General features: G+C 44.5%; 3 protein-coding genes, 1 non-coding gene and 1 pseudogene across 16 annotated transcripts; 2 read left to right on the top strand and 3 right to left on the bottom strand.

Annotated features, from left to right (window-relative positions):
• Positions 1-24,835: 24,835 nt before the first annotated feature.
• On the bottom strand, positions 24,836-34,959 carry Gtf2h5 (general transcription factor IIH subunit 5). 6 transcript variants are annotated; one of them, XM_046456594.1, is made up of 3 exons: positions 34,886-34,959; positions 33,946-34,019; positions 24,836-25,259 (listed from the first exon to the last, which is right to left on the bottom strand). In XM_046456594.1, exons 2-3 carry the CDS (start codon positions 33,978-33,980, stop codon positions 25,079-25,081), a joined length of 216 nt encoding a protein of 71 aa, XP_046312550.1. In that variant the 5' UTR covers positions 33,981-34,019; positions 34,886-34,959; the 3' UTR covers positions 24,836-25,078. The 6 variants fall into 6 exon arrangements, with proteins under 6 accessions (XP_046312550.1, XP_046312549.1, XP_046312551.1 ...); XM_046456593.1 differs by having other exon boundaries at positions 34,849-34,952; XM_046456595.2 differs by having other exon boundaries at positions 33,946-34,084; positions 34,886-34,939.
• Positions 34,960-35,025: 66 nt separating this feature from the next.
• Serac1 (serine active site containing 1) lies at positions 35,026-97,668 on the top strand. Of its 4 annotated transcripts, none has more exons than XM_046456618.2 (18): positions 35,045-35,149; positions 43,128-43,289; positions 46,442-46,533; positions 50,370-50,406; positions 52,125-52,261; positions 53,552-53,641; positions 54,794-54,925; positions 56,714-56,835; positions 58,115-58,243; positions 73,885-73,998; positions 76,110-76,272; positions 80,574-80,724; positions 82,085-82,226; positions 83,488-83,582; positions 85,110-85,207; positions 86,301-86,483; positions 94,886-95,029; positions 96,755-97,668. In XM_046456618.2, the coding sequence occupies exons 3-18, from the start codon at positions 46,443-46,445 to the stop codon at positions 96,889-96,891; spliced, it is 1,965 nt and encodes a 654-aa protein (XP_046312574.1). In that variant the 5' UTR covers positions 35,045-35,149; positions 43,128-43,289; position 46,442; the 3' UTR covers positions 96,892-97,668. The 4 variants fall into 4 exon arrangements, 3 of the variants coding, with proteins under 3 accessions (XP_046312573.1, XP_046312574.1, XP_058439181.1); XM_058583198.1 differs by lacking the exon at positions 35,045-35,149 and adding an exon at positions 37,493-42,279; XR_009228003.1 differs by lacking the exons at positions 43,128-43,289; positions 96,755-97,668 and adding an exon at positions 88,081-88,206 and having other exon boundaries at positions 35,026-35,149; positions 94,886-95,022.
• On the bottom strand, positions 75,062-75,162 carry LOC124100965 (U6 spliceosomal RNA; annotated as a pseudogene).
• Positions 97,669-111,656: 13,988 nt separating the features above from the next.
• Synj2 (synaptojanin 2) lies at positions 111,657-201,481 on the bottom strand. Of its 5 annotated transcripts, XM_058583196.1 has the most exons (28): positions 201,265-201,477; positions 176,573-176,659; positions 167,229-167,499; positions 163,966-164,191; positions 157,469-157,552; positions 149,580-149,641; positions 146,232-146,328; positions 143,733-143,905; positions 142,197-142,278; positions 141,310-141,459; positions 141,071-141,236; positions 139,131-139,322; positions 136,741-136,822; positions 135,900-136,040; positions 133,537-133,729; positions 131,199-131,357; positions 129,823-129,979; positions 128,665-128,782; positions 125,506-125,724; positions 125,327-125,405; positions 124,619-124,787; positions 123,881-124,051; positions 121,824-121,958; positions 120,178-120,290; positions 119,056-119,164; positions 117,183-117,343; positions 116,556-116,704; positions 115,504-115,642 (listed from the first exon to the last, which is right to left on the bottom strand). In XM_058583196.1, exons 1-27 carry the CDS (start codon positions 201,389-201,391, stop codon positions 116,582-116,584), a joined length of 3,846 nt encoding a protein of 1,281 aa, XP_058439179.1. In that variant the 5' UTR covers positions 201,392-201,477; the 3' UTR covers positions 115,504-115,642; positions 116,556-116,581. The 5 variants fall into 5 exon arrangements, with proteins under 5 accessions (XP_046312544.1, XP_058439178.1, XP_046312545.1 ...); XM_046456588.2 differs by lacking the exon at positions 116,556-116,704 and having other exon boundaries at positions 111,657-115,642; positions 201,265-201,473; XM_058583197.1 differs by lacking the exon at positions 121,824-121,958 and having other exon boundaries at positions 201,265-201,481.
• Positions 146,430-146,502, top strand: Trnaa-agc (transfer RNA alanine (anticodon AGC)). Its single transcript has one exon. It is a non-coding gene; the product is annotated as a tRNA-Ala (tRNA).
• Positions 201,482-212,340: the final 10,859 nt, after the last annotated feature.

Below are 212,340 nucleotides of genomic sequence, written 5' to 3'. Positions count from 1 at the left end.
AATATAGCATCTTTTGACTTTACTAAATTCAGTAATAGTTGTAGTGGGTTTTAAAAAAATTTTTCTATATACACAATCATGCTGTCTATGAACATAATAATTTCAATTCTTCCTTTATAATATATATGCCTATTATTTTTTTGACTTATTACACTAACTAGAACTTCCAGTATATTATTGAATAGAAATAGAAGTGGTAAAAGTAGATATTTTTGCTTTTGTCTCAATTTTATGGAGGGAAGAATCCAGTCTTTTACTATTTTATATTATGGTAATTGTAGATATTTGAATAGATGCATCTGACATGGTGGCACACTTCTATAATTCCAGCAATTCAAGGAGCTAAGGCAGGAGGACTGCAAGTTCAAGGCCAGCTTCAGCAACTTAGTGAGACCCTCAGCAACTTAGGGAGACCCTGTCTCAAAGTAAAAAATAAAGAAGATTAAGGATGTAGCCCTGTAGCCCTGGGTTCAATCCCTATTACAATAAAAAAAAAAGATGCACATATCAGATTGAGGAAATTCCCCTATTTTCCTAATTTGTGGAAAGTTTTTATCCAGACAGATATTTTGCCAGATATTTTTTCTGCAACCATTTGATGAGCATATGGGTTTTCTCCTGTATTCAGTAGTAAGTTACATTCATTAATTTTCAAATATGGAACTAACTTAGATTAATTAGTTATCATGTGTTATCCTTCTTATGTGGTGTGTGTGTGTGTGTGTGTGTGTGTGTGTCTATATTGTTATATATTGCTAGATTCCACTGGGTAATACTTCATTAAGGATTTTTGTATCTATTCTCTTGAGAGATTTTAGTTGATAATTTTTCTCACAATATTTGTACAGATTTGGTGTGACCATTATGTTGGCTGCATAAAATGAATTGGGAGGTTGTCTCTACTATTTTCTCAAAAATTTGTATAAGAGGGCATTATTTCTTTCTTAAATGTCTGACAGAATTCCAACTGGGTCTGGAGTTTTCCTTGCAGGAAGATGTTTGATTGCACATTTAATTTCTTGAGTACTGTATGACCATTTAGCTTTTCTATTTCATCTTCGGTGGTTTTGGTAAATTTTATTTTTGCAAGAAATTTGCACATTTTATCTAAGTTTTCAAGTTAATTGGCATAGAGTTCTTTGTAATTTTCCCTATTAAGCTTTTAATGTCTGTTAGATCTGTAATAATATTTGCTCTTTCATTTCTGGTGTTGTTTTGTTTTATTTTGCCATACTAGAGATTGAACCCGGGCTGCTCTACTACTGAGCTGCATCGGCAACCCATTTTCAGTTTTTTTTTTTTTTTTTTTTGGTACCAGGGATTGGACCCAGAAGGGGACATTTAACCACTGAGTCACAGCCCTAGCTCCTTTTTAATGTTTTATTTAGAGACAGGGTCTCACTGTGTTGCTTAGGGCCTCAAAAGTTGCTGAGGCTGGCTTTGAACTCCTGATCCTCCTACCTCAGTCTCCTCAGCTGCTGGGATTACAGGTATGTGCCACTGCACCCGGCCCATTTTCAGTTCTTTGAGATAGGTTCTCACTAAGTTGTCTAGACTGAAGTTGAATTTGCATTCCTCTTGATTCAGCTTCCCAAATACCTGGGATTAACTGTGCCTAATCAGTCCTGATATTTTTTTAAATTTATGATTTCTGCAAAGCAGAAAGGGGCGCGCCAGATCAGGAACCACGGAACAAGAATGAGGCACCAAAAGAAGGTTTATTGGGGGGGTGCTCCCAGGCAAGGTTCACTTGTTCTCAAAAGGGTGAGGGCCGGGGAAGTCGCTAGGAAACTGGAGGTAGGAAGGCCTCAGCCTTCTAAATTACAGCTACTGACAGCAGGTTGGCCGAGCTGAGCTTAGGGGATGGGGTTCAACCTGGGTTGGTCAGGGCTGATCGCATTGACAGGGTGATTGCCTCCACCTGTGGGAACAGGTGGTTGGGGTCCATTGCCTTGTCAGCTTCTGATGGGCCATTTCAGGTCTTCTCAGCCAGGTGGAAAGTCCCCACCACAGCCACCATGAAAGGGGAGAGTAGGGGAAGCCTGCAGATATAACAATTTCTTTTTAGAATACCATTGAAATTTATTTAGACTTATTTATGAGCATTTATAATCTATGCTAGTGGTTTCATATGCACTGTTGAAAAATGCATATTCTGCTTGTGTTGGGTAAAATGTTCTGCGAATATCAGATAGGTTGATAGTGTTATTCATCTCTTATATATCATTACTGTGTTTTATCTTAGTTACTAGAAGAAAATTAAAATCTAACTATGATGTGCACTGTCCATTTATTTAATTCCACCAGTTATTGTTTCACCTGTTTTTTTTTTTTTTTTGGTGGGGGGTGGCTACTGAGGATTGAACTCAGGGGCACTCGACCACTGAGCCACGTCCCCAGCCCTATTTTGTATTTTATTTAGAGAGAGGATCTTGAAGTGGCACACCTTTTCTCCACAGAAAAGTCTTAACTGGGCTTCTCCAGAAATCTTCACCATGGCTGATTTTAGCACTGTCAGCAAAAGAGTTCAATGTAGATAAACTTCCTATTTTCCTGTCCTCCTGTTTTACTTGGCCACTGGCCGGGAAGAAATCAGCATTCCAGGTGCTGGACACCCGCTTACTAGTTTATCACAAACATGTATTCAGTACAGTAGTTTGTAGAAAAGTGCAAACAAGGCCTCTGACCTTGAGCTGGGCTTCACAGAAACATCTACATTTTTAAGATAAGTTTTACCAACTGGGCTCCATGGTAACAGCTGGCAGGGGGAGGATAGAAAGAGGAGAAGCAACTCTCCCTTCTAAGGTGTTGTCCTTGAAGGGTTAACTTGCACAAAACAGTGAAAGAAAATCCTGTTTTTATGTGAACTTCTGCAGCCTGTGAACTTCTGAGCCCCTCCCCTTACATGCTGGGTATAAAGTTCTGAAACTACCTGAACTTGGGGTTCAGGGGATTGATTGATTACCGCAGAAGCTGTGCTCTCTGAACCTGGATGCAGCCAAATAAAACTGTTTCCTGCTGTCTTCGGTGCCTGGCCTCGTCTGTCCTTGAACAGTCTCCCTGAGTTGCTTAGCATCTCATTTTTTGCTGAGGCTGGCTTTGAACTCACCATCCTCCTGCCTCAGCCTCCCAAACTGTTGGGATTACAGGCATATGCCACCACAACGGGCTGTTTCATCTGTTTTGATTGTAAGGTCCTTGCTTAGTATCTGGATGGCCATTTTAAGTGACAGCTGCCATTTTAAGAAAAATTTCACTTTCCTGCCCAAGTGTGTTTCTGAGAAAGGCTCACCACCCCCTCATACCAACCAAACCCTTCACCGCTGCATTCTTTCCTGCCCAAGTGCATATCACTACTCCCTCTTACCAACCCGACCGTTAAACCACCTGCATTAGGACCCGCCCAGCTCTAATCCCTGAATCTGTCCCATAAAAGTCTTGAACCTCAAGCCTGTTTTGCCTCTGTCTGACTATGGAGAGATGGCCTTTATTTGTCAGCTTTGACAAATAAACTTTCATGTTTATCTCTGCCTGGTCTCTGTCTTTCATTTCTTGCTCACTGGTCTCCAGTTCCTTGCTTTCCTTAATTGATGTTGTTCTATTTAGTGTATACACGTTTAGGATTGTTATGTAATGTTTTTTTGTTTTGTTTTGTTTTTTTTTTTGGTACTGAGGTTGAACCCAGGAGGGTGCTTAACCACTAAGCAATATCCCCAGTCCTTTTTAATATTTTATTTAGAAACAGGGTCTCACTGAGTTGCTAAGTGTTTTGCTAAATTGCTGAAGCTGGCTTTGAACTCACAATCCTCCTGCCTCAGCCTCCTGAGCCATTGGGATTACAGCCATGTGCCATTGTGCCCAGCCAGAATTGTTATGTATTGCTGATGAATGGCAGTATACTTTGTCTAGAAGTTATCTATGTCTGATATTAACATAGTCATATCAACTCTTTTAAGTTTACTATCCACGTGGTACATCTTTCCCATTATTTTACTTTCTTCCACACTGTATTATATTTCTTATAAACAATGTCATTAGGTCTTGCTATTTTATCCAGATTGATCATTTGTGCTTGTATTTGCAATGCTTGATCCATTTACATTTAAGCAGTTATGGATATAATCAGGTTTAGGTTTTTTATTTTTTGCATGGTGCTGGTGATCAACCCATGGCTTCATAAACCCTAGGCAAGTGCTCTGCTGCTGAGCTATAGTCCCAGACCCAGTTGGTATGTTTTTACATGTGTCCTTTTTAGTTTTTATTTCTTGGTTTTGTCTTTGTAGCATTTGGGGAGTTAATTAAGTAATCTTAAATATTTCCTTTTATCTTCTCTGTTAATGGTTTAGTTATATCACTTTGTGTTACATTTTAGTGGCTGCTCTAGAGACTAACATGTGTCTTTAACTTATAACAGTCTGCCTCTTAATGACATTATATTACTTCATAAACAATGCAAAGGCCTTAGAATTCTAGTAACAGGTAAATTCCATTTGCTTCCTTTTTTCCTTTTCTTCTTATTACATAAATTTTTTCTACATATGCTAGAAATACCACAAATGTTATTAATTTTGCTTTAAAATTTTTTTTCCCGCCCCCACAGGAGGCTAATGTGGGAGGATCACTTAGGTCCAGGAGTTTGAGATCAGCCTAGGCAACAGAACAAGACCTCTACTCTCAAAATTTTTTTTCTGTGTTCTTTCACCCAAATTCCCCAGTTGCTTACATTTTACAGTGTTTGCTTGACACTCCTCTCTACATTTATTGTCTTCCTGACAACCAACTACTCCTAAATATTTTTAGTGTCTATTCCCCCAATATAAAACACTCTTGGTATTTTTTTGTTGTTGTTGTTGTTTATCTTCCTAAAGGTTCATGTGTTGGGAGCTTGGTTCCCCGGGTGGTGGTACTGGGAACTGGGGTAGTACCTTTAAGAGGTGGGGCATAACAGGAGGTCCTTCAGCCAATCGGGGGTGTGCCCTAGGGGCACTTAACCACTGAGGCACATCTCCAGCCCTTTTTTGTATTTTATTTAGAGACAGGGTCTCACTGAATTGCGTAGGGCCTTGCCAAATTGCTGAGGCTGGCTTGAACTCTTGATCCTCTTGTCTCAGCCTCCCGAGCTACTGGGATTACACATGTGTACCACCGCATCTGGCCCTAGAGAGTTTTTGAGAGTGAGCTAGCTTAAGCCTGGCCCCACCCAGTTATCTGTCTGGCGTCTTGTTTTCAGATGTGATTTCTTCCTCCTACAGGACTCCTACCATTGCTATCTGCCAGGAGGTGATGCAGTCAAGGAGGGGCCTCTCTCTAGAGCTAACCCAATGCTAGCATCACATCCTTGAGCCTCTAAAACTGGGAGCTAAATAAACTTTTTTAAAAAAAAATAAATCCAGCCTGACACACAGGTATTTCATTATAGTGATGAAAAGCTGATCAATACAACTCTTCCATATTACCACCAATGAGAAATCATCAGCGATAGACTACTGTCCGATCCATATGACAAAATCGTATTTTGCCATCTACTTTTCCTTTCTGTCCAGGATCCTATCCAGTAGCACACACTGCTTTTAGTTGTCCTATCACATGCATCCCCTTATATCTGGATTAGTAGTGCCTCAGTCTTTCACTGCCTCTCCTCTCCTGGACCTTCACAAAGAGAAAAGGTCTTCTACTCTGTAGATGAACTCCCACTGCTCCCATCAATTGTCTCCTTGTGACCAGACTCAGGCCAGGGATACCAGGAACTATGCTGTGCTCTCTGAAGTATCCCATGCGATATCACACCACACCAACCCTTCCCCCTACCGGCCAGGTTGCTGTCCAACAGGTTTCCCCACCCTTACTACTTAATAATATTTTTTTTTTTGTGTGTGTGTGTGTGTGTGGTGTGTGGTGCTGGGGTTTGAACCCAGGGCATTGTGCAAGCAAGGAAAGCACTCTGCCAACTGAGCTATCCCCAGTCCACTAATTAGCACTTTTTTGGGGGCTGGGGCGGGTACTGGAGATTGAACTCAGGGGCACTTGACCTCTGAGCCCCAGCCCCAGTCCTGTTTTGTATTTTATTTAGAAACAGGGTCTTACTGAGTTGCTTAGCACCTTGCTTTTGCTGAGGATGGTTTTGAACTTGTGATCCTCCTGTCTCATCCTCCCAAGATGCTGGGATTACAAGTGTGTGCTGCCGCGCCCAGAACTTCTTAGTACTTTGTGGGGAGGTATTCTGATATTATGCCAGTACCCCTTTCCTTATCAAACTTCAAACGCTGAACAGTATTAGCATCCATTGACAAGTCTTTCCTGTACCAGCTACCACAATAATGATTGCCAAATGATGATCGGCATAATAATTTAGAAAGACTTTATTAATTGGTATTCTTTGGTAAAGAAGAATTTTGTCTTCACATTTGTTTATTCATTTATATTGGTATGGATTTATGAATTGTTATTTTATTCAATAACTTGTAATTCAAAATTCATGTATTTTTATTTTCAAATTAGTCTACATTTGGCTGGAGGAAGCCCCCTCAAGCTGGTTCCTGTGTCTTTTTAAAAAATTTGTTACAGTTATAGGTAGATAGAATGCCTTTATTTTTTTCATGTTCATTTTTTAGCTGTAGTTAGACACAATATCTTTGTTTTAGATATTTGTTTTTATGTGGTGCTGAGGATCGAACCCAGGGCCTCACACATGCTAGGTGAGCGCTCTACCGCTGAGCCCCAACCCCAGCCCCAGAATGCCTTTATTTTATTTGTTTATTTTTACGTGGTGCGGAAGATCGAACCCAGTGCCTCACATGTGTGAGGCAAACGCTCTGTCACTGAGCCCCAACCCCAGCCCCTCCTGTGTCTTTTTGACAAATGTTCATCATTCTTTCAGCATTTCTTAGCTGTTGGGACAATAGAATGTTTAGGTTCATTTTACACGCTTCCTTCTTCAGCTCTAGAATCTGTCATTTCCCTAAGAAACCTTGATTCTTTTTAGTAGAAAAGAGTATTTAGAAACCAAGGTCTAGTGCTTGACAAGTGACCAGAGCTACAAGCCCTGTCAGAAGACACAGACAGGAAAGTTTCAGGGACATACACACACACACACACCAGTATAACTATTTCTAGAACTATCCGTATGTGTATAATATTTATTTATTTATTTATTTATTTTTAAATATTTATTTTTTAGTTGTACACAATATCTTTATTTTGTTTACTTATTTTTATGTGATGCTGAGGATTGAACCCAGTGCCTCACATGTGCTAGGGGAGCACTTTACTGTTGATCCACAACCCCAGCCCCTATAATATTTATTTTAAAAACATTCAGTTGGGTGAGGTGGTGCTTGCTTGCAATCCCAGCCACGTGGGAGGCTGAGGCAGGAGGATCACAAGTTTGAGGCCAGCCTCATGAATTTAAAGAGGCCCTAAGCAACTTAAGTGAGACCCTACTCAAAATAAAAAATAAAAAGGTCTGAGGATGTGACTCAGTGGTAAAGCACCCCTGGGTTCAATCTCCTGTAACAATAATAATGATGATGATGATGATGATGATGGTGGTGATGATGATTAGAAATGAATTAAAAAATAAAACAATTCCAATCCAACATTTCAATTTCATACTTCCAATTCCAATCCAACATTCCTATGTTCTTTCTGATCTCCCCTCTTTTTTGACATTTCTAAATCTCTTCTCAGTAAGAAAGGGGCTCTGTTGTATCAGTCTCCCAGCCACTCTCTCCAACTCCCCCCTCACACCTCTGTACCCTTCCTCTTCTGCTGCTGTTTCTTTGCTGGCTCCAAACCTCTGCACGACATCCTGCCCTCATTCTCCCAAATCCTCAGCCACCAGGGCATCCCACCATTATCTCTATGACACGCTATCCCTCTGCCATGCCACGTCCTGGGACTCTGGGGCATTCTGCCACTGTGGACTCTCTGTGCAGTGCTCCCTCTCCTTTCATTCTTGACTTCCTCTATTGTTAAAGTTTCTGTGCCAGGAGAAAAAGGAAAGAGAGGATAAAGGGGGGGAAATAAATTATATAAATATGTCATATATTGTAGGGTACAGTGACACTCGCCTGTAATCTCAGAGACTTAAGAGGCTGAGGCCGAAGGATTGCAAGTTCAAGGCCAACCCTGGCAATTTAGCAAGAGCCTGTCTCAAAATAAAAAATAAGGTTGTGAAGACAATCTGGCTGCAACATCTGTCACCCATTGATCACCAGGGTTATTTCAGCTGATCTGGCTGGCTAGGCGGGTGTCCCTTTCCTCCCTCACCACTCCTTGTTCATGCTCAGTCGAAGAGGGTGACCTTCCCTCTTCCTTAACCCTTCTTGGGTTAAGGATATATGAATAGATGTGTTTCCCAGCTAGAATCTACAAACAAGCTCTCAAAACAAAAAATAAAAAGGACTGGGGATGTAGCAAATATGCCATTTATTTAAAAGGAGTCTTATATTTGTCCATATGTTTACTCTCTCTGGTGATCTTCATTCTTTCCAACAGACCTAGCTTCCTTCTGGTATCACTTACCCTCAGCCTGGAGAACAGTTTTTAGGATTCCTTGTAATACAAGTCTGATGAAAACAATGTTCCCAGTTTTGTCTCTTTGAAAAAGTCTTTGACTTTGGTTTTGAAAGATTTTTACGTGTTGTATTGATCTAAGTTGACTATTTTTTCACTTTCAGTATTTTAGAGATGTTTTCATTGTCTCATGGCCTCCATGTTTTCTAATGACGTATGTAATGAGTATTTTCTTCCTTTTTGGTTTCATTGTGCATGAGTGTCTTTTGTTTTTGCATCTCTCCTGCTGAAGTTCCATGAACCTTTAGGTCTCAGACTGACTGAAATTGACTGATTTTTGAAAATTTCAGCCATTCTCTCTTCAAATATTTCTTCTGCACAATTCTCTCCCATCTTAGACTACTTTGGCTGCTATAACAACATCCCACAGACTGCGTGGCCTAAGGACAGACATTTATTTCTCATAGTTCTGGAGGCTGAAAGTCCAATGTCAGGTTTGATTTTGGGTGAGGGCTCTTCCTGGCCTACAGATGCCTTTTCACTGTGGCCTCATATGACCTTTTATTTGTGAGCTCATGAGGAATGAGAAAGTTCTGATCTTTCTCTTCTCATAAGGACACTAATCCCATCATGGGATTATCACTTATCACTCCATCTAAACCTAATTGCCCCCTTTCCCAAACTCCAACAATATCATGACATTGACTGTGAGGGCTTTAGTATATGAATTTGAGGCGGGGGGCATAAATGTTCATTCCATAACATCTCCCTCCTTCTTTTCTCCTCACACATCCTTGCTTTTTTGTACACTTTATAATTAAAATTATATATATATATATATATATATATATATATATATATATATATAATTTTTTTTTTAGTTAGACACAATATCTTTATTTATTTACTTTTCTGTGGAGCTGAGGATCGAACCCAGGGCCTTACATGTACTAGGCGAGCACTCTACCACTGAGCCACCACCCCAGCCCTTACGCTTTATAATTTTTACAGTATGATTGGCAATGGGAGCAAAAGAGCAGTAGAAACTAAAGTAAAAAAAAAAAAATTCCAGAAAAGAGCAAGCCTCTTTCTTCTCCTGTCATGCTACCAATGGAAGGAAAGGCTGAATCACAATAATCTGCAGATAAGCCAGACCTGGGCTTTGCTGCAGCTTTAACCTTGAGCTTTTCCATAACCTTCAAAGCTTTGAGATCAGAAAGAGGAGTTTTCTTTTGACAGGGCTTGGAAATCTGAGCACCAGTGAGACTCTGGTGACACCTTTAAGTGTTTCAACCCAACCACCTGCTCATGAACTGTGGGAGGGCGCTCTGTGCTTTGACATTAAGTAGCCTGGCTGTCGGCTTCTTGGGTTGCTATGGGCTTCTTTCTTGAGCTGTTCCTGGCTCCCTGTAGAAAGATCTCTTTCCATGCTACTCCTGGTCTCCAATTTTGAGAGGCCACTGCAGCGTACTTACTGAGGCTGGAGTTCATCGAGGGATTTCTTTTTGATCTCTTGCTCTGCCTCTGGCCTTTGGAGGATCACAGGGCACACTGTGTCGAGGCCCAGGCAGCTCCAGAGGGATTTTCCTCCAGACCCCGCACTGCCCCTCCCTCTAGCACACTCCCCTTGTCCACTTTGGTGAACACCTGTGGGAAGGAGCTGGCAGGTAAGGACAGACATGCCTGGTGACTGGAGCTCAATCCAGCATACCAGCCCACACGTGGCCATCAAAAGTTTGTCAAAAGGTGGGCTGATTTCTCCATGTCTCCATCTACGGCAGTTTCGTCCTCTTGCCATTATGCCCAAAATGAAAGAAGTTGTAGAGGTCTTCTGAAGGACTCATTACTTCTGGAATTTAGTCATTCAGGTTTCTTTGTGACCTCAACTTTCTGTCAAGTTTATAAGAAAATGATTTTGTACTTCACCTAGCATGTTCTCATTGTTAGAGTGATAGTGACATCTTGTAACTCTTATTTAATGGAACTAGAAGTTTAAAATATTTTTTTAATCTTGAAATTGTTTGATCTGCAAATGTTTGATATAAATTTTTATTTTGAATTAATATATATTAAATTAAATTCAGCATAAAAAGAAACCCAAACCTTCAAACTTTGCCTATAAGAGAATCCCACCCGCCCCAAGTCCTGGGGATTGAACCCAGGGGTGCTCTACCACTGAGTCATGTCCTAAGCCTCTTTTACTTTTTAATTTTGAGACAAGGTCTCCCTAAGTTGTCCAGGCTGTACTTGAACTTGCAATCCTCCTGCCTTAGCCTCCTGAGCAGCTGGGATTACAGTGTGCACCACCACAGTCAGCAAGAGAATCTTTTATTAAAATACAAGTGGTCCTTGGATGTCCATCCTGTTGCCCTTATCTTCCACTGGAGCCCACTGTGGGAGCAAAAGAAAGCACTACTAGAGCAGGAAAAGGAAGACGAGGCAAAGATCCCAGGAGCCAAGGACTGCATGAGAAGGACTGCAGCCAGCCAGTGCATCCTAGCTGTGTTATTGTTGTCTTAGATCCTCACTATTTTGTGAACACCTGTCATATGCCATTCCTTGACTGAGAACATGTAACCCAGCTTGCTGAGGACACACAAGATTCTGTGACCTGCACTGGTGTCACTCTACACTTTTCCGATCTCTTTTATGGTGTACAAGAAATCTTCCTCCCTCCTGTTTGGTTTTTTGTTTTCTTTTGGTCTAAAATATGTCAATGGCTGTTTCCTATCTTGGCTTCCATATATGCAGCTCAGATGGCTTATTGCCTCCATAGGCATCAATTTATTAAACGTATATTTTCCCTCAAAATAAAAGAACTTAATTAGAAACTTGAGATTTATAAGGACATTTAGATTTTTGCCAACATGACAAACAGTAATATAAAATAAGCCTACCCAAATTTATAAGAAAAATATCAAGACCCCAGGAAGATAAATAGACAAAGGACATTCTGAGATAATTCATAAGAAAGAATATTCAAAACTATAGCTACCACACTAACTTCCAAATTTATATTACTACCTCTCTTTTTTCTCCCGAATAGTAAACCATGTATCCTAGTGCCACTGGATTTCTGCATCTGTATGACCACAGCATCCGCATACTCAAACATACCTTCCTCCTCAACCCACCTTCTCTTGCTTGTCTTGGTGAATATGTTAATCATTCCTCTCTCCCCTTCCCAAATACCCCTGCCAACCCAAGTTGCTAGATAACCTCTGATTTACTCATTCCTACCTCCATTGCAACCTCAATAATTGAGGCCTTCTCTTTTTTTCACGTGGAATGCTGTGACAACTTCTTAACCAGATCTTCTGCTTCTGGTCCACCTCCATGTTCATCCTCTATACTCCTGCCACTGGCTTCTTTGATCTGTCTAAACAGATACCAGGAGCAATTTATATAAAAATCTACACAGAAGTAAGTGAAAGGAAGTCATGAGATAATTTTGCTTAAAAATGTTCTGTGATTCACCACTGCCAATAGGATGAAATTTAGACATTTTATCATTAAAATACAAGGTCCTATGGAACCACTCTCCCAAATAAACCTTATTTGTCCACAACCTTTGTCAAACAGTGTGTAGTTCTTAGAATATGAGACGCTAGTGCACACCTCCAGTGTTTTGACCATGTTGGTTTTGCTTGAAACTCCTCTCCTGTCCTGTTGTCTGATGAGTTATTCATTCTTTAAATTTCATTGTGAATGTCCATTTTCCTCTGAGGTTTCCAGGCAGAATTAGATGTTTCCACACAGCAATTTATAAATAGATTGAATAGCTCTTATCTAAAATGCTTGGTACCATTGTTTCAGATTTTGGAACTGTTTTGGATTTTGGAATATTTGCATACACAATGAGAAATATTGGGGATGATACAAACACAAAATTCATTTATATTTTATATACAACTTATACATACACATGGCCTAAGGTAATTTTTTTAGAGAGAGAATTTTTTAATATTTATTTTTTAGTTTTTGGCAGATACAACATCTTTGTTTGTATGTGGTGCTGAGGATCAAACCCGGGCTGCATGTATGCCAGGCGAGCGCGCTACCGCTTGAGCCACATCCCCAGCCCGGCCTAAGGTAATTTTGAACAATACTTTTCATCCACCTGTTTTGATTGTGACCTGCTGATGAGTACAAGGTATAGAATTTTCCACTTGTGGAGTCATCAGCCTTCAGAAAATGTCACATTTTGGAGATGTTTTGGATTTTGGGATTAGGAGAGTTTAGCTTATCCTTATATATTCATCGTGTTGCTATTTCTGTACTGGAATCCAAGCTCTGAAATAGCAAGAATTTTGTTTTCATCTCCCTATCCCCTAGGACAGTACCTGTATATTGAATGGTGAAATGAAGACATTCTGATCAATATATTGTGAATTGGTAAGCTTAGACATTGCCAGTGGCATTTTCAACTGGTATCGTCATTTTGGAAAGCAATTTTAGAAACATTTATCGAGGACCATAAAAATACTGATTATTTCTGTAACCCAGTGACTCTATAGCTAAAAAATGTTTGTGTGTGTTATCATTGTTATATTACTTAGATACTCAAAATGCTAGAAACCACCTAAGTTCCAGCAGTAGAGAAATGGCTAAGTAAATTATGATAAAAAGATGTTACTAGAGGCCCAGGCCAGAGGCCTGACTTTGGAATTTCAATGAATCAGGTCCAACCACTCGCTCCAAAAACCAAATGGAAAAAGTAATGGTGAAAAGCAGGAAAGGAACGTTGATCAATATGATCATACTGGGAAGGCAAAGTGAGGCTAAGTGTCTCAGTCCTGTCTTTGGGTACTGACATGAGCCATAGGTTTAAATAGAGGAAGAACTTTACTAAATAGTTGTGGTAGAACTGCAGTGAGAATGAGGTGGTTGGAGTCCACATCATCAAGGTTCAGGGGTGTGGAAGGTCAGTTCTGACATTAGTTTCTGTAAAGTGTTTCATTTTTCCTAAATGCAAGGCCTCAAATGTTTCACCGGGTCAAATGTTCACAGAGCTGCACAGCATACCAGAGGAAAAAAATCTGAAAGAAGTACACCAAAATGCTAATTTGGGTTGGACTTGGGTAGTGAAGTTTTGTCTGATGTCTTTCTTTTCTCCTCCTTTTTTTGTAATATTATAACGAGAAATTAACATTAAAAAAATAAGTACACAGCTTATGTCTCTAGATTTAGTAAAGGATACGTTTTGTTATGATGTACAAAGTGAGTCAATGAATACTTGATTGGCATGGCTGGAGGGAACCTGAGTTACCTGGAGGGCAGGAATCAGTGTCCTGCAGTCTGTCCTGTTTTATGTCTTCTCTGAGCTTCTTTCCAGGTTATGGCTTACAGTTGTACTCAAGGATGTCCTGTTGCCCCGTGAAAGAAGACTGAAGTCCCATGGAAGAAGGTGCCTTTTCCTTTACCCAAGGCACTGACCAGCAGCAAACACATTTCACCTGCCTTTTTCTAAGTTGCACAAAAACACTTCATGTAGTCACTCCATACTTCCCATCTTGATTTTTTTTTTTAACTGATAAAACTTTGGCCATATTTCTTGCTGAGTCCGGTTTTGTTTTGCTTAATGTACATTTGTCCCTCTCTGGGTTGGGTAATATGATAAAACTTGTTTGCATTAATACCAGACCTATGTCTTAATTCCCAGATTTCCCTCCAGAATTGAAGAGGGATTAGAAAGAAGTGTTTCAGTTCATATGTTCATTAAGGAACTAGGTTGTTCTAAATAAAAAGTTTTGTGGGGGATGTTGGGATTGAACCTAGGGCCTTATGTATTCTAGGCAAGCACTACTACCAGTGAGCTACACCCCCAGCCCACAAGGTTAATAGCTAGATATAAAGCACCAGGGAGACCCTTATCTGGTCCCTTAATTGGTCATTCCTGTGGTTCCAAGTTTGCTAATTACCTTTTTCAGTTCCTTTTCCCCTCCCTATTCCTTCTTAATGAAAACATGAATATTTAGAATTAGCCAGCAGAATTCAGTTTAGATGATCCCAAATTTGTCGGCAACATTTAGAGCATCATAAGCAGGAGTCAGCTGATCGTATGCCTTCTTCTCTTCATTAGACCCTCTTGGGGTTTTGATCTTGGCCATATCAATGTCATATTGACTCTTCAGTCTGTTAATCTGGTGTTGTTGGCCTTTGCATTTATGATAAACACAGGTTGTCTTCTATCTTCTTGCAGGCTCAGTGGTCAGAAGGCAGTGGATGGCACAGTGGTCAAGCTTGTTTCTCTTGGGGGTCACTCTACCAAGCACACTTGGGCTGCCTCGAGTCGCAGGCGGCAGTGACAGGTCTCTCTGCCTGTGGGTGCCTGGCAGCACTGCCTTTTTTTGTTGTGTATATTTTTTATTGTACTTGCTTAACCCATTAAGTCCCAATTTTTAGTTCTGTGAATATTTCAATGAAATCGACACAGGTGCATTAAAATAAGTTGGAAATCATTATCTAGTTTATTATATTATAGTTCTGCATATAACATGTAACAAAGCATGTTACATTTTTTTAAATATGTTTTGGTTGTAGATGGAAACAATACCTTTATTTATTTATCTTTATATGGTGTTAAGGACCAAACCCAGTGCCTCACCCATGCTAGGTGAGTGCTCTACTACTGAGCCACAACCCCAGCCCAAGCATGTTACATGTTTTATCTTATTCAATCCTTAAAACAACCCTGCTAGACAGGTATTATGATTATTACCTGTATTTTACAAATAAAGAAATCAATATTTAGAAAAATTTAATAATCTGCTCCAAATCACCAATAAGTGGCACAAAACAGATATATACTATATATATATATATATATATATATATATATATACCCCCCACTTTTGTTCATTTTTATGTGGTACCAGGGATCGACTAGTGCCTCACACATGCTAGGCAAGTGCTCTACCACTGAGCCACAACCCCGGCCCGAAATACATTTATGGACAATTTGCCAACCTTGGATCACATAGCTCCCCCATCCCTGCATCATGATGGTTAACATTTTATAATCTTACATTAGCATGCACATTTGTCACAAGTAAAACAATCACTGCTATATTATTATTAACTAAACTTCAGACTTTATTCAGATTGTCTTAAATTTTCTCTCATTTCCTTTTTCATTCTCAGATGGCATCTGGGATGTTGTTTCACATTTAGTCATAGTCTCCTTAGTCTCTTCTGATTGGTGACAGTTTCTCAGGCCTGCCTTGTTTTTCATGACCTTGACAATTTTGAAGAGTACTGGTTGGGAATCCCCTTCAATTTGTGCTTATCTGGTGCTCTTCTCATGGTTAAGACTGGAGATATGGGTTTTAGGAAACTATCAAAGGGGTAAAGCCCCCTTCTTATCACATACTAGAGGTCCCTTCAGTCAGCATGACTCACTGCTGAGTTAATCCTGCTCAAGTGGCCAGGCAGTGTTTCACTTTTTCCAAAATCTATTCTTTGGAAGCTAGTCACTCAGCATAGCCTCCACTCAAACACGGATGGCAGGGACTAAGCTCTACCTTCATGTATAGACTGTATCTACATAAAATTTTTTGTAAGTTTTCTGTAAGACAGACTCCAGGGATTTCTTAAAAAATGACAATTTCTTATCTAATTACTGGTCCCTCCATTCCTCTTTGCCAGTGAATGGTCTGAGGATAGATTTGTGGTAAGATTCTGGTTGTGGCTCAAGTGGTAGAATGCTCGCCTAGCATGCTCGGGCACTGGGTTTGATCCTCAGCACCATATAAAAATAAAATAAAGACATGTGTCCTCCTAAAACTAAAAAATAAATTAAAAAAAAAAAAAAAAGATACAGACCAGGGAGCTGGGATTGTGGCTCAGAGGTGGAATGCTTGCCTCAGATGTGTGAGGCACTGGGTTCAATTCTCAGTACTGCATATAAATAAATGAATAAAATAAGATCCATCAACAACTAAAAAAATATTTTTTAAAAAGATACAGACAAGGAAGATTTTCCTTATTTTCTCTGCAGGCGAATGGAGCTCTGTCTGGGCTACTGTTGTGAGTATGTAATACTTAATGGCAGGATCCTAGGATCTATCTTGTCACCATGAGGCAATAAATACGCCAAGGTTAAAAACCAACTATTAGGATAGCAGAGTAGAAGAGGGATTAAGTCCTTTGCTATCTGCCTCCAGACTTCTTGTTAAATCGGAGAATTAAGCTTCTTTATTAAGTCACTTTTAATTGGTGTTCTGAGACTTGCAGTCAAAAGCATTTCTAACTGATATAGGTATCTCATCCATCTTAATAACTATGTCCTCCACCTCTAAAGACATGGCGAGGATAAAGGTCATCCAATAAAAATAAAAATAAAGCTGAAATAACTTGTATTTCCATTGACCAGGATGTATAATTACCCATTACACCCTCAAGTCTGAAACAGTTTTAAAAAGTGAATATGAAGATAAAAAACATACATGAAATTATATTCCACTTCAAATCTCTCAGATTTGAAAAACTAAAATGTTGGCAAGAATATGGTGGACTTTCACATATTGCTGGTGTAGTATTAAGAAACACTTATATGTGTTGAAGAGAAACATGTTTATTGCCGCACTGGTTGTAACAGTGACATGAGAACAATCTTGCTTAACATGCATGAGGTTCAGACAGACAGAAACACACACATACACACAAATAAGGATTTGTATTCATATGATTCCACAGTAAATAACAGCTATAATGAACAAACAGGAATCATAAGGATCAACATGGTTAGATTGAAAGAACTGTAAAAGAATTATAGAATGATAGTTTACAGGTGATACATTTGTACATCATTTATGTTCTAAAAAACACATAATATGTCTTATAGAGTTATCTCAGAACACCTATCAAACATGGAAGATTACATATCCATTTCATGACTTCCCTTGGAAAAATCAAGAAAATGACTATGATTAGGGAATAGCACAAAAGAAATCCAACTTTTTATTTTTACTGTTTATTTCTTTAAAAATATCAGAATCAAATAGGAATACCAACATTGAGTGATACAGATGTTGATATATACTTCAATGTTTCTTTGTGTTTGGATATTATTATATAAAGACAAAAGAAATGAGAAATTTGAAGGGAAATTAATGATACGAAATTAAAAGCCACAGCTAACTCAACACACTTAAATGTGTATTATAGGGTATATAAATAGTTTAGGCGGGATGTGCCTTTGCTCGGGCTAAGAACTGAGATCCCCATTCTACTCTGGGTCAATTTTTGTGAAAGAACTTAACTACTTGAAATGTGACCTACCAAACAGTAGTTCTGACATTATCTGGAAGCTTTTTAGATATGTAAAATTTAGACCCCAGCCCAGAACTACTCCACCAGAATCTGAATTTAAAACAATTTCCCAAGATCTGTGTGCTCATCAAAGTTTAAGCAGTACCAATAAAGAGAAGCAGCAGCCATTACAATTTCACACTGGAAATTTTTCATTTCTTTTTTTTCTTTTTTTGATACTGGGGATTGAACCCAGGGTACTTTATCACTGAGCTGTGTTCCCAGTCATTTTGGTAAATTTGAGACAGTGTCTTACTATGCTGCTTAGGCCTTGCTAAATTGCTGAGGCTGGCCTTGAACTTGTGATCTTCCTGCCTCAGTCTCCTGAGTTGCTGGGATTACAGGCACATGCCACTGTGCCCAGGTACACTGAAAAAAATTTCACGGTAGCTTTTGTAGCAACTGCCCAGTATAGCCATAGTTAAAGGTTTAAACACTCACAGAACATTTATTGTAAGACATTGTTGCTTCTCTAAAATTTCCAGGATACGTTGATTATCATTTATACAAATACTGTATGATTTAATGTATCTGATAAGACTATTTCCTCTACTCATGTCCTATGGAAGTTCAAATCCTTTAACATTTCTCTGAATTCTTCATGTCACTAAGTTAGTTTTGTCTGTACATCTCTCCTGGTCCTACTTCTACTCTCCCTGCTTTTCAGAGTGTAAAACTAACTTCCCTACATACCCAAAAACCTTGTGCAATGCAGATGTCACTGAGGGTTTTGGGAGACACAGGAATGACTATGATAGCTATAAAAAACAAGTTAATATTCAATATTAGACACCTCTCTTGGAAAGACTCTGCTTGAGAAATTATATGTTACACAGTTTAATAGTTTCACTAAAGAAATTATGCATTGTAAATTTAAAAAAACAAAAAAAACCCCGAAAACAAAATTATGCATGGTAATTAGTAAATAAGTAAGTACCTTACAATGAATTAAATAATTAAAAAAAAACTCACCAATTAAGAGTGCTGCCAGGTAATTACCACCAATAAATAAAATCCTGTAACTAACTACTTAGGGATTTAGTTATTTAATTAATGAATTTTAACAAAAATTGGTTCCTGCTGGGTAGGCTCAGCACTTCCTTGGCAGTAAAACGAAACTGATGTGGGTGGTAGATTAGCCTTCTGAAAACCAAACAGAACCCCTCAACAAAATATACTACCCAAAGTCTCTATTGCACATCCTAGGCAAGGGGTTCTCAGATGACTGCACATTAGAAGCACCAGGGAAACCTTTTAAAAATATTAATTCTTCTGGATGGGTCCCATCCCAGAAGAATTTAATTTGAATAACGGGGCCGAGGGCTGGTATCAATATTCAAAAGCTCCCCATAAAATTCTAATGTACTCAATAGGCAGAAAAACTTTCCTTTGAGACAGAAATCCTGCTCCATATTTTAAACAAAAGATTATGAAAAATTAAGTGAAAAAGTGTCAAAGTGCTGTGATCTTATTGGGATGGACAAGCAGGATGGTTTTTATATTTTTAGAAAAAGGATCAAAGGTTGTCACCAAAAGTCTAACTGGTTATTCCTGATTGGCCAGATTATGAATGCTGTTTTCTTCTTTTGCTTCCCTTTCTCAATCCCCCTAAATGAATGCGTTACTCATAGAAAAGATACTGCCAGGAGTGGTGGTGCAGGCCTGTAATCTCAGAGGCTTGGGAGGCTGAGGCAGGAGGATCATGAGTTTAGAGCCAGCCTCAGCAATGGTGAAGTGTTTAGCAATTCAATGAGACGCTATCTCTAAATAAAATACAAGAGGGCTGGGGATGTAGCTCAGTGTTTTACTGCCCCTCAATTCAATCCCTGGTACCAAAATAAATAAATAAGATACAGAAATAGGGCTGGAGTAGTGGCTCAGTGGTAGAGTACTTGACTTGCATGTATGAGGCACTTAGTTTGATCCTCAGCCCCGCTTATAAATAGATAAAAGATGGACAACTAAAGAAAAATATTAAAAAAAAAAAAAGGATACAGAAATTAAAAAAAAGATTCAAATGGACCTGAACTGAACAGTTTAAAGTGAGTACAATGGAACAAATGATCAAGACCAAAATAAAATCACTGTGAAAACAGCAGGAACCGATTTTCACTAAAAAGTGAATCCAGTTTAGTGACCAATTTGAAAGCATTCCTGGAATAGAAAATTTTAAAAAGCAATGAAATGGATAAGGAGGACCAATGTATAGTTAGATGGGAGGAGCGAGTTTTAGCCTTCCACTGCAGAAGTGGAAGACCAGTTTACAATGATTTATCAAATATTTTATAAGGAACTAAAAGAGAGAAGCTTGAAGGTTCCCAACAGAATGGTAAATGTTTAAGGAGATGGAAATGCTATTTATTCTGATTTGAAAATTATAGTTTACATGTATTGAATTATTACACTGTACCTTACAAATATGTACAATTATGAGCCAATCAAAAACTTTAAAAAGAAAATGAGATAAGGTATTAATCACGGAGAAATAAAGAACTGTGTTCATATGTTTCTAAGAAAAACAAAAAGATGCCTGTAATCTCAACAATTCAGGAGGCTGAGGCAGGAGGGATCACATATTTGAACATAGGGTCTCACTAAGTTCCCCGCACTGTCTCAAAAACAGAAAACCAAAAAAGGGCTGGCGATGTAGCACAGCGATAGGCAGCCCTAGGCTCAATTCAGGGCTGAAAACAACAAACAAACCCCCCAAAGAATAGAAGTATTAAAGTTATAATAGAAAACCTGTTCATCTAAAAACTTAAAAGAATCCTCCAAGCAAAGCAAAACAGACTACCAGAACTTGAGGAAACCAAGAAGACTCACATATTCTAGGAAAAATTAACAAGAGATACACTGGTCAAACTTTAAAATATAAAAGAAATAATAAACAATGCAGAGGAATAAAGGAAAGGAGAAAGGGATTGAGATCCAATTAGAAAACTAACAGTAGGGTGAACAAACAAGAAAAATGACTTGAGGGAAACTCCTGTAATCCAGAGAGAAAAGTTATTTGAAAGAATAAAATTCAAACTGGACTCAGAGAGTAAATGTTTGAGGACAATGAAAAATGGCTCAGTTTTGATGGAAATGCATTGTGACCCAAGCGTTCTATATCTATATAGACAATCATTCCAGAATGAAAGCAAAGATAGGAAAGGTCTATTTAACCACCAGGTAACTCTCTGGTGATCAGTTTCAAAATCAGCAATGACACTGGGCAGCTGTGGACCTATCTCCCCAGTGCTTTTGTTCTAGGAGTTCCCCTCCTCCCTCATTTGCTGCTTCTCCCACTGCATGGTGACAGCAGAGGAAAAAATTTTGTGCGCTAAAAATTTCATTTATTCCCTTTGTCACTGTGCTCTTCTAGATTCACGGCAACTAAATTTCATAACTATCTGCTTTATGTGTGTTAACTTAACAATCATCTCATCTTTGAAAGTAGGTTTCCTGTTTTTACAGATGAGGATCGAGAAGTACAGAGAAATTCAGTGATGTGTGGGAGATCCCAGTGCTGGTGAGCAGGGAGGTGATGGATCCAGTCAATGCTGTCAATTACTTTCCTATAATTGACAGTGTTTTAAAATCTTATTAAAAAATCTCAACAGATAACTTTCCTGCAAATGGAAAAGAACTACGCACATTTGAGAATATGTATTGGCTATATTTGCAAACTGCATCATCTCTCCATCTTTTTTTTTTTTGGATGAATCTTTTCTTTTTTGTAAATATTTAAAGTTTTAGGTGGACACAATTATCTTTGTTTTGCATTTATGTGGTACTGAGAATCAAACCCAGTGCCTCGTGCATGCTAGGCGAGCACTCTACCACTGAGCTACAAACCCCAGCCCCTAATCTCTTCATCTTTAACATATACCATTTTTTCATCCATTAAGAGACAAAATAGCCAGGCATGGTGGCACACACCTATAATCCAAGTGGCTTGGGAGCCTGAGGCAGGAGGATCACAAATCCAAAGCCAGCCTCAGCAATTAAGCAAGACTATCTCAAAAAATAAAAAGGGCTGGGGATGTGGCTCAGTGGTTGAGTGTCCCTGAGTTCAATCCTCAGTTTCTCTCCCCCCAAAAGTACAATTATGTAAAATCACCTGTTTTAGCTAATGTTAACAGCAATAAAATCATTAATAATTTTGATTACCATCTATAGTGTATCAGAAAAAAGGAGGCTAATCTTTGTTATTTATTATCAGTAATGTTTAGTTACTGCTCACCTGAACTGATTTCTCAATACACATTTTTATATCAACTGTGATGCAAACACACAGGATCCCACTAAATTTCCCAAGGAAATGGGGGTTTGAAGGAATTAAGAGTTTCTGATCCAATACAGTTATAATAAAAGACACTTATCAACTCTGGGCTGGGGTTGTGGCTCAGTGGTAGATAGAGTACTCACCTAGTACGTGGGAGGCACTGGGTTCCATCTTTAGTACACAAAAAAATAAATAAGTAAAAGTATTGCACCTATCTACAAAAAAAAAAAAAAAAGAAGTACAACTCTAAATCAATTTTAGTGCACAGATCCGCGTGACTGACCAGCTACCCTCCTCAAGTTAAAATGTTTTTTTTTTCATGCAGTTAAGAAAATTCAGGTTAATGCTATCTTTTTCCAATAGAAAAGGCTTTGTTAAAAAATAACAGTAAATTCTCCAGTGCCAAGCCCACAACAAGTCTTGTTCTGGGCTTCTAAATTATGCCAAATCAAATAGAAATCAGACCCCAAGAGACAGGGTGGGTGCAAAGAGTCACTGGCACATTTCCTGTTCACTCGCAGCCAGACAAGCCACTAACTGCAAGGGGACTTCCTACGGTTACACTGTCTTATGTTTCTTAACAGTCTCAAAAGAAAGATATTTAACATTTACCCGAACATAACTTCTTAAAAATAAGAGCTAATGGGGGGGGGGGGGGGTTAGTGGAGCACTTGCCTAGCATGTGTGAGGCACTGGGTTCGATTCTCAGCACTTGCATATAAATAAATAAAATAAGGGTCCATCATCAAAACAAACACAAACGAAATAAAGACTTCCTTCACTTAATACTCTTTGTAATCCCTGTTCAATTTGTAGTTTTCTCCATACCTTTTAAACTCTAAGATTCTACCATATTAACAAAAAAGGTATTAGGTAACAAATGACTGGGGCATATTAAAAATTGATTTAGGGGCTGGGGCTGTAGTTCAGTGGTAGAATGCTTACCTTGATGTGTGAGGCACTGGGTTCAATCCTCAGCACCACGTAAAAATAAATTAATAAAGATATTGTGTCCATCTACAACTAAAAAAATATTTAAAAATATTGATTTAGACAGGACTAAAATATAAGGTCCAGTAACATTTCAGTACAGCTGGAAATTCTGTAGAAACATATCTTCTACTTACCAAGTTTTAGTACCAGACATATCAGTAATCTATAGAAATTATTTGATTGTGTGTGAATCAAAACTGAGGAATATAGATAGGAATCATAATAAATATGCCAAACTGTGAAAATTTCTAGATTTAAATGAGTAAATGAATTAAAATGATGCACAGATGCTTTGAGTAAACATATGGAAAGGAAGGTGGTAAACTGGGTTTGATATGGTTCCATTATCATCAATAAAGTTCTCTTTCATTGGAAAATTCCCATTATAGGAACCTACCCCCATGGCAATATCCTCAGGAAGGGAGGCACAGTCCCTATCAGAGTTTACATTTCAACCTAATACATTACTTCCCACGAGGTTGGCTGCTCCTGTTTTTCTCTTTCCATTTGTTTAACAAGGATTCTTATTATAGGGAATAACATATGAGTAAATCTAATTTTCTTTTTAAAAAAAATATTTCAAAGATGAGTTTTTATTCACTTTGAAATCCTCTGTATTTTATTGTATGTTTTTAACTAGACTAGCAAATAGCATGTAAAAGGGTAAAATCATCTGGTTTAGCTGGATTTGGAGCATATGGATGAAAATGTAATATTTACTTCCATTAAAGCAGACATCAACTGCATTTCCGGGGCTGGGGATGTGGCTCAAGTGGTTGCGCGCTCGCCTGGCATGCCTGAGGCCTGGAGTTCGATCCTCAGCACCACATACAAACAAAGATGTTGTGTCCACTGAAAACTAAAATAAATAAATTCTCTTTCTCTCAAAAAAAAAAAAAAAAAAAAAAAAAAAAGCATTTCCTTTGTTTTAATCACTCCTCAATGTTTTAACACACATGTGGCTTCATATGGCAGAGAAGTTTACAAAATGCAATATCCAAGTTTTCCAACCCATCTCCTCCAAGTTATCCATTATGTTGCAGGTATTTTTCCAACTATTGGCTACACATAAATGCATATTTATGCTACCATTTTGTTTGGCCCTCTCATTTTTTTATAAAAGAATGTTTGATTTGACAGGAAAATGTGACCAACAAAGTCTGAATAAAGAAAAAAATTTTAAAAATATTTGAGGTATGATCTCTCTAAATTGCAGACGCTGGGTTTGAACTTGCAATCCTTCTGCCTCAGTCTTTGATAGGTTGCCCCCAGCAGATCTGTGAAATTTCTAATTAAAACAAAACAACCATAGCCACAAGTCCACAATCATTAATAAGAAAAGCAAAACAGATACTGAGATTACAATGATCGTTTAAAGGCATGTACACACACTCTTTCCACACATTTACAGTACTGGGGATTAAACCCAGAGATGCTCTAACACTGAAATACATTCCCAGCTGTTTTTATTTTGATTTTGAGACATAGTCTTGTTAAATTGCCCAGGCTAACTCTGAACTTGCAATCCTTTTGCCTCAGCCTCCAGAGTAGCTAGGATTACAGGCACATACCACTACACTCAGCAACCATTATTTTTTTTCTTTATACCTTTATTTTATTTATTTTTATGTGGTGCTGAGGATCAAACCCACCGCCTCACACGTGCTAGCGAGTGCTCTACTGCTGGGCCATAACCCCTGCCCCAGCAACCATTATTCTTAATGTATTAAATTGGTATTAAAAAGATAGGAAAAACATTTGTTTTTATTTTGTTAAAGGATAATAAAAGCCAAATTACAGCCAATTGTTAAAGGTCTTTTTTTTTTTACTTTTAATTCTGAAGTACAACAAAAATCAGTTCTGGGTTTTTGTCTGAACAAATGATTATAGTCTTTCCCACAGCATGCTCCTCAGCTACATACGCCACCGAATGGGGACAGTCTTTCCTATTTGTTCCTTACAATTCCTAAGCAGTCAATATCTGATATTTTATTTCTGGGTAAGAGAAAAAGCATTTTGGTCCATTAATTCACCTACTCGCTCCTGGAGGACATTAACCAACTCTGCTATTACGAAGACATGAGTGTCATCGATATCTTGAATGATGAACTTCTTCCCCAGGGCATTGGACTCATCCAAGTACAGTAGAAACTGCTTCATGGCAGGATCGCTGGACAGAGGAACACATAATTAGAAGACATTTTGAGTCAAACCACACACAAAGACTTGAGCAAATAGAATTTTTAGGATGATTAAAGTTCTGAATGATTATGCAATTCATTTTATCTCTGCCTCAGTATGAATTATTTACACAGATAACTTTGTTCTAGACCTGTTAGTGCACGTTTAAGAGAAAGAGGTCACTGATAAAATAATTTTTCACTTTCAAGGGGAAAAAAAGAATATTCAAAGCTTTGTAGTTAATAGGACCTAGAGTCAGTTTCCTTAACTGATTAAAAAAAAAAAAATGAATTTCCTTACTTATCCATGATGATTACATTTAAGAGCCAATAGTTGTTCAGTTCTTTCCTACGACAAATTAACTTCTGAAATGTTAGTAATTTTGATAAGTCAGGGTATATAGAAAGTTAGATCAGGATTCAAGTCCAACTTCAACACTTACCTCTTTGACCCTGATATGTACTAAACCTTTCAGAGCCTATGTTTCCAACCATATGGGAGTACATGTAACAGAACTGTTATGGAAATTAAAGGAGATAAATGCCAAGACAGTATTCGGCTTGCAATAGGTACTAGAGTTTTTTCCTTTCAGAAAATTCAGAATCTGAAGGAAATCCTAATAATAAAACCACTTTGAGAATACTGAACTCAAAAATTCAAAGAAGATCCAAATTTAATTGTATTTACTGGTGAATTTTTTAGTTTTTACTAAGCAGAGTAGTTATAAAAGAAGGAGGAATACAATTTCTTGGTAGGTAGTACAGATTTACAGCATTAAAAACCCTGAATAATGACAAAGGCCACTCTTTAGATTTAATATAATCTGTTCAGCAAAAAAACCCATAAGAATGCCAAATCGCATGCAATTTTTAAAAAATTTTTAGAGAAAATGTAATTTTGCACGATCTTTTGGTGCTCTGAGGAATGTCAAAATTAATTATAAAGACAACAATTTAATCTAAGAGATCAGTGCAATTTACTGAAAATAAGTTTTATTTAAGTACAAACAAGTATTAAGTTAACAAAGGAAAGGATTTACTTCAGTTACTAGGTGAGTACGAACCTTGGAGTTGATTCTGGGGAGTTTTGCCTTTACTGAATGACATGATTTAATCTATGTACTACAAATTTTAAATGTGAGGATACTAGTTGCTGCACTTAGAAAAAACTGGAAGCAGCAGAGGAAAGGGTGGAAACAGGGAAAACGTGGAAACCTCAGTAATCCAGATGAGAGATGATAATGCTAAGGACCAGGAGTTGGTGGTGACCCTGGAAATGAGAAGTGGTTGAATTCTGGATAACTGTGGACATACAGCCAACATAATTTGCTGAGAGTAGACACGAGCTTTGACAGAGAAGAACCAAAGAGATGCCAAGATTTTTGAGCAATGGAAAGATGAAGCTATTTTTTATAGAAATGACATGACATGCCACCAGCTCCCTAAGTACAGCTACAGAGAAGAGTGCAAGAACCGAACCCTGGACATCCCATAATCAAAAGGTTAGGAAGAAGGGATGGGGTTGTACTTCAGTGATAGAGTGCTTGCCTAGCACGTGTGAGGCACTGGGTTCAATCCTCAGCACCATATAAAATAAATAAAATAAAGGTAATGTGTCCATCTGCAACTTAAAAAAAAAAAAAAAAGAAAGAAAGAAAAGAAACATCAGGAAGGACTCAGCAAAAGAAATTACGAAGAAGAGACCTAAAGTGTTCCAGAGCTACCGGGACAAAACTGTTTTAGAAAAAAAAGAGTGTTATTAAAAAAAAAAAAATTGTGTTATCTGCTGTTCATAGGTGTAGTAAGAAAGTTGAGGACCAAGAACTGACCACCAATGTACAAAGTTACTGACCTTGACAAGAGCAATTTGGATGGAGTCACAGGAGGAAAGCTCCCTGGAGGGGGCTTCAGAATGAGCAGAGAACAATTAGAAGTGAATAGAAATAGGTGTGCTGAGAAAGCCCACGATGACAAGCAGAAAAAAAATGGGAGCACCAGCTTAGTGGTGCATGCCTGTAATTCCAGTGGCTTGGGAGGCTGAGGCAGGAGAATAGTGAGCTTAAAGCCAGCCTTAGCAGCTTAGTGAGATCCTGTCTCGAAATAAAAAAAGCGCTGGGATGTGGCTCAGTGGTTAAGTGCCCCTGGGTTTAATCCCTTACCAAAAAAAAAAAAAAGTGGGAGCTGGAAAGAGATGTAGGCATCTGAAAAGGTAGGAGGAGCAATAGGCTGCAGGGCCAGTGGAGCTGAAGAACATAGAGAAAAGGTATAGAGGAAGCCAAGTGGAAAGAGGTGGTGGTGATCAGAGTCAGATGCCAGAAAATGAGATTCTGAGATTGCAGCACTGAAGAGGACAGGTCGGGCATGACTGTGAATGAGTGGCTGTAGCATGGCAGAGGACAAGCTCATTGGAGCTCAGGAAATTGAGTGTGGGGTATTAAAAGGATAGTCTACATAGATACTGAAATCATTAAAGATTATAAAGGAGAGCTATTGAAAAAAAAAAAAACCTTCAGAAAAGATTTGGGTGTTTGTGGGTAATTATAAAGAGAATGGCTGATGACTGGCATAGTCTGAGAACCTGAGATTCATGGGTGTTTCTATAGAAAAAGATGGATGAATTTCCGGAAGTGGCAATGAGGAGTAAGGTAGGTACCAAACCATTTTTTGGCCAAATGGCACAAGATGTATTGGAGGATAAAAGTGACCACTTGGTAGAGGAGGAGAAACCTGGTAATGCTGGGATCAAACAGGGCCTAAAGAGAAAGCAAGGTTTTGTTACAGGAAAAGAGAATGTTCAGAAGAGGTTCAAGATATAGGGGATTCTGGGCTGGAATTGTGGCTCAGTGGTAAAGCACTTGCCTGGCATGTGTGAGGCCCTGGATTTGGTACCCATCCCCAACCAAAAAATAAATAAAATAAAATAAAAATGGAAAAATCCCTGGTACCCATCCCCAACCAAATAAATAAATAAATAAAAATGGAAAAAAAGATCTATATTAAAAAAAAATATAGGGGATTCTGCTGTGTGTCCCAGAAAGCAATGTAAAAAGGATTGGGGGAGGGTAGAAGAAGTAATTTTAAAAAAATTGGCAGAGAGAGCTGTAAGACAGCAAGATTCCAAGGGATGAGGGATGGCATGGAGTCTGCAGCTTTCTGGGTGAGTGGCCAACAGGAAAAGTAGGCATAAAGGGCAGAATGAGAATGAATATCTCAAGGTAGAAAGAGCTGGTGATGGATGAGAGAGAAAATGGGGTCTTTGTACAAAGAGATACACAATGGTCAGATTTAAGCAGATGCAGAAAATGTTAAATTTCCTATCTTCAGTCTTTCCCTAATTTTGGCAATTACAGAATAAAAATAAATCTGTAAAGCAGTAACACACCACACATTGAAAAATTTCATTGAGGCAAACAAATTAATCATTGACAAAGAGCAATAGGAGAAAAAGAAAATTAAAAAGAGCTTAAAAAGCAATTCTAGAAGGAACCTGGGGGTGACAGCCAGTTTAACAGGGTACATCCAGATGATATTACAGAAAGAAAATGAGGAGGGAAACCAGTTTCCGCTTCTTTAAAACTACAGTTTTCTTACTCAGATTCTTAAAAACAAAACAAAAAATACCAGCATTTCCCTGTTTTCTTGCCTATATATGGAGAAGAGAGTGGGAGTGGGGCTAGAGCAAAGAGTAAAGAGCAATTTAGGAGTAGACATAGGTGAGGGGGGAGGGAAGACAAGATCCCTCAGTTTTAGAGTTCAACCACAAAGCTGCACCCTTCCTTCCCTGCAACAAAGAAAAGAGAGGACTCAAGTGGTGACCCTGGTGCCCACTTCACCCTCCAGGGCCTTTTGGTCCTTGACTGTTAAGATAGTTTCAGGCTCTGTTAAGAACCTCAAAATATCCTATAAAAAAAATCACACACTCAGCTGTCCTAGAAGAATATACTTTATAATCTTCAAATCAATTACCTTTTCTAACTTCCCAGCATGACTGGTACAAAATCAAGAGTTTAGCCCGGTGTGGTGGCACACACCTATAATCCCAGCAGTTGAGGAGTCTGAGTACCTAAGCAACTCAGCAAGACCCTGTCTCTAAATAAAATACAAAATAGGGCTGGGGATGTGGCTCAGTGGTCAAGTGCTCCTGAGTTCAATCCCTGGTACCATACCATCCCCAACCAAAAAAAAAAAAAGAGTAGAAAGAATTCAAGTTGATTTTCAAGCATATACTGAAATTGTGGATAACTGTAATGGTTTGAAAGACTCTTTTACTATTATTTTTTGTTTAAAGATATTCAATGTTTAGAGGGTGTTTCAATATGAAACGTGAGGCCTTAAAATAGTCTTGTCTGAACAAAGGGATATTCTAATTTTTCATGGAGTGTGGGAGAATCCTACTGGCATGGAGAAACAAAACAAAACAACCCCCAAACCGAGTTCATATAGATACTTGGCCAATGTCCTGGAATCAGGGATATTGAACAGAAAAAAATGTTTTTGCAAAGGGCAGATACCTTCCCTCTCAAACAACCTTAGTATATAGCTTCTATAAATGTTTCTGGGGAAAAAAACAAATTTACCATGTGTCTACCGAGACTACCAGCTCTACAAACTTAACTGGTCAAAGTTGTTAGTACCGTCCATCCAATAAAATAATAATCTTGACTTAATCAATGGTAAATTATCCCTCTGATGATAATTAGGCAACCAGTATATTATTTAAAAATTTTAAAAGCATTTTTTCCATAAATAGAACGTTTTAGAAAATGTTACTGAAGGGGCTGGGACTGTAGCTCAGTGAAAGATCACTTGCCTAGCAGGTGTGAGGCACTGGACTGGATCCTCAGCACCACATAAAAATAAACAAATAAAATAAAGGTATGCTGTCCATCTACAACTACAAAAAAATTAAAAAAAAATATTACTGAATATGAAATGGTTTTGTTCAATTAAGTTTATTCCCCTCTTATGTTTTTTCTTTCTCTTTTCTTTCCAGTGCTGGAAATTTTATATTTTTAAAATTTTGAAGCCTAATGCACTGCACACCTATAATCCCAACAGCTTGGGAGGCTGAGATAAGAGGATCACAAGCTCAAGGACAGCCTTAGCAATTTAGCAAGGCCCTAAGCAATTTAGTGAGACCATGTCTCAAAATAAAAAACAAAAAGGGCTGGGGGTATAGTTCAGTGGTAAATTGTATCTGGGGTCATTCTGCACTACCAAAACTAAATAAATTTGGAGATAGGATCTCGCTAAATTGGCCAGGTTGGCCTCAAACTTTTAATCCTCCTGCCTCAGCCTCCCAAGTAGCTGGGATTACAGGTGTGTCTCATCATGTCTGGCTCAAATGTTTTCAAAGTCTGGGTTTTGTCTGAACAGATATATGGGGTTGGAGATTAAGGTCTAGCATAATGTATGTATTCAATAAATATTTGGTCCAAGCCATAAGAGAAAGGGACATCAGGGGCAATATTAAGTTAACCAGAGTCACAACTTCTAATTTCCCAGCATGACTTACAGGTTTTACCATTACAAAGACCCACGGTTCTAGGTAGAGTAACAGACTCATCCTAGTCCTAAATGACTCCATTTTGATTTTTTATCCTGGTCTGCTGGCATCTACTACAGGACCTAACCTCAAAACAATGGCTTCCTGGAAGTTCTACTTAATACTTTATCCACTTTGATTCTCACTGTAGAGATAGAGGCTCTAAAGAAACATTAAACAACCTGGAATTTAGGCTGAGATCACAAACTGTGATTCAATTCTATTAACAAAATTCACCCAGTAAACAAATATTTACTAAGCATCTCCTATTTATTTATCTATCTATCACTGTTTTAGATGCCTGGGAAACTTCAATAAACATGGCTTTATTAAGAAGCAAAGGCTCCAGTAGCTTGAAAGGCTGAAGCAGGAGCACTGAGAGTTCAAAGTCAGCCTCAGCAACAGCGAGGTCCTAGGCAACTCAGTGAGACCCTGTCTCTAAATGAAATACAAAACACAAGCCTGGGGATGTGGCTCAGTGGCCAAGTGCCCCTGAGTTCAGTCCCAGGTACCAAAAAAAAAGGGAAAAGGCTAATAAAAGACTTATAAATAGTATAAGAAAATAAGACTGATTTTGCCTTAGGTCTTCCTACTTGCTTCTCAGATAAAATATAGGTTCAGATCAGGTTGGATTAATAACACACATTCCTCCAGATTCTTTTCAGCAATTATGCTGTAAACTGGTTGGAATTTGTACATGTGCAATAAATCTTTGCTGCTGAACAAACTGTATAAGTGCACACAAGGTCTGCTCTAGTACCTGGAATGGGACACAAATGTTTTGTTGGGCATATGCTACTTTTTCAGTAACTGCTGTGGTTGGCTAGATTTGGGAAAATGCTGAATATGAGCCTTGCAGTTGATGGTGGATCTCGAGAGATGTTTTCACTAATCTTGTTTTGACATAAAAATGCAAATTCATAAACATTTTTTATTTAGTTTTTTTTTTTTTTTTTTGTACTGAGGGTTGAACTCAGGGCCTCACACTTAAATGTTCAGTTTCAGATTTATCACTAAGCTACATCCCCAGGCCCTTGGCCTTAAATCTCTGGTACCTAATAATCCTTGGGAGGAAAGAATTTTATAACCTAATGCCTTGATTTTTTTCTATTCACTGAAGCAAGGTCTAAATGGTCACAATAATCTGGTTTATTTGCTTAATGTAGTCTGTTAAGTAAAAAATACAGGAGGTTATTGTTTTGGACTTAGCTCCTGTACTTAGTAGGCTAAAAGTCAAAATGTAGTCACTCATGCTCCTTATAAAAAAATAGTAATCTGTTAATCAATTTTCTCCTCCTGCTTCCTTCTCTACTGGGGATTGAACTGACAGGCATTCTACCACCGAGCTACATCTCCAGTTCTTTTTGAGATAGGGTCTTCCTAAATTGCCAAGCTTGGTCTCAAACTTGTTGTGATCCTCCTGCCTCAGTCTCCCTAGAGTAGCTGAGACTACAGGGGAACATCACCATATCAGCTCTAACCAGTTACTTTCCCATGGATCCAGCTCATTTCCTTTACATGAAAAGGTGAAACTTCTTGACTTAATAAGGATTAAAAAAAAAAGTTTGAAGTTTCTAAGATTCACAATAAGAACGAATCTTCTATAGTGAATTGATGAAAAAGAAATGTTTTGCTTTTGCACCTCAACCCACTACAGTTATGGCCACAGAGTGTGATAAAAGCCTATTTAAGAGGGAGAAGGCATTAAATTTGTGATTAGGTACTATCTGTAGTTTCAGGCATCTACTGGGGTCTTGTTAAGTTATTTGCTGAGGATATTGGAACACTGGCCATCTATCACACCACACCATCAAAGAGCTTGCATCAAAAACCACCACTTCCCCAGGTGTGGTATCACACACCTATAATCCCACTGGCTGAGGCTGAGGCAGGAGGATCAAAGGTTTGAGGCCAGCGTCATCAATATAATGAGGCCCTAAGGAACTTAGTGAGACCCTCAAAATAAAAAAGAAAAAAGGCTGGGGACATGGCTTAGTATTAGATGCCCCTGAGTTCAATCCCAGAAAACAAAACACACCAAACTCATGGCTTCTATTCTGTGTTTACCTCATTCTACATCTCATCACCATAGCCAACTCCCCTTCCTGTTAATCTGTTTATCTATTTTCTTCCTTAGATACACCCTTACCTCACTGACTATTTTTGTTGGAATCCCCTCTGCCCAAACTGTAAATCTGCACTATTCACTGGGGAGCCTACTAGTCAGTCAGGTTTACTACACAGCACTTGAAATATGGTTAGTCTGTGAATGTGCTGTAAAATAGACAATGGACTTAAAAATTTTTTTTTTTTTGTGGAGGGGAGCACATGCTGAAAAAATACTACTTTCGATATGTTGGATAAAAAAATAATTTCATTTGTTTCATTTTACTTTTTAATGTGGCTCCTACAAAATTTAAGCCTATATATGTAGGCTCAAATTATACTTCTATTGGATAGTGCGGCTTTAAATGTTGGCACCCTAGGGTTTGGCCTTGCTTCTCCTGAGCCTTACCATCACAGTAAACAAACAGTATGATCATCCATCAGTGGCTCATATTAGGGCCATAACAAGACAGACAGTAGTATTTTTGGATAAGTATGTTCAGGGTTTCCAGATGAAAGAATTATTGATGGTGCAAACAATCAAGGGAAGACCAATTCAGGTTTTAAGACTGCATGGTATTTAAGCCATAGACTTTAGACTGCTTTGAGTAATTCAACTTTGTCAATCATCTTTTTAGTGTGCAAAGGAGTTCAAGAAACCTGATTTTTTTTCCCTTTTTAAAAACCAGTTGGTAATGGGATCGTGCAAACCCTAAAATTCTAGTCAACTCCTGATGGTTTGAGAATATGGCACTAACTGTTACTCTATAAGGCCTAATCTAACAAATATGCTACTTCAGATCAAAAATCGTTGGAAATTGTGCCAATTACATCAATTTAACAGACACTGAAATTTGGCACCTGGAAGTAAACTTAGCCAACAAAATCTCACTTGTTAAATAAGAAAACTGAAGTAGAAAAAGCTTATTTGATTTCATCCAGATTTTACACAGACAGGATTTTAGAAAATGATATATGTAAATCAAGCTTTGATATGTCAATTTAAAACTCATAAAACTACTAACCATTCTATAAGCACTCCTTTCAAGACGTTGACCATCTTTTTTCCAGTCAGAAGGTGCAGATGACCTCAATAATCCTAATAGAAAGAAAGTAACACGAAATTCAAAAGCATCAACTTGAGTACACTTTGGGGATCTGCGTCTGAAATAAGACAAAATATGAAGTGTCCATCAAACTGTGCTAACATTAAAACACACAGACATTCTGACCATTTAACAAAACTAAAATTGTATACCTGAAATGCACAAATACTATAAGCAAACAACTTCTACCAGCAGCCAATTAACGAAACTCCCCTTTGGCATGCCCATCCCAGGTGTAAAGCAGGTCCATTACGTAAACCTTTCTCATTCAGGAGAAGGATAAAAGGTCAACTCCCGGAGGAGTTTCACAACGGTAGAGATGAAAGGGCCCTTAAAATTCACACAGTGATTCTGGCTAGGGATGCAGCTGAGTGGCAGAGCGCTTGCCTCACATGCACCAATTGGGTTCAGTCCCCAGTACTGGGAGGAGGAAAAAAAAAATTACGTAGTGATTCAACAATCTCATTTTAAAGATGAGATCAAATGAGATTAGGTTAGTTCCCGGCCCCGCTTCAAAGAAACAGTAAAGCCAGGGCTCCAGATCGTGGGCTCCTTTGCTAAACCACCCAGTCTCTCCATGATCTGCGCTCGAAGGAAACTGCCCATCGTACCCCCAAATTAACCCTCCAGCCCGAACGCCTGGGCGCAGGGCGACACCCCAGAAGGAATCCACGAGGAGACAGCGCGGGACAGCTGCCCGGCACGCCACGAAGGGCTCGAGGAAATGCGGGACAGCACCCTGACCCCAGCGCCCGGAGGACAGGTGCCGGGCCTCTCTTTCCTCTCCGGTCTTTATTCCGAACCCCGCGGTCTTCCACGCACCACACTCTCCCCGGCAGCTCAGAGGATCGCCACGCACCTCCGCCCACAGACCCAGCAGAGACTTGGCGTCGCCCACACCGTGCTCCGGCGCCTCTACGTCATCGCGCCAGGCACGCTCTTGTGGGCGGAGCGCGCCGGCGAGAGGCGGGGCGAGCTGGGCCAATGGGCGGGGCATGCAGGGGCGGGGTCACGTGCCGGCTGCCCCGAGATCTCCGGCTGGAAGCCGCAGAGAAGGGTGGCAGCTCCCGCTGGCGGGTTCCGAGGGAGCGGTTGGGGGCAGGCCGAGTCCGCGTGCTGGCAGGTAGGAAGAAGAGGCGGGCTCGTGGGTTGGGCGGGGGCGTCGGTGAAGCCGGGCGCGTAGGGGAGTGGGGAGCGGTAGCCCGACATGGCCGGGGCGCCCCCGTGAGGGCGCGCGGCCCCGGCGCGACCTGCGGATCCGCCGCGGGCGTGAGGGTCTCTCTGGTCCTCTGAAGCCTGGCTTGCGTTTCTGGTTTCGCTGTGGTGCTTCTCTGGTTGCTTCCGAGGCCAGGGGAGCGTACCTCCTGGTGCACCATCCAGGTTCTGTTGACAAGATGATGACCAGAAGGAGGCAGCCCATCGGACACTCCTGAACCTGCCGGATCCCACCTTCTAGCTCCCTGACCCTGGAGACTGGGGAGACTGGATACCGATTTAGTCTCGAAAACCTGTAACGGTCATTTTAAAGCGAAAGACCACAGAAGGTTCTAAAGTTAATTCCTTTCCGAAATTCTGATGTGGTTCTTAATGGAGCTCTCCATTTTTCCAAGTTGCCATAGGTTCTTGCTTTCTGTGCGTTGGGTTTTATTGTACTTCCACAATTAAGCTTGTGTAGCTTTTTGCTTCGTGTGTTCTTGTGATCTCTTATGGACCCTTGCTTTCCTACTTATTTCCCTCTTCCCTTATCTCAAATCTTTTCTTTCCATTGGTTCCTATGTCCTTCAGCTCCTTTTAAAATTTGCCTCGTTTAGTTTTTCCCAAGCCTCTTTTCCTTGCTTTTGTTTTTCCCTGCCGACCTTCCCTCCTTGAGAATCAGCCCTCCATTTCGTGAGTTCCTTTACCTTGAACTGCCATTCTTGAGCTCCAGGTGTTGGACGGATGCCTGCACCTTAATGACTTGTGTGTAATCTGAACGCCACCTTTCAAATTGAAACCATTTTCATCACTGTCTTTCATTCTTCAAAACCTGCTTTTCTTCCAAGCATCCAGATTTAAAACCTGCATCCATATTTACTCAAAAACAATCTCTGGGTGCAGTGGTAAACAAGTAACTAATTTTAGTGGGGGCACAGAGACACACCAGGTAAGAAGAAGATACCAGATGGTGATATGATAGTGACTGAAAGGGTTACATTGGTTAAAAGAAATAGCCTTCAGTTAATATTTCTGAGTAAAACAAAAACAAAAAATATTTCTGGTGAATTATTGCTAATATATAATAATATATATTAACAACAATTCACCAGAAATTTTAATGATAAAGAGGTACTATTCACAATGGCATTCAAAACTGCAAGTGTCTAGAAATAGATCAACTAAAGCTGTCCGGTCCTTTAGGTAGAAAATTGTAATGCTTAATTGAAACACATAAAAGTACACCAAATAGCTGAACAGATAGATGTACAATATTCATGGATGGGAACACTCAATGTCAAAAAGATAATAGGTTTCTCCAATTCTATACATTCTGTGCAGTGCCAGTGAAAATCACTGTGTACTTTTCATGGAATTTGACATTCTAAACCTATAATTTATGTGGAAAGTCAAAGTACCAAGAATAGCTAAGTCAATTTCAAAGAAGAAAATTAAATATGGTCCCTCTCTACTAGATATCAAAGTTTAATATAAACTTGTAATAATTAAGACAGTATGATGTTGGTTCAGGGATAAAGGAAATTCATGGAACAAGATACTGCATCTATAAACACACCCATATACATATGGGAGCTTAGTACACTACTAAGTTATATCACAAAGTAAGGGGAAAACTGTTCAATAAATGATGCAAAGATACATTAAATCCATTTCGAATAAAGACAGAGTTCTTGCTTTATACCATTTACAACAGTAATTTCTAGATGTATTAAAGAACTTAATCTGAAATACACATTTTTAAGATATTTAGGAAAAAATATGAGACTATGTTGTCTCTGGGAAAGATTTTTTTGTTTGCTTTATTGTGGTACTACATATAAGATTTACCATTTTTAGACGTGTGGTTCAGTGATTTAAAAAAAAAGTTGTAGATGGATGGTATGCCTTTATTTAATTTATTTTTTAATGTGGTGAGGCTTAAACCCAGTGCCTCACACATGCTAGGCAAGTGTTTTGCCACTGAGCTACAGCCCCAGCCCTCAGTGATGTTTTTATGTAGCTAGCCCTACTGTTTGCCTTCAGAACGTTTTCATCTGCCAGGAAGGATTTCTTAAGTTATAAAAAGCACCATTAGGGCTGGGATTGTGGCTCAGCGGTAGAGCACTTGTCTAGCACATGTGAGGCCCTGGGTTCGATCCTCAGCACCACATTTAAAAAAAAAAAAAAATCACTGAGCCACAACCCCAGACTGGAGGGCTGAAATAATGTTTAATTTCATTCCATTTTCACTCCAACCAGGGCAATGAAGCTATCTTTGTGAAGGCTCCAGTGACCTTGCTGTGATTAAATTTAATGGAATTTTTGAATATTTGTTTCATTTTGTTCTCATAGTATCTCCCTTTTTAGTTGTTCTTAATCTCTTCAGAATTACTGCTTTGTTCTCTACTTAAAATAATTGTTTCAGGTTTAATGTAGCTATAGTTTTAATCCTAAAAGATTTTTAAAATAGTAATTGACAAAACTGACTCTAAAATTATGTTGGCAGTGCCAAGGACCTTGAAGAGTCCATCTTGAACAGGAATAACAAAGATGGAAAACTTACATTACTTAGCTCAACACTTACTGTAAAAATATAATAATCAAGACTGTGGTATTTAAGGACAGACAGCTAGATCAGTGGGATATAATAAAGAATCCAGAAATAGGTATACAATATATGATCAATTGATTTTTGAGCAAGGTACAAAATCACCTTCAATGGTGAAAAGAAAATTGTCTAAGCAAATTTTATTGGCACTTTCAAATAGCCATATAAAAATAATTCAACCTCAACTCCTGCTTACTCAATACAAAAAAAAAATTAACTTAAAATGGGCCATAGACCTAAATGTAAAAGCTAAAACAATTTTTTAATAAAATGAGACTATGACATGAAGTGGGCAACAATTTCTCAAGACACAGAGGGCAATAATCATAAAACAATTGGTGAGACTGTTAATATTAAAACTCCTTTTCATCAAAAGGTATCTTTACAAAAATGAGGGCTGGGGTTGTGGCTCACTGGTAGAGTGCTTGCTTAGCATGTGTGATGCACTGGGTTTGATCCCTAGCACCACATAAAAAATAAAGGCATTGGGGCTGGGGTTGTGGCTCAGCAGTAGAACGCTTGCCTAGCATGTGCGAGGCCCTGGGCTCAATCCTCAGCACCACATAAAAAGTAAATAAACAAAATAAAGGTATTGTGTCCAACTACAACTAAAAAATAAAAAATAAAGTTTTAAAAAAGAAAGGAATAAACAAATCACAGTTGGAGGAGTTAGTTGTAGTGTGTATGTATGATTAAGGATTTGTTTCTAGAATGTATAAAATACTGATAATTCATCCTTAAAAATTTTTTAAATGAGCAAACACTTGGACAGTTCACAAAAAATATGTAAATGGCTAGCAAATATGAAAAAGTGCTCAACATAGTTTTGGGGGAATTTCAAACCAAAATTATGAAAAAAATACTATAATGCACACACAGAAAAGGCTAAAATCAAACAGGCTGACAGCATTGTCAAGGATGTGGAACGATTGGAACCCTCACACTCCTGCTTTGTTGGTTGCAATGTAAAATGGTACAGTCACGTTGGAAAAAACTGTCAGTGTCTTACAGAGTTAAACATATAACTTCCCTTCCCCAGCAGTTCCACTCCTGGATATTTACCCAAGAGGTGTGAATACTCATGTCTGCAAAAAAAGACTTGTATCAGAATACTTATAGCAGCTTATGGTAGGCAGAATACTGACCCCCTCAAAGATGTCCATTCACCAGGCATGGTGGCACACTCCTGTAATCCCAGTGGCTTGGGAGGCTGAGGCAACAGGATCACAAGTACAAAACCAGCCTCAGCAACAGCAAGGTGCTGAGTAACTCAGAGATACCCTGGCTCTAAATAAAATATAAAATAGGGCTGGGGCTGAATGGTTGAGTGTCCCTAAATTCAACCCCTGGTATCCAAAAAAAAAAAAAAAAGGTGTCCATACCTTAATCCCTGGAATCCCCTGGTTATATAATGTTATATGGCAAAAAGGACTTTCCAGATGGAATGAAGGTTACAGACCTTAAATTGGGAGATTACTTTATATGATCTGGAGTAGTCTGGTGTAATTACATAGTCCCTGAAAGTTAAAGAAGAAAGCAGAAGAGACAGGTGTGGCATTATAAGAAGGACAAGCTGTTGTCAATTCGGAGATATAGGGGGCTACCTGCAAAGACCAGTCAGAGGGCTTTGGGAGCTAAGAGTGGTCCCCAGATAACAACCAGCAAGTTAATAAGAACCTCCTTGTTAAAGCTGAATGAACTGAGTTCTGCCAATCACTAGGGAACTGAAATCTGCTTATATCCTGAATGAGTCTGGTAGTGGATTCTCCCCCAGAGCTTTCAGTAAGTGGAAGCAGCCCTGTTAAAACCGTGGTTTTAGTTTCATGGAACTTGGAACAGAAAAATCAGATCTGGAGTAGGAACCTGCATTTTATTAAGTACCTCTGCAGATAGTCCTTTGGACATTTTGAGTAACACTGTTTTATACACTAGTGTTTATTTAAGCAATCATTTGGCCTAATTCTCCTGAGAAGCTGCAGATGTGTGCTACCACTCAGAGCTCTCCACTATTCTTAATAAATTTACCCAAACCCCTGGCTTCAATTAGTAATGTATGCTGATGTCTCATACATTCATATCTATGGATTAGTCCTATGCTGAGCTTACACTGCTTATTGGACATTTTTTCCACTATTTCACAAAGAACCTTAATCTTAGCATGTTGAAACTGGAATCCTTTCTGCCAAAATCATTTCTAGCATTTCCCTATTTTGGTTAATATTATCCTGTATACTTAGTAATCCAGGCCAGAAACAGAACCATGTTTGTCTCCTTCCTCTTCTTCATTTCCCACCATTCCTCATTCAAATGATTTATCAGATTTGGTGATTTTCTTAATATGTCATCATTCTGTTTCTTCTTGATCATTCTCAGAGCCACTATCTTACTTCAAGTACATTTTTCTCCTTGATTATTGTTAAAGACCTCCATATTGATTTTTCCCATCTCTGGTTTGGCTCTTCTTCAACCTAATTTTCATCTTGTTAATTTTTCTAAAAGCAATTAAAATTTTGATTGTTTGATTTCTTAAGATTAATCTTCCAACAACTTCCTGTAACTCAGAGAAAGTTTTAGACTTCCCAGCTAGAAGGTACTTTCATGATCTAAGTGACCCCTGCTTTCACACTCTTATTCAACAGAACAAGTTGGCAGAAAAGAAGAAAGGAAGTGAATACTTGAAAAACACTACCCATCAACTCAAACTAATAGACTTTTGTAGAAGAATATCCAACAGTAGTAGACTATATGTTCTTTTCAAGTGCATATGGAACATTCATCAAGATAGACCACATTCTGTGCCATAAAACAAACCCTAACAAGATTTGTGAGTTCAACTTATACAAAACCTGTTCTCCAGCCAAAATGGAATTAACATTTGAAATCAGAGATCTAGGAAAATCCCAAATATTGGGGAATTAAATAACATACCTCTGAATATCCCATTGGTAAAGAAAAAGTCAATGAAATTAGAAAATCTTTTTAAAAAAATATTTTTTAGTTGAGGAACTTTTATTTTATTTACTTATTTACATGTGGTGCTGAGAATCAAACCTAGTGCCTCACACGTGCTAGGCAAGTACTCTACCATTGAGTCACAACCCTAGCCCTGGAAAATATTTTTAATTGACTAAAAGAAGATAACCACATGGTGTATCAAAATTTGAGGATACAATGAGAGCAATATGTAGAGGGACATTTTTAGTATAAATACTTAAATTAGAAAATAAGAAATCACAGATCAGTGATTTGAACTTAGATTTTAAGCAACTAAGTGCCATTTGAAATCAGAGCAAGCAGAAGGCAGAGAATAAGGTAAAAGCACAATTCAGTGAAATTGATAATAGAAAACAGTATTTCAGTGAAACTGAAAGCTTTTTCTTTGATAATATCAGTGGAAGCTGAGCTTGGTGGCATATGCCCCTAAGCACTTGGGAGGATCACTTGAACCCAGGGGTTTGAGACTATCCTGGGCAAGATAGCGAGATATTTCAAAAAAAGGAAGGAAAGGAAGTACCAATGAAGTAAACTGTTAGCTGAATTGGCAAACGTAAGAAAAAGAAAATCCAGATTGCCAAAGTCAGGAATGAAAGAAAGGACATCACTCTAGACCCTAAGACAATATGGAAATACTGTAAGACTTTTTAAGGAAGAAAGAATAAGTAATTCTGCATTAATTTCAAGCATATAGAAGATGGAACATTTATGAACTTATAAGATCAGTGCTGCTTTGATGTGGAAATAAGACAGAGAAATAACAAGAAAATTAGAGATTAATATCTCAGATGAACAAAGACACAAACATCCTTAACAAAATACTAGCAAGTCAAATCCAACAACATGAAATGTATACTATGTTTACTCATAAAACCTGTATATAAATGTTTATAGCTGCTTTATTCAGAATCATGAAAAACTAAGCAACTCAAATGTTCCTCAACTGGGAATGTATAAACAAATTAGTAAATCTATACAATGGAATGATACCACAGATACAAAAATGTGGATGATTCTCAAATGCATTATTAAATTTTTTTAAAATTTAGAAACATTTTTTATTCTAATTAGTTATACATGACAATAGAATGCATTTTGACACATCATACATAAATGGAGTATAACTTCTCATTCTTTTGGTTGTATATAATATAGAGTTACACAGGTTGTGTAATCATATATGCACATAGGGTAATAATGCCTGATTCATTCTACTATCATTCCTACCCCTTAACTACTCCCTGTCCTTCATTCCCCCTTTGTCTAATCCAAAATACCTCTATTCTTCCCTAGCCCCCTCTTGTTGTGAAAGCCTCGCCTTATTGTGAATTAGCATCTGCATATCAGAGAAAACATTTGTCCTTTGGTTCTTTGGGAATGGCTTATTTCACTTAGCATGATATTCTCCAGTTCTATCCATTTACCAGCAAATGCCATAATTTCACTCTTCTTTAAGGGTGAGTAATATTCCATTGTGTGTGTGTGTATATATATGTATGTATATCACAATATTTGTCTCTGTCCATCTGTTGAAGGTTGCCTAGGTTGGTTCCATAGTTTAGCTATTGTGAATTGTACTCAAGGGCATTTTTATAAAAAGTGAAGGAAGCCAGGTTCAGGCTGTGTGCTGTATGATCCCATTAGAAGACATTCTTGCAAAGGCAAAACTATAGGGACAAATCAGTGATTTTCAGAGTGGGAGACATTTGACTATCTCTAAGACAATTTGGAAATACTATTTAAAACCTTTTAAGGAAGAAAGAATATCCATTCTGAATTAACACAAAAATGTTTCAATTCATAGAACTTTTTGTATTTTGATTTGACTGTGTTTGTCTAAACCTTTGGATCTGTACATTTAAAAGAGTGAATATTACCTAAATCATACCTTAAAGATGAAAAGTATATGAACAAAAATTGATTTCTCATGTTTCCACCTGAAACAGAGATAACTTGTGGCATTCTTTTTTTTTTTTTTAAAGAGAGAGTGAGAGAGATAGAGGTAGAGAGAGAGAATTTTTTTTTAATATTTATTTTTTAGTATTTGGCGGACACAACATCTTTGTTTGTATGTGGTGCTGAGGATCGAACCCGGGCCGCACGCATGCCAGGCGAGCGCGCTACCGCTTGAGCCACATCCCCAGCCCCACTTGTGGCATTCTTGATACATAACTCAGGACTCAATTTAAGAAACACTGCTTTAGATAATGAGGAATTATTGAAAGACTTAAATCTTGGGTCATGCTCAGATTTAAAAAGTTGTATTCACTTCCAGACAGCACTATCTACCCCCCCCTTTATATAGTTCAATAGTGCAAAACAAAGTGAAAATTCTAAGTGAAGTATTGCAGAAGAAGGAAACTGAGAAGGATTAGAAAAGGAAACTCAGCAGAAGTCATAGCACTGAGGAAGACAAGAAGTTACTGAGTCATCAGAACCTGATCAAGACCTGAATTGCTTGTGCCAGGTAAACTCTGCTCACCTTAAAAGTGATTATCCCTAAGGGACTACACCTTCAAGGGTGCAGAGACTAGAAAATTTCCTCCCATTAGACTAAGGAAAAACCTGATCACTTGCTTTTACCAGGAACATGAAAGAATGGAAATTAAAATCTAAATGTGTACCTCTTGTGATTGTGGGGTTAAATTCTCAGTGTCCTTATAGTGCTGGGAATCCAAATGGAATGCATCCATTTGTAATGTCTGTATTACTCTGGCAGGGGTAAATTTGAAACTGCACTATAGACCAGAACACATGGGAATCTCACAGTAGATGCTCGGACGGAAGATAACTCTTAATCAAAGATTACAAACATAAGCAAGCAAACCACCAAAAAGGATAGATAACCCTAATTATTAGAAATAGGGACTTCAACAGAGAGACTTTTAAGATTTAATATGTTTAAAGTGTAAAGGAAAATTTAGGCACATCTAACAGCAACCTTTTTATACACTATCCCAAGACCTAGTGGCTAAAACAACTATGTAGTTTTTAGGGTCAGCTAGAGGCTGGTTAGTCTGGTATGAGTTCACATGCCTGGCAGTTTTGGCTTTGGTAAATGTTGACTGTGTTAATGGGAATACTGAACCTTTCTCTTGTTATCCAGCAGACTCAGACCAAATGTAATGTACAGACTATGTTTGGATCCTAATTCTAACAGTTCAATAGTGCAAAACAAAACCAAAGTTTATGAAATAATTGATGTGATAATGAGATGTTTGTTGGTTCCAAGGAATTATATTTATTTTGGAGGCAATTTGATAGGTCTTTCTCCCCCTTGAGGAAAGGCACATACAAGATAGTCAAAATTAAATGATTAGACGTTTTGTATTTTCTTCAAAATAATGTAATGTGGTGGTATCAGAAAGTGAATATGGGTTGAGTAAAGATTGTACTGTTCAATAGTCACTAGCCATATGTGGCTATTTAAATAAATTAAAATTAAATAGGATGATCTCAGTTCCCTAGTTATATTTGCCATATATTTGGACTAGTCATATTTTAAGCCCTCAGTACAAACATGTAGCTAGAGTGTTAATTAGCTTTTGACATAAAAAAACATAAAGGAGTGATGGCACACACCTGTAATCCCAGCAGCTCAGGAGACTGAGAAAGGAGGATTGAAAGTTCAAAACCAGCCTCAGCAAAAGCGAGGCGCTAAGCAACTCAGACTCTGTCTCTAATATACAAAATAAGGCTGGGGATGTGGCTCAGTGGTCGAGTGCCCTTGAGTTTAATCCCTGGTATCCACCCCCTCAAAAAACATACATATAAATAAAGGAGGAAAAGTTCATTTTGTCTCCAGAGTTTTGGAGTATTCAGTCCATGATCAGCCAACTTCATTGCTTTGGTTGAAGTGAGGCAGAACATCAAGGCAGAAGGATGCGGAAGAAGAAGGCTGTTCAGCTCATGACAGACAGGAAGTGGGGCATGGGAGAATGAGAGCAGGGAAGGGGCCATGGACAAGATGTAGTACCCAAGGCCATGCTCCCAGCGACCTGTGTCCTGTGTTTTAGTTAGCTCTGCATCACTGTCATTAAAATGCCCGACAAGAACAACTTAGAGCAGAGAAAGTTGATTTGCAGCTCGTGGTTTCAGAGGTCAGTGTAGATGGCCGTCTGCATTGTTTTAGGCCCAAGGTGAGGCAGCACATCATGGTGGAAAGGACCAGCAGAGGACAGCTGCTCAGCTCATGTTTTAGTCAGCTTTTTTGCTGCTGTGACTTAAAGACCCAACCAGAACAATTGTAGAGGAGGAAAAATTTATTTGGGGGCTCACGGTTTCAGAAGTCTTAGTCCATAAACAGCCAGCTCCATTCCTTGGGCTCCAGGTGAGGCAGGACACCACGGCAGAAGAGTGTGGCAGAGGGACGCAACTCACATAATGATCAAGAAGCAGAGAGAGACTCCACTTGCCAGATCCAATTATATATCCCAAAGCCACACCCCCAATACCCCACCTCCTCCAGCCACACCCCACCTGCCTTTAGTTACCATTCAGTTAATCCTGTTGGGTAATTAACTCACTAATTGGGTTAAGGCATTCACAGCCCAATCATTTTCCCTCTGAACCCTCTCACAGTGTCTCACATGTGAGCTTTTGGGGGATACCTCACCTCTAAATCGGAACAGCTCATCATTGGGTCAGCAGACAGAAGGTGGGGAGGAAGGGGCCACAGAGAAGACACACCCTTCCAGGGCATGCTTCCAGTGACCCTCCTCCTCCAGGCACACTCCACCTGCCTGCAGTTACATCCAATCTGTTCAAACTAGGCTGGACTGATTCGATTATAGCTCTCACAATCAAATTATTTCATCTCCAGATATTCCCACATTAACAGGAGCTTTTGGATGAGACCTCATATCCAAACCATAACATTCTCTACCATGCCCCACCTGCCTGCAGTTTCCATCTCCTCCTAGTAGTCCATTCATCTAATGGATTAATTCACTGATGAGGTGATAACTCTCATGATCCAGTCACTTCCAAAAGCCCCATTCCTGGGCATTGCTGCATTGGGGAATCAAATCTTCAAGAGATGAGCTTTTCAGTGAACTGTCTGGATCCATACATAACAGCTATTAACTATACCTTAACATAAGTATAGAAAATGTTTATCATGCAGATAGCCTATTGGGTAGAGCAGGTGTATATTAAACAAGATTAGCCACATGTTGATAATTATCAAAGCTGAGTGGTGGGATTCATTTTACTTTATTTTTCTATATTTCTATACATTTGAAATTTTTTCATGAAGAAACAAATCATGAGTGACCTTTATGAAGAAAAATGACAAAATATCTAAAAGAAGGTGAACTTTTTTTGTGAATGGGTGAATTCCGTATATCAGTTCTCCCCTATATTGATGATTAATATTCTGTAATTTTCCTTATTTCCTATTAATCATTAATCACAATTGGACACAGTTTGAAAAAAATCACTAAAGTACTAGCAAAATTTATTCTAGTAAGTTTGTGGGTAAGTTTTAGGGGAGAAAATTTTTTCTTGGTCTAGAAAAATCTAACTGTGGACAATCCACTCTGATGATGATATGGTCTTTTAGTTAAACATTCATATTAGATGCTAAATTAAATTTGTTACATTCTTCTACCTGCACAGAATGTCTCTGGCTGCTTATTGTGTCATCTGTTGGAGAAGAATAGGAACCTCTACTCCCCCACCAAAAAGTTTCACATACTGGAGAGAGATCCGTGAGTACAGTTCAAACAACAACATTTTCATACAGGAACATTGATAGAATTGTGGCTAAATTTCCAGGGGGGGGCCTCAAAAGCTTATTTAATCTACGATAAGGGTCAGATTCCTTTGTCTTTTCATACAAATGATTCACCCCACATTTGTAGGCCCAGAGCAATACTGATTCTTTTTCTTGGAAGTTTTCTTTCCTTCCCTATTTTTTTCAGCCAACTTCATGCCCATCCTTCCAAAATTAAGTGTCAGTGCATTGTCATGCAGCAAGTATTTATTAAACTCTCACAAATCAAAGTGCAGGTGCCCGTACTTGGTTCTGGGAATGCAGTAGTAAGCAAGGAAAATGTTGTCTTTGCCTTGATGGGCTTTGGGATCTGCCCTGATCTGCTCCCCCCGCACTATAACCAGGCCCTCAGGCATGCTTCCTGGCATGCTAGCCCAGGCTAGATCTGTGACTTGTGGTTTGGTAGAGTCCATATAGAACTTGGTTAATCAACTGATGTCCTCCATGGACTGTAAACTCTGAGGGCAATGTCTTATTGTTTGTTTGTTTGTTTATTTATTTTTACCATTATATCCTGTTGTTTACTCTTACACTTGGCATATACAAGAGGTTTAAGTAGTATTTGTTAAAAGTAGGAAAGAAAGTACTTATCTTCTCAGAGAACTATTTTCTTTTCTTTCTTTCTTTCTTCTTTTCTTTTTTTTTTTGGTTTAAACAATAAAAATTTATTTTCTCACAGCTCTGGAAACTAAGACCAAGGTACTGACAGTATTGGTTTCCAGTGAGGCCCCAATTCCTAGGTTGTAGATGGCTACCTTCTTTTCATATTCTCTCACAGTTGTTTCTCTGTGGATAGAGAGATGTCTGGTGTCTCTTCTTAGACATCAGTCCTATCAGATTAGGGCCCCACCCTTGGTACTTTATGAACCTTTATTACCTCCCTCAGTGCCCATCTCCAAATACAGTCACATCAGGGCGTTAGGGCTTCAGCAGATGAATTTGGGGAGGTATAATTTTGTCCATAATAAAACAAGACACTCTAGGTAATTCCTGGAAGACACTTTTTATGAAGGGGAGCAGAGAAATAGGATAACAATTCCAAAGACATATGGATATATAGACATGTTGTAGCATTTCTACTGAATAGTAGAAACAAAGCCCAGAAAGGATCTGGGAAACAGCAGAGGCCTTTGATCAGGTTGTCTTTTGACAGGGGCCAAGACGCATCTTTCATAGCAGTGAGAGGGAAGCCAAAGAGGGGGAGCTATGGTGGGGGGAGGCTGCAGGGTTCAGGGGAACGATGAAGTTCCTGTCTAATTATTCCTACTTTTCAGAGAACTATTTTCTATATTTGTGAAATGAGAAGATTGACCTAACTCATCTTTCATTCATGTGATAATAAAGAAAAATATCTACTATCTGCTCTGTGCCAAGTACTGTTCTGGGCCCTAAGGATACAATATCCAGTAAGACAAAGCCCCTGTCTTCCTGGAGTTTTGATCTTTAGGATAGATCTGTTTTTAGGGATAGTTCCCTTTCATCTAGAAAATTCTGATTCTGTTTTGTGAGTTTTTTGTACCAGGAATTGAACCTAGGAATGCTTTTCCACTGAGTTACATCCCCACTCCTTTTCATTTTTTAATTTAAAAAAAATTTTTTTTGGTTGTTGATGGACCTTTATTTATTTGTTTTTGTATGTGGTGCTGAGAATCGAACCCAGTGCCTCATACATGCTAGGGAAGCACTCTACCACTGAGCCACAACCCCAGCCCTCATTTTTTTATTTTGAGACAGGGTCTCACTAAGTTGCTTAGAGCCTCACTAAGTTGCTGAGGATGACCTTGAACTTGTGATCCTCCTGCCTCAGCCTCCTGAATCGCTGGGATTACAGGCATATGTCACCATACCTGACTGATTCTGTATTTTAAATATAAAATGACAAGTGGATATAGAGAAGAAAGGAAAAGGGAAGAGAGCTTTTCTTTTCTCTTCATTTCTAGCAGAACAAACTCCGAGAGTGGTAAATATTGTGAGGCAGGTCGCTCAGAAAACACCAAGTCCCAGTTTTGTCCAAATTGAAGGGTCTTTATTTAGCCAGCCAGCCGTCGACTCCTCCCCACAGGACCCATAACTGTCGTTGCAAGGAACAGCCCTCAGCCTGAGCATTTTAGGATATTTAAAGGCAAAAAACTGCAAAACCCACGTCCGGGTTGACGTAGCTGCAAGCAAGCAGGTACAGAAGCCGAATTGGGCAGTTAGTGAGACAATGCAATGGGTACATTAGTTTTTTCCACGGGACTCTCCAGGTTGGTATAGCAGCAAGCAAACAGAAGGGAAGTGGGTCAAAATGACCCTAGTTTAGTACAAGTTAGAGAATGGTTACTGACGTCTATTAGATAATCAATCTCTGACAAGGTACATTACCCAAGAAAAATGGAAACCAAAGAGAACAATTATACATTGTATAAGAATTGCTATTTTGTGTTGCCAAGTGTACTGTTAGACAATTATTAATGGGTACAGAGGTGGGACTTTCCCTTTGGAGAAGCATTTCTCATAATGGAGTCTCAGGGTAAAATGGAGCCTGTTTGGTCATTGTCCATTAGCCTGGCCCATAACAGTGAACTTTAGGGTAGGAAGAAAAGGCTCATGAGGCTGTATTTTGTTTAAAGAGTCCAATGAAAAAGAGAAATTCTAGTAAGCAGTGGGAGTAGCAATATAGGGGTGTTCCTGGGGTCCCCAGTGTGAGGGCAGGAAGGGAAAGTCCATGAGGCCATCCTAGGGTGAAAACTGTAATACACCAGTTAAGGTTGTGCACAATGTATACAACAGAAACTTGATTACAGTGGCTTAAATTAAATTTCTATTTTCCATACAAATCAGGAAGTCAAGACACAGTTTGGGGCAGGAGTTGAAACTTAGCAATCTTCCTGTCTTCCTGCTCCACTATTTGTGTTGTTCTCATAGTCACAGGATGGTTGCTGAATCCCTGGGCATCAAGAAGGCAGCAGGCCAAAAGCCATCTTGTGAGGCTTGTCTTTTGTAGGGGAGGGATTCTCCTCATAGACTTTCACTAATATCTGATATCTGATTGGCTACAGCTGTGTTGCATGGCCAGCTGCCAGGTAGTCTGTGGATTTGAATAATTTTAGATGTATATGTATGTTGAATAAGCAACTAACAGTGTCTGCCAATCGAATTTTTTTAATATTAAAAAGCTGTTTTCCAAGTTCCACCAAAAGCATAAATAAATTTATAACATGCAAGCACACACACACACACACACACTTTTTTTCTGACCTATTTTTTAAATGAGGCTACCTACATATAATACTTAACCACCAAACATAATTACTTTGAGAAATGCCAGTTTGTGTTGGCACTTGACAAACATAATTTTTCGTCATAGTCCTACCAGTGATAGGGATAATGCTCCCTGTTCCTTTATTTAATTGGTTGTTAACTAAAAGGAGTCAGAAAGGAGGTGAGCTTTCTGGGCATCATATTCAGTAGGAATCTGGTCCTGGCAGTATGGTTAGTGGATCAGGGTCTATGTTCCCCAGTGATTTTGTTGGAAATGGCATAACAAAAGCTCAAGGAAGGAGAGAGTGAGTATAAAAAGCTATAAATAGGAATTATATTTTTGAAGTTCTTATTGATTGGTTTGTGTCTGAGGATGGGAAGTCATGTGTTAATAGCAACTGATTGTATTAATAGAAAAATATCAATAACTTTATCTGATTATATATGAAATAAAGACTATTGCCTATTTCCTGTCACACTTTTAAGAGTGGAATTCATCTTATTGACTTTCTCCCTTTCTTTTTAAAGGAAATATAATAAAATTTACTGGATCACTTATTTTAGGGTAAGTTCAACTGCAAAATATTAATTGACCTCATTATATTAATATTTGAAATCTCAGTGGAAGTGATTTATAGGTCACATGCAGTAGTCAAAGGATACGGATTTAGTCATTGGTTCCAACAATTCAGTGTTGTCTTGATCTGGGTCTCTACCTTGAGGGATGTTTTCTCTTTGGTCCAAAGTGTACACTGGGGACTGCCTGCCTTTCCCTGTTGCTGAGGGGAGAGTCTGAGACCCACACAGCCTTCATGCACATAAAGTCATGTCTTATATCAGGACTGAAAGTGAGCGAAGAGGCTGAAAGTTACCTTAAAATTATTTTTGAAAATACCTAAATCACAATAAAGCTCTAATGAAAGGAAATGGAGGCTGTCTGAGAAAACTGACATCTGACATCTCACGCTCCTTGAGAGGTGCCCGCCCAGTGATTGGAGTGTCCCTCTTTCTAACATTTGTTACTTTACGATCTTCCTTTTTCAGGGAGGGGTATAGATGTTAAATGTATGTTTGATACTACTCTACTGAGTTTGCTAATACTTTGTTTCACTAGTATAAATGTAAAATCAGTTCAGATGCTAAAATTATAAAGGAGATATTTGGCATTTTATCCAAACACATACCTTACTTCCTGACATTGTAACGTAAGGCAAAAGTTATTTAGATGGTTTTCCCCTTTGACTCATTCTGCACAGAGGAGAAATGTATACCCTTTTCTATAATGCAGTTTCTTTGTCTAGATCGCAATTGTTTCAGGACTGTAGTGAAAATGTATTGCCCAACTTTTAATGAAGAACATCATCTTCCCTGGAAAACTGCTCAGATGGATCCCCAAGGGGGCAGAGGGTTCCTTAGAGCCTTCTCTGTGTTCCTCTGGTGTGTCTGGGTCTGGCCTTTGTCTCATCTGTTGGCTTTAGGACAGAAACCCAGGTCAGCAGAAGGCACAGGATAACTGAATTTGCTGAGCCTTTGTGTCTAGATTTACGGAGGTCAATCTAATGAGGAAGAAAATTTTCATGTCAGGATATATGACAGATAACTTTCTATCTTACATTTAAAAATAAACTTTAGATATAGCCTTTAGGAAAGGAGAAATGTGTATATTCTGTTGATGGGAGTATAAATTGCCTAATCCTTTTAGAAAACTAGTTTGACATTTTCTAGTAAAGTTGAACAGTGTTATGTACTGTCAGGAAGTATGTAATTCTGCTTCTGATATGTTCCCTACAGGAGTATGTATGTATGTATGTGTATATATCCTCAGCACCACATTAAAAAAATAATAAAACAAAGATATCGTGTTCATCTACAACTAAAAAAATGTTAAAAAAAGAAAAAAAAAGAGTACATCTAGTGTGATTCCATTCAAATGAAGTTCAAACACAGGCAAAGCTAAGCTCTGTTGTCTTAGGATGCCTATGTAGGTGGTAAAACTGAATAATAGCAAGGACGTTATTATAATAAAAATCAGAAAATAACCAATAGAGGTGAAAGAAGAGTCAGGATTAGGGAGGGGACACAAGGACACATTGTGGGTTTCTGGGATGCTGTTAGTAATGTTTCTTGACTGGAAAATTTTATGAAGCTATTTGTTATTTAAATTGAGATGTGTATATGTGTGTGTATGCAAAGATCATTTGGATATTATGTATGTTTCCTTGTGAAAATCTTGTATCACATTTAGATTCTGTATTTATGATGAATTTCTTATTTCTTCTTAAGAGGTTCTTTATTTTTTACATACGAAGTTCTGGCCCTGAAGAAGTCTTTGACATTAGATACTCAAGTGGTAGAAAGAGAAAAAATGAAGTCATACATATATTTGCACCCAGTTCCTTTAGACAAAAGAGAAAATCATGGTAAGTTTATTGTAAAGTCATCTCTGTGAAAAGTGGAACTAGTTAGTGAATTTAAAAACAAGTTTCTTTAAAACACGGTATTAAGAAGATAGATTCAGCTCACTTTGAGAATCACTAGATCCTCAGAACTAAGTTCTGAAAGCATGGATTGAAAACCAAATTTTGGATTTATACCTGATTCGAGTTTGTAGTTCCTCTAGAACTCAGTGAAGTGAGGACAGCCAGCTGTCTGAACCTGCAGTTCCCTCCTCAGTTGGGGCACTTGGTTCAGAGGCTGGCACTCAGTTTGGCAGGTACTAAAATGCGATTTTCTCATTTGGCCCAGAGATATTTCTGCTTTAATGATTTTTATCCTGAGATGGATTCATAAATATGAACACCAGCTCACTTATGTTCTGTCATGGAGAGTAAAACAACTGCCCTTACTAATTAGGACATTCTCTTTCTCAATGTTTAGGTCACTTGTGAGCCTCTGGGTAACTTAGTGAACATGACATTTTAGAGCAGAGGGGTGCATTTTCATGCATTGAGTCAGCCACACTGACTTACAGTTGCCAGTCCTATGTTGTCAGCCAGCCTGTGCCTGTGAGCACATTATGGTCCCTAGTACAGCAGGCTCCACTGCTCCCCTGACTGTGAGCCGTATGTATCACCATGCTAGCTTGTTGGTGTTTATTATTACATTATCCTTCTGATTTCAGCATGCTTCTATGGTATGTTCATAATTTCAGTTACATAGACAGTTGTTATGACTTGTGATTTATCTATAAAGTGAGGCTTAATCTCATCTCTAAGATATCTCCAAATTTCGACAGGTGTGGTGGTGCATGCTTGTTATCCCAGCAGGAGGATCACGAGTTCAAAGGCAGCCTCAGCAAAGGCGAGGTGCTAAGCAACTCAGTGAGACCCTTTCTCTAAATAAAATACAAAATAGGGCTGGGGATGTGGTTCAGTGGTCAGGTGCCCCTGAGTTCAATTCCTGGTACTGAAGGGAAAAAAAAAAGATATCTTCAAATTTCAGTTCCATGTGGTCTGTTTACAAGGTACATTTTCTTGAATATTTTTAGCCTTGAAGAGTTTTGGTAGCTTTGGCTAATGTTATTGTTTTGTTTTTACTTTTTTCCCTGACTTTGAGAACAATTTGTGTTCCCATAATGACTTTAGTTAAATTGATAGTAGTAAAAGAAATTTTAAAAATTGATAATAGTAATAAAAAGACAGAGATGCTATTTTATGTTTTCCTTGTGAAAAAGTTTGGAATTAGTTGATTTAAGTTTGCCATCATTTCAGGGATTGCCTGGCTGGCAAGAAAAGAACTTCACAAAGCAGTAAGAAAAATATTAGCAGCATCAGCCAAGATATTACAGAGTCCATTTGCTGGTAAGTAATAAACATTTAACTTGGAACCCTTATCAGTCATCTTAAAGTCATCTTAAAGTCATGCCCTGGACAGTTTTCTTCCCTCTCTGTGACTAGATTGTGATTAGTTGTAAATAAATTGAGATTAAATGTACCTTGTTTTCTTTTTCTTTTGTTAATTTCATTATTATTTTTTAGTTGTTGATAGAACTTTATTTTTATTTATTTATATGTGGTGCTGAGAATCGAACCCAGTGCCTCACATATGCTAGACAAGCGCTCTGCCACTGAGCTATAATCCCAGCCCTTAAATGTACCCTGTTTTCTTGACAAGTAGTACAGAATTTTAAATTTGTTAGAAAATCACTCCCATGCTTTCTCATAATGAGACTATTGCATAAAAATGTAGATTTTACAATCAGGCAAATCTATAATGTGAAGTTATGTATAAAAAAAAGCTGACCTGATTTCTTTAAGTCTTTGTCATCATGAAGAATAGGCAGGAAAACCGTCTAGAATTGAAAGAGGCTAAAGAGAATTTATCAAATCCTGATTTTAAAAACATCTTTAAAAAAAAACTTGGGGAAAATTTGCATATGGTGTTACACTAGATTTTAGATGGTTTTGGAAGATTATTGTTAGTGTTCTGGTTGGATGATGCATTTTGCAGTTGTGTAAAAGAATACAGGCTAATTTTTAGGGGATGTAGGTCGAACTACTGAAGGGTAAAATGTCATTATGTCTGCAGCTTCTTTCCTAATAGTTTATAGACACCTGCAGGATGATGAAGCAAACATGGCAAGATAGCAGTTACTTAATCTACATGTGATAGGCATATGGGTGTTAGCACTTCATTCTTTCATGTCTTTAAATAGTCCATCTGTTTTAAAACAGTTTTTTTTTAAGGGGGAAAGGAGAAAAAAAAATGACTATGAAGTGAAAGCCACCATAGTTTATAAAACCAAAGTACATGCATAACAGTTACAATAAATACACCAAAGTGATAGCACTGAGAGCAGACATAGCAATCAATAGGAATACCACTATATGGATTTAACTCTCCTGTTGTATATTTTAAATGTTTATAAATTGCCTTCTGAAATAAAAGAAAGGATAAAAATGTTATCTTAACCATCCACCTTCTTGTTTTTGTGTCTTTTTCTCTTTGCAAAGACACTTTTAGCACGGTTGATATAGAAGATCATGAGTGTGCTATGTGGCTGCTCTTGAAGAAGAGCAAAGCGGATGAGAGGACCGCCCGACTGGAGGCCGTGCAGGAGATGTCAGAGACCCACCACTGGCATGGTAAGAGGGCCGTGGAACTGCGGCACACACTAGCTGGCTCTGGGTTTCTGATATCGAAGAGAAGGGAATGAGATTAAGGAAGGAAAATAATTCAGGCAATCTTAATATATATAAAAAATGTATTCAAAATTTGAGAAGAAGCTCCAGTGATCAATAAAATAGGAAACCTGCTGCCTGGTAGCCAGATATGTTTGGTAACAGCAACCTCAAAACTGAGGGTGTGTGTGTGTGTGTGTGTGTGTATTTATGTAACTTTTTGCCAGAACAAAATTTTATTTGATTACATATTTTCTCAAGAGAAATTCTGATTCTTATAGTTACTGCTTAATGCTTTCTTGTACTTTTTTTTGTAACATATATTTTTTAGTTGTGGATGAACTTATTTATTTATTTATTTATGTATGTATGTATGTGTGGTGCTGAGAATCGATTGAACCCAGTGCCTCAGACATGCTAGGCAAGCACTCTGCCTCTGAGCTACAGCTCCAACCTCTTGTACTTTCTTTTGGTTCCTATTTAATAAAATATATTTTATTATTTGCTACACCATACTATTATCTTTACTTTGACTTTGATAATCTACTTGGTTCTAATACTAATAATTAGCTAAATGTACCTAATTGTGTATGTATAATTTTTAAGAAATGTTTAAAATATTGTATTTAAAAATCACGAGTTATACAGTAGAAGTGTTTGAATGAAAGATCAAATCTGCTCTGATTATAGTCTGTGGATTAAACTTTAATTTATTAGTAGTGAAAAATGAACAATGGAGAAAATAACTGATGTTCTCAAAGAAAAGTTTAGTCTTAGAATAAGATCTCTGTTTTCATGTAAGTTAATTTATTGATTGGTTGGTAGAGATAATTATACTATATACTAATTTCACTTAATGTTAGTGAAGACTTAGAATAAAAGTCTCTTTCAAAATCTGCCCTCCAGGGCTCCATTCCAGTCTTACTGCATCAGAAAAATCAGGGAGGATCCCTTGCATGTATATTTTGCAAATGTACATGATCTTGAAGTATTTGCCCAGTTTATTAGCTGCTGTTATTGAAAAGAATGTCCCTTCAGTGGCTGGAATTTTGTTTTGCTACATAAAGAGGGTATGTTTGAATCAGAGTTCTACCATCTGGAATCTCAAACTAAATATTCATGGATATCACTGATGCCAAAGTACCATCCCCCACCACCAGACAAAGACTTTAATGCAACTTGTGTTTTATGTAGTGATCAAATAGCTTTTTTTTTTTTGGTTATACTGGGCATTGAACCCAGGGCCTCACGTATGCTAGGCAAGTGCTCTGCTACTGAGCTACACTCTCAGCCCTTTTTATTATTTTAAAATCTTGGAACAGGATCCCCCTTAACTGCCTAGGTTGGCCTCAAACTTGTGATCCTCCTCCCTCTGCCTCCTGAGTAGCTGGGATTATAAGTGTATACTACTGTCCTGGCTTAAAAACAGCTCTTGAATACTGGAATTATTAAAAAAGAAGAACCTATACTGATTCTAACTTACCAATTTTTATGTTTGAGCTTTATTTTTTCCAAAAAATTAGCTGAATCATGACCTGGTCCCCAGATAAATGTTAAAGGGAATTGTGAGATCTGTTGTGGAAATGTTGTGTAATCAGGCATTGAAAATGAGAAAAAATACTTGGGAAATTTTTTATTATAAACCTGTAGAAAAGTTTAAAAATGGGTGCTTTAAAGTAGTTTGTTCATTTAGTTCTTGTGACAATGATAGGTACTTTGGGTGTTTACAAAAAAAATCTCCTTTTACAACAGATTATCAGTATAGAATAATCGCTCAGGCCTGTGATGCTAGGACTCTTATTGGTTTGGCACGAAGTAAAGAGAGTGATCTTCGCTTTTTTCTCCCACCGCCTCCTTTGCCATCTTTAAAAGAAGTAAGTAAATAATATAATCCAGAGTGAAAAACACCTTAACATATTATCTTCTCTGTGGATGCAAAATAAACTTTAAAAAAGTAGTTGTTAGCTAATTTTCACAAGCAAGTAAACTAGGATGTCAAACTGAATGTTAGTTTTCATATGAAATTTGATTCCTCCAGATGGGCTGTTCTTTCAAGATAATTTTCTATCTTTGGAGATGGGGAGCCACTACACCATTAAATGACTTCATATTGATATCTATGAGTCAGTCCCTTGATCTGAGTTTGCCATATGTAGATCAGGTTTTCTCAGATTTAACTGTTGATATTTTGGGCCAGGCTGTGTTTTGAAGCAGGCTGTATACCTTGTAGAAGGTTTAACAGCATCTCTGGACTCCATTCCTTAGACACCAACAGCACCCCCTCGTCCAAGTTGGAACAACTAAAAATGTCTCCAGACATTGCTAAGTATTTCCTGGGGGTGGGGGAGTCCTGGGTTGAGAGCCTCTGTTTTGAACATGGATAAACATGTTTGTTTGGGTTGGTCTCACTGTTACCCAGTCTGTTTTTGAACTTGTGGGCTTAAGTGGTCTTCATGCCTCAGTTTCCCAAGTAGCTGGGACCAGAAGTTCATGCCACTACTCCTGACTTAAAGTATGTTTAAATGAAACTCTTAGAAGCCTCTATGTAAGCTGTCAGTTCTTAAAAAATAGAAAAGTGAATATGTAAGATATTAATTAAAAGGGAAAATGAGATAGTAAAGAATTTTGGATTTAAAAAGCAATCACTGGGGCTGGGGTTGTGGCAGAGCACTCGCCTAGCACGCATGAGGCACTGGGTTCAATCCTCAGCACCACATAAAAATGAAATAAAGATATTGTGTGTCCACCTATAACTAAAATAAATAGTTTTAAAAAAGCAATCACTGGTTAGAAAGGGTATAATCATTTAAATTTTTTTTTAATTTTCAAAAATTTTGTTTATTTATTTATTTATTTTGAGTCAAGATGTCAAAAAGCCTCTGAGGTGAAAGTTGAGAGTTAATAATTTGCAATACGTCTTTCAGATGCAGTAGCAGACAGGAAAGTATAGAATTCAAAATTAAGTGTTTACCTGGGTGGGTAAGTGTTTTCAAGTCTAAAAGCACTAATTTATCTCTGCTAATATATAATATAGTATATATGTATATATTTGTGTGTTGTTTTTTTTTTTCTTGTATTTTGACTTCGATTCTTTGAGGTTTCTTTATACTCAGCTGTTGAGTTTGTTTATATTTTCTTTTCCTTTTATTTCAGGATTCTTCCATTGAAGAAGAACTCAGACAGTTGCTGGCTTCTTTACCTCAAACAGAAGTAGATGAGTGTATCCAGTATTTTACATCCTTGGCCCTTAGTGAAAGCAGCCAAAGTCTGGCTGCTCAGAAGGTTTGCTCATTTATTCATTCAGGAAATAATTTTTAGTTCTTACTCCTTCTAACGTATTGTGCCAGGACTAGTTCTTAGAACCTTAGAACAGCCATTTGCCCAGTTACTGAATAAATAGACTGACTTCTGGTTTGTGCTATGCATTGGGCCAGATGTCAGGGATAACAGAGAGTCAAGTAAATAAACAGTCACAGAAGCATGCAAGAGAGGTACAGGTTTTCAGGCCTGGTGGCACTGTAATCCTGTAATCCCAGTGAATCAGGAGCTGAAACAGGGGGATTGCAAGTTCAGGGCCAGCGTGAGCAACTTAATGAGACCCTGTCTCAAAATAAAATGTAAAAAGGGATGTAGCTCAGTGGTAGAGGTTGTAGATTTTTTGCAGAACACATTTTTCCCTGTATTGGAGGGAAAAAAAGGAAAAGGGGTGCTTGTATAATTTCACTTTTGGGGGGAATCCATTCCTGTTTGTGCTGGCATTAGCTCTCCCTTATGATGGATTGTTTCTTTACATGGGCTGAGCCTTTTGACTGTGAGTTTACTTTTGACCAAAGTGTTTGTTTCCTGTGGGACTTCCAGGCACCATTATAGATGTGTCCCTATAGAGCTGTTTTGTGTTGGTTCTCCTGGGTGCCCCAGGAGTTTTACTTTTATAGAACTAGATCTTTATTTATTTATTTTTATTTTTTTGTACTGGGGATTGAACTCAGGGGCACTTGGCCACTGAGCCACATCCCCAGCCTTATTTTATTTAGAGACAGGGTCTCACTGAGTTGCTTAGCACCTCACTTTTGCTAAGGCTGGCTTTGAACTCATGATCCTTCTGCCTAAGCCTCCTGAGCTGCTGGGATAACAGGCATGCACCACCATTCCCAACTAGGACTAGATCTTTATGTTCATTTCTTAGTTTGGAACTTCTGTGGCACTGATGTAGTATAAATTCAGATTTATCATGGTCTTAGGATTGTGATTTTTTGCAGAACACATTTTCCCCACCCAAATCCCTGAGCAACAGCTGGCTTTCTTGTTGCTTTCATGGGCAGGAGGGAAGAGTTTTTCCACACCCCCTGTTGGAGAGGAGGCAGCTATTCAGGGCCTTTCTTTGTGCAGAAATCTCAAATCGAGCTCTGACAGAATGAGACCTCAGTGTGTTCAGATCCCATCTCCAGAGCCGCCCTTTCCCTTGATCACCTCCTTTGCCTTGTGTTGACTTTAGTTCTACCCCATCCTTTCTTTTTTTCTTTAGAGCTTGTCTAAAGAATGTTTAAAATAATTTTTTTATACTTTATCAAACATCCTATATGCATGTGGTGAGAGGGTCCAATAGAAGCTGAGAATGCTGTCTTGCTGGGTCCAGGAGGCTTTCTTTTCACATCTGTATCAACTCATAGCACTCATACCTTTTTTTCTTTTTTTTGTAATTTTTTTTGTAGTTGTAGATTGACAGAATGCCTTTATTTATTATTCTTATTTTTTAATGTAATGGTAAGGATCAAACCCAGTGCCTCACACACGCTGGGCAAGTGCTCTACTCCTAAGCTGCATACCTCTTGACTAGAGCATGTAGCAAGCTCCTTACCTGTCTCTTCAGTTCTTTTTCCTCCCTACAATCAAAGGGATTTTTTTTTTTTTTTTTTTTTTGAGACAGGGTCTTGCTCTGTTGCCTAGGCTGGTTTCAAACTCCTAGGCTCAAGTGATCTTCTGCCTCAGCCTCCTGAGTAACTTGAGACCACAGGTGCACTGAGATTTTAAAGAGAGATCTTTTTAAAAAACATTAGTTAAGACAGATGGTGCGGCTCAGGGATAGAGCACTTGTACAGCATGGGTCAGACCCTGGGTTTGATCTCTAGCACCAGAAAAAAATAAAACAGATTCTGTCATGCCCCCGTGTAAGTCCTCTAGTGGTTTCCCATTATGTGTTAAATTCAAGCTCTGTATGTTTTGTGCTGATGATAGTGGACCCTTGTCTGCCAGTGTGGCTGCTCCCAGGGATAGAGCTGAGATTGATAGGAGGATGCCAGGAGGCGATTACAAGACATAAAGTTGTAGCGGCAAGGATGTGAAGACCCAAGGAGAGTCTGACACAGGGAGGAGAACAGAGCTTCGCTGAAGGTCAGTCAGGTCAGAGCTCTCACAGTACTTCCAGGGGCACCCAACTCCCCTGGAGATGGAAAAGTCACCCTGATGCAGGTTTTCATGTTGTCCCCCTCTGCTTCTTGTGCTCCTAATGTTTCAGCTGTGGGCCATTCACTAGATCCACAACCAGCACGAAACCTCCCAGCACAATCCCACGGTCGTCTTCCTTATATGTCCAAGGAGGGTGTCTTGGATGTGGCGTCCTAAACAGCCTCCTACTTCAGGCCCATCTGAGGCTGTCGCTGAATTCCAGTCTTCTTGTACTCTCATCTCAGTATTTTTTAAATAAAATCTTACATCTCTAGGAGAAAAATAAATAGCCATCGCTATTACTCTAATAACGATGTAATCTACTCAAAGAGGCCAATTTGCTTTATCAGTAAAACAAATCATAGTATTCTATATTCTTTCAGTGGAATGACTTTATCTTTTTCTCATTTTCCCTTTTATGAAAAATTAGGGATGCATCAATATGTAGTCTAGTATACTTTGTATAATTTCCCCTTTGGGGCCAGGTCTAGAATCACTCCAGTGAATTCTAACCAGTGTTATTTTTTATGCTCAAGATGCCATTGCCTGGTCATGACAGCCCTTCCTTGGGGCTGATCTCCTTAACCTTTTAATTCCATTCATGAGGTGCCTGTGAAAGTACCTTTGTTTTCTGACAGTAAGCTGTCCCTGGCTCTCCCTCCTCCCTACCCTGTAACATGTATGGGCTACTTTTTCAAGGAGATCTGGTTCTTCTTAGTGGAAGGTAGAGTACAGAACCCATCACTAGAAGGACATCTTGCATGGTTGTACATGAGGGTAAAGCAGGTAGACTGGGGCCTCAGACAGCCAAGAAAGAGGGCAGAGCAATGATCTTTTTCTTAAAAGGCCTTAAATCCATGATGATATTTCCTCTTGAACTAGTGGTGTTTTTTTTTTTTTTGTTTGTTTGTTTTGTTTTTTATGGTGCTGGGGATTTAACCCAGGACCTTGTACATATGAGGCAAGCACTCTACCAACTGAGCCTATATCCCCCAGCCCTGAACCAGTTTTTTTTTTTTAAATAACAGTTTTATTGAGATATAATTCACATACCATAAATTACCTATTTGTTTATTTATTTGGTTCTGTGAATTGAACCCACAGGTATTTTTATTTCTTTGGTTCTGGGAATTGAACCCATTGAGCTATATCCCCAGCCCGTTTTTATTTTTATTTTGGGACAGGCTTGTGCTAGATTGCTTAGGGTTTTCTTACATTTCTGAGGTTACCTTAAATTTGCAATCCTCCTGCCTCAGCCTCCCATGTTACTGGGATTATAGGTGTACTACACCATGACCATCCATACAATCCTTTTAAAATACACAATTCATTGGATTTTACTATACTCATGGAGTTGTGCAGTCATCATAATTTAATCCAGCATGTTATAATCATCTGAGGAAGAAGACCAGTATCCATCAACATTCACTCTCCACTCCCTTCCTCCTCACTCTGTAACCACTGATCTCTTCCATCTGTGATCTGCCTATTGTATTTCATGTAATGGAATCACCTCATGTGTGACCTTTTGCCTACACACCACTCTGTTGGGTGTCCTCTAATTCAACTCAGTTTTGATACTGTCTGCCTGGAGATAGCATTAAACCCATAGGTTGAGAGCTCTGCCCTGAGACTGCCCTTACCTCAGATGCCAACCATAAGCTGCAGGTTGTTACCTGCACTTCTGATTGACTCTTTAGACATTGGGTTCCCATGAACTCTTCCTTCAGGTCTGATTAATTTGCTAGGATGGTTATAGAACACAAACACTTATACTCACCAATTTATTAGTCAGATGGAAGGGATGCCAAGGGCACGGGGTGGGAAGGAGCACAGAGTATCCATGCCTTCTGCACACCCCTCAGGAAGCACCACATGTTCTGAACCCTGTCCTTTTGGGGTTTTATGGAGGCTCATTATATTGGCACAATTGACAACATGATTGGCTGCAGGTGATGGGCCCAATCTTTAAGCCCCTCTCTCTCCCAAAGGTTTGGGTTTGGCTGCTGAAACTCCCAACCCTCTAATGCTACCTTGGTCTTTTTGGTTACTAGCCCCTTCCTGAAACTATATGGGGACCCTAGCCACCAGTCATCTCATTAGCATACAAAGGTACTCTTCTCACTCTGGAGATTCCAAGAGTTTTAGGAGCTGTCTCTCAGGAACCAGGGCAGAGACCAAATGCGTATTTTTTATTATTTCCCAATATCAACATTCTCGTACAAGTTGTTTGTTTGTTTTTGTTTTTTTAAGTCAGGGTCTCACTAAGTTGCCCAGTCTGGCCTTGAACTTGCAATTCTCCTGTCTCATTCTCCTGAGTAGCTGGAACTATAGGCAGGTGCCACCATAACCAGCTCAACATTTTAAATTTTGAAGAAGTTAGATTTATACATTTTTTTCTTTTGTTATTTGTGCTCAAGAATGGGCCTGTTATTCTCAGTAGTTTCTTACCTAAATCTATGTTTCCCTTTTTATTCTCAGGCTCTCCTTTTCATCTGGAAGCCAGGGAAAATTTTGGCAGGCCCTGTTTAACACTTGATAGTTTGGGCATGGCCATGTCCAGGCTATTTATAGACAGGGTCATGATGGGGACTTGGGTGCTCTGCTGTGCTCTGCTGCAGCCCCTCTGCTACATTCCCATGCCATTCCCTGATTCCTCACCTGGTTACTGGGTGGTTAGTATTCCTCTACCTTTTATAAGGTTCTGTTTTTACATTTCCTAACATTTTCCAAGTGAAAAGAGAGAAAGTGCTTTAATGCCACTGTGCCACTTTACCCAAAAGTCATAGCTTCAGCCCCTTTTCTAACCCCTTCCCCTACCCATCTCATTTGGCTCATTTTAAAGATTTTTCACTAGCAGACTGATGTCTGAAAAAGTAATTCATGACTTTTTTTTAAATTATTTTTTTAGTTGTAGGTGACACAATACTTTTATTCATGTGGTACTGAGGATCGAACCCTGGACCTTACACATGAGAGACGAGCGCTCTGTCACTGAGCCACAGCCCCAGCCCTCATATGACCATTTTTTTTAATTGATTTTATTATTTTTTAAAAATACATGACAACAGTGGAATGCGTTACAATCCTTATTACATATATAGAGCACAATTTTTCGTATCTCTGTATATAAAGTATGTTCATGTCAATTTATGCCATTATACATGTACTTTTTTTTTTGCATTACAATTCTCAATACACATATATACTACAATTTTTCTTATCTCTGTTTGTATATAAGGTATGTTGACACCCAATTCAAGTCTTCATGCATGTACTTTGTATAATGATGACCATCACATTCCACCATCCTTGCTAATCCCCTTCCCCCTTCCTTTCCCTCCCATGCCTCTTCCGATCTAGAATTAATCTAATCCTCCCATACTCTCTCTCCCTACCTCACTGTGAGTCACCCCCCTTATATCAGGGAAAACATTCGGCATTTGTTTTTTGGGGATTGGCTGACTTCTCCAATGCCATCCATTTACCTGCAAATGCCATTATTTTGTTCTTTTTTAATGTTGAGTAATATTCCATTGTGTATAAATGCCACAATTTTTTTATGCATTCATCCACTGAAGGCCATCTAGATTGACCCCACAGTTCAGCTATTGTGAATTGTGGTGCTGTAAACATTGATGTGGCTGTGTCCCTGTAGTATTCTTTTTTAAGTCCTTTGGGTATAGTCTGAGAAGAGGAATAGCTGGGTCAAATGGTGGTTCCATTCCCAGATTTCCAAGGAATCTCCATACTGCTTTCCAAATTGGCTGCACCAAATTTGCAATCCCACCAGCAATGTATGAGTGTACCTTTTTCCCTACATCCTCACCATCAGTTGTTGTTGTTTGTCTTCATAATAGCTGCTATTCTGACTGGAGTGAGATGATATCTTAGAGTAGTTTTGATTTGCATTTCTCTGATTGCTAGAGGTGAGCATTTTTTCATATATTTGTTGGTTGATTTTATATCCTCTTCTGAGAAGTGTCTGTTCTGGTCCTTGGCCCATTTATTGATTGGGTTATTTGTTTTTTTTGGTGCTTAGCTTCTTGAGTTCTTTATATACCCTAGAGATTAGTGCTCTATCTGATGTGTGAGGGGTAAAAATTTGCTCCCAGGATGTAGACTCTCTGTTTATCTCACAGATTGTTTCTTTTGCTGAGAAAAAACTTTTTAGTTTGAATCCATCCCATTTATTGATTCTTATTTTTAATTCTTGTGCAATAGGAGTCTTATTAAGGAAGTTGGGCTTAATTCCACATGATGAAGATTAGGGCCTACTTTTTCTTCTATTAGATGCAGAGTCTCTGGTTTAATTCCTAGGTCCTTGATCCATTTTCAGTTAAGTTTTGTGCATGGTGAGAGATAGGGGTTCAATTTCATTTTGTTGCATATGGATTTCCAGTTTTCCCAGCACCATTTGTTGAAGGTGCTATCTTTTCTCCAGTGCATGTTTTGGGCACCTTTGTTTAATATAAGATAATTGTAATTTTGTGGGTTAGTCTCTGAGTCCTCTAATCTGTACCATTGGTTTACTGGCCTGTTTTGGTGCCAGTACTATGCAGTGGTAGCACACTTGCCTAGCACACATGAGGCACTGGGTTCAATCCTAAGCACCACATAAAAATGAAATAAAGATACTGTGTGTCTACCTACAACTAAAAATTAAATATTAAAAAAAAAAGAATATGATCCAGGGCTGGGGTTATGGCTCAGTGATAGAATGTTTGCTTAGCATGCATGAGGCACTGGGTTTGACCCCCAGCACCACATTAATAAAAATAAATAAATAAATAAATAAACAAAATAAAGGTATTAAAAAAATAACAATATGATCCAAGAGCTAGACTAGGATTAAGCATCGCATGTTTTGATCTTGTCTCTTTAGTCGCGTATCTGGGAAATTTCTTCAGCATTAATTTCCATCTCATCCCTGTCTTTGAGGAGTGGTTTATAGAACGCCCTTCAGTCTAGTGTCTTACACTTCTCTATGATTAGGTTCAGATGTGCATTTATTACAGGGATATGACCCTGGTGGTTTTGTATCCTCCTCAGTGCATCACATTCAGAAGCCCATGATGCCAGTTCCTCCCCCTGTTGCAGATGTTAACTTTGTCCAGTTGGTTAAAGTGACATCTGCCAGGTTTCTCTGCTTTAATGTTAATGTTTTTATATTTGTAATGAATATGAGATCTGTAGAGAAAGGAGATACTTTGAGACTATGAGATTTTTCTGTGCTTCAAACTTCCAGCCCGTGGTCTTAGTATCACCCTTGTATGGGGAAAAAAAATAGTGCTTTTTCTCCATTTGGATTATTTCTTATTCACAAGTTAGTATTCTACTGTAAGGAAAAGCTTTCCCTCCTTATTCATCCCTCCATTTTTCTTGCATTCTTACTTTCTTATCCTTATAGGCTCATACATTATTATATTGATTTGCTAGAGATGATGATATTTAGAATATCCCATATTTGGCTGTGGGAGGAGCCCTTTCAGGTTGGCTCCATGTCTTTTGGAATATCTGTGTTATTTTTGGAGTACTCCTTATTTTTTGGATCATTTTAAACATTTCTTGCTGTGGTACTGGGATCAGTTTATTCTTAAAGAAATTCTAGTTCATTTTAGGTCTGGTTGAATTTAGAAGCCAAGCTCTGGGGTAGGTAAGCTCATTGCTAATAATGTTGCTTTTAGACCCTTTCAGTGGAAGGAGCTGGGGAAAGTGGAAGCTTTATATGTCTCAATTTAATATGTAAATTTTACGTTTTAATTGTATATCAGTGTGAATGCTTTTATGCTTAGCTGAATAAGATCATGAAAATATAGACTAATAGTTATTACTAGGGAATTCTGAAAAGCAGTGTAGATTCTGGATCATCAGTATGAGAAAATGCAACTTCTCTGTCTGATAATTGACATTCAAAGGAATAATAAGTTATAATGACCTTATCAGATGGCTGTGACAAATGTGATGTGATATGAAAATATCTGTGCTTTCTACTGCTGACAGAGTCACACCTGTGGTTTATTGAAGTCAGAGTCCAGGTTGCCATCTGGATGCTTGGAGTCAGTCACCTTGTCCCCGTGTACAGTCTCCCTAAGAGGACCTTACCTGCCTGAAGGAACAACTGGGGACCAGAAGCATAACCATTATGAATGGAGATTTATTTATTTATTTTTAGTTGTGGATGGACACAATACCTTTGTTTTATTTGTTTATTTTTATGTGGTGCTGAGGATCAAACCCAGCACCTGGCACATGCTAGCTAGTGCTCCACCACTGAGCCACAACCCCAGCCCCAGAGATTTATTTTTGATGTTATTGTCAATCTGTCTGGAGTCTGGAGAACAGTGGATAGGGTGCATCAAGAGGGTTTCCCATCACAAGGCTTTTAGGGGCTTGGTATAAGAATGGTCCAGCTAAAATCTTGTGGTCCAGAATTATCAGGTGTCCCTTACTGTACACACAGAACAGATGTCGGGATTTTTAGCCCTCTGTTTCCTCCTGACCTGCGGGAGAGATGGGGAAAGCACGCCCGAGACCAGGACTAGCCAAGAAAGGCAAAGGTCGACTGGCCTCCAGCACCCAGCCCTCCCTCACCGGAGGACTATCAGAAGGGCCAGGGAGATCAGTCAAAGCAGGATCTCCCTTATTGAGAAAACCCACACAACTAATATAATGTACAGGATCCAATCAGGATAAAGGTCAGCAGGGTGGGGAGAGTTCATTTACATCCATCCTACAGGCCGTAATGGGGGGGGCTCCCCCCGCCCAAGGGTTCTGAGCCTATCCTAAATGTCATCTGATTTTTCGTCACCACCCACAGCACCGCCTCCTGGCTGATTGCCAGGCGCCATCTTAGCCACACGTGGCCCCAGGACCAGGAAGCGGGTAGCAAGTTAGCAAGTTAGGTTTCCTCTTTTCTGATGCAACATGCCCCACATGTTACATCATGCCCTACAAACAGGTATGCTTCATATATATAGATATATATGAAGCATATATATAGATATATATGAAGCATACCTGTTCTGTGTGTACAGTAAGGGACACCTGACTGTTTGACCCCTCCCTGCACCATACAGAGCCCTCCATGAACTCAGGGTCTGGTTTCTAGAGTCCTCTACAGAGGAGGAAGGAGCCAGGACAGAGGGAGGGAAAGTAGGTGGAGGGGAGGGGACGTGGAACTGGAAGAGGACCTGTGGCCTGGGGTAGGTGTAAGTGGCTTCACAGGAAGTTAACCCCTGTAACTTCCTAGAATCTCTATGAAATTAGCTTAGTCTTTAGGGTCTGAAGTCCTTTTATGAAGATTTGCTTCTGATGTGGATCTCCGTAAACATAGCGTGTATGATGGTAGAGTTAAGACCCAGCAGACAATTTAAGGATGGAGATTTCTTTCCTCCTCCTCCTCCTCTTTTTTTTTTTTTTTTAATTAGGGCTTTAAAGTTATAATAGTAGTTGGGTTTATCCTGACAAACTCATACATGCACAGAATTTGATTTCAGTTCATGATGTTCTCCCTTTTCCTTTCGTCTTCTCTCCCCTTTACCATTCTCCTTCCTCTACTCTCCTAGAGTTTTCACTGATCTATTTATTTATATTTGATTGGTTCTTTTTACTTATGCATAAAGGTGAGGTTCCCTGCAGTATATTTCTATATGCACATAACATGATTTTTTAAGCATTCATTCTGTCTTATCTTCTTTTACCCATCCCTTCACTCTGCCTTTCAATCTCCTCTTCTACATTACTGATCTTCCCTTTATCTTTTTTTTTAGAAGTTATTCTTTTTAAAAAAATAAATTTATTTATATGTGGTACTGAGGATCGAACCCAGCACCTTGCACGTGGTATGGTAGGCAAGCACTCTACCATTGAGCCATGACCCCAGCCCTCTTCCCTTTATCTTTATGATGGCCTATCTTTCCCTTCCCGTTCCTTTATTTTACTCTGGCTTCCACGTATAAGAGAAAACATTTGACCTTTGAGTTTCTGAGTTTGGCTTATTTCACTTAACATGATATTCTCCATTTCCATCTCTTTGCTGGCAAATGCCATAGTTTCATTCTTCTTTATGGTTGAGATGAACTCCATTATGTATATACATCAGAATTTTTTTTGTTGGCAATGTTTTCTTTAATTCTTTTTAGATATATATAACAGTAGAGTGTATTTTGATGTATTATATATACATGGAGTATAATTTATTCTAATTAGGATCCCATTTTTGTGATTGAGCATAATGTGGAGTTACACTGGTTGTGTATTCATATATGAACATAGGAAAGTTATGTCTGATTCATTCTACTCTTTTTCCTATTCCCAACCCCTGACCCATCCCTTCATTCCCCTTTGTCTAATCCAATGAACTTCTGTTCTCCCCCTCCCCATTATTGTGTATTAGTATCTGCATGTCAGAGAGAACATTTGGACTTTGGTTTTTTGAGATTGGCTTATTTCACTTAGCATGATATTCTCCAACTCCATCCATTTACTGGTACATGCCATAATTTCATTCTTCTTTATAGCTGAGTAATATTCCACTTGTATATATACCACATTTTCTTTATCCATTTATCTGTTGAAGGCCCTTAGGTTACTTCCATAGCTTAGCTATAGTGAATTGAATTGCTGTAAACATTGATGTGGCCAAATCATTGTAGTATGCTGACTTTAAGTCCTTTGGGCACCAATTTGCAGTCCCACCAGCAACATATGAGTGTACCTTTTCCCCACATCCTCACTGATATTTTTTATTACTTGTATTCCTTATAATTGCCATTCTGACTGGAGTGAGATGAAATCTTAGAGTAGTTTTGATTTCATTTCTCTAATTACTAGAGACGTTGAACTTTTTTTATATATTTATTGAGTGATCATATTTCATCTTTTGTGAAGTGTCTCTGTTCAGTTCCTTTGCCCATTTATTGATTGGGTTATTAATTGTTTTGGTGTTAAGTTTTTTGAATTCTTTATATCCTGGAGATTAATGCTTTATCTGAGGGGTAGGTGGCAAAGATTTTTCCCTCATTCTGTAGGCTCTCTCTTGATTGTTTCCTTTGCTGACTCCCAGTTCAATGCATTCATTCATCTATTGGTGGGCACCTGGGTTGATTCCATAATTTAGCTATTGTGAATTGTGCTCCAGAAGGTATTGAGGTGGCTGTATTGCTATGCTGACTTTAGATCTTTGGGGAAAATACCAAGAAGTGGGAAAGCTAAGTGATATGATGCTATGGATGGAGGTTTCTTGAATGCCAGAGGATGTGGAAACCTGCATAAAGACATAAATGTTTATGCAGAACGGGAGGCTGTGAGCTTGCTTTCAGATAGATGGGCAGGCTTCCTTGCTTTTCCAAGTTCCTGCATGCAACCTGTGCAGTTCAAGGAATGAACACACCACTGTCATCCTCATAACCCCCAGCCCTGACTCTGGCTATGGGCGAATCTGCTCATTTCGAAGTGCTTTTTTCCTAGGAGTGTAGACCTACCTCTCAACTGCCTTCGCCTTGGCTGGCTTGAGCTTTATGTCTTCACTGCCTTCTGACCTGTTCTTCCCACTCTCCCTTGTGCTCACTGTGTTTCTGCACCTGGCCTCCTCTCCATTCCTTGAACTTGCTGACTGTGTAGCTCCCTGTGCTCTCTCTGTCTGGAACCCCATGCCTCTGGGTACATGTCACATGCTGCCTCCCTATCAGCCTGCAGATTCAGCAAGGAAGCTCCTCCGAGACCTTCCTCGTATCTCAAATGTCCATTGCTTATAGTGCCCTTCATAGCATGTTTCCCATTCTTTATTTATATTTTCATTTGCTTGCTTATTTATTTAATTCTCTCCCAGTAGTCAGTAACCTCCCCAGTACCAAGTACAGAATTTCACACCTAATATTTCCTCATAAGTATACATCAAATAAAGAGCCATAATATTGCTAAAAGAGCTAGATCGGCCCAGATTTATATGTAGCTTAAATAAATAACAAGTGTGATATTTCCATTATTAATCAAAGTACTTTTACATGACAAACAAAAATAAAAGTAATCCTAAAGATTATGCTTAACTGGACTTAGATTATGTGGTAAGAAGACATCCATTTAATGTATTAAATCATTCTGCTGTTAAAAACTTGTTGACAAGTGAAAAATACCCCGTTAAATCAAAGTGACATTGAGACTCATTTTGAGGATCATAATTTTTAAAATTTCTACATAAAGTACTTGGACATACCCATGATTGATATATAATATAGATATAAGTGCTTTAGTACCTACTTGGTTGATGTTTTCTCTTATACTTTAGTAAGCTGTTTTTAAATTTTTATACCTTACCCTTCATTGTGAACATTCACTCTTCAGCTTTTCCTATGCATTTCTTTAATGCTTAATTCATTTTTTTTGGTTGCATCTAGAATTTGATATAGCATTTCTTAAATCTTTATGAATTTATTTACTCCTCTTATATTTTAATCCAGTGATAAAGTAGCAGTTGTATGTGTGTTTTCATGTTAGGAGTTAGAATGCAGTCCACATAGCCATCCCAGGACCGAGCACCTCTACATTCCTCCCTTTTGCCCATGCTTACTGCCACACAACCTGCCAGCTCACCAGTTTGCCAACAGCAACAGTGGAATTGGAATTGCACTGTTATTTCACGCCACAGAAATGATCAAGAAAAACTAAAATCCTGCATGTTTTTCTTTACCTTGGCTCCTTTCTTTCCTTGGGGTATTTAGTGTAGAAAGCAGTCAGGTGATTTTAGTATACAAAGTGGGGAGAAAGGTTTGGGGGAGTCAGGTTTTTTTTAAATTTTCCCTGTGTTTCTGGGAATTGAACTCAGGACCGTGGACATGCTAGGATGTGTTGATAAATCTTTAAAACATACATACTCACACACACACACACACCCTTATGGTGGCTGGAGGTATAACTCAGTGGTAGAGTACTTGCCTTGCAGGCTCTGTGGCCTGGGTTTGATCCCTAGCACCCCCCCCCCCAAAAAAATCCCATCCCCCCAAATCTTCCAATCCAATATTTATCATTATCTCTGTCAGAGAAGAGAATGACTTTCAATGAGCTAGTCTCTTCACAATTACTTAATTGAATAAGTGTGAATTTTTTTACCTGCAAGCATGTAATCTTGGAAAAAAACATATACTATATTGGAGAAGAAGGCATGAATAAAAATTATAAAGTGGCCCAAAATTCCTTTGAACATTTAGTTGGTTTGCTGAGACATGAACATTATGAACTATCTCAAAATGCAGAATTTTTTTAAAAAATTGTTTCTTTTCAGTTGTACTTGACAGTAGAATTCATTTTGATAATATACAAGCATGGAATATATCTTATTCTAATTAGGACACCATTCTGTGAGTGTACACGATGGTAGGATTCACTTAGGTGTTTTCATATCTGTACGTAGGAAAATTGTTAGATTTATTTTACTGTCTTTCCTATTCCTATCCTCCTCTCTCCACATTCCATTGTGTATATATACCACATTTTCTTTATCCATTTATCTGTTGAAGGACACCTAGGTTGGCTCCATAGCTTCGCTATTGTGAAAATACAGAATCTTAAAGATTTTTTTTTTTCTTTCTTTTTTGGTACTGGGGATTGAACTCAGGGATACTCAACCACTGAGCCACATCCCCAGCCCTATTTTGTATTTTATTTAGAGATAGGGTCTTACTGAGTAGCTCAGCACCTTGCCATTGCTGAGGCTAACTTTGAGCTCATGACCTTCCTGCCTCCCCAAGCCACTGGGATTATAGGCATGCGCCACCGCGCCCAGCCAAAGATATTATTTTCTATAGAAAACATTGGACTTTATGTATGCATTTGTTTTGAGGTGGGGGAGTGGTTTTGGGAATTGAACCTAAGGGTGCTCTACCACTGAGCCCTAGCCTAGCCTGGTTTCAGTCTTTTGTTCTTCTGAACAGGGCTTCAGGGAAAAAGCTTTGTGTCTCTCATTTTGCCCATGTGTATTTGGTCAGGATAAATGGTTAAAAGGCATGGGCACTTGTCATTTTGATGGCTGATGTCCAGTTCTCTCAAGTTATGCCATTGATATTATTAGCTGCAGGGTAATAAGGGTGCCTCCCCTTCGGAACCTTACCCATCTGGTGGATGAAAATGTTTTTCAGTGTCTTTTCAGTTGGTGTGCCTGTTGTGACCAATGTTGAACATTGTTTCATATTTTAAAGGCATTGTATTTCTTTTCCTATGAGCATTCTGTTTGATCCTTGGCCTATTTCCATGCCATGTGTTGGTCTGTTTCACACTGATTACAGGAGAGTGTTGCATATTAGGACAGTCCTTGATCTGTGGTAAGATTGGAAATTATCCTTTAATTTTTTTTCTCTATGTTTTAATATCTACTAGGAATAATGCTCAGTACTCTTCTGTTTTGTAATTATCCTAATTATTTTTCCATATGAACTTGAATTTGAACTTGGGAAGAATTAAAACATCAATGACCATTATCATCATAGTCATTATTTTTAATTTGCCTGATAATGCTTTTATTGTTTTAAAAAAATTTATTATTAGATTTTCAGTAGATTTGTTAGCATGTCCTGGACAATAACATATTCTATGAATTACTGGGTTCTGAAATAGATAACACTAGAACTTTATGATCAGTCCTGAGCCTTTCTTACTTGATAAAGAATTAGTAACACAGCCACATCAATGTTTATAGCAGATCAATTCACAATAGCTAAACTGTGGAAGCAACCTAGATGCCCTTCAATAAATGAATGGATAAAGAAACTGTGGTATATATACACAATGAAATATTACTCAGCATTAAAAGAGAATGGAATTATGGCATTTGCATGTAAATGGATGGAGTTGGAGAATATCATGTTAATCGAAGTAAGCCAATCCCCCAAAACCAAACACTGAATGTTCTCTCTTATAAGTGGATGCTGATCCATAAAGGGGGTGGGGTGGGGAGGGGGGAGCATGGGAAAAATGGAGGAACTTTGATTGAACAAAGGAGAGGAAAGGTTGGGGAGGGGCATGGGGCAGGAAAAATAATAGAATGAAATGGACATCATTACCCTAAGTACATGTATGACTGGACATATGGTGTGAGGCTGCATCTTGTACAACCAGAGAAATGAAAAGTTGTGCTACAATTGTATACAATGAATCAAAATTCATTCTGCTGCATATATACCTAATTAAAATAAATTAATTAATCTAAAAGAATTAATTGCTAATCTTCACATTTTCCTATCAAAGGACAAAGAGGAAAGAATGGGAAAGGATGCAGAAATTGTTCTCTTCTGGGATAATTCCCTGTGTTTGCTATTCTAATAAGCAACATAAGTTTATATAAAGTTTCCTTTAAGTTTCCAAAATATCTTGAGTTCTTTACATGTTAGAATTTTCTAATACTGTATATAGTTCAGAGATTTATTTTTGTTAATCAAAAATTATTGGTCACATTTTAGTAAAAATTTCAATTATCTTAATTTCAGGGTGGTTTATGGTGTTTTGGAGGAAATGGACTTCCTTATGCTGAAAGTTTTGGAGAAGTTCCTTCAGCTACAGTGGAAACGTTCTGTTTAGAAGCTATAGTAAAACATTCAGAGGTAACTTGCATTTTCAAAATGTGGTTTACCTTTTATGGTTACATTGAAAAAAATTTGTAGATTAGTTCATAGAAGGGAAATAATCTTCCTTTATTCTAAAAGGTTAAAATTTTTTTCATTTGTTTTATACTTCTTATTTTCCTATTCTAATTTAGAATTAATAACCATAATTTAATACCAGTGCATGAATGTAATTTTTTGCTAGATATTTCTAAAGATTTTTAATTGTGTATAAAGCAAGCAACCCATTGTCTAAATGTGGCATTTGCCTTTGATTATGCTGTCTTCTATTGCCATTCTCTGATTTTTCACACATATCACCATATAATTTCCATTAGAATATCTGTCAGAGACTTGGAATATGGGGGCGGGAAGGAACTCTTAGATGATCATACATGTGAATTATAACTGTAGCATATAGCAATGATTTTTTAAAGTTTTTAATTTGTTTTGGTTGCAGATGGACACAATACCTTTATTTTATTTATTTATTTTTATGTGGTGCTGAGGATCGAACCCAGTGCCCCACAGGTGCTGGCAAGTGTTCCACCACTGAGCCACAACCCCAGCCCATATATCAATGATTTAAAAACTTTTTGGCATTATGGAACCTTTCTGTCATGATCACAGTTTTTGTTATTTTGTTTTCTGTTTTTGATAAGGAATATTTTTATGTTCCCAGGCTGGTCTTCAACTTGTAAGCTCAAACAATCCTCCTGCCTCAGCCTCCCAAATAGTGGGGCCTACAGGCATGATTATGGTTAAATTTAATTTAATTTTTAAAGAAGCTTTTTTTTATTATTAGAGCTTTATGGTTATACATAATCGTTGGGTTCCTAAAAATATGAAATGAGCTGGATGCGGTGGCACATGCTTGTAATCCCAGTGTCTTAGGAGGCTGAGGCAGGAGGATCATAAGTTCAAAGCCAGCCTCAGCAATGGCGAGGTACTAAGCAACTCCGGGAAACTCTGTCTCTAAATAAAATACAAAATGGGGCTGGGGATGTGGCTCAGTGGTCGAGTGCCCCCGAGTTCAATCCCTGATACTGATACCAGAAAAAAAAAAAAAAAGGAATGCTTCATGAATTTGCATGTCTTTCTTGCTCAGGGGCCATGCCAATCTTCTCTGTATGGTTCCAATTTCAGTGTTTATTTTCCCAAAGTGAGCACTGGTGGTTTAATTTTTAAAAGAATAAAGCAACAAACCTGTAATGTTCTTGTTGACTATAATGATGTGGTCAGGTCTGTTACTTTACCTATATATACACATTTCCTTTGGTTTTCTTTCTCTTTTATCTCTTTTATCCATTAAAGTTTCAAGTCCCTTTATTTTTACATGACTCCTCCCCCTCCTCTGTTTTGATACTAGACACTGATCCAGGGGTGCTTCACCACTAGGCTAAATTGCCAGTCTTTATTTATTCATTTATTTTATTTTGAGTCAGGATCTTGCTAAGTTGCTGAGGGTCTCTTTTAAGTTGCTGAGGCTGAACTCCAGCTTGTGATCCTTCTACCTCAGCTTCCCAAATTGCTGGGATTATAGGCACATTCCACACGTCAGGCTACTTGATCTTTCTCTGTAAACATGTTTTCAACTCCTGAGTTTTGGGATAGCTCCATTGCTGTGGGCATTTTGGAGAGTAGTGTATAGGTGTGCACATCTGTATGATTTGTGTTAATCGTATTTGCAAAAGCAAAATCTGTCTGCTTGCACAGAGGACTATTTCCTGTTATCAGGTGGCAGATTTCTCAAAATTAGTGAATCATTTTAAGATAGTTTCAAGCCAGAGCATCAAAATAAATTGAAACAATTTTGTATAATGACATCGTCATAGGGTTACAAACAAGAGCTAAGCATAATAACTGTAAGAATATTAGATTTTTAAATTTTTTTTTAATTTAAAAAAATGAGAATTTTAGATGCCCTAGTGAGATGTGCCTTGTTGGGAGTGTTTCAGTGATTTTGAGGTAGTAAGCAGATCAGAAGTTTGAGTAGTCTTTCTGTCACTTTGTCCTGGAGTAGGAGCCACCTGGCTCTGTCATTTTGCTGTGTCATCTTGTATAATGAATTGTGCAACATAGAGTAACCTTTCATTAATTTCCTATGCTAGATACCCACACATTGTGATAAAATCGAAGCCAGTGGAGGCTTGCAGCTGCTTCAGAGGCTGTACCAACTTCACAGGGACTGCCCGAAAGTGCAGAGAAATATAATGCGGATCATTGGAAACATGGCTTTGAATGAGCATCTTTTTTCTACTATTGTCCACTCAGGTAATGTCAGTATTATATGCTGAGTATTTTTTTTTTTTTTTTTGAGAGAGAGAGAGAGAGAGAGAGAATATGAATTTTTTAATATTTATTTTTTAGTTTTCGGCGGATACAACATCTTTGTTTGTATGTGGTGCTGAGGATCGAACCCGGGCCGCACGCATGCCAGGCGAGCGCGCTACCGCTTGAGCCACATCCCCAGCCCCTGAGTATTTTTTTGTCCAGTCCTTGGTGCTCCCATTACTTCCTCTTGTGGTACATTACTTTTTCAAGAGACTTTATGAGTCCTTAGAACATGTTATTTTGGTAAGGACAAGGAATTTCTTGAGATTACAGATAATCCACATCTAAGGTAATCAATGTACACAGTCACAGGAGAGCAGGTTTGCTATGGTGACTGTTTAATTGTTTATATAATTTTTAATGTGACTTGGTTAACCAAGAGGAATAATCAAACCAAAAGGAGGTCACTGTAGGGTAGAAAATTAGTGTATTTTCCCCCTGGCAACTAATAACCCATCCACGGGGAGCTAACTTAAGACCAGGAAAATATACTGCTCTTCGTAATTTCTGCCTGAGTCAGCCTTCACCTTGACTAGAAGATGATGATTTTCCAGGTCTAGCTGTCCTCTCCGTGTGCTTTTCAGCATTTGGCATTCTACAGGAGGGAGAGCCCTTCTTTCCCTCTCCTTCCTCCCTCCCTCCCCATCAGTTGGGCACAGGAATTCCTTTTTTTATGTTGGGGTTTGAACCAAGGAATGCTTTACCACTGAGCTATACCCCAGCATTTTTTTTTTTTAAATTTTGAACTAAGGTTTTGCTAAATTTCTAAGGCTGGTTTCAAATTTGTAGTCCTCTCCCTCAGCCTCCCTAGTATTTGGAACGACAGGTGTGCACCACTGCCTCTGGCTATTGTGAGATTTTTTTTTTTTTTTGTGGTGCTAAGGATTGAACCAGAGCCTTGTGCATGCGAGGCAAGCACTCTACCAACTAAGCTACATCCTCAGCCCTATTGTGAGATTCTTGACACTGTAATTTACATTTTCTGCTAAAGTATGTTATAGACTTTGTGATAATTGTTATTATTTGTAATAGTTGTCTTAGTTCATTTTCTGCTACTATGATAGAATACCTGAGGCTGGGTAATTTATAAAGAACAGAAATTTATTTCTCACGGTTCTGGAGACTAGAAAGTCGAAGATCAAGGTGCTGGCATTTGGTGTCTGGTGAGGGCCTTCTTGCTGCATCCTTACACAATAGAAGGTGAAAAGGGAAGGCTGCAAGGCAGTCTAACATGGCACAAAGCCCTTTTTTTAAAGGCCTTAATCCCATTTGTGAGTTTATTTGAAGGATGCTTATACCATTTGGCCTAATAATAATAATAATGCTTCTTGGACCCACTCCTGTCTAAAAACCCATGGATGTTCTTAAACATTTTGTATAAGAATATTTATTGGAGTTTTTTGTATGGGTGTGGAAAAACTGAAAATAACCTGAATGTCTGCCACTGGGAACAATGGTTACATAATCAACAGTACTCACACTGAATGCTGCATTTACAAAGAATAAAGTTTATGTATGTGCAGAGCATGCCAGGACATTGCTGAAGTACCAATACAGCCACAGAACAGGAGGGATAGTATGATTTCATGTAGGTAAAATAATGCATCAAAAGAGAGTGACATTGGTGAATGAGATGGACATCATTACTCCAGGTACATGTCCAATTGCATGAATGGTGTGACCCTACTCTGGGTACAACCAGAGAAGTAAAAAATTGTGCCCCATTTGTGTATAATGAATCAAAGCATTCTGCTGTCATGTATAACTGATTAGAACAAATAAATACATTTTTAAAAACTCAAAAAAATTTTAATACATTTTCCAGAATAAAATCATACAACTTTTATATCTTTCATTACAAACAAAGGATGACATTGTATGTGTATAAGTTACAGGCATATGATTGCTTTTTTGGGGGCGGTACTGGGAATTGAACCCAGGGGCATTTAATCACTGAGCCACATTCCCAGACTTTTTTATTTTTTATTTTTGAGACAGGACCTTGGTAAATTGTTGAGGCTGGCTTTGAATTTGCAATTGTCCTGCTTTAGCCTCCCAAGCTTCTGGGATTACAGGCGTGTGCCACTGTGCCTGGCATATGATTGAAATTTTTAAAAGTTTAGAAGGGTGTCCACCAAAGTCTTAACCTTGGTTACTTTGAGGATATAAATGGAATTGGGAAGTAATGAGAGTTACTTAATAACTGCATTAAAGCAGGACTTTCATCATTGAATACTCCTTTTAATTCTTTCTTTTTTTTTGAGGGGTGGTGGTGCTGGGGATTGAACCTAGGGCCTTGCATATGCTAGGCAAATACTCTACCACTGAGCCACATCCCCTATTTATTTACTTATTTATTTTTACATTTAATGTATTCAGTGTTATGTAGTTTAAAAACTAAATTTTCAAGAAAAAATTTCTACTCTATAGGAAAGGTAGCAGAACATGACAGTCACTAGTATGGCAATATGTAAATCAATGGATGTGTAATTGATGTGATTCTGCAAGCTGTATATGGGCTAAAAATGGGAGTTCATAACCCACTTGAAGCAAAGTGTGAAAGATGATATATCAAGAACTATGTAATGTTTTGAACAACCAACAATAAAAAAAATAAAAAAAAAAAAATAAAAAAAAATAAAATAGAAAAAAAAAAAAAAGAAAAAATTTCTAAGGTGCAGTTGATATTTTATAAGAGTGTCTCTGGCACTGTGACTGAGAAGTGCCATAGAAAAGACATGAGCCATACTTCTTGTGTAATTCTTGTGACTCCATTAAAAATAAAGCCACATTTTATACATTCCAATAATATTATCTTATGTCTCTATACATAGAATTTTAAAACAGATATTCTGTTGTTATCAATTTTTTGGCAGATTTTTGAAGAGGAATTTTCTGACATTATAAATTTGAATACTGTTAAAGACTTATAGGATCTCAAACTCCTTTTGAATTATTAAATGCCATCTTCTCCTCATCCGTCATCACACTAATTCTCAACACTGTTGTCATGGAGAGTGGGAACAGGAAATAGAACAACTGTCAGCTAGTGAGTGGCACTGGCCTGCTCAAAGGCCCAGGATTTCACACACATAAGCTAAAGCCTTCCTCCAGCTCTGTGATGCAAAATAATGTGACTGAGGTTCCACAGCACATAAGCCAAGAGCAGAGATTTAAGCCCAAGTCTTTTTGATCTCAGGGACCATGTTCTTCTTTACCTTACATGTATAAATAATATATAAATGGGTTTCATTATCAGTACTTAGAAAACTGATGTATTAGAAACATTAAACCTACCTTTTGCACACAGCCTTCTTTTACTCCAGCTCTCTCCTAAGAGGTTACAAATGTTCATGAGTTTGGTATACTGTATCTTTGCAGATCTTCATATGTTTTTGTGTGTATGTGTGTGTATACATGCACGTGAAGGTTTATTTTTTAATTTTTTGGTGGTGCTGGGGTTGGAACTAAGGTCCTCAGTAATGCTAGGCAGAAAAAAATACTCTATCTCTGAGCTACACTCACAGCCCCTATGGAGTTAAAAATAAAACAGAAACAAAAACTAAATGTAGTCATGGTGTAGAGAGTGCTGTCCATGCCTTTTCTGTTTGCCTTTGTGTGTGTGTGTGTGTGTGTGGTACTAGGGTTTCAACCCAAGGGTACTCTGTACTGAATTACATCCCCAGCCGTTTTTATTTTTTATTTTGAGGAAAGGTCTTGCTTAATTTTCCAGGCTAGACTTGAACTTGGGGTCCTCCTGCCTCCATCTCATGAGTTGCTTGGATTACAGACATGTGTCACCATGTCCTGATTCTGTTTTGCCTCCTTTTAAAAAATGAGTTTTTCTCCCAAACTCTAGATTTTACAAGATTTACATAACAAATTCATTGTTTCCTAGTTGTATGAAAACTAGTTCATATTGTTGCTGATGACAGTGAAATAAGTAATATTTACCAATTGAATTTTAGTAATTCTTACTAAAAGAAAAACACCACAGTATTTTGTCCCCTTTGGTAATCACCATTTGTTGAAATTTTCTACACAGAAAAAATGGCTATTGCATCTCTGGTTCCTTCTTTTAAATCCCTCAAAGGATCTGTGGTTGGGGTTGTCTGTGGACTCAGAGGCTCTTAGGGCAGAATGGAGCTGGAGTGGTTGGGACGGATACCAGGGTGGAGACCTCTCCTTCCAGTCTGAGATGGACTTGCCTCAGTATTTAGGAGGTCTGTTCTTTTCACCAGGCTGGGTTTCCATAATGGCAGAAGCCTTGAAATCTCCCCACATTATGGAATCCTCACATGCTGCCAGAACTCTGGCTAACCTAGACAGAGAAACTGTACAAGAGAGATACCAGGATGGCGTGTACGTGCTCCATCCCCAGTACCGGACGAGGTGAGCAAGCAGAACAGTTGCTTTATCCCCTTTGGTAACATAAAGTCAGAGGGCTTAAATTTTAAATTCTGCATAATTTAGATAAGTTAAATACTTTATAAGTAAGTCAAATACTATAGTTACTAAAGCTGTTTGTTCATAATAACCTCAGAGGAGTTGAAGGTTGTCTAAAAGCACAAAAACTATTAATTTCACAAAGGGCTTACCTTCAGTGAGGTGCTCACCTGTTAGAATGTGTGGCACTTACACTTTGGAATGTCATTTCAAGTCATTTTCATTTAGATCTGAGTTAATAACTGATTTGAATTGGAGAAGTCAGTCTGAATAGGAAGGACATTAGACGTTATTGGAGAATCTGGGCCTGGAATTCCAGGGTCTGGAGAAAGTGTGTGCTAGGTATCAAAACATGCGTGGAAAGAGTAAGTCATAATAAATTTGACTCCTTGTATTCCTTAGGTTATTGCTGGTCACTATTGCCAATTATATCCTTGCTGAGACAATAAGTATAGAAAGGATTGCAATGAAAAAAGTACATGTCTTGGATTTTCATAGGGTGCTTTGAAAAAAAACTCAGAAAATAGCTCCAAATTTTTTAATTTAAAAAGTAGATTGCCAGGTTAATTCCAATTTGCAGATAACATGATAATATATTTTGTGTATATTTTATATAATTGTGTATGTACTATAAATATTTTTCAACTAACATACCATCTATAATTTTAATATTTTAATATAGCCAAAGAAAATATCTTTGCTGTCCTTCTGATAACATTTATTTATTTTCCTTTATAAAATTTTGAAATCTCTTTAATGTATACTTTAAAAAAAATTTTTTTTTAGTTATAGATGGACACAATATCTTTATTTTATTTGTTTATTATTATTATTTGTTTTATGTGGTGCCAGGTATCAAACCCAGTGCCTCATGCAAGCTAAGCAAGTAGTCTACCACTGAGCCGCAACCCCAGCTCATGACTTATAAATGTAATTTATTTATTTATTATTATTATTTTTAAAAATGTATATAACATACGTTTTTCAGTCTTTATTTTATTTTTATGTGGTGCTGAGAATCGAACCCAGTGCCTCATGCATGCTAGGCGAGTGCGCTACCACTTGAGCCACGTCCCCAGCCCCCATAAATATAATTTATAAGGCAGCATGCTCTCTGTGTTTTTGCCAAAACTCCTAGGATTCATTCCTCATCAACCCTGTACTTATAAAACTTGATATAATGAAATTTTATTTTATGTCATGTGAAGCTGTTGAAGCACCATCCACAGAGAATGCAGTGTCATTTCTTACCATAGCAATAATACATTTATTCTGCTTTTTTTTTTTTAACTCTCTCCCCTCTTAGTCAGCCCATTAAAGCTGATGTCCTTTTTATTCATGGCCTTATGGGAGCAGCATTCAAGACCTGGCGCCAGCAGGACAGTGAACGGATTCTGATTGAAAAGGCTTTGGAAGATGAAGACAGGTACACCACATGCTGGCCCAAGGTAAAGAAGTCGCAGCTCTGTCCCCACACTAAAGCATGCTCTGTTTCCACATTGGTGTGACTGGTTTCCTTTTCTCTCTCTCTCTCTCTCTCTCTCTCTCTCTGTCTCTCATATGTACACATACACATACATACATAGATGCATACATATATATATAACTAAAATATATATATATATATAATATATATATATATACATATATATATAACTAAAATATATATATATATATATATATATATATATATATATATATATATATATATATATATATATATTTTAGTTATAGATGGACACAATACCTGTATTTTTATGTGGTGCTAAGGATTGAACCCAGTGCCTTCCACATGCAAGGTGAGCACTCTACCACTGGCCTACAACTCCAGCCCTCCTTTTCTCTTTTTATTGGGATATTTTTCCCATGCAGATCTTCTTTTCCTTATGGATACCTGTAGACTATTACATTAACAGCTGGACTTGTGACCTAAGTTGTATAATTTCTGTTTAGGATGCAGTCTGAGGCTCTGAAGGAATATTCCATACATAAAATACAGGCAAGAACAAAATAATTCAATTTCACTGAAGCATAATATGAAAATTAATAAAACCATAATTGTATTTGTAGTAGCCAATTTTTTGATCTTAATAATTATAAAACTAGAAATAGTAAGTATTTTGAGTAGAATAGTAACTCTATTTTGCATTTCTTTGATATTATTCCTTCCAAAGATCCTCAGTTCCACTAGGAATGATCTCCATGTGTGTGTGGGTCATTTCCAGGGCTTTGCTCCACTGCTTCTCACTCACTTTCACAAGACTTAGCAAGTAGAAAGAATGTTTTGCTCTCTCTGGTGACACTGAAGTCTGGAGATGACCATCAATCCAGGATCTCTAGTGACTATCATTAGTATTTTTGAATTCTTAGGTCCAAATGCTCACCGTTGGGCTATACAGTCTTTCTACTAAATCCTTTTGAAAGCCAGTTGGATCTAGACTTCAAAAACAAGCCTAGCTTTTGGCTGTAGCAGATTTAAATTGAGAATAATCTCCAACAGCACCCTTCATTGGCCTTATACTATAAATATGGATACCATTTTGTGACCAGAGATATAAAAAGATAAAGATAGTCACCTTCAAACTTTATTCAAATGTCATCTTTAATTACTCCATTGTGAGAGTCCTCTAATGATAAATTTCAATTGCTAGGAAGTAACCGAGTGTTGGAAATGCAGGCATTTTCTTATGTACCTTTCTGTTTACTTAGACGTGGTTGGCAAGAGACTGTCCTGCTCTGCGAATTATATCTGTGGAGTATGACACCACCCTTAGTGACTGGAGAGCTGGGTGCCCTGCAGAAAGGTAACTTTGTGGGGGACGTTTAGACTGGAAGGATGGGGAAGGGCTCAGGCTACAAGTGGGTCCTTTGGGATGGGAAGTGATTTTTCTTTTGATGACACAGCAGGGCAGGATTTTTTCTCTTTTTTCTTTCTTTCTTTTCTTTTCTTTTTTTTTTTTTTTTTTTGTGGTGCTGGAGATTAAACCCATATGCTCTACCACATGCCTAACCAGGATTTTCTTATGAAAACTAACCTTTTTCTTTTCTTTTGGAAGAAATTATCTATAAACAAACAGTGAAGTAGAAGGCTAAGGTGTATTATCAATGTTGGGCTCCTAACCTGGTTCATTTACAACTCGTACAATAGTGAAGGACCATGGTGGATTCCATAGGAAAACCTCCATTCGTTTTAGAAGTAAAAGTGATATTCTTTTGCTTTGTGTTCACAATTATACCAGCTAGAGGAAGCACAGAAAAAGATGTGAGCCATTTTGGCTCCTGTGTACCATTTATGCCCCATAGGCCAGTTGAGTTCATAGGAAGGGGCACTAGGTTCCTGGGTTATGGGACATGGATTGTAGCCTGATCCTACCTTTGATATGCTGTGCTTTCTCAGGCAAGTCACTTAGCATGTCTGGGAAGCTTTGTTTACAGATTAAGAGAGTGGTCTAACCAGTGTTATCAAACTGTGCTTTGTGAATGGACCCCATGTAGGTGCCCAAAAAGGGAGGGAGGCAAGTGAGCAGGACCCAGGTTTCCCTCCTGTTTTCCCTTGAGGGGCTCTGGGGGAACCTTTGCTTTGAATAAAGGTGTCTACAGATAAGAAACTATCAGACTGGATAGTTTTGAAGTTATCTTTTTGTTTAAACATTACTTATTTTTAATTCTCTGAAACAGTTTCCTAGCATTTCTAAATAATTAAAATGATGAAAACTTAATATTTAAAGGAAAAAAATTGGGGAGTGATACTGGGGATTGAACTCAGAGGTGGTTCTACCACCAAGCTACATCTCCAATCCTTCTTATTTTTTATTTTGAGATAGGGTCTTGCTAAGTTGCCAAGGCTAGCTTGAACTTGCAGTCCTTCTGCCTCAGCTTCCCCAGTCACTGGAATTATAGGCATGAACTACCACGCCTAGCTTGAAAGCTCCAATTTGTGGCATAAATACAAGTGGAATTGAAACTCAGAAAAGAGAGAACCAAATCTCTAGGGACACTTTCATTATTGGGCTATGGAATGGGAAGGGACACATATCCTAAGTGCTGGGGGCAGCCAGGTTTGACCTGGAAAAATTAGATGCTCAAGTGATGTTCACCTAGTGTATGAATGACCTCTCTGGGCTTAAATAATCCTAATTATGCTAATAAGTTTGAAGAAGAAAGTGAGCAATATCAGAAGTGGAGCAGAGAGAGAGGAGGTATTCCTCACTCTTCAGGGCGGTAGCATGTAGCATTCATTCAGCAGACAAAAGTTCTCAGCTTAAAAATTAGATAGCAAGATTCAGGGGATAGAGGCCTCCTGTCATGCCTGCTGTTTTCGTTTTGTTCAGAAAGACCATTGCATTCAGAAGCAACGAACTCCTTTCGAAGCTCAGAGCTGCTGGTGTTGGGGATAGGCCAATGATTTGGATTTCACATAGCATGGGAGGTAAGGATGATTTTATCTTCACAGAGTGACCGTTGTGAGGTTGTCACCATTGCAGCTAGCCTAAATTCCTGTATCTCTCTGCTGTACTTACCAGTGGCCCCTTTCTCCCCAGGTTAATGTCTTTGGCTATGGCTTGGAGTTTTAAAATTAGCACTCTCCTTCCATGCTATTCGTTTTCCCAGAAGGTGGCAACTAGTAACAAAACATACAAGAGGGCATGGGGGTGACTACCTGAAACTTCCATGTCTTGGGAGTAAGTAAACATTACACCCAGGGATGCTGACAAGTTGGGCTTACATAGCTAGCTTTCCTGGCTTCCCAGGGGCTCCCCTTGCTTTTTCCCTGCGCTTCCTCACCATTACGGACTCCATCGTTGCTTTAATGTTCAGAGCTGCCACGGAGGTGTGCTCCTGGCCCCTGTGTCCCTGCAGCTGTGCTTTGGGGCCTAGTGCTGCTTCTCTAGTCACATGTGCACCTCCTCCCACCCACTATCCCCCATCCAGCTCTCAGTTTTCATCATCTGCCTTTCAGAGATGAGCTTTCTGCAACCCCTGACCTGGTTTATCTGATGAAATGCTCAAAATAGCTGATCCTGAGTTGGGCCTTTTTGCTGAGAGAGAGGTCCAGATAGCCTTTGGTGTCCCTCAGAGACCCACTGCCACCAGCTTTGAGATCCCACAGCAGCTTTTCCCAAGCTTGGTGGGACCATGACTGTGTATTAGTATCTTCCTGGGTGTAGGCTGCCCTAGCAGAAGGGAGGCCAGTTGTGCAGCAGTGGGTGCCCAGCTCAGACAGTGCCTCACCCACCCTCCTGTAGGACAGCCGATCCTGTGATGGGAGGATCTGTCCTGCAAAGTAGGCTCTTACCTATTTGTGGTCTGTACTGCAAATTCTAGAGAATCAGGAGTATTAATATTTAAGGAATTTAAGGCCCTGTTTCTTGTACTATAGAAAATTGTTCAAACTTTCTTTTTTAAGAGACTACACCTCTCTTTCTGTATTTGTTTTGCCTCCCCTTCTTCTTCTTTCTTTAAAGAATAACAGGGAAGGAAAATAGCTTACACTTATGTTTTTCTTTCTTCTCTGTGGCCAGGTCTTCTTGTCAAAAAGATGCTGTTGGAAGCCTCTCAGAAGCCAGAGATGAGTCCTGTTATAAGCAATACCAGAGGAATAATTTTTTACAGTGTTCCTCATCATGGATCACATTTGGCTGAATATTCTGTTAATATTCGCTATCTTCTCTTTCCCTCTTTGGAAGTCAAAGAACTCAGCAAGGGTAATGCTTTCTGTTGAGCAGGAACTTGGGATTGTATTAACATGATACAGGAGAAAGGAAAAAAAAAAAAACCAGTTTCTTCCTTGACTGTATTATCTCATTTTATTGTTTGTATATGTATATATTGTCTTTAGGCTGTCGATGGAAAATTTTAGCTTGGACTTGATGTTTTTCTTTTACACCTTCTCTTTTTGTTCTTATGCCATTATTTACTCAAATATAGCCAAAAATTTAATATTATTATAAGTACTTAAATTAGAAAAATTATATAATGCTTTGCTTTAAGTATTATTCCAAATTATTAGTAAATTGCTTTTTCCCATGAATTTGGAATATCATCAACTGTTAAAGTATAAATGAACTTTTGGGATTTTTACATATGGATTATAAAGCACTCTATTTGTTTTGATTAATAAGCACTTTTTTTTTTTTTTTTTTTTGTATCAGGGATTGATCTCAGGGGCACTTGGTCACTGAACCACATCCCCAGCCCTATTTTGTATCTTATTTAGAGACAGGGTCTCACTGAGTTGCTTAGAGCCTCACTTTTGCTGATGCTGGCTTTGAACTCGTGATCCTCCTGCCTCAGCCTCCTGAACTGCTGGGATTACAGGTGTGTGCCACTGTGCCTGGCAATAAGCACTTTCTTTCTGGACATACATACCCAGAAGTGGAATTGCTGGACCATATGGTCATCAGAATTTGGACTCCCTGAATTCTACTTTAATGTGCCAGTTGTCTTTTTGTTCATATTTTATCTTTGGTCTGCTTGATTCATATTGCCTACTACACCTTCTGTTGAAATTTTAATTTTTTTTTTTTTCAAACTGAGACATAATATTTGTACATCTTTATGGGGTATGTTGTGGTAATTCAGTACTTGGATATAATTTATAATAATCAAATCAGTGTAATAAGCATTTCCATCTCTTCAAACATCATTTTCATGTGTGGGAAGTTTTATAGTTTTCTAGTCATTTTTAAATGTACCATCTATGGTTTCAATCAAGTTACCCTGCTATGCTATAGGAAAACCAGAACGAATTCCTCCTGGGTTGTGGTGTCTCTTATTGAACTGCTTTCAGCTTCTCACCCCATGCCCTGTCTAGTCTCTAGAACTAAGCACTATTCCATTCTGTTCTACAATATTGACTTATTAGTTCCAGAAATGAGTGAGCACATGTGGTTTTTTTTTTTTTTTTGGTGTCTTAATATAATTATTTCACTTAATATAATGATCTCACTTCTGTTTATGCTGCTGCAAATAACAGGATTCCTTTATGTTTTTTTATGACAAACTGCTATGCTATTTTCCATTCTTCCACTGATGGACCACCAGGTTGATTCTAGGCTTCAGCTCTTGTGGATAGTGTTGCAAGTAGACATGAGAGTACAGGTGTCTTTTTTGGTATGAGTTCATCTCCTTTGGATATATACACCTAATACTGGAATTGCTGCACCATGTGATAGTCCTAGTTTTTTGAGGAATCTTTATGCTGTTTTCCATAATGCCTGTGTTAATTTACATTCTTTTTTTTTTTTTTAAAGAGAGAGTGAGAGGGAGAGAGAGAGAGAATTTTTAATATTTATTTTTTAGTTTTTGGCGGACACAACATCTTTGTTTGTATGTGGTGCTGAGGATCGAACCCGGGCCGCACGCATGCCAGACGAGCGCGCTACCACTTGAGCCACATCCCCAGCCCAATTTACATTCTTACCAACAGTAAGAGTCTCCTTTTTCTACAGCCTTGTCAACATTTGTTCTTTGTCTTTGGTGATGGCCATTCTGGCTGGAGTGAGGTGCTCTCTCACTATGCTTTCTTTTTTTTTTTTTTGGCGCCGGTGGTGTGTGTGTGTGGGTGTTTACCAGGGATTGAATTCAGGGGCACTAGACCACTGGGCCACATCCCCAGCCGAATTTTGTATTTTATTTAGAGACAGGGTCACACTGAGTTGCTTAGTGCCTCACTTTTGCTGAAGCTAGCTTTGAACTCACAGTCTTCCTGCCTCAGACTCCCAAGTGCTGGGATTTCAGGCTGTGGGCCACTTCTCACAGTACCTTGATCTGTTTCCCTGATGATCATTGAGGTTGAGCATTTTTCATATGGTCTGTTGGCCATTAGTATGTCCTCTTTTGACAAGTGTCTATGTAGGTCTTTTAGCTTATTTTTAAAATAGTTTTGTTTCTTGGTGTTCAGCTTTTAAGTTCCTTACATATTCTGGATATTAATCCTTTGTTGAGTTAATAGTTTTCAAATATTTCCTCCTATTCTGTAGGTTGCCTCTTAAGTCTGTTGATTGTTTCCTTTGCTGAGTTTCTTAGTTTGATATACTCCCATTTGTCTTTTTTTACTTTTGTTGCCTATGCCTTTGGGGTTCTACCTAAAAAATAATTGCCTATGACTTTCTTCACAGAAATTAGAAAGAACAACCCTTAAAGTCATATGGAAGTCTTGAAGGGTTTCCCATTTCTTGTACTCATTTCATAGTTTCAGATTTCACATTTAGGTCTTTGATCCATTTTGAGTTGATTTTTGTGTATGGTGACAGAAAGGGACCTGGTTTCATTCTGTTATGTGAATAGCCAATTTTTCCAGCATCATTTACTGAAGAGACTGTCTTCTCCAGGGTGTGTTTTTGGCAGCATAAGGACATGGATTAATTTCTGGGTTCTTTATTTGGATCCATGCATCTACATGTCTGTCTTTATGCCAGTACCATGCTGTTTTGGTTACTATAATTTTGTGGTATGTTTTTGAAGTTCGGTATTGTGATGTTTCAGCTTCTTTTGTTTTGTTTTAGAATTGCTTTGACTATTTTGGGTCTTTCATGTTTCCATAGGACTTTTAGGATTGTTTTTTCTAATTTTTGTGAAGAAAGTTACTGGTATTTTGATGGTAATTACATTTCATCTGTAGATTGCTTTGTACCATATGGTCATTTTAGTAATATTAGTATTTCCAAAAATGAATGTGGTATATTTTTGATTTTTTGTGTGAGTCCTCTATAATTTTTCAGTGTTTTATAATTTTCATTTTAGAAATCTTTCACTTCTTTGGTTAAATTTATTTCTAAATATTTTATTTTTGTAGCTATTGTGAATGGAATTGCTTTCTTAATTTCTTTTTCAGCAGGTTCATTATTAGTTTATAAAAATGCTGGGTTTTTTTATGTGTTGTAGCCTGCAATTTTACTGAATTTATTTATAAGTTTTAACAGCCTTTTGACAGATAATTTTGGTTTTTCTATGTATAAATACATGAAAATTTTTCTTCCTATTTTGGATTCTCTTTATTTCCTATTCTTGTCTAATTGCTCTTGCTAAGACTTCCAGAACTGTTAAATAACCATGGTGAAAGTGGACACCCTTGTTTTGTTCTAGATCTTGGAAGGTATCTTGTCAGTTTTCCCTGTTTAGAATGACATTGACTGTAGATTTTTCATATATAGCCTTTAGTATTTTGAGGTATGTTCCTTTTATACTTAATTTTTTGTGAGTTTTTATCATGAAGGGATGTTGAATCTTATGTTTTTTTAGTATCTATGAAATATCGTGTGATTTTTGTCCTTTGATCGGTTGATGCATTATATTTATTGATTTTCATATGTGGAAACATCCGTTAATTACTGGGATGAACCCCACTTGATCAGGGTATATGATCTTTTTGTTGTTCTTTCAAATTTGGTTTGCTGGTATTTTATTGAGAATTTTTACATCTATGTTCATCAAGGACATGGGTTCATAGTTTTCTTTTTTTGTTGTTATTGTTTTATCCATTATGGTTTCAATCTGAAATGTCCTTCAAAAGCTTATGTGTTAAAGGTTGATCCCCACTGCAATGGTATTCACAGGTAGGGCCGTTGGGAGGTGATTGGATCATGAGAGTTTTAACTCATCAGTAGACTGATCTATTGATGGACTGGGAGGTGGTGGAAACTTAGGAGGTGGGGCCTAGTTGGAGGAAGCAGGTCATTGCTAATGTGCCTTGAAGGCTATATCTTGTCCCCAGGCTTCCCTCACACCCCTTTGTTTCTCAACCATGAAGGTAAGCAACTATGCTCTACCACATGCTCTCACCATCATGTTCTGCATCACCACATGCCCAGAAACAACAAAGCCATGAGCCAAAATATATCTTTCTTTCTCTAAGTTGATATCCTTAGGTGTTTTGTCACAGTGATGGAAAGCTGACAGTTATCTTGTCTGGGTAATGCTAACTTCATATAAAGAGTTTGGTAGAGTGCCTTCCATTTCAGTTTTTTGAAATAGTTTAAGAACTGAAATTTGTTTTTCTTTAAATATTTTGTAGAATTCAGCAGTAAAGTCATCAGGCTGTGGACTCTTTTTAGATGAGAAATTTTAAATTACTGCTTCAATCTCATTACTCATTTTCAGTTGGTTTGGCTCTTCTATTTCTTTTTGATTCAGTTTTGGTAGGTTGTATGTGTTTATGAATGTATCCATTTCTTTTACGTTTTCTAAATTTTTAGCATATAATTATTCATAGTAGTTTATTATGATCCTTTATATTTTTGTGGTATCATTTGCAATGCATCTTTTTTTTAATCTCTGATTTTATTTGGGTCATCTCTCATTCTTTCTTGATTAGTCTAGCTAAAGTAAAAAACAATCATTTTTTTGGTTTTTTTTTAGTTTTGATTTTATTTATGCTCTGATATTTATTATTTCTTTCATTAATATGGGATTTAATTTGTTCTTGCTTTTCTAAGTCCTTGGGATGCATTATTAGGTTGAGATCTAATTTTTAACAATGGATGCATATTAACTGCTATAAACTTCCCTCTCAGTACTGCTGTTTTTGCTGTATCCCATAGATTTTGATGTGTTGCTATTTTCTCTCCCCATAGATCTAATAATATTTGCTTTATATATTTGGTGGTCCATGTTGGGTTCTTATATATTTATAATTGTTACATCTTCTTGCTGAACCGATCCTTTTTCAATATGTAACTTTGTCTCTTTATAAAGTCTGCTTTGTCTGAGTATAGCTATTCCAGCTTTTTTTAGTTTCCATTTGCATAATACATCTTAAACACTTTACTTTTAGTCTGCATGAAGTAAGTTTTTTGTAGGCAGCATATAGTTGCATCATTTTAAAAAATTTTTATTCATTCAATATCTTTTCATTGGTGAATTTAATTCATTTATATTCAATGTTATTATTGATAGGTACAAACTTCCTCCTGCCATTGTGGTAACTGTATTGTTTCTTTTGTATACATTTTTTCTTTCTTACCATGCTTATTTATTTTTGTGATTTGGTAGCTTTATTTCATGCAAAGGTTTGAATTTATTCTCTTTTTCTTTTATATCTTTGTTCTTCTAGTAAGTTCTGTATATTCTTTTGTCTTCATTGCTGGTGGTTATGGGATTCCCTTAAGTTATTTCTTATAGAGCTGGTCTAGTGGTGATAAATTCTCTGTTTCTGCTTACTTGGAAAACACTTCATTTTTACTTCATTTTTGAAGCATGATTTTTGCTGGCTGAAGTATTCTTGATTGGCAGGTTTTTTTTAATTTTAGTATTTTGAATATCATCCTATTCTCTCGCTGCCTTAAGGTTTCTGCTGAGAAATCTGTAAATCTAATGAGTATTCTCTTAAATGTGATTTGACATTGTTCTATTGTTTTGGGGATTCTTGTCTTGTATTTTTGACATTTTAACTATAATATGCCTTGGTGAAGATCTATTTTATATGCATCTAGGAGGGGTCCTTTGAGCTTCTAGTATCTGGATGTTGATATCTCTTTGAAGATTTGGAAAGTTTTGGGCCATTTCATGACATGGATTTTCAATGCCTTTCCTTTTTCCTTTAACTTCTGGATTTCTCATAATGCAAATGTTTGTTCACTTAATAATGTCCCATAATTCTTTTAGGTCTTCTGCATTGTTCTTTTTCTTCCTTCCTTTCCTTTCCTTTTGTCTGACTGGGTTAATCCAAAAGATCAGGCCCCAGGAGCAATTATGATTGGGTGCTGAGGTTTGTAGCACTATTAGCTGCTTTTATGGAGCTGTGAACCCAGATGATATTTTCTCCAGGTCTGAGGGAACAAGCACAAGTGTAACCAGGGCTTTTGGCACTAGCAACTATGGTCCTATGTCTGTGGTTTGTGGAGGAGACCTTTCCTAAGTCACCCAGGGCATGTGTATGTAACATTTGGGCTCATGGTGCTATAATCCACATTCTTTAAGTTGGACATGGAGGAGATCTTTGCTAGGTCCTGTGAGCTAAGCACAAGTCATGCTAGGGCTATGGCTTTGGAATCTGTGGTCCTAGAATGACATGGATAGGAATGTCTCTAGATCAGGCAGGGCAAACTCTGGTGGGAATGAGGCTTGTAGCATTAGCCACAGTCCTAGAACTGCAGAATATGAAAAAGACTTTCCCCCTGTTCCCCAGAGATAAACCTGGGTGATGCCAGTGCTTTTTCGTACCAGTGATCACATTTCCACAAGCATCAGCTAGGAAGACCTTCCTTAGTTATTGCTGGGTCAGTGTAAGTGATGCTGGGGATTGAAGATGCTGGTAGTGTGTTACTGGATTTGTGGGATGCAGTTTTGTGGAGCCTGTTCTCTGGAAGCTGGGACTTTGTACCAGCAGCTGCAGCATCAAAGCTTTGGGCTGGGGAAGAGATCTTCTGTAGTTCCTGTAAGGAAAGTGTGGATAGGACTTGGGCTTGTAGCTATGAGAGATGCTGGATCTGATGCTACAAGACACTGAGGGGACTGTTTTCTGCCTAGTAAAGCATGCACTGGCCCACGCTTTGCCCCTAAGGCAAGATGGCATCTAGTTGAAGCTATAGTAGTAGCTTGGGTTCATGGGTTGGGGAAGCCCAAAGTGGGTTCCTTCATTGGAGCAGAACAATTACTCATGGACCAGCTTTAATTTCAAGACTGTAGAATTCTGCACTTAGGAGTGCTTGAGGCTGGGGTGGTGGCTCAGTGATAGAGTGCTAGCTAACCTAGTGGGGCACTGGGTTCAATTCTCAGCACCACCTATTAATTAATTAATTAAAGGTCCAACAACATCTTAAAAAAGATTAAATGCAAAAAGAACAATTTTGGGCTGAGGATATAGCTCAGTTGGTAGAGTGCTTGCCTCGCATGCATAAGGCCCTGGGTTGAAGGACTGCTGGACTTTCCCACTTACCTTTCCCTGCTGTGTGGGGATATCCCCGCTTCAGGGAGGTAGAATTTGCAATTTCCTTTGTTGTTGTCTTTGTTTCCTTTGTTGTTTTATTCCTGCTGTTTGGGGATCCTGATGCTTCTTTGCTGATTTTTTCTTTCCCTTGATCCTTTGTTGATGCTTCTCTGTGCCAGAGTCACACACAGGACATTACTTTTTTTTTTTTTTTAATTTTTTAGTTGTAGATGGACACAATACCTTTATTTTGTTTATTCATTTATTTTTTTATGTGGTGCTGATGATCAAACCCAGTGCCTCACAGTGCAAGCACTCTATCACTGAGCCACAACCCCAGACCCTAAAATTTTACTTTTTTGAAGTCAAACTTTTAAAAGAACAAGTTTGTTCTTGTTCTCCAGTTCTTTATTTGTATTATCCTCTTGCTTTGTGATTCCATTATTTCTTTTTAATATATTTTTTTAGTTGTAGATGGACACAATATCTTTATTTTTTATATATTTTTTTAGTTGTAGTTGGATACAGTACCTTTATTTATTTTTATGTGGTTCTGAAGATCGAACCCAGCGCCTCACATGTGCTAGGCGAGCACTCTACCACTGAGCCACAACCCCAGCCCACATCTTTATTTTTATTTATTTTTACATGGTGCTGAGGATCGAACCCAAGGTCTCACACATACGAGGAAGCGCTCGACCACTGAGCTATAATCCCAGCCCTGGTTTCATTATTTTTAGAGTGTTCTTCAACATTCTTGTTTTCCATTTGACTCCGTTTTGTTTTTTTTTTTCCTGTGGTTAGCTTTCCTGTCTGCTTATCTTTTCTGTGTCTTTGAGGTTGTAAGCTTCTAATATCTGGTACTTCTTAGCTGCCCTCTCATGTTTGAGGACAAGGGGCTGAGATAGGCTAAATCAGGCAGGCTTTGTTGCTGGGGGGCTGTGTATTAGTGGGGTGGGGTGCCAGCCATCACCCTGGGGGCCCTGGACTGTCCCATGCACCAAACTGCTCTAGCTACTGCTTCCTGTCAGCCAGTAATATGTTGAATCTTCCTTTGATGGTTGTCCTCTCTGTTCTTAGGGGGCTTCAGCCTTTGAATTTTACTGGCTTCTTTCCAGGAGAAAAAATAAACGTGTGTAGGATCAGAATCCTGACACCCTGTCTGAATTAGAAAGATTATTGTATTCTGAATTGGGTGAACAGAACTTGTCACAATCTTGTTTTTTTATAATTCTACAGATTCTCCTGCACTTAAAACACTACAGGATGACTTTCTGGAGTTTGCTAAAGACAAAAGCTTCCAGGTGCTAAGTTTTGTAGAAACACAACCAACCTATATTGGTAGCATGATTAAACTCCATGTGGTACCCGTGGAATCAGCAGGTATTCATTTACTCTTTTTGAAACTTTCTATTAGATGCCTTGGTGGTGGTGCCAGCATTTCATTGAAAATATCATTTTTGACATCTATATTCTCAGTTTTAGGAGATGGATTTATAAAGATCTAGAATCTAATTCTAGTGTTCTTTTTAGCCATCGATTAAAATTTCTTTGCAAACATATAGCTTTAACATTCCCACCCCCCACCTTTATTTAACTGATGAGTTGACAAAGGATAATTGTCTAACTCTAAATTAGGCATCGACAGAATTGTATGGCATTAAGATATAAGAATACCAGGGGCTGGGGTTGTGGCTCAGTGGCAGAGTGCTTGCCTCGCACATAAGAGGCACGGGGTTCGATCCTCAGCACCACATAAAAATAAGTAAATATAAATAAAGGTATTTTATCCATCTACAACTAAAAAAATATATATATAAAATAATGATACCAGGGTTTTCCATCAGCTAGATTAAAAGGGGGTATTTATTCAACCGATGGATAGCTGAATGTAGAAACCTTAAAAATATATATAGGGTTGACAGAGTGAAAGCTTTAGTATGTGGGGAATATTGAAACAGGAAATAGTCCATCAGAAAAAGATAGTATTAAACTACTGTTTCTTCATGATCCTAGCGGGGAGGGAAATGCCTAATACCTGCTACTATTGTGTTTTATGATGTCTTATTGGGTCCTAGAGGGTAGAGCTCAGATCTTACCCATTACTCTGCATCATAGATCCTCCATTTGTCTCACTCCCTGAATGCTGTCCCCCCTCTGGGGCCACTTCCTAGGCTTGCTTGTCAACTTGGAACCTATCTTGATCACTTCTGAGGGTGGCTTGGGTGCTGCCCTGGCAGTACTCAGCCATGTCATGAGCACTTTGTGGCTAGGGACAGTGTGCACCTGGTGTGCTTGCCAGATGATTTCTCAGTGTATATAATGAGTTCTATCTTTACCTCGTTATATACTAAGTAAAACGAAAAATATTTAATACTTTATAGCAATACTTTTTTATGTCAAAATAATATGCCACAGGATGAGGGGTTACTCTTTAGTTATTTAAAGAGGTCAAAGACTACCAGATGTCTAAAAAAAGAACTTTGGAAGTTGAAAGCAAAAGCAAAGCTACCACAGACCAGCTGCTTTTGGTGTCAAGCTGTATCACACTTCTGCTGCCCCCTTTTGCCATATCACCAGGCTTTTTCCTCCCTCCTGCCGCTTGCATTTCTCCCCTCAGTGGCTGCACTGGTGTCTCACATTACTTCCATCCAGGTGGACATTGTCAGACTGAAATATCAGAAGCTTTTCCAGGTCTCTCATAGTCAAGCCTAAACTACCCTACTCATGGAGTGATCACAGGGATAGAGTGGGTCCTGTGCAAGATAGGCATTCTTTTCCCAAGGACAAAGGAGCTCATTGTGGGGGTTGTGTCAATGTGTGTTATTATTTAATAATAACCTGTAGGTGTAGGAAGGTTTGCATCATGCTGGTACTTGGGCTCTCCTGGCTGTTAAATTAGGAAGAAGGCCAGCACACATGTGAAGACTCCATGGAAACCATTAAATTAGAAGATCTATTCTCAAATGTGATGAGTCAAGGTGGTTTAGTTGCTTTCAGACTCCAAGCTCCTTTATATATTGGGCCCTTAATCACAACCAAACCATTGACCTCTTTCCGATTTGATAAGGGGGAAGCTTTTGTTTATTGACATTTTGTTTTCTTCAGATTTAGGCATTGGAGAGCTAATTCCTGTGGATGTTAACCATTTGAACATTTGTAAGCCAAAGAAAAAGGAAGCCTTTTTGTACCAACGCACTTTGCAGTTCATCCGCGAAACTTTAGCCAAAGACCTTGAAAAGTAACAACTGTCATGCTCCATTTTCTTTTGTGAACACAGTTCAAGAAAGCTGCTGTTCTTTTTAAGCAATCATGCAGACATTGTCATGATGGCACCAGCATGGTCTGGAGTGTGGTGCAGACATCAGAATGCAGCTGTCCACTCAAGCACTGGAAGGCTCTACACAGAAGTGGCACTCACAGGAGCAGCAGCAAGGTTGGGATCCTCTGACTTAAAGCCCTCTTGTGCCACTTTGTGGGTCACAGTGCTGGGCCTAGTGACTGGGAGTAACACTGCTGTGGCTGGAGAGGGCTGTTTCATCTGTGACTGTCCTGGCTCACCTAGGAGCCCTGGCGGGTTCTGAAGGAAGATCTGTGGATAGCTCAGCTTACCATACAAATGCTATGAGGGAAGTGGAGAGAAGAATGAAGTAGAACATGACGTTTTGTTCTGGATATCTGTGCTATAAATTTTTTAAAATGTCAGTTTTGGAAACTTTTAGTTTTTAACTTCCAGTTCAATCTTGTCTAACATCATGGTGTTAACTTCACTAGGCCTCTTATCAGTTCCTTGTTTCCATTTTCATATTGCTGAGAAAAAGCCCTTTATAATAAAAACTCTAGCTCATAGTAATTCTTCCCAGGCTGTAGCAACCTACGCTTGTAATGTGTCCCAGGTAAGGATAAAGGGGCTAATCCATTACTGATCACAGATAAACTATTCTAAGCCGTTATATAAATAGCTCACGGTGTCAAGATTCTCAGATGCTCTTTGGCTAAATAAAGTATACCTTTCATGTTCACTCAGAAGTAGTATTAATTGACCTTCAGCCTGTGACAAAGAGGAAGTCATGTTGATGGACTTTTTTTTTCCTTTTGAATGACAGCATTAAGAAAAAAATAACTTTTTGAGCTGGACACGGTGGTGTACGCCTGTAATCCCAGCATCTTGGGAGGCTGAGACAGAAGGATCACAAATTCAAAGCCAGCCTCAGAAAAAGGAAAGCACTAAAAAACTCAGTGAGACCTTCTCTAAATAAAATACAAAGTAGGACTGGGGATGTGGCTCAATGGTTGAGTGCCCCTGAGTTCAATCCATGGAACAGCTCCCCCACCCCCGCCCAAAATTAGCCTTTTGAAACGTACAGTTCTTTGGTTGTTAGTATATTCTGAGTTGTACAGCCAACTTTCTTAATTTCAGAACATTTCTGCATCCTGAAAAGAATCCCTGTCATCAGCCGTCATTTCCCACCACTTGTCCCAGTCCCTGGTAAATATTAATGTACATTCTATCTCTGTGGATTTGCCTATTCTGGACATTTCATATAAACAAAATCATATATGTGTCTCCCTTGTTACTCTTAGCATAGTGTTTTCAAGGTTTATATGTGATATAGCATTTATAAGTATTCTTTTTTTTTGAGCAAATATCTATGATATGCCACATTTGTCCTTTTATTAGTTGATAGATGTCTAGGTTCTGTCCATTTTTTTCTTTTTTGGCTATTTTAAATAATACTGCTGTGATCATTTTTGTACAAAGTTTTTTTTTTTTTTTTTAAATATTTATTTTTTAGTTATCGGCAGACACAACATCTTTGTTTGTATGTGGTGCTGAGGATCGAACCCGGGCCGCACGCATGCCAGGCGAGCGCGCTACCGCTTGAGCCACATCCCCAGCCCCTGTACAAAGTTTTTGTGTGGATGTTTTTACTCTCTGTGTAGTAGGAATGGAATTGCTGGTCAAAACGGTAAGTCTGTGCTGAAGATTGCAAAGATGATGGACTTGTGTAGAGTGGGATCATCAAAGCTGAAAATGGAGCCCAGCATCTGAGGTAAGCTGGGGTCAGCCCTAAGCCCTGTCAACATCTGATTGTTTAATTACGCAACAATACAATGAATGACTTATCCACTTGTCTTAGTATATAGTGAAAACAACTGTAGCTAGCAAAAGTAATGTGCCAAATAATGGAATGGTATGGGGAAAGGTATGTTTGGCACACTTTGTTGTTCTGTCTTCCGTGGATCATGGTAGACAAAATGTAATAGAAATAACTGCTCATTAACTTAAAGACATGGAATGAAATCCCTTTCCTTAAAAATCTTAATATAACTGTTTTAGCTATGCTTTAAAAATAAGATCTGGCAGAGATGTCCAGTGTATTACTAGGCATTTTTTATTCTGCTTATAAAAATGGAGAGACCACCTTCTACTTCTCGGGCCAGTAGGGTATGGATGGATGTTATCATACCCAGCCAAAGTGAAAAAAAAAAAAAAAAAAAAAAAAAAGATACAGCACTTAACCCACATAACACAGCAAAACAAAACAAGTGTATAATCATGAGTGAAAATTTGATTCTAAAAGGAAACAGGGTTACAAAACAAACTGAAAATGAAAGCACAATTAAAGAATTAATTAAAGCTCATTAAATAATAATGATGGGGAAGATGGCAGACTAAAGCAAGGGTGCAGGCTTAAATGTAGGAAGAAGGCTTCTCAGTGAGGTGGGTAACTGAAGGATCTCACTGAAAATTAATATTGAACTACACACAAAAAATTTAAGTGTTGCAAAATCAGAAAGGCTAATATAACAAACAGAAAAGCATGAGTGGCAGCACAGTGAACACAGCAACCATGTGGCTGCTGGATAAAGGAAAAAAGGAAGCAGCCAGGAGTGATGGTGCATGCCTGTAATCCTAGCAGCTCAGGAGGCTGAGGAAGGAGGATTGCAAGTTCAAAGCCAGCCTTAGCAACTTAGCAAGGCCCTGAGCAACTTAGAGAGACCCCATTTCAAAATAAAAAATAAAAAGGGTTGGGATATGGCTCAGTGGTTAAGTGCTCCTGGGTTCAATCCCTGGTGCCAAAACAAAACAAAACAAAAAAACAAAACACACACACACACACACAAAAACGGGGGTAGCCTGTGGATTAGAGAGGAAGGCTAAATTTGATAGACACAGAGTCAGTGTTGGTGAATGCAAACTATTTCATGAAACTATTTCTCAAATTATTTACTGAAATTAAAAGGGAAGGAACACTTCCAAATACATTCTATGAAGCTGGTATAACCCTGATTCCCAAACCAAAGACACATTTAGGAAAGAAAACGACAGACTATATCTCTGATAAAAATAGATGCAAAAATCCTCAATAAGATACTAACAAATCACATTCAAAAACATGTTAAGAGAATACACTATAACCATGTGGGCTTTATCCCAGGAATGCAAGGTTGTTGGTTCAAAATATGTAAATCAATAAATGTTACTCACCACTTAAATAGAATCAAGAACAAGAAACATGATCATAGACACAAAGAAAAGGTCTTTGATAAAATACAGCAACCATTCATGTTAAAAACACAGAAACTAGGGATAACAGGATCTTACCTCAACATTATAAAGGCCGTATACGACAAACCCAAAGCAAATATCATACTGAATGGAGAAAAACAGAATTTTCTCTAAAATCAGGAACCAGACAAGGATGTCTGGTGTTACCACTTCTATTCAATATTGTCCTTGAAACTCTAGCCAGGATAATTAGGGAAGAGAAGGAAATTAAAGAAATACAGATAGGAAAAGAAGTCAAACTATCTGATTCCCAGTGACATAATCCTATATCTAGACGACCCCCCAAAATTGAACCAGTGAATTCCTAGAACTGATAAATGAATTTAGCAAAGTAGCAGGATAAAAGACTGATATTCCTAAATCAATAGCTTTTCTATACTCTAATAGCAATTCAGTTCAGAAAGAAATCAGGAAAACCATCCCCTTCACAACATCCTCAAAACCAAAACAAAATTTTAAAAAACCTGAGAATCTAACCAAGGAAATAAAAGATCTCTATAATGGAAACTATAGAACATGGAAGAAAGAAATTGAAGAAGACCTCAGAAGATGGAAAGCCCTCCCATGTTCTTGTACAGGCAGAATTAATATTGACAGAATGACCATACTGTCAAAATCAATATACAGATTCAATGCAATTCCCATCAAAATACCAAAGACATTCTTCACCGAACAAGAAAAAGCAATCTTTAAATTCATTTGGAAAAATCAGAGACCCAGAATAGCCAAAGCAATTCTGAATTAGAAAAGTTGTGCAGGAGTCCTCATAATACCTGATCTCAAATTATACTACAGAGATATAACAAGATAAAAAACATGGGAATAGAAGACACAGAGACTTAGCTACATGCATGCAGTCTTCTGATACTTGACAAAAGTACCAAAAATGTATGTTGGAGAAAAGACAGCCTTTTCAACAAATGGTGCTCGGAAAACTGGATATCTATATGTAGACAAATTAAATTAGACCCCTATCTTTTACACTGCTCAAAAATCAAATCAAAATGCATCCAAAACTTAGGAATTAGACCAGTAAGCTTGCGACTTCTAGAATAAAACAGGGTCACACTCCACTACATAGATGCAGGCACCGACTTCCTCAACAAGACTCCTAAAGCTCAAGAAATAAAACCAAAAATCAGTAAGTGAGATGCCATCAAATTAAAGAGCTTCTGCTCAGCAAAGGAAATGAGAGTGAAGAGTGCACCTACAGAATAGGAGAAAATCTTTGGCAGCTACTCTGAGAGGGGGCTAATATCCAGAATATATAAAGAACTACAAAACAAAACAAAAATCTCCAAATAACCCAATCAATAAGTGGGCAAAAGAACTTAGTAGGAATTTCTCAATAGATGTTTGAAAAAATGTTCCACATGTCTAGCAAATCAAATCAGGGAAATGCAAATCAAAACTACATTAAGATTTCATCTCTTGGGCTGCGGTTGTGGCTCAGCGGTAGAGCATTTGCCTGGCATGTGCGAGGCACCACAGAAAAATAAATAAAATAATGGTATTGTGTCCAACTACAACTAAAAAAAAATAAATATTTTTAAAAAATTTCATCTCATTCCAGTCAGAATGGTAATTATCAGGAATACAAATAGTAATAAATGTTGGTGAGGATGTGGGGGGAAAGGCCCACTCATTCATTGTTGGTGGAACTGCAAATTAGTACAACCACTTTGGAAAGCAGTGTTGAGATTCCTCAAACTAGGAGTGGAACCACCATATGACCCAGCTATCCCACTCTTTGGTATTTATCTAAAAGAACTAAAATTGATATACTATAGCAATACAGTCACTACAATGTTTCTAGCATCACAAATACATAATAGCCAAATTATAAAATCAAACAAGATGCCCATCAGTAGATAAATGGATCAAGAAAATGTGCATATACAATGGAGTTTTCCTCAACCATAAACAGGAATTAGATAATGGCATTTGCTGGTAAATGGATGGAAATGGAGAAAATCATGCTAAGTCGAATAAACCAGACTCAGAAAGTCAAGGACCAAATATTCTTTCTCATATATTGAAGCTAAAGCAAAATTAAGAGAAAGGTGGCTGTGGGGGAGAGGATCATAAATCAAAGATTGAGAGATCAGTGGAGTACAAGTAAAAAGAGGAGAGAGGGAGGGAGGATGAGGAGGCGGGAAAGAAATTTAGAATGAACAGAATCTTGTTATACACATGTACAAGTGTACCAAAGAGAATATTTCCTTTCTATATATATAAAAAGTATCAATCAAAATAAATAATGGCTGGGCACAGTGGCACATGCCTATGATCCCAGCAGCTCAGGAGGCTGAGGCAGGAGGATTGTGAATTCAAAGCCAGTCTCAGCAAAAGCGAGGCACTAACCAACTCAGTGAGACCCTGTTTCTAAATAAAACGCAAAATAGGGCTGGGAATGTGGCTCAGTGGCAAAGTGCCCCTGAGTTCAATCCCCAGTACCAAAAAATAAACAAATAAATAATGATGTGAAAGGAAGATAAGTAGAATAGCAGATTTTGAAAAGGGGGAGGGAGAATTGGAGGAAAGAGGCAGGGAAATGGGGATTGAAATAAAATTCCTTGTATGTACAATTATGTCAAGAGGACTGCAGATAATATGTATAATAAATATGTTGTTTTAAATTTATAAAAGAGAATATTGGCAGATGAAAATCCTATTAATAGAGGAATGGTTTGATGAATGCAAAACCATAATAGATTCAGAAGGAAAATAAAATGGTCAGAGCAACCAGAAGATCATACATAAAAAGTTATTCAACTCTCAATATTCAACTGTGAAGTCAATGGACAGGCACTGTCAACACGAAGGAGTTGGGACCCATGTGCCTTTTGTATGAGTGTGTGTGTTTGATACTGGGGACTAAACCCAGGGGTGCTTTACCACTACAGCTATATCCCCAACCTTTCTTATCTTTTGATAAGAGTTGCCCAGGTTGGCATCAATTCTGCAATTTTCTGCCTCAGTCTTCCTAGTCTTTGGGATTATAGATGCATGCCACCATACTTTTTTAAAAAAGTATTGGTTATATCAATTTAACTGGAATGAATCAAAGTACTATGTTTAAAAAATTAAATGCAAACAAACCCCCTATAAATAAAAACCCTTCATGTTAGAAACAGTACTGTTGAAGAGAAAGAATTGTGTGCTTAGCTAAATTGGCTTGAAATGAGGACAAAGGTCATAGATAAACACGCTTAAGCCTACAAGAACTTGAAGAATAATCAGTTCTAGTTTCATCTCCTTGATTTTCAAGTAAATTAATGTGCATTATATAATGACACATAGTATGATATTGTAATAATCATCTGATATTTTATTATGCATATGCACAAAGATTTCTAAAAATAATGTTGATTATTTCTAGGTAGATTCTGGATGATCTTTTAACTTTCCTTGTACTTGTATGTAATGCTTAATTTTTATGAGTACTTGTTATTTTGATATATAATTTATTCTAAAAGAGGTCAAAATCCATTCATAGTCACTGTGTTGGTTGGGTTATTGCAGCATAACATATGGTATATCTTAGAAAAACAAAGATAAGTTGAAATACTGTAAGAAAGAAATCTTAAAGGTTAACAGTGGACTTTCCTTTCAGTGACAGCAGGCTAATTAATTTGTTTCTAACTTTCTAATAAGGACAAGTATGTAATTAGGATGAAGTATTTTTAACTGATCAAAGAGCTAAGAAATCAGGAATACGGATAAAAGTCCAGGAAAATCTAAGAAACCACTGAGAAGACCAGCAGTCAAAACTATTTTTGCTTAGGGCAAAAGCTTATTTGGTGGCCCCTGTATGCTACAATTACCAAAAATATTCCTTGTGGGCAATTTTTTAAAAGGCCTTTCTTCCACAACATGGCTTGGGACATAGAGCAGGAATTGTATTATTGACCCAACTTACCTTTCTTGTGCAAGGTGCCACTCTGAGATGATCTGCAGAGTTAAAAGAAACAACTGAGAAATGGAGAAATGGAGAAATGCTTTTGCCAGTTCCCAAGGTGAGGGGAACAGTAGTCCAAGTTAAGGGTGGTCAAGGAAATCTTATTACCCCAAACATACACTGACTGGACTACAAAGGGCTACAAAGTAAGGATGTTCAGAAGGAGCCACCCTGTGTTCATGTCTTAAGTGACCCAGGGAGTCTCATGCCTACGACTTGAATTAAGAGGATCCCTGACTGGTTGTGTCCCCTCATATCTGATAGAATCAAAGGAGAATGATACATTCATCTCTGCCCTTAATATATTCCTTCAAATAGTTTTTCAAATGCCATAATCAGTGAGTAATCAGAGATAACCTGACATTCAAGGAAATAAGATGCCATGAATGAGTACAGCAGAGCAGACACATGGCCCAAACACATACATGCTTGAAATATCAGAACTGTCAGATACAGATGATAAAACAATCATGCTTCCTATTGTTTTAAAAAGAAAATGTTGAAATACCTTCAGAAAAAGGATACTACTATTGATTTAGATTTTATAAAATACCAAAACCAGATTATAGATAAGAAAAATAGTTGAAATCAGTGAACTGGAAGAGAGGTCAGAAAAAGTATTTAGAATGTAGCAGAGAGAGACAAAGATGGGAAATATGAAGAGAGCCTAAATACATAGACAAGCAAAAGGAAAGACTGCCATTTGCTTATTTAAGAGTACCAGAAAAAGAAGAAAAAAATGTCCCAGGAACAGCATTTCAAGAGATTATGGTTGGGATATTTCCAGATCTGATGAAAGGCATTAATCTACAGATCCGTGATGTTAAAAAATCCAACAGAGCAAATAAAAATAAATACATGTCTATATTGAGCACAGGAAAATTGCAGAAACAGTTAAAGCTGCTGCTGTTGAAAATCGATAGAAATTGGAAGACACTGGAATGATACTGTCAATGTGCTGAAAGAAATCAGCCCAACCTACAAACACTACATGTCCAGTCAAAAAAAGAAAAAAGAAATGACGTTTTATATAAAGTAAAATAGTTCATTAATGGAAATGTTAAAGGATGAAGGATGTAATTTGAGCAGAAGTTAATAAAGTCAGAGGGACTGGAGTTTAAAAAGAAATAGAGTAAAAAAAGTAATTATTTGAGTTAGTGGAAATTAATTTTTATAAAACAGTAATAATGTACTGAATAGGTGCTAAATATGGAAAATTAAAATACACAGTAACTGTAACATACAAGTTGGGATGGTTTAAATGGAGTTAGAATACTCCAAGACTGCTACATTTTTCAGAAGGAAGGAGATAACATTAGGCCTGAAAATTTAATTATATTCGTTGTGATTTCTGAGATAACCGATAAAAGCAAAAAAAAAATGAGTATAATAACTACCAAAGAGAGGAGAAAAGGGGTAATGATAAAAATCTAAAGGAAAGCACAAATGGAAATGAAAAAAATGCACAGAATAGCAGGGTTAAGTTAAAACTCAAGTTTAGTAATAATTACATTAGTGTTAAATGGAGTAAATCCCCCTATTAAAAAATAACGTCGTAAAGCACTTGACAACCATGTACGAGGCTATAATTTCAATTCCCAGTACCACACACACGTAAAATACTGACATACTGGTGTATATATCAGGCTGGAATGAAAAAACAAACAAACAAAAAAACAGCCCAATTGTGTGCTCTTTATAAAATACCTATCTAAAGCATGAGGGAACAGAAAGGCAAAAAATAAGGAGAGAAAATACCAAGTACAAATACCAAGAGAATACTGAAAGCTGCTATAACTGTATCAGACAAAACATGCTTTGGGGCAAGAAAAATTATTAGGGAAAATAAGTGTCATTTCCTGGTGATAAAAGACTACCTTCATTATAAAAATGGTAACTTTTAATTGTGAATCAATATGAGTACTTGGTCTAAAATTATGTTATGCAAAAATGGAGAAAACCACAGAAGAAATAATAACCATGGGAGATTTTAATACTTTTCTTGGTATAGAACCAGGAACTGCCCCCCTTCAAAAAAAATGGCTGGGGAACCAAAATTGACTTGCTGGGATATCTAGAGCACTCTGCTACATCCAAGGAATGGCAAATACACAATGTTTTCAAACTTGACCATATAACCAAATGAATTAAGCACATATTTCAAGAAGATAGAAAGAAAATGGAATTATTTTGAAAAGAATATAAATTAAGGAAATAGGGGGGAAAAAGTCTTGACAAAGCTAGAAGTTGATTCTTTAAAAAGACAAATATATGATAAATTGTGGTATAAAGGTGTATTAAGAATTGTAATGCAAAAAAAAATAAGAGCTCATGTAAAAAATAATAAAATAAGATTTTAAAAAAGATAAATATAACTAACAATCCTCTAGTAAACAATCAGAGAGGAAAGGCACAAATCACCAGTTTTAGGCATGAAAAGGAGATATCATCATAATGTATATATCAGAAGATGAGAGGATAATATAAATACTTGGGCCAATTGTTAAGTTTTAAATAAAATAGAAAACTAAGAAAAATACTGCATCCAACTGTATGTGAAGTAGAAAACATGACTAGTCCTATGACTGTTAAAAGGAATAGAATCAGTGATTTAAAATTTCACAAAGAAACTGGAAGCCCAGTGTCTCTACAGGTGAGTGTTACCAACAGCGTAAGGAGGACATTCTAATAAAGGAGGCTTGTAGTTAACAGAAGAGTCTGTGCTTAACTAATACCAAAACTCTGACAGTACAAAAAGGAGAAAGTAATCAGCCATTCTCACTTGGGAACTTAGTTACAAAAATCTTAAGTAAACTAACGAACTCAATCCAGCAATGTTTACACAGATATCTGTTCCGAGTTGGATTTACACTGGATGGTGTAGGTGGTGTTGAGCAGTGAAATACTCATCAGGGTAACTCACCATATATGTGGAAGGAGGCAACCAATTGTTTTGGGAACATACAGAAATGTTTAATATTTTTTTTTTAGTTGTAGTTGTCAATTCCTTTATTTTATTTATTTATTTCTATGTGGTGCTGAGGATGGAACCCAGGGCCTCACACGTGCTAGGCGAGTCAACTACTGAGCCACAACCCCAGCCCCCAGAAATTTTTTTTAAATGAAATTCAACAACCATTTATGAAACTTGGCAAGGCAGAAAGAATTTCCTTAATCTAGTAAAGGATCTCTGAAAGAAAAAACAGTATCAGACTTGATGGCAAAAATATGACCTTTCCTTTCAGGAACAGGAATAACAAGAATGCTTAGCACCAACATGTTCATTTAACCTGTGCCAAGTATCCTAGCCAGTCAGAAGGCAGGACAGAGACATACAAAGGCACAGGATGAGGAAGGAAGAGGCCAAGATTATTATTTGCAGATCATTAAAAAAAATCCAAAAGATGGGGCTGGGGCTATAGCTCAGTGGTAGAGTGCCCAGCTTGCATGTGTGAGGCACTGGGTTCGATCCTCAGCACCACATAAAAATAAATAAAGATATTGTGTCCAACTACAACGAAAAATATATTTTAAAAAATCAAAAAGCACTGACACATCATATTTTGTCAATTCCAAGACATATTTTGAAATATTTTAACATCTCTGTAATTGGGCTGCATCTCACAATAGATGCTTCATCGTAATTGAAGCCTTCTTAAGAGTAATGGTATGTAAATGGTGTTTTTTATATGTGGTGGCATATTAGGTATATTAAAGTACATTAAATTTTCAGAATTTTTTTGAAAGCAAGTTGCTGATGCAATCAATATATAAAAAACCTCTAAGTATATTCACAAAAATAGCAAATGATTTTTAAAATTATCAGATATGGTATTAAGGTTATAAAAATGTTAGAGAAATATTGAAAATATTTAGGAGTCAAATGTGATAGCAGAACTATTTTAAAATACTTAAAAGAAAAACCCATAAAGACATATAGCAAAATGTTAATTATTATTAAATCTAGATGTATCTGATATCTGAGGGTTCACACTGATTTCATATATGTTAAAATTTTTACAACAAATTAATGATTTTTAGAACTGTTAATGTAAACTTTAAATACAGACATATACCATGTCCTTAAATTGAAGACTTAATGTTATAAAGATGTCAGTTTTATTCCATGTAGTTGAAAATTCCAAAAATTTGAATAAGTTTTTTTCTCTTTTTTAAGATTGAATTTGCATTGATTCTAAAATTTATATGGAGTTAAGAATAGCCAAGATATTCATTAAAGAAAAAGGTTACAGTGGGAAGGTTTGTTTCACCAGATACCAAAGTTAAATGAAATGAATCAATGTAGTATTGGTTCAGGCACAGACAGACCAATGGCACAGGACAGAGAGCCCCAAGGATTAGAATTATGCCAGCTAAGGAGACCCTCTCCCCCAGAGAAACATCTACTACTGGTCAAAATTAGCAAAGGCAATCTGTCATTTAAAGTCTTAATAGTAATCAAAAAACTTAACAAATTGAGAAGCATTTATTTATTCAACAAAATCTACAGATTCTTAGTTCTTGGTTACAATGGGCAGTATCCCCCTCTCCAGATCTGCCCTACATAGAGAACCTGTCTAGAAATACATAGAGGAAATTAATCAACTTTGCTCTTTCTCTACACACACACACACACACACACACACAATTTTGCACCCTACAACTAAAGAAAAAGATTTTTTGTATTACTGAAATCACTTAAAAAATATATCTTGTGGCCAGGTGCGGTGCTGCACACCTGTAATCCCAGCATCTAGGGAGTCTGAGGCAGGAGGATTGTGAGTTCAAAAGACCCTATCTCTAAATAAAATATAAAAAAGGGCTGGGGATGTGGTTCAGTAGAACACCCCTGGGTTCAATCCCTGGTACCAACTAACTAACAAACAAACAAACAAACAAATCTTGCACCAGGCCTGTAATCAGCAAGCTGAGGCAGGAGTATCACAAATTCAAGGCCAATCTAGGCAACTTAGTGAGACACTGTCTCAAAAACTTAAAAAGGTTGGAGTTACAGCTAGTGGTAGAATTCTCGCTAAGCAAGCACAAGGCCTTGTGTTTAATGCCCAGTTTAAAAAAAAAAAAATTCCTCACACGACAACAAACAATTTTGAAAAGTAAATGCATTACTAGGTTATATTCTCAGGTCACACTACAATACAATTAAAAGTAACTTTAAATTGCCAATAACAAAAACAAAAATCACAGAACAACCTTTACTTGGAATGTACCCAGCCACCTAAATAATCAAAGAGAAAATAAAAGCAAAATTATAATCTAATAATTCATGCCAAAATGTTTAGGGTGCTGTTAGGCTATAATTAGGTGGAAATGTATAACCTTAAATATCTTTATTGTGAAAAAAATGGAAACTAGTGCTTTTAATTAAGATAAGGAAAAGAACGAAGTTAAAACATAGAAAACAGATACAAATTAAAGTTGAAATTAATGAAAATGTTTTAAACATTGAAAAGAAATTCAAATAATGTATATAAATCCTGAAGTTGTTATTTGAAAATGTCAACAAAATTAACCCTCTTGAGAAACAATTAAGGAAGCATGAGCAATGGTTTGTTATTAAGTGTACTTGTCTAACGATCCCTCAGTAAGAAGGTGTGGGGCCCCTAACTCACACTATTAATAAACTACATTCCAGATGCCTTGACAAGCTGCTATTAGGCAAAGCCTGTCACCTTGACCATCCTACACACACACAGATATCACAACTACCCACTATTTCATCACCTATAGATGAAAACCCTAAACTCATTTAATCCTTTGAAATTGTTTCTCCCACCAGCTAATATCCCTTCCAGGTACATAAATCCACTTTGTTACTTTTCAAATTCTTAATTCTTCTGCTTTACAAAAGATAATGCCAAGAGAATGAGAAGGCAACACAGACTAAGAAAATATTTGCAAAAGCCACATCTAAAAACATCTATATCCAAAATATATAAATAATTCTTAAAACTCAATAGCAAGAAATTGAACAATCCAATTTAAAAGGGGCTAATGATTGGGTAGATATCTCACCAAAAATATACAGGTGGCAAACAAGAAGATGCCACTGCATACTTACTAGAATGACCCAAATCCAAAAATACAACAAATGTTGATGAGGATGTGGAGCCAAAGGAACTCTCGTTCATTGTTGATGAGAATGCAAACCAGACTAGACACCTCGGAAGATGGCATGGCAGTTTGCTACAAAACATACTGTTACATATGATCCAGCAATTGCCCTCTTTGGTAAACTGACAAAACCTGAAAGCAACCAAAATATCCTTCAGAAGGGGAATGGATAAATCAACTGTTGTACATCCAGCCAGTAGAATACTTAGCACTAAAAAGATATGAATGAAAAGCCATGGAGGAAGCCTACATGCGTGTTGGTAATTGAAGGAAGCCAGTACGAGGCAGCAATGTAGTGCATGATTCCAGCTCTAAATAAAACTATGGAGATGGTGAAAAGATCAGTGGGTGCCAGGGGCTGCAGGGTGGGGAGGGAGGAACAGGCAGAGCAGAGAGTTTTCAGAGCAGTGAAGCCGCTGGCACAGGACCTTGCAATACCTGTCATTATACAATTGTCCAGACCCATGGAGTAAAGCCCAGGTAAACTATGGCCTTGGGTGATAATGATATGTCAATGCAGGTCAATTGGTTGTGACAAATGTACCATTCTGGTGCAGGACATCAGTACAGGGAGGCTGAATGTATGGAGGTAAGCGGTGTATGGGAACTCTATGTCCTGCTCAACTTTGCTGTCCTCCAGGAAAGTAAACAAACAAAAAATTCTTAACCCTCTTTTCTCAAGTGTTCCCTGATCCTTTGTTGACAATTACTTACTTGAACTCTTGTCATCTCATATACAGGCAAACAGTTTACCTTGTATAAATGAGTATAAGGCCCATCTCCACAAGTGCCTTGGAAAGGAAGGTTCTTCCTGAGTCACAGTGCCATGCACCCAGAGTAAGTGAATCCAACGTGGTACTCCTCACAGGTCATGAAGGACCAGCCATATTTATGTTTTGAATTATCAGTATATTCTCATTCCTCAAAAACCACCAAAGAACATTGTGACATATTTTGTGTGGTGTTTGGCATAGAACACACCAGAACAGAACTTGAATAGCACTTCCTCCTTCCTGCCTCTACACTGTAATGTGCTCCTACCAGCTTGAGCTCTGAAATTTGCTGTAAGGCCCAAGAGAAATTGCATCCCATCATCTCCCAGGTCTTATAGACAGTGTGGCATAGTTACAGAGTATGGACGGAAGCCGTCCCTGCTAGCACCTTTCAAGTCAAAAAAACTTACATTGAAAAAGCAAAAATAATCAGGTTAATTTGATGGTTATGAAAATGAACCAAAACAAAAAACTCACATATAGGAATAACAAACATTTGATCCAGAACAGAAGGCTAGCCAAATAAGATATTCCAAGGTTTTCTTCATATCTGAAAAGAAATAAGCCCAATTAAAAAGACAAAAATATTTAATAGATATTCTGTACAACATCAGTACAAATTTACCACTTCAAAAAATATTATGGGGTTTTTATTAATCACTCATTCCCCACAATCAATCACCTTTGCAGTGTTCCTTCATCACTCATGAAGTTTTTAATACATACTTTGTTTCTACTTATACATATGTCAGTTTTATTAAGTATCTTGAACTTTTAACAACTTTCAACATTTTCAGGCATTGCTTGGACAGATGTCCTGATTTCAGTCACTTACCAGAACAAATTCTAAAAATGGGCAAGAAGTCTGAGATTGTTTTAAAAGGGACTAGACTTGTGGTCAGAGAGCCAATGCTGACTGGTGAGTATGCTACTAAGCACTCTACTTCCACTATGTTACAGAACAGCGGTAATGGAACCATAGGTCATAAGAAGAAGTCCTTATGGTAGCATCACAGCAGACCAAAAAAAAAAAAAAAAAAATGAAATCCCTTCCGAGGCAGCTGGTCATGATCAAGGTTATTTAACAGACTCTGCTGCTAACTTGACAAACCTTCCAGCTAATAAACATTGATTTAAGAAAATAGATGAAGCTATTCCAATTTTCTTCCATTCTTAAAAGAACTCTGGTGTGAGGACCATACATATTGCCAACTCAAAATCCAGTATATATTGTTCACTAAATGTGAACACCCATGATCCACTAATACTTGGTCAATTCTTTTTTTTTTTTTAAGATTTATTTTTCAGTTGTAGTTGGATACAATGCCTTTATTTCACTTATTTATTTATATGTGGTGCTGAGGATCGAACCCAGGGTCCTGCACGTGCCAGGTGAGCGCTCTACTGCCGAGCCACAACCCCAGCCCCCTGGTCAATTCTTTACTTGTAAATTTTCTTGAATTCCTAGATCAACAAAATTTTCTGTGTTAACAGTAACCATCAGATCTCAAGAGTGACCTGTCTGATGAGCACTTGTCTTAATGGAACTTTACCTTTTTGTTCTGTACCATTCATTTGCTATTTGCTAGTATCTAGAACAAGGAAAGACCTACAGATTAGGCCCACTGCCCACCTCTTGCAAGCAGCTTTTGTGGGGCTGATTCCCTCTGCTTTTCTGACTGGTTGTAAAATATATCTGCTTTCAAATTTGCCTGTGGTCTTTTATTGTTGTTTTGGTTTTGGTGGGAAAAGAGGGTACAGGGAAAACAGCATTTGAATGAAGAAATCTTCAATTCTGTTCCAGATTTTACCTGTTAGTAGCGATGTGCATCTTGGCCAATCATTTAACTTCTCCAAGCAACCCATCTTGCTTTCTCCCCTTTACTCTATATGATTTTTACCTCTGTAACAAACAAGAAGTGGACAACATAATCCTTTCAAGTATGTAAGTGCCATCAATGGCACTCTGATCACCTAATCAACATCTTCTGTGACTGCTCAACTGTGTACCTGTTCATCTCTGTGGGACACTGATTTTTGTTAATTTTCAGAAGGAGTGATATACACAAAATTTTGTTTGAGAACCAGATATGACTTACTGTCTGTTGACAGTGACAACAAAAACAAATCCAAAAATCTCAGAGGTCTTATTGGTAATGAAGAGTAGTATATCCTAGGTAAGATGACCATGATCATCCCAGCCAATAGCATTTGGTACAGGATGCCCCCTGTGCTGCATAAGGGACAACAGTATCACTGCTGTGATTGGTCATGTGAAAGACCTAAATATGGCAGGTGACTCGGTGAGATTTTACTGGTGAACTTATTCTAAGCAATAGTATATCTGCTCCAAATGAATTCTAGACCTTATAACATTGATCTTAAAATATGAAACAGTACGGTGATCTCAATTCTTGAATATTTGAGAAGTTGTGTTGGAAATGTGTAGGAAAAACATACAGAAAAAAATAAAAATAAACCTAATAAACAGATAAGCAAACCCAGATATAATGCCCTGGGAATTGTTATATACAGGGACACAGAATTCTTTCCTTCCTAAAGCCACAACCAGGTAGATAAGTTGAAACAAATAACAACGAAAATATTATATGTGCCAGGATGAGTTTTCACATTTGGTGCCTTCATGGGATTTGGAATACAAGGGGAAGAAAGAGTCCATGAGGTTTCAGTTAATAAGGACCAGAGGGTGGATACCACCTGCTGTGAACAGCACACCACAGCTCAAGACCACAGCAGTTTAAAGGGCATGCAGTGTCTAAGACATGGTCCAGGAGTCTTCGGCTAGTTTAAACTGAGGGTAAGCTAATGGTGTATGCTTTAGAACCAAGATAGTGTAAATCCCATGAGATTTACATATAATCAGGGGCACCTCTTAGAATTCTTGGGCATCACTTCAAGGACCCTCTTAGACACCAAAATCCACAGATGCATAAGTCTCCTATATAAAGTGGCATAATATTTGCACATAAGCCCATGCGTGTCTTCCCATAAATTATCTCAAGATTACTTATAATACCTAATAAAGCATAAATGCTGTGCAAATAGTTGTTAGAGTATAATGTTTAGAGAATAATGACAAGAAAAATGTCTGGTGTGTTCAGTACATGTGCAGTTTTTAAACAATAGTTTTGTTGAGTGGTTGGTCAAGTCTGTGGCTAAAGAACCTGCAGATAGGAAGGACTATCTAAATAAACAAGGGCTCATGGGAACATACAAGTCTAGACATTTGGTTGACCAAGTGTCGTGTCCATCTCTGATGTTTAAAACCTGGTTTAAAGTGGGCCAGGAACAACTTTTACTGTTCCCAACTACTTTTAGTATCATCCTTTATGCATCAACTTTCAGGTGGGTCACCTAAGAGTTATTCCAAATCTGTAAAATACAAACAACATGAAACAAGAACTCTACTACGTACACATAAAATTTGAACAACCATTTAAAATTCAACGGGAGAGAATTTCTTGGGCCTTATAGCTAGATTTCCTTCCTTAAAATTCACACACTGAACCTAACAGGAGTCATCCTGTTCCCCTGTGAGCAAATTTAAAATGCACAAATCTTGAATAAACCATATTCATAGCTGAACAATCTTATTGAAAAAAGAGTTGTCGTAAACTACACAAGAGTGACAGATGCACTAATGTTCTTTTCAGTGTGCCTTTAAATAAATGTCTGCTTTGCCCTGCTCAAGCCTTGCCTATGGGGAAGAAGGGCTCCATTCTGCGAAGGAGTGCCTTCAGAGTTGTCTGTCATGTTTTTGCCAGTGGGTCAAACACCTGCAGTGTCGTCCTCTTGTCTTTGTCACTGATGGTCACCCAGTGACCAAAGGTTTCTCCCCCATGGTCTAATGGCATCTTGCCCTCAGCAGCTTCTGAAGCGCTGACCTGTGCTGGGTCTCTGGGTGCCTTCTCAGGGCTCCTGGCCCCTGCATTCAAAGGATCAGAGCTCTTGGAAAGCCAGGCATTATTCAACAGCTTAGGGTAGTGGAGAAGGTTCCAGAAGGGATCCGGATAATCACCAAGAAGGGAGGCTGCTTCTGGCTTCATTACTCTGGAGCTATCAGTTTCTAGGCTTGTGGCAGATGTAGTGCCAAGAAAACCCACTTGTGGAAAGAGATTATCAGTGTCGGGCTGGGGTCCGGATAGACAGCTGCTGCTGCTGCTGCTGCTGCTACTGCTGCCGTTGCTGCTGCTGCAGGTGAGGTCTTGGAGGAGCTGGCTGTTGCTCTGCAGAACCTGCAGGTGGAAGGCTGCTGGTGCAGACTTCTTCCTCCTTGGGGGCACCCTGGGCACCAGAGATGGAGCCTCTGGAGCAGGTGGCATGGTGGCTCCTGCCATAAGAGGGGCTTCATCTGGCACTGGCTTTCCACTGCTGGGCCTCCTCTCGTCACCTTTACTGGGCTGAAATGTTCTTGGCTTGGGAACAGGAGGGACTCGAGGGGCTGTAGCCGGAAGAGGGGCTTCAAGGCTTGTCTCTGGGTCTCCGACTATAAAATGGACAGGCTGTTGCTCAAACTGTTCTTCTGGTGACATGGGCTAAGGAAAGGTAAAAAGAGTGTAACTAAGAAGCCAGCCTTTAGTAAGTTGAGACTCAGAACACTCAGTGGGCAGCAGGGAACAGGGAGGAGACTGAGCTGACATTCCAGCCAATTCAGGATTGGAGGAAGTCTGAGATGCCAGCAGTGTCACTAGGGAAGCACACATTGATCAGGACAGACCAGCATGTCCAATTAAAGAGGAGTGGGAATTTTGAAACCAGGGCCACAGTGAGCAATTTGAGACAAAATTGTTACCTTAGGAAAGGGAATTCTGCTCTTTCATTATGTAAAGCTAACCTCTTTGAAAACATTCCTGGAGGCCGCAGCTTTGCAGATACTTCATGCAGTCTGTGCCAACTCGGGAGATATGACATGTCACAGCATGAAGCTATATGAAGGACCAATGGATAGCCTTTCTCCTTGAATCATTTTTATTTAAATATGAAGAATGCAGAACATTACATAGGAACTTCACTTCCTTAGTTCTGCTTCAAAACTATCACAAAGAAATCAACCCACAGTTTGAAATGCAGCTTTGCTAGGGAAGCAATTCCTAGTGGGCAAGCATGGGTATCCCAGTGTCTCCTCTGGTTCTTTAGAAAACAAACCAGAAGCATGATCCTTTCTCCACCAGCCTGACACCATAGCTCCTGTGCAGCTGGTTGGGAAAAATGAATCTATTCTGCTCCTGGCTTTTAAAAGACAAAGCAAATGCAGGAAGGAAGAGGAAGGAAAGGGTCCATTTTGCAAGAAGGCATGGAAAATGGACATGTGGCAACGAGCCAACATGGAGAAGCGCAACCCAGAAAATACAAAGCAAGCTCAGCGAAGAGTTGGCACCAGGGCCACCTCTCACTCTCTCCACAGATAGAGGAGCAGCAGTCACTCTGGGAGGCCCAGGCAGGGATTACCGAGGGTCCTGTTCCTAGAACTGAGATCAAACGGAAGATCCGGATGTGTCTATAGGTGCCAGTCTCTGGGCAGCCACTGTCCTTACAAACTCATGTCTTTGAAGCAGTAAGCAAGGCTGAGAAGCTTGAGAGCGAGAGCAAAAAACAATCTGCAAGAAAAGTGGCAAGAAAAGCTGTCGGATCTCAACAGACTGCGGCCACGTGAGCCCTGGCAGAACTGCTAACCGAGACATCACTCATTGTTTCTCCAATGTTCGTAAAATCTGTGCATGTAAAACTACGTGCACATACCACACAGATGGCAGTGCCGGGCCACTTGGGAAAACACCCCACAGTGGTTCCTGTGGTGCCCAACACCAAGGAAGCAGAATCTCTCCAAGTCTCTCTCGTCACAGTGAGAGTCTCTGAAGGAGTCAGTGGCTTGCTTGTTCTTGCTCTGCTGGGGCCAAGATGCAGCAGAGGGATGAGGGAGAAAGCGGTTGTCAAACGGCTTTCCAGAAAGAAGCAGCTGGGTTTAGGACTCAAGAATGTGGGTGGAAAAGCCAAATTGAACTTGGTTTTTGTCTAAGAGACATACCTTAATCTAAGAAGATATTCGAGCAACTTCAGAGTGCTCCGGATCCCTACCTTTCCCGTCCTCCTCAAGGTTGGCTTCTTGATGACAGGAACCCTGGGTGCAGGCCGCTGGGGCAGGAGTGGGGGCACTTGGGAGGGCTCAGGTCTGGCCTCTAGTTTGGAGGATCCTTGGTCTCTCAGGGCCATGGCATTGAAGGCTTCTTCTGGGACGCCTGAGACAAAATCACAGGCTCAAGCATGAGGACGAGGCAACCTACTGTGTGATTTAATCTTTGGAAGTCTGTATCTTAATGATAATTTACTAATTTAGTGTACTTCTTTTCTTAAAAAGAAATCCTCAGAGATTGTCAGAATACACCAGCTGTGTCCAGCTTTGTATTTTCTGTGTTCACCTTCTCAATAGAGGTGGGACCTGGTACCCAGGGATGGTCTTGATGGGAGATCAGCGAGACCCTGACACCATGTGCAAAGTGTCATGCGTACTGACATTTTTCAGGGGAGATGACTTAAAATGTATCAAATCTCAATAGGCTCATGAGCAAGAAAATGTTAAGTTGAGAATGTGGGTAGATTTAAAATCTCAAACTACTAGCATCTACAACTGAGTTTTTTAAAAACAGAAGCTTTACTGAAATGTAATTTATATACCATAAAATTCACTCATTTTACATTAACATTCAGTGGTTCTTAACATACTCACAAACTTATACAGTAACTGCCACTATTTAATTTCAGAATATTTTCATTAACCAAAAAGAAACCCCATACCCATTTCAGTCACTCCCCATTCCCTCTTCTTTCTAGCCTGGACACCAAACTTTATTGGTATTGGGGGTTGAACTTGGGCACTTTACTGAACTACATCCTCAGTCCTTTTTACTTTTTTATTTTGAGATAGGTTGCCAAGTTTGTTGCTAAATTGCTGAGGCTGGCCTCAAACTTGCAATCCTCCTGCCTCCACCTCCTGAGTCACTAGGACTACAGGTGTGTGCCACCACACCCAGTTCACTACTAATAACTTTTATGGATTTGCCTGTTCTGGACATTTCCTATAAATGGAAATAACATACGGCCTTTTGTGTCTGACTTCTTTCACTTGGCCTAATGTTTTCAAGGTTTACCCACAGTGTACCATGTATCAGTTCTTATTTTTAAATGACAGAATGATATTCCATTGTATGGCTATACCATATTTGGTCATTTTATCAGTTAATAGGCATATGTGGGTTGTTACAGTCACAGTTTTAATTTTTAATAAAAATAAACCATCTGTGGTATGTAGTTCTACAATAGCCTTCTAACTCAACCTCCCTAAATTTATGTAAGAATCCCAAGTAGGTTAAAATACTGGCTCAAAACAAATTAGGTGACAGGGATTGCATATGCCTTTTCAATGGGCACAATCTCCCCTCTACAAGAGATTCTGTAACAAACCAAAACAAATGTGAATTACCAGTGATTAAATATGGGAGATTCCTAAGTAAACTATGATAACTTGGAGTAAGTGAAATAAGAAAAAAATCAACAGGCACTGTGGTGGAGGAGGGCCTCCCATGACAGTGCAGAATTGACTTACACTTGCTCGAGATTTAAGAGGTAGATTTTGAGCCTGAAATGAGGACACACAGCTGTCTCTTTCACAGAGCTGGCCAGACTGAGTCAGCACCTGCAGTTAACCTTTTTAAAATTTAATTTTATTTTTCTCTTAAGTAGTGTTTAATAATCCTGGGTTTATTTTCTATACTTACTGAATTTTAAATAGAGAACAAATGAAATAAATAAAATGTTACTAAAGGCTACTTTCATTTTATATTGTTTCAAAAGGAAAAAAAGATCTTTTTCCTAGGCCACTTTCAGTGGAAAAATGAACAGAAAGGAGACTGAGCCCCCTCCACAGGGAGCTTCCCCAGTGTAGGCCACCTACCTCCTCTGGCTTCCAGGAGACATCGGATTGCTGCTTCTGCCTCCTGCGCATTGGTGGTTTTGATCTGCTTGACATTGTAAGGTTTACTTATTCCAGTCCTAGCTTTGGGCTTGAGGACAGAATGAAGAAGAGAAGCATGTCAACAAGGTGGGAAAGCAGCCTGGGTGGTGGTGTGTTCAGCACGTGCTGGTGGTCTGCCAGGTGGTAGGGGTCTGTGCTATATATGTGAACCCTACAAAGCCCCATCAGATGTGGATTAAAAACACCAAATCTAAACTGAACCTCTCAATCCCTCTTCCCCTAGGAGCACTTTCATTCCAAGAAGAAGAATCCAGGAGTGGTCAGAGCTGATGACTCTGTTCTCCCAAACCAGAGAATGAAAGATTTGCAATGGGGTAAAACAATCTCTTTATTTCAATAACCAGATAAAATCCAGAGAGCAGAACTATGCCACACCTTCCATGGCTTATCTGAGTATTAAAATACCTTCCAGATAACCTGAGTTTCCTTACTCATCACCATTGGACACCACTGCTATCTAGTCACTCCTTATGGCCTGTGATGGTGTGCGCCTGCCTGGCCTGGCTCACCAGACTGTGTGGTGACCCAGGCACCTCAGCACCTGCCTTCACCTGCCTCAACTCTTCCTGCTGACCTTCGCAACACTTGGCAGGTCACTGGGCCCTCTGGACCCCCACGAGGGTTAGTCTTGCTATGACCCTCTATGTGGTTATTAGGTCTCTTTAGCAGCTTCTCTCAACTATTCTGGCACCAGAATGACCATCATTTATTTTCTTATGACTGATCTCAATTTCTGCTATCTTCCCTTATGCTAACCAACAGCCTGTCATCCAAGGACAAGGTCAAGAATCACAGGAGAGAAGCACGACTTGGAAAACCTGTGATTGCACTTTGGGGATTCTTGGGGACCCTTGGGGATTCGTCCAAGGTGACTTTCTGGTAGAATACCTTGTACAACCACTTACAATCTACAAGAGTTAGGGGAGATGGGAATGAGGTGGTAGGCAAGGAGAGGGGCAAAGAGAGATCCTGCAGATCTCTGGGGCAGGCTGGACATGTCTGAAATGCAATTGTTTCTTGGAGCTGAACAGAGAAACTCACGGGTTGCCGAGGTGCTCCAGGCAAAAGTTTTGCTGTCGGCAAGATTGAATACTGCCCATGGGTGCCGGAGGAGATGGATGCATCTGAAGCTGACTTTTTCACCATTAAACCAGCTGGAAAAACCAACAAGGGCAGATCTCAGCCTCAGTGGAGTCACAAGTTGCCAAGGAGCTACAAGAAAGCTGAGGGAGGCAGTTGTGCAGGCAGATGCAGCTTTGGCTAGGTGTGGGTGCTGGCGGGGCACAGAGCGCATGCCCAGCATGCGTGAGGAGTTTCTCTTCTAATTCTCTAACAGCTTGGTCTATTAATGCAGATTCTCTGGAGAAGCATGATTTGGACAAATTTGAATCTAATATTCTAGGGGTGGTTCTAATTGGATATAAAAACCAATTGATTTTTAAGTGGTTCAAAACACACTATCATTACCAGGTCCAAATTTTTTAAATGTCTTGAGGAAAACAAAAAAAATTCCCAAATCAGAGAAATAAACTATGTAAACATTATGTTTATAGCCATTAACAAGTCCTCTTTTAAAATATTCAGTGACACAGAAAATGTGTTTCATTAAATGAAAGACAATCAAGTGAAATAGAAACCAACTTTGCTTACAAAATGTTTTTAAAGTTATGTGTAGCTACAAGATATATGTAACAGAAAGGCTGAAAGTATTTTGGTTAGTATCTTATCTGTAGGTAATATCAAGTGAATTTTTAAATTTGATTCTTCATAGTTCTCTATAAAACTTCACAATTACATGATTGTTAAATTTATCTTCATTTTTTGCAATTCTGGAAATTGAACCCAGTCTTCATTACTACTGAACTACAGCCCCCAGCAGTTTAATTTTTTTTTTTAGACAGGGTCTCACTAAGTTGCCCAGATCAACCTCAAACTAGCTGGGTTTACAGGTATTTACCACTGCATCTGTTATAAATGTTTAAGTATAATCCCAAAAAAGCAAAACTACATTTCAAATGCTCTGTGCTCCTTGCTTGCCATGGATCACTATCGTGACCCCAAACCTGAAGAGAATGGTTGTGGAAAAAATCTACATCTGATTGTCATATTTTTTTTGGGGGGGGGGTAAAAATAAACTGCAGTGGTAAAATGAAAACTGATCAAAAGAAAGCAGGCCACAGCTGTATTTTGAGGTTATGAAGACAAATTTGATGGGAAAAAGCATTGTTTAAGGAGCAAGAAGAAAACCACTTCCTGTGTGACTGGAGCCAGTGACAGGGGTCTGAGATCATGACCTGGGTTAGAGGCATACATGTTAGGCACCTGGGCTTGCTAGACTCCTAAGCAGCAGAGAGGGCCAGGCCAAGGAAGCAGCAGCCCGACTCTGAAAAGCTAGAATAGTCCCTCCTCATTGGGCTGCGGTGCCAAGTTTCCATTCTGAAGGTTTCCATTTGAAGGCAGCTGAAAGCAGAAGCAGCGTACAGGACGGACAGCTCATTTGCCACGAGAAAGACAACTGCCCGTACTATCAGTATGTCCTGGATTTAAGACAAAGATGCCCAATGCAGGGAAAAGCATGGCGGGACTCGGTGGCTGGGAGGTTGTTTAGTGCTATTTTTTCAGTAGCAGGAGATGTGCGATTATCCCCAGCAGGCATTGCGGCAAGCCAAAGTCGAGCAAAATCTTACTTGGAGGGGGGGGTCTCTGTGGTGGGTGAGGTGGCCGAGGCCTACTGGGAACTGACAGAGACCTGCTTGGAGAACGGTGGCGGAAATCTCCGATGGCTCCCAGCTCCTGCTCTAACTCCACCAGGTCAGCATCGTCTGAAGGATATGGCAGGTGTAAATGGTCAGACAAGAGCCTGTGCACAGAGGCCACCCGTGGCAGGCAGAGCTACCCAGGACAATGGAGGGCCTGTGCAGGAATGGCACCCCTTCCTGATGGGCAGATGCATCAGTGCCCTCTTGGAACACCCAGTCAATCCTGGACAGTTTGTTTTCCAGACTTGAGAGACATTAACAAATTTTAAAGAGTAGGCCTGTTTCCTTCTAAAACAATCAGCCAGAATTCCACACAGAGGAAGGAAAGTTTTCATTCCTCACTAAAAAGTGATCACTGTTTTAGAGGCTGAGAGCATTTCCCTTTCTCTGCCAGCCTGGTGGCCAGAGCCTGGGCTGCCACCTCATGAGTGTCAGCCATCTTGACTGGCCTCACATCCCTCCGAGAAGCCAAGAGGGGCCTGTGGAGGTGGCTGCCTCTGGCTCATGACATAAACCCAGTTACAGGTCTTTTCTCCTACACCGTGACATAGCCCCTTATATTTCATCTTTGGCTCAGACACCCTGTCCCTCAAACCCAACAGCTCAAGCCCGTGTATCTGAGGCGGAAACTGGAGTAAAACAGGTTCCAGCGGAATGGCTGAATACCTGGGGTTTCGGACATTCCCACCTGGTGCTCACCAGGGGCCAGGCTGCCCAAGGTCCTTTTGCTCTATTAATTTCTTCATTCAGAGGCAACTGTGTTCACTCCTGGCCTGGCCCCCAGGGGCTGCCCAAATAACAGCTGCTCCTGGTAAGAGGCCACCTCTTCTGAAGAGCACATTCCCGCACCTGCTTCCATGCCAGGGTAGCAGCCTCTCTGCATGAGCAGTGCGCACAGCCACCGTGACTGGGACAAAAGCTGCTGCCTCTGTGTCGGGCAGCATCTGCTGGACTTAGCCATGCATCCCACCCACCGAGGGAATGTCACAAAATGCCAGATTTCCAGGATCCCATCCAAATCTCTACGGTGGGGCTCAGCAGTCTCTAACTTTAAAAGCTCCTGTGGTTCCCAGGAGGCAAGCCACTGTTCAGTTTGGGAAGCATTGTCATTTGGGAACACGGGGGTCTTTGCATTTCCTGGCAAGGCACTTCCCTAGGAGGTACCTTAATTCAATTTCAGCCCTGTTTTCTGTTCCTGGGCCCAGTTCAAGGGGCCCAACACATGGCCAAGTTAGAGCTGTCCAAGTAGGGACACGGTGACTGATACTGAATGTGTTTCGGACACCTTCAGGATGGAATAGACTTAATCTGGTCTAATGCAGAAATATGAACTACCCTACTCGCCAGCCACGTAACACCAGCTGGCTTTAAAACTTATTCAAAAGAATTACTCTGAAGGGCTGGGGTTGTGGCTCAGAGGTAGAGCACTTGCCTTGCACGTGCAAGCTCCTGGGTTCAACCCTCAGCACCACATACAAATAAGTGAATTAAAAAAAAAAAAAGAATTACTCTACAATTGAATCCAGGGTATGCAGTTCCATCCAGTGGCCTTTTAGTTACCCTAAGTCTAAGATGATATAATGCTGTTGCTATATAATATGGCTGTATAAAATATCATATTATGTGAATGGAACAATATGTCAGGTTGTAGATATTAAGTCTCTCTCTTGAAGGATTGAATTACAAAAGTTTCAGGATGAAAAAATCACAAATGTAACCACACTTGAGAACTGGGAAATGGGAATTACAGAGGAAATAGGCATTACCCTGAACCTGGTGTTACAGGAGTACAAGCTGTAAAAAATTAAATACCTAGAGGAAATCAGCATGAGGCTACTGGATTCCTGCCCAGAGTACAGTGCTACACTCTCTGCCTTCCTGGGCCTCTGCCAGGACTGCACAGGATTGCTGGCACTACCTAGCACTGCCTGCTGCGACACAGGGCGACACGGTCTCCTCCCACGTGAGGAAGGAGGCTGAGCTACCTTTGTACGTCGGGTGCTGCTTTTTGGTTAGTGCTGGAGACTTGCTGGCAGGTGCCACCGCTGTAGTGCTGGGGGCATCAGGAGGGTCGTCTCCCCCCAGCTCACTGTCTGAGACCACAGGCTGTACGAGCTCATCCACCAAATAGTCTTCATCATCTTCGAGAACATCCCCTGGGAGGAGGATTGGCCCACAGTGAGGTAAAAACAGTCCGGCGCAAGGGCCTAGCCTCTGGTCAGTGGGTCTTCTGGCTTGCACCAGGATGCTGCAGCCCACCTCCTGCAGCCGGGGTCTCGCCTCCCTGGCTCCCACTTCCACTTGCACCCACAACCCCAATAGTGTCAAAGCTAATTTTTTTTTCTTTTTTCTATTTTATTTGGTACTGGGGATTGAACTCAAGGGCACTTTTACCACTGAGTTACATCCCCAATCCCTTGTATTATTTATTTTGAGTCAGGGTCTTGCAAAGTTACTTAGGGCCTTACTAAGTTGCTGAGTCTGGCTTTGAACTCATAATCCTCATTCAGCCTCCCGGGTCATGGGATTATAGGTGTGTGTCACCACACCTGGCTACAGCATGGTGTAAGTCCAAATGTCTCTGGGTCCCTTTACCATTTCCTGTATCATCCCCAGACACGAACAGTGGATCACACGGATGTGATACTCACACTTCAAATGTCCTCCATAACCCTTCCAAATAGGAGCAACACTAGCCTGCCCCTCCTCAAAGGGTCACTGACCTTCTGATTCATAGTCTAGGCTCGTGAAGTCAAAGTTTTCCTCCAGCAAACAGGAATTGGCAGTGGGGGACACAGGAGCCATGCTGTCCCGTTTTCGAATGAGCTCCTCTCGCAAACCTTTCAGCCAGTCCTTTGTCTTCGGTCTAATCTTCACCGCTCTGCCTTTCACCTGTGAGGACAGCATGGTAAGTGAAAAGAAATACCAAAGTCACAGCAGAGCCTGTGACCAGGGTGCCCCTTTCCCACCTGTGCACCGGGCACAGGCCGATCTTCATGTTTGGCTAAGAAAAAACAGGGGCCCAGGCCCCAGGTGGAATCAGCACAGTTTTCACATTTGGTCTGAATAAAAGTTTGCCCATCATCACCATCTTTTCATTCCATGCAAGTTTAAAACCAGAATTTATTAAAATGGAAACTACCTATGAGCCACATGTCCCAAAACACATACTGAAGAGAAGGAATCTCTCCTGCACAGAGGCAGGGAAATACACTAAGAGTTCAGTGGCAGCCAGATTCTGCAAGTAGCCAGGACTGTCCCATAACACCCGAGAACCACAACCAATCCTAGCTCCTTCTCTGTGTGGCACCTACACACAGGCACAGGTCCCCACAGGTTCAGCATGAGCCAGGCCCGAGGAAGGGAAGACACAGCCATGTAGAAGTGAGATCAGTCAGGCCTGCTCCATGGTGTGACCCAGTGCCACTTACCTTCATGCCATCCACATCCAGGACGCTGAGGGCTGAGTGACTGTCTGCAAATGTCACCAGCATCTGTCCTTGGTTGATCCTGGAGTACGTGAGAGAAGCCTAGTCACAGCCTGGAACCACCTGGCAGCCCTCCCAGATCCTCCCACAGCCCGGAGCCCATGTCTGAGGGCAGTGGCTACCTGACGAGCACAATTGTCCCAAAGTTCCCCAAGGTCTGCATGAGTTCAGCCCGCAGGTCCTCGGGAAACTCGCTTTTCTCTTCTAGGGTTGGCGACTGAAGGTTTACAACAACGGTGGCGTCCAGGGGGCCCTGGAAAGAGGACACTTCCTGGAAAACCCTCTCCCGAGCACCCACGTCGACTTCTTGTACTTCCACCTCCACGATGGCCAGCACGGGTCTGCGTCAGACAGGAAGGGAAGAGGGCGAGAATGGTTAGCCCGGGGCAGGTACTGCCCAGTGCTAGGCCTGGGCCCGGTCCCCCAGAGCTCTGCCACCAACTGTGACATCAGCCTACAGATCCGCAGGCGGCTGCACCCTAGCACTTAGTCTTCATCTCTCCCCCATCTTCGTATCATCTCCTGGCATTTCTAAGTATGATCCGAGAGAGGAAAGAAATACCACAGTGCCCTGAGAACATGACCCAGAACTTAGAAAACCACCAGTCATCAGCCAGGACTCCTCCCCTGACAGTCCTTGGTGCTGCCAGGGAGAGGGAGGGGCGGGTGGGGGTGCACGTGGTGGGGGTGCCGGCTTTTCACAGGACTAGCTGGCAATTTGTGTCACAGATCTCAAAACCATTCATGTCTTTTGACTTAGCAATTGAATTTGTAGGACTTTATTCTAAGGAAATGACCAGAGAGGCAGACAAAGGTTTATGTACAAGGTTGACTGTTTACAGCATCCTTGACAGGAGGGAGGGAGGAAAGCCCTCTACCATGCCCTAATGGGAAATGGTCCACAGTCACCGAAAGAGACACAACCACCCGACACGCAGGAAAGAACACAGCACTGCTGTGATTCCAACACAGGGACAGGTGTCACTCTATTTACAAAAATTAAGAAAATCCCTTATAATGAAGAAAATCCCTAAGTAATCTTATTGAAGACTTATAATATGATATTAAGTGGAAATTAAATTATGGACTAGGATAGAAGAAAGCGGCAGGGCTCGGGGAGTAGCTCAGGACTGGAGCACTTGCCTACCACACGTGAGGTTTGATCCTTAGCACCACAACAGAAAAGCTGGCACGGTGGCACACAGTCCAGTCCCAGCTACAGGGGAGGCTGAACTGGGAGGTCACTTGAGTCCAGGAGTTCAAGACCAGCCTGGGTAGCATAGTGGGACCCCATCTCCAAAAATAAAATTGTGATAATAAAGTGGCAATCTTTAAAACCAGAGAAAACTACAAAAATTAAGAGATACAGTGGGGGCAATATTATCCTGTCCTCCCAAATTTATATTACTATGTGTTATCATTATGATGATTTCTTTTTGCATCTGGAATCAGGAAAAAATATGACTGAGAAACTGTCACACAGGGACATGACTAAGTGAGTGATTTTTAAAACACATTAGGAGAAACCCTTCCTGGAGGAGCCCATGCATGCGTGAGTCACCAGGGCGTGACTAGGTGAGAGCAGGAGCCACAGGGGGCAGGTGGCTTCATGCATGCAGCAATGACAAGGAATGAACTCATTCTCCACACATGCAGCCATCAGAGAGCCCTCCAGAGAACCTCACCACAGCCACCACCAGTCCAAAGCCACCACAGGTTCTCTGCTCCCCCCCCCCCCCCCAGTCTGCTGGGCTGATAACCAGATCTGTGTCAGGTGATGCCCTCTGCAGCTCAGGCATGGCCCACCCACAGGGCTCTACAGGCTTGGTTTTCTGGCCCGTCTCATCCCTGCGGTTCTTTCCGTCACACTCTGCCCCGCCTCTATTATCCTGGACTCTTGGTGCTGCCAGGCAGGTGCCCCAGGAGTGCTCTCCCTCAGACATCCACAGAGCTCATGCCCTCATTTCCGTCAGGCCTCTGCTACGAGGCCTTCCTTGGATGGTGGGTAGAAGACACACTGAGCCTGGCCTGCACTTAGGTTTGTCCCTGTAGAGAACTCCATGAATCTTTGTTTATTACTTAACGCTAATGCCAGGAACAAGGTCTGGCACATAAGACCCCTCAATAAATGGTGGTTAGGTGAAGGTTTCTAGATCCACTCCTCAACTAGGGAACCCAAGTCATACATCTGAAGATTTTCAAGATTTGTGTCTAGGGCTGTAGGTAGTATCAGGATTTAAAGAATTCTGAAGTATCTAAAGATGTAGATCTACTGGCTCACCACACCTTCTCTTTCTTCATTTCTTTCCTCAAAGTTGAAATCAATAAAATAATTTTGGTAGCAGCTATGGGAAGATCAAATTACTTCTTACCAACCCTCAAAGGCCACACTTTGCTGCCTCTCGCAAGATGTTCCACAAGGCTAATCTCCCCGAGCAGCTGCCACCAGACCACTGCCCTCCCTGCCATCTGCTGCTGACTTCCGTCCAGAGTTCAAGGTGCCTGAGGCCAAGCAACGCTCAGAGGACCTAGTAGCTCTGGATCCAAGACGTAAAAACCCTGTGATGTCTGTAATAACAAAATACTAGAAAAAGCCAGATGTGGTGGTGCACGCTTGTAATCCCAGCAGCTAAGGAGGCTGAGGCAGGAGGATTACAAGTTCAAAACCAGCCTCAGAAACTTAGTGAGGCCCTAAAATAAAAAAAAAAAAAAAAAACACAACAAAAAACTGGAGATGTGGCTCAGTGGTTAAGTAACTTCTGTGTTCAATCCCTGGCACCAAATATAAATAAACAAATAAATCACTAGGAAAACTATCCTTTAATAGGTGAAAGTCTAAATTCTATGCATCTGGCTAGTAGAATTCTGGGCAGCACTCAAAATGAGCCTAGATGGCTGTATCTTGGAAATAGTGACAAGCAAGTAAGATTTTCAGCAACATCAGTTCAGAGCAATTAAAAGCCATGAGATAGAACAGGTTGTGTCTTTGAGACTTTCATAAATAGTGTCACTTATGATATAGAGCAATGGCAATAATGCTGCCAGTTATTAATTCTCAGTGGTATTTGTTTTATTTTTTGTTCTTTAGTGTATTTTACACACATGCACACACTCTCACTCTCCCCATATGCCTGCGCGCTCGCTCGCTCGCGCGCTCTCTCTCTCTCTCTCTCTCTCACACACACACACACACACACACACACACGCATGCGTACCTTTAGGGGGAGAGCATGTCTGCTCCCCCTGGGGAGGAAACACTACCTTCTCCTGTGACAGCGTACCTGTGATCAGATGCTTGTAGCTCAGCTCGGCCATAGTACCTGAGGGTCCCGGGAGACCAGGTGTGTCTGACTTTGGTGTCTCCATCTAGATCATTGTCTAGAAGATTGAGTTCTCCAGCTACTCCCAGGGGGGTCCATTCAAGAGGCCCACATGTAACACAGAATCATATCAATATACATGAATGCAATTACAAACACCTGTAGCAGGATTCTCTGTCTCAAACCACCTCAAAGCTCAGGCTCATTCACTTTATTCCCTTGAACTTGAACCTGGGTTCAGGGTGTTTGGGGCCCCTGAGGTTAAAGAAGTTCCTCACATGCAGGCTATCCTGAACAGTAATGACCATAGCCACCTACCACCCTCCCAGGTAGGTTAACTGTAAGCGTGGGGTGCAGCCATCCCTGCTGCCCAGTCCCCCCAACTCCTGCCAGGGCCCTGGAATTACAGGTGACCTGCAGCCATTCATATAGAGGCATGGAGACCAAGGAGCCAGGATTCACTCTAGACAGCCTCAGTGCCCTGGGGCCAAACGGATGTTCATAAACTTAACTGAAGGAATATTTATCTTTTTTATCGGAACGTGGTTTCCTGGCCTTGAAAGCTCAGCAAACATCTCTCCCAAAATGTGGAGTTGTTTACAGGCGCTCTAACTTCAAGTAAACTTCAATTCCCAGTTGGGTAGTAATTAACTGTTCAAAACATACTTGGCAACTGATTGATTTAAAAAAACACTCTCATTTTTATTGTGTCTTGCTCGCGTTCAATTTGGAATAGAGGCTTTAAGGAGAAAAGAGCTTGGTCAAACAAAATGGGCCGGGCAAAGGGCCTGAGGGAGGGCGTGGGGAGGGGAGAGGGCACTGATACTTCCCCCTCCTCCTTTCCCAAGACAGCAGGCAGAGCGCAGGACAGAAGGAGGGATGGGGAGACCAGGACAGACCTTTTCACAGGTCACTGTCTCCAGAAAGAGGCCAGAAGGGGGCTCCCTAAAGCTCGGCTTCCAAAAATCATTCTGGGATGATTTTTTTTGTCATTTGGGTTATTGAAAAACATGTGATTTGCAAGCAGTGGAATGCTGGCTGAGTGAATGCATTTTTTTCCTTTATAGTGTTTATTGTCTGACCCCCCCACTGGCTCTTGAATGTGCACATCCTACTCACCTGTTTTATCAAAAGGACGCTTCTTCCTCCACCACAGTACCCTGTCTGTCCAGGCCGGGGTGCGGCATTTGTCACTGGTATCATAGGCAGCAGAGCCCACATCGTACTTATAGGTGGGTCCAAAGTTAATTGCTCCTTCGTGGAAGTCTTTAAAAATCTATTGGGAGGAAAAAAAAAAAAACAACACAAAACCACCTTTCAGTGAAAAAAAAAATGCACATTCCAGAATGTTCTAGTCCTAAAAACGAACAATCTGTCATATTTGCAAATTTGTCTTACACTAGACATTAGTGTGCTTTTCAGGTGGCCGAAATGCTATCCTCTATTCATCTTCCGGCGGACACACCGTCATGCTACCTTTGCTTCCCTCCCTTGTACCCTCCAGCCAGGCCTGCTCTCACCCCCCAAGAGTCAGGAGAAGAGCACAGGGTTTGTGTGTGCATCTGCACATCTCCAGACCCGCGCCTCACAAGGCCTGCGTCAGTTGGTGCTTGTTAAGTAAATGGACTGAGCCCACAGAAGCACTGAGAGAGCCCAGCTTCCCTCTCTGTTAAGCTCTGGATCTGGCCTTGTGCCCTGGGAAGGCCCCAGAGCAGCACTCACTCCCTCCCTCCCTCCCTCAAGTGCAGAGGGGAAGGAATGAGAATACGTAGGAGGAAGGAAAAGAAAACCTTGTCAAGGAAGTCTGGGGTGGCCACTCATCCACCCTCAGCAATCCACTCACTGACAGCGCCCTAGGCGAGAAGGCAGAGCAAACCACAAAGAGTGCCGAGTCCTGCTTTTGGAGAGAGGCCTTAGCTGCCCTCTCCCCACATACTTCACCAGCTTCACTCTCAAAAGGCCAGTGGCATTCAGACGTATTTCCTCCTCTCCGCCTATCCAGCTAGGGAGCTAACAGACACAGGAATAGGAAACAGCATTCTCTGGAGAAGATAGATTTGGGATATCTGGAAGAACCGATGACAGGTTTTCTAGCTATTTCTTTTCTACTTATGCCATGGCCTAAAAGGTCCCTAAAATTGGCGAAGGTAAAGGAGGGAAGGGGAGACTTGCAGTCGGACCTTCTACCACTGGGTTAAATGCACTCAGGAGGCTCTTCTACAGAAGAACCCTGGGGTTTGAGAAGACACAGGACTCTGTGTGTGGCCAGCCAAAGCTCATTCAAGAGAGACAGAGTGTGTGTGAATGGATGCTCCCGTTTCCCTAATTTCCCAAGCCCCATGTGTTTTCTACAGTATCAGAAACACCATTAAACCCACTCGTAGAACTTAATTTGCTGAATATTATCAGTGCAGGCATTTAGGATTCCATGTTGGAACAAAGATATTATTCCCATCAGAACAGCTGCCAAAAAAGACCTTAAAGTCACAACTTACTTTTCCACTTGATTTCTGCAGGTGTAGCTGATCAAATTCCAGAAGTTTCTTCCAGTCTTGGCGTTTAACAAAATAGAAGACTTCTTCATAAGTGAGATCAATCCGGTAGTTGAAATCGCCACACCAAAACACATAATCGTGAGAAAAAACGTTTCTCCCCTAAATTGTAAAGAAAATCATCATCGTTGTCTCCCATCCTCAAGGAAGGTGGAGGGGAGGGAATGGGGATGAGCAGAAGCTCTTTTCTTTAGATGGTTACTCTTAAGTTTTCCACTAGAGCCTTTCACTTTGACCAATCCCATGAACCTACTGAGGATTATACATGCCTCGCTTTTTTCTTTGCAGTAACAGTGCTTGAGTGTTTAGACAAAGCTTCAGCCTCAACAGGAAGCACAACTGTCAAGTGCAGTCCTGGGGATCAGGCCCTGCTCCTGTTGTCTGCACCACAGAAGCATTGGCCAAACGTCAGTGTCATGACAAGATGAAAGGAACTAGTGGAGGTGTCAAGAGTGCGGCTTCTAAAACCCCACAAACCACACCTTGGGGCTCTCCGCTCTTCCTGCCCCTCAGCACATCCTCCCCCAGTCATGTCCCGTGGCCTGCAGTCTCCAGCTCAGCCCTGGAGCCCTTCCCCGGTCAAAATGATGGCAGCTGCTGTGCAACAGCTGTCTACAAGGGCTGGGCTCTGTTCCGGTGTACCTCGTCCCCGCAGCAGCCCCTGTGCAGCAGGTTCCACTGGATCTTTTAGACTTAAAAAATTCAGCTAACACATGGTAAAGAGGAGACTGGAACCCAGATCTGCCTCGCTCTAAAATTCATTTCTGTTCTCCCACTATGTGGTGTTCCTGCTCCTCCCACCCCATAGCGATCGCCTGAACAGAAGGTTAAGATGATCACAACCAAATAAAACGAGTGTCTAGACGGCCCTGTGCAACGGAACTTTCTGCAGTGATGGAAACATTCTCTCTGGAGCTGTCTAATGCTGGAACACTGGCTACAGGCCAGTGCACATTGAACATTTTCAATGTGGTCAGTGCAAGTGGTATTAATTTAAATAGTTATTGTGGCCAGTGACTATGGTATTGGGTACCAGCAGTACACAGAGTTAACTTATATATACCCTCAGTATTTCTATTGTTAAGGGGGAGAAAGAGCCATATTATAAACTCTTATTATTTGGAATGTGTCCCAAATATACTGTTTCGAAATGGTACTTTACAAGTGAGATGGGTTGGACCTTTTTTTAAAATTTTTTTTGCATTGCTGGAAACAGGGCTTTGCACATATTAGGTACATGCTCTTCTGCTGAGCTATGTCCTCAGCCCTGGAATTTTTTTTTAACCCTCCCCCCACACACACCCCAACTTGTTTTGTTTCTTCTTTAACTCAGAAATTAAAGGAATTTTTGCTTTGCATATTTGGGCAGCCCAGTCAATAAGATGCCAGTTTTAGGGGATCTGTTCTTGTAGAGAAGAGCTCTAAGACCCACCTAGCCTCTCTCAGATGCTGGAAAAATCCATGGCAACAGCTGAAATGTGCCCCTCCCTTTAGGGAATAGGGGGGCTGTATATGCACCAGAATAAAGGGGAGTGTGGGAGGGAAAACATGAAAATTTGAACATAAAGTCCAGGAATGGGGATGTAGTTTAGCGGTAGAGCTTTTGCGTAGTGTGCTGACCCCTAGGTTCAATCTCCAGCAAAACACACACACACACACACACACACACAGTCTCCAGCTTCAGCATAAACCCTCTGGCCCACCACTAGAGGACAGTGCATTATTGGCAACCTCAGGGCCAGTGTTATGATTCCTCAGTAATGATTTCCTGGATTTGGAAAAGGAAGTTCTTAATCCAGTAACAGAAGATGATTGTAGATCTCAAAAACACAATTTCTTTTCTTTTTGCTACTAGACCTAGGGCCTCATGCGAGCTAAGCACACACTACCACTGAGCTACATCCCCAGCCTCAAGGAAACTAAATCTTAAATTGTTTGGATTCAAATGTTCTTCACAAACTTGAACCAAGCATGGACACACTGGTTTTCCTTCCCCGTTCCATCACCCGAGGTAGAACACTGGAAAATGCACCTAAGGAAATCTAGGCTATCTAAATGTCCGGGACATAGAGAAGGAAGTGACGGGACACTGCAGAGCTGGGCTCCTTGGGTGTCCCTCTATCACACTATCCCCCATGTTCATATCCCTCCCCCAGTATTAAGCCCTGGGTCAGGGATGCTCCCTGTGGTTGTACCCCTCTTGCCAGGCTCCTGTCGGCAGCTCAGAAAGCCACACATGGCAAACAGAGCAGGAAAGCCCCCCTGCCAGTCCACCACTCACCGCAGGGAAGGAGAGCTTGTGGGTGATCTCCCTGTAGTCCTCGTTCCTCTCCTTCACCTGTGACTGCCCAGCTGTCAAGTGGCTGCAGATGAAGCAGAAGCTGGTGCTGTGGAACTGGAAGCGGATGCCCACGGCACCCTTGTTCCCTGCCTTTCCCCCCATGCCAGTCTTCACCGTGTCGATGGCCACGTCCCTGCAATAGAAGAGCAAGCACCTTCCATTGGCCTTGAAAAGTATAAGCCTGTTTGGCCAGAGAAGAGCCTGCGTGAGGCCCCTGCTCCGAACCACGGCTCAGAGGTCTTCATCACATCCTCTGAAGCCAAGAACGCAGCAACCAGCGGCCATCACTGACTCCACGGCCAGGAGGCCACTCCCTCTCAGTGCCAGTGGGCTGTGGAGCACCTTCGCCATGGCCGGGCTCTGAGGAGCTCCGTACTCCACAAGCACCCCGTGGGCGGCAGACAGCACCCCTGCATCTGCCCCGGCTCTGTCTCCCAGCCCCCCCCCCCCCGCCCCACGCAGTTCTCATGTGAAGCACAGGAGGACTCCTCTGGGCTCTTGATGTGTCTCGAGAACACGGAAACAGCCAGTCCTTCAGGCCGGCCAGGAAGGTGGTGGCAAACTGGCTTTCCCACACACACAGGCTCTGGCTTGCGTTACAAGGCCAACTCAGCGTCACACGAGTGGACTTGCAGGACCTGGAACCACGGACCCCAAGCCAAGAGCGTGACGTCTCCACCACCATGCCACGGATGGGGGCCTATTGGTGCACCCCTACCTGGGAGGCAGCGGGAAGGGACAGGGGTGTGAGTGGACAGGCCTGAGGCCAAGGGCAGGAGACTGAGGAGGCAAGTGGGGGGAGCTCAAGCAGGGTCAAGGAGGTCAGCAAGTCCTCTACCCTGTTCCCGACTCATGGTTGATCGCTAGTCTTCACCCTGAACTTTCCTTTATTAGCCTTTTCCTATGAACTTGGGATATGGCCAAACTGCCCCCATAACACTCTCAGAAGGGCAGGGACTTGAAACATTTCCTGAAGTTCTCCAAAGGGAATTATGAATACAGAGCCAGCCTTGTTCTTCCAGGGCCACCACAGGGAGTACCCATGGTCCTCCACCCAGAGGAGCCTGACTGGGTCTCATCCCACTTTAGTTGCTGAACCATTTGGGGGACTGGGTGTGAAACCCAGGAGCACTTTACCTCAGCTACATCCCCATCCCTTTTCATTTTTTATGTATGGTTTCTTATTTTGAGACAGGGTCTCACTAAGTTGATGAGGGTCTCACTTAATCACTGAGGCTGGCTGTGGACTTACAACCCTCCTGCCTCAGCCTCCCGAGGTGCTGGGATTTCAGGTGTGTGCCACCACACCCGACTCTGTCCCACTTGACTTAGGATGAAGGCCCGCTAGCTGCCTGGTGTCAGCAACTAGAAGGGCTGCAGGAAATCCTAACGCCATGAAGGAGTCCAGGCAGCCGCGGGAGGCTGCCCAGAGCTGAGGGGGCCTTTCCTAAAGGAGATGCCTCGCCTAAGCCCTTGCCCTTCTTACACCACAAAGCTGTCACTCTGGAGAAATAATAATGAGAGCAGGAGACAGAAATGTGTTAAAGACAGGTTTAAACTTCCACCCAGGAGTTTACAAAATGGAGTAGTCAGCTCATGACCAGCAGGACATGGTCAACGTCCCAATTGGACGGGGGACACATCCTGTGTGCCTGGACTCAAAGACCCACTGTTTTTAAAATCTCTAGCCTATGTCTTCAAGGCCACCTAGCTCCCTCTAACCTTATCATGTAAACCTCTAGACTGACACCAGACACCGGTGGCCACCCTCCTTGGGAGCCCTCCCACTGCGGAGCTCTGCTTTGTTTCTATTCCTTTAATTAATCCTGTTATCTTGCTCTCCCCTTTGTGTCCATGGATCTCATTCATCGAATCACATGACAAAGAACCAACACAGACCCTCCTGTCTTACAAAGGAGGTGAGACAGATTCCACTCAGAATTCATTCAAAAAGAGACCAAAGGCTTGGCATTTCCTGAGGAGTTACTCAGCCCTTGCTCAGACGTTTCCTGTCAGTAAAATGCCAACAAGAAACCCCTTCCTAGCCCAGCACTGATTCTGGGCGGTGCAGCTCCTCCTAAGAGGGCAGCTTCCTGAGCTGGGAGTTTCCTCTTGAGGCTTTTTAATTGCTAGACAATATCCTATTCAGCTTTTTCCTCCGGGCCTTTGTTCCTTCCATTTATCCAGCTATGGCAGGTCCTGATTCCTGCTGTGGAAGGACCCAGGGAGGGCAGAGGAAATCACAGAACAAGACCCCCAGACTCACAGCCCCTCAGTCCCCAGGTGTTTATAGGTGTTCTTACCTGATGAACGGAACATGGTACGGACGTACAAAGATATACAGACAGACGCCCACTAGCTGTGCCGAGGTCAAGAGAATGTACCTATGCGAGCGTGAGATGGCTTTCTGCAGCTGCTCGCCCCACATCTTCCTGTTGGTGGTACTGGGGAAGAAAAGAAAGGAAGGGTGCTTGCTCTTCAGGGTGAGCCGAAGTGCATCTCCCACCTACCAACCCCGTGTGGTGTCGGGCCTGGCTTCCACCGGGGGACTAGCTCTATATTTTCAATTGTGCCTTACACATCACAGTGGCACCTTCCTCAACCCAACACACAGCCCAGGACCTTCTCATGAGACCTCCACAGTGTTGGTTTATTTGTTTAGATAGTTACTTGAAATATAATCGGGTCCTTTGTTTCGGGGCAGGGGCACGGGGGGAGGGGGGGATTCTAACTGCTCTATGCCAAATGCTAATCCAGCAGTCTGGGGCCCTTCCTTTGTGCCTGGCACAGAGTACCTCCTCCTGACACTCACACTTTCTCATCTCTCCCCAGAAAATGTGAATCAGCTGCCCTCCCTGCCCTGCCCTCTAGGCTCACCCACGTGGCTCCCAGGCTGTGTGAATCGCTTCACCACAGAGCCCAGGAGCACCTCAGAAAACACAGTGACACCAGCCCTTCCTTCCCTTTACTTACTCAGTAGGGATGGAGGCAGGGGGTAGTGCACCTGTGCGAGTGTAGAAAAGGAGTCTAGCCAGAAGTAACCACACAGTCGAGGTCACAGGCTGGCCCTAGAAGACCTTGGGGCTCTGCTCCCCACCAGACACCTGGCTCAGGGTTACCCTGCCCCCCACACGCAACCCTTACCTGGCATTGACAATATTCCCTGCACTCAGCTCCACCATCTCTTCAAACCCCACGGCATACACATCAGTAGGGCTGCTGTCATCTGGGGACAAGGCAGGAAATGAAGAAAATGAGAACCACCAGGTCCTGCTTTCCTGGTTCACGAGGCTCCCCATTTCCCTCCTCAGGGCCACACTACCTACTGCAGGGGCCCACTCACCCGACCCTTCTGGGGCACCAGCCTCTAGAACCCACTCTCCCCTCCTCTATGCTTCTAGCCCACATCACACGTGGCCCTTCCTTATGTATGTCCCAGGGTGTGGCACCAATCTCTCTGAACCTGTTTCTTTCTCAACAAAAGTGACCAGATGTTATTAAGAGTAAATCAAATAACTTCAGTAAAATACCTGACCCTCCTGCTAAGTGTCGAGGGCACGCCCTCCAAGCCAGACCCTGAAGTGGCTGAGGGGTCACACTGCCTCATGTTTAGTTTGTGCTTCCCAAGTACTTTCATAGCACTGGGCACAGCATCACCCAGCTAATGTGTGACCAACATGGTCCCTTCCACAGGGACCATTATTTGGGTCTAGCCCGAGGTGGGTGCTGTGCTGCTTGGGAACCATTCTGACGGGACCTGCCACAGAAACCCCTGGCTTACACTGATGCTTGCATTCACTGACGCTCCCCAGTCACGCCCTCTGGTACTCAGGTACTGAAGCCATCAAACCCAGACACGGTTCCTGCTGCAGAGCGTGAGGCACCTCTGCCAGGGCTCCTGCAGGAGGAAGTGGCCTCTACTGGGAGAGGCCAACAGGCTCCCCACTTCCTGCTCTGCAGCCCCATGAGCACTGGCACTTCCAGCTGAGCTGGTGTAAAACATGAAGCTGCTACTGCTGCTGTTTTCTCTTTTTAAAAGGAAACACCACCTATCCTTTGACCTGGCTAGCAACAGAAGTTCAGCTCCATCCTTCTCCTGAACTTGGTGGCTTTCCAATGGGCCCACTACTGTCCACCTCAATAAAATATCCTGGCAAAGCAACCACCAACTTGCTGTAACTACCCACGTGTCCTCCAGGCAGGAGGAGGGTTGCTGTGGTACCAGGAAGGGGCTTTTCTCAGCAAGGTAGGGCTGACCAGCCCCAGCACTTGCCAGGCTGTCCTGTGGAGTTCAGATGGCTTCTGGACACACCACCTGTGCCAATATGGGCCACCCCCAATAAGAGAATCCAGGGGCCCTGACTGTGGACACTTGCTCCCAGGCAGACAAGAGGGTGTGAATGGCAGGACGGGATGTACATAAGGACAGGTCATCCCAGGCAAAGACCTGGTCAGGAGCCTCTTTCCAAGTCCAAGGATGTGGAAATAAGCAAGGCCCCTGAGTTAACAGTGATTGGACAAAAGTCATTTAAGTCTTCAAACCTTGAGTTTTGAGGGCACTTAATAGGATCTTGCATGATAGATAATTTGTCAAGTTTGGAATTATTTTATTCTCAAAAAGTACACAAATTCATAATTACTTAAAAGTGGATGGATATTGCAGGCAGAGGATTACTTATCTGAATTAGTTGAAGCCAAAGTGCTTCAGATTTTAGATTCTGGAATATTTCCACATGCATAATGAGGTATCTTAGGGATGCGACCCAAGCGTAAACATGAAATTCATTCATTTTATTTTATACATTCATTTATTTTTTTTTGTTGGTACTGGGGATTGAACCCAGGGGTGCTCTACTACTGAGTTCCACCTCCAGCCCCTTTTACTTTTTATTTTGAGATAGGATCTCACTGTTGCTGAGGCTGGCCTTGAACTTGTGATCCTCCTGCCTCAGTTTCTGAGTTGCTGGGATTACAGGCATGCACCTCTGTGACTGGCTCATTTGTTTTACATACACCTTGTTTCCTAACCTGAAGGCAATTTTATACATTTTTAGTGCAGCTATGTTTTAACTGTGACCCATCACAGGAGTGGAAGTTTCTACTTGATGTCACGTCAGTGCTCAAAGTTTCAAATATCGGAGTATTTTTACTTCAGGTTTTAGATTGGGGATGCCCAACCTCGAGTTGGCTGGGGGAAAGGCAGGGATGAGACATTTATTTTCAGGCAGCAGCAACATCAAGTGCAGGTCTGGCTCTAGCAGCTCCCAACAGCAGCACTACCCTAGAGGCCCCATCTCCTGACAAAATTCTAATGACTGAAACCTAAGACATCTTTGCACATGAAGAGAAGAGAGACCTACCGTGATAACTCCCCAGTCAGTAGGGAAAGGGGTCACATGGTTAATTTGCTAGGCAATATCCTAGAAGGTGCTTTCAAACATCTTAAAAGTGAAAAAGGCAAGTAACAATTTCTTCCAGGCAACGGCTATTTAAAAAGTCCAGCCTGACATGGCAGGTTCCGTGGAATGCCTCACCCTGGATGTTGGCAGCCCCAGAGAGCTGGGGCGCGTCCAGCAGCCAGTCTGTGAGCTCTGCTGTCCCCAGGAGGTTGCTGCGAAACTGCTTCCCTCCATTCACGTTCCAGGTCCCCACGGCGACTTGGATCCGCTTGAAGTTGGTGAATTCTGACTGACGTTCTGTCATAGCTCTTAGGATCCTGGGGGTCACTGTTAGGAGGCATGAAAAGTCACCTTTCTCTGCAGCCCAGACCTCAGGCATCCTCCAGGATTACAGGAGGGGCTCTCTGCAGAGAAGCAGGCAGTTCCAGAGCCTGAACACAAGGACCTCGCATGCTACCCAGGGAGGGGATGAAAGACCAAAGACACCATATCTGTTCTGCAACACAGTGCAAAAAAATTCACCCTCCACACCCTTCCCCAATGAGATCCACAGAGGGACATCAGGTCACAGGGAATCTCAGACACGATGGGAAAAGTCTCATCAGCACTCAATCCATGATCCCACAGAAGAACAAGGCACAGATTTCAAGCAAGGGAACACTGCAGTGTACCATATAATTGTACACACACACACAATTAATCAATCAATCTTTACATATATAACTTGAAATGTCTTCCCCAAACCCCATCTTTGCATTTTCTACCTTTCATCCTGCATAACTGGTGTGTGAAAGGTGTGTGCGAAAGGCTCTGTTTTATTGTTCTTTTGACCTTAAATTTAAGGCATTAAAAAAATCATGACATCATAATGTCTCCATGCTCTAGAGAACCAAAATAGATCCAGCTTTTACACTAGTGACTGGATTCCGATCCCGTTGGTCTTGCTGCTGGATGACCTGTGCTCTGCCACCTGGTGCTTTGCTCAGCTTCTTCCAAGAAGATTGGTATCTAGAGCAGAAACTAAGCCTCACCCTGGCTGTCAAGAGCCAAACAAGTGGCCCATAATGTAGAAGGGTAAGAGTAGAAAACACTTGGGAAGCCGCTTTGAATGTGGGCACTTCTCTTTCAAAAACACCAAGAATTTCCAAAATAAAACTTAAAAGTTTTTATGAGAAAAAGAATGCCGGGTCTCCCCTTTTTTGTAAGACCTATAAATTTCCCAGGCTCCGGGGAATAAGAGGTCTTTTTAATTTCCCCAAAGGAACTTCCAGCTATTGATGGACTTCTGTCAGTTTTGCCAAAACTGGATGTGTCCTCCCCACCCAGAAATGGACGGGGTCCTCTCCTCTATTTCAATAGGGCATTGGGCCAGAAGAGGACAGGCCAGGTTCACAGGAAGCTCCCTGGGCCACACGACACTTGTCAAGGGCACCAAGCATTCAGGCCACTGAGGAAGTTTCTGGAGTGAATTAGAATTTAGAGACACTGACTTCAGAACAGTATAGATGCACAGAGCCCTGCCATTTCCTTCCCTCCTCTTGATGTAGAACACAGTCCAGTTGAGAAAGTGGAAGAGACCAGAAGGCACAGGCTACTAGGAAGTAACTACCCTCTATCACCACAGGTTCGCATCAGATCTATCCAACATATTCAATCCATGGATGGAAAATACTTGAAAAAAACTGCATAAACAATAAACATGTGGACTTTAAAATTGCCATGTTCCCTTAAATGATACAGTGTAACAAGTATTTAAATAGCAGTTATATTGTATCAGGTATAAGTAATCTAGAGATTAAATATATGGTATGATGCCCACGGGTTATATACAAAGACTTTACCTTATATATGTGTATACATGTGTGTATATATACATATATGATGCTTAGGTCAACTGGTCAGATCAAGATACCACAGGTCAGAGGCCAGAAGTTCTGGATGAGTCTGTCACCCGCCATCTTGGATTACATGGTGCAGGCAGTGGGGCTGGTTAACTTTACCCACAAACGCCAACTGCTCTGATGCAGCGTAAGGGCCATGGACACCCCTATGCAGGCAGAGTGAGAACTCATTACCCAGAAGGGCCGTGTTGTCCAGGAGCATCCTTCCTTTGTCTGTTGACTCCTCATTGTAGACATCTCCAACCAGCAGCAGCTTGATGGCCTCCTGCTTCACCCCATCAAAAAAGTTGGACTGGATGGTGCGAGACACAGACCGGGCCCCATCTTTCAGCTTCCCTACCTGTGTGAGCCAAAACCCAGGTGTGAGAGGGCTCCATGAGGTTCCCCTCCCTCTCCACCTGGCCGGCTCCTACCTTGGCCTTCCCTTCTAGGGCCCTACTGCCCGTGAACACCTTGCTCAGGCTGTGCCCATTCAGAGACCACATGGCTTTAAAGGACTCCACAAAGCGGTCAACAATGGGTTTTGAATTCAGCCCTAGGCTCTCGAGCTGCAGATGAAGGACCTGGGGAAGAAGTAAAGGACAGCCATCACTGACTATCTAGAGAGACCATCCCCACACTCTTCCCTGTGAGCTCCTTATTCAACAGACTGCAGATGTTCTGGGCCCTCCAGAGAATAAGAAGCTCTTGCTGAAGAGAATATGGCTCCCCACCCCAACTCCAACTTTATTCAGATGATCCACCCAATCTCTCCTGACCCCCAGATACATAAACACCCACCACCACTGCCGGAGGGCTGGACAGATAGCAGTAGTAGTCACAGATGGCATGGACTCCACCTCCTTCCTCCCAGGACATAGCTGAGAGGTCAGCCAGCCAGCTGGGGCCATGCAGACAGATGTGTCCCTCCCCAGGCCTCAGATCCAGCCTCACAGTGCCCTGGCCCAGTGGTGTATTCGTGATAGTCATGATCAAGAACTACTACTTCCCAAGGGTGTCTGGAGCCTTTGGACAACCATGTCTGGAATGTACCTGGAAAACGTATGAAGAAGTGTGCCTGTTGGGCTGGGGGTGGGGCTCAGTGGTGGAATGTTTGCCTAGCACACATGGGTTCCGTCCCAGGCACTGGGGGTGGGGTAGAGACCATGACATAAGAAGGCACAGAGTGGCACAGGCAAGCAGCCAACCAGAGAACCCCATTGTTGGAAAGTCACCAGTGGTATCACCCCCATCTTGCAGCTGAAGGCCCAGACTGCCCCACTGAAGGCACAGGACATGACACAGATGGCCCAAAAGTCACCTCAAGTGCGATGAAGCTCTGCACGGTGTTGGTTCGGTCCAGGCAGTCAAGACAGTTCATCCGCAAAGTGCCTTTCTGAAAACTGAGGACAACAGGAAGAGATGGGAACAGTCGTGAGATGTGTAACAGCCATAGCACTGTGGCAAGTCTACCACTTCCAAGGAGACCTGTTCTAGGAGAAGACCCCTCAATGAACCACTAGCACCCCCAAGTATGGGTTCTAAGGGACCCCCATACCGAGAGATGGCAAACAGACCCCAGGACACACTCTCTGCAGCCCATATCCCTGGATCATCCTAAGTACACCCAGTTCTTGCTATGCACAGCGATGATATAAGGTGCTGTGGATAATTATAAAATTGCATGAATGTAAAATTAGCAAGTACTGATTTAAGCATGGCTCTTGGAGAAGTGCAATTAGGTTTCTGCAAGCCTCTGGCCACATGTCATCAACTCATCAACACATGACCTTTTTTATGTGTTTGTTTAAAGCACCTTACTGAAATATATACAGATAGCCTCTGACTCAGGATGTCCCACCAAATGATTTTTATGATGGGTTAACTGGAGTATTAAATGCAGCACTGACTTGATATTTTTGACATATTAAGTTCAAATGTAAGTTCTATGTTATCAGGACACAACCCCACATAATTCAAGTCTGTATGTTGCTGCTTTGTTAACACCAGTCTCACAGCCTAGTGTCCATAACCCTAACCCATAGCTGAAGAAGCTCGTCTAACATGCATTCTCTCTGGAAGGCACATCACTGCCTTCTTGTGCTTAGAATGCTTCAGTACCATCCCTGGGGGCCACGTTAAACAGTGAAATCACCAGCAAAAGGCAAGAAAATATGAAAAACATGGCACTAAGGAGTGGAAAGGACCCTTGTTTATGGTCTAAGGGCGGAGCAAGAAGTCAGAGCCCTGCCTCCTTTGACCTCACTGGGAACATGCATGTTGGATGACAAATTTTCACTTGCTTTGCACGTCTGCCAATGATCACAAAGTGCCATGACTAAAATTCTTGGGTCACAAATAAGTTTTTAGCAAGTAGGGGAATTCTCAAATATGTGATCTGCAAATAATGAGGATCGATTTATGTGATGTGAAGAAACCGGACTTCCTTTTTCTCTCAGCTCTGAACAGGGTGACCCATAGCTCAGTGTCCTTGGGCATCGTGGTTTAAACCAAGCTTTCCACTGAGAGTGGTGACAGTTCCCCCTTGCTCTCACAAGTACTTGTCATGGTGGGGTAAGTCACATGGTCATCTGAGCCCAACATTTTATATAGACAGTCCTTAGGATGTTTCTTTTTCTAGAAACCATGGTTTACCATCTACTCCCCGAACTCCTTAGCAGGACTCTGAATGCAGGAAGAAGACGGAAGCCCACGATGCCCCCACATCATGGAGCTCACGACCCAGGAAACTAGTCAAGCTTTGAGGGAAGGAAACACCTCAAGGAGGGGGCACCTCCCAGAGAGCCACAGCGGACTCCTCACCCGGCAGAAGGCGATGCTGGCAGGCGAGACTCACCGTGGACTTACATTCTCGCCCTTGGAGAACACATCAAAGTCATCCCAATGTAGCTTTAACTGAGGCCTCAACAGGTTCTCCAATTTCTCTAGCTTCCCGCCTTTGGCAAACTGATGGAAGTCAAAATTGATCATAGGCGTGTCGCCAGCATGGCAAGAGGCCCAGAGCAACTTCTGAAAAGGAAAGGGGAGGGCAGTAAGGAGACGGAGCAGGGGCAGCCACCTTCCTCTTGCAGCCCACATGTGGCCAACCAGTCACCCTTCTAGAGGCACGGGCTGGCACCGAGGCTTGTGGAAGACCGAGGGGTTGCTCAGCCTGACCCCCAAAGGGAAGCACAGTCAAAAGCCCTGGGAGACAGAAACTCCAAAGAACAGCTTGCCTGCACCAGGGCAGAAGTTCCCCCTTGAGCAAAAGAGGCCGGAGCAGGGGTTGCTCCCTGGGGACATCCCACTCCTGCAGGGCTCTTGGAGGGCACAGGTGAGGGAAGGGTTGCTCTGTTCTTCAGGGGGCCCAAGTGCGCTGGCCCTCAGGAAGAGTAGCAAGTAGTAGGCTGTGGAGCTCATAATCCAGTTCCCGTTGCCCTGGTAACCAGCCCCATCCTGACAGGCACCAACCCCAGTGGGTAGGCTCTGCAGTCTCCAGGCTGAGGTGGCCAGTAGGACACAGACCTGTGAAACCTTAGGATGAAGCAGATGAGTGGTCAGGAACCCACCTGGCCCAGGCACATGCCAGCACCGGGGTGAAGCGGAGGACCGGGGTGAAGCACAGCCTGGGCTGCTGGCAGAGGCCTTCCTTCCCCAAGGCTTCCCTGGCCCGGGAACTCCTCACCCCAGGGTCCAGTACAGACTGGCTGCCTTCCCAGGCCACCCACCTCTGGGCCTCACTGCACCTGCACTGTGTGGCTTCAGATCAGATCAGACCAGTGTCTGCCCAGCCAGGGGTCCTGAGGACTTTGAAGGACCTGAAGGACTTTGGGTCATTTCAACTAGCCAGAATATAAATCAATACATGGTGCCATCATCCAGGAAGTCTTACTTGGAAGAAAATCTGTGGAACAAACAGTGGGCTGTTTGGTAGCTTAGGGCTTTACCTTCCGGAGCCAGCTTCTTGTCCAGCTGTTGACTGATAACCACTGAGTCCTGGCTGCCTGCCTGAGCAATGGCCTCAGTCTGGTTGAGGGACTCCCTAGGGCCACGACCCAGGTCTTCAGTTGGAGTGCTGCCTTTTCCTCCAGGCTGAGGGACCTGCCCTCCTGACCTGGGCCATCTCCTGTCCTCTTGTTTACAAAATAGGCCTTGGCCTCAGTGTCAGGGCCATGGCCACTAGTTGCTGGGGAAGTGCTGAGGACATCTTTCTTCATAGCTCAAGGCAGAAAAGGGAAAGGGATTGGGGTTTGTTTTCCTTGCCCCCTGCCTTTTCTTAAAATAAGCAGCCAGCAATGCTGCCAAGTGGGTGGGTGGGGAGAGATTTCTTGAGCCTGTTGCTCATAGCAACAATCCAAACAGGAAAAGCAGGTCTGGCCAGATAAAACTGGTAACCAGGAAGTCCCTGCTCCAAGCATAGGGTTTTTCTCTATAGAGGGACATGAGCACTCCAGCTCGGTGTGGCTTCCTCCAGTCATGGGTCAAAGTGCCAGAAGAGGCCGCAGAGGTCATTGTCCTCCCTGCTGAGACGCCTGTAAGCTCTCTCAGGGACCTCCTTGACCTTCAAACAACCAGAGTCTTTCTCCACTAAGCAGGGGCCATGGGAGTCTGGGCCAGGAACGAGGAGGCCACCATAGCTCATTCTGGAGTCTTCCATGGTTGACTGCAAGCTCACAGGGAGACCTGGGTGGAGTCACCTCCTACTACCACTTCCCCACTCAATCCAGGATCTGCCCTCCCCTGATCCAGGCACCAGAAAGTGGAAAGAGCCTGCGGGAGGCGGCACCCAGCTTCCATGGCAGCCCAAATGAAAGGGAGAGACGTGAGGGCCACCTGGCCAGCAGAGGGCGGCATCCTGCTTGGAACCCAGCTGGGCTCTGAAGAGCAGGTGAGGCCACTAGTTTCTGGGGGAGCGCTGAGGACATCCTTTCTTCAGAGCTCAAGGCAGAAAAGGGAAAGGGATTGGGGTTGGTGGGAAAGCCTCAGGAGTCGCCATTCAGCCACTGGGCTCCCTTCACCCTGCCTGCACTAAAGAGCCGCCCCTCGAGAGCAGAAGGCATCAGGGAAAGCAGCTTTGGGGAGCTCAGGGAAATGGAGCTTTGTTTTGACTTTAAGCAAATTCTCTCAACCCCCAACTCGAAAAAATGAGACTTAATGCATCAGGAGCCCCAGGGAGCCAGCACTGCCCTGCTTGGTGTTGTGGGGAAATCTAAGGACGCCATCCACAGGGCTCAGGGCCCACAGGAGCCCTCCTGGAAGCCCTGGAGATGCCGCTGTTGTGCCTCAGGGCTCTGTCACCTGACAGGCCCTGCCAGTCTCCCGACCCAGGTGAGGAAAAGTCAGTGTTAGGTGTTACCTTAAAGGCCCTGTTGAGCACCTCCTCTCCGCCTCTGCTCCCCAGCAGGTTCACGACCACCTGCTTCCCGTACTGCTCCTTCAGAAGTACCATGTGCCTGCAAGAGAGCAGGTGGATGGTGATGCTGTGACACCCGGGTCCAGACTGGCTCATCTGGCACCTCAAGGAAGAGGTGCAGAAGGGACAGCACTTGGGGCTGGGGATATGGCTCAGTTGGTAGAGCATTTGCCTAGCATGCACAAGTCCCTGGGTTCAATCCCCAGCACCACCAAAAAAAAGAGAAAGTTTTCCTTTACATAGTCGTGGCCGAGTGGTTAAAGCGATGGACTAGAAGGGACAGCACTCTCTCAGGGTCAGAGGTCCAGAACCAGTCATGCCACTGACCCAGAGTGTGGAAAAATGAGCCACACCCTCCCAGCCACCTGCTCTGTTTATTCAAAACTCCACCCATGGAAACAGGTCTGTCAGCGCCTGTCTGCATGGAAGTTTTGGGCCAGGAATGGCACACAGCACCTCAGGCTTCTATAAGGCTGCCAGGTGGGCCTCTCTATAAACCGTCACCATTCTGTCCACAGCCAACCCACAGCCATGGTCTTGTGAATACAATATGTATAGATTGAAAAAAAAAAAATGGGGCCATACTGTATTGCCTAGACTGGCCTCAAACTTGCAATCCTTCAGTTCCAGCCTCTCCAGTAGCTGGGATTACAGCGTGTACCGCTACGCTCAGCTCTGAAATTAACCTATTTTACCTGGCACTGACCCTTAAGACTACACACCCTGGCCAGTGAGCCCTCAACAGCAGTATTTAGCTCTCCTCAGTTCTGCATTTCATTATATTGAACCAAAACAAGAAGGTACAAGAAGTCTTGCAGGCTCTAGAAAAATATTCCTACATCAGAGACTTTTTAAATGTGCATGTTGAAATATTAGGGAGAGACTCCAATATTATCCTTTCTTGCCAACTTGTTAAAAGTAACTGTAGGGCTGGGGTTGTGGCTCAGTGGTAGAGCACTTGCCTAGCACGTGCGAGGCCCCGGGTTGAGCCTCAGCACCATATAAAAAATAAATAAATAATAAAATTGTGTCCAACTTCAACTAAAAAGTAAATATTAAAAAAAGAAATAACTGGGACTGGGGCTGGGGCTCAGCGGTAGCGCATTTGCCTGGCATGTGTGAGGCACTGGGTTTGAGTCTCAGCACCGCTTATAAATACATAAATAAGATAAAGGCCTACCGACAACTAAAAAAAAAAAATTGAAAAAAGTAACTGTTAATGTTAGAAATGCTTAAGTGCTTTTTTTAAAGACATAGGGGAAAGATGCAATGTAAAAATTAGACATAAAATTGTAACTTAATAGTGAGGTCTTGGGCTGGGGGTGTAGCTCAGTGGTAGAGCACTTACCTAGAATGTGTTTCATTCTTAGCACCACATATAAATAAATTAAAAAAATAAAAGTCCATCAACAATTAAACAATATTTTTTAAAAAGTGAGATCTTTATGCCTAAATATAGAAAGAAAAAAAAAAAAACAGAAGAAATACACCATTATGTTAAAGGGATGGAGTGTTACATGATTTAAATTTTTTTTTCTTTAAACATTTTTCTCTTTCCCCCAATGTCTACAATGGCATGTTTCTTTTATAAACAGAACTTAAACAAAAAAAGATCACAAAAGAACCATTTTTAGCTCAAAGAAAAAGTATTCCCTTGTAAACTTTGAGGGACAACAAGTTGGAGTAAAAAGAATATGTGTTTTGAAGAGGATCTTTAGGTTTGGATTTGTCTGCTAACTTGCTGAGTTAAGGATGAGTCCCTCCTGGGTTCCAGTCTCTGCTTGGAGGAACTCCCTAGGAGTCCTGCTCCTGACAGCCCCGGGATGGGGCAGGAATAAATGGGACGCATGTGGCTCACCAGCTCAGGGATCTGCCCAGAGAAGGTGGATCCCGTCCAGAGGTCTGACGTGAGGGCTCTGCCTCTGGCGAGAAAGGCCGAGCTGCCAGCTCTGAGAGTTGGTCCCTGGGTGACAGGAGGAAGCCCTCCACAGCCACACCCCACATGTAGCTGATGAGAAGTCGGGCGGCTGCCTCGTCTCCATCTGTGCCTACTTCCCAACTGGTTCCAAATTCCAGGGTTGGAAGAGAAACTCTTACTTGTTATTCCTCCTATATCCTGTCACACCCCCCACCTTCCTGGATCGCATTATGCGCCCTCCATCTGCACAACTGGTGCAGGGAAAAAGGTCTGAGAGGAGAGCGAGTGACAAGGACAGTGCTCAGTATGTGGAAGTCGGCTTTTCCTTCCTCCCGTTCAATCTAAAAATAAGACGATATTACTGTTGTTGATAAAGGGTGTTTTCCACTGACTCGGGGGTCAGGGAGAGTCTGGCCCCCACTCCGAGGTCAGTGGCATGAAGAGGTGCTCCTGGCCCTAGTTGTTTTGGGTATTGGGGCCTTTTCTCCACTCTCTCTGCCCATCTGTTCCTGTGAGGGGAAAGGAGAGGGGAACCTGGAGTTTTTTGGGACACTGAGGATTAAGCACTCTCCTCTTCAGGGTGGAAACAACTGTCAGACACACCCCAGTGTCCACAGGGAGATTCCAGACATGGCAGCCACAACAAAGCAAGAGGGCGGACAGAGGAGAGCTTCACTGTCTGCAAAGGCAATGCAGCCACTGTCCTCATGAAAGGTCAGCGCTCCCGTGGCCCTGGGCACCACTCCCAGATGACAAGCTCCTGCTCAAACAGGAGCAGGTGGAAGGCCTGCTCCCAAAACCCTCTCCTTGGACACACAGATGCAGCCAGAGAGTGGTCAGTGACAGCAGGACAAACCCAGAGTGCAGCCATGGAGCACTGCTAAGGAACCCGTGTCCTGTAGGTAGAAGCCCTTCCGTGGGAAGGGTGGAGGAAGAAGGAATTGGCTCTGCATAAATCTGTGGAATAACAGGGAGTAGCAGCGTCCTGGAGAGGAGTTGGCACATCATTCCAGGGACACCTCACTGCGCTTTGGGGGCCATAGCAGCTCTGCCCTCAGGGTGGCCTCACACGCATGTCACCTCATTTCCAAATGCCATTATATCTATAATTTAGACCATCCCTTATTAATCAGGGCAAATGCATGAAAGTTCATTGCAAGAAGAAACTGTTATGATTTAAAAAAAGTCACAAACTAATCTTCAGGGAAATCCAAGAGCATGTGAAAACCCATTTTGTAACCTCCTTTCTTGCAAAAGGACCAAAATAAAAGGCAGATTTAGACTTGGGGTCTGGGGTACCCCTCCCTGCAGCCCCCTGTCCCCCTGCCTGAATGGAGAATGCCAGGCCTCGGATGGCATTCAAAGATGCCTACCTGTCGAAAGCAGGGGCGTTGGCTTCCAGGCCTCTGCGGAGCCTCAAATGGTGGGAGCCCACCTGCAGCGAGGAGAGAGAACAGTGGTGATTCCTCTGCTTTGTGACTCGAGGAGGCACTTTTCCCCGCCAGCCAGGCAATATGGCAGCCACTCAGCCACCTTGGGGCCCACTCCCAGCTCAGAGGCCCTGATCACCAGACACTGCTAACCATGCTCCCAACTCAGGTCCAAGAGCCTTGAGAACAGATCTGCTTCTGCCCAGTCCTGCCTACAGCATGAATCTGCTGGGTGGGATTCTTCCAATGGACAAAAGAAATTCTAGGATAAAATTATGAAGCAAATGTCAGATCCCCAAACTCTCAGGCCAGAGAAACTAATTTTCAGCTTTCTCTCTCTTTCAAGGACCTCAAATTCCTGCTAAAATCTGGGTTATACTAGGGCTGGGGTTGTGGCTCAGTGGTAAGCGTTCGCCTAGCACATGTGAGGCCCTGGGTTCGATCCTCAGCACCACATAAAAATAAATACATAAAATAAAGGTATTGTGTCCAACTGCAACTAAAAAATAAATATTAAAAAAATCTGGATTACACTCATTATCTGATTTCATTTTAATATTTGCAACTACCTTCTTAATACTCACTTTAAAAAACGGATTTAAAATACATACTGTTACTAGAACGCTTGAAGGGGTGTCATTGGCAAAATCTGGGACAACCTGAGCATCAAACTATATAAGGACAGTAGTGGATTATAAACTAAGGAATAAAGTAGAGAAATCCATGGATCTATATTGACAATAGTTATGGAGAGATGGATGGATTCATGGATTTGTGGATGGACAAGTTCATGTGTAGATAGATGAACAGGTGTGGGCGTAGGTAGGTAGGTAGATGGCTGAGATCATGCACATGTGGACTAATGGATGAGCTCATGGATAGGCAGGGGGATGGATGGATTCACAGATAGGTAGATGAATAGATAGGTGGGTGGATGGATGGGTGAGTAGGTAAATAGCGAAGAAGGGAAGGCTCTTCCTTATAGAATATCAATTGTAAATGTAGAGGGAGTAGTAGAAAATCATCATTCTACAACCATCAGTAGTAAAGAACAGCCAAGGTCATCCACTGATAAGTCTTAAATGTGATAAAGAGCAAGATACTTGCGTGATCTCGAAGTGTCTACCAGAGGTTGTTTATATTGAAAGGGAAAACATTAATTCTAAGTGGCAAAACTGAAAAACACCTTGACTGGTGACCAAAATTAACATCACTAACAGGGGAATGATGGACACCATGTGCCTAAAAAGACAGTGTCACATAGGTAGTATTCTGGCCAAGGATCCATACCCGGAAACACCAGGAAACCCCCAAGTGAGAGACCCTCAAAGTAAAGAAAAAGGCGGCCTTCATTCAAGAATGTGTCAATGTCAGGAAAGACAAAAAGACCAAGAAATCCATCAGGGTAAAAAGATATGTGACAACTAAATACAGGATGTGACCCCAGACTGAAGGGGACAGGGTACTACAGAGGACATTACTGAGACAACTAATCAATTTGGAAACTGACTGCAGATCTGATTAAAGAACTGTGCCAATGTTGAATTTCTCAAATGTACATTTATCTCTGGTGACATCAGAGTGTAACTGCTGCAGGAAAAGCATCCTGAAATATTATAGGTAAGGAGGCGGAGTTGGAGGGTGCCCGACGATGCTGCCCACTCTCAAATGGTTCAGAAAATAAATGGCAAAACCACGTGTGTGACCACAGGTGACAACTGAGTGCATCTGGGTGAAGGACACAGAGGAGCCCTCTTCTGTTCTTACAATTTTTCGTGGGTCTGAAATTATTTCAAGTTTTGAGAAAAACACCATTCGGCTTTGCTCATCTCTACAGCGGTAAGAAGAGTGGTGTCCACCCGGCCAGGCATGGCCACTGGCCAGCCCTACCATGCATTCATGCACAGCTCTGAACACCTCGGACCATACACCCACCTCGCCTCAGGTTTGAGGAAAGCATCCTCTGAGACCGGGAGAAGGCCATCTATACAAATGATTCAACGCCCTGTGCTCCCAAGACCCTGGTCACAGGGGAACATTTCACACGACGAGGCCCCTCCACTGTGCACGAACAGGGCTCCTGAGGAGGGCTCAGCCCAAATGCCTTCATCTTGCTGCCAAGTTTCCCCTGCCCTCCTTTCCCCAGTCGCCACCAATGCCCGGCTGAGGAAAGGTCATACACTTGACTCGAAAACCGCGCACGGCCCTGCGGTACTGAGAAGGCCGCCCTACCCACCGCTCCTCTCGCTCTCTGGGCTGACGGGGCAGCGAGGAGTGCACTCTTTGCAGAGCCACCCCCGTGGGAACCTAGGGAGACGAGAACAGAGTCAGCGGTCCGGAGGCAGGGCCTGGCCTTCAGTCGTGACTAGCTGTAGGGCCGGACAGGCCCACTGTCTCTCCCTCCATCAGCCAAGGCTCTTCTTTTAAAAAGGTGGAGCCAACAGCAAACACCCCCACCCGGCAGCGTGGTCTCCAGGCTCTGGGACCTCGTTATGAAGACCACGTGCTCAGCCCACCGCTGAGGTACTGGGTGCCGACAGGAAGGGGAGGCAGAGTCTCGTGCCCTGATGATTACCACCCAGCGAGGGGCACCATGGAAAGACCCAGAGACACCAAAAAGTTCCCAACAAGCCTGTAGAACAAAGGCTACTTTGGTTGAGATTTGCCCTCAGGGGCCGAGAAGCAGCAGCACACCAAGGCGAGATGACACAGCTTGCCGTTTGTGGTCCCCTCAACATCAGTGGGGGTCAGTGGGAAGCAGATGGGATAAGCAGCCAACAGCAGGACGGAGGCCAAAGCATGGGTCTCCCAGGCCTCTGGCTTGTCTCTTTCCACGGGCATGACTGTCATGGGAAAGGCCTCCTGTCCCACCACAACCAGCCTGCCTGGGAACACGAAGGAGTCACGGGCCGGAGCTGGGGGAAAGACCTCCAAGTCTGCACCAGTGGTTCTCACAGTGTGGTCCCTGGGCGACTCTCGGGCCCAGCCCAGTGTGCTGAACCAAGACTCATGGGCGGGCCCAGAGGGAGCCTCCACGGGCCCTGGAGGCCATGACTACGCGCACCTGCTCCAGTGTGTGGGCAGCGCTGGTTTTGACTCGCTCCCTGTCTGCTCCCTTCCCCGGTGGCTTGGGTTGTAAATGCCCGTGAGGGGTAGGAAACGGACAGCGGGGAAGCAGCAGACCTGGGGACTGAAGTCCCCAGAGCAGGGTGTTGGACTTCAGTACAGAACCACAGGGGCCTTAGTGACCTCTCGGCCATGATGGCCCTGGGCCCCTCTGCCTCTAAAGTGGATAGGGGCCTGGGGTGGCAATGGAGGGGAACTGGAGCCCCCATTTTCTCAGGAAATCATCTCCTTCTCTGAGGTCCAGCTTGCCCGGCCCTGCCAGCACCTCCCCCACTGCTGGCCCACTCCTACGCTGACCCCCACTGCCCTCCTCTGGTGTCACCGACTCCTGAGGTCGCACGTGTCAGAGCTCAGGAAGGAGCTGCAGCTGGGGCGGAGTGAAGCCTCCCTGGGCCATGGACGCTGGAGCCGGGTCCACGGCTTTATTAGCTTCCCTCCCTCTACTTCGCCCCCCCACCATCGCCCCCCCACCATCGCCCCCGCCCCCTGCTAAAGGGTCAATTGCCCCTGTCTGGTGCCTAAAGTCGTTTCTTCCATCCTGGAGACCACACACGGTGTTTAAGGGGGTTGGCCTCTCCAACAGTCCAAGTCTCCAGAGAACCCGGCAACACTCGAAAGGGACTGAAATCAATCAGGATCCCCAGGCTCCCCCAGACCCACGGCTCCCACCTGGAGCCTGAGGGCAGGGTTCACCTGCAGCTTCTCCCACCTGGGGTCCTTCCCTCAGTCCCCTCTCCAGACTGAGCTACAGAGACTTCTGGCTAACCACAGCCCCCTGCTGACCCTCAGTGCAGCAGCCTGGGTTGCACAGTGGTGGGGGGGCTCCCACCGCCACGCAGCCCTTCCCAGCTCTGACGTCCCACCGGTGGGCTGAGTGATAGCAGTGCTAACAGACCAGCCTTCGGTCACTGTTCCCTGCACCCCACCCAAGAACACTGGCTTATCTGCATACCCAGAGGGCCCCACGCTGACCCACTGCAGTGCCCTCGGGGGCTTCAGAAAGCAGGCTGTCTCCACGCCACACAGCCAGCTGATCCATGTGGCTTTGGCCTGAGGGTCAGGAGGCTTAAGGCTCCCAGGCGATTCTTCAGCTTATTACTTCATTTTTAAAGAAATTTATTTTGGTGCTGGGGATGGAACTCAGGGTCTCACCGAGCGACACTCCAGGCCCCAGGTGATCCTAATGTATAGCACAGTTGGGCCCCACCCTGGGGGAGTTCCAACATATACAGTGGCTTAACCTGGTTCCTGCCCTCCTCTCCCATCCCACCTCTCGCCTAGGAGCCCAAGCATTGAACTCAGGCTGCTCCCTGGGTACGCCGCCATGACCCTGAGGTTACAAACACACACCTGCTATTCCCTTTGCCAGGGTTGCCTCCCCCACCTAAGAGGTCCCTCCCACCCCACCCCAGTCAGTCCAGACACGCATCCAGAAGGATGCCTTCGGGGCTCCCGGGCAGCTGCACCCCAGCCCCAGCCCCTCAACCTGGGCCGCCTGCCCCTCCCCAGAGCAGCCCAGGGGATCTCAGCCTTCTCTCATAGCTGTATTTACAGAACACTGTCATGTCCCTGCCCCAAGGCAGAGGCTCTGATCTTGATGCCACCTGTACCTGCAAGATGCTGTCCCAAGTCCCCAGGATGATCAACAGCTCAGCCAGGGGTAGCTGACTTCCTGTCAGAGAGACAGCCCAGGAAACGGTCTCTGTGCTGTGTCTCAGACACAGAACCGCACTTCTCTCTCCGCAGCCCGTCCCAGATGTTATCATGTCTTTCTATTATTAATACAGCCACCATTTTGAGCGTACTTGGTGCAGATCCTGTGTTAAATTCTAATATGTATTATGAACTTCGATCCTTTCTGTAACCCTGAGGTTGGTATTACTAACCCCATTTACAGAAGATTAAACTAAGGTTTCACAAACATAAGAACTTCTCAAAAGTATATGGTACTAAGTGGGGTGGCAGAATTCGAACCAGAACCCAACTCTGTATAACTTCAAAGTGGGGGGAGCGATGAATTTTTAAGGTAAAATTTCACTTATAAACTGTACAACCTGTTTACATTATAAAGACAAAACTGTTAAAGGTACAGAGAGAGACTCGAGAGCCAGCGTGTGTTCTGAAGGCCTCACGCCTGTGAATACACGCACAAATCATCACCCACAGGCCCCTCTGTCCTCCCCACCCTGGCAGGGATGGCGTTCCCAGAGTGGCCCTCAGGAAGGTACTGGTTTGCAACTTGGAATGCAGAGCTCTCTACCCCCAAGTCCTTGAATGTTTCATCCTAAGTAATGAAAGAAGGGGAAAAGCTCAAAACGGAGGAAAATAGCCAGAACAGACCCGGAAGCCCGCTTTGATGTCCAGCCTGGGTGACCACAGTCCACCATGGAAGGCTGCCCTCCTGGTGCCCTCTGAAGATGGCTGCATCTCTCTTCAATGGCGGATGATACTTCAGAGGATAAGCACAGGCCTGGGGCCCAAAGGTCAACAAATCCCTAATAAGATTAACGAGCACTAAAGACTTTAGAACTGCGTTTGAAGACACCACGGAGGCGTCAGTGGAGCTCAAGTTGTTAGCAATCTAAGAGGGACGGAGCCGCCAGAAAGCTGAGCGCCCAAGTCCCTCGGCCCGGCTCACATCAGACTGAGGCACTTGGTCCACGACGGGGTCAGGTGGCACCTGCAGCATCACCACCATGGTCAAGCTGGAGACCAAAACCAAAGAAGGGACGGACAGGCCTGGTTTTGTTTTTCAGACGAGGGAAACCAGAAAACTCCAAGAGTCCTAGAAATGGAACCAAAGATGGCCAAGGAGTTGGAAGGCCTTGGAGGAGACAACATGGCAGAGGGACGACCACGAGGCTCCCCCTCCAGACTTCAGGTGAGCCATGGGAGGAAGAGTCAGGCCTTCTCCTGTCCCTGAACACCCTGTGGAGACAGGCAGACAGACAGAGGCACAGTCCAAGGAGGAAGTCACAATCAATCAGAGCCATCCCCAGGTAGAGCCCAGAGCACGGCCTCCTGGAGAAGGACCCTCGAGTTTGGCGTGAGGGCAAGACAGATAATTCCAAAGGGTCCTTCCAAAATTCTAAGACTGTCACGACAGTCCCCTCCATTTGGGGATTTCTTACAAACTGCCCATGAAATATAACATGGTCTCCTGATTCCTTTCTGTACTACACTCATGAGATCTATGATTGTCATCCTCTTAAAAACAGAACAAGATGTTTCCAAAGGAAAACTCCAAATTTAAAGACAATCAAGCCTCAATCAGCTGTGATAGGAACGGCCTGGGTACCCCTTCAACGGCCCAGGCTGGGAACTCTGTAGAGACAGAAAGGAGAACAGGAGCGGCCCAGGCCTGAGGCAGAGCTGGGAAGACAGACACGAGGTTTTCTAGCAGCGATGGGAACGTTCTAAAATTAGATTGTGGCGCTCGTTACACAACCCTGTAAATACACTGCCAAGTCGTGTGTTTTAAACGGGTGGAGTTGACAGTGAGGAAGTTGTATCTCACTAAAGCCATTTCCAAAAACCAGACTGCTTTGGAAGTGCTCTGGGGGAATTGTCCTTGTTACAATCCAGCTCCGGTGCATTTGCCTATGTTACCTCTCAAGGCCACCAGCCGTACCCCTGCATCTGGGTTGTCTAGCTAAAGACATTGTCCATAAAACCTTCCCCCCACAGAACCCAGAGACCAAATGAGATGCTCAACTATCTGCCTCACTCTCAGAGTTGACATGGCAGTTAGCCGACATGCCAGCACCATCAAGGCAGCAACTTGGGGACAAGAGGCTCACCTACCAGCAGCACTGGGCCAAGTCCAGGCTGGGCTAAAAAGCTGAACTCAAGACCAGGGAGTCTGAGCCCTACTGTGTCAAACACCCCTAACGACCTGGCACACAGCACCTGGAGCCTCTTCAGCCGCTGCTGGTTGCGGACCCAAACGCAGTCACACGAGAGCCCTCGGTAAGAAGAGCGGGAGACGACAAAGGCCCCAGGAGACGGGCTTTCCGAAGGCTCCCATGTTCCTTCAGGGCAGGGGAGAAGATGGGGTCAGTGTGAGGAATCTCCAGCCGGCTCTGCCCTGACCTGTCTGCTGAGGGAGCAGCCCAGCGTCCATTGACAAGTGTGCTCTTGGACAGAGTCCGCAGCCCTTGAACTCTTCCCAGGACACAGAGGCCAAATCCTTCTGGCACTGACCAACACCCTGCTTTGGATGCTCCAGGGTATTTTTAGCAACCACAAGAAAGCTCTGTGCAATCTGCACGTGGCACGCAGGCACCATGAGTGCCAGACACACGACACCACCACAAAGGGCCCCCTGACCCTCTAAGGCCTCTATAGAGCTGCTGCTCTCAAAAGTCATTCTCAGCACACCAAACTTAGGGTCCCATCTAAGGCCACCCTCCCAGGCACGCTCCGTGGCACCCCCAGCAGGGTCCACGCTCTGCATCCGGATCAACAGCAAACACCATGCATGTTTGTAGATCCAGAAATTGCAAAACAGCACATACATGCCACACACCACACACACACACACACACACACACACACACAGAGCTCACCTCAGTACAGATGGGCTGAGGAAAGACCAGAAACTACAGCACAAGAGAGAAACATTTAAAGAAACACACCACAGTTATCAAAGGGAAGGGCTGAGAAACTGTAACAGAAGTGGACATGTTTTTGTTTATATTACCTACCTGGAGCCCTGGCTGCTCCCAAAACAGTGGAACCGAGCCTCTGATCTGGACAAAGGACGACACTCCATCATCCATGTAAATCGTCTGCAGCAGAAGGAAACAGAGGGAAAGGTATTCTTCAATGAAACCAAATGTCCTGGGCCAGTAACAGGATCTGGTGCCTGCGACCCGACACCAGCCACAAAGGGCAGACAGTGGACTGCGGCGCCCTCTGCTCTCTCACCCAGCATGGTGATCCACAGGGCACACCAGTTGCTGGCCAGCATCAGAGGAGGGGTCTGGAGAGGGCTGGAGGTCCCCCAGACCTGGTGGGAATTCACCCTTCTAGGATGCAAACTTACCCACATCCCTAAAAAGCCCAGCACCTACCCACCTCTATGTAGGAATAGAAGCAGATGTGCCTGGGGTTTAACTAAGACCTTCCTCGGAGCCTCTATTTTTACCTGTCCAATAGCTAAAGAGCGAGAGCTACTGGGAAAGGATTAAATGAAATAAAATGAACAAGCAATACAGCCAAAGGACCTAATTGACTGCACCTGTCAGTCTAGTGCTTCACAATGTAAGGCAAGACTGGACTTGAACTTGCACCTGGCCCTGTGCCACCAAGTTCTTGGAATACACTACTCCATCAGCAAAAGCAACACGGTGTCCATGAGCTTCCAGAGTATAGCCCCTGCATAGAAGCAAATGCCACTCAGGCTTTAAAAAAATGTCACCCCCAGCCCTGTTATTCAGCATGTGCCTGCGGGCCTCCAGAGTTACTGGAGCACAAGGAGTCTGAAGGACAAAAGGTACAGTCCTGAGCACCCAGGGGAAGGCTGCTGTGGTTATCAGATGCCTGGCCTTTATCTGTGCAACCCTACCCTGGCCTGGCGAGGCCAGCCTGGGCGCCGCTGAGAGTCCTTTCCATTGCTAACCAGCCTGCTCCCTTACAGGGTAGCTTTCCACGCAGGTTAGAGCTCGCTCAGATCACACATGCATTAGTAATTCCGCAGGGGAGAGCGTGACATGAGACCCGCAGTCCCCTGGACCACAGGAATGACACGAGCCGGGTATCTAGGCCGCGAGCTGTAATTCTAGCCTTCATCTCAGAAGAAGCGAAGCACTGGGTTCAGAATGTGCTGTCTGCTGTGACCCTCCAGGATTCTAAGAAAAACAGGACAGAATAGCAGGCTGTTCAAATGACCGCAGCCCTGAATGCTACCTTGAGATTAAGGACATCAACTGACCAGCACTGGGAGCCACACAGGTTCAGATTCCTCAGAGAGAAACCAGCTGGGCCACTTTCTAAAATGGACCGTTAACAAGCCCAGAATCTGACTGAGCGAAGGGACTCTCCTCCTTCACTCTGATGACCACGTGCCAGGAGTGCTGGGTCCTCCCGAGCTGCACTTGCCCAGAACCAGCTTCTGAACACCGGCAGGAAGGTCGTGTCGTCTGCTCCTTCCTCCCTGGGAGAACCATCCATGTCTGTCCCCGCACTGCCCGGGTCCACACCTGGCCCCCAGCACCAGTGATGCTCCATGGCACTTGCATTCAGTGGAGAAGAGGGAGTCCAAGGACAGACAGGGCTGGAGGGAGACCAGGAGGAGCCCCAGGCCCCGGAAGGCAAACAGACGGCGGGAACCCCAGGGCCATGGGAGGCCAGCAGGAGTGTGGCTCCTGGGCTGGGGAGCCGAGAGGGCACCCTGAGCTGACAGTGTCAGAGGTGGTGGGAGCAGAAAACAAAGGGCCATTTAAAAAATGGTTTGGAAAACAGGAGAATATGCAACTCTGTAACCAGTTTCATCTGGAAGGCTCCTGCTAGACTCCTATCCAACGCCTGCCCCTGCCCTCTGGGAGCACACCCAGTGGTACCCACCCCCACATCACTTGCTGCACTTATCTTCCATAGTCAAATGTCTTTTTTTTTTTTTTGACAGAATGGGGGACTTTTGGGGTTGTTTTTCTGCACAGTGAGTCACGGGTGTAGCGTCCACCGCATGACTCATGGCAGAGCTGAAAGGCTCAGGACTTCCGCCCAAGGAGCCCGAGATGCCACTCACACGAGCACACAGCATGTGTGCGCACACCACACAAGTATACACACAACACACACACACAGAACATGTGTGCACGCCCAGCCAGCCCAGGAGGAGGAAGACTGCTAAAGATAAAAGTAGAGCGGGGCCAAGGCCCGGCTTGGGCCTCCAGAGCATGAATTCTGGAAAGCCAATTTGCCTCCCCAGAGTCTCCACCAAGCCCCTGGCTCTTTGTGTGGTCCCCTGATTGTTCACAGTGGTACCTCCAGGGCCCACTGCAGCGCCTCCACTTCCCTAGAGGATGGCTCAGGTCTGAAGACTCCAGACCCCAGCAGGATCCCTGGCCAGCAGAGGTCTGTGGCAACACCCCCAGGGCTATACTGCCCCCACAAGCCCCCTTCCCCCTGGGGCAAGGTGACCAGATGCAAAGTCTGCCACTTATTTCAGATGTAGAGGAAGAAGCCAGCCACCTGCTGAATGCTTTGGAAAATGCCTCAGAGCCCTGCAAGCTGCTCTTTCACCATGAGCAAGGCCATGGGACACCTACTTGAGAAGGCTCTGCCCTTAACACCACCCACCTGGGGGCTCATGGTCCTGCTCCACAGACTCGAGGGAGTAGACCCACCTGGCTCCCATCAGACCATCTCGGTCCTGAATGGGCAAACCGCTACCAGGCCACAAGGCAGGTTCCTCTGTGCTTACACGCAGCCCACCCTTTGCAGGGCTGGCTGCTCCCTGAACTCAGCAAAGACAGCAGGCCGGGCTACACCCCCTCCCACCCAGCTCCCATCTCCTGATGCATTAGAAGTACCTTCAGCAGCAGGTGGCCAGACAAAAGCAGCTGAGCGGAGGCTGGGAAGCACCCTGGGAGGGTGGCAGCGCCTTGGTCTTGTTCCTGATGCATCCCATGTCCCCACATGCCTAGGAGGGGAGCCCTGAGCCCAGGTGGCTCACTACCAGACTCTGCCCAAGGGCCCAGGGTTTGTTTCCACGTTGCTTTGAGGACAACCTGGACACAGCTCTGAGTGACATGGCCCTCCCCAGAGGGTCACCCTCTTCCCCAGCATCATAGTGGCCAGAATGCATGGGGTGTCTGAAGGCCTGAGCCAGCCTGGGCTCTTCCTTCCCAGAGGGTCCATCTGGGCAGCTGGAAATGCACACACCCAACAAAAAACAAAACAAGGCACAACCCTCATGTCTGGTTCCAAGTCTGGTGAAAACGAAGTCACCTCGGGGTGAAGTTATACCTCTCGGTGGGTGAGGGCTGGCGCCTGCAGCTGCCCACATCTCTGGGTGGACAGCAGGTGGTGGAGCCCAGCTGCACCACCATGATTGCTGCCCCTGGGAGCAAGGTCTGGTGGGGACTTTATGGAGGCACCAGCACTGTCGGACCCAAAGGAGGTCAAGGGATGAAAAGCACCAGGGCTTATGGGAGCCAGGGAAGCCCTCCCCCAGCCCCAAGCAGGAAGGCAATTTAAATAGCAACTTGCTTGCTAGGGTGCGTCCCCTCTGAAACGCAGGTGAAACTGATGGCCATTATGAAACATTAAGGGTGGGACCACTGGGATCTTGAAGAGGTGATTGGGCTCTGCCCTTGGCAAGGAGGGGGTTGTCTGAGAGTGGTTTGCTCATAGCCAGCTTGGCTAGTGCTCCCGTGTGACACCCTGCACCCTGAGACTGCCAGCAAGGCCATCGTCAGATGTGGCCCCTCAACCTTGGACTGTGAGTCAAAATAAGCCTCTTCATAATTTACCCAGGCTGTGGTGCTGCATTAATAACAACACAAAGCAGGGGGCTGGAGGAGCCTGCTGGTCCTATCTCTAAGGCCCCACATGGAAGACTCAGGAGACATGGCGTAAGGTGCCTGCTCCTGAACCCTAGCAAGTAAAGTGGGACAGCAAGAGCCACATCTAAGTCACTGGGCACATTGCAGGAAATAACCAGAGCAAAGCCCCCAACAGAGTCTAGGGCCAAGTCTGCTAGTCTCCAGAAGGAGAAAGGGGAGATTACAGGAGGTTTTCCTAAGGCTAAATGCATCATGTCTAAAGCACAGCCCCCTCACGGGTCAGAGGTGGGTCAGATGTGTTAGACTTCTAGCCCTCAACACTTCAAATCACGACCTCGTTGCAAACAAGGCCTTTGTAGGTGCAATTAGTTAACTGAGGCCATCTTGGAGGAGGGCGAGCCCTGGATCAATATGACTGTCCTCCTTATAAAGAGCGGAAAACAGGGAGAAGGGGTTGAAAGGGGTGATGTGGCCACAAGCCTGGTTACACCTGGGGTGACCAGAAGGGAGAAGAGGTGAGAAAGAATCCTTCCCTAGGGGCTTTGCTAAGAACATGGCCTTTCCTGACACCTTGATGTCACACTCCAGCCTCCAGAACTGTGAGACAACAAATGCCCGTTGTTTCAAGCCATCCTGTGGGGGTGGGGGTGGGGGTTCATTGCAGCATCCCCAGGAAACTCATGGTGTCCAGTGTGAAAATGTCCTGTCTGGGGCTGGGGTTGTGGCTCGGTGGTAGAGCAATCACCTAGCATGTGTGAGGTCCTGGGTTCGATCAATCCTCAGCACCACATAAAGATAAATAAATAAATGTATTTTGTCCATCTACAACTAAAAATATTTTTTTTAAAAAATAAAATGCCCTGTCTTCTAGGAAAGGGTAGAGGCGTAGAGGGCAGCTGTCTCCCTAATGAAGCGCTGGGTCAGATGCAGCAGATGAGACCAGTTTGTTTTATTTTTTAAACTGGTTTAAATCCAAAAACCTTGGGAACACCAACACCTGGACCAGATAAGGGCTTGGGTGCCCCAGGGCGAGACAGAGAATGTGGTGGAGATGGGGCTCAGGAACTCCCTCGGGGAACCCCAAGGTGATCTCTGGAATCTGGTGTGTCACCAAGTTCAAGGTCTCTGTCATGTTGATCTTGTACAAATGTGCTGCACAGCTTTGGTCCCCTCTTCCCAGCACAGAACCCAGCAGATGATACATACTAAAGATCCGCTGAGGGAACTCAGGGGCCTGAAGGGCAACAACCTGGACCCAAACGAGGACAAGGTGCTAGTGAAGGTGGAGTGAGAGATGAAGTCATTTGCATCAAGCAGACAGGAGCAAGGAAAATGGCCTCCAGTGGGGGGCATATACCCTCTCTGACTCATTTTTTACCAGATAATTATGGAGCAGCCTGGTCAACACTCAGAGGAGCAAGCTCCGTGGACAGCCACAGGCAAGACAGCGCACCTGCTCCTGTGCCAAGGTCCCTCCTGTGGACACCGGACTCCAGAAGGAGCCTCTCCTTGCTGCACCTTTGATGTGCAACAGCTGGCTCCTGCAAATGGTGACCCACACCAATTTTCGTCATCTTTGAACCCCGGATCATGCACAAGCTCACACGTAGTGGAGACAGGTGTGCAAATCTGTGCTGAATAAATTGACTCAAGTCCTCCCAAGAAGCCTCCCCCAGCAGCAGAGAAGGAGGACACAAAGCTACACCTGTGCTCCTCCCGCAGGTGTGCAGTGCGCCACCCCCCGCAGTGTCAAAACAGTGCCCTCCTGGGGCCTCCTTTCTTAGAGTTGATCCCCATTATCCTATAAGATGGCACTGTCCTACAGGGAGAAAGCTAGAGCAAAAACAAGTTGTAAGACAGCATCTCTGAGAATGAGAACAGAAGTTAGGGAACGAGGAATTTCACAGATGGTTCTGTTCGCGGGAGCTGAAAGCCCCTGCCACTCAGCACACAGACTCCCCAACTGCCAGGTGCAAGTGCACGCTTCTAGGTGGAGTCAGCTCATTTAGAATAATAATCAGAGGGCTGGGGATATAGCTCAGTTGGTAGAGTGCTTGCCTCACATGCACAAAGTCCTGGGTTCAATCCCCAGCACCACAAAAAAAAAAAAAAAAGAAAAACAATCAGTCCACCATCTTTTTGAGATGGACACCATTACCCTAAGTACTGTATGAAGACACAATTGGTGTGAATATACTTTGTATACAACCAGAGATATGAGAAAGTGTGCTCTATGTGTGTAATATAAATTGTAATGCATTCTGCTGTCGTATATAACAAATTAGAATAAAAACTAATAAAAAAAGAATAACAATCAGTTGCTTCTCTTCCTCCTCTTGTACTGATCTACTTTTTTTCCTACAAAGTTTTTTCAACCCCTATTGGCTCATCTGTCAGCTGCTCCCTGAATAAACTGGCCACAGCAAACATTCCCAATTGCTTTTAGTTAAAAACACCCGAGGTAAGCAACATTTCCCCAGCAGGAGATGTGAACCAAGAGGAAGAGACAGACCATGCAAACCAGAGGCCACATTTTCATGCAGAGTTCCAATGTCACAGATACAGAGAGAAGTCATGATCAGAACCAGCTCAACTGCATCAGGGCTGCTTGTGTCCCCAGGAGAAACATGTTTGCATGAGCTGTGTGACTCTGAACCACCTGGTGTCACGGGTGGGCCCCTGGCACTGACCTGCTCTGTCTCCACGAAGTTGGACACGTGGCCATCGTCGTTCACGCCTCGAGTGTGGAAGCGAGCGCCGGCACGCTCACAGCTGATGCGGGAGATGAGGCAGGCCTTGGCCTGCTTGTGTGACGCGTACACTGTGCGGATGGCCACCACCCCACAGATGACCTTCAGGAGCCAGTCACAGCAGCTCACCTGGTGCTGCCTCAGGGGCACGTGCAATAGTTGGTTCCTGCAAAACACAGCCCCACACCAATTCTGGTCACCCGGCAGCCTCCAGCAAGCATGGCACCCAAAGCAGGTGTGGTGACACACCCATGGGGCCTGGCTTCCAGCTCAGGAGGAGGCGGTGTGCTCTGTGCCCATGTGAACTGGGGGTGTACAGACCCAGGGAGCTCATGTGCCTCAGACCGACCCCAGACGGAGGCCCACTGTGTCACACACAGGAGAAAGAAGCAAGAAGACCTCTCCCAAAGGGACCACTGCGTGGACAGTGTCAGCAAAGGGCAGCAGAGCTGGGTGTGAGCCAGTCGGGCACCATGCAGGGACTTCACAGGGGCCTCAGGGTCAATCGCGGCCACCACATGTTTTGAATAGAAGCCCATCAGCAAAGAATTTAATCACACGTTTGGATTAAATCATAATTATGGTAACGACAAGTGATAAAAATAGTCATGAATTCATGCACACTGATCTAGATGTTATACACACAGGCACAGGAACTACCGTGGGCATATGAAGTAAAAAATGGTGAAAATAAAACTTCACAAGGTTCTCCCCACACTGGGAGGATTCTTCTGGGCTCTGGAGTCCAAGGTGGTAAAGCCAGGCGCGTGCTCTGGGATGGGCTAAGGCACCACAGCCTTGAAATGACCCCACGCGAGAGGTGTTGTCAGAAACCCCTTTTACAGATAAAGAAACTGACACACAAGAAGTGAAGCACTTGCCCGCGGTCACGGGGTCACGGAGCAGTGGGTGGCCGGGGGTTCCTACAGCCCCTCTTGGGGAAGACCCCGCACCTACATACGGACACACGCCCTCCCCTCCCCTGGCCACCTGGCTCCCCTACACCCAGGAGACCTGGCAGTGCCGTTCGGGGAGGCCTGTCCCCAGGGGACTCCCTCTGACGGGTCTGGAGTAAATCGAGGTCACAATACCCTACTTGTTTAAAAAAGGCAACCTGATTCCTGCCCTGGAGCCTTCCTCAAAACAGTGCAGCTGTTCTCACTGTTGGAAATCCGTGCTGTGAGCTGTGGCGGATCTCGGGAAGCTTCTGGAAGGCCCCTCCTCGAAGGGCCCACTTCCTCAACTGTGACCATGGTCACTTTCACCTGCAGGGAGCGTGGCCTGCTTCTGCCCCCATTGAGCTCCTCTGCGTGAAAACCAGTGACCACAGAGTGTGACTGTACGGAAAGAGGCCTCCCTCTTCTGAGTCACTTGCTAAATTTCAGATGATAAACCACTGTGGCGGCAGAAGCAGGCTCTAGATTTCAGAGCCAGCTAGTCACGGGGGCAGGGGAGGAGGCTCTTGGCAAATGCATGACTTGGAATAATCTGTTTCTAGAGATGCCGCCTGGCCCTCTGGGGAGGGGAGCTCAAATCCAGGAGGAGGAGGGCCACCTCTGTAAGGGAAACAGCTCTGTGCCTCCTGCCAGGACGTAACTGTGGGGAAGCAAAGCTTCAGAGGCTGCACCATAGCAAGGCAGGGAGAGGTAACAGGCCTGTGGTCACTCTGCCAGTGACTCAGTACGAGCAGTTTGTGGGCCCCTCCCTCAGCTCCCATACCAGGTCCCAGAGTGGGCACCAGCGGCACCAGGCGCCCTGCACAGTTGCCTCCTCCTCACCAACTGCAGATCTAGTATGAGTCCACTTCAAAAAGGGGCACCCCGGGAACCTCCCCTCCCCAAGACCTCTCTCTGCTCAACTTCACCTGTCTCCTCTTTATCTGAGTGGTGTTGTGACCCTCATATCTCCAGCCCCCGAGCTGGCGTTTAAATAAGTGCTAGGGCAAGACAACCCAGAGTTCTCCTACGGGCTCCAAGGAGTCCTGCCTCTGCTCCTGACAGCCTTCAAAGCCTCATCATGCACAGCCTGCAGCTCGGCTGCCTAAGGGACACATGCTGTCCCTGCAAAATGGAGCCAACCACTCACAGCAACGCTGATCCCTGAGCCCGCTGCTGGGCCTGTGTCTGCAGACCACGGTGGGCGGCTGGCTGGAAACGTGGGAGGAATCTCGGACCCAGTGCAGACCTGTGCACCAGAATCTGCATCTTAACAAGACCGGCAGGAGATTCACAAGTGCTTGAAGTGTGAGCCCCACAGCAGAGAAGCAAAACTCCACTCTCGCAGAGAATCAAGCAACATGTGGGGCAGGCGCAGTGGGAGGACACAGGGACACAGCGAAGGCCCTTTTCTCAACAGAAGGCAAGAATTCATGAGTGGGGAGCCAAGGCTCCAGGGAAAGACCTCTGATGGCCCTGTGTGGGCAAAGGGGAAGGCCCAGGGAGAGGGAACGGCCTCATCAGCCCTGTCCCAGGGCTGGGAAAACCAGTGCAGCCCCATGGGGGGTGCTGGGACCCCCACACTTCACACAGACCAGCTCCTGGGAACAGACGCTGCAGCACAACCCCCACCCACCTGTGCTCTGCCCTGCCTCTCACCCATCTCAGGGAAGCTCAGGGAAGAGCATCAGCAAGGGCCCAAGCCCTACGCAATCACTGCCCCTTGGCTTCTCTGCAGGACGTGGCGGGGTTGTGACCCCGGGGTCAGGAGGCTTAACTGTGCACAGAGTCGATGCCAAATAATCCCCCCGACAGAAACCCAGCCCACCCTGCTTGGTCACATCCCTGCAAGGCTCCTTGGGCAAGATGCTCAGTTTCCCTGTTGGCCAGAGCTGGTTTAGCTTTGTGATGACCAGTTTGGGGTCTAGAGCCAGAATGCCTGGGTTCAAATCCTGGCTCTGCCACACACCAGGTGTGTGAAGTTTAGCAAATCCCCCCTGCCCACTTGTTCACGCCTCAGTCTCCCTCTCTGTAAATGGGGTCACAGACCCTTCTTCAGAGAGCATGAGGATTCTGAGTTAGTATCTACACAGGGCCACCTGAACCCATTCCCCAAGCATGCCGGGCAGGCGGGATTCAGTTTACTTTGCTCCTCACTGGGCAGAGTGGGCACGGATCTCAACCCTCAGCCTCCAGAAGTGACCCCAAAATCCTGGGGCTGGTGCAAGGTGGGCTCAAGGACTCAGGGGCCAGGCAGAGTCCCCTCACCAGAAGAAGGAGCTCCCCCACTCAGAACTGTCGTCACCCTGCTTCTGCGCCCGCACAGTCAGGTCAAAGCGGGAGCCATCGTTGGGCCAGGCGAAGTAGAACACCCCCGAGCTGAGGATCTTCCTCAAGGCCAGCAGCCGGTCCTCCTCCTTGGCCTCCTCCTGGAGAGGGTAAAAATCCGTGGCCGTGATTTTGAAGATTTCTGCATCTGGAATTCTGCCCACCGACGTGCAGCCTGTCACCAACACCAGGAAGCTCAGGGAAGCGCCACCTGGAAGGGAAGTCAGGCAGGAGAGCTGAAGGGCTCATCGAGTACTCACCGTCCCAGGGCGCTCCTAGAGCTGTCCCCAAGCCTGCGCATCCCTGCCCAGCAGCACAGTGAACCTGGCAGTGAGCGCCTTGGAGACGTGGAGGCCCTGCTTGAACAGACCCTCCGGGTGGTTCTGTACCTAGAGCCTTCCAGACCCCAGTCCTCCGCCATGTCTGACCTGCAGTCCTCCAAGCTCCTCCCCACACCCCTGGCCACTGCCTCGACTTGGACCTAGCCTGTCAGTCCCGCGCAGCTGTCTCAGCCCTGTCCGATGGCAGACACGAGCCCCCCCATGGCTCCCACTGTCCGCCAGGACTGACATGGAAGCCCTTCCTGAGGTGCTCTTGTTCTGCCCCTGCCCCCTCCTGTCCTGCCCCACAGGTGGGTGGACACACCCAGGCCTGCTGCTCTCAAACGTGCACACCTGATCCACCCTGTGCTTTGCCCAGACGTCTCACGGCCGCCCACCCAGCAAGACCGCCCTCCCCCTCAGCTCCCAGCCCCTCTGCCCCCCAGCAGGGCTCAATCTCAGCACAGGCCTCCCACGTGCTTCTGCCCCCTGCCCCCACCAGGCTGACTCCTCCTCCATCTCCAGGAAGTCCACTGGGCCCCCCAAGACAGGGTAGGGTCCCTCCATAGGCCAGCAGCTCCCTGTCAGCACTAGGCACACAGAGCTGATGGCCTGGTCCTGCCTGAGTGTCTCAGCCGAGGGGTTCCTCTGGGTAGGGCTCTGTGGCACTGGTGACTCCCAGCACACAGGTGCCTGGCGAACACTCCTAAGAGATTCCTGTCCTGCCTCCCACACCACGCGCCCTCTTGGGGCCAGCCACTGTTCTATGCCCCCACCCCTCAGCTGCTTCCCTACATCCTGTGCAAATCGGGGATGGGTGGCAATGCTGTGCCCCAGGGACAGTGGAACACTGCCCCCATCAAAGGACAGAGCCCAGGAGACAACCTTTGGCCCAGAGGACCCTTCCCACCCCCCTGAGCTCTCAGGAATCCCTACCAGCAAGACCTCTTCCCCATGGCCAGTGGCCACTGTCTAGAAGATGGACCCTGATGTCTGCAGCTCACGGCATGGGAACCATGCTGGCCCCAACAGTGTTCCCTGGTGAGCAGGTCCTGGTGCACCACAGGGGTAGGGCACCCACAGGCAGGTCACCGGCCCCTCTGACTGCTCCCACTCCCACCACCAGCAATCCACTGAGGAACATCCAGAGCACCGGGGACGTTATTCTGTGGACAGTGACGGGCGGGTGTGGGGTGCTGTGAGTGTCTGTGTGTCTCAACAGGACAGGGGGCATTTAGGTGGGACTGACATCCTCAGGTCTCAGCCCTAAAGACGCAGTCCCACAGCTCGGCTGCAGAGTCTCCTGACCTGGCCAAGGAAGCCTCTGTGGTCTAGCTGAGGAGTGGCTCAGGAAGAGGCATGGAAAATTCTGCCTTCCATCCCACCCTCCGAGACAGGAAGTGGATTTCTAGCCCACGCCCTCGGCAGCCTCTGCGTGGGGGCTGAGTCCCTGGCACGAGTCCCAGGCTGCTGCGGAGGCAGCCAGCAGCTCCTGGCAGGCCGGTGGCCTGGGGGAGGCTCGGGGGGGGGGGGGCTCTTAAGAAGAATGCCACTGGAGAATTCGGCTCCTGAGTCCTGGGTGAGGGGCTCGAGGGGAACAGGTGGGTGAGAGCCACCGCTGATGAACAGTTAATACTTAGGACAGCACCAACAAGCACCAAGCACCAAGCACTAGTTCTTCCTGCACACTGACTTGATCTCTCGACAACCCAGCAGGGGTACATCATCACAGAGAGGGAAATGGAGACACAGGGAAGTTAAGTGACCTATCCACGTGACAGGGTTCCAAACCACTTTCTGGCTGCACCTCCGGGGCAAGTTGCTCCAGCCCAGCCTGGCTCCAGAGCGGAGTCCCTTCCCTCTCTGCAGGTATCAGCACCAATCTTCCTCCCAATGCTCTTTCAGGGCCACCATCACCATTTCACACACGAGTGACTGTCCCCAGAGCTGCTGGAATGCAGCCCAAATACACTGGTCTAGATAGGAACCTAGATGCAAAGGTATGGTCAGCTTAGACCCAGGTGCTGTCTGGCCCTGGAGTCCAGTGGTATCTGTGGCTATACTCTTGGAGAAAGTGTGGCCACCAGCGGGCCCCCTGTAAACTGCCTGTGTCACCCTGATGTCCCCATACTGAAATACAAGGTGGTGGGATGAGGCCGTGACACCTCTGGGAGATGTCACAGCAGCAGAGTCCTCTACAAGGGTCAGTGCCCTCATTGAGGAGCTCCAAGGAGCTCCCTGGCCCCACCCACCTGATGACACCGAAATGGCGCCATCTTGAACCAGCTCCTCACCACAGACTCCACACCTTGACCCTGGGCTTGAGCCTCCACAGCTCGGCTCCCTCTAGGGACCTTGGCCCTGGAGGCCTGACAAGCTGACAGCACAAGTCACCTTCTGTGTAGCATGGAGATCCCAGTGTAGTCTGCATATTGACAGGGACAATGACAAAAGCCCCACGGCCCTCTTGAGCAGTGTCCTGTGGAATCCGGAGACTGGATACCTGTCGCCATCTATTATTTAAGGAACACGCGGACAAGCTCTTCCCGAACAGGTGGAATTTCGAGCCACATTTCCATCCCGCCCCGTGGAGTTTCAGCCTACCACAGCACAGCTGCGCTTCTCTGTTTTCTTTCTTTTTTGTGCTTCTGTGTTTCCGTGGGTCACACCATCGCACCATGCAGTGCCGCAGTCTGGCTGGGCACAATCAGGAGCCACTTGTCAAGTGAACCACACACGCCAAACAAAACAGCCTCTCAGGAAAAACCCTCAGAGCCTCAACTGCCACCACCGGCTTTCCACAAGCCTCTCTCTCCCACACAAGCTTCTCTCCACCTCCCACAATCCTCCTGCTCTTGAGGCCGATTGGCTGGGTCACGTGGGCGGAGCCAAAAAAGTCCCCCAATGAGCAGCTCCGTGGTCTGAAAGGGCAGGGAAACAGCCCAATGAGCATCACCGCAGAGGAGCCAATCAGCTAGATACTGCTAGGGCCGCTGTGAGCCAATCATCAGCCGGCAGCTGGAAGTTTGCTGGGGCCCCTTCGGCTGTGGCTCTCAACAATGCAGGATTCTGTTCCTACACTCAGTGTTTGGAAGAGCGTTTTCTGGCTCATCATTGGGGTTACGTTTAGTGCCCAACTGGTTCAACAACGTAAACAGTACAGAGTCAATAAAACATTTGGTCAAATAATTATGTAACAAAAAAGTAAAACCGTGTTAGGAAGGCATCTCAATGCCACGGGCACACATTATTTCTTAATGCAACAAAAGCAGATTCTGCACCACTTCTAATTCTGCTTTTCTCTTTGTAGCTGTAAACATGATGCACATTTGTTTGTGTTCATAGATGGGAACAGAAAGAACCTCATTATAGAAGTGCCACTCAATTCAGAGTCCTCCGAAGTCAGGACTAAAAAACAACATGACAGGGTCCTATCACAAAATGACCACCACTGCTGTCAGCTGTCAGCCACAGCCCCCAAGTCCTCCTTCACTGCTGTGGGGAGCCGTCCCGTGGCCATCCCCCGACTTGCAAGTCAAGCTTTACCTCAACACTGCTGACAGTGAAGTTCTCCACTTCTGTGTGGCATCCCAGAGTTCGTCCCTCTGGGCCAGCACCCAGGAAGGTGCCTTTCCCCCTACCATGAAGGAAAGATGACTGTGGGGGGGTGCGGGCAGTGAGGACACGAGACCTGCCCTCCGCGTGGGCACATTCTTGCACAAAGCAGTTACAGGGAAGAGTCAAGGATCTGGGAATTGTCTTGCTCAGAGTCCCTGCGTCTGCGCACCTTGGACGGTGTGTGTGGCTGCGCAGGGACCCAGACCTGGGCCTCTGGGCCTCTCCAGAAGGCTCCCTCCCTTCCAGGAGGCTCCACCCGGCACACGTGGCTTCCTCTGTCTTCCACTGTCCTTCCATATATATATATAAATAAATGTGTATATATATATATATATATATATATATATATATATATATATATATATACGATTATTTATTTATTATATTTTGAACCCAGGGCCGCTTAACCCCTGAGCCACATCCCCAGCCCTTTTTATTCCTTATTTGAAGACAGGGTCTTGCTAAGTTGCTTAGGGCCTTGCTAAGTTGCTGAGGCTGGCTGTGAACTCACGATCTTCCTGCCTCCGACTCCCAAGCCACTGGGATGACAGTGGCATGTGCCACTGCGCCCAGCTGTCCTTCCCAATCTTGTTTGAAAGCCCTTGTCTGTGCTCCATGTATCACAGATTTTAAGGAAATGTCTGGGTTCAAGCCCAGCACAGATGGGAGGCAATGCCCCTCCCACCTGTCCGTGCAGCATTGGCCAGTGACCCCCACAGAGGTGTCCCTGGAGGCCAGCAAGACCTGTGGGATTGACCCGCCTCTGGTGTGAGGCCCCTCCTCAGGGTCACCCTGGCCCAGGATCTGGGCGGTGCTTTTGTGAGACAGGGTCAATTTTCTGACAACCCAGAAGCACACTAAGCCTGAGGAGGTCGCGGAAGTGTCAGCGGAGGCTGAGACAGTGGCTTACAGCAGCAAGGGTCTTGTAGCAAGGGAGGACTCAAACTCTGGGCTCTGCCCTCCAGGGCCCTGTGGGGCCAGTCTCCTGCCCTGTCCGGGCCTCAGGAAGGGTGCACCAGGTGGCCTCCGGGTCCCTTCCAGGCTGAACACTCCAGTCCCTTGGCTTGGGCCAAAGAAAGACCACACAGGAGCCAGCGTGAGGCGAGGGAAAGATGAGAGTGGGCGACGGGCCAGAAAGGGATGGGGACATCCGCCCACAGGAGGGCAGAGGCTCGTGTGTGCCTACGGCCTGCAGCAGCGGAGCTGGAGGGGTGGGGGCAACGACCTCTCCATGTCACTTGTGGGGGCAAAGGATCTGGTGGGAAGACACCACGAGTCCTGGAGAGACGGGGTGGCCGCAGCACAGCAGGGCGCGTGCCAGGGCCACCCAACTGCAACCTGCATGATGGGTGGCAAGCTGCACGTCACATAGGTGTTACCACAATAAGAGCTTAAAATAACCCAGCTGGGGGCCCTGGTGCCCGCCAGTCATCCCGCGGCTGAGCGAGGAGGATCTCAAGTTCAAGGCCAGCCTCCAAATAAAAAATAAAAAGGACTATGGATGTAGCTCAGTGGTGAAGCACCCTGGGTTTAATCCCCAGTACCAAAAAACCCCGAAACCACAACATCAGCTTAGAGACGCCCTCCCCCAACAGGACTGCCTTCAAAACCAGCTCTAAGTTCGAAACTGGCCAATTTCCCAGACCTTGCAGTACCAGGGTCTGTGTGTCAACGTGTCAACCACTGGTGGCCACCTGTCACCAGACCACGGGATAAAGATGGGGCCTGTGCAGACATATGTCCTGCTATCTGGATAGCCCTAGCCTCCTGGACCCCCTTGGTGGCCTTCCTCACGCAGGCCCAGACTGAGTTCCCTGGCCACATCCATACCAACCCCTCCCCTGTCCTCTGCCTCCCCAGGCCACACACACTGGGGCCTCTGAGGACTTGGACGTCCAGGCTCTCTCCACCAGTGCGAGGACCTTCGCCCAGATGGGGCCTGAGCTGCGCTGATCTAACGGCTCAGGGTCCTAAGGTCTCCAGCCCCTCCCCCCTTGCCTCTGAGGAGTGCAAAGGGGCACCCACAGCACTTTGCAGGAGCCGTGTCCCCTGGCCAGTGGCTCATGTTTCCACCTCTATGGGGGGAGCCTGAAGTCGGCCATGGCCAGCGCAGTCACGACAGAGGTTGGCAAACCCTGCCCTCCAGAGTGCTCCCCTGCCATGGACGTAATACTGAAATAAATCATTCTAAGTCACAAAGGCCGTCCATTTCAGAACGCTGCAAAACCCGAATCTCAAAAGACCAAAGGCCCAAACTTCCCTCTCCTGAGAAGCTTCAGTCTGAAGTGACTAGACTTGGAAATCAGTTGTCAGCAGCCTGCAGGTGACAACCCAAGGAGTCCTCCCCTCCAGACCTCCTAGAGACCGAGGAAGGAAACAGCAGAGCTTTCCAGGACGCAGCGGGGACACAGGCTTCTCAGGACAGCCACTGTCCCAGGCCCCTTCACAAACTTCTATGGCCAGCCTTAATGTTTAAAGAACATCCCAAAGTTTTCAAGACTTCCATGTTCATCCCCTCATGAAGAGCTCTTAAGAACTGTGTAGGATAGAGAGGAGTCTCTCTGGTTTTACAGATGGGGAAACAGCCCTAGGGAAATTAAATGAATGCAGAAAGCCAGTTGTAAAGCTGGACCTGGAAGGCAGGAGGGCTGTCTGGTGGAGAATTCATAGGGCTGTTATGTACAGATTCACAGGTTGTGCACTGCACAGTCCAGGAGACACAATTCATTACAGACTGGGATTTGAACAGAGCCCCTTGAACTGTGAAATAGGAAGATCTTGAGGGCTTGGGTTAAAGAGGAATCAAATCCCTAAAATCGCTGGGATAAATTCTTCGTTCTGCTGTACTTAATTTCTATGCTTTGTAGTCTATATATCCGGTAGCCTAACACCCCGGCTAATCATGAGACAGCTCTTTTTGCTGGCATTTCAGGGAGGAAGACTCTTTCTTTTGTTCAGAAGACCTCAGCCTCAGGGTCCACAGGGAAGCCCCATGTCATCTCGGTGGTCACCAAAAGCTGGACTTTCACTCCATGAGGCCCTACGCACTCCATGGGTGAAGGGAACATCAAGGCCAAGCCAGACCCCAGTCCAGCCACAGCGGGTTCCCTCCAGCCTTCACGGCGCAGGGGGCTTCTCAGGGGTCCCAAGAACACTCTGCAGTGTGCAGAAAGCGGGCCAAAGGATCCTGGCCTTCCCACAGCCTCTCGTCTTCACCACTCACAGGCAGCTGGAGGAGCCAAGCACGGGGCGGGGCTCAGGGCTGGCAGCCGGTGGCCTGGGGACTCGGAGATGAGGCAGGGAGTGCCTGGGGGGAGCGCAAGGCCAGCCTGGCCACAATGGGGGCCCTGTCTCAGACAAAGAAATGGGGCTGGGATCTGATGGCCTCACCCAGGTGGGCATGCGCAGCTGGGCTGATCCGCCCTGGCTGGCCTACAGGCTGTGTCCACTCACTCCTGGGGACACCAGCTGGGGAAGGGACAAGGGCCTGGCCGGCAGCTGGGAGCCCGTCACCTCCCTCTACACTCCACACCGCAGAAGTCCCTGCGGCAGCCCCTGGGGACCCACAGACGCCCTGGCTGGCTCTGAGGGGACTTTTTTGGGACTGGAGCTGCCACCCTTCTCCTTTGGACCAATTTCTGACAGTGGACCTAGACCACAGGGAAGGAAAACTGGCCATTCCCTGGAGGGAAAGGCTCTATGCTTCCTGTCCTCCCTGGATGTCCTGCCACCATTCCTTCCAGAAATGCAGATAGCTTGGTGGTGGGGACACCCCTGGTGCCACAAGGCCGGAGTTTAAAACCCAGGCCAGGGGTTGAGGATGGTGTGAACTTGAGCCAGTCACCCCACTTCCCTGAGTGCGAGTCCAAGTTAGATGCAAAAGGAATCATTCATGGAAAAAAAAAAGGGGGGGTGCCAACTGCCAGATGACGGTGAGCTATCCTGGACACCTAGAAGTGACCCTGAGAAGAAAGGTGTCTTGACTAGATAAGGACAGGTTTCCAGAGCTTCCCTTTCTGCATGTGCAGAGTGGGAGGGTAACGAGGCCGGCCTCCTCGGCCCAGGGCAGGAAAGCACCCGTCAGGGTCTGTAGTCCCCCCAGCACCACTGTGGAGGGCAAGGGCCTCGTCACTGCAGAGAGAAACACCCGCCCGAGCCCTCGGAGGCTGCGGGCTCTCATGCAGAAGGCTGGAGGCAGCTGGAGGAGGCTGCAGCCCAGTGAGCTGCTCCCTCTAGGTAGGTGGCTCAACCTTCTGCGCCTGTTTCCTTCCCTGTCCACGGGGACAGAGACACGTCCTCACACCGGCTTATCTTCAGGACTGCCTGGGTGAACCGTGGCTGACCCCTGGCACAAAGCAGCCCTTACCAAGTGCAGTTTGTCACGTGACTCCTGACTGCTTCCTCGGGGGCTCCTATTTGAAAATGACGATGTGATCCTCACAGCGCAGAGAGGAACACCCCACGGCAGGAAGAAGCCAGAAAAGGGTGGGGGGGGAACAGGCACCCTGTTTTCAGCTTTAGAAGCCCTGGGTCTCTAACGACAGAGGCTGTGCGTGATGCAGACAAGTTTCACATACCGGTTCCAAAACAGCCGAGGCCCGAGGCTGGACAAGCCATGGCCATTCTCATTTCTGCCAAGTAGGAGGCTTGGCCCAGAGGCTGCTGGAATGTCCACGGCCGGGTCGCTGATGACCCAGGGTGGGAAGGACACAAAGTGCATGGGCCAGAGGGAGGAGGAAGGAAAGGGGGGCTGCAGACTCCCAGGGGCCCCAGGCCGCAGGCTGCAGGAGACACAGAAGGGCTCAGCCCTGAGTCTCACCCAAGCAAGGGTGCCCACTACCGCCCACCAGCTCTCCTCCCTCTGGCCAGGCCAAGCTGCCATGTTCAAGTGCAGTCTCCTTTCCTCTCCCCACAACCACTCCCACTCTCAGCCTTGGGCTGCAGGTCTCAGCGTCTCCTCTCTCCTGGCCACCAACCCCCAGTCCAGCCCCTCCTGCCTCCATACACCCAGGGAGCCCGGCCACCATGCAGAGTCTCGGGCATCTGCCTGCTCGCCGGTCCTCGTCCACCCACCTGGGCCCAGCCAGAGGCAGACCAATGACCCCTGCAGCACCAGCCCCGGCCACCTTTGGGGAAAACTTAGGTCCTGGGGAGAACAGTGGAGGGGCACCTTCCTGGTACCAGGGCTGGGCGCCCCATCCTCCGCCCAGGCAGGTTTTACCGACTGGGCTACTGTCACCTTGAGTGATCAAACTGAATGCCCAACCCCGCTGCCTCCCCAAGAAGGCAAGAGCCACCGTGCCCCCGCGTGGAGGCCCGACGGTGCTGTGGCCAGGGGACACTCACCAGATTTCACCCTGAGCTCCCCCAGGCAGCCGTACGCGTCCGTGAGCTTGCCATACTGTCCTTTAATGACTTCCTTCTCCTCCGGAGCTGGGGGGAAGCACAGGAGAGCAGGCATCAGTGAGCGGCTCCTGCTCACGCCCCTTCATTCACACTGCGCCTGCCAATCTGCTCCCACCCACGCGAGAAGGAGCAGGCAGACAATGGCTGGGCCCCCAGCCGCCGCTGAGCGGCCAGGACGACACTTTCCCAGGAAAGGCTGGTTCTCTGGAGGCGCTGGCAGCTTTCCGGGGGCTGGGGAGGTGGGATGGACCCCGGGGGCCAGTGGCTTGCAGCTGGGAGCAGGTGCCCTGCGCCTGGCCTGCCACCCCACCCCACCCCACCTCCACTGTGTCCTCTCAGTAATGAGTGAGACACTGGGACTGCTCCTGAGGTCTTTCCTTCCTGAGTGCCAGCACGGGGGCCTCATCCTGGAACTCCCCAAGGGCACTGCCTCCTCCCAGAGCTGTCTGAGCAGAGGAGCTTGGCACCCCAGGATGGCCCAGGATGGGGGCCAGTGAGTCACAGCCAGCTGTGGCCTTTCCCGCAGGTGGTTGGCACTGTCAGTGCCCACGCAAAGGCACAGCCAAGTTGGAAGGCAGAAGAGGAAAGAAAATGACCAGGGAAGCCCCTTAGAAGCAGGGAGTGCTGACCTTCACAGGATGCCACAGACTCGACTTCATGCTAACGGTAGGGGCCTGAGGACCACTTCTCAGAAGAGACCTTACGTGCATCAAACAAAATATCAACACACACGAATCCTGAAGAGCTTGCACTACGTGAAAGAAGCCAGGCATAATGACCTCTAAATATTCCGTTTATATGAAATGTCCAGAACAAGCAAATTTATAGAGACAGAAAGTAGTAATCCCAGTAGCTCGGGAGGCTAAGGCAGGAAGATCACAGGTTCAAAGCCAGCCTCAGCAAAAATTAGGTTTTACACAACCCAGTGAGACCCTGTCTCTAAATAAAAAATTCAAAATAGGGCTGGGGATGTGGCTCAGTGGTCGAGTGCCCTTGAGTTCAATCAAAAACAACAAAAAAGTGTCTGCTCAGTAGGGCATATCCCAGCCCCTTGGCACTTAGAAATACTAAACGGTGAAATCACCAACAAAAACATAAAACATGTACAAGAGGTGGCACTGACTGAGTCTCAAAAAGGGCACTTGCTCACAGCATGAGACAGGACATGCTCCACCTCTGCCAGGAACATGTGTATCAGGTGCCCCAAACTGTCACCACGCTCACGTCCACATGACCACACAAACCCCACGAGTCTTGATCTTGGGGTTACGAACAAGTTTTTGAGAGCATGTGAGTTTACAAATATGGGATGTGCAAGTAACGAGGGTCCCCTGAACAGGGTTCCAGGGCTCTGCAAAGACGTTGGGAGCCTTGCTAAGGAAGCAGCCATTCACCTCCGGAGAGCTACCGGAACACCAGGGCTCTTCACCTGGTGACAGGAAGTTCCCAGCAGCCACAGGAGCTTCAGGGACAGCTTTGGGAGAGTCTATATAATCTCCAAAATTGCATGCAGATTTTTAATGTGAAGATTCTTTCATTTTATTTGTTCTTTGCAGACATACATGACAGTAGAGTGTATTTGACATATTATGCACACATGGAGTACAACTCCCGGTTCTTGTGGTTATACATGATACGGAGGTACACTGGTGGTGTCCTCATATAGGAACCCAGGAAAGTCATGTCCAGTTCGTTCTGTGTGCAGATTTTGAAATGTATTTTTTGAGGCTAGAATCCAAGTGGTGACTGACCTTGAAAAAGCCAAGAACCAGCTTAATGAATTGGTTTCCCTCAACTCTTGACTTTTTTTTTTTTTTTTGAGACTGCAGGTGTAGTAACCTAAGCATAATTAATAAGATCACAGATCTCTACCAGCTGCCGAAAACCCCCAATGCTCACAGCTGAGCAGACTTTGCTGGCACACGGTGGGGGGTAATTACAGCAAATACAGCACCTATGAAATGGGGCTCTCAGGGTCCTTAGAAGAGGACTGGGAAGACACAGACCCAGTTGTGCCATCAACCTGCCTCAAAAACCTAGGGTGGCTGGGCATGGCAGTGTGATCCCAGTGAGTTGGGAGGCTGAGCCAGGAGGATCACAAGTCCAAGGCTAGCCTGGGCAACTGATCAAGACCCTGTCTCAAAATGAAAAAATAAAAAGAGCTGGGAATGCAACTCAGTGGCGGAGCACCCCTGGGTCCAAACCCAGTACTAAAAGAAGAAAGCCTAGGGCACCTGGGGGAGGTAGGAGATGATGTATTAGTCTCATGTTGCAGCTGTAACAAAACTACACTTGGCTTGGAACAGCAGATCGCTGACCTTAGATTCTCAGGTCTGAGCTGTGAAAGGGAGTCATGAGCCAGGTATGAGTGGGCCTGGGCTCCACCTGGAGGGTGCAGGCGGCTTGGTGCCTTCTCCAGCTTTGGGGGCTGCCTGCAGTCCTTGGCTTGGCCAGTCCTCCCTCTTCCAGTTCAGCAATCGCGACACTGACCCCTGCTTCCATCTTCACATCTCATTCTGTCTGCCTCCCGCCTCCACCTCCATCACTGAAGGACCCTTGTGAACACACTGCCCCCGTCCAGATGGCCCAGGATCACATCCCGGCTTGGTGGGGGGGACTAGGATGTGGTCTTCTGGGGCCTGGGTCTCCTGCTCTGTGTCCACAGAGGAGGAGTGAGGAGGAGGATGAAGCATCCTTCTTCTCAGGATCTGTTCCCAGGCCCACAACGAAGGTCTGCTGCAGGCAGTGAGGAGCCACTGTGAGGCAGCAGGCTTGTCCAGTGCCCTGCACTTCTGGAGTCCTGGGAAAGGGGCCTACACAGGTCCCTTCTGCACCTCCTCCCCAGGTGACAGGTGCAGGCAGGGCCAGCAGAGCACACAGCAGTTCTCCTTTGCATCTCCGCAGAGAGCTAACAAATGCAATAAAACAACTCTGACCCCAGAAGCATCATTCCAACCCCAGCTCTTCCACACAGCCCTCAGCCTCAGTGTTATCTGGTTCTCACCCTGTTAACCACAAAACAAAGAAACCTTTGTGCATTCATTCCACAGCGCAAACAAACCTGAGCAAATAACACAGAAGACAGGAAGTGCTAAACAAAGTGAGGTGGTCATGTGCACCCTCAGGGGTGGGAAACGGGTCTCTGGCCCTGTGGGATCCCAGATCGCATGGCCTCTGCCAAAGGCAAAATTAAACACAGAGGTCAAAAAGCCTTCATGCCCCCATATTTAAAAACAAACAAACAAGCAATACCCAACAGGGCCCTTCTTCCCACTCCTGAAGATAAACAATTTTTTTTTCTTCTTGGTACCAGGAATTGAGCCCAGGGCCACTCTCCCACTGGACTACACCCCAGCCCTTTATTTTCTATTTTGAGACAGGGTCTCACTAAGTTGGTGAGGCTGGCCTCCTGCAGATTACTGCCTCCCTCATAGAAATACCTTCACCACAGACTTAGCCGCCCACCTCTGGGTCTGACCATGGGGGAGAAGTACTGCTCCCTGTCATTACCACACTGCTACCCTGGGGCTTAAACCAGCACCACAAATGCATCCTCCCGGGCCTGGAGACATGGGGTGTGTGTGGGGGGGTCCTTCCTCATGTCTTCTAGACTCTGGTGTCTGGTTTTCCTTGGGGACCGTTGGCTTGTGGCTCATCACTGGAGTCTGCTTCTGTCATCAGTGTCCTCTCTCCGTGTGTCCCTGTGCTAGGGGCCCACCCTTCTCCAGTGTGACCTCATCTCAACAACTGGGCTACAGAGACCCTATTTCCAAATAAGTTTCCTTGTGAGGTCCCGCGGCCTAGGAGGTCAGTGCATCGTTTTGGGGGGCACAACCCAGACCCCGACACCTGGCCACCTTACTGGGGGAGCCGTCCTTCCCGAGGCTGCACTCCTGTGGCCATCTCTCCAGGCTCCTTTTCCTTCCCAGGCCTGGACCCTCTGGCCCAGCATGCACCCGCCCCCAGGCTGCAGCCCCCCTGGTGACCCTCCCTGCCCAGGGTGGCATCCCTGAGCCTCACCTCCCCACGCCCGTCCAGAACCACCCCCTGCTGGCCCCAGCCCCTGTACTTTCCCAGGTGGGTCTGGAGGAAGCAGGGGTGCCCTTGCTCGCCAGCCCGGAGGCCACAAAACATGTGTCCAAGCACCAAGAGGCAAGGCCGAAGGACGCCATCGGAGGGGCAGGACACACCCCTGCGCAGGTGGACAGCTGTGGGAGCCCGGGGCCTGCAGGGCTGTGGTTTTGCAAGAGAAACAGGACACTCCTGGTGTTTCTGTGTTGGCGACCAATCTCGGCTTATTTTAAGCTCCGCGTGGGCGGCCGCACACCTCTGCAGGCTGCGTTTGGCCGCCACCCGCAACTTCTGCCCCCTACTGAAGGCCTCGGAATAGACGGAAGCTGCCTGCCTGCACACTTCCTGTAGATTTTCCCGTCCTCCCCGCGGCCATGAGCACCCTTCACCCCCGCAGCCCCTTCCTGTCTGCTGCTTGCCAGGGCTCAGCCATGCCTCGGTGAACCCCCATCTCAGTGCCACAGACTGTGGCTGGCATGTTCTAGGCCCCAGGACCCCACAGAGAACCAGGCAACCAGCCACACCAGAGGGGAGCCGAGGCAGGCATCTGATGGTGGCTAGGAAGGGACACAAGTGAGGAAGGATGCGCAATGGCAGCTGAGGGCAGCCCTGGGGGGGTGGGAGGCTGAACCTGTGCAGGGGCAGAGGCAGGGCAGAGCCTACCAGGTGCCAAGGTAGACAGATAAGATCAATAAGAATGACAGGAACAAGGACTCCAGACAAAGAGAACAAGTTAGTGAGAAGCAGGAGTATGAATTGTGGTTTGGGAATAGATTTTACATAGTTTGATCTGAGAAAGTCTCACTACAATGGCGACATTTGACTGCAGACTTGAAAGAAGTGAGAGGGATGGCCCAGGAGATAGTGGGAGGAGGAGCACGTGCAAATGTCCAGAGGCAGAAGCACTACTGAAGTGCCCAAGTTGGAGAAAGTAGGTCAGCGTGACTGAAAGGTCACAGAGGACGCAGAGCGCAGAGCCTTGTTGGTGGTGAGGAGACGCTGGGTCTCATCTGAGTGAGGAGAGTCACTGCAGGGCTGTGAGGACTGCCCTGGCTGCCACTGAGAACAGACGCTAGGGGGACAAGAAGAAACGCTGGGAGACCCCCTGGAGATACTGGGATGGCCGAGGCAGGAAAGGACCAGGTCACTGCCTGGACAGGGGCAGATGCCCAGGAAGTGCTGAGAAGCAAGCAGATTCAGGACACTGTGCTGGCCTCCCGTTTGGGAATTTCCAAAGAAAAGTTGAGCAGGACATCGGGCCCTAGGTACCTGCGTCACCATGAATCACCGGCTCCGCCTGTCAACCCTGTCCTGCCCCCCAGGTGCCCCGTCACCACGTCGCTGCGTCTGCACACACTTCCAGAAGAAGCACGGAGAGGTGAGGCCACCAACACCATGATCACATCTCGGGAACCTCGGGGGATGCAGCTCAGGGTACGGCGCTGCCTCGCCTGTGCGCAAAGCCCAGCACCACAAAAAGAGAAGCAAAGAGACCCCCGTGACTCCTCAGCGGCATGAAGCGTCCGGAGGACCTAACCCGGCTCCTAGGGACGGAGCGCTGGAGCCTGAGGGCGGCTCCTGGCGTTGGCCAGGTCAGAAGCGCCGCCAAGTGGCCGCAGGACACAGGGCCATGCCAGCGGGAGCCCAGCTGGGCCTCAGCCAGCAGGAGGTGTCTATGTCATGGGAGTGGAGGGAGCCAGGGCTGGCTTCTGGGCACAGGGTGTTGGGGACAATGAGAAGTGGCCAAAAAACATTTAAGAAACTCCAGAGGTGCAGGGCCCTAGAGGCTGGGGGAGAAGGACCTGCAGGAAGCCCGAGCGGCTGGGAGGGCAGAGGCTTCTGTGCCGTCCACAGCGTGAGAACTGAGCAGGAGTCACTTCCAGGGACACTGGTGACCAGACAGGAGCAGGACCTAATGGAGCAGTGGGAGCAAACAGGCTGCGAGGAGACCACTCCCCGGGGAACTCTGGGGGCACGTGGCCACACATGGGGGGCGCAGAGAAATGCCGGGCTGCTGAGGGAAGTCGGGCAAAAGATTTCTCCATGATATGGCATGGCCACCAAGCTAGGTCCCAGAGACGCTCGCCCGGGTTAGGCCAGCAGGATCCGGGCACAGGCGGGGCCAGCCCCAGCCACCGCAGTCCAGCATGTGAACAGGAGGGCAGGGACAGCACGTGGGGACAGATGGGTGCGCAGAGACTGGCCGGCACGCTCCCCGAGGGCTTCGATGTTCCCAGTGTGAGGAGAACAAGGCCATCTGCAGGAGTGAAGGCAGGGCGGGGGGGGGGGAGTGGACTGTCCTCGGGGAGGGAGGGAGGGTGAGCTGAGCCCGAGGAGGTGACACAGGGACCCTGGAACTTCCAGCCACAGAGATGGGGCCAGAATGAGTTGGTTCGGCCAAGGGGGTGGGAGCCACTGAGGGGCAGGGGGAGGAGGTGGGTGCTCTCTGTCCTGTGAAGAGGAGGCAGGCAGAGGGCAGAGCGGGCATGAAAGGTGACAGGTTCCAGGTGGAGACCCCACCAGACGGAAGGGCCCAGGGACAGGAGGGCTGGACGGCAAGACGGGGGAGGGGAATGGAGTGGGGCGTCTGACACAGATGGTGGTGGGACTAGGGCACGCTGGGCTAGGGAGGGACACACGAGGTGGAGGAGACGTCCTGATCTTCACAAGGGCCACCCATGTGGGGACCCAAGGTACCAAGAACAGAATGTGATTCGAGAACTTGACTGAGAAAGGAGGGGCTGCGAGGCAGTCTCTGATGTCACGGTGGGCTCGGGCCCAGGGTGACAGGGCTGGTGTCCCTCTGTGCAGGTGAATCTGACTGTGGAGAGACTCTTAGTCGTTTCCCTGGTAACCTGAGGAAAGTTCCTCATCCCTCGACAACGTGGCTCATGCTAGAACCAGTCTGCATTGGCAAAAGCCGAGTGTGGACGCGGAGAAACCACAGGTGAACCTCAAAGAAAGATCAGGGTGGGCCTCCAGGAGCCTGGAGGAGAAGTGGAGGCTCCCTGCCCTCAGGTCACCCTCTGGGTGGAGGAGAAAGAGGCCACCTGAGCAGCTCAGGGCATTGGAGACTCGCCCCCAAGCAGAACAGTGTGGCCAGGATTCCGGTCCCCAGACAGAGCGTGGGGTCAGGCCACCTAGGTGGGGGCTGCGTCAGTGGGAGCAGCCGTTTCCAGGGGCTATGGCCAGGGTCTGTTCTGCTGAAGGCCCAGCCAAGTAGCATCTGTGGGTCAGCAGACCCGGTGCAGCTCCAGAGTCAGGCAGCCACACATTCCTCTTTAACAAGATTTTCCACAATGATAGGCCATAAGGAAATGCCGGAAAAGCCCTGCTCTGCCCACGAGTCAGAACAAAAAGTAGGTCAACTGAGCACTGCAGCCCCCCCCAAGTGGAGGTACCACTTGTGGCCCCATTCTTGGATGTGACATTAAATAAACCATCCTGTATTTCAGGGTCTCGAGCCGGGTCCAGGTCAAGATCAGAGTCTCCTCCTGAGCGGGTCGGGCTCAGTGCAGCCTGGCTGTGGCTGAGCCTGCCAGGGTTGTCAGCTGGAGCCCAGGCAGCTCTGCAGAGCAGGAGGGACCCCACCAGTTCCTGAGTTCCCCCGTCCTCTTCCTTGCTCAAATGGTTCCCCCCAGTGGCCCCCTCCCACCTCCTCCCTATTTCCACACACGTGTGCATGCCCCACACCCTGAAGCCCTGCACTGGGCCACACACAGCTCCTGTGGACAGGAGGCGGGAGCTGGGGACCCCGGGAGGAGGACAGTCACAGCCTCCTGACTTGAGCTCCACACTCACCAGGCCTCTCCAGGCCAGCGGGTGCCAGGCACCCCCCAGGCTGCAGGGGACACGGGCCTGAGGAAGGCCTTGGGCCTGAGCAGAGCATGGCAGAAGCCAACCAACCCGGGAGGAAGCGGTGGAGGCCTGCGGGCCGCTGGCAGGGGACTCTGCAGGTGAGGGCCCTGGGGCCAGGATGGCAAGTTCAAGGGAGAGGGGAGGACTGGAGCTGGCCCGAGCTGCTTCAGAGGAGCATGGAGGAGGAAAGTGGACACAGCCCGTGTGGACAGCCCCTGGCGTGAGGTAGGGACAGGGCAATGAGGAGGGGCCAGGGTCAGGTCCCTCAGGATGATATGTCAGCCTCCTGGTCATGGTGGACGTGGGCCAGGGGGGAAAGAAAGGGGGCACTGTGCAGCAAGGGGTTAAAAGGCAAGGGGGACTGGACTGGCGGACAGGACAGGGACATGACAGAGACAGTGGTGCCCACAGCTCAGAGCAGCAACTAGGGGAAGTTCCCTCTCAGTGACTCATTTTCTCAGGGAAGTAGGAAGCAAAGTCCCAGGTGAGAGGGATGAAGTGGGTGGTCACTCCAGAGCCAGGAGGAGACTCTGACCAGCAAAAGGCCTGAGATCACCCAACAGCACTCAGTCAGCACTGTCCTGCTCCTCTCTGGCCAGCTGCGCAACTCAAGTGCAGGAGGAGGGAAGGAGGCAGGCGGTAAAAGGAGCACAGAGTGTGAGGGTCACCACAGCCCCGGGGAGGAGGGAGAGGACACAGGCCTAGGTCAGCACAAGGCCCTGCTGGGGTCCTGACGGGGGAGGGGCTGAAGGAGGCAGGGGGCAGGCCTTGAAACTCAGCCCCCAGAGCCGGTTCCATCCTGGGAGGGCCAGGTCCACGGGGAAGGGAGACAGCCATGGCTGTGAGGAGGCCAGAGGGTGAGGCCAGCAGAGGAGGTGGAGCCTCCTGTGGGCATGGCCTCACCTGGATAGTGGGCAGGAGGCTCTCCAGGGAAGGGGCGGAGGCAGCGAGGTAGGCTAAGGAGACCCACCCCGTGGACAGAGGGCAGAGCAGCCTCGGTTGGAGGCCGGCTGGGGGAGGAATGCGCAGCAGGGAAGAGTTCCAAGGAGAGAAGACAGGATGTGGGGGGGGGGGGGCTGAGGGAAAGGCCAGCCAACCAGAGGCTGGCTCCTAGCCACAGTCTGACCCGGAATCCAGAGAACAGGCCATCACCCATTGTTCAGGCTTCTCCTATGGATCCTCTTTCTTTGTGGTTGTCTGGGGAGGAAGCCAGGTGCACTCCCAGGACCACCCGCCAGAGCTGCAGCGTGGGATAGACGGAGGCCCCTGTGGGGAAGACTAGGGATGAGCCCCCGAGGGAAACTCGGGCGCGTGGCCAGCTCCAGGCCACGCGGGGCCACTGGCTGTTCACCACTCCTTCTCCTCTACCCTGGTCTGTCATTCACAGGGGCCTGGCTGGCATAGGAAAAGAACACCCACGCTCCCTTCCACAACAGGGCAGAAGAGGCCTTCTCAGATGACCCTAGTGCCCACCACTGGACGACTCTGAACTGCCCTTCACTCCCAGGACCAAGGCTTTCTTCCTGGATTTGGCGCCTCCCAAGAGAGGTTCTGGGCCTTAACCACGTCCCAGCAGGATTCCCAAACTGCATCCCCTGGGACACTGGTGTACCCCAAGATGCGGCCACAGGTTCCATGAACAAAAGGCCAAGGGTCTTGAGCAACATGCTGAGCAACTGTCTTACTGCGGGACCTTGGGAGCTGCCGGGGGACGTTCTGCAAGGTGGACACAGTGTCTTGTGCCCATGAAATCCTGTCTCCAGGGACCCCCTTGAGGGTGGGGTCTGGACTTTACAGAACGAGCTGCCAGCCTCCTGCCTGTCCCCTACCTTTCAGGGAGCTGGCTTTGTCCTCCTAACCCTGGCCCTCTGGGACAGGAAGCCTTGCCAAGTCACCCCACCCTGTGGGGTCCTCACTGCCTCTGGCCACTTCAGGCCTGTCCCAGGCTGTGGCTCGTGTCCCTAGCACCTGAGTCCTGCCCTGTGTCTCTCAAGGCCTTGGCTGGAACCCAAGCAGCTGGGCCCCCTGGAGGGCAAGTCCAGTCTGGCCTGTCTGGAAGCCTGCAGGGCCCTCCCAGGGAGCCTGCACCAGAGAACCAACATCCCAGGGTGGGGGCAGGAGGAGCGGGGCAGGTGTGAGGACCAGCTGTGGCCCAGGAGGGCGGGTGCCTGACCTGTCATGGCACCCACCTGTGCCCTGCTGCACCATGGTTGTGCCTGGCTCGTGGGGAGAGCGTAGAAGGGAGACTCAGCCCTCAGCCACCCTGATCACACGCCGCTGCGGGCAGAGCTGGCAGAGCTGGCAGCGCCAGCCCCATTGTTCTGAGTATTGTGCTTTCCCTTCTGAGAATCGGGTATTATCCCCCTGCCAGCCTCTGTGCTCACTGTTGGTCCTTGGTGACCTCCAGGGCTCTTTTATATGCTATGATTATCAGTCTTTAGCTTTTATGTCACAAAGGGTTGAACACAGTTTCCTTCCAGACTGCTGCTTGCCTTCTAATGACACTTGGAGTGTGTGTGGTACACTAGCGTTTGCAAATTTTATGTAATCCAATCCATCAGAGTGACCCATGCAAGGGGCAGCAGGAGCCCCAGGGTGCTGGACACTCCATCTCCAGACTCCCCCTCTGGATATGTGGTTGGGCTTACTTGGTGAAAATTCATGGACTGTGCACTCAGAGTGCCCATTTTCTATTGCATTTTATAGCTCAATAAAAAAGATTTCTTAAGCTGGGTGTGGTGATGTATGCATGTAATCCAAGAGTTGGGAGGCTGAAGCAGGAGGACAACAGCAAGTTGGAGGCCAGCCCCAGCCACCTAGCAAGACACTGTGTCAAAATAAAAAAGAGCTGGGGGTGTAGCTCAGTGGCAGAGTGCCCTGGGTGTGATGCCCATTTAAAAAAACAAAGTCTGAAATCTGTACTTTTTCTTGCCTTGATGGCTTCTGAGTTTTATGCTTTCCTTAGAAAGTCTTTCCACACCATAAACCTGTAAGATACTGTCTTCTCATATTTTGAAAGTTGGGTTTTTTTTTTTTTTTTTTACATTTAATTCTTCATCATCTCTGGAATTTATGGAGCCTGGCTCTTCCCAGGTCTTGGCTCCCTCCCTTGACCCCCCACCCCTCCTCTCCCCTGTGCTCCTACCATGTGATTCTGTCCACTAGGAGGCTTTCACCAGGGCCATGCCAGGCTCTGGGACCTGCAGAACTATGAGCTAAATGAACCTCTTCTTTATAAAGTACTCTGCCTCGCGTATTTTGTGATAGAAACAACAACGACAAAGAAAGAACTAGGACACCTGGGAACCCCATAAAGGTAGGACGGCGACAGTTGCCACTCAGCACTTCTTTTTTTAGATTTTTTTTTAATATTTATTTATTTTTTAGTTTTTTTAGGTGGACACAATATCTTCATTTTATTTATTTATTTTTATTCACACGTGCTGGGCAAGCACGCTGCTGAGCCACAACCCCAGCCCCCAACACTTCTTATGGTTAAAAAAAAAAAAAAAAACCTAATTGACAAACTGCCTCTGGACAGAAAACATCCATAAGTGAATCAGAACCTCAATGGGAAACCAGGCTGGGGCCTTGGGGGTGACCTTTGTAAGGGGACATGTTTGTGAGCCCTGAGATCTGCGTACACGGAGCTTTCACAAGGAACCTGGACCTGTGGGGCTACTAGACTGACAGCCACGGCGCTGCCCCCGGCATGAACCGCTCTGAAGACCACACTCCCTGGACGAGGAGCAGTGGCCCGTCCTGCCGGCCTCCTCCTTTGCTCAGGGACCTGCCAAGCAGGGCTGGGCGTTCTGAGTGTTCACCTGGATAAAGCAAGTCAGGGACCACACTGTCCACTGGGCAAGGCCCCTGAGCAAACCCCACCCCCTCCTGGACGGAACCCTGGGCAGGGGCCACTGAGCTTCGACCCCAGCACCATTCCCTTTCCTCCTCCTCCTCCCTTCCTCCCTCCCTCCTTTCCCTTCTTCCTTCCTCTCTTCCTCTTCCTTCCTTTCTTCCCTCTTTCCCTTCCTCTCTCCCTCCCCTGTTTCCTTCCATTCGAGACAGGGTTTTATTAGGTTGCTGAGGCCTCAAATGTGCAACGCTCCTGCCTCGGCCTCTGGAGTTGCTGGGATTATAGCTGTGCCATTGCTCCCAGCTAGACTTTTAAATAAACTCAAGTACTCCCTTCCCACAAGTCTGGGGGACACAATCCAGTGCCCATGCACCGCTGTGGCTGTGGTGGGTAACAGAACAGAACACACACACACACACACACACACGGTACTTCATTACAAAGAAAGGAAAGCAGGCAATGGAACAGTCCACAGGCCAGCACAGCTACCGTGCTCAGGAAGGTCCAGCTGAAGTCACCAGGCTGAGCCCTGGATGCAGAGGAGGCAGCCAGGCAGACCCTGGGGAAGGGCTCTGGGGGCAGGTGGAACAGCAAGAACAAGTCAGGATGCTGGGGGGTGGGTGGGGCAGGCCCTAGAAAAGGAGAAGAAAGAGCAGGGTGGAGTGGGCCGGGTGTGCAGGCCTCACCAGCAGCCAGCGGGCTAGTCGGGAGGCAGCTGCACCACGCAGGGAGAGGCTGGGCTCTGGAGGTGGCTGCAGAGTGGCTGGACCTGCTGGGGTTTAAGAACAGAGAAGAACCAGTGCGACTCAGGTCATGCATCTGCTGGTTGGGGTTTCCAAGAACCCAAATGGGAGGGTCGGGTCAGAATTTTCAGGTGCAGGAGTTCCAGACACACTTTAGAACCAGCCTGTTACACTTAACATCAGCCCTCTGCTGGAACTCGGCTGGATTTTACTCAGGGACCTGTGTCTATGGATGAAACGGAACAACGGGCCTCTTCACAGTGCTGGTGGTCCCATCCCAAGAACATGGTGTCCCTTCCATGGATCCTGGCGTCCGTCAAGTTGCATAGCCTCCTTCTTCTCAGCCTCACATATTTCATTACTCCCAGAAACTGTGGCGAGTGGGACATTTTCCCTCACTGCGCCTTCTAACTGGTGAATGCTGGCGTATGGGAAGGCCACTGATTTGGTGACACTGAAAAGCAGCCCATTTATGAACTCACTGTGACTAATGAACCACCCTCCAGCTTATCTCACAGCCCTGGGGTCACCAACATTCTCCACTCCGATATCACCTACTTGCCCCGAGTCCATCTGGAGGACACCAAATTAATCCCAGACACAGCTCTCTTATCATCCACACCCAAAGCCTTCCAGGGCACAGGAGGGGGAAGACAGGAGCCAAGATGGTGGCCCTCTAGGAAGGCCCGTGGCTGGGGGGTCCCCCAAAGGACCTTTGCCATGGGACCCCATCAATTTTGCTTCTGAACTTATTTGTCTCAGAAGGTAACGTTCCAATACGCTCTCAGTAACCAAATTTTCCTGACAGCCAAGTGAACCAGAAACCTACAAGGGAAGGTGTTGGCAAGTCAAGCCCAGAAGGCCAGGAGACTTTGTATGCACACAGAATTTCATTCTGTTTCCCCATTTCATATATCTGGTCTTACGATTCTGATCCCATGTTTTAGGGATAAGCTACAAACACACCTCCATAGTGGACAAAATAGTTCATCACAGAGTTGGGGACACATTTTCTTGAATGGGCTGCATGTGTATCTCAATTTAAAAGCACTTGCCTCACCTGTGTGAGGCACTGCTACAGATCCTCAACACCACTTAAAATCATTAATTATATTTTATATCCAGTGAAAAGTAATACTGTTTAAAAAATTAGGTGGAGAATAGTCATTGCATTCTGTAAGATTCCAGATATTCATGAAATTAGAACAATGACTCTTTTGGTTCAATGTGTTATTTTTTATCCTTAAGTTGACAGGACAAAGGTCTTTTAATTTTTTTTACAAACAATCGGAAATCTCATCTCCCCCGCACAAGTCAGAGGGCTACCAGGGTCTCCCCAGGGCAGCCTGCAGCCAGCAGGGAGCCTTGTTGAGTTAGGAAAGGGGCCCGAGGGCAGATCTGGACACAAACTGGCAGCTTGGAAAAGTGGGCAGGGAGAGGGAGGAGGAGCCCCTGACCTGGACCCCAGGGGACCTTATAGGAGGGCAAGACTTCTGTGTTATCACAGAGACTCTGGGGGGTCTCTAGACCCCCAGAATCGAACCCAGTGCCTTTTTAACAACCTATTCAAAATCATACTTCTTACCTGTCAGTAAACAGCAAAACTAAAATAGAAGAAAAAAAGAGTTAAATTCTATTGCTTCAGGGTTAAAATCAATTTATAGAACCAGACAAAGTCTTTCAGTCCTCATTCAAAGGGACTGTTTCCATGGTCGGTCTGGAGGAAGCAGGTGGCCCTCTGAAACATAAGATTCTGCTGGCCGGAGCCGCATTCCAACCTGGAATTCTTTCTTGCACCTCCACCCTGGCCCCCAATTACTACCCAGATGTGACTGAGACCTGGTCCCCTGCCCTCCTGGTGGTCCCAGGGACAGGAGAGGCACAGGCCAGCCCCCCGCCCCCGCCCCATGCACCCTTACAAGGGCCTGGCTGGGCCCAGTGGCAGCCAGTCACCCCAGCCCTGACTTTCTAATATTCCTTTCTTTATCCACACCCGACACTGAGAGCAACGTCACTGTCCTGCGCCCAGAGCACATGTCCTGCTGCAAGCAGCTCATCTCTGCCAGCAGCATGCCACTGGGTTCCATTGAGTCCTGTAGCAGGAACCACAGAGACCCTCCTCTCTTAAAGTGTCCAACACTTTGTCAGCCATTGGCAAGACTTCTGGTGAGGCCAAATTACAACAGATCACACATTCCCAGGTACACAAACTGCCCCCTCCCTAGCCAAACGGCAGCCCAGTTATTTTTTTAGGTGGATCTTTATTTTTTTCATTTATTTATATGTGATGCTCAGAATTGAACCCAGTGCCTTGCACATGCTTGGCAAGTGCTCTACCCAGGGGCTTTCAAGAAGTATGGACTGCAGCCCCCCAAACTCCACCCCAAGCAACTGAGGCACGGCTTGCATACAACCCCAGCCCTCCAGTTATTTTTTTAGCTGTACAATAATGAAACTTGGGCTCTTGATAATCTGCCTGAAGTTAGCACAGTTTATAATACACTAGTGAACACTTTACTTGGTGTTCTATTTAAGCTGAAAGTGCCATTGCTTTTTGTAAGTTTTTGCAAGTGATAGGGACCTGGCAGAATCTGAGAGACTCTCACGTATTTTCATTAATCCATAAGTAGAGATCAAGGAAAGCACAGAGCATGAGATTTTCAAGGCTGAGCTCTGACTTTCTTATAAGGAACCTTGCCACATCACTTCTCCTAAATTTCTGGGTAGTTTAAACTTGTAGGTGAGTGAAGTAGTGATGTGCATATACTTGGTGATTAAGCCCCCCTCCCCCTCTCCCTCCCTCCCCCCCCTTCTCTCTCCTCTTCTCTCTCTCTTTTCTCTCTCCTCTCCTCCTCTTCCTCCTCCTCCTCCTCCTCCTCCTCCTCCTCCTCCTCTTCTTCTTCTTCTTCTTCTTCTTCTTCTTCTTCCTCTTCTTCTTCTTCTTCTTCTTCTTCTCTCTCTCTCTCTCTCTCTCTCTCTCTCTCGGTAATGGGGATTGAACCCAGGGGCACTTCATCACTGAGCCACATCCCTAACCCTTTTTAGATTTTATTTAGAGACAGGGTCTCACTGAGTTGCTTAGGGCCCTGCTAAGTTGCTGAGGCTGACTCTGAGCTTGAGATCTTCCTGCCTCAGCCTCCTGACCTTACAAATATGCGCCATCACACCCAGCTCTTTTTAAAACACACACTGGAGGTCTGGGGATGTGGCTCAATGGTATGGCTCTTGCCTCACATGCATGAGGCCCTGGGTTCAACCCCAGCACTACCAAAAAAAGGTACATGTAATCTCAAGAACAGGAAAGGCAGTATCAATTGAAATTCACTTATCTTCAGATAAAGATTCCAAGGTCTGGAAGGCTTGGTTGTCTTTCCCAAGGGGGACAGCATAAGGAGTTCAGGTCTCTCCCAAGCCGCTGATGAACCTTAGCTACATGTGGTCCATGGGACAGCATCACCCAGGGGCTTTCAAGAAGTATGGACTACAGCCCCCCCCAAACTGCACCCCAAGCAACTGAGGCACGGCTTGCATTTTAACCAGACCTCCAGGTGGTGTAGACAGATGGTCAGTTTTCCAAGCAGTGCTTGTTGATTGACAAGGAGGAGAGAAGGATTCAAAGTCAAACCTCTGAAGGCTGGGTTGTCCCTCACCTGGTCACTGTGGTCACAATAGTCACCATAGGAAATGTTTGTAGGCCAGAGGGTGAAGCAGGCAGCAGTCTCTCTTCAAAAGACCCACAGCTCCAGTATTTGCTTTTGGCCAGGCACAGGCTTCCTCTAGGGAAGAAAAGGTCGGTGACCCTCCGGCTGGAGAGAGGCTGGGGCCAGGATGGCAGAGCAGCCCAGAGATGGGTCCCCAGAGCCCGGGGATGCTCACCCGTGTCAGCTTCACCTACAGATGGAGCAGCCACCTTTGTTCCCTGCCGTCAGCTGCCAACAGGCGTAGGAGGAGACAGGGGCTTGGGGGTACCATCCACTGGGCATTCTAAGGTCAGCTCCGAAGACAGGAAGGAAGCGTTTATTTCTTCTGAATAAGATCCTTCCACCAGTCAATGCCAAGTGGTCACAACACCGCTGCCTACCTCTGTGTTCACGAAAGGCCAGCTGGGCAGGAAAAACCAGGACTGCAGGCTCACCTTCCAGCTGCCAGCCCGGGCCCCCACTGGCCCTCAGTATCACCAGGACCGGCACCCTCTCCCCACCCCACCCCAGGCCCTCGGACAGCACGTGGAGCTGAAGCAGGCAGAGCACATGGGACCAAAGTTCCACACGTGGGGCCCACGGCCAGCCAAGGGCAGAGGGGAAGGAAGGGGCGCTGTTCCCAGGGTGTGCATGGCTTCAGAGATGCACTCCAGGGACTCCAGGGACACAGCGCAGAGGCTCGCCATCACACTAGGAGGGGTTCCAGGAAAGCAGGACGGATGGCCATCAGCCTGGGGGTGCCAGGCAGACTGGGCACAGACCCAGGAAGAGAACAAAGTGCCAGTTCCCATGACATCTCACACCTCACCAGGAGCCCCATATCCCCCAAAACTGCCTTAAGATTAAGCTCAGACTTCCACTTGTGTACTTAGGATCTGCTCTTGCAATCTGGGTCATCGGTCCCACCGGGGACATGCTGTCCTCCAGGGCGGATACTCATCAAAGGATCCTCCAGTTCTGAGGCATTTTCTGAACCAGGAAGCTTTACCAGCAAGTGGCATCCTGCCAGTCTCTTAATGCCACAGTGCAGATGGCTGTGGCCCACAGGACCAGTCAGGTGCGCACAGCCTCCCTGTGCAGGCCCTTGGAGAGGTGCTGGCACCTGCTCAGCGCCACCTCGGTGCAAAGCATGTCCACTCACCTGGCAGAGCAATTCCTGCCCAGAACAGCCAACGGGGGCAGGCAGGTCTGCTCCTACAGCGTCTGGCACCTCACTTAGGGACTTCTCCCATCTCAAAACCCAGGAGCCCTCAGGGATCACCCCGGGGCCTCAAAGATCACCCCGGAGCCCTCAGGGACCACCCAGCTCAACACTGCACCTATCGGACACTCCTCATGTTCTGAATGTTCCCCTGGAGCCTGGGGTCCTCTTCCTCAGCACCCTGAGGCCACATGGGGCTCTGTGCCAGGTGCTGGGACATCCACATGGAAGAATGGGACCAACTTGGGGACCCAGATCTCCCTCTTGGAGTACAGGCTTGAAGCCTGCATCCTCTCAAACATTGAGCCTGCCCTTGGTAAAGCTGCACACCCCACCCTCAGAAAGTGGGTGATGGGATCCCCAAGTAAGAGCCTCCTCTATGAAGACGTGTGTCAGATGAAACCCTGCCACAACTGGAGGGACCGCGCTGGTGCACCACAGTCACCTGCAAGCCTGTCTTCCCTGACTGCACCAGAGTTCAAGACCCAAGAAAAGGGGCTGGGGTTGAAGCTCAGTGGCAGAGCGCTTGCCTAGCACACGAGAAGTACTGGGTTCGAGCCTCAGCACCACATAAGAATAAATAAATAAAGGTATTGTATCCATCTACAACTAAAAAAAAAAAAGACCTGAAGCCCAAGACTGTGGAACAGGCTGAGTCTTTTCCACACACCAATGTATTTATCGTTTTCACTAAGAAAGAGAATTTTTTAAAAAACATTTATTTTTTAGTTGTAGATACAATACCTTTATTTTATTTATTTATCTTTATGTGGTGCTGAGGATCGAACCCAGGGCCTCGCACATGCTAGGTGAGTGCTCCACCGCTGAGCCCCAGCCCCAGCTCAGGAAAGAGAATTTACTGAACACACTGTTCACTGGAGCCCTCAGACCTTCTTCAAATCATGACTCTGCCACAAACTAGAGGCGGAAGCTCTGGCAAATTCTTATGCCTTTCTGTGCCTCAGTTTCTCCAAGTGTAAAATGGAGGTCTTAGCCCCTGCCTCATCGTAAGGATCACATAAATCAGTATGTGTAAACTACCTGGAGCAGCACCTGGTGTATGGTAATCAAATAGGAGCTACTGCCAAGTTGAACCAGAGTCTATTTAACCAGTAAATCGTTCAAAACACCGAGAGATAAACATCCTTGAGCGAGATGGGCTGTGATCTGTGACTATTCCTGAGATGAGTTTCTGCAGGTGGAACTCAGGACCAAGGACACGCACTTGGAAAGGTTTTCATTCACTTTCCTTGAGAAAGAATGACCCCCATTTACTTGCAAGTGCTGGAGAGCCCCCTCCAGGGGGTCTTGAAGGCAGGCAGCCCTCACCTGGGCTGTTTCCTGTTAGAGGTGGACCCCATCTGCCCCCACTCAGCCCTGGGTCCACTGGCCTGAGGAGCAGGGAGGGCAAGCAGCTCGGGGACTTGGTTTTTCAAGCATTCAGCTTGGTCAGGAGCAGACGTCCTCCCAGCTGGATCTGATTTTGCCTCCCAGCAGGCACACAGCCCGGCCTGGAAGTGCTAAGTCAGTGCGTCCAGGGGTTGAAAGACAATTCAAGTGAAAACAGAAACTAGTTCCCATCCTCAAGCAGCAAGGCCACAGAAACTAAGCACCCAAGGATTATTCCAGAAGTGAGCCCCAGACTCCTGCAGGTGCCCAGAGCAGGCCCACAGAATATCTGCAGGGTCTGGGGCACAGTCCCAGTGGTGCTTGGCACCCTGCATGTTTTCAATGAAGCTAACAAACTGTTAAATAAAATACATTCTCCCCTCCTACCTTGAGAAGCACACTCCCATGATGAACCAGAAGGTCAGGTCCCCATCCCAGCCTGGCCCCTTCTCCTCCACTGCCTTCCCCAACGGGCTTCATACCCCTCTTTGTGCACACAGGTGGACACCCAACCAGCCTGGCTCTAGTTCTTTTTTTTTCTTTTTTTGCACTGGGGATTGAACCCAGAGGCACTTAACCACTGAGCCATATCCCCAGCACCGTCCCTGGCTTTTTTAAAAATTTTGAGCCAGGATCTTGCTAAGTTGCTTGGGGCCTTGCTGTGTTGCTGAGGCTGGCTTTGAACTTGTGTCCTCCTGCCTCCACCTCCTAAGCCACTGGGATGACAGGTATATGCCGCTGTGTCTTGCCTGGGTCCAGTTCTTATCCCTCGCCCTAGGGTCCCCAACTTTCAGGCCTGGGGTGGACACCCCTGGGAGGAGCCCTTTGCCCCTGAAGCAGGAAGCAGGCTAAGGAAGCAGGTTGGGCCATTTGCATAGCAAACTCCAGGGTACTGAGTAGCAGGAGCTTGGCCAGAAGGACAAGCACAAAGGTCAGGTGGCCAGGGCTCCTCTGTCCTCTCTTGTGCAAGGGCCAGGGGTGGTGCCCCGGGAGAGCCCAGACCTTCTCCTCCTGTGCCCACCACTGCTGCCCTCCAGAGTGCCCTCTTCTTCCACCCTGTGGCTCTTCCATCCCAGTGGCCACTGTGCTTTGAAACATGTATTTGTACAGAACCTCAGAATCCGTTCACACCACCATTTCTGCTGTTGGTCACAATGACATTCATCAAGTAAACTGTGAACTCATGTACCCTGGTGACTACGGTAATGAGAGCCTATTGGGATAGTTCAAGATCACTAAGAGTTAATTTCAAATGGTCTCACACAGAACAGGTACTGAGGTGGTGGATATGGTAATCAGCTTAATTTCATCATACACAAGTCCACATCACTTTGAACCCCATAAATAGAATTTGCCAATTTACAATAAAATAAAATTTGAACTTACATATATAAATGCAAATTAAAAAAAAAAAAAGCCAGTCCAAATAAATCAAAATCTTGCCTGGCATTGAGAAAACTAAATTTTAGGAGATTCATTTTTTTTTTTCATTAAAAATATAGGGACAAGGGCTGGGATTGTAGCTCAGTGGTTGAGCGCTTGCTTGAGCACCACATAAAAATAAAACAAAGAAACTGTGTCCATCTACAACTAAAAATATAATACAGCAGCACGTGTGAGGCCCTGGGTTCGATCCTCAGCACCACATACAAATGAAGAAATAGAATATTTCTTCTATTTCTTCAGGGACAAGCAAAAGACATCTGACACCATATGGGTAACTGTCAACAGAGAGAGAGAGAGAGAGAGTGAGTGTGTGTGTGTGTGTGTGTGTGTGTGTGAGTCGGTGGATGGATCCATGGAGATTGACTGTACTTTTGTGTATGTTTAAACATTCTCATAATTAAAAGTTAAAAACAAAGTTTTTGAGACAAGCAGCCAAAACAAGAGCCTGGCAAGATCTGAAATCTGAAGTCACAATCAAAAGGACAAAGTTAAAAAAAAGACCAGAGGGAGAGGACACATCCAACTGCTCTGCATTTCTGTGAACATCATTGTGCTGACAAGACCTACAGCCAGGAAAGGGACCACAGGAGTTCTGAGGCCAACCAGCCCAAGTCGGGAACCCAGCCCTCTACCCCCCACCTGTGCGTCCACCTCTGTCCAGGAGCATTCCCAGATTGGCCACCTCTCAGGTTCTCTCCAATGCTCTTAACCAGTCAGGCTTCAAGTCACTGACCAAATAATTCCAGCCATGAAGCCCAAGCAAGTGACCAAGGCAACAGTCCACACCAAGGTTTCTGGGTGGGCTCTTTAGCCACCTCACCCTCTCCAGCCAAGCCTGATTGTGGCCTCCGTGAAAACCCGGCAGCTGGGAAGAGCAGTTGCTGTTTCTACAGCAGCTCAAAGAAAGGCAGGGACATGCACTAATGAAGTCTCCCAAGCCTCCTTCCCCATCCTCCCTCCTGCTGCCCACACTCTACAGTAACAATGCGGGGGGGGGGGGGGGGGGAGGGTGGAGAGGCAGGGTACAGGCATAAACCCACGTGTAAACATGGGGACCTGCCGGCTGTTTGGAGAACACTGAACTTTGGAGCATTGACGCTCACTCTGAAAGCAGGTGAACTCCATCAACAACCAGCACGCTTCCCTCCATCTGGTCCATCCAAAGTCTAAAAGAGACAGCTGTAAAAGGCCAGTGCTTCTTGTGTGGATGTGTGAACAAGAGAACATCTGGATGCTGATTCTGGATGGGGGCAATGGACGCTGGATTGTCATCTACACAGAAGTTGGCAGTACTGGGAATAGAACCCAGGGGCACTCTAACACTGAGCCCTATCCCCAGCCCTTTTCATTTTTATTTTGAGATAGGGTCTCACTAGGTTGTTTGGGCTGGACTTGAATTCAGTATTCTCCTGCCTAAGCCTCTGAAGTTGCTGAGATTACATGTAAGCACCACCACATCCACTTGGTGAAAACCTTTTAAACTGGTGCCTATACCTTTAGTTTTTCTGTCTCTGGAATTCCTGCTCCCACTGATCCATTTAAAAGATTCTCAGCTTAATTCTTCTGGAAACATGAATTTGGAACTATTCCTTAAATAGTCTTTTCATTAGCAGGTTAGGTGGCCTTGTACAGAGAACATCTGCAAAGTTCACTGGAAGAATAGGAGGACAGGTGGGAACAGGTGAGGACAGGCTAGAGCAGGTAAGAGGGAGAAGTCCAACTGCCAACCAATCATGCATCATCAGCTTTTCCTGTGAACACCAATAAAGACCCAAAACACTAAGGAACCGCTGAGCCCTTCCAGTGACAGACGTTCCTCCAACTAGAATCCTTAGGGTGAAATGTGCAGGAAGGTGCTGGCAACCCGTGCTCATGGTGGGAGAGCCAAGCCACCTCATCACCTGTTGATCCCAGTAAAAGCAGTAGTGTGCACCTGACACAGAGCTGGGCAGGCTTTGGAGCCACGCAGGAGCCAAGAACACCATGACCCACATGGCAACAGCCCACACCTCTAGTGTCCTAGGCTCCTGTTACTCACTGGGGACATCCATCACAGAAAAACCACAGCCAAAGAGAAAAGGAAGCTGTCCCCACCCCATACTCTCAGGGAAAGGACAAGTGCACTGTCCCCACAAAAGGAGAGATGCAACCTTCCTGGGGGCAGGGGGAGCGCCTTTCACCTCACTGAGAACAGCAAAGCACAGCAACTCAGCTGGCCAGCCCTGGAGCACAGACGGGAATTTCAAGGTCAGCGTCAATGTATCCCATGTGTGCACTTAGGGTGTCTTCAAAGTTGGAAACAACTTCTAGTCACTGAACGCTCCCTCAGAAGCCTCTGGACAAGGAATACCATCAAAAGGCACAGCTGCTTTTTAAAAATAGTTTCATTTCATTCAATTAAAAAAAAAAAAACAATCTTTAAAAGCATAAGTATTTAGCCTGCGGTCTACCAAAAAACAAATGATAGGTTAAGAGACAAGTGTGGACTGCACATGAGCTAAGGACATGCCAACTGCTTTCATCACCTCTACTATAAACCCAGGGCGCTGCATCACCAATGCCAGGGAAAGGCACCTCAGCCCACAGCCCATTTCCCCTGGAAGACACGCACTCTGCCGCCTTCATTAATCATATAAAAACCTTCACTTTAGAAAAAGTACTTTTTTGTTCCAAGTGGCTTCAAAGGAACCCTTAAATGTGTATGAACCTTGCCTCATGTCACTGTAATCCAACCAAAGGACAGTTTAATCTTTTTGATGAAATGGTAGTTTTGTGTCATGAAATTAATCTCTCAGTTTTGATAAATGTGGTATGAGGTAGACAACTAAAATGGAATGGAAATTTCTGTGGTTTTCTTTCAAGGCCATAAAAAATGACCAAACTTGGACTTTTCAGGACACAGCCAAAAATGGAATAATCTGATAATAATTTAATCCATGATTTGCTACGCACTTTAATGCAAAGAATACTGGAGACACTGTTTAAGTAATCAAGTGACTGAAAGCAATCCAGATAATTATATGTTAAATGATCCAGGAAACAGAAATAGAAGAAATGGTGCTGGGGAGACACACACACACATATATATACATGCACACAGTCCTGTGTCCTAACTGGAGTTGATGCATATAAATGTAAAAACAAGCCCAGAGGGCTGGGATGTACCTCCTTGGGAGAGCACATGCATGAGGCCCTGGGTTCAATCCCCAGCACCACCATAACCCCCCCCCCACACACACACACACACGCAATTGGAGACATTTATGAAGCACTGCTTGAGTGGCAGTTGTATTTGCTGAACATCTTAAGTACAAATGAACAAGTGATTCTGCACTTGGTGAGCTAAGAACACTGGAAGATGGTGCAGCTGGACACCTGCTCTTGTAAATCTCTCTCCAGGGTTTATGATGACAAACCCAACAACCCCACCTGATGTCACTGGCTTTGGTGCCACCTAGAACCTTCTTCCTGAGTGCTGTCCACAAAACCAGGGATTAGGAAGCCATGAATTGTATGACACTATCAAAATGGCCACACACAAGTCAGGTGGACTGTGTCACCCTGAGCAAACAAGTGTCTTAGCATCTTCAGGCCTCAGTTTGCTCGTCTGTAATATGCGAATAACAACAATAGTTTTGTAAAATTGTGAAAATTAAATGAGATTATGTCTCCAAATCCTCAGCACCATGTCAGTTTCAAGGTTTCTGAGCCCAAAGGTGAAATATGCTGGCTTGGCAATTTCTAACATCCAGCATACAGGTAAATTCACCAGATAGTATATTTGCTTCCAAAGTCCTATATGCCCAAAGTAGTGACGCTCTCGACCAAGTATTAACGTGTGACAAAGATGCCATCTGTGGTTTCCCCAGAGTCTGTGTTTCGGAGCTTGGGTCCCATCCCCTTTGGGAGTGGAGCCAAGCCAACACAAACCTAAAGGCAATCACTGGTTTCATCAACAGGTGCATAAGAAAGAGTGCCAGGCACAGCGCCGGGCCAGGACTGCTGACTCCTAAGTCAGTCCCCTGGGACCGTCGTGAATCTGCAACGCGCTCTGACCCAGCGCCAAGCGTAAAAAGTCAGAGCCGCCTCTCCAAGAACAGAGCCCTCGGGGCGCGCAGACGGAGACCCCGGGTGCCCGCCGTGCGCCACCATGCTCAGCCAGGGGTGCTCGCGGCCATCCCCTGCGCCCCTTCCTCCCTAAAAGCCACCCGCCTCCGCGCGATCCCCAGTCCTGGCGGTCCCCGCGCCTTCCAGGACTGGCCCCTTGGGGCAGGGAGGCGCGGGTCTCCCCAGGTCCCGGCGCAGGCAGGCGCCCGTCCTCCCGGCGTCACCGCCCGCGGGCGGCAGGGCGAGGGCGCGGCACTCACCCAGCGTGGCCACCGTGCCGGCCTCGAAGAGCAGGCAGTCGCCGCGGCCGCGCGCCTCCAGCAGCACGCTGCTCTCGCCCGTGGCCTCCAGCCGCGCCAGCAGCCGCAGCCCTTTGCTCAGGGCCATGGGCACCGGGTGCGCTGTGCGTGGGAGCCCGGCCCGTCCGGCCGAGGGCGCGCAGCCCGCGACGGCTCCTCGCGCTCCCGCAACTTCCAGGAGTTTCACTTTGCGCCGCCCTCCCGTCCCGCCAGGCTCCTCCCCGGCCTCCTCCCGGGCGGCCTCGCGGCCTCCTCCTCCTCCGCCGCTGCCGCCCGGATGAGCCGCGCCTGGGGCAGGTGAGGGCGCGCCGCCGCCTCCCTGGCCGCTCCGCCGAGGCGCCGCGCTCCCCCCAGCGGCGAGGCAGCTGCGCGCGCCGGCGAGGACGCGCCCGAGGCCCGGGTGGGCGGGGAGTGCGCTCCGCGAGCACCGGGACTGGGGGCTAATCCCGGCGGGTGTGGGTGGGGGGAAGGTCCTCCATGTGGTGGGCGGCAGCTAGGGAGGAGATTCCACACATTCCTCGCCGCGGAGGAGGACGCTGAGCCGCTGGGGGCCTTAATGAGCCCCTACCCATGCTGGACGGCTGCAGCCTTATATGGGCAGCCCCCGGCCTGGAGGGCCCTGTGGGGCTGGAAACCACCGCGGCCCTCCTGCTCCCCCCTCCGCCCCAGGGACGCTGGGCCTCCTTCTGTGCTCTGCTTCTGCTAACCTGGATGGGCCACTTAGACTCTGCCTCAGTCTCCCTGCCGAGGAGGGGGCAGTGATAACTGGCCCCTTTAATAGGTGACCATGAGGACAGTGAATTCCTGGAGCATGAATGGCTGGAGCATGGAGAGTGGACAGTTAGATGCTGCCTTTTACTATTCTGTGAGTGAGGGCAGTGTGGTCCACCTCCAGGCATCATCCGAGTGTGGGCTTAGAGAGAACTGGTACTGTGACCCCAAACACAGCCCCACTTATTGCTTGTCTGAGCATCCTCTACTGCGCCCATCAGATGGAAATCGCGCCCCTCCCACAGATTTCGTTTAGCATGCATCTGATGTGGCCTATGTGGCTTGGCAGCTGGGTGACCTGAGTCAGTGCCCCTCTTGCCACTGGATTCTGGGCCCGAGGTCTGTGAGTCAGGATGAGTCTGCAGAGGAGGGAGAGGGGACACTAGGCTGACTTGGAATCACCTTGGGGGTCACATGGGGTATTGTGCGTGGCCCCAGAGGCCTCCACCACGGAGTTTCCATCAGGCTCCCAGCACAAGCCAGTTCCTCTCTCTGCACTGTGGGCCAAAGCTGTTTGTCCCCACCTGTTCCAGAAGGGGCAGATCCCCCAGTGCCAAGAAGGACATGGAGGTGTCCTTGCAGACATCAGCTGTGACGAGAAACAACCAGATATTCAGTGCTCAGTGAACAGCCCATCATACCAAGATTCAGGGAATAAAGTAAACTTGAACACAGAACTTTTGGTCGTCTTGAGCCTTGAGCCATGATGCATGGAAATCCCAGATATGATGCTCATAATCTGTCCAAATTCTTTCCCTTTCATGAAATTTTACTACCTCATGAAAACAATGTGCCCATTAAATTAAGCAGTTTAGCCACTGGCCCACTTTTCCTTCCCTTTTAAACCACAGTTCACTTCTTCCAGGAAATATTCCTGAGATCTTGATCCCAGATAACAATGTTTTGTACACTCAGATGCTCATTGGACACGTCAGTGCTCACTTGCTCATGTGTTGGCACCTATTTTTGTATTGATTTTCTCTTTGTCTTGTTTCACTAACTAGACAGTAAGGTCTTGGGGAGGGAAAAGTGTTCTGTTTATTTTCTGTCTCCTCTTTCCTACCTAACGTTCTGCACTGTGGCATGCTTTACATATTTTTGAAATTTTCCTACAGTCAAGACCAGTACTTGAGCTTTATAGCTTCTAGAATCTAAGATGCCATCAACTGTAAGATAAGACACTGTTTTATGTACCACTGAAGGAAATGCGCACACACACACTTCAGTGGAACACCACGGATGGTAAGCTCCGCCTTGATTTTGGCAATGTTAAAACGCACATCTTGGACTTTAGGATATATTGTGGCTGTCCCTTGTCTCTCAAGGTGGATGAGTCAAGAGCTTACTGGGTTTCAAGTGTCTGCTCTCTGGCCTGGGGCAGGGCCGTCAGCTCTGGTGGCTGAGGAAGCACCCTTCCTACATGCACACTGCCTTGTAGACTCTGGGCCACCTGGACATGGCACCTATAGCCGATGGAAAAAGTAACCAACTGGAGACACAGAGAACCGGCCGGCTCGCCACTTCAGCATGGGTACAACCTGGGGGGACAAGTGGGCCTTCTGCATTGGGAGCCTGGAGGATGAGGGTTGGGAGGGAAGGAAGGAAAAGCCAACCCCACCAGCCACAGACTAGGCCATAGCAGGAAATTGATCTCAGTCATGGTGTGGGCTGGGAGCCAGGGAGTCCAGCAAATGACCAAAGCAAACAGAAATAGAAGGGATGTCAGGGACTCAATGTTAGTGTCATTCCCACCCAAACTGGTATGTTGAAACCTTAACCCCCAACAGGATGCTACTTGGAGGTGGGACCTATGAGAGATAATTAGGGTCAGATAGATGATATCTGAGAGTGAGTCCCATGTGATAGAAATGATAGGCTTACTGTCCTTATAAAAAGAGACCCTGGCCTGGCCTGGTGGCACACATCTGTAGTCCCAGCAACTCAGGAGGCTGAGGCAGGAGGATCACGAGTTCAAAGCCAGCCTCAGCAACTGAGTTGCCAGGCCCTAAGCAACTCAGACCCTGTCTTCTAAATAAAATATTTTTAAAAGGGCTGGGGATGTGGCTCAGTGGGTAAACACCCCTGGGTTCAGTCCCCAGTACCAAAAAGAAGAAGAAGAAGAGACCCTGGAGGGCTCCCCACCCCCACTGCACTCTCATGCCTGTGTCCACACCCTTGCAAGGACAGGCCACATGAGGACACAGCCAGGAGAGGGCCCTCACCAGAAGCCAAATCCCCATCTTGACCTTGGGCTTCCAGGCTGCGGAACCATGAGGGAGCAGGGGCCACTGTTCAGAGCACCTGGTCTATGGAATTTGTTATGGCTGCCACGCTGCCCAAGACCTGAGAGCTTCTAAAGAAATGAAAGGAATTGCACAAAAGGGCAGGAGGTCAGTGAGGAGTCAGGAAGGCCCCCAACGTTTTGAGGATGCAGCACAAATTCAGGAGAACCAGGGGAGAGGGCTGACTTGACCACAGGCAGGGGCGGGGTTGAGCTGGGCCTGTGGTCTGGTTTGGGCAGGTTGACCAGCAGGAAATGGCTGCATGCCAGCGACCGGAAATGCATAGGGCAGCTCTCTGCGGGGGAGTAGAAGGCAGGTGTCTGCACCCGGGAGCAGGGGGGTGGAAAGACGAGCAAGAAGTAGCCTGAGGAAGCCGAGAAGCCAAGAGTGCCCACACAGAGGGCTCCACCGGGCTCTGGGCTCTGTGCTGAAAACCTTACAGTCCCCGAGAGTGAGGACTCAGGAGAGAACCTTGGTTTGGTGAGAAGGTACCAGTGACCTGAGTCACCTGCAGTTTCTTCAAGGGTTGAGCAAAACAGCCAGCTGCAGAGCCCAGGACAGAACCTGCAGTACTGTGCTGTGCCAGCTGGAGGTCTGGATGGCAGAGGCAGCAAATCAACACAAAGGCAGAGGGACAGCAGCAACCTGGTGTGACAGGCCAGGCCTGGGCTTGTTGGAAGGAAGCAGAGGAGGGCAGGTGAAGGCGCCAGCGTGGGCGGTGTCCCATGGCTAGTCAGATCTTTAGAGGGAGGGAGGACGGAGGCCAAGGTGGAGACAGAAACAAGGAGAGCAAGGATAGGGCAGGACGGTGGGGAAGGGCAGGAGGAGCACCGCTCGCCCCTCCGGAGCTCCCAGTACGGGTGGGCGTCACTCTACGTTTCCGCAGAGATCTGAGTAGAGTTTGGGGGGCTGGGGGTTGAACCCATGAATCGTTTTTGAAGTAGAATGGGGAACGGAATAAAAATGCCTAATAAAACTCATTAAGATTAAAAACAAACAAACGGAAACTCCCAGTAAGCAAATCTGCGCCTGGGAGCAGGGAGGGCAGAAGAGGCTGTGGCCCTAGAGGTCACACGCTCAGCAGTCCCTGGGCCTGAGCAGATGACAGAGCTGTGGAGCTGTCTCTGGTTGCTCCACGAAATGATGATAGGGTCTCAGTCCTTGTGGACTTGACCTTGAAAACACATCGGGGTCTGACGGCTGTTGGTGGCCTGTTACTTGAGGTTTGGTTCCCTGTGACATAGACTCCGAGCTGGGGGTTCGCCTGCAGGAGATGGGAGAGGGGGGAGGGAAGGAAGAGGAAGAAATGCAACTGTCACAGGCCCTCGCAGTCCCCTGGGACCTCTCAGACAGGTCCTGAGTGCATCCACTCATCCCTGCCTGTGAGGGGGACGAGGGCAAGGCAGGCCTTGAGCCAGGAGCAGTACTGCCAGCACCAGGGACCTGGTCTCCCTTCAGAGGCGAGATCTGGGTGGGGCGCCCTGCACCCCACACCCACTGCCCCCGCCTGACTGCCATCTGGAGCGTGGATCCAGTTACCTCCTACTGCCCTGGCAGCATCCCGGTCCCGCTGCCCGGTCCCCTGCTGAGCTCACTCGGTCTTGGCCCACCGAGACCTGGCCTGTCACCACCCTGGCTCTGCTGCTTTCTGTCTCATGAGCCATGCACCTTCCTGCCCGGGGCTGCGGAGCTGGGAAGGTGGCTTCCCGGGGCTGCTTCTTTCACTCCCTCAGGTGGGTTAGAAAATTGCCTTCTCCTCCCTGCACCCCCCTCGTACTAAACCTCCTCCCCGCTGCCTCGTGGGGCTGAATTGGGTCTCCCCGAAACTCATTTGATGAAGTCCTAACCCTCAGGCCCTCAGAATGGGACTGCATTTAGAGATGGGCATCTAGCGGTGACTAAGTCAAAAGGACTGGGGTTCTACAGTAAAGATGAGGACACAGACGTTTAAGTGCACAGAAGGGGGACCACGTGAAGACCCCAGGGGGGGGGCCATCAGCAAACCAGGGAAGCTCAGCCGAAGCCAGCCCACCACACGGTGATCGTGGACTTTCAGCTTCTGGCATCCTGAGGACTTCCCGGATTTCCTCCACCACCTGTGGGACTTGGTGACAGCTGCCCAAGTGGACTCGCAGTCCCCACATTCTCGTCTCTTGCCTGCTCCCGTCCTCTCCTTACCTCTTACCGTGTCTGACATTGTGAGCCGCCCACTCCTGTTTGTCATCGTCTCTCCTGCTACGGTCGAAGATCCTGCACAGGGTCCTTTGCTATTGCTTCTTATTTGTCCCCAGTGTGTCCCTAGTGCCAAGACAGTGCCTGAGACAGGGTTGATACCCAGAAGTCCTGCCACAGGGAGTGGAGGATCACACCTTACCACTGCCCCCTGGAGCGACTCCTACTCTGTTAGGTATTTACTGAGCACCTACCATGTGCTGAGCATCGTCCTAGCCTGTTCACAGCAGGAAACAGACAAAATCCCTGCTGCAGACAGGGAGTCAAGCAAAGAGGTCCAGGTGGGCAGAGAGAGCGTGGGGCACTGCAGCTCTCCACAGGGGCCAAGGAGTCTGGGGGAAGTGATGCTCCCCCTAAGAGCCAAAGCAAGTGAGGGGCGAGCCACATGGGCCTCTGAGGGAAGGACATCCAGGGAGCAGAGAACAGGCAGCAGACCCTGGTAAGGGAGCAGCCTCGCATGTTCCAGGAACTGCAGGAGCAAGGGGAGGTGCTGGAGGGGAGGACATAGGTGCTGTGGGCCACTGCAATGACCTTAGCTTTCTTGCTGAGTGACAGGCCAAGGAGTGACAGCTCAGATTCATGTTCTGCTGCTGAGCTGGGCAGAGGGAGGGAGGCTGGGCAGGAGGCTACTGCAGTGGCCCGGGGGATCTGGTGCTTCTAGGGCTGGGGCAATGGTCGTAGGGTGTGAGCAATGGTTGGCCTCTCAGGTCACCAGGGAGGACTGTTAGGGCTGATGGGAGATGAGAGGAGTTTGGATGGCTCAGAGTTTTGGTTGAGACTCTGGAGGAAGAGCATCCCCATTGACAGCTGTGGCAGGGGCAGGTGGCCGGGTGGGGTGGGTGAGGGGGGCTCAGTCATATCCAGCGGCGGTATTGAGTGGACAGTGGGTGATGCAAGTCTGGAGTCCGAGACAAAGTCTAGACAGATGTAAATGGGAGGTCACCAGCGTCCAAAACACAGTCAGACCCAACTTCACACACACACTGAGAGGTTTCTTGTGTACGCCAGAGAGCAGTTTGCAAATTGGAAGCCCACCAACCAAAGTGACAAGACACCCCTTCACGACAGTTATGGCACAGTCCACGCAGTACAAAGGAGGAAGGCTGGGACCTTGGGGTGACATTCACATGCAATTATTACTTTATTCTGTGGTCCTGGGGATTGAACCCAGGGCCTCGAACGTGCTGGGCAAGGCCCCACCAGTATACCCTCAGCCCTTTTTATTTTTGTTGTGTGATAGGATCTAGCTAAGTTGCCCAGGCTGACCTCCGATTTGTGACCCTCTGGCCTCAGTCTCCTGAGTTGCTGGGATTAGGGCGTGTGCCACCAAGCCCAGCATTCTTTCTAACTTGGAGGAGCTATTTAGCTGATTTGTCTCCAGCTGGTTGGTTTATCTCATTGACTCATGCTGGCAGGAACTCGGTGTTTGCATTTTATGTCTCCTTTAAGATTAGGGCTGGTGCCTGGGAGAATCTTCAGGATGCTTTAGGCTTTGGTTATATGGTTTTGGCAGTCGGCTGGGGTAGAACAAGTGTGACCTCCTCTTACTTTTTCTTTGACATTGGCATGTGGATGGTATTTAAGGGCTTGGAGCCTGAGTGGGTTCACCAGGGCCTGGTGTCGGTCAGAGAGCTGAGATGGCCAGGCCTGAGCGCAGGAGTGCTGACTTGGAGACCTGAGGCGGAGCAGAGGCACCAGCGAGGTCACTGAGAAGGAGAGACAGGAGGCTGGGGACAACCAGCAGCATCCTCAACCCAAGCAAAGCAAGCGTTTCCAGCCAGAGGTTAGTGATGGCTGAAGCTGTGAGGGGTCACCAGGGACGAGGACTGGGAAATGTCTTTAGGCTTTATTTGTGAGGAGGTCACGGCTGACTGGCCCTCATGAGGACAGTTTCAGAGCACAGTGGGGCATTTTCTTAGTTCATTTTCTTACAGCCTGTTTCCTTTGCTCAAGCCTGTGCATACACAGGGATTAGTTACCAGCTGCTGGGTACTAAAACGGGCGAGTGCTTCTGGACCACCCTCCTGAGGCTCTGGGGACACTCTCCCAGACCCCCGCAGGGGTCCCCAGGCCACTCCTCCCTTGCTGTCATCACCTGATGTTCTTGGACTGTCCTCCAGGTTCCACCCTTCTGCCACCTGAGACACACTGGACATGATCTCCAAGAAGGGCCTGAGTCACGTGGGATGTTCTGGGTCAGTTTCAATTTCATGGAACTTTGTATTTTCCTTAAAGGGATTCATTAAATGTCAGCTCCTTATGAGTAATTGTTATACCTGACTAAAGTTTCATCCAAATGAGTTTTTATAAAAATGTTTTTTAAAATTAGAAAATACCCTTTTTCTTTTTTTTTTTTTTTTGTGGTGCTACAGCTCAAACCCAGGGCCTTGGGCATGCTCAGCTGGCTTTCTACCCCTGAGCTGCATTGCTGGCCCGGGGAACATCCTCCTATCAAACCATGCGTTCTTTTCTGAGGTTCAGAAAAATAACACCATATTTTCTAATTTATAAGCTGGTATAGTAAATCCACCCATCAGCAAATAATATGCTTATTGAGGCTCTAGCATAATCACTGTCTGGCTTTCCAAGATTTCCAGCCAGTTTTTTTTTTTTTTGTACAAGGAATTGAACTCAGGGGCACCTAACCACTGAGCTACGTCACTAGCCCAAGTTGCCCAGGCTGGCCTCAAACTTGTGATCCTCCTGCCTCAGCCTCCTGAGTTGCTGGAATTACAAGCATGCACCTCCATACCTGGCTTGAAATACTTTTTCATAAAAATATTTCATTAGATATTAATGCTGTATATAAGTAAAAAAATATTTTTAACTTATTACTTTACTAACTCATTTATTCAACCAAGTTGCAAACTGAGAATCGAGCCCACCAAGAAGAACTCCTCATCTTCCCATCATGGAACCCTTATAGGAGATGTTACCCCTCATCTTTCTCCAAAGGCCTCCTTCTTCCACCCTGTCCATCTGTCCCTTGGTTTCTCCCAAAGACTCTGTCCCTTCCTCCATCCCTGCTGCCCACAGCCCCCAGTTCTCCATCCCCTGGCTCCTTCCCTGCAGGTGAGAAGGTGTTCTAGAAGAGGCCACCAGAAAAGCAATCCCTCCCTTCTCACTGAAGCCCTTTGCAGAGATCGTGAGGCCAAACAGAGCCGCCTGCAGGACTGGGGGTGGTCTCAGCACTGCTGAGGGGTGTTGGAAGCAGGGGAGAGCTGTCACTTGGGCATGGCTGTCAATTCCAGACCAGGCGGCCCCAGCAGCAGCACTTTCTCCTCTTGACCGCTGAGACCACGCTGTCCCCTGGACTCTGGGAGCTACTGGCACAGCTGTCCCCTCTCTCTGCACAGCACACCCATGGGATAGGTCATGTCACCCGTGTGACTTCCAACAGCCATCTGGACAGGCCCTGTCCCAGCAGGCTTGTCTACCCTGCTGACCCCCGCTGGTCCCCTGCCTCCCCCACACTCCTCCCCTGCCTTCCAGGCACGATGCCCTGCCTTGGCTCCCAAGACTGTCACGGCCCAGCTCAGGGCGCTCCAGGCCTGTCCCCAGCAACTGTCGGCCACTCAGGCCTTCTCACCTTTCAGGCTGCAGGTGACCCCTCCAAGGACCTGAGCACATACTCCCCTGTCCCTCCTCTTCCTCCAGGGCAGTTCCACTCTTGGCATGGGATCCGCATCTCTGTTTTACTTGATGCCTTCCTTCAGACGGAATCCCGGGGAGGTTAGCTCGGGTTCTGCAGCCAGGCAGCCGGGCTGGGGTCCTGGACCTGCCCTTCCTCACTGGGCGATCTCGTGTCATTGACTAACTTCTCGGTACCTCGGACCCCTTGTCTTCATGTGGTGTCGTGAGAACCAAACACGTTGAAATCCAGCAAAGTCGTAGCACAGAGCCTCGCATACAGCAGACCTGCCTAAGTGTGCTGCAGCCTGTCCTGCACTGTCCTGCTGGCCCTGTCTGTAGAGGTCATGGCTGGACTGGACAGCACCTGGTGTTCAGGGGGTCCTGTGGCATGAAGAAGTGAGTGGGTCGGGAGCACCTCCTTGGAGCATCTCTTTGGGTGGGAAACAACCTCTCTCTCTCTCTCTCTTTCTGTTCAATAAATTTTCTTTTTTCTTTCTTTATTTTGGCAGTGAGAAGTTCTTTTGTTCCAATCTTAACTACTAATATCCATAATACCAAGTCACACATCACACTGTACATGATCATGTGTATGCACAGGTTACAGAACGGTAAGAAGGGTGGCCACAGGGGTTCAGAGACTGAATGGAGGGCGAAGCAGATGCAGGAGACACATGGGAAAGCAGAGTCTCTGCAGACGGTCAGATAAGATCACTGACCAGCAGGAGGACTTGTTCAGGGCACAGAGCTGTCAAAGCAGGAATTTACTCCAAGCCAGGGTCTGGCTGGAAGGTTCGTTTGGAGTCTCAGCTTGAGATGTCACAGTGGGTCATGCCTGGTCTTCACTGGCAGGAGAAACCATGCTCTGCTGAAGCCCCAGGACAGAGATTTGGAAATCTGTCACTGTGGAGACTATCCTGGGCATGGCTTGTGACTAGTGACCAGGTGATGGGTGCTACCATATCCAGTGTTAGGGTGTCCTCTGGTGAGGGGATTGCTTCATTCAGTGGTCTGGTGTGTTCAATAAACTCATGGGCCTGTTTTTTTTTTTTTGGAATATTTAACTGTTTATTAGGAAACAACTTTATTTTTTAGTTTGAATATCCATACATATTCCTATATGTTTATATACATTCATGTATATATATATGAGTATACCCTAATGGCAACCAAATTCCTGTTCATATATTTTCATATATATTCAATTACATAAAGTATAAAACAAGTTGTAAACATCCATCTCAAAAGAAAAATAACTATATACAAATCTATATCCATTTAAATATTTTCATGTATATTTTTACATATATAATTTTATTTGTATTCCTATATAAATATAAAAGTGTTCAATCCCCAAACTAACCCTGTTTTTCTACATTAGTCCTATACCTACCAACACACTTCAGAGAGAGACCTCTCTTTATATAAACCATAACATTTTACATGAATGTAAAATGGAGGTTAGCTCAGGTTTGGGGGATTTAAATTCAGGGGCTGGGTTTGTGGCTCAGTGGTAGAGCCCTTGCCTGAAATGTGTGAGGCACTGGGTTTGATCCTCAGCACCACATAAAAAGAAATAAATTAAATAAAGGTATTGTGTCCATCTATGACTAAAAATATATTTAAATAAATAAATAAATAGATTCATAAATTCACATAAAAGCTCACAGATATTTTATATATATATATATATATATATATATATATATATATATATATATATATACTCATTTCCATAGGCATAGCCCAGATTTCACATGTAATATATCAATATTGCTTACTGTAAAAATATCCATAGATAAAAGTGTATATGTATTACTTCTATATTCATATTTATATTCATATATATTGATACATATGTTCTAAAGGTAACCCAACCCCTAAACCAAAGCCATAACTCAGAATGAAACCTAACCCTACCCATAATCATGAGCCTTTTAAACAAAAATTATAAATATTACTTTGAATATCCATTTATTTTCACACATATATTCCATATATGTTTATATACTTCATATATATATATATATATACAGGCATAATTTAACTGTTTTTTTTTGGCATAATTTAACTGTTTATTAGGAAATAATTAATTTATTTTATTTGTGTGTGTGTGTGTATG

Source organism: Marmota monax, unplaced genomic scaffold, assembly GCF_021218885.2.
Source record: "Marmota monax isolate L192 unplaced genomic scaffold, Marmota_monax_Labrador192_F-V1.1 WCK01_AAM20220418_F8-fsc00164, whole genome shotgun sequence".
Lineage (NCBI taxonomy): Eukaryota > Metazoa > Chordata > Mammalia > Rodentia > Sciuridae > Marmota > Marmota monax.
The sequence above is the reverse complement of the archived record's forward strand: the minus strand, read 5'-3'. Positions and strand labels throughout refer to the sequence as shown.

Coding starts and splice junctions, on each gene's coding strand:
- Gtf2h5 (XM_046456594.1), bottom strand. CDS start 33,980: ATGGTCAACGTCTTGAAAGGAGTGCTTATAGAATG. Junction 25,260..33,945: donor AAAGGAGTGCTTATAGAATG/GTTAGTAGTTTT, acceptor TCCTCTGTCCAG/CGATCCTGCCATGAAGCAGT.
- Serac1 (XM_046456617.2), top strand. CDS start 46,443: ATGTCTCTGGCTGCTTATTGTGTCATCTGTTGGAGAAGAATAGGAACC. Junction 52,262..53,551: donor AGACAAAAGAGAAAATCATG/GTAAGTTTATTG, acceptor CCATCATTTCAG/GGATTGCCTGGCTGGCAAGA. Junction 76,273..80,573: donor TTCTACTATTGTCCACTCAG/GTAATGTCAGTA, acceptor TCTTTTCACCAG/GCTGGGTTTCCATAATGGCA.
- Synj2 (XM_046456588.2), bottom strand. CDS start 201,391: ATGGCCCTGAGCAAAGGGCTGCGGCTGCTGGCGCGGCTGGAGGCCACG. Junction 143,906..146,231: donor TGCTCAACAGGGCCTTTAAG/GTAACACCTAAC, acceptor TTTCCTTTTCAG/AAGTTGCTCTGGGCCTCTTG. Junction 125,725..128,664: donor CTACAAGCATCTGATCACAG/GTACGCTGTCAC, acceptor TGTCTGACGCAG/ACCCGTGCTGGCCATCGTGG.